Source organism: Capricornis sumatraensis, chromosome 4 (genome assembly GCF_032405125.1).
Source record: "Capricornis sumatraensis isolate serow.1 chromosome 4, serow.2, whole genome shotgun sequence".
Taxonomy (NCBI): domain Eukaryota; kingdom Metazoa; phylum Chordata; class Mammalia; order Artiodactyla; family Bovidae; genus Capricornis; species Capricornis sumatraensis.
Window position 1 is genome coordinate 133050695 of NC_091072.1, and position 288358 is coordinate 133339052.

At 37.8% G+C, this 288358-nt stretch overlaps 1 protein-coding gene and 2 non-coding genes across 3 annotated transcripts; all 3 read right to left on the bottom strand.

The window, feature by feature from the left end:
- Positions 1-32411: 32411 nt before the first annotated feature.
- Positions 32412-32484, bottom strand: TRNAG-CCC (transfer RNA glycine (anticodon CCC)). The gene has a single exon. It is a non-coding gene; the product is annotated as a tRNA-Gly (tRNA).
- A 13889-nt stretch (positions 32485-46373) lies between these two features.
- On the bottom strand, positions 46374-188234 carry PDE3A (phosphodiesterase 3A). Its single transcript, XM_068970313.1, has 15 exons — positions 188184-188234; positions 105711-105968; positions 103020-103174; positions 95250-95374; positions 81919-82138; positions 77715-77800; positions 74423-74577; positions 72328-72465; positions 65521-65632; positions 58900-59013; positions 58568-58767; positions 56620-56823; positions 55776-55931; positions 53640-53892; positions 46374-47364 (listed from the first exon to the last, which is right to left on the bottom strand). Exons 1-15 carry the CDS (start codon positions 188229-188231, stop codon positions 47135-47137), a joined length of 2454 nt encoding a protein of 817 aa, XP_068826414.1. The 5' UTR covers positions 188232-188234; the 3' UTR covers positions 46374-47134.
- On the bottom strand, positions 157927-158033 carry LOC138079473 (U6 spliceosomal RNA). The gene has a single exon (XR_011144934.1). It is a non-coding gene; the product is annotated as a U6 spliceosomal RNA (small nuclear RNA).
- Positions 188235-288358: the final 100124 nt, after the last annotated feature.

The window sequence follows — 288358 nt, forward strand, 5'->3', positions numbered from 1 at the left end:
GCCCATGGACAAAGAAGCCTGATGGGCTACAGTCCATGGGGTCTCTGAGCCAGGTGGGATACGGCCCATGGCGCACTGCGGTCCATGGGGACACAACTGAGCTACTGATTACGCCCATGCATGTGTATATTACCTTGACTGTATGTAAGGCTTGTTCTGTGTTTACTCAGTCTCATCTTTCATAGTTTGATTTCCTAGATAGTATCTCAAATTGAAAAATCAAGAAATAGCAGTGAACAAATTGTATTTTGAGATATGGAGTTAAATAACAGAAGAAAGATTTAAAAGTGGAGGGGTTTTCTCCAGGGAATGAGAAATGGGTTGAGAAGGGTAGGTCAAGGACTTGTTTTTGTTTTAAACTTGCTATTATACTTTTAGATTATTCAATTTCATAAACATGCATAAATTTAGCTTTTTAAAAATGGATAAAGGAAAGTGAGGAAAACAAAAAATTTTAAAGCCAAAAAATAAACAAAGAGCAGAGAATTCTAAACAAGAGCAAAAGACAAAGACACAAGAACACAATATTTGTAAGATCTAAACACAGTGTTTAGGAGAATACAAAATAAAAATTATGGAAAATATATAGAAATAACTTTAAGGTCTTTCCAAAATGGATAACTTTCTAGAAAATATAAGTTGCTATATTGATACAAACCAGGAGAAAAACACAGCTAAGGAAGACAGTAACAAAAATACTCTAAACCTATCCCCTAAATAAAAATAGTAAGATTAGATGATGTAACAGGGGTGCTTTATCAAGGAATATCCTTTAAGGAAAAATAGTAGATAATGGAAACAGATGCTAATAGTCTCCATTCATTTGACCAAGCCAGAGTTACCCTGATAACAAAATCTCATTAAGATAGCACCAAAAATGAAAAGAACCAACTTAGAGATGCCAGAATCCTAAATAAAATACTAGAAAATACAATTAATTAAAATTCTATAATTAACATTTAAAAATATATAACAATTGATTAATATTAGGAACTTTTCACCTAAATCATCATATTAAAAATTCAAAAGGTTACATGTATAATATATCAAGATATCACATTGTATACCTTACATATATACAATCTTTATTGTCAATCATATTTCAATAAAGCTGAAAAATTCAATTTAAAAAATAATAAAACTTCAGAAGATGCAGCATATCAGGTGATAAAGTTCAATAGGCATTTATGATTTTAAAAATTTTAAGAAATTGAGTACATAGATATTCTTTTTACTGTTTGATACCAACAGTCAGCTTCTTCTTTTTTTTTTTTTTTTTGTCAAATAGTCCTTTTAATTTTTTTTAATTTTTTAAATATAAATTTCTTTATTTTAACTGGAGGATAATTACTTTACAATATTGTATTGGCTGAAACATGTATAATATCATATATGAAACGAATCGCCAGTCCAGGTTCAAAGCAGGATACAGGATGCTTGGGGCTGGTGCACTGGGATGACCCAGCTAGCTTCTTATAACCACTGAATCATTAAAACTAGCTTTTCAGAATGACATTTTGCCAGAACAGCGAAAGAACATTTGTGAAGCATTGAGTTAAATAGGTATCTTTACTACAGAAATACTTTTAATTAAACCCCTGTAGAAACATATTATAAAAGATTACCTAAATGTCCACAAATTACGGTGTACTCACATAGGAAATCTTTGAAATCATTAGAAATTGGTGTAAAGAAGTGAATATAGAAATATAAAACTATTTTTATTACAGAGTTGATTTTAAAAATACAGTGCTTAAAAACAATATATATGTATAAAACACTATTTTATAATAGAAACACATACATTCACTGGTGTGTATACACAGAAACAAAGCTACAGAAAGTTTATAAAGAACAGGTTAGGGAAAGAAAAGATGGCAGAGGAGGAGGTAGACAGAGAGTACATCTCTTTTCATGAATGCATCAGGAATACAACTTCAGATGCAGGTCTTGCACAGCACCAGCTGAGAAGAGGCAGGAGTCCCTGACCACTAGAAAGGAAGATATAGATCCACGCAAATCTCAGTAATATGCAGGAAGGAAGGGGAAAAGAAGAGAAGAGTGAGTGAACTGGACCTGCACCCAGGGTGTAGAGGAGCTGAAAGCAGGGGCCAGATCCCCACTTTGAGGCGATAGATTGCAACCAAGGGAAAGGCTGTTGGAGAGTAGAGGAGCTGATCTGTGACAGTCTGAATGGAGAGAGAGTCACATAGATGATCTGTGCCGCAGCCCTACATACCCTGGTCAAGTATGCATGTCCACTGAAACATGCAGCAGTCGGGCGCTGGAGCACAGGGACTGGAGAGCAATCCCAGGGTGAGGACTGCTCTTGACGGTGGGGAGATGGCAGGGAATACCTTTGGAGGAAAGCTGGGCAGCCAATGGGTGCAGGGTGCTACTGCTGAGTCACACGCAGGGTGGAGCCCTCACTGTAGCTCTGGTTGGTTTCCTGACCAGAGATTAGGCCTGACCTGTGGCATGGGAGCACTGAGTCTGGAACGCTGGCCTGCCAGAGGACTCCTGACCCCAGGGACTATTAATTAGTGAGAACTCTCTCGAAGACCTCCACCAGTATCCAAGACTTGGCAGCACTCCATGTAGGATGCCTCACCCGAACAACAAGGAAGACAAGAACACAAACCCGACTGTCAGCAGATAGGCTTCCCACAGACACCCCAAAACACCCCACCTCACATAGCGCTGCCCATCAGAGGGAAAGAAAAGCCTCTTCCACCAGAGCACAGGCACTCATGTCCATGAAGCCCCCGATGAGGCCTACTCAAACCGTTGGAACATTGGGTACACATGTCTCTTTCAGTTCTGGTTTCCTCGGTGTGTATGCCCAGAAGTGGGATTGCTGGGTCATAAGGCAGTTCTATTTCCAGTCTTTTAAGGAATCTCCACACTGTACTCCATAGTGGCTATACTAGTTTGCATTCCCACCAACAGTGTAAGAGGGTCCCCTTTTCTCCACACCCTCTCCAGCATTTATTGCTTGTAGACTTTTGGATCGCAGCCATTCTGACTGGCGTGAAATGGTACCTCATTGTGGTTTTGATTTGCATTTCTCTGATAATGAGTGATGTTGATGTACGGCAAAATCAATACAATATTGTAAAGTAATTAGCCTCCAATTAAAATATATAAATTTAAATTAAAAAAAAAATTAGAACAGCCTCACCCAATGAGGGCAGAGACCAAAACCAAGAGGAACTGAGACCCTATAGCTTAGGGAAAGGAGACCTAAAACAGAGTAAGATAGATAAAATGGAAAAGAAACACTGTGCAGATGAAGGAACAAGGTAAAAGCCCACAAAACCAAATAAATGAAGGGGAAAGAGGCAAACTACCCGAGAAAGAATTCAGAGTAATGATAGTGAAGATGATACAAACTCTCAAAAGTAGAATGGAGAAAATTATTTAACACATTTAACAAGGACCTAGAAGAAATAAAAGAGTGGACAAACAGTGACAAACAACACAATTACTGAAATTAAAAATACTCTAAAAGAAATCAATAGCAGAGTAATGAAGGCAGAAGAATGGATAAGTGAGCTGGAAAGTTTGCTGTTGTTCAATTGCTAAGTCATGTATTACTTTTTACAACTCCATGAACTAGAGAATGCCAGGCATCCCTGTCCTTCACTATCTCCCAGAGTATGCTCAAACTCATGTCCATCGAGTCAGTCATGCCATCCAACCATCTCATCCTGTCACCCACTTCCTCTCTTGCCCTCAATCTCTCCCTGCATCAGGGTCTTTTCCAATGAGTCAGGTCTTTGCTACATGTGGGCAAAACATTGAAGCTTCAAAGTATTGGAGCTGGAGTATTCAAAGTATTGGAGCTGGAAGATAGAATATTTGAGATAACTGCTGAAGAGCAGAATATAGGAAAAAAAGAATGAAAAGAATTGAGGATAGTCTCAAGAGCCTCTGGGGTAATATTAAACAGACCAACATTTGAATTACAGGGTCCCAGAAGAGGAGATGGAGAAGGAAATGGCAACCCACTCCAGTATTCTTGCCTGGAGAATCCTGTGGACAGAGGAGCCTGGTGGGCTGCTGTCCATAGGGTCGCACAGAGTTGGACACGACTGAAGTGACTTAGCATGCATGCATGCGTTGGAGAAGGAAATGGTAACCCAGTCCAGTATTCTTGCCTGGAAAATTCCAGGGTTAGAGGAGCCTGGTGGGATGCCATCTGTGGGGTCTCACAGAATTGGACATGACTTAAGTGACTTAGCATCAGCAGAAGAGAAAATGAAAGGGTCTGAGAGAACTTGTGATCAGATTATAGACAAAAATGAAGTCCAAGAAGCACAGAGAGTCCCATAAAGGATAAACCAAGGAGAAACATGCTGAGACACATATTAATCAAACTAACAAAAATTAAACACAAGGAAAAAATATTAAAAGCACCAAGGGAGAAGCAAAAAGTAATATACAAGGGAAACCCCAAAGATCAGTAAACAGCTGATCTTTCAACAGAAACTCTGCAGGCCAGAAGGGAATGGCAGGATATATTTAAAGTAATGAAAGGGAAAAATCTACAACCAAGATTACTCTCCTCAGCAAGGATCTCATTAAAAAAAAAAAAAAAACAGAATTAGTGACCTAAAAAAAAAAAATGCTGATGTATGGCAAACCCAATACAATACTGTAAAGTAATTTGCCTCCAATTAAAATAAATAAATTCAAATTAATAAAAATTAATGGAGAAATCAAAATCTTTACAGACAAACAAAAGCTAAGATAATTTAGTATCATCAAACTAGCTTTACAACAAATGCTAAAGGGACTTCTATAGGAAGGATACAAAAAAGAAGGAAAAGTTCTGTAGAAACAAACTAAAAGAAATTAATAAAATGTCAATAGGAACATATATATCAATAACTACTTTAATGGCAAATAGATTAAAGTAGAAAGCCAAAAGCACAGACTGGCTGAATGGATGCAAAAACAAGACCTATACTAACTACAAGAGACTTTTCATACATAGAGACACATACAGACTGAAAGCAAGAGGGTGGAAAAAAATAGTCCACACACGTGGAAATCAAAAGAAAGCTGGAGTAGCAATTCTTATATCAGGCAAAATAGACCTTAAAATAAAGCATGATATAAGAGATAAGGAAGGACACTATATAAAGATCAAGAGATCAATCAAAGAAGACGTAACAAATGTAAATGTTTTTTGCACCAAACATAGGAGCAGCTTATTATATAAGGCAAACACAGATATAAAAGGGAGAGGTTACAACAGACAAAGCAGAAATACAAAAGGATCAAAGGAGACCATCACAAGCAACTATATGCCAATGCAGTGGATAACCTGGAAGAAATGGACAGGTTCTTAGAGAAGTTCAACTGGCCAAGACTGAACTAGGAAGAAAGAAATTTTGAACAAGCCAGTCACAAGCACTGAAATCAAAGCTTTGATCCAAAATCTCCCCCCAAAAAACAAAAGCCCAGGGCCAGATGGCTTCACAGGTGAATTCTATCAAATGTTTAGAGAAGAGCTAACACCTATCATTCTCAAACTCTTCCAAAACATTGTGGAGGAAGGAATACTTCTAAACTCATTCTATGAGGCCACCATCACCCTGATACAAAGCCAGACAAAGACATCCCCCAAAAGGAAAATTATAGGCCAATATCACTGATGAACATAGATTCAAAATTTTTCAACAAAATTCTAGCCAACAGAATCCAACATCACATCAAAAAGATCACACACCATGATCAAGTTGAGTTTTTCCAAGGGATGCAAGAATTTTCAATATATGCAAATCAATCAGTGTGATACACCATATTAACAAATTGAAAGATAAACATCATGTGGTAATCTGAGTAAATTAATAAAAAGCTTTTGATAAAATTCAACACCTATTTATGAGAAAACTCTTGAAAAAATTGGCATGAAAGGAACCTACCTCAACATAATAAATGCCGTATATGATAAACCCACAGCAAATATTATTCTCAATGGTACTGAAACCATTCCTTCAAGATCAGGAACTAGACAAAGGTGCCCACTCTCACCACTATTATTCAGTATAGTTGGAAGTCCTAGCCATTGCAATCAGAGATGAAAAAGAAATAAAAGGAATACAGATTGGAAAAGAAGTAAAACTCTCACTGTTTGCAGATGACATGATCCTATACTAGTGCCACCTGGGAAGCCCAATAATATACATGAAAGTGAAGTCGCTCAGTCGTGTCCGACTCTTTGCGACCCCATGGACTGTAGCCTACCAGGCTCCTCTGTCCATGGGATTTTCCAGGCAATAGTACTGGAGTGGATTGCCATTTCCTTCTCCAGGGGATCTTCCTGACCCAGGGATCAAACCCAGGTCTCCTGCATTGTAGACAGACGCTTTACCACCTGAGCCACCAGGGAACCCTAAAGATACTATCAGGAAATTACTAGAGCTAATCAGTGAAATTACTAGAGCTAATCAGTGACTCTTGTTCGCAAAAAGTCGGACATGACTGAGCGAATGAACTGAATCAATGAATTTAGTAAAGTTGAATACAAAATCAATACACAGAAATCACTTGGATTCCTATACAGTATAAAAGAAAATCCAGAGAAATTAAGATATCAATCCTATTCACCATAATAAAATATCTAGAAATAAACTCACCCAAGGGCTTCCCTGGTGGCTCAGAGGGTAAAGTGTCTGCCTGCAAAGCAGGAGACCTGGGTTCAATCCCTGGGTCAGGAAGATCCCCTGGAGAAGGAAATGGCAACCCACTCCAGTACTCTTGCCTGGAAAGTCCCATGGACAGAGAAGCCTAGTAGACTACAGTCCATGGGATTGCAAAGAGTCAGATGCAACTGAGCGACTTCACAAGGAGACAAAAAAGCTGTATACAGAAAACTATACACACTGATGAAAGAAATCAAAGAAGACATAAACAAATGGAAAGTATATCATGTTCTTGGATCAGAAGAATGAATATTGTGAAAATGATTATACTACTCTTTCACAATTTGTACGGAAACACTAAAGACCCCAAACAGCCAAATAAATCTTGAGAAATAAAAATGGAGATGGAAGAATCAGGCTTCCTGATTTCAGGCTATACTACAAAACTACAGCAACCAAGACAGTATGGCACTGGCATAAAAATAGAAATATAGACCAACAGAGGGCTTCCCAGGTGGTGCTAGTGGTAAAGAACCCACTGCCAGTGCAGGCAGATATAACAGATGCAGTTTTGATCCCTAGGCTGGAAAGATCCCCTGGAGGAGGGCATGGCAACCTACTCCAGTATTCTTGCCTAGAGAATTCCATTGACAGAGGAACTGGCAGGTTAGGTCCATAGGATTGCAAAGAGTCAGATATGACTGAAGTGACTTAGCAAGGGTACAGACCAATGGAACAAGATAGAAAGCCCAGAGTTAAATCCATGGGTACCTTATCTTTGTTAAAGGAGGCAAGAATATACAATGGCAAAAAGACAGTCTCTTCAATAAATGGTCCTAAGAAAACTGGTCAGCTATATACAGAAGAGTGAAATTAGAACACTCATAACACCTTACATGAAGATAAACTAAGCAGAACACTCTTTGACATAAATCACAGCAAGATTCTCTACAACTCATCTCCTAGAAAAATGGAAATAAAAACAAAAATAAATACAAGGGACCTAATTAAACTTAAAAGTTTTGTACAGCAAAGGAAACCATAAACAAAATGAAGACAGCCCTGAGTATTGGAGGAAATAATTGCAAATAAGAAACTGAAAAAGGATTAATGTTCAAAATATGTAAGCAACTCATGCAGCTCAATATCAAAAAACAACCCAAGCAAAAAATGGGCAGAAGACCTAAACAGACGTTTCTCCAAAGAAGACATACAGATGGCTAATAAACACATAAAAAATGCTCAACATTGCTTATTTTTAGGGAAATTCAAGACAAAACTACCATGAGGTATCACATCACATTGGTCAAAATGGCTATCATTAAAAAATCTGCAAACAAATGCTGGAGAGGATGTGAAGAAGGAACCCTCTTGCACTGTTGGTGGGAATTTTGTAATTGGATACAGCCACTATGGAGAACAGTACAGAGATTCCTTAAAAATCTAAGAATAAAATTAGCATATGACCTAGAAATCTCACTACTTGACATACCCTCTGAGAAAATCATAATTGAAAAAGACACATGTGCCCCAGTGTTCACTGCAGCACTATTTACAATAGCCGGGGCATGGAAGCAACCTAGAAGTCCATCAACGGATGAACAGATAAAGAAGCTGTTGTACATATATGCAATGGAAAATTACTCAGCTATAAAAAGCAATGAATTTGTGTCAGTTCTGGTGAGGTAGGTGAACCTACAGCCTATTATATAGAGTGAAATAAGTCAGAAAAAGAAAAACAAATATAATATTAACACACATATATGGACTTTAGAAAAATGGTACTGCTGAATATACTTGCAGGGCAGGAATAGAGATTCAGACAGAGAGAACAGACTTATGGACACAGCGGGGAAAGGAGAGGGTGGGACAAATTGAGAGAGTATTATTGAAATATATACAAATACATTACCATATGTAAACTAGATAGCTAACAGAAAGTTGCTGTATAATAAAGGAAGCTCAACCTGGCTCTGTGACAACCTAGAAGGGTGGGATGGAGTGGGAGGTGGGAGGGAGGTTCGAGAGGAAGGGGCCATATGTATACCTATGGCTGATTCATGGTGATGTATGGCAGAAACCAAACAACATTGTAAAGCAATGATCCTCCAATTAAAAATAAATAAATCTTAAAAATAGGTTAACACTTTATTTTTGGCTGGTGACATTGCAGATGATTTCTTAAAATGTTTTGTATGTCCACATTTTCTAATTTTTCTATAATGAATATACATTTCCTATAGAAAAAAATATTTTAAATATTAAAGATATAGAAATATCACCCAGCAAGAAATATATACCAGAAATATCTTAAGATAGAAAATAAATAATATCAAATTTACCATGTAAAATGCAATTCTCTTCCACAAACTAAACTCTGTAATACACACTGGACTACTGTGTTAGGAGTTCAGATATATTTCTGATCCGTCATAATAGTAAAGTCAGTGACCAGAAATAATAAATTATTTAATAATAAAATACACTATTAGTTATGGTAAACATACCTTGAAAAGACTCAGAGGGTCATATCTAGAATGCTAATGCTGAAGAGGGAAAAATGTTGAAAATAATACTAAAAACTTGGGACACCAAAACACACTGTCTTCTCTTGAGAGATGTTGACACAAAAATCACTCTCACTAGAATCCAAAGGGATGACAGAACAAGAAAACTCCTAACTGATGTTGTATTAAGGAAAAATAACATCTAAATCAAAATATTGACACTGCATAGTTTTACTGAAAAGACATTGTAATCTTGATGGTTAATTTGCATATCCTCTCAAGTATAGTATGTTTCAAAGAGGCTACATTATTGAGCACTGAGCTTTTCATCTGTCTGTGAAAAGAAGAGGAAAGGCGGCGCTCAGTGACATGAATGGAGAAATCCTCCGGGCTTGCCAGTACACTTGCCCTGGCCCTGTCTCTCTCTCCGTTAGCAATTGCAGAAGTAGACTGAGAGTAGTTATTTAGCAGGACTTGCGTTTGGCAAATCCTTGCTTTTTCTCGCACAACTTGAACAGATTTCCACAACGTTTCCCTTCAACACTCCGGGTTGGAGTAAAACTTACTCTGGAGGCCAAAAAAAAAAAAAAGTAAACAGTTTTTCATTTCAGTTCCAAAAATGGAATTCTCTGTTCACAGTGTTTTGGAAGATAATCAGTTCTCCCATCTTGAAAAAGTGCAGGTGCGCTAGGAAGGTTGTAGCTGGATCCTGCAAATAGCCTGACCGCTCTGCCGTGATCCCATTAACAGATTCCGTCCAGTAGTCAGCCTCCACTGACCCCCCAGAGAGAGTCAGAAAGGCAGCCACTCCCATCACTGTCTTGTGTTAGTCATCTCCCATGAGGAAAAGCCTTGCACTAGCTTGTCTGGTGGACACCGGGATCCCTTCCTTCAGGAGGGAAAATAACCTCTAGGTACTTTCTAAGGAATATGCATTGTTTAGAAAGCTGAGCTCCTTACTACAAGTAACTGTTTGTGTCAGATGCAGATTTAATAAATACTGTTTATGTTCCAGGTGATTTATATACTTTGTGCTAATCCTTAAAACAAGGTTAACACTTTAATTCTCACTTTATAGAAAAATCCTATGACTCAGAGCAGTTAAGGGACTTGTCCAAAATAACCCATAAAACGTGCATCAGAGTCACAGTTGGAACCCAGATCTGAGTTTCTGGGTTTATCTTCTTTAACCAGTATCCTTTCCCATTTTCACCAGCCTTACAAGGGCCCCCACAAGTTTCATGAGAAGTGTTATGAGTAAGACATGTGCAGTGCAGAACACAGGGTTTATTGACCTCTCTTCTGTGAGACTCTGATATGATCATCATGAAATATGAAAGCAGAGAACCAGATCTTACCTGGAGGTGGAGATCAGATGGCCATTTCCCCTCCGTGTGCCCAGCAAGAGGCTGGACCGCACTCAAGAACCTGAAAGAAGAAGCAGGTGGATCCTACAGCAGCTTTGAACAATTTTGTCAGGTGGGGAGAGCCTCGCTGGACACGGAGCAGATCAGGGCAAAGTGAAGATACAGGGCATGGTCTCACCCCTGGCCAGTTTCTTCTCTTTTCTCTTTCCTCTTGGCCTCTTTTCTCTGGCAGTCTGCAGGGAACAGGCCACGCTGGCAAAGCCACTGACGTGCATCTCAGCTCCCAGGGCACAGAAAGAGCTGAAGCCTTTGAGCCATTTCTTTGCAATTTGCTGCAAGTTTAAGGCCGCACGTGATAAAGCTTTCTTTATGGGAGAGAGTGAAAAAAGAAAAGACTACTTGTGATCTTACTTGCTGATTCCCAGAAAACAGAACTCTGCAGGGGGCAGAGGGTAAGGGAACAGAAGCAGGAGGAGGGACGGAAGTTTGTAACAAAGATCTCTCCTTCTCCTTCCAAGAAGTTTTTAAGCCAGCCGCTCCTTGAGGACATCACTGGAATTTTTTTTCTTTAAAAGGTCCATGGTCTCAACCTCTGTATGGCTCTGTATGGTCTCTTTCCCCATTGGGATTCTTTCTAGAATCTTCAGGGACCATGTATCAAACCAGGATTAAGGCTCTGCAGAGTTGTTTCCAGAGAGAGTTAATTCTCAAAGAGACATAATCAATTGCTTAACACCCACAATTTTTATAAATCTTAAAACTAGGGAAGAAAAAGAAAAACATTGAATTTTTGGCATTCAGAAGTTCATTCTATGTAAATTCAAGAACTCTTTGCACTGAGAAATTTTATAATTCTAATAAATTCTTTTTTCAAGGGAACCATTTTAGAGGATTTTGAGCAGTATTAGCCTGCATGTGCTTTAAACAATAAATGAATTTGTTACCAGAATTAACCAAGATCTGCCATTTTCTTAAATGGCAGTGACCCTGGTCTGGTCACCCACCAGGCTCCTCTGTCCTTGGAATTTTCCAGGCAAGAATACTGAAGTGGGGTTACTATTTCCTTCTCCAGGGGATCTTCCCAAACCCAGGGACTGGACCTGTGTCTCTTGCATCTCCTACATTGCAGGCAGATTCTTTACCACTGCACTGCTTAGGAAGACCCTGGCCACTTTATTGAGTCTCAATTTCTTCCTTGGTGAGCAGAATTTAAAAAAAAATTCAGAGGGCATTTTTAAGGATTAAACTACAGTGTATTCAAATATACATTTCAAATAACAGAGTACTGAATGACAAAGTTACCATTATGTAATTTCAGTTCACATAATGGTCAGGATCATTAATTAATAGTCAGATGTTATTATAAGGCATTTTACTATAAAAGAAAAAAAGATACAAGGAAGATAAATAAATATTTTAATGAAGAAATGGTGTATCCAGACTCTATAAGACCAAATAATTTGTTTTAGCAATCAGCCAGCACTTGCCATTAGAAATAGTGAGCAAACATCTAACAAGTTGTAGATGTTTCAGTGTGTCTGACAGGTGGCCATTGGTACATTGAAGGGGAGACACTGTTTACCAGCCAAAAAGGGCTACATTTTCACAGTTCTCTCTCAAGAATATAACTTGGTATATTCTCAACTTGCCCAATTTCACTCTCTAATATGATTTCTGAACTCTTCAGTTCACACTTCACACAAAGTGTTCCTATTTTGAATGTACGTCATACTTATTTTACATGATATTCAGAGTTTCTCATACACAGCTTTGCATGGGAATATATTCTACTTCCATACTGCAGACCAAGGTTCAGCAAACTTCCTGTAGAATGTCACTAATAAATATTTTAGGTTTTGCAAGGCCAGCCTTGGTCACAGACACTCAACTCAGTCCATGTACTGTGTGGTCAACCATAAATGAGTTAACCATGAATGAATGAGTTTCCTGAGATTGTGCAACAAAGGACCACAAACTGGGTACTTAAAAGAGCAAGACTTCATTATCTCAGTTCTAGAGGTGACAAGTCCAAAACAAGGTGTGGGCAGAGCCATGCTCCCTCTGAAATCTGCAGAGGAGAATATTTTTTTTCTCTCTTCTACCTTCTCGCACTTACTGCCAGTCATTGGCATTCTTTTGCTTACAGGTGCATCACTTTAATCTCTGCCTCCATTGCCACACAGTCATCTTCTCCTTGTGTGCCTTGTCTATCTTCTCCTGTTCTTTAAAGGACACAAGTCACTTTGTATTAGGGTCTACTCTCAGGACCTCATCTTAACTTGAAAATATATGCAAAGGCTTCATTTCCAAATAAGGTCACATCCACTGATACAGGGGACTAGGATTTCAGTCTATCTCTTGATGGAAACACAATTCAACCCATGTTACTTATAGTCTCATTTCCTTCCTAACCTGAGTTTCACACAATCATTTCATTTATTTGTTTATTTATATTAAAGTACAGTTGATTTATAGTATGGTGTTTCAGGTATACAGCAAAGCGATTTGGTTACATATATACATATGTGTGCTAAGTCACTTCAGTCCTGTCTGACTCTGTGCAACCCCATGAACTGTAGCCTGGCAGCATCCCCTGTCCATGCGATTCTCCAGGCAAGAATACTGGAGTGCGTTGCCATGCCCTCCTCCAGGGGATCTTCCCGACTTAGGGAGTGAACCTATGTCTCTTATGTCTCCTGCATTGGCAGGAGGGTTCTTTACCACTAGCACCACCTGGTAAGCCTAATGTAAGTAAATATATGTACCTATATTCTTTTTTCTGGTTTTTTTTTTCAATTAGAGTTTACTGTAAGATATTGAATATACTTCCCTGTGCTATACAGTAAATCCTTGCTGTTTTTCTGTTTCATATATGGTAGCATATATCTGTTAATCCCATACTTCCATTTAATGCCTCCTCTTCCCCCCAACCTTTCTCCTTTGGTAGCCATAAGTTGGCTTTCTATGTCTGTGAGACTTCCTGTTTTGTTAATAAGTTCACTTGTACTATTGTTTTAGATTATACAGTGATATTAAAATCATATAATATTTGACATTGTCTAATTTCACTTAGTATGATAATCTCTAGGCCCATCCATGTTTCTGCAAATGACATTATTTTGTTCTGTTTTATGGCTGAGTAGTATTTCAGTGTATATGTCCACATCTTCTTTATCCAGTCATCTGTTAATGAACATTTAGGTTGTTTCCATGTTTTGGCTATTATGACCAGATCTGCTATGAACTTAGGGCTGCACATATCTCTTTGAATTAGAGATTTTTCTGGATATATGCCCAGGAGTGGGATTGCTGGAATATGTGGGTAACTTTATTCTTAGTATTTTTTAGGAAACATTATATTGTATTCCAAAGTAACAGCACAAATTTACTTTCCCATCAACAGGGTAGTAAGGTTCCCTTTTCTCTATACCCTCTCCAGCATTTGTTTTTCATCTTCCATTTTTCTCATTAGTGTCTTCTAGTTTTGAGAATATAGATCTTTTGCCTCCTAAGGTAGGATTATGCCTAGGTATATTGATTCTTTTCAATTTGATGGTAAATGGGATTGTTTCTTTAATTTCTCTTTCTGATCTTTTACTGTTAGTCTTCTCAGTGGTAAAGAATCTGCCTACAATGCAGGAGACCCAGGTTTGATCCCTGGGTCAGGAAAGTCTCCTGGAGAAGGGAATGGCAACCTACTCCAATATTCTTGCCTGGAGAATCCCATGGACAGAGGAGCCCGGTGGGCTACAGTCCACGTGGTCTCAAAAGAGTCAGCCACGACTGAGTGACTGACACACAAACATAGAAATACAAAAGATTTCTGAGTATTGATTTTGTATCCTGTACATTTACAAAATTCATTGATGAGCTCTAGCAGTTCTGAAGATTTCTGGAATCTTGGATTTTCTACGTAGAGTGCCTTGTCATCTGCGAAGAGTGACTGTTTTACTTGTTCCTCTCCAATTTCAGTTCTTTTATATCTTTTCCTTCTTCATTGCTTTGGCCTTTGCTGTTGTTTAGTCGCTCAGTTGTGTCTGACTCTTTGCGACCCCATGGACTGCAGCATGCCAGGCTTCCTTGTCCATCACCAGCTCCAAGAGCTTGCTCAAACTCATGTTCATCAAGTCGGTGATGCCATTCAACCATCTCATCCTCTGTCGTCCCCTTCTCCTCCTGCCTTCAATCTTTCCCAGCATCAGGGTCTTTTCCAATGAGTCAGTTCTTCACATCAGGTGGTCAAAGTATTGGAGTTTCAGCTTCAGCATCAGTCCTTCCAATGAGTATTCAGGACTGACTTCCTTTAGGATGGACTGGTTTGATCTCCTTGCCGTCCAAGGGACTCTCAAGAGTCTTTTCTCCATCACCACAGTTCAAAAGTATAAATTCTTAGGTGCTCAGCTTTCTTTATGGTCCAACTCTCACATCCATACGTGACTACTGGAAAAACCATGGCTTTGACTAGATGGATCTTGTCAGCAAAGTGATGTCTCTGCTTTTCAATACACTGTATAGGTTTGTCATAGCTTTTGTTCCAAGAGCAAGTGTCTTTTAATCCCATGGCTTTAGTTGCCATCTGCAGTGATTTTGGAGCCCCAGAAAATAAAGCCTGTTACTCTTTGCATTGTTTCCCCATCTATTTGCCATGAAGTGATGGGACTGGATCTCATGATCTTAGTGTTTGAATGGTTTGGCAATTCTGAATATTTATGTTTCATATAAATATTTGGATTATTTGTATTATTAGTTCTATAAGAAATGTTATGGATAATTTAATAGAGGTTGCATTATGTCTGTAGATTTCTTTGGGTAGTATTGGCATTTTAACAATATCAATTCTTTCAATCGAAGAACATGTCATTTCTTTCCATTTTTTTAAAAATTCTCTTTGATTTCCTTTTTAAATGTTTTATTGCTCTCACTACACAATCACTTCACCTCCTTGGTCAGATTTATTCCTAGGTTGTTTTCCTATTTGGGAGGTGTGGTTTTAAAAGTCCTTTTTTTACATTCTTTTTCTGATATTTCATTATGAGTATTAAAAAAATGCAAGTGATTTCTGTATGTGTTAATATTGTTTCCTGCTACTATGCTGAATTCATTTATTAGATCTAGTAATTTTTGTGTGGATTCCTTAGGTTTCTCTCTATATAGTATTATGTCACCTACATATGATGACAATTTTACCTCTGCCCTTCCAATTTGGATACCTTTCATTTCCTTTTCTTGTCTGATGGCTAGGACTTAGCTGTGGCTAGAATAAGTCTATGTTGAATAGAAGTGGCAAGAGGGGTTTTTGTCTTGTTCCAGATTTTAGCAGGAAGGCTTTCAGCTCTTCGCCACTGAGGATTATGGCTGTAGGTTTGTCATTAATGGCTTTATGCTGAGATATGTTTCCTTTATACTCACTTTCATAAGAGTTTTTATCGTGAATGGATGTAGAATTTTGTCAAATGCTTTTCTGCATCTATTGAGATGATCATGTGGATTTTGACATTTCTTTTTTAATGTGGTATATTATCTTGATTTGAACATGTTGAACCATTTTTATGACACTGATATGAATCCAGCTTGGTTGTGATTTAAAATATTTTTTATGTGTTGTAGGTTCAACTTGCTAATATTTTGTTGAATTTTTGCATCTATGTTCATCAAAGATATTGGCTTGTAATTTTCTTTTTTGGTGGTGTCTTTGTCTGGTTTTGATATTAGGGTGATGGTGGCTCCGTTGAATGTCTTTTGGAGTGTTTCCTCCTCATCAGTCTTTTGGAAGAATTTGAGAAGGATCAGTGTAGATTATTTTTCGTGTTTTGTAGAATTTGCCTGGGAAGACATCTGGTCTTGGACTTTTATTTGTAGGCAGATTTTTATTTTTAGTACAGGTTTTATTTCACTTATAATGATCAATTTGTTCAAATTATTTGTTTCTTCTTGACTAAGTTTTGGTGAACTGTATGTTTTTGGAAACTTGTCCATTTCTTCTAGGTTGTCTAATTAGTTGTCATATAATTGTTCATAATATTCTCTCTCTCTCTCTCTTTTTTTTCTATTTCTGCAGTATCAGTTGTGGTTTCTTATTTTGTTTATTTGGGTCCTCTTTTCTTTGTGAGCCTGGTCAGAGGTTTATCATTTTCTTTTCCCTTTCAAAGTATCAGGTCTTAGTTTTATTGATTTTTTTCTAATGTCTTTTAATCTCAATTTTATTTCCTTCCTGACCTTTATTTATTATTTCCTTCCTTCTGCTGACCTAAGGTATTGTTTATTCCTCTTTTTTTCAATTTTAGGTAGTCGGTTAGGTTGCTTATTTGAGATTTTTCTTGCTAATTAAGGAAGGCATGTATTGCTATGAACTTCCCTCTGCTGCTGCTGCTGCTGCTAAGTCGCTTCAGTCGTGTCCGACTCTGTGCGACCCCACAGACGGCAGCCCACCAGGCTCCCTCATCCCTGGGATTCTCCAGGCAAGAACACTGGAGTGGGTTGCCATTTCCTTCTCCAATGCAGGAAAGTGAAAAGTGAAAGTGAAGTCGCTCAGTCAGTCGTGTCCGACTCTTTGTGACCCCATGGACTCCAGCCCACCAGGCTCCTCCGTCCATGGGATTTTCCAGGGAACTGCTTTTGCTGTATCCCATAGATTTTGTATGGTTGTGTTTTTTTGTGTGTTTTCCTCTCAAGGTATGTTTGAATTTCCTCTTTGATTTCTTTGTTGATCCATTGGTTATTTATAGTAGCATGTTGTTTGGTCATCATGTAATTGCGTTTTTCTCATTTCTTTCTTTGTGGTTGTTTTCTAGTTTTATGCCATTGTGGTCAGAGAGATGCTTGAAATAATTTTTATATTCTTAAATTTGTTTAGTTTTGTGCTCTAGTATGTGGTCAATCCTAGAGAATGTTCCATGTGCAGTTGAAAAGAATGTGGGTTTTTTTTTTTTTTGGTTTTGTTTGTTTTTTGCTGTTGTTGTTTCTGTTTTTGTTTTTGCATATAATGTCCCCAAAATATCCATTAAGTTAAACTGTTCTATTGTATCATTTAGGATCTCTACTGTCTTATTGATTTCTGTCTAGAAGGTATGTCCATTGATGGAGGTGGCATGTTAATTCTCCTACTATTATTGCATTCCCATCAATTTCTCCTTTTACATCTGTTAGCATTTGTTTCATGTATTTGTGTGTTCCTATATTAGGTGTGTATATATTTAGGATTATAAAATACTCTTCTCATATTTATCTTTTACCAGTATATAATATCCCTCTTTATTTTTCTTTATGGCCTTTGTTTTAAAGTCTTTTTTGTCTGATATGAGCATTGAAACTCCCACTGTCTTGTCAGTTCCATTTCCATGAAATATTAAATATCTTTTTCTATCCTCACTTTCAATCTATGTGTGTCCTTTACCCTAAGGTATATCTCTTGTAGACAGCATATGTAGGCTCTTGCTTTTTTTTAATCCAGTCTGGCACTCTGCAACTTTTGATTAGAGCATTTGGCCCATTGATATTTAAGGTAATCATTGAGAGATACATATTTATTGCCATTTTAAAGCTTGTTTTTTAGTTGATTATGCATTTTTTCTTTGTTCCTTTCTCTCTCTCTCTCTGTTTTTTTTTTTTTTTTTTAGGTTTGCTGATTTCCTTTTATGCTTATGTTCTCTTTCTGGCTTTTGTTAATCTATTGTCCTTTTTTGATTTGTGATTGTACTGTTTTTCGATGTGTTAACCCCTTCCTATATATACTTGGTTTAGACTGCATAAATACATTCTAAAACAAACAAACAAATAAATTACATTGTCTACTGTTCTTCCCCACATTTTATGATTTTTCTCTCCTTTTTTACATCTTCTTGTTTATCCTTTTGCTGTTCCTTGTGTTTATCATCTGCTTTCACAAATAGGTTTTATAATTTTCTTTTTGATTTGTAAACTGGCTAACTTAAGTCATTTACTTTCCATTTATGATTTCCTCCTTCCTATAACTTCTTGCTCATTTTTTATTTAGAGAAGACCTTTCAGTATTTCTTTTAGGGTAGGTTTAGTATTTCTGTGCTCTTTTAGTTTATCTTATCTTAGATATCCTTTATTTTTCCTCCTATTATAAATGATAATTGTGCTGGATAGAATATTTTAGGTTAACATTTCTCCCTTTCAGGACTTTGAATATATTTTGCCACTCTCTTCTGGCCTGCAGCATTTCTGTAGAGAAATCAACTGAGAGTCTTATGAGTCAGTTCAGTCACTCAGTCATGTCCGACTCTTTGAGACCCCATGGACTGCAGCACGCCAGACTTCCCTGTCCATCGCCAACTCTCGAAGCTTGCTCAGACTCATGTCCATTGAGTCGGTGATGCCATCCAACTATCTCATCCTCTGTTGTCCCCTTCTCTTCCTGCCTTTCCCATCATCAGGGTCTTTTCCAATGAGTCAGTTCTTCACATCAGGTGGCCAAAGTATTGGAGTTTCAGCTTCAGCATCAGTTTTTCCAATGAATATTCAGGACTGATTTCCTTTATGATTGATTGGCTTGATCTCCTTGCAGTCCAAGGGACTCTCAAGAGTCTTCTCCAACACCACATCTCAAAAGCATCAATTCTTTGGTACTTAGCTTTCTTTATGGCCCAACTCTCACATCCATACATGACTATGGAAAAACTATAGCTTTGACTAGGCAGACCTTTATCAGTAAAGTAATGTCTCTGCTTTCTAGTATGCTGTCTAGGTTTGTCATAGCTTTGCTTCCAAGGAGTAAGTGTCTTTTAATCTCATGGCTGCAGTCACCATCTGCAGTGACTTTGGAGCCCAAGAAAATGGTCTCTCACTGTTTCCATTGATCTGACATCTATAAATGGCCTCTCCCATTCAGGAGTTGTTTCACTTGGTGTCTGGTAAAAATAGTTAGTTTGTCCCTGAGAGAGTTTTAAAGCATCTATCATGACTGCAACAGATGCAACATTTCAAAGGCAGGGAAAGATCTCTTCCCAATAAGGGAGTAGGACACTCAAGGACCACCAGAAACTTCTGGGAAGATATTTGTTCACTCCAGCAACAAAGAAGTCCTCAGGTGAATCTTTTTGTAATTGTTTTACCTGTAGCACCCCAAATCGTACAGATTTGGGAGGAGAAGGCTCCAGAATAGAAGGTCAGGACAGAGTAGGTAGCCCCTGTGTTAACCAAGAAATTCTTGGACCTATCTGCCACATCCAGTTGCACCCTTGGCTCCAGCCCCATAATGGTTATCTGTGACAGGTGGGATGGCTGCTTCAGTCCTATTGAACCATTTTGAGGGAAGGCTTGGCACTTGACCTTGAGCCTTTTGGGTCCCCAGGGCAGAGTGCCACCCAATGTCCAAATTGATGGCACTTGCAGCAAGCTGTTTTAGGAGATTTACCCAGGTTTGGACACTCTTTGACCCAATCTCCTGCCTGTCTACAGATTAGGCATTTTCCTTGTGCCTTGTCCTCCAGGCACTTGGGATTTGCCATAGGTCTTCCCTGGAGGGTGGCCAGCATCTGGGCATGCCTTGTCTATTTCCTTTTCTCCCTTTCCTGGGCCTTGGCCTCCCTCTCCTGTTCTCTATTGTAAAAATGTATTGGTGGCTGTCTGAACCATCTCATCTAAAGAGGCAGCAGGGTCCTGCTGCTGTAGCTGTTGTAACTTTATCCTGATGTCTGATGCACACTGGGACAGGAATTTGTCCTTTAAAATCACCTGTCCCTCATAAGAGTCTAAATCCAGATTGGTAAACTTTTGTAGGGCCTCTTTTAGATGTTCCAGAAAGGCAATGGGGTCTCATTGAGTTATTGCTGAGACTGTGCACAGTCCCACAACTAATAGGCTTCCTTCTATTTCCATGGTGAACTTCCTTAGGGGTGAATCTTTCTGAAGCTTATCCTACCCACTATTGTTGCAACCTGAGAGCAGGGTGTCCCCGGGTCAGGGTGCAGATCCCCAGGCAGGCTGGGGGGTGACAGCCTCCTGGAGATCGAATCCCCAGACTGGTCTAGGTATGTCAGCCTCCCGAGAATGGGGTCCCTGGGCAGGTCAAGGCATGTCGACCTCCTGGAACCTCTGGACTGGTGGATCTTCTTTTTCTTGACTTGTTTTATGAGTATTCCTTTGTAATTAATTCTTTGTTTTTATCTTATTGCCTTTAGAATTCTCTATTTAACTTTTGCCATTTTTATTATCTGTCTTGGTGTAGATCTGTTTGAGTTCATCTTGTTGGGATTCTTTGTGCTTCCTGTACCTGGATATCTATTTCCTTCTTTGGGTTTGAGAAGTTTGCAGCAAAAGTTTCTTCAAATACATTTTTTTATCCCCTTTTATCTTTATTGTCCTTCTGGAATCCCTATTATGCTTTCATTGGCACTCTTTATATTGTTTCCTAGTGAAAGTGAAGTCACTCAGTCCTGTTCAACTGTTTGTGACCCCATGGACTGTAGCCTACCAGGTTCCTCTGTCCATGGAATTTTCAGGCAAGAGTACTGGAGGGGGTTGTCATTTCCTTCTCCAGAGGATCTTCCTGACCCAGGGATCTGAGCCACCAGGAAAGCATATTGTTCCATAGATCTCTTTAGTTACTTTCATCTCATTTGGTTTTCTGTCTGCTGTTATGATTGGGTAATTTCCATTATTCTATCTTCCAGATCACTTCTTTTTTCTTCTCCATTATTCATTCTGATATTCATTGCCCTTAGTTCATCTTTTGTATCAGCAAATGAATTTTTAAGTCTTTCTTGCCTCTTCCTTTTTATAGTAATCTGCATCTCTGTTGACAGGCTTTCTTAATTCCTTCAATATTTTCATTGTGTCCTTTTAGAACTTGGTATCTATTACACTGAAAGGGTCTGTTTCATTGTGGCTTCAGGAGCGTTCTCTTGGTCTTTTAACTCAGAGTTAAATGCTTCACCATTTTGATTATATTTCTCTTAGCATTATGCATTTATTAGAATGACTCAAACCCAGAACGCTGAAAACACCAAATGCTGAAAAGGATGTGGAGGAACAGGTACTTAATTCATTGCTGGTAGGAATGCAAAATGGTACAGCCACTTTGGAAGAGAGTTTGGTGGTGCCTTATAAAACTAAATTTACCTGTCCCATATGAACCAGCAATCATACCTCTTGGTATTTACCCAAAAGAGTTGACAAAAATTTTGTCCACTCAAAACCTGAACATAGATATTTGTTGTTGTTTAGTTGCTAAGTTGTGTCTGGCACTTTTGTGACCCCATGGACTGTAGCCTGCCAGGCTCCTCTGTCGATGGGATTTCCCATGCAAGAATACTAGAGTGGGTTGCCACTTCCTTCTCCAGGAGATGTTCCCCACTTAGGGACTAAACCTGCATCTCCTGCATTAGCAGGCAGATTCTTTTCCACTGAGCCCCCAGGGAAGCCCACACACATATTTATAGTAGCTTTAACTGGTAAAGAATCCACCTGCAATGCAGGAGACCCTGGTTCAATTCCTGGGATGGGAAGACCTGCTGGAGAAGGGATAGGCTACCCACTCCAATAGTCTTGGGCTTCCTTGGTGGTCTGCAGTGTGGGAGATCTGGATTTGATCCCTGGGTTCAGAAGATCCCTTGGAGAAGGGAACAGCTACCCACTCCAGTATTCTGGCCTGGAGAAATCCATGGACAGAGGAGCCTGGTAGGCTAGAGTCCATGGGATCGCAAAGAGTTGGACACGACCGAGCAACTTCAATGTCAATGTCAAATTCCAGACTCTTAACCCATTCTTTCCCCAGCCCCCATTCCCTTTGCAACTATGAGTTTCTTCTCTATGTCTGTGAGTCCGTTTCTGTTTTATAAGTTCATTTGTGTCATTTAAAAAATATTCCACATATAAGCAATATCATATATTCATCTTTCTCTCCCTACTTTTCTTCACTTAGCATGATATTCTCTAGGTCCAGCCAGTTTGCTGCAAATGGCATTATTTCATTCTTTTTTATGACTGAGTAGTATTCCACTGTATATGTGCACCATATCTTCTTTTATTCATTCACCTGTCAATGGACATTGAGTTTTTCTATGTCTTGACTATTGTAATTAGTGTTGCTATGAACATATGGATGCAGGTATCTTTTTGAATTAGAGTTTTGTCTGAGTATATATCCAGGAGAAGGATTGCTGGATGACATGATAGTTCTACTTTTAGTTTTCTGAAGAACATCCATATTGATTTTCATAGTGTCTGCATCAACTTTTATTCCCACCAACAGTGTGGGAGGGTTCCCTTTTTTTCAATATCCTCTCCAGCATTTATTTGTAGACTTTTTAATGATGGCCATTTTGACAGATGTGAGAAGGTATCTCATCATAGTTTTGATTTGCATTGTTCAGACCATCTGACCTGCCTCTTGAGAAACCTGTATGCAGGTCAGGAAGCAACAGTTAGAACTGGACATGGAACAACAGACTGGTTCCAAATAGGAAAATGAGTACATCAAGGATGTATATTGTCACCTTGCTTATTTAACTTATATGCAGAGTACATCATGAGAAATGCTGGGCTGAAAGAAGCACAAGCTGGAATCAAGACTGCTGGGAGAAATATCAATAACCTCAGATATGCAGATGACACCATCCTTATGGCAGAAAGTGAAGAGGAACTAAAAAGCCTCTTGATGAAAGTGACAGAGGAGAGTAAAAAAGTTGGCTTAAAGCTCAACATTCAGAAAAGCAATATCAGGGTGCCCATCACTTCATGGGAAATAGATGGGGAAACAGTGGAAACAGTGTCAGACTTTATTTTTTTGGGCTCCAAAATCACTGCAGATGGTGACTGCAGCCATGAAACTAAAAGACACTCCTTGGAAGGAAAGTTATGACCAACCTAGATAGCATATTCAAAAGCAGAGACATTACTTTGCCAACAAAGGTTCGTCTAGTCAAGGCTATGGTTTTTCCAGTAGTCATGTATGGATGTGAGAGTTGGACTATGAAGAAAGCTGAGCACCGAAGAATTGATGCTTTTGAACTGTGGTATTGGAAAAGACTCTTGAGAGTCCCTTGGACTGCAAGGAGATCCAACCAGTCCATTCTGAAGGAGATCAGCCCTGGGATTTCTTTGGAAGGCATGATGCTAAAGCTGAAACTTCAGTACTTTGGCCACCCATGCGAAGAGTTGACTCATTGGAAAAGACTTTGATGCTGGGAGGGATTGAGGGCAGGAGGAAAAGGGGATGACAGAGGATGAGATGGCTGGATGGCATCACTGACTCGATGGACGTGAGTCTGAGTGAACTCCGGGAGTTGGTGATGGACAGGGAGGCCTGGCGTGCTGCAATTTATGGGGTCGCAAAGAGTCAGACACGACTGAGCAACTGAACTGAACTGAATAATTATTGATGTTGAGCATTTTTTCATGGGCCTGTAAACTATCTGTACATCTTCTTTAAAGAAATGTCTATTTAGGTGTTTTGGGCATATTTATATTGCTTTTTTAATTAAGCCATGTGTTCAGTTCAGTTTAGTCACTTACTTATGTCTGACTATTTGTGACCCCATAGACTGCAGCACACCAGGCTTCCTGCTTCCTCACCATCTCCCAGAGCTTGCTCAAACTCATGTCCATTTAGTCAGCAATGCCATTCAACCATCTCATCCAGTTACCCCTTTTTCCTCCTGCCTTCAATCTTTGCCAACATCAGGGTCTTTTCCAAAGAATCAGTTCTTCACATCAGGTGGCCAAAGTGTTGGAGTTTCAGCTTCAGCATCAGTCCTTCCAATGAATATTTGGGACTGATTTCCTTTAGGATTGACTGGTTTCATCTCCTTGCAGTCCAAGGGACTCTCAAGAGTTTTCCCCAACACCACAGTTCAAAAGCATCAATTTTTTGGTGCTCAGTTTTTTTTAATGGTCCAACTCTCACATGAGCTGTGTGAACTGTTTGTAAATTTTGGAAACCAATCACTTGTCAGTAGCATTTTTTGGTAAATATTTTCACCCATTCTGTGGGTTGTCTTTTCATTTTGTTTACGATTTCTTTTGCTGTGCAAAAACTTTTGCATTTAATTCAGTACCATTTAAAAAAATTTTTGCTTCTATTGAGTTATGAAACTGACATAAGAAAAAATTGGTATGATTTGTGTCAAAAAGTGTTTTGCCTATGTTCTTATCATCCATGAGTTTCATGGAAGTTTTATGCCTTATATTTAACCATTTTGAAATTTTTTGCATGTATGGTGTGAGGATGTGTTCTAACTTCATTGATGTACAAGCAGCAGTCCAGCATTTTCAGCACCACATCCTGGAGAGCCTATCTTTTCTCCATTTTATATTCTTGCCTCCTTGGTTGAAAACTAGTTGACCGTAGATGTGTAAATTTAATTCTGGACTGTCTATTCTATTCCATCGATCCATACATCTGTTTTTGTGTCATTACCTCACTGTTTTAATTACTTTAACTTTGTAGTGTTGTCTGAAGTTTGGCAAGGTTGTGCTTCTTGCCTTATTCTCTTTTCTTAAAATTGCTTTGGCAATTCTGGGTCTTTTATGGTTCCATATAAATTTCAGATTATTTGTACTAGTACTGTGAAAGCTTTGATGTGGATTACATTAAATCTGTAGATTTCTTTGGGTAGAATGGCCATTTTAATGATAGTAAAACAACAACAACAACAATTCTTCAATCTAAAAGCATAGGATATCTTCCCAGTTCTTTGAATCATCATCAGTTTCCTTCATTAGTGTTTTATAGTTCTCAAACTGTAAGTATTTCATCTCCTTGGTCAAGTTTATTCCTAAGTTATTTTGTTTTATGTGATCTTAAGAGAAATTTTTTAATACTCCCTTTCTGTATTTCTTTTTTAGTGTAAATAAATGCAACCAGTTTCTCTGTTAATCTTGTATCCTGCTACCTTGCTGAATTCATTAATCAGTTCTCATAGTTTTTTTGTAGTCTTTAGAGTTTTCTATATATGGTATCATGTCATCTGCATATAATGACAATTTTACCTCTGCCCTTCCAGTTTAGACATTTTTATTTCTTTTTCTCATACGATTGCTATGACTAGAAATACCAATATTAAGTTAAATAGAAGTGGTGAGAGTAGACATCCTTATCTTGTTCCTGATTTTAGCAGGAAGACTTTCAGCCTTTCATTGTTCAGTGTTATGTTCGTTGTGGGTTTGTCATAAGGAGGTTTTATTGAGATATGTTTCCTTTATAGCCATTTTGGAAAGAGTTTTTATTATGATGGGAGGTTAAATTTGATCAAATGATTTTCTGCATCTATTGAAATGGTCTTGTGTTTTTTGTCTTTATTTGATATGGTGTATCACATTGATTTATTTCCATATGTTGAATTATTCTTGTGACCCTGGGATGAATCCAACTTTGTCATCATATATGCTCTTTTTCATGTGTTGTTGGATTTGGTTTGCTGATATTTGTTGAGAATATTTGCACCTATATTCATCAAAGATGTTGATTGATCTGTAATTTTCTTTTTCTTTTATTTATTTATTTATTTTTTGTCGCAGATGGTGACTGCAGCCATGAAATTAAAAGACGCTTATTCATTGGAAGGAAAGTTATGACCAACCTAGATAGCATATTCAGAAGCAGAGACATTACTTTGCCAACAAAGGTCCGTCTAGTCAAGGCTATGGTTTTTCCTGTGGTCATGTATGGATGTGAGAGTTGGACTGTGAAGAAAGCTGACTGCCAAAGAATTGATGGTTTTGAACTGTGGTATTGGAAAAGACTCTTGAGAGTCCCTTGGACTGCAAGGAGATCCAACCAGTCCATTCTGAACGAGATCAGCCCTGGGTGTTCTTTGGAAGGAATGATGCTGAAGCTGAAACTCCAGTAGTTTGGCCACCTCATGCAAAGAGTTGACTGATTGGAAAAGACTTTGATGCTGGGAGGGATTGGGGGCAGGAGGAGAAGGGGACGACAGAGGATGAGATGGCTGGATGGCATCCCTGACTCGATGGATGTGAGTCTGAGTGAACTCTGGTAGTTGGTGATGGACAGGGAGGCCTGGCGTGCTGTGATTCATGGAGTCGCAAAGAGCTGGACACGACTGAGTGACTGAACTGAACTGAACTGAACTGATGTTTATCTAGTTTTGGTATCAGAGTGATGGTGGCTTCATAGAATGTCTCTGGAGTGCTCATTCCTCTTCAATCTTTTGGAAGAGCTTGAGAAGGATTAGTATAGTTTCTTCTCTGTATGTTTGGTGGAATTCACTTGTGAAGCCAAAAGTCCTGGACTTTTAAAGTTTGTGGGGAGTTTTTAAAGTCCAGATTCCAATTTACTTCTAGTAATCAGTCTGTTCAAATTGTCTTTTTCTTCTTGATTCAGTTTTAGTGGGCTGTATGTTTTTGGAAGGGGCTTCCCTGGTAGCTCAGCTGGTAAAGAATCCACCAGCAATGCAGGAGACCCCAGGTTGATTCCTGGGTCAGGAAATTCTCCTGGAGAAGGGATAGGTTACTGACTCCAGTATTCTTGGACTTCCCTGGTGGCTCGGATGGTAAAGAATCTGCCTGCAATGTGGGAGACCTGGTTCGATCCCTGGGTTAGGAAGATCCCCTAGAGGAGGGCATCGCAATCCACTGCAGTATTCCTACTTTTTGAATACCCATGGGCAGAGGAACTTGGTGGACTATAGCCCATGGGGTTGCAAAGAGTTGGACACAGCTGAATGCCTAAGGATAGCAGAGCACACATTTCTAGAAACTTCTCCATTTTTTCTAAGTTCTTGAATTTTTTAGCATATAATTATTCATGGTATTCTCTTCCAGTTTTTTTTATATCTCTGTGATATCAGTTATTATCTCTCCTTTTTCATTTCTTATTTTGTTTATTTGGGTCTTCTCAGTAGTTTGTCAATTTTGTTTACCGTTTTCAAAGAACCAGCTCTGATTTTATTGATTTTTTTTCAAAAATCTCTATTTCCTATCTGATCTTTACTATTTTTTCCTTCTAGTGAATTTTGATCTTGTTTGTTCTTTTTTTTCTTAATTCTTTTAGGTAGTGGGTTAGGTTTTTCTTATTTTGAGATTTTTGTTTTTTGAGTAAGGCCTGTGTCCCTGTAGATTTTGTATGGTTGCACTTTTTTAACATTTGTCTCAGGCATCTTTTGCTTTCCTCTTTGATTTCATTGTTGGTCCACTGATTTATTAGTAGCGTATGTTTAGTCTCTATTTAATCTTGTTTTTCTAATTTATTTTTCTGTAGTTGACTTCTAATTTCATGCTGCTGTAGTCAGAAAAGATGCTTGAAATAATTTCTATACTCTTATATTTGCTGGGCTCTATTTGTGCCACAGTGTGTGTTCAGTTCTAGAAAATGTTCCATGTGCACTTGAAAAGAATGTATATTATGGGGTTTTTTTGGATGTAATGTCCTGAAAATATCAATTAAGTCCACCTGTTTTATTGTATCATTTAGGATCTCTGTTACCTTGTTGATTTTCTTTCTAGAAGATCTGTCCATTGATATGAGTAAGGTATTAAAGTTTCTTACTATTATTATTGTATTCTTGTCAATTTTTCCTTATGCCTGTTGTTTTATGTATTTGGGTGCTCTTATATTGGGTACATATAGGTTGATGAGTGTAATTTTCTCTTCTTGTGTTCATCCTTTTATCATTATGTAGTGATCTTCTGCATCTTTTTTTTTTAGTAGTTTTGTTTTAAAGTCTACTTTGTCTGATATGCGTATTGCAAGCCCCCTTTTTTTGGTCATTTCCATTTGCATGAAATATCTTTTTCTACACGTTCCCTTTCAATCTGTGTGTCCTTTGCCCTAAAGTGGGTCTATACACTATACAGCATGTTGAAAACTCTTGTTTTTTATCCAGTCACAGTGATTCAAGCATTTAACCCATTGACATTTAAGGTAATCAATGATTGTTGTTGGTGTTCAATCACTAATTAGTGTCCAATTCTTTGCAACCCATGGACTGCAGCACCCCAGGCTTCCCTGTCCTTCACTAACTCCAGAAGTTTGCTCAAATTCATGCCCTTTGAATGGGTGATGCTGTCAAACCATCTCAACCTCTGCCACCCTCTTCTCCTTTTTACCTTCAATTTTTCCCGCATAAGGGTCTTTTCCAGTGAGTCAGCTCTCCACATCAGTTGGCCAAAGTATTAGAGCTTCAGCTTCAGCATCAGTCCTTCCAGTGACTATTCAGAGTTGATTTCCTTTAGTATTGACTGGCTTGATCTCTGTGCAGTCCAAGGAACTCTCATAATTCTTCTCCAGCACCACAATTCAAAGATATTAGTTCTATGGCACTCAGCCATCCTTATGGTCCAACTCTCACATCCATACATGATTACTGGAAAAAAATAGCTTAGACTACATGGTCCTTTGCCAGCACAGTGATCTCTCTGCTTTTTAATATACTTTCTAGGTTTGTCATAGCTTTCCTTCCAAGGAGCAAGCATCATTTATTTTCATGGCTGCTGTTACCATTTGCAGTGATTTTGGAGCCCAAGAAAAGAAAATCAGTCACTGCTTCCATTTGTCCCCCTTCTATTTGCCATGAAGTGATGAGACCAGATGCCATGATCTTGTTTTTTTGGATGTTAAGAAGTTTTATGCCAGCCTTTTCACTCTCCACTTTCACCCACATCAAGAGGCTCTTTAGTTCCTCTTCATTTTCTGCCATTAGAGTGGTATCATCTGCATATCTGAGGTTGTTGACACTTCCCGTCAAGCTTGATTCTAGCTTGCAATTAACCCAGGTTGGCATTTTGCATGATGTATTCTGCATATAAGTTAAAAAAAATGGGGTATAGCTAACATACAGCCTTGGTATAGTCCTTTCCCAATTTGAACCAGTTACTTGTTCCATGTAAGGTTCTAACTGTTGCTTCTTGACCTGCATACAGGTTTCTCAGGAGACAGGTAAGGTGGTCTGATATTCTTGTCTCTTGAAGAATTTTCCACAGTTTGCTGTGATCTACACAGTTAAAGGCTTCAGTGTCATCAGTAGTAGATGTTTTTCTGGAATTTATTTGCTTTCTCTATGATCCAGTGAATGTTGGCAATTTGATCTCTCGTTCCTGCACTTATTCTAAACCCACCTTGTACATCTGAAAGTTCATGTACTACAGATGCCTAGCTTGAAGGATTTTGAGCATGACCTTAGACTAACATGCAACATGAGTGCAATTGTTTGGTAGCTTGAACATTCTTTGCCACTGCCCTTCCTTGAGATTGGAGTAAAAACTCACTTTTGAGTCCTGTGGCCACTGCTGAGTTTCCCAAATTTGCAGGCTTATTGAGTGTAGCACTTTAACAGCATCATCTTTGAAGATTTGAAATAGCTCACCTGGAATTCCATCTCCTCCACTGTCTTTGTTTGTAATAATACTTCTTACACCCCACTTGACTTCAAACTCCAGGATGTCTGGCTCTAGGTGAGTGACCACATCATTGTGGTTATCTGGGCTCTAAGACCTTTTTTGTACAGTTCTTCTGTGTATTCTTGACACCTCTCTTAATCTCTCCTGTTTCTGTTATGTCACTACTGTTTTGTCCTTTACCATGCCCATGTTTGCATGAAATGTTCCCTTGGTATCTCCAATTTTCTTGAAGAGATCTCTAGTCCTTCCCATTCTATTGTTTTGCAATAAAGAGCTCATGATCTGAACTATAGTCAGCTCCAGGTCTTGTTTTTACTGACTATATAGTGCTTCTGCATTTTTGCCTACAAATAACATAATCAATCTGATTTTGGTACTGACCGTTTTGTGATGTTCATGTGTAGAGTCATCTCTTGTGTTGTTGGAAGATGGTGTTCACTATGACCAGTGTGTTCTCTTGACAAAGCTGTTAGTCTTCGCCCTGCTTCTTTTTGTACTGCAAGGTCAAACTTTTCTGTTACTGTGAGTATCTCTTGACTTCCTACTTTTGCATTCCAATCCCCTGTGATGAAAAAGACATCATTTTTTGTGTTCTAGAAGGCCTTGTAGGTCTCTGTAGAACTGTTCAACTTCATTTTCTTCAGTGTCAGTGTTGGGCATAGACTTTGATTACTGTGATGTAGAATGGTTTGCCTTGGAAACAAACAGATCATTCTGTTGTTTTTGAGATTGCACCCAAGTACTGCATTTTGGACTCTTATGTTAACTACAAGGGCTACTCCATTTCTCTAAGTGGTTCTTGTCCACAGTAGCAGATATAATGGTCATCTGAATTAAACTTGCTCATTCCTACCCATTTTAGTTCAGTGATTCCTAAGATGTCAATGTTCACTCTTGCCATTTCCTGCTTGACCACCTACAATTTACCTTGGTTCATAGACCTAACATTCCAGGTTCCTATGCAATATTGTTTGTTACAGCATTAAACTTTCACCACCAGATCCATCCACAGCTGAGCGTCATACTTTGGCCCAGCCTCTTCATTCTTTCTGGAGCTATTACTAATTGCCCTCTACTCTTCCCCAGTAGTATATAGGATATCTTCTAACCTGGGGGATCTCATTTTTCATTGTCAAATCTTTTGGCCCTTTCATACTGTTCATGGGGTTCCCACATCAAGAATACTGGAGTGACTTGCCATTCCCTCTTCCAGTGAACCACATTTTATCAGAACTCTCCACTATGACCCGTCTGTCCTGGGTGGCCCTGCATGGCATGGCTCAGAGCTTCATTGAGTTACACAAGCCCCATTGCCACAAGGCTGTGATCCATGAAGGTGGCCATTGATAGATATATATTTATTGTCATTTTAAACCTTGTTTTCCAGTTGATTTTATGTTTTTCCTTGTTCCTGTTTCTTTTTGTCTTTTTCCTTTGTATTATGCTTGTGTTCTCTTACTTTTGGTTTTTGTGAATCTATTATACGTTTTCTGCAGTTACTCCTTTTTACAAGCATGACTCCTTTCTATGTCTACTTTGTTTAGACTGATAGTCATAAAAATTAAAACATTCTATAAATAAAATCTACATTTTTTACTCTCCTTCCCCACATATATGATATAATTTTATGCCCTCTTTTACATCTTCATGTTTATGATTTTGCTCTTCATTATGGTTATCATCACTTTCAAAATTGTTTTCTTTTGTTTTTAAAAAATCTATGCTGGTTTGTTTAAACGAATTACTTTCTAATTGTGGCTTACTCTTTTCTATAGATTCTTGGTTCTTTTCTATTTAGAGACATCCTTTCAATATTTCTTTTAGGATAAGTTTAGTATTCCTGTACTCCTTTAGTTTTTGCTTGTCTGAGAAATACTTTCTCTCTTCTTCTATACTAAGTAATAGTTTTGCTGGTTACAGTAGTCTTGGTTGAAAAATTTTCCCTTTCAAGACTTTGAATGTATCTTGCTACTCTCTTCTGACCTGCAACGTTTCTACATAGGAGTCAGCTGATAGCCTTATGGGGGTTCACTTTTAATTAACTCTTTTTTTTTTATTATTGCTGCTTTTGAATTTTGCCTTTGTCTTTAACTTTTGCCATTTTAGTTATAGTATGTCTTGGGGGACTTATCCGGCAGTGCAGTAGTTGAGACTGTGCTTCCAGTGAAGGGGTTGGGGGTTCAATCCCTGGTCAGAGAAATAAGATCTCATGTGCTGCGTGGTACAGCCAAAAAATAAATAAATAAAAATTTCTTAAAAAATTGAAAAAATATATTGGTGAAGGTCTGTTTGGGTTCACTTTGTTTGAGACCTTCTTTTTTCTGATGCCTGGATATGTTTTCTTCTTTAGGTTTGGGAAGTTTTCAGCAATAACTTCTTCAAATACATTTTTGGTCCCTTTTCTCTTTTTTTCCTTCTGGAATCCCTGTTATGCTTAGCTTGGCATGCTTTATATTATTCTGTAGGTTTCTTATATTGCTTTCATTGTTTGCATTTGGCTTTCTGTCTGCTGTTCTTAGTTGCAGCACATGGGATCTTTAGTTGTGACATGCAGGATCTATTTCCCTAACCAGGGATCAAACCTGGGTCCCCTGCATTGGGAGTTCAGAGTCTTAGCCACTGGACCACCAGGGAAGTACCTGTCTGCTCTTCTCATTGGGTGATTTCCGTTATTCTATCTTCTAGATCCCTTATTTGATTTTCTGTATTATTCAATCTGTTATTCATTACCTTTAGCTCAGCTTTTGTTTCAGCAAATAGATTTTCTAATTTTTCTTGGGCACTGTGTGTTTTCTAGTTCCTTTTTAGCATAATCTGCATTTTATTAATATTCTTTCTTAAGTCCTTCAGTATTTTCATTATCTCCTTTTTAAAAAGTGCCTATTAGACTTAACTGAAAGTCTCTCAGTCACGTCCGACTCTTTGCAACCCCATAGACTATACAGTCCATGGAATTCTTAAGCCAGAATACTGGAGTGGGTAGTTGGTCCCTTCTCCAGGGGATCTTCCCACCCCAGGGATTGAACCCAGGTCTCTCACATTGAAGGCAGATTCTTTACGGCTGAGCCACAAGGGAAGCCCAAGAATACTGGAGTGGGCAGCCTATCCCTTCTCCAGTGGATCTTCCCAATCCAGTAATCAAACCTGGGTCTCCTGCATTGCAGGTGGATTTGCTACCAAAAGGGGGATTCTCCAGCAAGAATCCTGGAGTGAGTAGCATTTCCTTTCTCCAGGGGATCTTCCCAACCCAGGGATCGAACCCAGGTCTCCTGCATTTGCAGGCGATTAAACTTAAATGGTCTGTTTTATTCCTTCTTTCAGGCATTGCTTGATCTTGTAATATGGAGTGGTTCTTGTGCTTCATTTTTGCTTATATTTCTTTTACTATATGTGTCAACAGAAAAAAAATTACTGTTCTTAGAGGACTGTCTTTATATGGGGGCATGCCAATGTAGCCTATGTGGTGTTAATATTTTTGGTGTAAAGGTCTGTTTTTAGTGTGGGTGCCTCCCACCTCTTTCCTCAGTTTGCGCTGGCTATTATCCCCTTCATATGGGGTGTGACTTGTGTTGTGGTGACCAAAAGCCTTCACTGGATGTTGAGTGAAGCCTCTTCTTTGCTGTGTGATTGTAACAGCCCTTTCAGAGGAAGAGTCTCCTCCCTAGTTATTGGTATAGAAGTCTCCAGATCTGTTTTTGAGCTGCAGCGTGAGATGGGTGGAATATTGGAGTTCTCCCATTGGGAATGGAGCTACTGAATATCCCTCCACTGAAGCTGTCTACCAGGATGTGGGCTTTATGGTGTTGCCCGTCACCCATTGCATGGACTCACAAAGTATACTGTTTGGACACTGACAGCCCCACCTCAACCATGGGAATGCTGGCAATTGGCCCTGGTGTCCCTAAGGCATGTTACAAAGCCATAATGTACATCTGTAGGCTCAGATCCACTGAAGTCAGATTACTAGGACTGTTTTCAGTAGTCTTACCTCTGGACCCTCCTTGGGAATTATAGAGACAGCCCAGACCCTGGCCCAGCCCTGCCTCCATGTGCATGCACCCATGAAACCTATAGCTTCTAAGGTCTGAGCCGTCTCAGTCATGGGAGCACCCACTGTTCACAAGGATGTCCCGAAGATGCTGAGTTTCCAAAGCCAGCAGTGGTAAATCTGTGGATCACACTGGCATAGGGAGAAGCCTCAGATTTCAGCCCTGCTTCTTAATTTGCATGGCCCCTAGGCATCAGTTCTGATTTCAGCCCTGCCTATGAATGGGTAACTTGCATATTCCCAGAGCTCATAGAGGTAGCACCAAGCCAGATGAGAGTGCTTGGAGAAAGAGGTTGCTATGGTAGGCCCATCCTTTTCTTTGCTTGTATGTGCATTAACAATAGGGTTTCAATGGTGGCACCATGCCCATTATGAGCACACCTACAATGAGACAGCTATGGTGGGCTCTACTCCTTCCTTTGCGTGCACCTCAACAATGGCACTATGGCAGGCCCTGGCTTCTTTTGCGTACACTCTGGGTTGCAGCACTACCACACTCTAACCCCTTTAGGCTGTCTCTGCACAGCTAACCCCAGTCCTGTCCCAGATCTGTCCTCTGTGGCTTGAGTTTCAGCACCTGGCCCCTGCCTGTACCAGTGGATGCACATCCCAGGTTTGGGGGTGCAGGGTGGGACCATCTGTGCAGGTCTTCCTCTGCTCTGTCTGCTGCAAGCCCATTGCTGTGCTCTCCTCTAAGCTTCTGAAGCTCTTTTTTCTCCCCAGTCTATCTCTACACGGTGAAGGGGTCTTCCCAGGGTGCAAGAATATTTCCTCTTTTGTAGCTCTCTCCCAGTGGGGCAGGGCCCTTCCCAGATTTTTTTTTTTAATTTCCTCCTACCCAGTTATGTGGAGATCATTCTTGCACTTCTAGGTTTCTGAGATCTTCTGCCAGTGTTCAGTATGCATTATGTGAGAACTGTCCCATGCATAGGTGCATTTTTGGATGTGAGAAGAGGTGAACTCTGTCCTTGTATCCCACCATCTTGATTGGAGTCCCCCCCCAGCAGCTTATTTTCAATAGGCTGTTCCAATGTTCTCAAGACTGGGCCTTTCCCGCTTTCACCATTGTCATTGCTGGCTGTTTAAAACTGAGCTACCAGTTTCATTACAGACGTGAGCTTCCATGATGTGGAACAGCTGTGTGGTTCATATGCCTTCATTATCTTAACTGTGTTCCTCATTCTTTTCATGATTTGTGGAAGATAAAATTATAGCTACCAAAAATATCTACCCTCTAGTCCCCAAGAAACTGTAAATATGTTCAATGGTAAAGAATCTGCCTGCAATGCAGAATACCACCTGCAATGTGGGAGACCCGGGTTCAATCCCTGGGTTGGGAAGACCCCCTGGAGAAGGGTATGGTTGCATAACCCACTCCAGTATCTTTTTCTGGAGAATTCCATGGGCAGAGGAGCCTGGCGGGCTATAGTTCACGGGGTCACAAAGAGTCAGACCTGACTGAGCCACTAGCACTCATTTTCACATGGCAAAAGAGTTTTCAGGTGTAATTCATGTTAAAGATCTTAATATAAGGAGATGAGCTTGGATCATTTGGATCTAAGGTAATCACATGGGTCCTTAAAAGCATAAAATTTTCAGGAGCTGGAGTAAGAAAGAATGCAGCAGCAGAAATTAGAAAGTTTCAGAATATAAGAAGGAATCATATGTCACTACTAGTCCGAAGGTAGAATGGGAGCTGGGTGAGAGGGGCAATGCTCAGAGGAACTTAGAAGCTAAGAGACGTTCCCAGAAGAACGTCAGCAAAGAAACGGAACCTCGGCCCTGTAATTGGAAGGAACTGTATTCTGCCAACAAGCTGGATGATTCTAGACACTTCAGAAAAGAGGCCAGGCTGGCAAACACTTGATTTCAGTCTTATGAGAGATCCAAAGTAGAGTCCAGCCAAGCCTATCCGGACTTCTGACAGAGCTGCAAGTTAATAAGTTGGCCTGGTTTTAAGTTATGGATTTTGTGGTACTATCTTATGGGAGAAACAGAAAACTAATATATCATCTCTATCTACTTTGAAGTCCCTGAAGGATAGAGTCCAAGCCTTCTATGAATTCACCTTTGGCATCTGGTGGGGAAAAGCCAGTCACTTTGACAATGGAGGAGGAGCTATTCCACCTCCCGACTAACTACACAGTGTGAAGCGACACTCCCCTCTCCCATCCCGCTCTGTCTGGTCCTAGTAGCCCAGATGACCCCAGGAAACAGCGCGGGCCACTCAACAACTCTTCACATCTGTCAGATTACAGCAGAGGTGGACCTGGGTCTTAATTTTTTAAAGAGCTGTTTATTTATCTTTTTAATTTTTGGCTGTGCTGGGTTTTTGTTGCTGCCAGGGTTTTTCTCGAGTTGCCAGGAGTGGGGGCTATTCTGTAGTTGCGATGTGCAGGCTTCTCATTGTGGTGGCTTCTCTGCTTGTGGGGCATGGGCTCCAGGGTACACAGGCTCAGTCGTTGTGGCTCCCAGGCTCTAGAGCACAGGCTCAATAGTTGTGGTGCAAGGCTCTGCTGCATGTGAGATTTTCCTGGGTCAGGGATTGAACCTGTGTCTCCTGTGAGAGACAGGGAGAGAATTGGCAGGCAAATTCTTTATCACTGAGCCACCAGGAAGACCCCAGGTCTCCTTTCTTAAGCCAGTAATAGTGTAAGAAAGAATGACCTGGACATGGAGTGGTTTCAGGATTTAAAAGAAGCAAGACTGTTGCTTAAAACCAGTCAAATGGGCAGAAGTTTTTCTAATTATGTAAGAACTAATTTTGTTTTTCTTTTCATTGGTCAGGGTGTGGTACCCATTTCCCAAGCTCCACCTCATGTGGCTCAGTGGGAGCAGGAGTGATCTGTAGAGTTGGATCAGGTGTGGATTAGTATGCCCAAGGACATACTGAGCTGCTCTCTGAGGCTGTTTTAGGCCGTGACCTTGGCCAACCCTCTCCTCTGGCCTGGATCTCAGGCTTCATTATAATTTATCTATCATCCTTACCCCATCACATAAATTACCTTTCTTATCTAAGGCCAGTTTGGTAGCATCTAATGCAAGAAGGGTTGGAAGAGGGTGTTTGCTATGACCAGTGCATTTTCTTGGCAAAACTCTATTAGTCTTTGCCCTGCTTCATTCCGCATTCCAAGGCCAAATTTGCCTGTTACTCCAGGTGTTTCTTGACTTCCTACTTTTGCATTCCAGTCCCCTATAATGAAAAGGACATCTTTTTTGGGGGTGTTAGTTCTAAAAGATCTTGTAGGTCTTCATAGAACCGTTCATCTTCAGCTTCTTCAGGGTTACTGGTTGGGGTATAGACTTGGACTACCGTGATATTGAATAGTTTGCCTTGGAAACGAACAGAGATCATTCTGTCATTTTTGAGATTGCATCCAAGTACTGCATTTCAGACTTTTGTTGACCATGATGGCTACTCCATTTCTTCTGAGGGATTCCTGCCCACAGTAGTAGATATAATGGTCATCTGAGTTAAATTCACCCATTCCAGTCCATTTTAGTTCGCTGATTCCTAGAATGTCGACGTTCACTCTTACCATCTCTTGTTTGACCACTTCCAATTTGGTGAATGCAGCCATGAAATTAAAAGACGCTTACTCCTTGGAAGAAAAGTTATGACCAACCTAGCTAGCATATTTGAAAGCAGAGACATTACTTTGCTGACTAAGGTTCGTCTAGTCAAGGCTATGGTTTTTCCAGTAGTTATATATGGATGTGAGAGTTGGACTGTGAAGAAAGCTGAGCACTGAAGAATTGATGCTTTTAAACTGTGGTGTTGGAGAAGATTCTTGAGAGTCCCTTGGACTGGAAAGAGATCCAACCAGTCCTTTCTAAAGGAGATCAGCCCTGGGATTTCTTTGGAAGGAATGATGCTAAAGCTTAAACTCTAGTACTTTGGCTGCCTCATGCGAAGAGTTGACTCATTGGAAAAGACTCTGATGCTGGGAGGGATTGGGGGCAGGAGGGGAAGGGGACAATAGAGGATGAGATGGCTTGATGGCATCACTGACTCGATGGACGTGAGTCTGAGTGAACTCTGGGAGTTAGTGTTGGCCAGGGAGGCCTGGCGTGCTGCGATTCATGGGGTCGCAAAGAGTCAGACACGACTGAGCAACTGAACTGAACTGAACTGAATGCAAGAAGGAGATGAAAGTTAAGATTGGACTACCTACTTATTATCTGCTTTCTGTGAGGACCAGACTATCACTACAAGAGAACTGGGAGACGGATAGAGTGCAGAACTCAAAAAATCATAGTCAATTTAGTCCTGTTGTGTTGTGTCTAGTTGGAAGAATTTGTGTGTGTGTGTTGTGTATGTGAGTGTATGCATAAAGGGAGAAAGATAATGTATCTATGTAGAGTGTGAAAATACCCCGCTAAGTTGATTTGCCTAAGATAGAGGAATATAAATAATAAATAGCTTGTTCCTTTAGATGGGGGAAAGGTTTGAGGCCAGAGTGAAGGGATCTTTGAATATAATAGGCTTAGACATTTGAATTTTTTTTCATAGATAATGGGGAAATTGATCTGTGTAGACTGAAGAATTGATTCCTTGGGAACTTTGAATGGAAATTGCATTTTGCTTTTGTTTGTTTCAGAGAACTCTATTTGAGTGTTTTCAAATCATTCAAAGTTTTGTAAACTTTTCATCTACACAGAACAAAATCAATTCTGAGTCTGTACAACAAATACTCCCACACACTAGATGTTCATAGATAGTCTAGGATAAATTGTGGGATTCATGGTATAAGTGACAGCACTGTGTATTTTATAGGACTTGGAAGCTAACTATCAAAAATCTGGTTATCTTGGTTTTGGTGCTAGCTATTCAGTTAGAGAAAGGACACAGTAATTTTACACGTTTACAGTTTCTCAGCGATTAGAGGGTAGATATCTTGGGTGGCTATAAGTTTAGCTGAAGAAAGTTAGATGAAGATTAATGCAGCTAAGAATTCATCAGTGTTAGGAAGAGGTGTATGACCATGGGAATAGAAGTCTCCAGGAGTCCTTGGAAGTTGTAGGAAGCTAAATGCATCACTACAGTGTAGGCTGGGTACAGGCTACTGCATTGGAATATGAGAAGGATGACTTTGAAACTGAATGGAGAGCTTTGGTTATAGAAATGACTACATCATACATGATACCACAGAATATTTATATTATACATTGTCTTCACATTGTAACATCCACATCAATCATCTGTGACACAATTCTAATAATTTTGAGTATATATTTACTATAATATTTATATATATATATAAAAACCAAGAGGCACTTCCAGTAATTCTGGCCAAAAAGGAGCATCATTATAGTGTCTAAGCTAAAAAATAATAAAAATAAATACAATTTATCTAATTTCTTTTTCTGTACAGATTCTACTTTTTACAAAACATTTATCAGTCATTAACTAAGTCACTTAACAAATACTTGTTATAGGACAATACAAAGTATTGCTACATATATTAAGTGCAAGATACAGGTGAGAAGACAATATTTATTTCAACTGCAAAATGATCACTTAAGTTCAATGCTTCATTCTTTTGTTTTTAAAAGTTGATAAATTTGGAAAGTTATTAATAAACATATTCAGGTTTGTCAAGATTGATGAGCATTACATTGTTAAAAAGCATCATGTACAAATGACATCCCTTACAGTGTTACTTTGGTAGTTATTTGAAAATATTGCTTTCTAGGAATACTAAATTAAATTAATTCAATATTCTGGTTTAAAAATAATACAGAGACAAATATTTGGGACATGCTAATTTGAACTTTCCAATGAAAGTTTTTGTCAGGAAGAGGTAATGACTGATCAGAGCAACTGCCCCACCAAGAATCACAACATATTTTAACACCAAAACCCAAATCAATTTAACCAAACCAGTCAAAACCCAAAATACTCTGAATTAAAGTTCTTTCAGTTGCATATCTTAATATTATTATAAAAAGCCAGGGAGAGTCTTGTTTTCATTATTTTGCATTGCAAATTTCAGAATATCTGAAGGAGCACCAATTTCATTTTGTGATGTGTATGACAAAAAAAAAAATCTATAGGAAGAAATATTAGGGGGGTAGTTGGAATTAGAGATAATTTATTTCCAGTGCTTGTCAACTAACACACTATTCTTGTTGAAATAGAAACAGTATGCATTCTTCTGTGAGAATGTATTAGGAAATGAACTGACATTCATAAATGGCAAAAACTGCACCAGTTAAGCAAATATAGCAAAATATCCCATGCACATATTTTTACAGAGTATTAAAATAGTGACTTTTTAAAACTAATTAACAAATATATACTTAACATCAGACCATTGAAACTCCACTGACAGGTGATAAATAGATATGTCAGGGTTGTTATTTAAAGAGAAATACTGTAGTACTGGATTATGCTTATCCATAGCTAAAATGAAATATCTGGTATAATATGCATTTTTGAGTCATAAATATAATCAATTTTCAAAAGAAAAATGATGGAAAATTCTATCAACTAACAACTGATATACACAAAGAAAACATCTTTAGATAATTACTTTTAATTTCACATTAAACTATATGAATATTTTGTTATTATATAGCAAGAAAAATTACTACATTAAAAAAAAATCCCTCCCTTCATAAAGTATTCAAGCAGCTAAGGGCTAGTTCACATTGCAAAATGTGTGTGTAAGTGCTGATTGTACAAGGAAGTCAGGGTTGAAATATGGATCCATTAAGTCCCTTTGCTCTAGAGTAACTAAGAACTAAATTGGTTTGCCACAGAAAAGATGGAGAGGGGTCCTGGGATGAGACTTCAAGTTTTATGCAGTGTTCACTCCCAATCCACTGTTTTTTTTTTTTTTTTTCTTTTTTGGTTTTTAGTACCATTGGGCTACATGATAAAACTAGGGGTGGTGCATTAAAATGAGGTGAAAGTCCTCTTTCTCCTTATCATTGGAGAAGAGAATTTCAGATGGATTTTTTCCTGTACTAATTTTGAGTTAGACAAGTAAATTTGGAGATAAATTATACTTTTCCCCTATAATTTGACTTTTTTGGTCAAAGAATTTGTGTGTTTCATTTGAAATAGGTATTTCTACTTACCAAAAATTTAAAGCATTTATGCTTTAAAAAATATTTTTAAAATTACTTTTATACTTGTGAATTTCAAATTTTAACCTACCATTTGATCAGTCTTGGCAGATGAATGTAGTGTGTGTGGTTTATTGACTTGTCAGTGCTTGCTCTGTGAAAGGTTAGTAAGATTTAATTTTTCTCATTAATGAAGATAAGTATTTGGGTTCTTAACTGTGTTAGAATTTAGTGAAATACAATCTACATTAGTAAATCATTTATCTTAAAACAAGGGCTTCCCTCCTAGCTCAGTTGGTAAATAATCTGCCTGCAGTGCAGAAGACCCTGGTTTGATCCCTGGGTCAGGAAGGTCCCCTGGAGAAGGAAATGGCGACCCACTCCAGTATCCTTGCCTGGAAAGTCCCATGTACAGAGGACCCTGGTGGGCTGCAGTTCATGGGGTCGCAGAGCTGAGCACACCTGAGCGACTAACATTTATCTTAAAACAACCTAAACCATGACAAATTGCTAGATAATGCATTTCTCTTTCTTGGGATAATTCAGACTCTATACCCTAAATCTAATTAAATTATGGGAACTAAATTTATTTTTATCTATTTCATGTATTTATTGGACTCTTCATAAAATATTTTCCTCCCTGAGGCACACAGAGTATTGGAAAAAGTATTAAATATTTTTTCTAGTTTTCTGTTACATAATAGTAGTTCTGACTATAGCAAAACATTTAGCATCTCTACACTATGAAATATCATTTTGTGGGTTTCATAGTAATTGATTAAAAGTGTAAAAAGCTTCATTCCAAATACTGAAATTTAATATTCTTGATAGTAGGTATGTACGATTTAATATTATTCTCTTTGAGGCATTTTTTGTTTGAATTATGTGCATGATTGAAGAATCACTTCTTAATGTGAAACAATTGAGAAAATTTGTCTGAACATGGACATTTTCAGTATTTCTTATCAATAATAAGGCTTGCCTTTTCTTCTTTGCTCCACAACTCCTCAGAGAAGTAGAAATCCATGATACCAATGCCTAACAATATAATCAACCTTATAAGTATGACAGAGAAAATAACTAGCTGCCTTTAGATGGGGAATCTGGATTCATAAGAACCCCATACGGTTTTACCGTATGGAATATAAAAATAATTTATACCAGATCAGTATTTTTTGGATCATGATATTGAGTTCAACCAACTAAATAATGCCTTAATCTTCAGTTTTCTATATTCAAACATATTTAGCAACAAAATGTTCAATTATTTTTTGTCATCATTATTAACCTGCTGTTAGAATGACTTGATAGTGTGAACATAAAGATCAGTTCAGATGAGGTAAAAGCAGCATCATTTTAACAAATGAAATGTGTTACATGGCAGCATAAATTAGCTAACATCTCTGGTGTATGATTTAGATTGAAAAACATGTCCTTGTTCTTCCCGAGCCATGGCTCACTAGTGACAAACCACAAATACTTATGCAAACCTCAATTTAAATTCATTATCTAATGCACTGCTTGTTCTTTGACTCAGTGCTTATAGTTAAGTACTTTATCCCCAAATTCACAATAAGAATTTGAGTATTTTCTGGAGGAACAAATGAATATAAGACCTAAAACTGGTATATTTCCCTCTGATTAGAAATGCTAAGCATAGTTTAATTCCAGAATGTTTGTCACCTAAAATGGCCAATTGTTCTATTTTGGCAGGGGGTGGGGGGAGTGTGGTCATGCAGTGCAGCACGTGGGATCTTTCTTTGCTGACCAGGGAATGAACCCACACCACACCCTCCTGCATTGGAAGCGTGGAGTCTTAACCACTGGGCCACCAGGAAAGACCTTGGTCTCCTAGAGTTCCATCTGGGTGGACAGACAATATCAGCAAGGTCATAGTTTTATTTCATAGAGAAATGAATGACCTAGAACAATGGTTATGCAGTATTCTGCTGCATGTTAGAGAAGGCAGATGAAAGGAATTCAGTTTGGTCTGAGAGTATACAGATGTTGTAGTGCTCAGATATCAGGCAGTGAGCTGTTAGCATTTGAAATTTTATTGATTTTTTTTCCCCCACACTCACTAGCTGACTATTATATGGAGAATTTTATTCACTCTAGATTATGAAAGTATACAGACTGTTTTACTGGAGTCTTTTGTCAGTTTGAAAAAAGGAAAAGTATTAAGCAGGAATCAGACTTAGAATGGAAGAGCAGGATTATGAGACCCTTATTGTGGCTTTCACTATTATTTTAGAAATTTTGTAAATGACAAGGACAGTAGAGATCCCTATACTAACATGAAAGCACCCAAAATACCTCCTAAAGCAGAAAATTTTTTTGACTCATCATTTGCCAGTTGTTCATAACACAAATAGCTCACGTTTGTAAAGCAGTTGTTTCAAACTTTAATCTTTATTTACAATGATAATTTTCATATCTTTATTACTTAGAAAATAATTTATATTTTTTTCATCATTTAAACAAAGAATAGGCCTGAGTCTCATGCCTTTTGCACAGCTTTTCCCTTCAGTGAAAGTTCTCTGGGAAGGAGACACGGGACACTGCAAATCTTAGAGAGGCAAGGGCGTGAGGAAATGACAATACATACGTGCAATGAAGCCTACTTGACATACAATGCCTTATCTTTAGTTTTACTGGGACTGCAATGGTTAGGATTTGTTCTGGAATTCCATCAAAACAGAACAGACATAATGGAGATTTTTGTGTTTAGAAAGTAGATATTTTCTTAAACATAACATGAGGAAATTCCTTCACTTCTCAGATGAAGACCAACATAGATAAATCTCTGTACAGAGCTACTGTCTTCATTTTTGACTAAGAGCAACACCAGGTCTTATGTAAATTACAAAAACAAATTATAGTTTAAAAATATGCTAAAGTGGTGTTTTCACCAAGGAAACAATATATCCTCAGGGTTGGCTTAGATTGATAACCAGAAAGACATTCTATCAGCATGCAGGAAATGATATTGGTGACACATTTAGTACACCTGGTCTTTTACTGAACAGAGAGCAACCACAAGCATCAAGGTCACCAATTCCTACTTTTCCTACCATTAACTTCATGGCTGTCCATACAATTCTCCTTTTCTGTAAGAGGGCAACACATTCCTTCATTTATAAGACCTGAGTTTATCTAATGGCACCTATAATTAGGCTCATATAAAAATGTAGTAAATTGCAACAAATACACTGGCACCACAGGAAGTAAGCTTTGGAGCTGGAAGGGAACACTGTAATATTGCTCTTGCCAAGGACAGGGAGACCATCACTAGCAGAAAGTATCTTTTCATGTCCCTCGGCATCCTTTGGGATGTAGGTGGGGGGAGTATGAAAGTCACACATTTGATGAATCTCCATTCCTTTTTCTGAACTGACTTTTAGCTTTAACAAATGGGCAATTTATCTTGGAAGAAAAAATGGTTAATCTGCCTGGACTGATGAGCACAGATCTGGAATGAAGAGGTTCTTGCTGCTTTGGCTATCATTATTTCACCCACTTTAAACAAAACGAAAATCAGGCCACGTGCTTAGACGTCTACTCTAGCAGCCAGGTTGGCTCCTAGTTGGGGTTACTGAGCTTTGATGAAACCATCAATACACAGTTATGAATTTAGAAGTATTTTGCTGCCATTCAACTTGCTCAACACCTTTTTTTTCTCTTCCTTGACTTTTATATTTATGTATTTGGAGCAGGGGGAAAGATTAGCTTTTTTAAGTAATTAGATACAAGAGGTATGTGAATATAAGTGCTTTTCTAAATCCTTCTGTTATTTGCAACGAAAGGAAAATAGTTAAATTTGCTTGGGAAATGTATTTGACTCACAGTAAGTTTTGCAAACATAGGGTCGCACAGGCAATACAAGGGGGAAAAGCCAGTAAGTTCTAAATAATGAAGACCTGGTATTAACTACAATATATATATATATATATATATATATATATCATTTAGGTAGAATCTACATCCATTTGATCATTTTCATATTTTCCTACTTATTGGGAAAGTTGCCTTGAAACTTTATTTTTGATTGTACTATCTTTGCCTTACTTTAAGAATGCAGTCGATTATTGTATAATCATTGCTTTAGAAGGGAAGAGTATCCATTTGTGAGAAACAAAGGCATTTCAATATAAACACTCTTTTCTATGATTTCAGAGGAAATAAGTAGATTACAAGTTAGATTTACTTGAAGCTAAGGTTGTTTAGATGATGAACAGCTTGAATATAGTGCTGTACTGAAGGAAAAGTTATAAGCAAAAAGTCTTGGGAAGAAAGGGACACTGATTATAAACATTTGGGATTAAGATGGTCTTTTGCTTGGGAGACACGGATCCAAGAGTTACCCGAAGTTACTTACTAGTGAAAAAACGTTGTTTGCAGCATCCTCATTTAATTGGCATAAAATAACTGTATCAGATGATTATTTAAATTAGGACAGGTAGATGAGTGGGTGTTCACAGACCTCATGCAAATGAACCATCACTCTTACTGGGCTTGGAGATAGCTACAATGTATAAAAATGGTGATTAAAATAGAACTTTATAAAAATGTTTCCCTTTTCCCTTAAAAAAAAGTTAACTATCTACAGAAACACAAACAAATCTTTATATTTACATCAAGATAACTGTTAATGACAAATATATAATAATATGAAATAAAATATTGAAAGTGAGTATCAACTTTTTTAAATAGAGGTTTGGCTCACAGCATAAACAAGTGTAGATAAACCAAAAACAAACAAACAAAAAAAGCCTTTCAATGATAGGCCCAATCCCCCCAAATCCCTCTTGAGTCCTCCCTGCCAAAAGAAACATGACAATGGGCCAGGCTGCAGATACAAGCCACCCCATCACACCCTTCACGGAATACAACAGGGCTGTCCGAGCAACTTTGGCCAACTAAAAGTCAACCTTCAACAGCCGCCAAGAATCAGGCTTTCACTGTGTCAATAAATACCAAGCCCTAGGTTGAAAATTTTCCCCTTCATCTCTCACCATCTGTCCCAGAGTGGGTTTCTGTTTGCCTTCCCTTCTTTTTCTACCACACATTTTGCAGCAAATTAAGACATGGGAGAGCCCACTGAAGAGTCGTTTCCCAGATCTTCTCTGCTACCTTTTAGAATTCTCATGAAAAGACCTGACTCCAGCTCCTTCTGAGGTGTTTCTGTGTAAAGAATGCCATCCCCTTCCATGGTGAATTGATCTTAGGTGAATGACAGACATACTCACAGACAGCTCCTATACATTCATTCAGCAACTAGACTGGAAAATGCCTCAGTCTTCCGGGCTTAAGGCTGGGGACAGCAGGAGAACCAGACGTGTGGCCTGTCCCTCATCCTGCTAATTCCCTCCATCTGCAGAGGGGCTTCTGCTGAAGCCAGATAGAGGCGGAGACACTCCAGAGAGCACTTCATCCTGTTTGGTCACCTGTGCTGAGTCGTCTGCTGCAGCCATGCTGTGAACGACCAAAGCCAATTCTCTCCTTAGGTGCACACGAACGTACATACACCTCAGCATCACTTCTCTCTCTCTCTCTCACTCACACGCATGCAACGTTGGCAGGATGTATCAGAATTCAAACAATGCTCTGGAACTTTCATCCCTCAGGACTAAGAGCAAACGCTCCTTAGTCATAACTTCATTTGCTGTACTGCTTCTGGGCTAAGCTGCACCATCTCCTTTGTGATTTGTTTTCCTTCATTTTTTTTTCCTTTATGATTTATTATATCACAGTGACCACTATACATCTTAATATGAATGTTACTAAATTGTGGGGCCAGGAATTCCAGCTTTCAGTGTGTCTGTGGGTTTGCATGTGTGTCTGCATGTGTGTCTGTGAATATGTTTTACATGGATCTATGTGAGAGCTTATATACACACACACATATTACTTCTTCCTTAAAAAAAAAAAAATCCTTGGAAGCTGGTGTTACAATGTGAAAGCTTCTCTGAGCGAGAGTTTTTTAAATCATGTACCTCACTGTAAAAATAAACACACAAAATGCGAAGAATCCCAAAATGCCATAGCCATTTGCCCATCTTCTTGTATTTCTACAGTGTTGTGTCTAAGTATTGTGCTGGCTTGAAAAGAGTCTGTGTGACAAGTAACTCTGCTTGGAAACATAGCTCATTCTATCCATTGTCACTGGTTTGGCTTTGGGGCTGGCGTCTCCTCTCCTTTCTGCTTCCCCTTTTCTTCGTCTTCTTCCCTGATGGCCTGGATCTGTTCTGAGGGATGCTGCTGGGGGGACTGGTCCTCTATGCCCGCCAACCGCTGTTCCTCCTCAATGACTTTCTTCCACATCTTGTGGTTCTGCAGGAGGTGCTGAGTAATTTGACAGTAGACTTTCCTCCTTTTGAAAATTTTCTTTCCTGAGAAAGCACCAAATTAGACTACTTATTTGTGTGTTAAGTACATGGCAGTTTTTCCATCTTATTCATAGGAGTTAAGAACCAAATGATATGTAAACACTTGATGTGTATGTCATAATAATCATTTTTGAGAGTAGGGAAATAAGAGGAAGATGGCAAGAAGCATTACTGTGTCCTTGAGATGTATTGTGAACAGTATTTGACATCTGGTAATATCCAATACAAGGTTCTGTTTGTATCTTGGAATTATTACTCCCACTCCATTCAGGCTCTCAAGATTTCCACCTAGATTATTGGGATAATTTCTTGTTACATCGTTCTTTGCTTTGTCTACGAATTCAACTCATAAAAGTTTTTTTAAGAGACATGTTTGATAGTACTGTTATGCTTCCTGTGGACTAAAAAAAATTAATTTCGAACTCTTAAGCAGCGAGCTTTGATTCCAATGGTAAGACAGAGAGTAAGCAAATAAGGACAATTATATGAGTTGCACAAAGTCTTTGAAGCGTGGCAGGAAGAGAGGGAAATGACCTAGCTGGGAGGATGCTTCATGATGGTGGCTTGGACTAGGATGGGGATAATGGAAAAGAAGTTGCATAGGTAAACATGAGGTACTTTCGTGAGGTATAGTTAACAGGACTTGGCAACTGTGAGGAAGAAAGAGAGGAATCATAGACAACCCTGAGCTTTCTGATGTGAACAGGTGAGTGACAAGATGAACTGAGAAGGGGACAATAGGTGAGAGGCAGATTTGAGGAATATGTTGAACATGCAGGGACTGGCAAATCTCCAAGCAGAGGGGGTAAGCAGGCAGCTGTTCCTGTCTACGCAACCAGATTATAATGTGCCTTCGTTTGAGTGATCATTTTAGACACAGGCTGAGACTTTGGAAGTTAGGCAAAGATTCTCATGTTGGACTGTAAACTTCTCCATGGACAGACGTTTTACTAAGTGAATTATGTTCTTTCTAGTTTCTGTTCCACAGTACCAAGTAAATGGTAAAGTGTTGACATAATAAAGTGATAAACATAACAAAGGTAAGAAAAAGTGGTTCACAGGAAATTCTGATTTGAGACCATATTAAAGAGTTAACAATACAAGTTACCAGGATGATCTGCAAGGCAATTTGAGGGTACTTAATGAAATAGTAATGATTTACCATGTACAATCTGGAAGGAAAAAGAAACAAATAGTAACAACAAACGAACAAAGCCGATGGCTATGAGATATGCCATCAACCAAAATTTTTGTGGAAATGCTGATGATTCCTTCAACAATTTTATTATAAATTTTTTTCTTGTACGTTATAAAATGTTAAGATCAATTTCAAAAACAGTTCAGAAAAAGGATATTAAATTAAGTTGCTTTTCAACCATAGAGACACATAAGGAAATTAGTTGAATGAATGACAGGAGGAATGGATACAGGTAGTCATAAGCAAGAATTAAAAAATACTTTCTATATTAATTATATTATTCATGATACGAATAAGCTTATATTTACCACCTACTAACTGACAAGCAGGGCTTCCCTAGTGGCTCAGTGGTAAAGAATCCACTTGCAACGCAGGAGATGTCAGTTTGATCTCTGAGTCAGGAAGATCCCCTGGAGAAGGCAATGGCAACCCACTCTAGTATTCTTGCCTGGGAAACCCCATGGACAGAGGAGGCTGGTGGGCTACAGTCCACGGGGGTTGCAAAGAGTAGAACATGACTTAGCAACTGAGCATGACACACAGGAACTGATATGGCAGTTTTCTGGATGTTATAGAAACAAAAACCGATGAGTCTCAGAGTTTACCTTAAAAGAGCTTACCATCTACAGGAGAGAGGGCCTAGAAGACCAAAACTGAAATACACATGCTATGTTTTATGATAGACCTATAGCGATCAAGGGAGAAGGCAATGGCGCCCCACTCCAGTACTCTTGCCTGGAAATCCCATGGACGGAGAAGCCCGGACACGACTGAGCGACTTCACTTTCACTTTTCACTTTCCTGCATTGGAGAAGGAAATGGCAACCCACTCCAGTGTTCTTGCCTGGAGAATCCTCGGGATGGGGGAGCCTGGTGGGCTGCTGTCTATGACGTCGCACAGAGTCGGACACGACTGATGCGACTTAGCAGCAGCAGTAGCATAGTGATCAAGACAGCCTTAATATTTCCCTCATGTTCATTAAACTTTAGACAGGTTTCTTCCAGACTCTAGGACCCTGATCTCTTTTTCCTTAAAGCATCTACTTTATAAAACTTGTAATTGCAATTTCTTGCTCTGCTCCTACGTAGTGTAGATAAATCTCCCAGCCTCACTAGTTTGACAACCCAGAAACATTTTTCTCAAGGACCTGAGAGCCAATCCTTTGAAATGCAATTATTCAGGAAGACAGGGTCCCTTCCCAAACATCTCCATGGGAGGGAAGGAGCCTAACTTCAATAAGAATCAATTAACAAACACAAGTGGCCTGATCACACTGACCAACTCCCCTCTAAGGTCCTCGAGTACTTTTACCACCAGCTCATCCCAGTGTGTAGAAACTCTCCTGCCTTTGTTTCAATCAGTGGAGTCTAATGTCTCTTTCCTATTACAAGAGTCTTGAGCAAAGTCTTCCTTGTCATTTTTAAGAATATGCAGCACAATTTCTCTCTGACACATCAAAATATGGCAACATCAGGTACTCAACCTGTGAGGGTTTTCCCAAAGGATGTGTAAATTATGAGAACGAAATATACTGGGTGAGTAAGCATTCCAGGTAAGTGACAGGCAGGTGTACAGGCAGATTGCATGGAGTATAATATCACTTTCTTCAATTATGAGATTCCCAACAAGGGAAATAAATAAACTAAAATTGAAAACAATCTGAATTCTTTCTATAGAAGCCAATAAAATATATGCATCTATTTAATATTTACGGAGAAGGCAATGGCATTTAATATTTAAGAGCAAACCTTGAAAATTACTCTTCTACCAAAGTTATCTCCTTGTCTATTTCTACATTGTTTTTATTGAAGTTAAGTTCAAATCAGTTACTGTTGAGAATCTTTACATGTTAACTTACTTTTTAACCTAATCCTTTAAGTCAAGACATTTATAGGTGAATCACTGGCTGAAGGATGGACTTGAATCAGACATAGGACATACTCTACTGCCCAAGGTGATTATTCCATCTGAAAGTTATACACACTCACGGCAGTGAATTCACAGGGAAGAAGCTAACAAAAGCTCATTTTTTCTCTTTTTTCTTTCAGGGCAGCCCCCATGAGAGCAGCTGTTCTCTTATTAAGGCTGCTCAACCTTAGCAATAAACCTCTCTGGAATTAAACTGAATAAGGTGACGTAGAAGGGAGTTTGTACCAAATAAATTTGCGTAGATTAGAGTCCGCAGGTGGTCTAAAATATGTCTGTATTGGGAGCCAAATTGTTCAGCACTGGAACCTTTTGAAATGAGAACAAAGGTCCTTTCATTGCTCAAATTCTAAATGCAGCTTAGTACTTCATTAGAAACCTCTTAGTTCACTGTAGGAATCTTTCAGATTTAATTATGATGTAGGGAAAAAAAGCCTTCTTTCCCTAGGATACCATATTGAAACATTTTATTTTGTATTTCCTGAGAGATCACAAGTTAGACAGATTGCTGAAATTATCAATGCATATTTAATTTACATTTTTTTCTGAAATCTAAATTTTAGGATAAATCAAATTAACCATCTCAGTCATTATGAATCCTGAAATTAAAATTACTAAGAGTCAGTAATAATAGAGTTAAAACTGAGGAAACCTGAGTTTCCATTCTGGTTCTGCAGAAACCATCTACACCTTGGGATGTCTGTTAAACTCCTGAGACTCAATGTAGAGTTTTGTAAAATGAGGCAGCTGAACTGGGTGGTCACCAATTCCATTTCTAGAATTCCATGTGGCCAAATTTTACTAAACACTAATGCTGCTCAATATTTATCATTTTCTTGGCTATAATGGGAAACTTCAAAGGTAATTTTTCAAAAGCTATGGTTATCAAATCATTGTTGATGATGTCTTAAATTTTAATGTAAGGTGACCAGTTGATGTTCAGAAGCCATTAGTAAACAGAATCCACAGAATTCTCATTCCTGCTTTAGTGAGCATGATTTAAAAAGGGAATGTCAGGAGAGTAACACATTAGAATCTGGGAGTCAGTATGGCCATCCAACTCTACAGAACAGAGACAAAATGGATATTTAGCATTTGCTGCTAAAGCCAATGTTGACGGGTTGAGCCTGTTGAATTTCCTAACCTAGGTTCTTTAATTCTTGATGCATAGATTATGTGTGTGTTGTTTCGATGTATTTGCGTTCAAATAGCAATCAGGTAGGGCTCATGGGAACAAAGCTTTTCCAGTAGCTAAGCTGACCACACTTTTCAATAACATTCAGTGGAAAAACTGCCCAGTCCTTAGTCAGACAGCGAATTACCTGGCTCTCTGAATGAAAAAAAAAATCATGCATGTTTATTAAATGAGAAAATGAATAAATAATCCATGAATCCAATCTTAGCTCCTAACTCTGAATGCCAAGGTCAGCACAGAATTTTTAATAGAAATCTTTTTATAAGCATCAGAGGAATAAAATAAAATTAACGTGAGAATATAATACTGAAGAAAAACAACGTCTGGTTTTCCTCTCATTCTGTTATCAACATTAATACATGGGTAAGAACTTAAGCAAAAATCTGACCTAAAACCAAAATTGCCCCTCTCTACCCAGCCTATGGTTAATAATGAGTTCTTTTTCTCTGCTTATGTGAGCTTACAACAGGGCACTTACATGAGGGTGAAATAGATTAATATCCACATTAGACTATCTCTCTACTAGATGGCCAAAATGAACTATGTCATGCATTTTCCTGACTGCTAAAAACAGGAACAAATGATCAAGGTGTCTTTCACTGGTAATGTTTTTGGGAAAGGCTTTGAAAACTACCAACAGTAAGATCGTGTTTGATGAAGGTAGGTAGAAACTGCATACTATATTTCCATGAACACAGGAACAGTATTTGTGCAATGTCACGAGAAAGGTTATTGGTTTTCCTAATTATCCTTGTCCCTATGGCATGAGTAACAGCAGAGAATATTTCAAGAGATGAAGAGATCGGAATGGCTGTATGATACACTGCAAAATCAATGACCAGATCTCACTGTCGCTGCTCTCACTGCCCTGGCCCAACGCCTCAGTCATCTCTCATTTGGATATTTCAAGAGCCTCTTAACACACTGTCCTGCTTACACCCTTGCTCACCCCAAACTTCATAAGATTTTCCATGCAATAGTTGAAGCAATCCAGTTAAAACATTAAGTTGAATCAACTAAGTTTTCTGTTCGAAACCTCTGATGGCTTCCCGTCTTACTCAGAGAAAAAGCCAAACTCCATTCTGCAGAACCCTACCTTCTAACCCTCTATCACCTGGGTCCCCACTGTCACCCCCTGCTGCTCCCCATCCACTTCCTCTGCTCCAGCCTGCCAGCCCTCCTGGTGCTTCCTGAACACCCAGCCAATGTCCACAGCAAAACCTTACATGGCTGGCTTTCCTCTCTCCTTGAAATGCTTTGTCCAAAACTATTTCCATGGGTCACTCTCTTGCTTCTTTCAAAGTTTTTTATTTTTTAAATACCTTTCTTATTTAGACCTTCCATGGCAATCTTGTCTATGATTTTAATCTTTTTGTGCAATATTTCATAACCTCTTTAACTCTAGCATTTATCAGCATCTAACATAGAGTTACTGATTAGTCTTCCCTAGTGTCTGGTGACCACATTGGAAATACAAGTCAAGAAAGGCAAGGACTGATTTTTTTTGTCTGATTTGTTCATGGTTCTATTTTTAATACCTGGAAAAATGCCTGGCACAGAGTAGGTGCTTAATAAACATTTGATGAGTGGGTGATTACTACCTCTTACCACTTGAGCATCTCTCCCCAACCAAGCCAGTAAAAGCCTCTGTTGGTCTAGATGGTACCTGAGATTCCTTTCACTGCTAAATACTCTGAAAAATAGACTTTGACTACTTATTTTTTTTAAATTCATGACAGAGAACATACCTTTGTATGAACATGATATTAATATAGATTCCATAATCTGTAATTTCTATTATGATGATGATATTTGGGAAGCAGGGAGTATCCATAATCAATTCAGTAGACGATGTGTGGACTTAACTAGGTAACTCATGAGAAGCATCAACTTTATCAGAACCTATGTAAGAAAACAATCCTAGGAGAAACCCATTCGAGAAAGATTTTATGACTTACTTGGAGATTCATTATTTTCACAGGTTTCCTCTTCATTTGGTGCTTCCTCCTCCTCCTCTTCTGGGTCATCCGTGTCTCCTGACTCATCACCGTCTTCCACCCATTTCCCTGGCATTAGTCCTGCTGAATCGTAGGAGTTGCACAGAGGACCCACGATGTGTGAGATGAAGGATTCCTGAAGGTTGGCCAACTGAGGAGCAGAACGGTCCATGAAGGGGCTTATTGGTAACCCAAGGCTGGCCTCTTCATCACCCTAGAAACAGGAATGTAGCAACACGGTTAACTAGAAAGGCAAACGACAAGGAAAGGGTAAAATACAAATTAAGTCACCATTCCCTTGGCATCTAAAATGTGCAAATATGCAAGAATCTGGGCATTGATGTGTGAACTCTCTCTGTACTTGAAGCCTAAAAGATTTTACCCAAATTACTAAGATTCCTATAGGACTGCTTTGTTGCTATTTATCCTTTGGTAATCTTGAGGGTTTGGCTTTCGGCCAGGGGAACTACCAGAAATGGTGTATGTCTCAGTAGATGATCTCTGCCATTACACTAGTCACTGTTCCTTATATCAGAGTGTAAGTTAGAATATAAATACATCTTAAAAGGCAATGCTGGACATAAATATCCACCGGATAATCTATCATGTTTGCCTTTTTTTGTCTTGTCTGCTAGAAAGTTTAAAATAACTTATTCCTGAATTAAAGTTGGTACTTTATCCCATCTTTGGGTTGAATTATGTCTTCTGTGATCATATAGCTTCTGATATTCTTATTTTTCTATGTTTAATAGTACTACTGTATAAGTGTTTTTATTTTGAATGAATTCATCTTTCTAAAGAAAAAATTAGATTGAAAGCCTGAAATTACCTAACAACATTAATGAAATAATTATACCAAAATACCTGTATATGTAATGGAATTATCACAAGTTGCTTTTCTTTACATTTTATATATAGTCAATATTTCAGGACTGAGTATCAATTAGTTCCAAGAAAACACAATCTTTTCTAGAAAGTATAAACTTTTTTTATGAGTCCTATCTATAATACTCAAAAAATTCTTTAAATATGTTTGGTGAAAGGTGATTTATTACTTACCAAGGGGCCTCATCTTATTTCTGGATGACTTTGGGAATACAAATTTCTTTTTGACATTGACCTAAAATCTGTCACCTTATAACTTCTATAGACTGGCTATAGTCATGTCTATTTTAAGGGGAGTTTTTTTTTTTTTTTTTTAATAAAGCAAATCCTGTGGTATCTTATATAATTTATCTTCTTTAAGCTATACAACATCATGATAAACCTAGTCTTTTAAGTATCTAAAGAGAGTTATTACTTCTGTTTTTCCTTAGGGTACATATTTGTACTTCTTCCCTGGCCTTTTAGGTCAGTACTAATGCCTGACATTTACCCATCTCCACTACCTTGAGATTCCTCTTATAAGAGACGTTTACAGCACCAAACACAAGGTTTCAAGGTTGGGGTAAGGTCATGTGGGGAAGATCCCTGCATGTTCTGTTGGTAATGTGTCAAATAAAATGCTATTTTTATTAGCTTTTTAATGTACTGCTGTTATAAATTATTAGAAAAGTAAATGAACTTAACTTGATATACATTCATCCATTTAAATTTAAGCCTAGCTTCTATTATGATAAAATTGATGAGTATTTCAATGGGATTCCTAATATGTTCTGAGGTCATTCCATTATCTTAACACCTTTTTCCATCAAAATACTTAATAACTTTAAGAGTTTTATGTTTATAGTTTAGTTCAATTTTTGTCATTTTTTTAAACCTCTGATTAAAATTGGCCAGTGCCTTTTCTCATGGTATCATGAATATAAAATGAATAATCACACTTTTACAGCCTTTGGAAGCTTTAGAGCAGGGGTCCCCAACCTCCAGGATCAAATGCTTGATAATCTGAGGTGGAGCAGATGAAATAATAATAGAAATAAAGTGTATGATAAATGTAATGTTCTTGAATCATCCTGAAATCAACCCCCTACTCCATCCATGGAAAAATGGTCTTTCATGAAACCAGTCCCTGGTGCCCAATAGGTTGGGGATTGCTGCTTTAGGAAATCTATAAGCAGCCTCAATATGATTAAGAAAAATAGTTAAATTAGCTACCTGTTCATAAAATTCATTGACAATACCCTCTGTCCACTGAAGATGGAGCTCTTTACTCTTAGCTGGCCCATTGATATCAGCCAACTTTATACACATTTGACAAACCAGTAGACGATCATTTTCATTGGTCCAATCTATTCCGACTTCATCATTCACCTATTTGAGGAACAAAGTTTAAGTGAATGCACAAGTTGAACAGGAAAATAAATTACAGAAAACTGATCATCTTGTTACTCTGTATTCCAATCGGTCTACCATGTGCAGATAGGAATACCAAGTAATGAGAACCATCTCAGCTGTTTCAAATAATGTTTTTTGGCTTGCATAAATTGGCAGTGAAATAGCTCACCTAAAAAAATAATAACAAATGATGGATAATTATGGAATTGAAAATAAATGCTATTTAATACTAGCATGTGTTATAAATTACTATTAAAATACTGTAGCTACAAATAATAAGAAACTTTCTTGAGTTACTTTTTGGGCATTTATTATATGTTTGATGTATTATAGTCTGCTTCAGGTTTTTGACCTTTACTACTACGAGGTATTAGTATCCACAGAGATGAGAGCAAAAAAAAACTAAAACAAAATCATAATGATAGTTAGAATTCTATTATTCTTCTGCAGTACAAGGTATAATATATACCGACAGGACCTCAATATATTCAGTTTCCAGGTTGGGACCAATGCCTAAATAACTGCTTCTGGTTTAACACTGCATTGCATTTCATTTTCACATTTGACATCTATGAGGTGGCAGCAATGAGTTTTCTTTAACACCCTCATTCCATGACATCTTTCAATGTGGCCAGAAAATGAGCACTGATACAAATCTAGTTACCTTGGCATTAAATTTGGCAACAAAGTCGAAGTGTTTCTTCAGGTCAGTGGCCAGAATTGCTTCAATGACAAGGAAACGGAAATGCTTAAATTCCACATGGTCAAGGTTAACTAAGAAGTTATATTCTGGCCGGGACATGAAAAGGTTCCACGCAGCAGCCGCATGATGATTTTCCAAGACTGAGCGATCATTGTAGAGCACCGCCTAGGCAAAGATGAGAGTCAAGAGTTCAGCTTTTCAAATTAGAAACAAAAATAAATGAGAATATGCAAAGCATTTGGAATCACCTTTTATCATAGAACATAGAAGTGCAATTGTGTGATAGCTGGTTGTTAAGAATTGCTTATTACTGTACATTGACTGTTTAGTTTTCTTGTTTTTTTTTCTTTTTTTGGTAAGATAAAAGTTCATTTCCTTGAAATTTTATTTCAAATTCTTGTAAGTGAAGGGCGTAGACTTAGCTTATTTCAGATTACTCTTCTTTTTGCAAGGCATAGGAGTTTAACCATAAAGATATGCAAATATGTTAATATCCCTAAGAGGTAACTCAGTTATCCCCCACACCTAAAATAACAATGGCTTCCTTTTAATTAAACACATGTAACTAATAAAGAGGGATGATATCCCCGAGAAGCTCATAATTCAAACTATTCTTACCTCACAGTCATAGGAAATATCACCCTCTGTCTAGTAATTGAAAGTGTATAGTAAATATATACTTGTTTGAATACTGCTGAGGGAAGCTGTGAAGCAAAAGAAAATTGCCTAAAAAAATGGCTAAAGTCTAGTGTGGCAGATTGATGATGGAAGGGAAAAAAAGGTATAAGGACAAAAAGGAAAGACCAAGCACATGACAATTAATATTGAGGTAAATGAAAATACATGGAAATGTAGGAAAACTGAATGGTAAAATGTGCTGGCCAAAGGATTTGGTTATATTTAGGGAAAATATATAGTGTATGGAGGAAACAGTGAAAGAAATGTAAGTAGTCAGAAAAAAATCAGGATATTTGTACTGTATACAGATGAAAGGAAAATTACTTAAAGGAAATTAATTTTAATTAACTAAAGGACGGGAGTTGGTAATAGACAGGGAGGCCTGGGGTGCTGTGATTCACGGGGTCGCAAAGAGCTGGACACGACTGAGCAACTGAACTGAAAGGAAAGCTCTAGGCTAGTCTATAAGAGAGACTGGAAACAGACAAAAATAGATGAGAATAGAGTAAAAGGCAAAAAGCAAACATGACAAAAAAGAGTAATGGGTCAGATTAGTCTCTAGAGCCTCTAGAAAGAAAAATAAGATCATGGGATCTTTAGTAAAATGGGTCCATCCATTTGATTAAATCAAAGTTTAATTATATAGATGGAGATTCCTAAATACAGTGATTGATATTTGACTGAAATATAAGCACGTGTCCAGAGGAACTTCTTTAAAGTTACTGTTTTGAGAAAACTATGTTCAGGTAAAAAATTTACCTCAAATAAAATAAATCAATCTTTAATTCTTCCTAATCAACAAAAATGCCATAAAAATGATATGTTATAATATATCTCAAAAGAACTGGATTTACATCCAAAGAAGCCTCCAATTCTTAAAGAATTGAAAAAGATTTGGTTCTCCAATCTTTTCAGAAAGAAAAGTTTTGTACAGGTCAGATATTCTTTGTTGAGGAAATTCATTAACATGAATTCAGCAGTTTTTCTTCCTCAGAAGAAAACTGAGATGGGATCTCCATAGTTGATAAATGTAGACCCATCATTAATAACTTACAACAAACCATCATATCTTTTCAAAATGAGCATGGTCTCTAAGAATTTTATCTCAGGTCTAAGTATAGTTTCGTTCGTATTTGCTTGGTGCCTGCTATAAGTCAGATTTATAAAATTAATGTTCTTCAGAGAAATCTCAAAATTGAATTACTTTCCTGGTCAAAATCAAAAGGTTTACCTGAGGGGCGCTTGTTGCAACCAGGAAAGCATTAGTCCTTCCTGGGTGATCATAGTCATGCATGGCTGCAGCCACGTACAAAGCCATCAACTCCAAGGCAGGGATATTTCCAGACAAACATCCGTATTTATCATCAGGCACATTATACATTTTTGAGAATACATATCCCATATGGCCATGTGTAAATCCACTGTCAGAATCTGAGAAGAGACAATGAAAATAATATAGCTTTGAAGAAAGTAGTAAACTGGTATCAGTTATGTTCACTTATTTAAAAAGCCACTCTTCCGTTCCCATAGTTTACAAGGGAGCACAGAGAACTTAATATGTACCTGAATCGCTTGCTGATCCGTGATCATTAATCACAGTTGAGAGGCCTGGAATAGGTTGTGTCGTGAGATACCAAACAGCATGTAAGACGTCCGTGGCATGGATTCTGTTGTGGTCTGTAACCAATGCAAAGGAACAGGCATGCGTCGGTGAGCTCTGGGCTCCGAGGACTAAGAGTGCCACCTACTGGACAAACGGTTTAGTCCTCACATTTTAAATAACCTGGCTATTTTAAATAGCCAAACATTCTAGGACAAATACTCTGTGATTCCTCTTCCATTTCTCTATAATGTTCATAGTAACAAGAAAAAAAAAAAAACCTTACAACATTCATCACACATGCAGATATCTTAAATGGACAAAATCTGTGTCCAGCACCCACCTAACATAAATAAATTTCACTAAATAACCCAACATATATAAACTCACTGGGTGAATCCACTGCAATGTTTACTCTTGTCCTTAGGCCCACGCTCCTGTGTAAAACTACACAGAGGACCAGAACAAAAGACCCATGATACACTTAACCTAGCTCAGACCAATGGTCCATACCACCCAGTGTTTCATTTCTGATAAATAGCACTCAAATAAAACCTGTGAATTGAAAACAGTGTTATTCTTCGGTATCAAACTTAAAACACTGTAAGAGAATGAGTAACATTTTTTATATGTATTAATAGATAAAATCCACAAAGCAAAGCAAAACCAAAATCGATAATGTCTGATCTAGAAATTCTGGTTTGGGAATAAAGTTTTAGGAAATACAGAAAGATAAAAAATTAAAACCTCCTTGTACAATAACATAAGGGGTTGAGCCATCCTGAAGTGTATAAATCTACAAGGCAACCAAATCCCTCAGTTAAAATGCCCCTATCATAGAAATAGGGTTCTATTTCTACATGTGTGGTCTAGCTTCTATGGAACCATGATCAAAGGCCCACTGTGTTCCTGGCTCACCTTCTTTCTCAGTCCATTTTTTCCACGTTTTTCTCTTATCTGGCCCTTCAGAATACTTCACTGATTTGGTATGCTTTATTCTAAGTATGCTAACTTCATACATTTTATTCCTAATGACCAGCCATGATATGATTTCCTTCTACAAGGTAAGAGATGACATCTCTGAATAGCACTCGACAGAAGAGGAGAAGCAAAACAGAGGAGAACAAGCAGAATAATAATGAAACTTTGAGAGCAACACCTGTTCTCCGATCAGGGAAGAAAACAGAAATTAGGACATCTGTGTTAGCGGCAGACAGGAGCACATAGGAAGATGCTGTGTGTTTTCCTACATTTCTAGCAACTTTAAGTGAAGACACATGGGTAAATCTTGGGTAAACACTCCAGAAACTCAGTGAAGGGTTGAGGGAGGTCTTGAGAGGATGTTTTCAGAGGAGCTTTGAGAAGCAGACCTCCTAAGTTCTGGAGTGGTAAACAGCAAACCTTGTTCACTGTATCATTGCCAAATGATATTACCTAGTCTCCAAAGAATACTTTTATTCAAACTGGGGTCTCTATCTCCATGTGTGGACTATCCCAAATGATTTAAGACAATTACATTTTAAATCTATATCTGTGCCAGTGTACAAAGTTGACCATGCTAGATGTCCCAGGGTCTAGGACATACCTGATTTTATCTCTGCTCTGACATTTATTACCTGTACTACTGAGTCATTTAAAACATTGTCTCATTTCCTTATCTTAAAAACATGGAGACAATAATAGTGCCTATTTCATAGTACAATTTTGAGAATTACAGAAGGGGACCTATTTTAAAGTGGCTGCTGTATACTAAGCTTGTGAGTGATGTAAATATCAGTCATCTAAAATACATGATGAAATGGTTGGATGGCATTACCAACTTCATGGACATGAGTTTGAGCAAGCTCCGGGAGTTGGTGATAAACAGGGAGTCCTGGCGTGCTGTAGTCCATGGGGTCGCAGAGAGTCATATACGACTGAGTGACTATAAGGAACTGAACTGAAAATACATGATTGCTCTTACAACACAATAATGAGTTAGTGCAGATTACCAGTTTCCTTTCAAAAATCAATGCTGGATTTGTAAAAATAGAATTGAAGAGCTAAAATAAAAGCTAAGCTAAGCCATGGAGGAGGGAGAAGGCAGTGATGACCCACCAGAAGAACATGCAACCTGGTCAGAGGGTTTCCGGGGCTATGTTGGAAAAGAGTTTCTGGGTTAAGTTCTTTACTCTTCCCTTGCGACAAGCTGGGAAAATTACTGTGTGACGTAACTACCATTACTACTACAAGTCAGAGAAACCCGTGCATGTGCCCAGCATTACAAGGTGGGTGGAGGCGGTATCAGGGTATTGACTGTGTCTCTTTGGGATGAAAAATAGACAACTAAGTCAGGTGAACTTGTAGCTCTTGAGTTATACTGCTTCCTGGCCTGTTCCCCATCCCAAGGTCCCAGTCCAGAAGGCTTTATAGCTTATCTGTGTGTGTGTGTATGTGTGTGTGTGTGTGTGTGTGTGTGCTTACACTTAGTCATTCAGTTGTGCCCAATTTTTTGTGACCCTGTGGACTGTAGCCCACCAGGCTCCTTTCCCATGGGATTCTCCAGGCAAGAATATTGGAGTGGGTTGCCAGGCCCTCCTCCAGGGGATCTTCCTGACCAGGGATTGAACCCATGTCTCTTAGGTCTCCTGCATTGGCAGGCAGGTTCTTTACCCCTAGTGCCACCTGGGAAGCCCAAAATTTCACTGAACAAACTATCTAAATAATATAGTGCTGAAAATGGAAAAAAAAAGAAAGCTTGTCAAACACATTTTTTGAGGTAAGTATAACCATTTTGGGGCTTCCCTGATTGCTCAGATGGTACAGAATCTGCCTGCAATGCAGGAGAACCAGGTTTGATCCCTGGGTCAGGAAGATCCCCTGGAAAAGAAAATGACAACTTACTCCAGTATTCTGGCCTAGAGAATTCAAGGGACAGAAGAGCCTGGTGGGCTCCAGTCTATGGGGTCTCAAGAGTCAGACATGACTGAGCAACTAAAACCTAACTTAATTTATAAATATTTTAAGTAGATACACATATATGTATAACTGAATCACTTTGCTGTACACCTGAAATTAACACAACATTGTTAATTGATTCTACTCCAACATAAAATAAAAGTTAAAAAGTTTTTTCGATATATGTTTTGCTTTTTAGAGGTTAACATAATCTTGATTTAAAAACTAGGTATGAGAGTATATGGGGGGAAAAAACCTTCCTTTTGCTTTTGAGTATAGGTTCACAAGTGCTAAACAATAGCTAACCAAACCTAACTTCTTTAATACATATTACATATATTTATACAGATATAGTTATAGAGGTGTAACTCTAAAAGAATTACACTGTCACTATCACTTAAGCAGGATGGAAAATTTATCTGCCCCTAAGAAGTCATTAAGATATTTATTAAACACATACTCATACCTACTATGAGAAAATATTGTGCCAAGTGCTGGTGGCACTGTTGCTCTTGCTATTAATTCTCTGGGGACCACCTCAGGTGCAAAGGCACCTGAGTCAACATAGGGGATTGAGAAGTTTCTATAAGACAGACAAATATGCTCAAAGACTGCTCTTTTTCTGGTCTTGATAGGGAACTGACAGAGCTAAGGAATGAAATCAGAGCTATCCTTATTGTATCATTATTATTCTCATCCTCTTCCTTCATCTCTGCAATTTGGACAAATCTCTCAATAATTCTCTCACCCACCTGGCAAACACCCCCCCCCCCCGCCCCTGCCTCTTGGACAACACATAAACACACGTGTACATACTATAACATCACCCGCCTTCCCCTTTCCCAGAACCTGCCTACCCCCTCTTCTGTCTTAATAGACCTGTTTTCTCTTTTTCTCCTTTTCCTCAAGCACAGGGTTGCAATGAGCTGCTATGGAAGGCTGCAGATGCCTATGAAATTTATAGGTTTTTAGAACTCAATTTACAGATTGTCTATTTAAAGTTCTCTATGCTCCTATTCACCAATGAGTGAAGCAAAGTACTAAACAATAGAAATGAGACTTGAAACACTTTTTCCCCACCTTTGGAAAATAGCTAAAATAGTGTAACAGCTCCGCCCTCCTAGCTTGTTGCATGTTGCCTCAGTGACTACCTTTAAACTCGGGGGGCGCGTCACACACGCCTGATCCAACTGAACTAGACGGAGGCTGTGCTGACTGTGTTCAGTCGCGTCTGACTCTGCGCCACCCCATGGGCTGTAGCCCGCCAGAGGACCTTCCCGACCCAGGGATCTAACCCGCAGTCACTTAACGTCTCCTGTTCCGGCAGGCGGGTCCTTCAGTAAAGGTTCTGGGCATAAATGTACAAGCTTTCATACTTTCCCTCTTCTCTTGGAAATTGTTAAAAAGTGTATTAAAGCTGTAATAAAATTTTAGTTTCTAACATTTTAGCTCATTGTCATATTAAGGCTAATCTTGCCTGGAAAATCCCATGGACGGAAGAGCCTGGTGGGCTGCCGTCTATGGGGTCACACAGTTGGACACGACTGAAGTGACTTATCATCAGCAGCAGCCCTATTTTGGTTACCTTTAGGCATTTTTTGTGTAGTTATGGGTTTACACAGAGATATTAGAAACACAGTTCTCTGGGAATAAATGCTAAATTTTTGCATATGTTAATTTAAAAAATGATAAATACAGTTTTTAATAAATATCTATCTTGGTCTAAATTTATAACCCTATAACATGCATGGTATTATGATTTAAAAGTGATCATGAATTAAGTTAAAACTTTTCTGTGAGAAGACGTAAATAAATTCCCTTTCACATCTAACAGAAAAAGCAAAGATATAACAAACTCTTTTCCACATGAAGAACCTGGTATTTCAGGGAAAACATCTGTTTACTTGCAATATACAAATAGATAATAAAATTTATAATCTGCAAACTTTTTACAGTTAAATAAATACTGGTCAACTTTATGAGTTAATGGAATACTATCTAGAGAAAAGTTGAAAGAGATTTGAACTCAGTGGAACTTGGCAATGGCTGATTATATTATATGGAAATGTAATATTAGTATTTTTTATAAATTTAAATTTAATTCATCAATTAATATTATTTGTAAATTTAGTCTGATGACTAGCTGTTCTGTAATGTTTGCAGTGGCTTCCTTTTTGTAAAAGATTATTTATGTAATTCCTTAAGCTTTGAGAAATCACTAACACTTAGGTCAATCCTTGGCATTCAACCAGGGTAGCTCTGGGAAAGCAGTATTTAAAAAAGCAAGGCTTATCTTAAGATCCTTTCAAACTACCCCTTTTTCATAACTCTCTCTCCACTTGCATGGCCCCATCCGCCAGAATTTCCCACGGTGCCCAGAGCTCTTAAATTCCCCTCTCTGCTGCACCATCCTATTTTGTCTGCATTGAGTCCCATATTCTTCCACAAATCTCATTTGTAGATTTAATTCTTGATTCTCCTTTTCTACCATACAACTTGTAAATTCAATAACTCATTCCTCTTTCCTATCACACATTAACTGTGTGTTTTTATCCTAACATAGCATGTGATGGCATTTTCAAAACCAGCGTCTTAATAACGAATCACTTGGTTAATACTCTACCCTACCCCTTCTGAACACACTTGTTCTAGTCTCCATACAACTTTTACTTAAGCTCTCTGCTACTAGAAATAGACATGAGTTCTGGGGTTCTAAAGTTCAAAGTACATAAAAGCAAATTTAGAAACTTAAAACATGATTTAAGTAACACAAACTCTAGTCAACATACTGTATTTAACTATTTTTTCTTTCTAAAGTTCCATGTGATTTCTGTACACTTCTGATTAGATTTACAGCCATTTCTCCAGTTTCATATATTCTGTAGCATGTAGGACAAACCTACTTACATGTTCTGATGATACAGAAATGCTACATATTGAAAATTTACTATCTCTTCTGTATTCCAGTTCCTCATGATTGCAAAGGACAGACTTATTCTTGCAATATTCTAAGTTCATAAGCTTGGACTCTTGGTTGTGCCCTCTCCTTTGGTCTTCACATTTTATCTTGATTTTTTAAAAAGTTCCTAATAATTTCCCCACAACCACTTCCAGATGTCTTTTCTTTTTCTGTTTTATTCATTAGACCATCATCTTCCTGTCCCTCTATTCCGTGCCAGGCTAATCTTATACTGAAAACTTTAATTGTTAGTTAACTCAGCAGATGCTACAGCAAAGGTTGAGAATTCTACCCAGTAAAAGGAGTATGTTATAAAATGAGCAATAAATTACCATGTATTTATTTAGTACATACTTAAATTGGAGCTACTTATGTGCAAGTTACTATTATAATCCTTTAACAATTATTACATCATTTTATCCTTGCAACAATCCTATGAAGTAGTTATTATTATATCCATTTTACAGATGAAGAAATGAGGCATTTAAAGGTTAATTAAGACCAGGGTGTCCTGCAGCTGATTTGTAAAGGGACCAGGATTCTAACATAAACTATTATCTCCTAATCACTATACCAGGTGACCATATAGGATGCTTACAATGTATAATTCTGTGCTAGCTCTTAATTCAATATCCCATTACCCATAGCAAATTTAATGGATTTTAAAAGTATTAATTCTTCTACTTACAAGGAATTTCCCTGTAGCCAGTCTCCAAAGCATGAAAATAATTCATGAATTCCCTAACTGGAATTTTAAAAGCTTCAAAGAGGCCCATGTCTTCAAAAAGTCTGTATGATACCTGTAAAAGAAAAAGACAAGGTCTTACGAAACATCCCTTGATGTGTATTATACATAAAGAGAAAAATGGGGGAAAAATATACATTCTATCAACCATATTAATGTGTTGCCTATTGAAACCCTTACTGGAAACCACAGATCAAATAGATATTGAAGACTTCTATGGCCTAGCCCTCTATATAATCTATTTTTAAAGGCAGAGACATAAACCTAAGTTACAGCCAATGAAAAAAATCCAGTATACACTAAAGAAATATAACAAGGTATTGTGTGTGACATCAATAATAAGAGAATGATACTGAGTAAATTGCTAATTGTATAATATATGTGCTAAATAAAGAATGAGAGAAAGCTTTCATCTGGACTAATTTTATAAATTAGAAAAAGCTTTCTAGAGGATAAAGAACTGTGCCTTAATGAAGAATAAGGGAATAGAATTACAAGAAAGAAAAGGGTGTCTTGACTGAAATATATAGAGAAAGAAAAGATTTGTTCTAATCCAGTATAAATCAAAATTTTTGAACTATTTTTCCTCATTTGCCATCTCTCTCCTTTGAATATCTATTCTCCTTCTAATTAGTTTCATAGCTCTAGAGACTCAAAATCAACTAAATATCTTTGGATGTGACTGGAATCTTTGATATGCAAATTGTGGAGAATGAAAAAAATGATAAAGGCACAGAAGAGAGTAATTGGGAGAGAAATGGTTATTCACATGGCAGGATGGAGAGCAGCACCATTTACAGTGACCACACTTTTATTTTTAAAATACAATATGTAAATCAATGATAGTTCAATACACAATTTTAAAAAAGTGGTCTCACTTTATGTCACAAAGGCACAGTACTGGTTATAATTCAGGAGACCGAGAAAGAATTATTTATCCTCTAAGTTATTTGTATTCTTGCTTAAAATTCTCAAACTACTTCTTCTAAATGTTTGATAACTTCATAGTTAAATTTCTATTTTCGTTATGAACTTTACATCTACTCAAATTCACCAGTATTCTTTTATTTAGATATTTAATTTTCATCAATGACATATATTATGTTTATATTTGTGTACATACATAATACATATTTATGGGACTTCCCTGGTGATCCAGACAGTAAAGAATCTGTCTGCAATGCAGGAGACCCCAGTTTGAATCCTGGGTCAGGGAAGATTCCCCTGAAGAAGGGAATAGCAACACACTCCAGTATTTTTGCCTGGAAAATTCCAGTATCAGAGGAGCCTGGTGGGCTACAGTCCATGGGGTCACAAAGAGTTGGACATGACTGAGTGACTAACACACACATACACATTTATATATAACTAAAAAAGGGGATTTATTCATTCAGCATATGTCTACTGTCTCCTTCTGTTTAAGATAATTTCCATATATAATGCATATATATGCATATATATATACATATATATGCATATATATATATATATATACATGAAAAAACAAGGAAGATTTCCTTAAAAGAATTTATGTTCCAGCAGGTGAGGGCAGTAAATTATAGACAGTTAGTAACGTACACACTATGACTGAGCTTCCCTAGTGGCTCAACCTGCCATGCAGGGGACCACCTGCAGCACAGGAGACGTGGGTTTGATCCCTGGGTCCAGAAGATCCCCTGGTGAAGGAAATGGCACCTCATTCCAGCATTCTTGCCTGCAAAATCCCATGGACAGAGGAGCCTGGTGGACTACAGTCCATGGGGTCACAAGAGCCTAACAGAACTTAGCGACTAAACCACCACCACACTATGACTGAAAGGGATGTTATATGAACAAAGAAAAAGGGAAGCAGGAATAGAGCTTTGAGTCCAGGAGGAGATGGCAATTACTGTTTTAAATATGGTGGTTAGAAGAGGAATATTCAGGTGAGTTTGAGCAAATAATTGAAGGAGATGCAGAGTGTCGTATAGGAATATCTGAGGAAAGTTTCCTAAGCAGAACAAAAAGATGGTGCAAAGGCCCTGAGGTATGTCTGCTATACTCATAAAACAGCAAGAAGACCAACATGGTCAAAACAGAATGAATGAGGACAGGAGTAAAATTTAAGTTAGTGACTATAGAGTGGTATCGACTGGGCTGCAATCCTGTTTCATAGCCAGATTGACCAGTATGAGGACTTTTATACTGAGTGAGGCAGGGAACCTTTGAAGAGTTGAAGCAGGGAAAGTGTCTTTATTTGACTTATGTTTTCAAAGGAGCACTGTGGCTGCCCATTGGTCATAGAGTATGTATATTATATACACACACTTTTTTCACTTTGAAAAAACTATACAGGTAAGTATACTTAATTTTGCCCCTTTTTCTGTGTTACATAACATCTCCACCTCATCTCTATAAAAATAGAATAGAAAGTTAAGGTTGTGGTTTCTGTTATATTTCATAGTTCTTCTAGTTATTTTCTCCTTATTATCGCTTTAAGCTATATTTGAGTCCTTGTTTATAAATACCTGGTGGATTTAACTATACATGTTACTGCAATAAAAATTATTTATAATAGCAGCAGCTATTGACACACACATGTACTCACTATTTTGTATAGATATATATGGCATTTAATAAGCTTGATACCTCCTCCAAGTACATATATTTACTTATATTCATTACTTACATTAATTAATCCATGTAGCATCTTATGAGATAGACACTGTTACTTATTACACTTGAAAGCAGAGGACTCTAAGGCACAGAAAAGTTGAATGACTTGTAAAAGATTACACAGTTGACACGTTATCAGACCAGAATTCAAGTCCAACATTATGGCTTCAGACTGTGTGCTCTTAACTGTTTCATATCCTATCACCATTATTTGAAAAGCAATATTGTTAGGACTGTAAATGACTAAAGTTTCCTATTATTCTCTTAAAATATTTGAAAGATGAATTGAAAAATTCAGACAAGATATTTTTAGGGTATGATTTTCAAATAGGAAAGTTTTCACTGAAGCTGTTAGAAATCAACAGGCAGTGATCCAAACTCATAAATAAAGAAAAGTCACTGTTAACTGGGTAAATATTGGTAACCAAAAAAAGTAAATACTCTTCCCAAATCTGAATGATGTCCTTTTAAATTTGTTAAAATAAACATGATAATCATCAAAAAGGCAGGCAGTACATTAAGGCTGAGAAGTCATTTCCATTGCACATACATCTCTTTAAAAGTCTTTTGAAGTGAGACTTTTTCTGTGTAGTCTCAGCCAGAAGGTGATTTCTTGGAATGTTCAAGTTAATTCATTTCAGCTGTTCTAAAGCCTTATAAAATGCAAAAAAAAAAAAAAAAAAAGAAAAAATGTCTTTTACATACTGAAAATTTCATGGTTTTTATGCTTATAAACTCAAATCAGAGAAAAAATATCATAAAGTTCTACTTAGCAAGGCAAATAAAGTTGCCTTTTCTCAAAGTTCAATATTTGGTTTTATAGAAAAATAGTGACATTGTAAACCATGTAGTTATTTATTTATTTTGAAAGATAAGTGGAAAAAAAGATGCAAAAATCTAACTGCTATTTATATCTAATCTTCTATTGTCTATTTATATTCATAAGTTAGAAAATATTTTGTGGCAAACCTGTCAAGTTGCTCTCTTCCGTCACTCCCCCAACCCCCACCCCCACCACTCACAGAATTTCAAGGGGAGTTAGGTTTCTGCAACGCTATTTAGTACAGTCACTTGTGCTGTAAAACCAATTCCTATAATGACAACTTTCTGTTCCTCAGACTCTCCATTCTGAGTCTGAAAATGCAATCAATAAATGCATTTGGCGGGGGCTGAAAAGAATCTGAAATAAAGGTAAAATGCCTGGACTTCCTATATATAGATGCATCAAATCCTGGGTCCAGTGTTTACCATATGGCTTTAGAAGAGCCGTATCATTTCTCTTTTAAGTCTGTTTCTTCGCCTGTCAATTAGAGATTAAAAAAAAAAAAATACCTGCATCCAAGTTACTCTGAAGACAAAATTGTAAAGTTTTGGAACATCTGTGACATATATACCAAATACAAAACAATCTGAGACTTTTCTTCCCATACCAGGGAACACAGTCTTCAGTAGAAGAGAAAAAAAGACTTCCTGGCCCACTGCCACCTCCTCTCGTGGCACCATTTCAGGCATTTTTCCAGGTAAAATCACACCCTCAGAGTTCTGGTATGCATTGAGTTTCAGGGATGGGACATAAAACCTCCCTGGAGAAGTCTTGAGGCATGAGGCAGAAGTGGACTGAAGGAAACAGGGGCCCTTTTAAACCTGCCTTCAAGCTCAGCCAGTGTAAAAAGATGCTGCTCAGCATCAAGGAGAAAGGAAGAGAATGGCACTATTAATTTGCAAAAACATGCATGTATCTTGAGGATATTCTGCCAAATGGAATAAGTCAGACAGAGAAAGACAAACACCATATGATTTCATTTATACGTGGAATATAACAAACAAGATTAGTGAACAAACCACACAAAAAGAAACATATGTAGACATAGAGAACAGAGCCGTGATGAGAGAGGGCAGAATAGGTGAAGGGGATTGGCTGTATGGTGACAGGCGGGAACTACATTTCAGTGGTGGCACACAGTAGGGTCTATAGAACAAATATAGCACGCACATGAAACTTGTATAATATCCTAAACCAATGTTACCTTAATAAAATTTTTTTAAGAAAAAAAGAAGGATAGTATCTCTAAGTCAAAGTTCAAGGGCTTCCACTCTGGTTCTCAATGTGTTCATGGTCAGAACAGAGTCCAGTAGAGGCTATGACCATGTGTTATGGAGACTCTACTTATTTTGAGCTTTACAAGCCATCCATTATTTGAACATACCTCTGTGTGTAGCAAGTTGAAGTGTCATTATTTGGATACAGATCTAATTTCCCTATTGGAGCAGAAGTTCCTTGAAGGCAGGGACACTTTTTTTTTTTTTTTTTTTTTTTTTTTATCTTGAAGACTAGCCTAGCATTAGTGTTTGAGGAATAGTAGAAGAAAAGTTGTCTCTATTCCTTCCTTTAAACCTTCAAGGGTCAGGAACCCCTACTTTGAAATTCCACAATCAGATAACTTGCTCAGAGTTCTGAAGAAAGCCCATGTCCACTGCACAGAGAAGAAATCAGTCCAGCAAATGATTTCTCTTCTAGTGTTTTGCAGGCAAGGGTTAATGAGTTCTGAATTCTCACCTAAGTCTGATATTAACAAATCTTTTAGTCTTTAGTATCTCTGCTGTGATATTTCTCCAATCTCTAAGAACTAACCTAAAACATTTTAAAATAAGCTGATAACTATCATTTCAAGATAGCTCAGTTGGTAAAGAATCTGCCTGCAATGCAGGATACCCTGGTTTGATTCCTGGGTTGGGAAGATCTGCTGGAGAAGGGAAAGGCTACCCACTCCAGTATTCTTGGGCTTCCCTTGTGGTTCAACTTATAAAGAGTCTGCTTGCAATATGGGAGACCCTGGTTTGATTCCTGGGTTGGGAAGATTGCCTGGACATGGGAAAGGCTACCCACTCCAGTATTCTGGCCTGGAGAATTCCATGGACTGTATAGTCCATGAGGTCACAAAGAGTTGGACACACGTTTTTGTTGTTCAGTCACTCAGTCATGTCCAGCTCTTTGAGACCCCATGGACTACAGCATTCCAGGCTTCCCTGTTCTTCACTATCTCATAGAATTTGCTCAAACTCATGTCCATTGAGTCAGTGATGCTATCTGACCACCTCATCCTCGGTTGCCTCCCTTCTCCTCCTGCCCATGATCCCCACTGATTAAGAGTGTGCATTTTAGTAGGGGCTAGATAATGAAGCAAATCCCTATTGTTTTATTTATTGAGAACAAACATGTTCAAATTCTTAATTTCTGTATGTTTTCTACCTCCCTCAGGGAAATGAAACATTATTTGGAAAATCTTGAAACTGGTCAAACTTAAGGAAAAAGTACTTAAGGGGGAAAAAAAAGACATTTTATGTAGCAATAGTTTTATTCTATATTTCTTGTGATATTGAAAGATGTTTTTCATATTTAAATAAAGAGCTGTATTTAATATGCTTCTCACAGATTGGGGGAAACATACTTTTAATATTTTATTTTTGATAAGGACTAAAGTGAAAGAAAGTAAAACTGTTAGTCACTCAGTTGTGTCTGACTCTTGGGGACCTCATGGACTGTAGCCCACCAGGCTTCTCTGTTCACGGAATTCTCCAGGCAAGAATACTAGAGTGGGTAGCTGTTCCCTTCTTCAGGGGATTTCTTAACCCAGGGATCGAACCCAGGTCACCTACACTGCAGGTGGATTCTTTACCATCTGAGCCACCAGCTAAGGCCTACGCACTGTACTACTCAAAAGTTAAAAAAAAGAGTCATTAGGAATAATTAGACAATAATTAGTGTTTATAAATTGGCAGCTTTCCTCTTTTGAGGGCTTGGTTCAGCTTTCATTTGTTGAATTCTATGAATTAAGATCATTTTTTCACTTCACTTTTGTATCCCTGCTCCCTCCATTTTGTCTTAGAATATGTATAATATTTTAGTTGCATGGTACAATATTCTACTCACTTGAAGTTCCAATTTCTTTTGTTATCCCACCACCAAGGATTCTACAGAATGCTGGGTATTCTCCACCTAATGCTCACCAGTGGTGTTAACCATGTACAGAGCTTTAAACAACTAAGGAATATTTTCCCTACATTTAAAGTCATATGCATGAATGCATTTCTTACCTGACTAAGAATACGGCCACATTTTCTTCCTATTTTTTCCACCAAATCAAAAATTGGAAAATTCCAAGTATTCAGTTGCTCCATAATTGAGTCCAAGTTGTCCATGACAAGAGGTTCAGGAGCAAGAATTGGTTTTTCCTATAATGAAGATAAAATATTTTAACAATGTGCAGTTTTTCTACATGGCAATTTGTCCCTTCTTTGGTAAGTTCCTTCTTTTCTAAATCAAATGGAGTTTACCTGAAATGAATGACTTTGGGGTGAATGAGTGATCTTAAAAAAAAAAGTCAAAAGAAACAAAATACCGACCCCAAAGATATGAGAAAAGGTCTTAATGATTCAGACCATGAGTTTTGCATTATGTGCCTGCCTATTACTGATTCATCTATGCTATAGAAAAATTGGATGCTTCTTTCATAAATTAACATAACTGCTTTTTAGTCTTCTGTGGAAGTCTTAAATAAAGATTCAAGGACTTCAGAACACTCTGAAATTGTATGCAAATTTATCTCTATATATTTATGTAAATTCTTCTGAGATGAGGATTCCTGGCTTATATTGAACTCTTAAAAAAAAAAAAAAACCTTAGTAGGGAGAGGGAGTAAATCACCCTTACTCTAATTGGTCCAATTTATATTATTGCTTCAAAATCAGCATTAATCCTATAGAGTTACAATTACTACAATTTTCAAGTATTTTAATTTAATTCATGTGATGCATGGTTTCCAAAAAACATGCACCAAATATACGTAAAGACAAAAATGTATAATAGGTACCAAATGAAGACATTCTTAAGAGTTTATTTACCAGGAAAAAAAAAAAATAATGAGGATAAAGAAACACCTAAGTTATTTTATCTGACAATTTGAAACTATAAATAGTAGGAAGGGGATATATATATGTGTGTCTGTATATACATATGTGTATGTATATATATATATATAGTTATATATGTATATAGTTAGGGAAGAGCCAGGTAGCGCTACTGGTAAAAATACGCCTGCCAATGCAGGAGATGTAAGAGATGCATCTTACGTCTTCGATCCCTGGGTTGGGAAGATTCCCTGGAGAAGGAAATGGCAACCCACTCCAGTATTTTTACCTGGAGAATCCCATGGACAGATAGAGCCTGGCAAGGCTACTGTTCATAGGGGTCACAAATTTTTGAACACAACTGAAGCGACTTAGCACGCATATGTATAGATATGCTTTGTATTGTTGCATGGTAAAAACCAATTCAACACTGTAAAGCAATTATCCTCCAACTAAAAACTAAATAAAAAATAAAAGTATAAATGGTAAATTAGGTAAAAGAGAAATGATAAAAGCAGCAATGGAAAATCTCATTACAGTCAATTGTTTTCTCTTATTTATTGCCTCCCCCAAATGAACCAGATGCAAATGTATGCTTCCTTCCTCTTTAAATGGAGCTCTTTAAATACATGGAATAAGTCATCACTAAAAAATATTTTAATAGGGAGCAAGTGTCAATGTCAACCTGGCTTAATATAACAAGGAAAATAAACATTGGCTCACTTTCTAAATCAAGGATGTGCTAGAAAAAGCCAACAGAAGTCCTAAGATAATGAATAGATTTCATTTTGATTGATTGATATTTATAAAATATTGTCTTCCTAATTGAAACAATTAATTTTCCTAGGCATATTTACATTTTTAGATTGGGTTAAGAAATACTGTAATCAGTTGTGGAGATGATTAAATAATAGAACTGACCCTATGGGCTGTAGCCTGCCAGGCTCCTCTGTCCACAGGATTCTCTAGGCAAGAATACTGGAGTAGATTGCCATTTCCTCCTCCAGGAAATCTTTCCTACCCAAGGGTCAAACCCACATCTCTTAATGTCTCCTGCATTGGGAAGTAGGTTCTTTACTACTAGCGCCACCTGGAAAGCTACAATAGAATCTTGAAACCAATAAGACTTAGATAGAGAAAAATAATACAGATAAATATAGGAAGGGCTACAAGATACATGTAACCCAAGTAAGATATGATTCAGGGATCTATTTCTAAGTCAGTTCCTGTCACAGAAACCAATTTTTCAAGTCAATGAATGAGATAAGTGATTGGTGTCTACCAGGAACATCATGGTCTCCGGAGCATAGGTGCTGCAAGATGATGTCTTTCTCAGAGCCTCTCTGGGGCCCTCAGTCTCATCTTCATTCTGTACAATATCACTGCTATCACTGTTGTTATTGGTTTCATAATCAGAGGTAACTTGAGTGATGTCATCTGCAATTAAAAGGCAATAGCTTATTATGACACTTGCAATGAAAAAAGGGGTCCTATTTAAGCAAATAGTCCTAAAACACATAGTACAGATATCATAGTTAGGAAAATACCGCTTTCCTGAGCTTACACACCAAGAACATAGGATCATAGGGTGGGCGAAAGCACCACTATTTTTGTTGTTGTTCAGTTGCTAAGTCATGTCCAACTATTTGTGACCCAGCAGCACCCCAGGCTTCCCTGTCCTTACTATTTCCCAGAGTCTGAGCAAACACATCCTTTTTAACCCAATAAAATAGATGGAATTATGATCTTTGATTTATATGACATTCAATAATCCCTCAATAATAATGCTCAGGTCAGTAGCTGATACCTCTTTGTGATCCCATGGATTGTAGCCTGCCAGGCTCCTTTGTCCATGGAATTCTCCAGGAAAGAATACTGGAGTGAGTTGCTGTTTCCTTCTCCAGGGGATCGTCCTGATCCAGGAACCTAACTCAGGTCTCTTACACTGCAGGCAGATTCTTTACCATCTGAATCACCAGGGATGCTAATCCCCAAATCCTATTTTATCTCTCCCTCACATGCTTTCCTCTTTGGTAACCATAAGTTTATCTTCTATGTCTGTGAGTCTACTTCTGTTTTGTAGATAAGTACACAGGTATCATATAAACTCCTATGACTTTATATATGTCCTTTTCTTTTATGCATGCTCCAACACACTAAACTACCAAGTAGCTGATTAGAACCCTAACTCTAGAAATGTCACATGGGCAAGAGAATTTGAGGTGATATCCAAGAATGAAGCAACCTGTAGAATATAGAAGCCACAGCACATGCTAAAGAGCATGGCAGGTCCTTGTAGCCAATCTTGGTCCCTAGAGATCTGTGTTTCCTTCCTTCCTTACCCATCTCTACTGTCTTTCATTGCAGTTAGCACTAAACTGTGCTAATCAGAAAATACATCAAGTAATATCAAGAGTCTGAAGAACATGTTTCTGGGGTAAAGACCTCAAAAAGTTTCTTCTGACTGAAACACTTGACTGAAATTTATGGGGTGCTTGCTACGTGGCAGATACCACAGAAAGCACTTTATTTGTACAAATATGCTGAATCCTCTCAACAATCCTATGAGGCAGGTATTATTGCATTACTGCATTACTCTTATGCTCACTTTTCAGACAGGAAACTGAGGCACAGAAAGGCTTAAATTGCCCAAGAGCTCACAGCTGGTAAATCCTACCACCAGAAGCAAACTCATGAAATCTGAGTTCCTATATTCTACCGCTGATGAAACCTAGCTTTTCTTAAAATGGTTATTGCTTTCCATGACCTATGAAATCTTCACCTTTCCCTAAGTCACAAAGACATCTTCCTGCGTTCTCCTTCAGAAGTTTTACTGTTTTAGCTTTTACCATTGGGTCTGTGTGCCATCTCAGGATAAAATTTCATTAGGTGTGAAGTAAGGGGTGAGATTCACTTTTTCCCAGCTCCATTTGCTTGGAAAAGTGGATCTTTGTTGAAAGTTCAACTGAATAGGGTGGGTCTAATGTGGGACTTTCTACTCAATTCCATATGATTCTATTTGATAATCTTTATGCCAGCATCATACTTTCTTCATTATGGTGGTTTAAGTATTGAAGGAAATTTTGCTTTTTTTTCCCCAAAGCTACTTGAATAGTCTAGGTTTGTCAAATGTCCTCATATTGGCTTTTATTATGTAGCCTATTCTGATCAGGAGTATTCTGTTGCACATTTTCAAGGACCCATCTTTCTTTTATCTTTCTCATGCAACTGCTTCTATATTACAATCAGACACAGTAATTATAAAAAAACGTAATTGGTAAGTTTCAACCCCGGAATTTGCAGAAAAATGAAGAAGCACACTCAAAGGCCATATAGCTCTACAGGAGACCAAAGGGGATAAGGAAATACTCCTTATTCTATCAGCCTCAGTAGAGTCAAGGAAGATTAGGAACATAGAGAAGAGAATATTTGGAGTCTTCAGTATACTGTATCATATAATGGCCACACAGGGAACCCTCCTTTTAATTTCACCTTGCCTATGTCCCTGGACCTTTGTCCACTGCCATAGCACATCATTCTCATAGGCAAATAATCAATATTTATTGAGTATTAAAAAATGCTGGAGCAGATAATTAAGAACCATTCTTGGATCACTCTATCATCATAAAGTCTAAAGTTCATATGTGTGTGTGTGTGCACACACACATGTGCTCAGTTGTGTCTGACTCTTTGCAATCGCATGGACTATAGCCTGCCAGGCTCCTCTGTCCACGGAATTTTCCAGGCAAGGATACTGGAGTGGGTTGCCATTTTGCTACTCCCAGTGGGCCTTCCTGACCCAGGGATAGATCCTTGGTCTCTTGGGTCTCCTGCCTTGGCAGGCAGATTCTTTACCAGTAGGGCCCCCTGGTTTCCTGCCTTATGAACTTGCAGCAATAACACGAGCAAGTCCCTAGGGTTACACCAATAAAAATAAAATAATAATTATTATGATAATTATGGCAGCAAACACTCCTTACAGTGACCTAGATACTGTAATAAATGCTTTATGCACTTTAGTAATTTAACTATCTAAAATCCTGTTCCAGTAGGACCCTTACTATCTCTATGCTACTGATGAAGGAACTAAGACACAGAGATTACAGACGAGTTGGAAGCAGAATCAGGATATAAATCAAGCTGCAATGCCAATTTTTCTGAGCCTCTGTAATACTGCCTCAAGAAAAACTATGGTTTTTACCTCCCAAGCTCACAGTAATCTAAGCAGGGTCAATTCTCAGGCTCTGTGATGGAGATCCACAGAGTGTACCCTAAAATAGATGACCCTACAATGTCCAAGATAAAATAGCATTTCTATAGAATTCTATACATTATAGAAAATGGTGTCTCATTTAAAAATGAATAGACACAATAAACATTTTGGATAGCTTTGTATCAAAACATAACCCATGATTAACTCTAGGTAGTAGGACTATGGATGATTTTTATCTCCTTCATTGTCTTTTTAAACTTGCAATCTAAAAAATCAGAAACATATGTTACTTTTTTCTAATCAGAAAAAAATCTAGTAGAGCAGTTTCCATTTTGAGGTACAGAATCCAAAGAAGAATTACCTGTTCTGGTTGGTGTCCCAGTGGCTGCCCCACTTCTTTCCAGGGGCCCATCGGCAGAAGTCCTCTGGGAATATGGTCTGCCACAGCTGAGAAATAATGGAACAGCTGTAAGAAGGTCCTTTCTTTTTAGAAAATTGTAGGCATACACCATGTATGTATACATTAAGATAAATAACAATCACATATTCTGGCACTCTACTTATTCCCATTTTGTCTTATACATGGACGTTGATTGTGGGATACTGTTTTAGGCAGTGGTAAGGAAAGCATATTAAAAAGCAGAGACATTACTTGGCCAACAAAGGTCTAGTCAAGGCTATGGTTTTTCCAGTGGTCATGTATGGATGTGAGAGTTGGACTATAAAGAAAGCTGAGTGCTGAAGAATTGATGCTTTTGAACTGTGGTGTTGGAGAAGACTCTTGAGAGCCCCTTGGACTACAAGGAAATCCAATCAGTCCTTCCTAAAGAAGATCAGTCCTGGGTGTTCATTGGAAGGACGGATGTTGAAGCTGAAACTCCAATACTTTGGCCACCTGATGCGAAGAGCTGACTCATTTGAAAAGACTGATGCTGGGAAAGATTGAGGGGAGGAGGAGAAGGGGACAACAGAGGATGAGATGGTTGGATGGCATCACCGACACAATGGACATGGGTTTAGGTGGACTCCGGGAGTTGGTGATGGACAGGGAGGCCTGGCGTGCTGCGGTTCATGGGGTCGCAAAGAGTCGGACACAACTGAGTGACTGAACTGAACTGAACTGAAGGAAAGCATAATCAATACAAAGGATCAGACACTCTGTTCAGTTGGCTCAGAGGTTAAAGCGTCTGCCTGCAATGCGGGAGACTTGGGTTCGATCCCCAGGTCGGGAAGATCCCCTGGAGAAGGAAATGGCAACCCACTCCAGTATTCTTGCCTGGAGAATCCCATGGGCGGAGGAGCCGGGTGGGCTGCACTACACGGGGCCACAAGGGGTCGCAAAGAGTCGGACACGACTGACTTCACTTTCACTTTCCACAATCAAGATCATATTTGAGGTGAAATGAAACTGTTGGTAACTTTTTCTCACATTATTTAGAGAATCCTGAGATAAGTCAGCTACATACTTAACAGCAGTGATTTTGGAAGTGCCCATGTGTATTTGGTCAAAAATATCTTTCCCAGTGGAATCACTTTGTGTCTGCTAAAAAGCTTCATGATTAGATTTATTTCTATGGGTTATGTCCAAAAAGCCCTTTAAAAAATGTTTGCAAACATGAAAATAAAAAACTGGTAAATTATTTGTATTTTTGGCCATAAAATTTAATTATTTGTTTTCAGATGGATCAGTTCACCTGTTAAGGCCCTATGGAAATGAATAAAGGATACATATATTTTGACAGTGGATGTAAACCTGACCACACAGGACACAAATTGAGAAAAACAGATCAAGGGAGTCTACTGTGGGTAAAGGAAAAAAAGGGCTTCCCTGGGGGGCTCAGTGGTAAAGAATCCGTTTGCCAATGCAGGATTGTGGGTTCAGTGTCTGGGTTGAGAGGATGCCCTGGAGAAGGAAATGGCTACCCATACCAGTATTCTTGCCTGGAGAATCCCATGGACAGAGGAGCCTGCAGGGCTGCAAAGAGTTGAATATCAACGTGGAGAAAAATGAAGGCCCTTGAGAGGTAGGCAGCATTCTTAACAGAGGAAGTTGGAGGAGGCAGGCTACTTTTGCTTTCTCAACAGTTTTGACTGTTTAATAAATTACAAAGTAATCCCACAAATGGTCTGGCAAGTTTCTTCTCTCACTTATCTTGTTTAGAGATTTGATTAGGTTTTAATTCTGTATTTTGTTTCTGGGTTCTTTCATTCTGCCTAATATTATTCATACAAAGGGTCTCAGAGAACTTTTGTTTATTTGCTATTTAGCTACAAATTACTCACTCTAAATAGAAAAGAGAAGAATCATGGTTTATAATTTAATATATTAAATATCTCATCACTTTTTCCCCTTGAATTGTGTTTATATGTGTAGTAGAGATAAGCATTTCCCAGTTAGAGTGTTTTCATCCAAAGCAAATTTATTTTTCAAGCCTTGAATGTCAGTGGAAAGCATCACATACAAAATATTTCTAATTATGAAATCCCATCAGTCTGACTTAGGGACTCAAATGAAAATGACAGAACTGAAGGAAAAAGTCCATAGATGTAAATGAGGGGTTTATGTTCTGGGATGAAACTTGGTAAAAGTAGTTTATTAGTTTGAAGATTTTTCTTTGCAAGATAATACTTGAAAGGAACGTTTAAATTAGGAGTTCAAATAGACTACCTCTCCTGCCAGAAAAACAGCTTGTTGCATAGACATTACAGCAGCCAAGAGACTCGGATTCAACGCCAAGCCCTTCAAGTTCAGCAGGGAAAAACCACAATAATTAGTCGTGTGTTTTTGGAGCTCTCTGTGCCTACATGGGTGGCTGCCTTGAAGGCAATAATAAAACATGGTTTGAATTATAGATTTATAAAGCCCCAGCAAATAAAACACACTACTGGATTTATAAACATTACTGAACAAGTAGGCAGTGAAATTCCCTTGTTTTTCTCCAAAACCTCTTTTATAAAAATCCCATTACATTCTTTCTGCTAAGAATACCAAAAAAAAAAAAAAAAAAAAACAAAAAAAAACAAACCAAACCTGCGGTGAGCAAAGCTATGTGAGTGGTATAATACATCTTTTCTGAACCCCTTGGTTCTTCCTATAGGCAACTGATTTCTCACAAGTCTGAAGCTCACAGTGGGAGTGTCTCCCTAGAAATGCTGCAAGCAGATGTCATTGAGTCTGGTGACTCCCTTGGGTTTCATCTGGGCCCAGGACGCACACCACAAAAAAGTGTTTCTTCAGGGTGTTCCCCCAGACACTAGCTCCACGGGAAATTATTGGGTGTTAACCTAAAGAAATGGGTTCTGTGGTCAAGTAAAGTCAGGAGATGCCAGAGGAAACAAAACTCGAGGCGTTTTCTTTTTGCAGGACTTCTCAGAGCTTCCAATAAAGTGATGCGTGTTGTAAATCGCTAAAAGGAAAATACGATAGGCCTGTTTTACCACAGAAAAAGATGGGATTAACATCCTAAGGGAATGATTTTATTGAAAATGGCGTTATGCAGAGAGCAACAGAGTAAGTTTTGGATGGTGGAATAACTTTTCACTCCAGTCCTAATCAAACACAAATTATCTTCTCTTTGAAAGTATTTGTAAAGAGAAAAGCAGCAAAAATAAATATTATAAAAATAATTATTTAACACGGAATTTATGAACAAAGGGTCGGAAAATGAAATTTGTGAGGCTTAAATTTGAATTCACCGGTCAAATCTGGGTCTGTGACCCAGTATTTGATATAAGAAGACCAACATGTAACTAATTTATTCAAACAGTTATCGTCGTTCATCTTAGGGGGGAAAATAACATTTTATTCAAGATACTCTCATAATTATACTTAATTTTAAAACACTCAACTCTTTTCTACTTAAAAAAATTGCAATGCTTTAAAGTAGTTATTCAAGATGAAGCTATCACTGAAGAACAATTATATGTTGATTGGTAGAGGAGGTATTCCTTTTTTAGTGACAATATAGACAAAATAATTAATCTTACCATGTCAGGTCCTTTTTTCTTATCCCCTGTAAGAGACAACACTTTGTCTCCCTGTTTAAACATGACAGAGCAGCACAAGCAATTGCTTCATTGTATTCAGAGATCCATTTGAGAACAGTCACAATGTGCAACACGTTATCTGCACATTTTTAAAGCGTCACAATGGGAAATGCAAATGTAAAAAAACAGTACCTTTAAAAGTGGTATAAAATTCTCCCTGGAGAACAAGTAAAAAATATCCCAACAAAATACCAAATTATACTGAATAACTCGATAGGAGTTTTTAATTAGATGTTTTATGCATTAAGCAGATAAAATATACAACTAATTATTTTATATCAGCACCAAAGACATGTATGGAACATAAGGTCTCTAAAATTCCTATGAATGGAGAAGCACTGAAAAATTGTTTCTTTTCCAGCCTATTCAACACAGACCACATTATCGCGTACTTTCTTGTCAACTACTTAGGCAACCTATACAAAGCTATGTGGGCTGGTGGTGAGAGTTCCTAAGAGGAAAGCCAGTGTTAGTTTCGTTATTACTTAGACTCCAGTGAACATCATAAAATTCCTTACCTGCTGCATATAACAGGTGGATTCAGTATCTGAGGAGAAAGATCAGGGGCACTCTGTGTGTAAGTTAAGGCCCGGTGAGAACTTAGGCCTGATTTGGCAGTTGCGTCGGAAGACTCTGGAAACTGCACTGCAGAAACTTTGCTAACTGGGCTGCTGGCAGGGGTCCCGTGGAGAGGTGAGGAACAGGGTGAGGAAAGAGGTGAAATTTTCACAAGGGAACCTAATAAAAAAAGAGAGAATTGTTAAGTCCTAAGTAAATGTCTTTGCAAGCCAAACTTGCGGCTCTTAGCCTTCCCTCTGGACTCCTTTTAACTCAGGAAGGACCATGTGAGACCTCAGACCACAGGGCCGGCCTCCTCTGCAGACAGGCTGCACAGTGGGGGCATCACCACGGCATGAAATATGAGAAATGAATCATCATGAAAATTCAGTGGCAATGCTAGCAAGTTCAGTTAAAGCCCTGGTGTCCTGGAGTAACTTCAGGACAGAAAGATATTATTTTCTAATTTTTATTGGAGTATAGATGATTTACAATGCTGTGTTAGCACATCAAAGTGAATATTATATTTATATATATATCTTTCCACATTTTTTAGATTCTTTTCCCATATAGGCCATTGCAGAGTATTGAGTAGAGTTCCCCATGCTATATAGCAGGTTACTATTAGTTACCTATTTTATATGTAGTAGTGTGTATATATCTATTCCAATCTCCCAATGTATCCCCGCCCCCATCACTTATATTCTGGTGACCATAAGGTTTTCTACATCTGTAACTCTACTTGTTTTGTAAACATGTCCATTTGTAACCCTCTCCTTTTTTTTTTTTTTGTAGATTCCACCTATAAGCTATATCATACAATATTTGTCTTTCTGCAGAAGAATATTATTTTCTCTTCCCATTTTTGTTTTCTCTTGTCATTCTGACCTGATGAGAATAGTTAAAAGTTCCTCATGTGTTTGCCTTCTCTTTGGTTATGAGGTTTTAGTGGCAACAGGATCCGCCATAGTTTTCAACATTAATGTATGTGGAGCAGAGTTTTTTTGCAGGCATTGGTTGCTTAGTGGTGGTGATAGTTTAGTTGCTAAGTCATGTCTGATGCTTGTGACCCCGTGGATTGCAGCCTGCCAGGCTCCTCTGTCCGTGGGATTTTCCAGGCAAGAATACTGGAGTGGGTTACCACCTCCAGGCAATCTTCCTGACCCAGGGATCAAACTTGGGCCTCTTGCGTCATAAGCAGATTCTTTATCTCTGAGCCACCACTCGTTGCTTAAAATATGTCAATGAAGAAGATCCACTTTTGAGAGACTGTATTAACCATCCACATTTTCAGTGAAACTTTCGTGTGTCAGAAACTGTTTGGATACATTGAAAAATGTAACACGATCCATTTCAGATGAAACAATGGCCTCAAGCTCAAATAATAAGTGTGGACATTTGTGCCAAACTGTGTTTACTCTCGGTTGTGAAAATTTTAAAGAGCACTGGTATCCATTTCCAAGCACTGACGTCTGAGGACTGGGATGATGTCTTTTGAAATTACTCTCTCCAAATACAGAGAAAGCAGCCTGCACTAAAACTGAAGGAGAGAGAGAGAAAACTTCTAAACAACCTCCTGCTTACTATTTCTCATGACTACATGGGATAAAATGAAATCCTTAAGTCATTTTTATATTGCTCCTCACTCTGGGGAGACGTACAGCCAGCGATATTCACATCATTGAATAAGATGTGTGGTGACTTGGCAGCTAGCCTAGTTTGCTTCCAATGTCCAGTTCTCTCAAAAGTTTTATTTGTCTCACTCAGAGGTTTTCCGGTCCACTGAAAGGAATATTAGGCTTGTTGATGGGCTTTTATAATATTTAAGTTTCTTGTTAGCACTGCTATTTCTTATTTTGTCTACTTTAAAAGATAAGAAATTGTACTCTTTCTTTGATTAAATGTGGAGGCCAGCTACCCCTCCAAGTCCTTTTCTCAATATTTCTATGGATTCCTGATCAACAGCTCAACCCCTGCCTATGTTGAACAAATGAAACCACTTTGACCCAGGAAGTTTAAATAACCTCCCCAGGATCACAGTGAAAGGAAGTAGGAGAATATGGAGTGAGCCTAGCATTATTGGTAGATTGTGCTTTATTAGCACACTATTCTATCAGAAACTACCCAACGAGGAAGGAAAATTCATTATCTACTAGGTTGCATCTGTTTTGCTCTATACAATCACATACCTTATGGTTTGCATTTTGATTTCTATTTCTATTGAAAAGATTTAGCTATTTTACCAAGAAAAATCAAAGTGTTAGTTGTGTTTGACTCTTTGCAACCCCATGGACTGTAGCCCACCAGGTACCTCTGTCCATTGGATTCTCTATTCAAGAATATTGGAGTAGGTAGCCATTCCCTTTTCCAAGGGGTCTTCCCAACCCAGGGATTGAACCTAGGTCTCCTGCATTGCAGGCAAAATTTTCACTGTCTGAGCCACCACTGACAAACTATCTCCTTATGTAATTTCCTGAGCCAAAAGATACCTAAGTGCACTAGATTTTTAACTCACTATTTCCCAACCAGCCTATCATTGTGTGCAGCAAGTAAGGTACAAGTGTTCTGGGAAGTACTAATGGTTGTACATTTTTTATCAATTTGAGTGCTCCAGAATAAATTAAATTTTACTATGATCACTAATATAATCTGATTTTCTTATCATTTTATAAAATAAATACAATTTTCACAAACCTCTCAATTCTTTTCATTTCACCACAGCTATATAACATCATATTTGCACATATCATTATACAAATATAGAAGATCTCATATAAGAAAGGTTAGAAAGTGTTAGTTTAATTTAGACGATTTATTAAATTAAGGCTGACTGAGTCTCCAGATAATCTTAGAAAAGCAGCTTAACCATTAAGGAGCTGGATACTAGTTTGATGTGGTTTAAAGGTTATCAAGGTATTTGCACAGAGTAAGTACCCCAATGATTTGTTCATTTAACAAATATTGATTGTGTGCCCCATTCCAGGGAGTAAAGGATGCGGTAGTGAATGGAAGAAAATTCCCTGCTCTTGGAGCTTTCAGGGGAGACACAAACGAGAGAAAGAAGAGGAGGAGGAAGAAGAAGAAAGGGGGGGGTGGGGAAGAAAAGAAAGTCAGGGAATTTTAACTGTTACAAAGAAACTATTACGCAGAGTGAAGTAGGTCAAAAAGAGAAGGACAAATATTGCATATTAATGTATATATATGGAATCTAAAAAGATAGTGCTGATCACCCTACTTGCATAGCAGCAAAGAAGACACAGTCATGTTGGACACAGTGGGGGAAGGAGGAGATGGGGTGATGAGAGAATAGCACTGAAACATAAACATTACTATATGTAAAACAAATAGCCAGTGGGAGTTCGATGTATGATGCAGGGAATCCAAAGTCAGTGCTCTGTGATAACCTAGAGGGGTGGCATGGGGATGGAGGTGGGAGGGCGGGTCAAGAGGGAGGGGACATATGTATACCTATGGCTGATTCATGTTGATGTATAGCAAAACCCATCACAATATCGTAAAGTAATTATCCTCTAATTAAAAAATATATATATACATATATATATATGTACATATATATATACACACTCACAAATAAATATATTTCATACCCAGAAAACAAATAATGCAGAGGATAGAGGATTGAGAAGGACATAATGCATTAAGGGTAACATTTGAACAGAGGCTTGATAAAATAAGGAAGACATTTAGACGAGTACTGGGGAAAACATGTTCCAGAAAGAGGGACCTATCCAGGGGTTGTCAGAGGATCAGTTAGGAGGTCAGTGTGACTGTAGGTTAGCAAAGAGGAAGGAGGGGCAGGGAACACGGTCAGAGAGATTGTGGGGCAAGGATGTGTGGGGCTGGCCAGGTCATGGCAAAGGTTTAATTGCTGCATCATTTTTTTTTTTTTAAGGAATTATGTTTTTTTGTAGTGGTTGTTTTTGTTTGTTTTGTTTAGCTGCATTGCAAGGCATGAAATATCTTAGTTTCCTGACCAGGGATTGAAGCCATGCCCCCTGCAGTGGAAGCAGAGTGTCTTAACTACTGGATCACCAGGAAAGTCCCAGCTGGGTGGCACTAGTGGTAAAGAACTTGCCTGCCAATGCCAGAGACTTGAGAGATGCGAATTCGATCCCTGGGTCAGGAAGATTCCCTGGAAGAGGGCATGGCAACCCACTACAGTATTCTTGCTTGATAAGTCCTACGGACAGAGGAGCCTGTTGCCTCCAATCCATAGGGTCACAAATGACCCATACAGTCCACAGAGCAGGACACGAATGAATGACTGAGCACACACAGGCACACCAAAGAGGCTCCTGACAGGCACTGCTTTAGGCAATTTCCTAGTTATTCTGATAACGAACTGTGAGTTTGGGGATAGTTTCCTAGCATTTTTTAAAAGTAGTTGAAAGCCTATGGGAACATGATCCATTTCTGTCCGCACACATATATTTTCTGAAGGCAATTTATGAGAGGAGTGATTTTCTTCATTGTTGATTTTTAATAGCTGCCAGCTAATTCTCTCAGAGACATGCAATTTGCTCTTAAAAATACAAATTTAAAAATCTACTCAATGATTAGAGTTCTTGGAACTCAGGGATTAACAAAATTTAAAACAAATAAGCAGAACTATAGCCTCCAGACTTATTGCCTGGAATGAAATTTAAAATGAACCTTGTAACAGAGGAAAAACACTTTGCTTCTGCAGGGCTGTGAGGTTACATATTTCGAACAATCTGAACAAGCAGGGGTCTTGGCAACCCCATGAAAAGCAAGAATATTTTTATTCTACAGGTGAGAAGATAAAGGCATAAACATATAAATTTCCTTTTCCTCAAGCCAAACTATTTCTCACAGTGTGCGTTATCATAGTTTACTTAAATTTTTAAAAGCAGAAATGGTTAGGAATGCTGTAAGAAATGGCCATATATTTACATATATTAGTCTTCAAATAGGAGAGATGACAAATGTAGATAATAATCAAATGAAAGAAGTGAAAGTGAAAGTCACTCAGTCATGTCTGACTCTTTGTGATCCAATGAACTCTACAGTCCATGGAATTCTCCAGGCCAGGATACTGGAGTGGGTAGCCTTTCCCTTTTCCAGGGGGGATCTTCCCAACCCAGGGATTGAACCCAGGTCTCCTGCATTGTGGGCAGATTCTTTACCAGCTGAGCCACAAGGGAAGCCCAAGAATACTGGAGTGGGTAGCCTGTCCCCTCTCCAGTGGATCTTCCCAACCCAGGAATCAAACCAGGATCTCCTGCATTGCAGGTGAATTCTTTACCAACTGAGCTATGAGGGAAGACTATGCTTTCTTAAAAGGAGAGACTGCAAATAAAATTATTTCACAGAAAAGTGTTATTATTATATGTCATAAAAAACAAATTATAAGATTATTTAAAGTGCAATCATGTCTAAAGTTAGGGGGATAGAACTGATAACCTCTGAAGTCTCACCCAATCTTATGTTACACAAATACACACACATACATACACATGAAGGGACTGAGATAAATATGCATGCTCTCAAACATATTTATCTTCATTTTTTTTGAATAATTTTAAGAGACTCCAGGAAAAAGACCCAGCTCATGAAATACAATTCTTTGGATGATTCAGACCACTCTACTCTGAAATACTTAAAAATTTAAAAATTAAAAACATAACTTTAAAAAGTGCCAACTTTTTAAAGTACATAATTTCTAAAGTACCAACTCCTTTGAGTAATTGAGTTTTAATTCCTTGCTCCTGAGAACATGAGAAAATGTGTGTCAAGGCACAAGGAACTTTGGGCAATCAAAAGGAGATGATAAACAATACTGGAGGGAAATGATTTAAGTGAATCCATCTGTTTGTGCTTTAAAATTCTGTTTAATTTTCATTGAACAAAAAAGGGACTAGCCTGTCTGATAAATACATGCCTCTTCTCCACACCCACAGGAAAACAGCCTCAATATTTTTCCAAAACAAAAAGTAAAGTTACACAGATGCAAAAAGGAAAAAAAAAATCACAATGCCATAATTAAAGTTGTCTCTCATTTCAAATTTTCTATAGGCAAAACTCAGTCTAACTTTCAGGTGTGATATCTGTAATCATTGCAATAGGATTAATCAGAATCATAAAATTTGTAAGAATCTGGAAAGAGAATGACTCACTGCAGCTGTGATAAGCATGAATTAGAGAGATTTCAAAAGTAGAATGACAGAAAGGCATTTTTACATATTCAGTGACTCAGAAAAGCAACACAGAAATATAAATTATATTTATATCTCCTGTTTTCAGGCTTTAATCAAAGGACTCATATGTGATTTCATCCATTTATTTTATATTAGTAACTGCATAATAATTGGTTGTGCTTCAACTGTTTCAATGAATACTGATGGATGGAGCCAAAGGATTCACTGTTTACTTGATTTGTGCAAAGAACAGATTTCATTAGTCCCATCTCAAAACAGGTCATTTATCTTCCAGTGTTTCAGTACTCTAAGTTTACGCTTGCATCCTCCTATCTCTTTTGCCTACTGCTTCTTACTTTCCTCCTCACACTTTATTTAATTCCATTTCCTTACTCTCTTGGCCACATAAAGGGGCTTTTCTCTGCCTCTTTCCACATTTTCTTGAAATCCGGGGCAGGGGTGGGGGGTTGGCGAGGTGGGTGTAGCAGGGCATCACGTTCACTTAAATTACATCTATTTGGCAAATCAACCCCAATCTGCCACCCACGCAGGGAGATGAGTTCCCAAACAGAAGGGTCCATCTGATCAGGTAGAACTGTACTTGAGTTTCAGCTCTCTTGACTCTTGGATAGTTTCCTTCCTTTTGGCAGCCTTTCAGGGATTTAAACATTTCAGCATACATAGGATACAGGTTACTTTCTAAACATTTAGCTCTGCTGTGAGAGCAGTCTAAAGATGACACAACGCAAAATTCTTCCCAAAGCAATCAATGACAGAGATGTTTATGTACTTGAAGGCAAGAATGTGGGAGGTTCTTGCCGTTACTGTGACCCTCGTGTGTGTGTGTGTGTGACTCAGTAGTGTCTGACTCTTTGTGACCCCATGGACTGTAGCCCACCAGGCTCCTCTCTCCATGTTATCTTCCAGGCAAGAATACTGGAGTGGGTTGCCATTCCCTTCTCCAGGGGATCTTTCCAGCCAAGGAACTGAACCCACATCTCTTGCATCTCATGCATTGGCAGGCGGATTGTTTAACACTGGGCCACCTGGGAAGCCCAACTCTCATCTCTACCATCTGCCTTTGTGGTATCCTCTGTGGAGCCTCTTTTCCTTTCGCATGTTGCCCTTCTTAAGCACAGGCATATGAAGTCAGGAAGAAGGCACAGAATCTGAGGTTGTTCCTCAAGTCTGTCTCATCATTTGCTCTGTTATTTCCAGGGAATACACTAACTATTAATTTCTATCTTCTTGACTTTCTCATGTTGGTTATCGTAAGAATTTTAATTTCATGACCCAACGAAGAAATTGAGAGACAGAAAACCAAATCCTTTCATTATCTTGTCCTCAGCTAGGGGCAAGACCAAAAAAAAATCTTAATTTAAAGTTATCTCAATTTGTCATCCTCATTTCTTTTCTAATAAGTCTTTAGGACACAAGAAAGAATTCTGGATTAATTGTGTGGCCTTGGGCAAGTTACTCAACATTTCTGCCTCAGTTTCCTCATCTGAGTCTGTTTTCTGAGCAATACAAGAGTGCAGAACACTTCAATTCATCCTTCATCCCTTGAGTTACTTGTCATTGTTGTCTCGTATTTTAATTATTTTCCCTAAAAATCTTTTAAAAAATACCTACAATCTGAAAATATTGGGTTGGCCAAAAAGTGGGTGTTTCTGTAACATCTTACGGAAAAACCCAAATGAACATTTTGGCCAACTCAACACTATTATTTATGCATATCATGTTTGAATGTAATCATGGTTTTCTAATTTATCTGTTCATCATTTCTATTATACCTTACAAATTTTCCTCTGCTCTTCTTTTTCAAATACAAACTTCTTTAGTTAAGATCTGGTAGTTGGTAAAGTTGTGACTTGCCTGAATATATCTTTAATTTATTTCTACTCTTTTGAAACAGATTTGCCTGGTGCACAATTCTAGGTTGACAATCATATTCTCTCAAAACTTTGAAGAAAACATTTTTCTGTCTTCTGACTCCATTTATTTACAACAATTTTGCTCTCAGACTGACTGAAGGGACTTATCTTTGGCTAACTTCAAGATTTTTTTAATCTCTGGCATTCTGTGGTTTCACTATTCTGTGTCTATGTTTAAATTTTTTTTTCTTTGTCCTTTCCTCCTCAAATAGTTTATGTTTCCTATTCTCTACTAAAACTATGATTATGTATATTAGACTTTTTAATGACTCCTCCTATGGCTTTCAGAATCTGTTACGTTTTCCAACTTCTCATCTGAGCTTCATTCCAGATACTTTCTTCACATTCTCTAGTTTACTAATTCTCCAAAATTTTAGTAGTCTTTTATGCCATTTAACTTATCGTATTTCCCTGATTATATTTCCAAAAGTCATTTAGCTGCCGTGCAATTATGTCTTCTCTCATTTCTATCTTTTATGCCCTCATGTTTTTCTTTAAACATCTGAGTATTTTTTTGTCACTAAAATAACTTAATGTATTTTTAAAAATTATTTGGCTGCACAGAGTCTCAGTTGCAGCATGTGGGATCTAGTTCCCTGACCAGGAATCAAACCTGGCTCCCCTGCATTAGGAGCATGGAATCTTAGCCACTGGACCACTAGGTACCTGCCACTCAACACCTTTAGAGATCTGTACAGTTGTTTTCCTGTTTTTTCTAACTTGTGTTGTTTCCTTGCATGTTTACAGTGATCTGGTTTGTAAGTTCAAGCTGGTTTGAACTTTATATGTTGAAGCTGCATGGCTGTTAACTGGTGATGCTTTCCTCCAAAAATTACCTAGACATATTTTGTAGGGAGCCAAGGGGTCCTTCCTGACCTGCCTCTTAAGAAATTTGTATGCAGGTCAGGAAGCAACAGTTAGAACTGGACATGGGACAACAGACTGGTTCCAAAGAGAGAAAGGAATGTGTCAAGGCTGTATATTGTCACCCTGCTTATTTGACTTATATGCAGAGTATGTCATGAGAAATACTGGGATGGATGAAGCACAAGCTGGAATCAAGATTGCTGGGAGAAATATCAATAACCTCAGATATGCAGATGATACCACCCTTATGGCAGAAAGTGAAGAAGAACTAAAGAGCCTCTTGATGAAAGTGAAAGAGGAGAGTGAAAAAGTAGGCTTAAAACTCAACATTCAGAAAACTAAGATCATGCCATCTGGTCCCATCACTTCATTGCAAATAGACAGGGAAACAGTGGAAATAGTGACAGACTTTATTTTCTTGGGCTCCAAAATCACTGCAGATGGTGATTGCAGCCATGAAATTAAAAGACTCTTGCTCCTTGGAAGAAAAGTTATGACCAACCTAGATAGCATATTAAAAAGCAGTGACATTGCTTTCCCAATAAAGGTCCATCTAGTCAAGGCTATGGTTTTTCCAGTAGTCATGTATGGATGTGAGAATTGGACTATAAAGGAAGCTGAGTGCTGAAGAATTGATATTTTTGAACTGTGGTGTTGGAGAAGACTCTTGAGAGTCCCTTGGACTACAAGGAAATCCATGTAGTGTCCTCCTAAAGGAAATCAGTTCTGAATATTCATTTGAAGTACTGATGCTGAAGCTGAAACTCCAATACTTTGGCCACCTGACGTGAAGAACTGACTCATTTGAAAAGACCTTGATGCTGGGAAAGATTGAAGATGGGAGGAAGAGAGGATGACAGAGGATGACAGAGAATGAGATGGCTGGATGGCATCACCGACTCAATGGACACGAGTTTGAGTACACTCTGGAAGTTGGAGATGAACAGGGAGACCTGGCATGCTGCAGTCCACGGAGTTGCAAAGAGTCAGACATGACTGAGGGACTGAACTGAACTGAAGGTGTCCTTTTGAACTAGGGTCACTTGTTCACTCACTCAATCTTGTCTGACTCTTTGTGACCCCATAGACTGCAGCATGCCAGGCTTCCTTTGCTCAAACTCACGTTCACTGAGTCGGTGATGTCATCCAACCATTTCATCCTCTGTCGTCCCCTTCACCTCCTGCCTTCAATTTTTCACAGCATCAGGGTCTTTTCCAACGAGTCAGCTCTTTGTAGCAGGTGGCCAGAGTATTGGAGTTTCAGCTTCAACATCAGTCCTTCGAATGAATATTCAGGACTGATTTCCTTTAGGATTGACTGGATTGATCTCCTTGATCAATCTCCTTGAGGGACTCTCAACAGTCTTCTCCAACACCACAGATCAAAAACAAGAATTCTTTGGTGCTCAGCCTTCTTTATGGTCCAACTTTCACATTCATACACGACTACTGGAAAAACCATAGCTTTGACTATAAGAACCTTTGTCAGCAAAATAATGTCTGCTTTATAATACACTTAAGTGCCCCTTTAAAAGTCCCAGGTTTATATGGAATGCTCACATTCAGTTCTTCCACCTTGCTGGGGTCCCAAATGAGCCTCTGCACTTCTGAGCTCATCTGAATTTGCCCTCAGTGCAATCTCTATTTAAATATTTTCCCACACTCTCTTGTTTCTAAACCTCATGAAAGATAAATTCTAATCCTCAGGTCATAAATGACTTGTAAGATACAAAAGGATAATAAATTTTTCTAAAGAGCAGAGAGGACCAGATTAATTTCTGGAAAACCAGATTGCCTTTAGTGATTTCTTTCAGTAATTTAATGCCAATAAAATGGTGTTTTGTTCATATGCTCACTAGTAGAGATTTAAGCCAAAGTTTTTGTCGCTAGGTCATGTCCAACACTTAGCGACCCCATGGACTGTAGCCTGCCAGGCTCCTCTGTCCTTGGAATCCTCCAGGCAAGAATACTGGAGTGGGTTGCCAGGCCCTTCTCCAGGGGATCTTCCCAACCCAGGGACTGAACCCAGGTCTCCTTCATTGCAGGCAGACTGTTTCACAGCTGAGCTACCTAGGAAGAATAGTTTCAACAGTTACCAGTATAAACTAGGCAATCAAAGGGGAAAGAAAGTACTAAATTTTCTCTTCTAGATGGAAGAAACAACAGAAGTCCTTTCTTAAGTTGTGCTGTTTAAAATTAAGCTTATATTCCAAGGTAGACTCTTGAAATATTAGTGGCATGTGAGTACTGGTTCTCTAACCCTCATAGAAACACTACCATTTCAGGACTTCTGCTTCTGGCTATAATGCAATAGTTTGCAGTAAATCCATCTATTTGTTCTTTGAGAACAAATAGAAAAGCTGAGTTAAAATTAAAAAGCTATCATGGCAAGACAACCAACTTGGAGAGATAGGTTTCCAAATAGAAGAGACCCTCAGAAGGGTGAGCCAAAATCCTGCAAAATGTTCTTCCATCCAGAGCATTATTTATTGACCACTGGCATGGAAAAAAAGGCTAAGAATCCAGGCAGATGGATGCAGCTATTAGGAAGGCAAGCCAGCAGAGCTTTTAGTAACGTCATAAGGCTGATGACACAAATACTGGAGTTTGGGGCTGCCATAGCAACCAGGACTTGAATGTCTAACAGCCCAGTGGGAAGAGGGCAGCTTTCCCCTTGAGCCATTTGGTGAATTCCTGAGCTGCGATAAAGGCAGGAGATTAAGAGGCTAAGCAGGGAGCTACTGAAGAATTTCAGCAAGGCTTTCTACAATGCTGAGAGATGAAAACTTGGAAGGAGAACATTCCAAGAAGGAGTTGCTGTTGTTGTTTAGTCACTAACTCATGTCTGACTCTTCTGTGACCCCATGCACTATAGCTCACTAGGCTCCTTTACCCAAGGGATTTCTCAAGGAAGAATACTGTAATGGGCTGCCACTTCCTTCTCCAGAGGATCTTCCCAACCCAGGGATAGAACCTGTGTCTCCTCCATTGGCAGGCGTATTCTGTACCAATCAACAAGGAAGCCTCCAGGAAGGAAAGGCAGAAGAAATACCCCAGACTCTCATTTAAGGATGAGGATTTAAGGATGAGGCCAATTTGCAGATAGAATCTGACAAACTATTTCAGTTTTGAGTTATCACAGATTCTGACTGAATAAGGTCATATTCCCCCAAATTATACTATAGATATATTCCTACCTGAAACTTCATTGATACCTAAACTCCTTGCCAAAGCTCCTGGGTTTCATCTGGCCTCTGGCTACAGACCTGCTTTCATCTCCCTCTCTGCATTCACTGCTCTCCCTTTCTGCTTGTTAGCTTTGCCAGTCATCATTTAGAATCTTAAGTTGTTGAAGCTTTCCATCCACACATTTGGTTTTATATCTCTTTAATTCTTTGAACGTTTTCCCTTACTTTCTTATCATAGCCTTTAGCACACTACATATATACTAAGAGCTTATACTCTATATCTGTTTATATGCTCCACTTGAATGTAAGTGAGAATTCTGTGAAAGGAGAAATAGGGTCTGGCTTCATCATTGCTGCATTCCTCAAACTATTTCAGTGTCAGATAGTATCTCTGGATAGTGAACACTCGATACATATTTATTAAGTGACGCTTGAGGGAAAGAAAAAACTGATATTTAGAGGGTACATTGACACCAACCTGAAAAACCCCATGCAGATCCTAGACAGGAGAAATCACAGTAAGTTTCATTCTGTACCTGATTTAAAAGAGAAGGAAAACCTACCACCCATGTTACTCCTGGGTTTTTTGGTTGCTGATTTTTGAGGTTTTTCAAAGGGCTGCCAAAGGTCCTGGATCGTGTTTTCTCTGAATTTACATACCTCTTCCTTTTGTATTTTTCTATTGGGGGTGTGTGCAGGTAAGTGACATGGAGCAAGAATTTCTTTGAAAAATTATAGTATGTATAGTAAATGAAGCATTTCCTAGAACTTATAAATATCATACTTCTGGAAAATATTTTTTAACAGACACTAAAAATAAAATTGAAATTTCATAAGTACTTCATTATCTGTTATATTAATAAGATAACGCTTGCCTACTCAATAGTTACACTGATTTAATATTCATCCAGTAAGTTCAAGGTGGGATATTTGGTGCAGCTGTCTTAAAAGAATCGGCATCATCCTATAAACTGGAAATTTCAGTAACTAATTGGTTAATGAGGCTTGTTTGTTTTTAGAAGAGTCAAACCAAACACATCTGAGTGTTGCAACACTTAAAGCTTAGTTCATTCCATGACGGCACACTCAGTGAGTGTTAGCTTTTCCTCAGTAAGTTCTTTACCTGGTCGGTTTTGCTTTTTAGCCTTTACATGGTTAGAGGCAGAAACAGCGTAGGATGAAGTGAAGGATCTGCTTTTGGTGAGAGTCATCATCACTGGGTTTTTCCAAGAATCTGGATTAATAGCACTGTAAAGACAAGGTATAAAGAAAAATGAAGAAACTATCCTTTGATTATTGGGGCAGACCTTACCGGAACCCAACCATCATTTTCATAATAGACGTTTCAATCTGAGTCATGGTCCAGGTTCAGTGACAGAACCACTTGACTTCCAAGTGACAAACTAGGTTATCTGAATTCAGTCTGTGCTACAGGGTCACAGGGCACACTCTTCAAGGATACTGGGTTAACCAAGACAAAAAGAGAGCTTTACTGTTCATTCAGTTACTTGGTATCCAACACCTTCTCATTCTATTTCCATAATCATGTTCCTCAAAGACTTTCTAAAACCATGGCAAACTAACTTTAAGATGCAGGTGAACTTACATTAGGTATGAATGACATGATGCTTTCTTATATACTCTTTTTAATTTATTATTCTTGATGTGACTAAATTAAGAAATTCAAGTACTTATCATTCAAAGACAATATTCTTGCAGTATCTTGAAGGAAAAGGTTAATAACAGGTCTTTAACCAACCATTTCTTTTACTGGTGATACCATGTAAAGAATGGAATGATGAGACAAATTCCCTTGTAGACACTAATGGGCCTGCTGCTAAAGGTAGCACTAATGCTGTTTACTAGGAGAAAGGTAATGGCAGTGAGTCTTCACTCGAGGGAATGTTTTTAGCAGGATATCCTTGCTCTGTCTAAGTATTATTGTAAATAAACCTGCAATCAATTTAAATAAATTTGAATAAATCATAAACCAACCTGGAAGGCTGGGATGAAGAACACTACAAAAAAATCCATGTAACTAATGGATATAAATTTTAGAGCTGTTTCAAACCAAAAAATATCTGTAGGCACTGCTCAAAACCTTACATTCTGAATCTGAAACAAAATCTATTGTAATTTGAGAGAAAAATATATTTGGGAAGCCATATAGACTATCTTGGTTTGCTCCAAAGGAAAAGTGTGTAGTCTACAGCCATACCACCCTAAACATGTCGGATCTTGTCTGATCTCAGAAGCTAAGCAAGGTAGGGCCTGGTTAATACTTGGATGGGAGGAAAAATGTCTGCTTTATGTTTTGGTTTGTGTCTTGCTAACATCGGTGTGTTTTTGAGCATTAGTAAACTTGGTAATGCATAAAATCTGTAACTTGTGTGAGAGTAACTGGACAATTTGATCCTTGGCCAATCTTAGATTGGTAGTGTAAGCAGGATGTACTTGGCCTCTTTGGGTGGCTTATTGTAAATGAAGCTGAAATGGATGTAATTATGGGGTCAGTAATGAGTAGATTGTCATGTAAGCTATACAGTTAATGAGGTATAATTTTGGGGTGTTCTATAATCAAAATAGTCAAAATAAATTTATGGTTTTTCCAGTAGTCATGTATGGATGTGAGAATTGGACCATAAAGAAAGCTGAGCACCGAAGAATTGATGCTTTTGCACTGCGGTGTTGGAAAAGACTCTTCAGAGTCCTTTGGACTGCAAAGAGATCAAACCAGTCCATCCTAAAGGGAATCAGTCCTGAATGTTCATTGGAAGGACTGATGCTGAAGCTGAAGCTCCAATACTTTGGCCACCTGATGCAAAGAATTGAATCATTGGAAAAGACCCTGATGCTGGGAAAGATTGAAGGCAGAAGGAGAAGGGGATGACAGAGGATGAGATGGTTGGATGGCATCACCAACTCCATGGACATGAGTTTGAGCAAGCTCTGGGAGTTGGTCATGGACAGGGAAGCCTGGTGTGTTGCAGTCCATGGGCTCACAAAGAGTTGGACACAACTAAGCCTCTGAACTGAGCTATACCCAAAATGGCATCCTTTGTACAAGCATCATGATGTGTGTATTGCTTACAATTCTGCATATTAAGTACAAACCAGAACATGCACTAAGGTGAAATAACAGGACTTTTAGGGTATGCTGCACTACCAGTTTGAGACCTCTCAAAGAGGAAGATGCTAAGCATTTGCTTGGCTACTGCCTCTGTTCTTTGATTATTACTAAATTTACTGATGGGAAAGATCTGTTACCTATGTTCAGTCTTATGTGACATTCTGCTACTAATTACCTCATTTCTTCTCTTTTATCCTTTTCAGAGAGATTTTTCTTTAACTGTTGACCCAGATATTTTAAAATTTCATCTTTTCTCTTTACTTTAAATAGCATTTGAAAAGTGGAATGCATTCCAGCAATTATCAAATACAATTTAAGGATAGCCTACAAGGTAATATTTGTTTCATAAAGTGAAAGTGAAGTCGCTCAGTCGTGTCCGACTCTTTGCGACCCCATGGACTGTAGCCTACCAGGCTCCTCTGTCCATGGGATTTTCCAGGCAATAGTACTGGAGTGGATTGCCATTTCCTTCTCCAGGGGATCTTCCCAACCCAGGGACTGAACCCAGGTCTCCTGCATTGTAGACAGATGCTTTACTGTCTGAGCCACCAGGGAAGTCCTTGGAAATTTCATTCTAGGCAATTCACAAATGTCTGGAATTTTGAAACAATAATATCAAAGAAAACTTTGAATCTGAGATAGATAACTCTATCAACTATTTCCTGATACCACTATTCCCTGTCAACTACTTTTGCTGGATTGATTGATGTATGAGACTTACTGTGAAGACATTGGATGTAATGTTTATGTGGCCTACATGTCTTCTCAGCATACTGTATAATAAACAGATTGTGACTTTTCTATGTAGGCTTTTTAAAAGACCTTAACATTAACTGAATTTATTTTTTAATACTTTAGAGAGTTATATTATTAAAAGTGCGTCAGTCACTCAGTCACATCTGAGTCTCTGTGACCCCATAGATTATAGTCTGCCAGGCTCCTTTGTCCATGGAATTATCTAGGCAAGAATACCGGAGTGGGTAGCCATTCCCTTCTCCAGGAGATCTTCCTGATCCAGGGATTGAACCCAGTTCTCCTGTGTTGCAGGCAGATTCTTTACCATCCGAGCCATCAGGGAAGCCCTCTATATTATCAAAGCTAGCTCAAAACTGTCTATTTCTATTTTATATTTCTTTAATAAAAACATTTAAGATAGGCTCACTTTGAGAAATTTCATAAAGTGCAATAATGGAGCATCTTTAATGTATGGGAAGTTAATGAACTTTAAGGTAAATAAAATCCTAGCCATATATCCTTTCTTAATATGCTAAATATTAATTCCTTAAGAGATATTGTCAATAAAAATGAGAAATCAATATATATGTGTGTACATGTGTATGTATGTCCATATATACACATACATATACACTTTATAATTTACAGGTACTTTCAAATATATTCCTTTGTGTGAATCTTCAATAGTTTTCAGCTGTCTATTGATCTTTGCCTTTGTGATTCCTATTTAGATCTTATTAATATGTAATGATTTGAATTCCAGTGAGAAAAATAGCTTGGGGGAACCTCTACTTGATCTTCCCACACTAACACAGCATGCAAAAACTATCTATGTGTTTGCTGTGGAAGACCTCAACCCTCCTCTACAAAAGTGGATTTTAGCACCTTAGTTCTACTGCTAAAAACTTCATCCTAGGTCCTAAAAGTCTTACCAGGTCCTAACAGTTTCTTTTACAGAGTTTACGGCCTGCTGTCATTTCCATGGCCAATGTGGAAGGCTTAGGGTATGATTCATTTCAGACTTAAAATTTCTCTCAAGCTTACTTTTTTTTTTAAATAAAGCACCTGTTGGTATTCTTCCACTTAATTTCACTCCACTCATGTCATCATTCCCCCTTTCCTGAAGAATTTCTTCTGGTGGGTACCAAGGCTCTGGCTACACATCTCTGAGTGGTGGGGTCAAGATCCTTCTGACTCTCAATCCAGTATCTTTTGACTCAGTTGAATTTAAAACCACCTAGGAGTAAATCATCCAGCTATGCACCCATAGGAACATAAGTTGAGGACTGTTTCTACTTTTCACTTCTTACTCTTGTTCTTTTGACCACTGCAGTCCTCAAAGAGCCTCAATAAAAAGACAGACATGGAAAGGAAGAATAAAAGGACTGACAGAGAAGAAGCTTCAAAGATTAAAACTCAAGTCAGTTGTGAAATCAGTCAGTTTTAGCAACAGGTCTTCTAACTGAAGAAGGTTTTAACTTTGGTTTATTAGTAGGGCCAGAGATGTTCTGAGGCCATCTTTTCACTATTTTTACCTACAACGAAGGATGAGTCAACCCAAACTAGCTGTGTTTAAAGGTGGTACTATTGCTACTTACTGACATACGGTTTTCCCGTAAAGGGCTAAATTATCTTCAGAATGAATTTTATTAATATTTTTTCTATAATGGTGAAAAAGTTGTATCACTCTTAGATGTTATATCAGGACTTTTAATAGGATAGTGAAATTAAGGAAGAGTAAGTTAGTGGAAAAAAGCATACCTAGGCAGGACATCAATGAGTACTTTTAGGACAAAAGGAATGAGTGGGATTATATGCCGTTCCTTTTCTATTTTGAAAATAGTTGAGAAGGAGCATTTATTTCATAAAACAGAATGACAAAATCCTTAGGAGTTAAGCTCATAAAAGTTTTTGAAAGCCTCTTCCTCATGTTGATTTCAATTTCAGCCTCTAATCTCATTTAACTAAGAGAAGAGAGGAGTAGGAGAAATGAAATTTGATGAGAAGTAACAAATAATAACAAAAAGAAAGGAGACATTTAAGAAAGCTTGAATGGATTTTTGGTAGAATCATTCTATGGATAGTAAATAAAGGAGCATTAACTATAGTATGACAGGAATCCTGGCAAGGTGTACTGGGAAAATAGACAACCTCTCTAAAGATATATACCAAGAACATAAAATTCATGTTTTTAAGCAACAAATAAATAACTATAATTTCCTACCACTTATCAGTATTTGCTGCTGTAAAAGTCAACAGTCAATATTTTCATGGGAAAATACTATTAGTGACCTATAATTTTGAACTTCAGGAAATGTTCATGAAACAGAGTAACATCCCCCTGTGGTGATGCTTCAGAGAAGGCAACGGCATCCCACTCCAGTACTCTTGCCTGGAAAATCCCATGGATGGAGGAGCCTGGCGGGCTACAGTCCATGGGGTCGCTAAGAGTCGGACATGACTGAGCGACTTCACTTTCACTTTTTACTTTCATGCATTGGAGAAGGAAATGGCAACCCACTCTAGTGTTCTTGCCTGGAGAATCCCAGGGATGGCAGAGCCTGGTGGGCTGCCGTCTATGGGGTCGCACAGAGTTGGACACAACTGAAGCGACTTAGCAGCAGCAGCATGATGATGTTTCAAAGTTTCACAAACATCCAGGTGATAAGACAGAGTGGAATTATGTGAACTCATATGAAACAAAGAATCATTCATGCTTGCTTCTGATTCTATAGGTTTATTAGATCATCAATAATATTTAATATGAAAGAAACCAATTATGTTTTTAAGTAAGAAAGCAGGAAAAGTTAACAGTCATTAAAAATTCTTAGGATTTGAAAGGTTTCCATTTCTCTGCCAATTTCAGAATGGGGCTTTATATTCATAGCCAGGGTCAAAAGAAAATCACTTCTAATATTGTCATCAATTAAAGATTTTAAAATTTAAAAAAATAAAAAATAAAACAGAAAAAAAATAAAAAAAATAATATTGTCATCATGTAGTTCAATAAAGATGTGGTAATTTTTCAGTCATTAGATCATTAATAAAACTGATATAAATGTTTCAAAAACCTGAAATTGTATATGGTAAATGTTCTCATAATTATTATTCACATAAAGTATGCTATTTCTATGCCAAATAGAAAAGGACAAACGCAGTAGCTTTCTTTGAAAGAATTTCTCTCATGATGATGTTTTCTTCAAAACTCTTTCTAGATCTTAGTATTATCTTTTCCTTAGCTTTGGTAATTCTTATTTTTAAACCACTTTGTAAAATTAGAATTAATATTCTAAGTAAATTGTATTCTATTTATTTTTATTGATGTATAATCAAAATATAACAATCAAAATATATTTGTTTTAGGCACATAACATGATGATTTGATATTTGTATATACTGTGAAATGATCACCACAAAGTGCTGTGTGTTTAGTTGCTCAGTTCCATCTGACTCTTAGTGACCCCATGGACTGTAGCTCACTAGGTTCCTCTGTTCATGGGGATTCTCCAGGCAAGAATGCTGGAGTTGGTTGCCATTTCCTCCTCCAGGGATCTTCCCAACCCAGGGATCAAACTCAGGTTTCCTGCATTGTAGTTGGATTCTTCACCATCTGAGCCACCAGGGAAGCCCAAGAATACTGGAGTGGGTAGCCTGTCCCTTCTCCAGGGGAACTTCCCAACTCAGGAATTGAACTGGGGTCTCTGCATTGCAGGCGAATTCTTTACCAGCTGAGCTATCTGGGAAGCCCAATAAGTCTAGTTAATATCCATCTGGTGGCTTAGATGGTAAAGAATCCACCTGCAATATGGGAGTACCGGGTTGGAAAGATCCCCTGGAGAAGGGAAGGGCTACCTGCTCAAGACATTCCATGGACTCATGGAGAGTCCATGAGTCTCAACAAACATCTTTGTACATTTTTTTTTCTTCTGATGAAGACTTTTAACATCTATTCTCTTAGCAACTTTCAAATATACAATACAGTATCATTAACTATAGTCACCACGCTGTACATTCCCACAACTTACTTATTTTATGACTGCAAGTTTTGATCCCCTTCACTCATTTTGGCTACCCTTGACCTCTGCCTCTGACAACCACCAATCTGTTCACTGTCTAAATAAAGTTTAAGTTAAAAACTGTTTGAACATATTTAGTTGTTCTTAGAATGATCTACCTTTGATCTGATTTTCTGCCCTTCAAATAATGCCAGGAGAGCTGGTCTGGTGAACTGGGGGAAATCTAACAATCATTTGCAAATGTTAGGTTGGATACCTTTGATGTAAAAATCCAACACAGATCTCAGTCCAGGTAGAATCTAGTCTGTCTTTATTCTGGGTTCAACTTTGCCCATCCAAATTTACAGTAGCAGACATCACTTCAAGTCACTGTCCCCGTTTTTACTTAAGGCCATACAATACCACTTAAGCATAATTATCTGATATCAATCCCTATACTGCTCTGGATTTAAACCAAATACCTTTTTCATTTTCAAAGCTGGCCTCAAACCAACTATAATCTTTTGGGCCTCCCTTCCCCTGTAATTTTTTTTGCCATATATTATAAATCTTTATTAATGATCATTTTTCATAATTAAGTCAACAATCACTTTGGATGCTACTATATTTTACTTTATATATATATATATATATATATGTAATTTCTTTAACTTTTCATTTTGTACTGCGGTATAGCAGTTAACAACGTTGTGATAGCTTAGGTGCACAGAAAAGGAATTTATTCTTCCCCATGCTCCCTTCCCATCCAGTGTACACATAACACTGAGCAGAGTCTCCTGTGCATGTAGTAGGACCTTGTGAGTTATCCATCTTAAATACAGCAGTGTGTACCTGTCCATCTTAAACTCCCTAACTGTCCCTTCCTTCCATCCTTCCCTCCCCCCTGGAAACCGTAAGTTCATTTTCTCACTCTATGAGTCTATTTCTGTTTTGTAATCCTCTGTAATTTATAATTAATTTTTGATAAGGAACTTCTCCTAGAAACATGAACCCAACAGGAACATCACCTAACCTGGATGAAGGTGCTTCATGAAGCTTGATGCTGGCACTACGGTCCCTCCGGACAGGGGCAGGCTCCAAAGTGGGCAGACCTGTGGCAGAAGTGGTGGTGGTCCAAGTTGATGAAACTCGTCTCAGCAAACCAGGGGGCAAACTCCTCCTCAGGCGCTGGGAAGAAGGAACATTGATTTTATTACCAAGCATATTTCCTATCACTAACTTCTATGTAATATAATGAAAGAAAATGAGTTTTTAATTAGCAATGAATATATTAAACTATATTGGTTGAATATCATATCTCTAAAATTTGGGCACTCAGAAATTCAATAAGGAACTCTGGCCAAAATCAATTAATGTTATAAAAATAACATTTTGAGACCTTCATTTCAATGATTATATAAAAAATGGGATTATGGGAAATGAGAGCCATTTTGGGCTAATTTTATTGTCATATTTATCAAACAGGGCTTACATACCTATAAATAATAATATATAACTTATTATGAGCTGCATTTATATTAACTAGCACAACTGTTGTTATACCAAAGTGTTTACTGATTTAATTGATTTAATCCTTGATTTAGAAATGACGAGACCTAAGGGTAAGAGTGTAACTCACAAGATGTACCACCTCTCTTGTGGTTAATATGACTTAAGACAGGCATTTGGGTAATGTCATTGGGACAATATCTTTTTTTTGAAAGAAAAGTATAATTTCTACTTACAACCAATAAACCTGATACAGAAGAGGTGACCGGGACAGACCAGGAGTGGGTGTGAAGAGGCTGGGAAAGGTGCAACAAGAAAGGGAAGGAGAGCAAAGAGGAAGTGGGCGTGGTTCACCATGCAAACCACCATTCACCCCAGCTCCTCCCAGTGCCCAAGTCCCCCAGCCTGCCCTTCACTCTTTTTCGCTGGTCCCAAAGGCAAAGTAGCCTGCTGACTAGATCCCCTCCTTGACCAACTCAAGTTTAGTCCATAACCAGGTCTTTGGGAGGGAGGGTAGAAGTCCTCCAAGAACTTGAGTTCCCAGAACTGGGGGTTCCCCTCCATGTCTGATGCACTGTGAGGATGAACGCCTCTTAATGGAAGACGCTGCTAGGCGACCTGTAATTCCCCTCTTTGTCATTTCTTCTCCTACCATAGCCTCAGTGGGATTTGTTACACCTTCAGCACTCAGGCATGATTCTGAGTTCACCAGGATGAACAATGACCCTCCAAAGAGAGTCTTAACCTTCAAAATCAAAGGGAAGGTAATCTAATACAACTACAGCAATAGTGATGAGGTAGGAGCTCATTATTTTATTTTGGCCGGTGACTCCTAGAAGAACAATTGTGCAAGCCGAGTTTAACAAAGAGTCTGCTCTTCCTGAAGATAGTAAAAGCTTTGAGAATTAAGTATATGGCATCTTGGGATTCAAGAAGAACTCTGATATTAAATACTTTCCAAAATCTCTTAAAGATATATACCGTAGGAGGGAATTCAACAGGAAGAGAAAATATCAAGCAATGTAAATATCAGGATTCTTGTCTGTAAATCTGTCACTGACTCCGTGTCTATTTTGAGACCCAAGGGGATCACTTTCTCTTCTCCATCCATTTATTTTCATATCATGCTTAGCCCTATCTTTCTCAGAGAAGTAGATGTTCAAAGGAAACTTAAAAACACCTAATTGACAAAGTTATCTGAAGGACACAGTCCTGAGTCCAGAGACCCACAATGGCAAGAACACAGATGTTACTGACTGACCATCAGCTCCAGGGCACAGCTGCTTATGTACCAAATAAAGAACTGTGCTGGATATACCTGAGACCACTAAAATTCTGATTCTTTTCCTTCTTTTTTGGTCCTTAACATGATTTGTTTTCAACTAACACTGAGGTCTAAACTGGAGGCAGAACCCTACTCCCTACAGATCACTTTTGTAAAACTCTCATATCTTATATGTAAAAAGAAGAAAATACATGAATTACTAAGGCCAACTTCTACTTTAAATAATCAAAAATCAAATAAATTCTTCCAAGTTAAAAACTTGTTGGATTTGGGAAAGACATGAGGGTATCATGAAGGCTACCATACTAAAAAATCAAAGAGGAAAGGAATCTTGCATTTTAGAAGGCAGTGAGTTTTTAACAGAATCCACAAAAGTGGGAGCAGGGGGTTTTGCCTGCTTTTATTTCCCTGCTATATTTTCATCCCACAGACTAAGGCCTGATATATAGAGAAGAAAAAACCTTAACACATGAATAAAACAAGTTAATGTAAAAAGGTAAATTTTTTTTGTTTACAGAAAGCTATCAGGTATAAGGATGGAAGTCTTCATGTTTACTTTTCTATTACTTTGGTCACCATGATTGACAAACTCTTCATAGGGGAAAGAAAGTGAAAGTATTAGTCGCTAAGTTATGCTTAGCTCTTCACGACCCCATGTACTTAGCCCATCAGGCTTCTCTGTCCATGGAATTTTCCAGGCAAAAATACTGGAGTGTGTTGCCATTCCCCTCTCCAGGGGAACTTCCTAACCCAGGAACTGAACCCAGGTCTCCGACACTGCAGGCAGATTCTTTACCATCAAGTAAGACTTCTTGGGGGGGGGCGGTGGGGGGGCTCACTGATATGAATCACTGGGTAGGTCTGGAGTGATAAGTAAAAGGTCTAGGAGAAACAGTTTCACCCTTTCAGGAGCACTTCATTAACACCTACCTTGGGAATAGCCAGCTTGTCTTTTTCAGAGCTTTCTTCAGAATCAGAGCAGGTGTAGTTTTCACTGAAGGACACGATGGGGTTCACCCTGGGCTTGTGAATGGCCTGGATGGTGAGTTGCGTGCTGAGGAGGTTGCTCACTGCCCTCAGTGACGTGCACACGTTGGGGGGCAGAGAAGGGTCTGCCAGGAGGTCAGTGATGAGGCCATGAGCCTCGCCCATCACGGCAATATCCACAGTGATGCTGGTTCCTGAAGACTAAGACACCAAACACAGGGGGCTGGGTGAGAAAGGCTTGAGGCTGAAGGCACAGGAAGGGAAACTGGACTTTTTAGAAAAAGTGGACCAAAGTGACACTAGGGTGATAGTAAAGTAACATTCAAATCACATTTCTGTTTCAAATTTTGCCCAATTTTGCCATATCTTTTTGCTATTTTTGTGTTCATAGCACATTTTTTACTGTTAGACCTATAGATTTTGAAGAGACAAAAAGATAAACATTATTATTTTTTTTTAATAAAAAGCTTCAGGAAACAAAAAAAAAGTTCATATCACTCCTTATGAAGATCTCAACATTTTAATGCACTTCATATAATAGTCAAAGAAAATGAAGTTGCTCAGTCGTGTCAGACTCTTTGCGACCCCATGGACTGTAACCTACCAGGCTCCTCCGTCCATGGGATTTTCCAGGCAAGAATACTGGAGTGGATTGCCATTTCCTTCTCCAGGAGATCTTCCTGACCCAAGGATTGAACCCAGGTCTCCCACACTGTAGGCAGATGCTTTACCATCTGAGCCACCAGGAACGTTCACTTACTTCATATAGTAAGTGTCCATCAATAGGCAAATTAAAAAAAAATGATATGACATATATATACATATACACATATATATATATACACATATATACATACATACATATATATACACACACACACACATCTATATATATACAGACAATATATATATGGCTGGCCAAACAGTTTGGGTTTTTCTTATAATCTTTCCAATTTTATATAGACACACACACACACACACACACACATATGCATATATAAATATATGCCAGGCTTCTCTGTCCTTGGAATTCTCCAGGCAAGAATACCTGGGTGGGTAGCCATTCCCTTCTCCAAGGGGATCTTCCCCATGATCCAGAGGTTGAAACCTGGTCTCCCACATTGCAGGAAGATTCTTTACTGTCTAGTCACCAGGAAAGCTCAGACACAACCACCCCCCCACCACATATATATTTATGTACATATTATGTATAATATACTTATGTGCATTATATATATATATATATATATATATATAAAGTTTCATTCTGAAAAGTAACATCAACATACTATAAAATTTTAATTTTATATTCTCATATGATGTTTGAGCCTGGTGTGTGGTAATTATTCAATTAATATTAGAAACAAAAAGCACCTCATTGTGCTGTTCAGATTCACAAACTGTCCCTCTTGTTGTCAGGAATAATAGAAATTTCGGTTCTGGAATTCTGTGGCACATCTGTCATATTCTGCCAAACTGCTTCTCAGATTCAGAGTTATTACTCTATACTTGCTAAAGGAATGAAGAACATAAAACACAGAGGAAAGGGATGTTCTTACAACCTGCTGGTCAGGCAGTAATGTACACAGGAAGATGTGGGAGCAAGGGGGAGCATAGGCAGGGTCTAGGTTAACAAAGAAGCTGAAGGATGGCATACAGACGACTGTTAATACTGGAATGCTGCCACAGTATGAGGCACAAGGAGACCAGAATACTGGCGTGGGTCACTGTTCCATTCTCCAGGGGCTCTTCCCACCCCAGGGGTTGAACCCAGGTATCCTGCATTGTGGGCAGATTCTTTACCAGCTGAGCCACCAGCAAAGCCCACGAGGAATCCACATAACTTTAAATTGAGTAACAGTGATGGATGTGCAGGTTTTGGAACTAGGCTATTTGCTTCAAATTCTGACTCCTGACCCTACCACTTTCTATCGCTCACATTAGTGAGCTCTCTGTACTGTGACTTCTCCATCTGTGACATGGATATAGTATAGTTCCAACCTCAGAAGGTTATTTTAATAAGAATTAAAGGGCAGGAACTTCCCTGGTAGTTCAGTGACTGAGAGTCCGCCCTCTAATGCAGAGGATGTGGGTTTGATCCCTGGTTGGGTAACTAGGATCCCACATGCCACCGAGCAACTGAACCTAGGTATCGCAATTACTAAGACTGAGTGTTACAACTAAAGAGAAGCCCGCAAACTACACAGAAAGATTCTACTTGCTGCAATGAAGATTCCAGGTGCTGCAACTGAGACTCAATGCAGCCAGAAATAAAAGATTAAATTAAAAAAGGACTTAAAATGTAGATTATATACAAGGCACTTACTATTGTGCTGGTTATAAGTGTCCAATAATGATAATGATATAAATAATAGTAGTGATAATTCTGGAGATTTTCAGCAAGAGGTTATTAGAAGTGAGGCTACATAGTTGGTAGAAAATAAAGTTTAATCATTCTGACAACCGACTTAAAAATGAACTCCAGAGATACAAAAAATTTAAATGTATAAAATTATCAGATTATTAAAGGAAATATGGGGGACTACTTTATAATTTTGGGATTAGGAAGACTGCTAAAAGTAATATATATGGCATAAACTGTCAAGAAAACATCCTACAGATCTGATGAAACACAGAAACTTCTCATAAGAAAATACGCTATAAGCAAAGGTAAAAAACAAACTGTACATGAAAGAATATCTGCTACCCAGAGAAGAGAAAACATATGTGAATAAAAGGCCTCTAAAAAAATTAAAGTCAGTAGAGAATTCCCTGTTGGTTTCACTGCTGAAGACCTAGGTTCAATCCTTGGTAGGGGAACTAAGATCCCACAAGGTGTACAATGGGACTATATATATATATATATATATATATATATATATATATATACACACACACACACACATATACACATATGTATACACATATATATATAAATCAATAAATGATAAACTGGGAGAAAGGGAATGAATATACAATTCAAATATAATTTAACCATCAAATACAAAAAAAGCTACTTGTCTCATGAATGTTTAAGATACAAATTAATGAAATAAAAGCAATGTTCACTTATTGGGAGGTGGGAGGGGGGTTCATGTTTGGGAACTTATTAAATAAAAAATAATAGAAGATTACTAGCACCAAGTATCAGTAAGGGGTTGAGGAAATGAGCAGTAAGTGAAAACAATACAATATTTTTGGTAAGAAGTTTTTGCTGAACCTATCAATTTATAGTTTAAAAGTATATATTCTATAATCTAGCAAGACGATGTAGACATCTAAAGAAAAACGACATTTACACAAAAATACAAAGACAGGATCACAAAGGGCATGGCAATGTTCTGATAACAAAGAGTGTGGCCATAAATGCATATCGACAGAGATATTGTTAAAAAATGTTATAATATAAACATAAAATATCATGTACTTGTTTTAAAATATTTGGGTAGATCTGTAAATGTTTATTTGGAAAAATATTTATAAAATATTGTTCTGTGGGGAAAAATGTATGTCACAGAAAAAGTGAACTTTTTTTTTTTGTAATCAGAAAAATATGATAATTATGAAAATACCCAGGATCTATGAAGGTATCTAGTCTTATAGCAATAGCAAGGATAAATTATTCTGTAAAGCTCTCATACAGAAACTGTGTCTTTTCATACTAGAATAATAAGAGTAGCAATAGTAATACTGGTGGGTAATAATGGTGACAGCTGATATTTATTCAGCACAATTCCACAAGGTAAGGACTATTATTTTTTTATTTTTATTAGTCAAAAATCACTTGCCAAATAACTGAGTCAAAAATAACTCTGAATCAGATAGCTGGAGTATGAAAATGTCAGGCTGCAAACACATACTCTATTTCCACAGCCCAAGAGCTGAGCTAGCAGGACGAAATAAATACCGAACGTTTTCATTGTACGTTACTAAATATATCTGTAATTATTTAATGCTTTATTTAATCATTGTGCCATGTTTTTCTCTCTCTGTAGGTTTAAATATATTCCATGAACTGACATGAAAATTTTAGTGTAACATTAATAGTTTTAGGATATATGATTATGTTTATTTCACATATTTACTTACATTGTTAACTTCAAAAATGTTTGTGAGAAATGCCACGGAATTAGTTTAACATTCCCCTTTCAGAAATGTATTCTCAAATACATCTCTATTTATTATCCTTCTGAAAAACTCATCCGGTATGATCTTCCTAAACAGTAATGTACATTTCTTCCCATGTTGTTCTAATAAACTTAATCTACTACTTAATCACTGTACTGTTACCCTAGAAAATTGAAAGTTTAAATCAAACTTTGTATTCAGTACATAAAATTTTAAGATGTTTTGACTATAAAATTAACAGTTTATATTCTAATGGCTAATAATTTAATGCATTTCCTCAAAATGGTCTCAGTGCATAAAACTTACAAATCTGAAGAAAAATCAGAATATATTCACTGAAAATTATGAATACACTTTAAAATAAATTATTGGTGAGAAAACAAGTCTATCTTATAAATCTCTAAATTTATGTCTTTTTAAAACACATTTTAAAAAGTAATGGATGAATTTCTTATATATACTCAGAAAAAAACAAATGACTAAAAAATTGAAATGCAATTTTCAAATAAAAACAGAACTGAAAACTCATCCTTACAAACAAATGTCAGTATTACATAAGAATTTAGAAAACAAGTACATTATGTAATTCAGTGCTACAATACTGTTGCTTTCGTGAAAGCAAACGTCTTCAAGTGAAAACAAAAACAATATTCAGGCTAATAAAAAGCAAATTATCCAGAGTGGAATTGGCTAAGAAACCAGACACTTTTACTATTGAAAAAGTCTCCTTACTGTTATAAACTCAGGACTTTTCTTTTAGTTTTATGATTTTAAAATTATATAACAGTTAAAAGTTTATCACACATAAGAAGTTATCAGTTTTGGGCTCAAATAACAGGAGGCTTCAATGAGGCATGAAATCTAAACCCAACCATCACATTCGTTTGTCACAAACTCGCCAAGACTAACCACACATGAATTGCTGAAACACAGAAAGATACATGGGCTACTATTTCAATAAACAGAAAGCAAACTATACTGACCTAGGCACATTCAGGGAGTCATTTTAAAGAAATTTCAGGGGAGCGGGGCTGTGCTGATTGGTAGCATTTTTTCAAACAAAAGCACAAAATACGAAACATCACACAGTGACTCACACAGGGGCTATTTCCACACCTATTCAACTTTCAAAATAAAATAATTCAATTTCCAAGTATACCAAATAATGCTCAGTAAAATTTTCATTTAACTGGTGAAATCTTAGATAGTGATAATAAACACTAAAGGTTAAGTTTATATTAACGCTACTTTAAAGGAAAGTCTTAAGCTAACAGCCTGAAATCATCTTTGAGTGGAATAAATAACCCTACTGAGCATAAAACCACAGTTGAGTCTTTTTATGGTGCACATGATCAAACGAATCTTTTCTTAAAAAGAGTGACCAAGCAATAAAAAAACATTTTACTTTGCATGCCATCCTTATAATGGAAACATTTATATTTAACATTTAAGAAAATGCAAGTATAATTTTCTGGGCCCTATTTAAATGACAACCGAATTTGCATTGCCACCTTTAAATAGAAAATCTGGATCTTCAGTCTGATAAACAGTGGAGTAAAGTGCAGTTTTATAAATCAAACCAAAAATAACCAGTTCTTTTGGTAAATCCACCACTTTTCAAAGCACCCGGTTCTTTCAACATCTTCCTTTACCCCTTCATCTCCTTCCAGTCTATTTCACCATCTCCAGAAAGTCTACCCAATGTTGGTTGCTATGGTAACAATCTAGTTTGCTTCCAAGTTACTTTACTCATCATAAACCAAAGGCCCAGAAAAGCTGGAGTTAGAGATAAGTTAAGGAAACGACAACAAATACACTTAGAAATAACATTAAATCTAACTCCTAGGCTAGGCATGTATCAACCAATTCAATTACAGAAAATTTGTTTTTATGGTCACTACTTCTGTGGTAAAACGTTAAAATTACACTACTGGTATGATAAAGGGGAAAGATTTGAACATGTGTAGGGGTCAGAAAAAAACTTATACTCTAGGTAGTGCATCTAAATTTCTAAACTACCGTAAGCGGCAATGTATAAAAAATTTGACAAATAAATCTATTTGATCAAATGACTAACAGAATGTAAAACAAAATTATGTATATTTAATTAACATGACAGATTATTTACTGAGGTCCTGTGTTTGGGTTTCTATCAACATGTTATTCAGCAATGGAGAATTTCTTTTTGTTAAAGATTGTTAAATTTTATTATAATTATGTCATTCAAAAATTAGTTTCATTTTAACCAGTAGTAAATGCTTATCAATGAATAAACACAGTATAAAGCAAAATTATAAAAGGTACCTGTGAAAAGTCATAGAAATGGAGAATTCTTCAAGGAAAAAAATCATTCAGAAGCCTTAAAAGATAACTATAGGAACAAGGTAAATAAAAACAAAGTAAACAAGCATTATTTCACTTCAAGAAAGTGGAGGTGCCCAACAGTAAAATCAGAAAGGGTTTGAGAAAATTGATGTCAACATCAATTAGTGATTCAACATGATTATTTGATGTAGAGGATAAAAACAATGCATCCGATTCTTGACAAAATTTTTTTGGGATGGCATCAGTATAGTCAAGCTATAGCTCTTCTCCTATATATTTTGAAGCAAATTTAAGTTGATAACAATGCAATAGGCTAAATACATCCCTGCTCAAAGGCAGAAGATGTAGTAATTCTCCAGTCTTCTGACTGAGTGAATCATTTGATATGTCACTTGCTTTGGGCATTAATTTATTCTAACTGGAGGAAAATAACTGGAAGCAGCACAAAAGCCACTCTTCATAATTCTACATGAAACTCAAAGATAGCTTACAAATGTAAAAGCCATAGAGGTAATTATCTAGACAACCACGTCAAGTTGCTGTATTCCTCAAATTACACCATTTTTTCTTTTATTCAATATTTTACGTTCTGTGATGGTTTCCAAAACCAACCATGGCTTTTCTTCTAGGAGATATTGTATCCATTGGAGCAATCAGGGTCTCCCCTTGAAAAATCAGAGAATGAACCTGGATCTTTCTAAGATCCCTCCCAGATTCTTTACTGTCTGAGCCACCAGTGAAGCCCTCCAATTGTATAAGTTGAAAGCATTTCTTTATATAACATACATATACACATATATCAGAGAAGAAAGAAGGAAATAATTTTAAAACTTATTTCTTGGCTCATTAAGGGTTTAAAATTATTTTAATTTATTTTAAAAATTTATTTTATTGAAGTATGGTTGATTTATAACATTGCATTAATTTCTGCTGTATTGCAAAGTGATTCTGATATACATATATGTGTATGTGTATATTCTTTTTCATATTTTTTTCCATGAAGGTTTATCACAGAATAGTGACTGTGCTATACAGACATAAATTTTTTAAAATATTATGTAGACTTTGAAAATTTATTTCACTGATTGCTAATTGTATTCAAGCTTTACTTCTAACTTATAATTGAGTCACTGATGCTGTTTCTTTCTTATAGTGAAACGTCTAAAGTACAGTGAATACTTAGGGGAATGGGCTCAGTGGTGAAGAATTCACCTGCCAATGCAGGAGACTCGGGTTCAATCCCTGGGTTGGGAAGATCCCCTGGAGAAGGAAATGTCAACTCCCTCCACTATTCTTGCTTGGGAAATCCCACAAACAGAGGAGCCTGGTAGGCTACAGTCCATGGGGTTGCAAAGTGTCAGATATGACTTACTAACTAAACAGGAACAAATTATGGGGAATAGACTATACTCTGGAACTTCCACTCCCAAGAGCTGAGTTGCACTTTGCCAAGGGTCAGTTTTGTTTCGGTCCTAAATCTGTTCAGACCAGTTGTAACTGTCACTGCAACTGTCACTGTTATATGCTAATAAAATATCTATAAACCAGTGATATTTGAATAAATAATGGAATAGTTTCTTTAAAAATTAAATTGAATAATTTTAAAGACCGCATAAACAGATTCACAAAGACAGAGGTTTAAACTGAATAATTTTAAAGACCGCATAAACAGATTCATAAAGACAGAGCTCTGACATCAATTTCTGTTAAGTAGGGGTGAAACAACTGCAAAGATTCAAGAAGAAAATGATAACATGCCTGAAAAATTCTCAACTCAGAGTGTGTCTAAGTGCCTAAGTCAATCCTACTGTTAAAAAAATAATAATAAAAAACCTGAACCCGGTAGTCATATGGGTATGCTGCATGTAAGATAAATTGGGACTCTAATTAACATAATAAAAACATACACAAAGAGAAACACTCTTGGCTTTTCATCAAAAATGTGTGAAATCCCCATAGTCACATGTAGAGTTAAATATATATTACTAGAGGTACAGAGAAGGCAATCGTACCCCACTCCAGCACACTCGCCTGGAAAATCCCATGGACGGAGGAGCCTGGTAGGCTGCAGTCCATGGGGTCGCCAAGAGTCGGACACGACTGAGCGACTTCACTTTCACTTTTCACTTTCATGCATTGGAGAAGGAAATGGCAACCCACTCCAGTGTTCTTGCCTGGAGAATCCCAGGGACGGGGGAGCCTGGTGGGCTGCTGTCTATGGGGTCGCACAGAGTCAGACACAACTGAAGCGACTGAGCAGCAGCAGCAGAGGTACAGAAAGTATGTTTATGATTCTCTGTTTTGAAAACTTTTAAAATTAACAGACCAATTACTAACTAAGATGGCACTATACTATTTCAAACCCAACAGCTTCTTTCACTTGAAACGGGACACAATATAATGGTCAGGTCAAAGTTATTCACCACTATTCCTGGAACAAGGGAAAGAAAGTGAAGTTTGTTTTATGAATTAGCACATGATATACAAAAAGTTACAGATGCATATTTTCATCATGTATATAATTTGGAAGGTGCTATATGTAAGAAGTTGGAACAAAGATAAAACAGTGGGATATAAATGGAAGTTTTCTTCATTTATCAATATCAAATTTTTATTTTATCTGGTTAGTACATGGGGTCTTTGTGGAGAGGAAATGGAAACCCACTTCAGTATTCTTGCCTGGAAAATCCCATGGACAGAGTAGCCAGGTGGGCTACAGTCAGTCCATAGGGTCGCAAAGAGTTGCATACGACTGAGCGTATACACACACACAGACACACACACACACATGGTGCCTTTAAGAACACAGGATCTAGAATCAGAATCAGATAGCTTGTGTTTAAATTTCAGATCTGGTGTGATTTGGGGCAAGTCACTCATCTCCTTGGCTCTTGTATTTTCATTTCTAGAAATAGGGTAAAAATAATATCCACTGTATAGTATTATTGATGATTCAACATGATCAGGTACGTAAAGACCTCAGTAGAGGGACAAATAGATTCAAGGTATTAGATCGGATAGACAGAGTGCCTGAAGAACTATGGACGGAGGTTCGTGACATTGTACAGGAGGCAGTGATCAAGACCATCCCCAAGAAGTACGAAAAGGGAAAATGGTTGTCTGAGAAGGCCTTACAAATAGCTGAGAAAAGAAGAGAAGCTAAAGAGAAAGGAGAAAAGCAAAGATACACCCATGTGAATGCAGAGTTCCAAAGAATAGCAAGGAGAGATAAGAAAGCCTTCCTCAGTGACCAATACAAGGAAATAGAGGAAACAATTGAATGGCAAAGACTGGAGATTTCTTCAAGAACATTAGAAATACCAAGGGAACATTTCATGCAAAGATGGGCTCGATAAAGGACAGAAATTGTATGGACCTAAGAGAAGTAGAAGAGGTGGCAAGAATAAAGAGAAGAACTATACAAAAAAGATCTTCATGACCCAGATAACCATGATGGCATGACCACTCACCTAGAGCCAGACATCCTGGAATGTGAAGTCAAATGGGCCTTAGGAAGCATTACTATGAACAAAGCTAGTGGAGGTGATGGAATTCCAACTGAGCTATTTCAAATCCTGAAAGATGATGCTGTGAAAGTGCTGCACTCAATATGCCAGCAAATTTGAAAATCTCAGCAGTGGCCATAGGACTGGAAAAGGTCAATTTTCATTCCAATTCCAAAGAAAGGCAATGCCAAAGAATGTGCAAACCACCTCACAACTGCACTCATCTTACACTCTAGCAAAGTAATGCTCAAAATTTTTCAAGCCAGGCTTTAACAGTACGTGAACCGAGAACTTACAGATGTTCAAGCTGGATTTAAAAAAGGCAGAGGAACCAGAGATCAAATTGCCAACATCCATTAGATCATTGAAAAAGCAAGAGAGTTCCAGAAAAACGTGTACTTTTGCTTTAATGACTACGCCAAAGCCTTTGACTGTCTGGATCACAACAGACTGGAAAATTTCAGGAGATGGGAGTACCAGACCACCTTATCTGCCTCCTGAGAAATCTGTACACAGGTCAAGAAGCAACAGTTAGAACCAGACCTGGAAAAATAGACTGGTTACAAATTGGGAAAGGAGTATATCAAGTCTGTATATTGTCATCTTGTTTATTTAACTTGTATGCAGAGTACATCACGTGAAATGCTGGCTGGATGAAGCACAAGCTGGAATCAAGATTTCAGGGAGAAATATCAATCACCTCAGATATGCAGATGATACCTCCCTTATGGCAGAAAGCAAAGAGGAACTAAAAAGCCTCTTGATGAAAGTGAAAGAGGAGAGTGAAAAGCTGGCTTAAAACTCAACATTCACAAAATGAAGATCATGGCATCCAGTCCCATCACTTCATAGCAAATAGATTGGGAAACAACAGAAACAGTGACAGACTATTTTCTTGGGCTCCAAAATCAATGCATCACTGACTTGATGGACGTGAGTCTGAGTGAACTCCGGGAGTTGGTGATGGACAGGGAGGCCTGGTGTGCTGCGATTCATGGGGTCGCAAAGAGTCGGACACGACTGAGCGACTGAACTGAACTGAACTGAACTGAACTGAACTGCAAATCAATGCAGATGGCAACTGCAGCCATGAAATTAAAAGACACTTGCTCCTTGAAAAAAAGCTATGACCAACAGCGTATCAAAAAGCAGAGACATTACTTTGCCTACAAAGGTCCATCTAGTCAAAGCTATGGTTTTTCCAGTAGTCATGTATGGATGTGAGAATTGGACCATAAAGAAAGCTGAGCACTGAAGAATTGATGCTTTTGAACCGTGATGTTGGAGAAGACTCTTGAGAGTCCCTTGGACCACAAGGAGATCCAACCAGTCCATCCTATGGGAAATCAGTCCTGAATATTCATTGAAAGGACTGATGCTGAAGCTGAAACTCCAATACTTTGGCCACCTGATACAAAGAACTGACTCACTGGAAAAGACCCTGATGCTGGGAAAGATTGAAGGTGGGAGGAGAAGGGGACAATAGAGGAAGAGATGGTTGGATGGCATCACCGACTCAATGAACATGAGTTTGAGTAAACTCTGGGAGTTGGTCATGGACAAGGAGGCTTGGCCTGCCGCAGTCCCTAGGGTTGCAAAGAGTCAGACACGACTGAGTGACTGAACTGAACTGAGATTGCCTGGCCCCCAGGACGTGTTTGAAAAATATTATATAGAACTGTATCATAATTATTTTGCCTTGAAAAAGACTGTGTGCAAAACGGTGCATATTGTATGTGTGTGCTTGTCTTCTACATATACTGGGTCTGTAGTTTCTTTATAAATGGAGGCAACATACAGATAGCATTTCTCTACCAATGTAAAGAAATGCAAACAACAAAACAAAATCTTAAATAGTTTCCCTTTTCATTCTAGGTAAATATAGTCATAAAGATTGTACTCCCTACTCCCATAGACTCCGAGTATTTTGGAGCTGAATTTTAGGCTCTTAGAAAGTGATTGTACAGAAGTCCTGGTTTCATTTAGTATGGTTGACTGCCCTGGTATGATTTATAACGCACTTTGAGAAAGGAATTCTGAAAGCAGGCATCTCAGCTCCATTGTTGGAAGTTTTTTTTTTCTCCTTTCTATTTAGTCATCTTGGGAGGCACCCTGGGAGGCAAACACAGCATGGGAAGAACGTTCTCAGGGTGAAAGGGGAGTTGGGATAAGGGAGGAATAAACAGTATAAGGCATGACAAATAAAGGAATCACTGGGACTTTTCTTACCCAGCCTTGGTCCTAATGCTGGGAAAAAGATGCCTGTTGGGCTTTGGGGAGCTGTCTCATTCTATTTCTCTAAAGCAGTTTGCCACCCCCCACCCTTCAAATCTTTCTCTCTGATACCAGTAAGCAGTCTTTTAGTCTTTAGTGTCCTAAATTCACTTAGGAGATGAGCTGGGTTCGATAAATGATCTTTGGTGTATTACTGGTTCTGACCTCAGAGCCAGCAAAATTGCATATGTGTTTATACTTTCATAGGACCCATTTATAATTTTAGACTTGAAGTTGGTTGGGAAATTTTTTAAAAATGAAATCATGTGAACAGCTTGCAGTAACTCATTGTAGGCTGAACCTTGGCTAAATGTCATCCTAAGGAAGCAGATGTTTGCTTATTTTAATTTTCTGGCAGGGAATATGAGTTGACCTTTGGATTTTCTCCTTAAGATAATATGTATGTACAGTAGGAGGAAAACATATAGGGCCCTTCATCAAACTGCTTTCTAAAAACATCTTGCTTGGTTAGGCTCATTTGAGATGTGAGTCGCAGAAAACTCTAGCAGTTGCCAGAATTCTTAACTTCCTTCTCCTTTGATGTTCAGAGAACATTCCATGTTACCAAATAGGATGTACATGTACATGGCCTTATGTTCTTACATATTCCCCTGCAATCTGTCTGCAAATAAGCCCAAAGCTGTTAAAACAGTTCTTCCGTTTATGTTTTCTAAGATCTTCAAGACACTAGCAAATTCACCCAATACCCTCAAAAACAACAATGGTCACAGAATTCTGTTTTATTATTTAGGAAATAAAACATAGTTAACGACATCGCTTACTCGGTTAAGAACCTGTTTTCTCAAAGAAGATAACCTTAGCTGCCATTGATTTGCAGGCTGGTTCTCTCTGTTTCTTCTAATTATGAAAGATGAGGTGGCTGTCAAAGCTAGAAGGAATTCAGGTAAGGGACCATTCCCGTGACTGCTCATGCAGATGAACTGGGAAGGCTTGGTTAAGTATAAGTTGCTATGAAAATAAAAACCATGATTATATCTGGATTCTCCGATTGACTATGAGCTTGTAAATATTATAGAAAATAATCAGTCTCTGACATAAGTATGAACCCGACATAAGCATAAATGTTGATGGCCTTTTGTTTGTCGAATTTTAAGAATTGCTATTAAACTTAAGCATGAAGGTTTCCGTTTGCTTAGCCTAGAAGCAATTTCAGTGAACAACAGATGGCAGTCTTCTGCCTTTTAAAAAGAACTCCGGTTGTCAGTCTGAACATCTTTTTGAATGGGTGCTGCTCCCTAAGTAACAGGAAGAGTTTTGTTTCTTTTTTTCACAGAAAAAAAAGAAAAAAAAACAAACAAAACCCAAACACAAAATCCTTACATAACACTATTGGTAGAGAGTAAATAAAATATCCTAAATTGTGTTATACCTCTCAGGATCATTGTTAATATGGAATTATATTTAGATCCTTAAGAATTTGTCTCAATTACAAACATTTCATCTCTGTCATCTTTCTCCATTTTTATAAGCAACCCATGGTTTTACAAGCAACATAAACCATTTTCATACACAATTTGATGTAAATTGTTTTTCACGTGTAGTTTTCTATTGTGGTTAAAATAGTCATAAAACACGGTCATCAAGACACATATTATAGCACAGGGTTTTGTGTGCCTGCATGGGTTGCAAAGAGTCACAGGCATGTATTAGCAGTTGCTTTATTGCCCTTGTGTTGTCTTCAGATTCTTGCCCACGTTGGTGCAATGGGCACTTACTCAATGCTATTGAATTGCTTCCACCATTGTGGCTCAGATGGTAAAGAATCTGCCTGCAATGCGGGAGTCCTTGGATTCAGTCCAAGATTGGGTTGGGAAGATCCTCTGGAGAAGGCAATGGCTACCCACTCCAGTATTCTTGCCTGGGAAATCCCATGGACAGAGCAGCCTGGCAGGCTACAGTCCATGGGATCAAAAGAGTCAGACACACCTGAGCAACAAACACGCACATACACACACACAAATGCGGCTGATTCAGGAGATTTTCAAAGCCTGCTGCAGTAGCAGCCACATTGGTTGCCATGTGAATGTCTTTGGGGGCATCCTGTACTTCATCCACTGGAAGTACCAAAACCAAAAACAAACAGCTGAAAAACCATTGGAGCTGTAACTTTTGAAAAACCTTCCATTTCTGACCAGTTCTCACATATATTCAGAGAACTTCTCTTACTGCATTTGTGACAATTTTCCATTCAGCTTTTGGTTGTGATCACTTGATGAAAGCTTGTCTTCCTCTTTTTTAAAAACTGGAATATAATTGCTTTATGCTGTTGTGCTAGTTTCTGCTGTGCAGTAAAGTGAATCAGCTATGTGTATACCTATATCCCCTCTCTTTTGGATTTTAGGCTGGAAGTTTGAGAAGGGCAATGGAAATGCTTATTTTTGCTCACCAATTTAACCCCAGAGTCTCCTTTAGTATCTGGTACTTTTCAGGCATTCAGTGTTACTAGACACGAGTGAAGTCATAAGCAGCATTCTCTAAACATCTTAAAAATAAGTAACTTTCCTCTCTCTGGCTCTCTATTTTAAAGAAATGTAAAAAAAAAACAAACCAAATTACATTGTCCAAGGTATTTTCTTAAAACAAGTAACTGAAATTTCTAGAAGCCATCCTAAAACATGCAACTTTTTAGCATAATATCAGATAAAAACTGAGAATTATTACACTAATACTGAAATCATGAATAAAAATTATATTCAATAAACGGATTCTGGAACAACTACTATACAGAAAATAGTAAAACTGCCAAAGAGAAGTAAGTACTGATAAAAGAAAGCAACTTTACATCTTTCTATAATCTGTTACATATATGAAAGGAGTCATTAAGTAATAGGATTGAGATATAAGGATGAATATTTTCTGGAAAAGAGAAAAATCTTAAAATGAATGGAGGTAGAGAAAGAATGGCCTTTAGGGGGACACAGTTCAGCTCATGTTGAAAAGGGTGAATCTGTGAATGGCTTGCTGACTATAGCTAATAACACTGCATTGTATATTTGGGTAGCCCTAGTGGTAAAGAACCTGCCTGCCAGTGCTGGAGATGTAAGAGAAGCAGGTTCAGTCCCTGGGTGGGGAAGATCCCCTGGAGGAGGAAATGGCAACCCACTCCTGTATTCTTGCCTGGAGAATCCCATCGACAGAGGAGCCTGGCCAGCTATAGTCCAAAGTGTCGTAAACAGTCAGACACAACTGAAGCGACTTAGCATGCAAAGACAGTAGATCTTTTTCCTTCCATTACAAGGGAAAAAAAAATGTGTTACTACACAGGGTGACTGATGTTAACTGACTGTGGTACTTGCTTAGTAACACACACAAATATTGAATAATTATGCTATACATCTGAAACTAGTATAATGTCTTGTGTTGACTATACCTAATTTTTGTTTATTTTTTTTAAAGAAGGAAAGGTATGTCTGGAGAGGTTTGAGGGAACATATCAAGTCCGGAAGATGAGCCAAATTCAAGAGCTTTCATGAGCTACCAAAGGCCATGGGAAACCCCTGCAGGGTCGTGGTTTATTGGGTGTGAAGGAAGGAGTCAGGCTGACTTTCAGGCTTTAGGCTTGGGCAGATGGGCAGCTGGATCTTCCCTGATGGCTCAGAGATAAAGAACCCACCTGCAATGCAGGAGACACAGGAGACTCAGATTTGATCCCTGGGTTGGGAAGTTCCCCTGGAGGAGGAAATGACACCTACTTCAGTATTCTTGCCTGGAAAAAAATCCCATGGATAGAGGAGCTTGGCGGACTACAGTGAATGGGGTCTCAAAGAGTCAGCTATAACTGAGCGACTGAGCGAATGATCATGAAATGGGCAGCTAAGAATCTTTCCTTAAGCCATTGGAGAAGGCAGAAGCTTTGATGTGGGTGCTTAGATACTCAACTGTTAGGAAATATGTGATATTTACAGGATGATTAAAGGTGCACATCAGGAGAGACCCCTGAACTGAAAACATGCATTTGGGTATTGACAACATGGACATGGCCCTAATGCTGCCATGGGAATATATAAGGAGAAGAGAGAGGTGGACAGAGGGCAGAGCCATAATCAATAGCAGCTTTTAAAGGGGGAGAGAAACTCACAAAGAAAAATGAGAAGGGACAACAGAAAACCAAGAGTGTCAGGTCAAATGGGCCAAGAGAATGCTTTTGTCAACAGAGTGGAATGGTCAGCAGAGAGCAGTGAATTTGAGAGATTAGTACATTCTGGAAAACTATCCATTATTTTAGTGTCTGGAATGTCACTCCTGACATTAAAGAGAACAGTCTCAGTGAAGTGCTGACGTTGCGAGTCACACTGCAATCAACTGAGCAAGGAAAGAAAGATATGAAAATGGGAACAACATAGACAACTCTTTTGTGAAAACTAGCTGTGCAACGGAAGATAGAGATCTGTCTACATCTAGAGGGAAAATGGGCTCCAAAGAGCTGGTGAGCAAGCAAAAATGTTGAAGGGGGGTCCCCACTAGTGCGAGGGGTTTAAAACACAGTAAAGACAATGTGGGTGATAAATAGATCAAGGAATAAAAGAAGAAAGCAAAGGTTGAGGGGATTAACCTTTTACAACCAGACATCTTTCTCATGGTGACAAAGAAGAATGTTGGTAGATTTGCAGGTGAGACTTTAGAGTCCTTACTCTTTGGCTTTTATTTACTCTGTAAATTAGTCCTGAGTCCCTGGTTGAGAAAGTGAATCACACGATGTTGAGGTTAGAGATGCAAAGGAGAATGAGGAATGTTTGAAAGAGGAATGAGAAGAGCTGGCTAGATTCTCTAGCGATCCGGAAGGCCTAGCTCAGTGTGGACACATGAATTCCAATGTGTTTTCTACATACTTTCCAGTGTTGCCCAGCATGAAGATTTACATGAAAAGGCAATGAACTGAAAACAGGAAGGGTCTGCCAGAAGGGGAAGAAAAAAGACTGGAGGACTGGACTGGAGATCCTGGTGAGGTGGAAGAACAGGTGCAGAGCAGGCAAGAGCAGAAAAGCATGATTCAGAATGTGGGCAAGAGTTTGCATCAGAAAGGTGGATACAGGATTCCATGAGTAGACTAATCTCTCAGGCAGGCTTTCTGCTTTTTATTAGTAGAAAATAAGGTTGAAAAGGAACTATGAGGCCAGATTTTAGATGCCCATGAATGAAAGACAAGTTTCCTAATTCTATCAGTGATGAGTGATGTCTGAGAAGGAGAATGATGTAATCTAAGAGGACACAGGGCTTGAGGAAGGTGAAGGCACAGCATAGGGGGAGATAGGTTAGACCAAGGTTGCCACAATGATCAGTATTTGAAACCAGGACATCTGCATCACGAATGACTAGGAAGGGAAGTGTAAGAGTAAAATTAAGAAGAATCAATTGTACTTGTAAACTGACTGGATATTGGGACATGAAAAGCTGCAATGTATTTGTCCCTGTAGAGTCTTCTTTACTCTGTCCACAATATTCTCTCTGTTCCTTCTTTCAGATATTTCTTCAAGAGTTTCTGCCTTCACAAAACAAATTGTGGGTAGTTCACTTGTGAATGTGTAAGTCCATACTTGTTGCTATTTAGTCGCTAAGCCGTGTCTGACTCTTTGGGACTCCATGGACTATAGCCTGACAGGCTCCTCTGTCCATGGGATTCCCTAGGCAAGAATCATAGAGTGGGTTGCCATTTCCTTCTCTAGGGGATCTTTCTGACCCAGGGGTCAAACCCCGTGTCTCCTGTAGGCAGATTCTTTACCACTGAGCCATCTGAGAAGCCCGTAAGTCCATACTGGGTCTGACCACTTATCTAAAAAAACATGTTTTCTTTGGATATACCATGGTAGTAGTAGCCCTCTACAATGTTAAACTTCCAAGATGATGAATGGATACTCTTAAGAGCCTCAAATTATTTTAATGCAATATAAAATCCTTTATAAATTTATTTTAAAAGTCAATACATTTCAGTTTCTATAATCGATGAAAGAAATCATCAATTAAGTAACAAAGCTTCCAGACTTATAAGTAGATCAAATGTCAAACACTTTTAAATCTAATTTTTTGAGACCTTAGAATGCATTTTTCTAGAGAAATACTACTATACATGGTATCGTTTAATCCTAGGGTAGCTCACAAAAGTTTATAAAACCACTTATTAAGAAATGTGATAGCATTTTAAAATTTTTCATTGTGAATGCATCCTCTTTTCAATCACACAGCAATATTTTTAGAGACAAAATGTTTTTTCAATGGTGTGATTCAAAAAGAGGAATATAGAGGCACTGAGAAACAGTCATTTCTGCCTCACTTATTCAACATATTTTAACTTGAACATCTACTGGGTACCTGGGACTGTCCACACCCTCAGGCTCCAGAGATGAATGGGTTTGGACTGCAGCTCTCAAGCAACTTGCAGTCTAGTGGAAGATGTTCAAGGAAATGAAAGGGATCAGAGGATAAAATAGGAAACTGGAGGAACCCTGTGGATATATGACCACTGCCTCTGGTTATTAGGAGAATGAAAGAAATTGTTTCTCAAAATTAAAATGGTCTCAAAACTTCTGGTCATGTGGTTCTCTTCCATACAAACTGAATTGGCTGCTCTGAACTGTATCACCATTCTCACCTGTATCTCTCCCCCAAGCAGGATTTTAAAAAATAATAATAAAAAGCAATTCTCCAGAGAAGACAAGTGTGAGAGGGAAGACGGGTATAAAGATAACATGGATGGATAAAGCACTTAGAAGATGATTGTGCCTGCATGCTAAGTTGCTTCAGTTGTGTCAGACTCTGCAACCTATGGACTGTAGGCAGCCAGGCTCCTCTGTCCGTGGGATTCTCTGGGCAACAATACTGGAGTCAGTTGCCATTTCCTTTTCCAAGGGGATCTTCCGAACCCAGGGATCGAACCTGAGTCTCTTCTGTCTCCTGCATTGGCAGTGGGGTGCTTTACCACTAGTGCCACCTGGGAAGCCAGTCATCACTGAGATATGAAAACCTCTTTTTTTCCAGGCATTTCCCTCAAAATCTTCAGCCGTTGGAACTCTCATAGCTCTAATAGCCAAGTCTCATTTTGGAAACATGGATTTCAGGCCTCCCCAGCTTCCCATACCCCAATAACATGTAGAGAACTTGAAGCCCCTTAGACTTGAGAGTCTGCTTCCTGACACCTAGTTTTCAGGGATGGGGTGAGCTTATCTGTGAATGACTTTGCATACAGAAAACACTTGTGTAAACTACTAAAACCTAGTAATATCTCTTCTTGATTTTTCTGAAGGCAACTCCCAACACTAGAAATTACATGATAAAGGGAATGACTTTCAAATTTTGAAACTAAGGTTAAGTAAACTTGCTCAAAGTTACACAGATAGTAAGTGGCAGAAGTGGAATTCCAATGTAGGAAGTCTGGGTCTATATGACTGATTACAACACTAAATATCTTGGGTAACTGCTCCTACATATGGTCACCTACTTTTGATGATATGGAAATATCTTTGCCAATTTTCGATCCACTGTTAGTTTTGCAAATTCTTCCTTCAATTAAGTATCAACTTACATCCCCCTTATCAAGGGGAACTTATTAACATCATCAGTAAACTTTTAAGAATTCCTGGTATACTCTCTTCCTTCACATCTTTCCTGAAAATCAAATTAAACTGTTTCCAGAACTAAGTTTTAGGGAAGACCCGCACTATTGATATTTCTCCATCAGGAAAAATGCCATTTGTTCCTTCTCCCTATTTCTCTCACTCAAGCCAGATTTCTTATAATATTTGCTTCTGGAAGGAGAAATTAGTGGGTTTTGGTGGAGACTTCTGTGGCTACTAGAAAAATCTGTCTTCATTTTCCTTTTAGGTGGTAATAAAAATTTTATAATGCATCTGTCTGAAAGTCTGGGTTAATTATTTCAGTTTAAGAAACTGGGTTCAGTTACAATCTGATTATATTCAGAATGTTATGAGAATTCAGAAAATAAACATGATTATCTTTGGATCAGCAGACCCCCGGTAGCTCACCAAGATATTCAATAGGCAGATGGACAGAATTATAAAATTTTCTATGAGAAAATTTCAAAATTTCATTTCAAAATGATACCCGTTCCTCCTCCTGTTTAGCAACAATATGCTGCTGAGGAAAGGAGGAAATCAGGCAAGAAAATAAGTCATTTGGTCATAAGATGAGTCACTCAGCACTTATGTCATAGATTTGTTTTCTTCCTTGCAGACGTAATTGCTAGTTCAGTTAATGCTCCCATATGCCCCAAGTATAGCAATAATAGCATACTTAAGATGTACAAATGATTTGTCGCAATTCAGCACAGATCCTTTAAGACAAAGATCTACGTAAAGAAGATGGAATAACTTTGGGAGTGATCTTTAAGATCATAATCTTGTAAGACTAATAAAACCGCTGGTTAAAAATGGGGCCTAGCTTTTTTTCCTGGAGATCAAGAAGAAGGACCCAGGAAGAGACTGCTAGTGAAATGCTTCCTCTTTAGCAAAAATTTCAGTTCATTTTAATTTTATTTCATCTTAAAACAAGGAGATTAGAACAGAAGTATGGTACAAGAGCTTCCCAATTAGAATATCCCATATAAAAGTATATGCAAAGTGTTATTAAAGCAAACACAACACAGAAGCAGTGAACGTTTTCACACACTGATTCAGATGACAAACTAAAAACAGAAGTTAATACAAACTGAAGTCTAACTAAAATAGCTTTGAACTATCTTTCTTCTGGTTTTAATATTTCTAGCAAAGACTTTTAACCTACAGATAACTTCAACTTATTATACAGTGTATCATCAGCCCCACTCTAGAGAAGATTGTAAGAGGAACTCAGATGACCATCAAACAGGTCCTGTGGCTGCTGGATCAACTGACAGAATTGACTGTGACTGTGACCCTAGGGACTGTGGTAGCATTTTAACATCAAGGAGGATATGTCCAGAGACACTGAGAAATGCCTCAATTCTGAGCTCTCTTCAAACCACATAAGTGGATGTTGTGACAACTCTCTATACCAATCATGGTGATTTCAGCCATAAGGGCAAGAATTTGGTCCAGGATGGGCAAGCCCTTAGTCAACGTGAGTCAATGAGACAGGAGAGAAGCTTTGTTTACTGCTTCTGGGAAAGGAAATCTTCTACCAAGAAGGAAGTGATGTTGCTGCTGCTGCTGCTGCTGCTACTAAGTCGCTTCAGTCGTGTTCGACTCTGTGCAACCCCACAGATGGCAGCCCACCAGGCTCCCCTGTCCCTGGGATTCTCCAGGCAAGAATACTGGAGTGGGTTGCCATTTCCTTCTCCAATGCATGCGTGCATGCTAAGTCCCTTCAGTTGTGTCTGACTCTGTGCGACCCCATGGGCAGCAGCCCACCAGACTCCTCTGTCCATGGGATTCTCCAGGCAAGAATACTGGAGTGAGTTGCCATTTCCTTCTCCAGTGATGTTGCTACCAGCAGCCATCTTTGGATTGTAAGTGGAACCAGCTTTAGGATAGAGAAAATAGTATAACATAGCAAAGTGGAGAGAATTAAAACACCTAGGTCCATCATACAACATTACTGAGCCTTGAATTCACTAATCTTGGACTTTCCTCCTCTGGCCTTCCTATCACAACAGACAATGTATGTGTGAGTGTGCTCAGTCGTGCCTGACTCTCCATGACCCTATGGACTGTAGCCCACCAGGCTCCTCTGTCCATGGGATTCTCCAGGCAATAATACTGGAATGGGCTGCCATTTCCTACTCCAGGAGATCTTCCTAACCCAGGGACTGAACTTGTGGCTTCTGCATTGGCAGGCGGATTCTTTACCAGTGAGTCCCCTGGGAATCCATGACAGACAATAACATTTTTTTTTTTTTAATTACTACAGCTAGTCTGAATAAAGCGTCCTTTTGCTTATGGTTGAAAATAATTAACACAGCATAAAATTTACCACATATGTATTGACTAGTAGATAAGTAGATAGTAATGAAAATAAAATCTTACAATGTACCTGTCTGACAAGTCAGACATAATCATTTTGGTTTAAGAAACTGGTTTTACTTAGAATGCTACTATGTTCAGAATGCTATGAGATAATAAAAAATCTGATTATGCTGGATTCAACAGAGCCTGGTAAGGACTGAGAGCTGTGAGGCAATGGATAGTTTCGCTCTAGCCCAGGGGCCCCATCTAACACCAGAATGCAGTACTCTATCCACATTTGTGCCATAACTGCAAACTGCCATATGCCATGGACCTTACGTGACTCATCAAAACACCATTCATAAAATCCTCCTGTGCAAACATACTCTGTCACACATGTGTGACTCTCTGAGGTTCTTGAAGATAAGAACCCTTTTATATTTATTTTCTATTACCACAGCAACTTTAACCAGACTCAGCCAAAAGGTGCCACATTAAATTAAATGAACTGTTTTGCTCTAGTTCTTTTTTGCAGAAAACATAACATTTATCAAGTTGTTTACTGGGAATTTTAATTTACCTTTATATAAATTTCTAAATAAGAAAAAGAAAAGAAAAAAATTCCAAATAAGGTAGGATTTCATAATTCTTAATTTTCTGTCTATTGTTTCAGTGAAATACTCTTTTTTTTTTTAATATCAGTTTCCTACCTCTGTGTACTTCTAATTTCATCCTGCTGCCATGGATAGCCTATTTCTTCTTTTAATTTGTGATTTTTTCATTTGATCTCTGTTTCCTACTTCTTTCTCTCTTTTCAGCATAAGGAATGGTTAGCATTTCCCTTGCTAATGAAATTGTTCTTTGACCCCACCAACCTAGATAGCATATTCAAAAGCAGAGACATTACTTTGCCAACTAAGGTCTGTCTAGTCAAGGCTATGGTTTTTCCAGTGGTCATGTATGGATGTGAGAGTTGGACTGTGAAGAAGGCTGAGCACCGAAGAATTGATGCTTTTGAACTGTGGTGTTGGAGAAGACTCTTGAGAGTCCCTTGGATTGCAAGGAGATCCAATCAGTCCATTCTGAAGGAGATCAGCCCTGGGATTTCTTTGGAAGGACTGATGCTAAAGTTGAAACTCCAGTACTTTGGCTACCTCATGCGAAGAGTTGACTCATCGGAAGAGACTCTGACGCTGGGAGGGATTGGGGGCAGGAGGAGAAGGGGACAACAGAGGATGAGATGGCTGGATGGCATCACTGACTTGATGGACATGAGTCTGAGTGAACTCCGGGAGCTGGTGATGGGCAGGGAGGCCTGGTGTGCTGCGATTCATGGGGTCACAAAGAGTCAGACATGACTGAGCGACTGAACTGAACTGAACTGAAGGTGCAATTCATTTTTTTTTTTTAATTCAAATCTATTAAACTATTGAAAAGAGAACTCTCTTCTCTCTTAATACCCTTTTAAATACCCTTCCACTTCTTTAATACCCTTCAACTCGTGGCAGAGTGATTTCTGTCTCTTCTAGGAAAAATAAAATTATCTATCCAATGCAAAGAATATGTTAATTACAATATCCCATGACAACATTCCTGGCTTTGCCCTCCTTCATCTGGGGCTGCAGTCTCTTCCTTCTGCCTTGGCTGTGCCCTGGCCTGGCTTTCTGCAGGCCTTCTGAGAAGGGACTCTGCTTTGCTGGCTCTTTTTCCCTCCTTGGAGCTACCCTGGTGGCTCAGACAGTAAAGAATCTGCCTGCAATGCAGGAGACCTGGGTCTGATCTCTAGGTCGGGAAGATCCCTTGGAGAAGGAAATGGCAAATCACTCCAGTATTCCTGCCTGGAGAATTCCATGGATAGAGGAGCCTGGCGGGCTACATGGGATCCCAAAGAACTGGACACGACTGAGTAACTAACACTTTCACTTTTTTTCTCCCCTCCTTAACATTTTATTGTTTTTCCTTATCCTAATCTAAGCCCTTCCTTTCCAGCTCTCCCCTGTGTTACAGTGAATATTCATCGATCTGGAGCTCCAACGCCAACAATTTCTCTGGACCTCAGGCCTGTGTTTCTATCTGCTGATTATTTCAGACTCAGTTTTTCCAAAGAGAAGACGTCCTCACCTTCTTCCAAAACTCTTCTTTCCCTTCTTTATTTTCTGTCTTGATTATCAACAAAAGCACTCACCAGAACTGACTGCCTTGACTTTCTTTTTAACAAACTTTTCTCTTTCTCACTTCCAGCATCAAACTGATCACTACATCTGGCAATTTCTACTAAAGAGTCTCTGTTAACTACTTCTTCCTATTAAATCCCTTCATCTTTGCCCTAATCTATTTCTTCTTATTCCATACACTGGTGGCTGCAGTTTTTCTCCTCCATTTTTTTTTCCCTACCATTGGCTTATTTTTCCCAATACAAGAATTTCCCAGGCAAAAATACTGGAGTGGGATGCCATTTCCTCCTCCAGGGGATCTTCCCAACTCAGGGATAGAACTCTCATCTCCTGTATTGGCTGGCAACTTCTTTTGCCACTGCACTGCTAGGCGACTAGTATCTTTTCTCCCCAGTAATTCTGAATTTTCTCAAATATGCTCATAAACCCATGCCTGTGTTCATAGCGTTATTTCTGTCCAGCACTTCATTTCTCTGGTATACTGATATTAGTGATCAAGATCAAAACATGTAAACATATTAACTTCATTCTCAAACTGATACCATGTTAATCACTTGTGCCTCAAAGCCTCTGTATACTTTGTTCCAACATCTATTATCATCATCTGCTATTGCTGTTTGTGACCAAATTCCTTGTCAGACTCTGAATTTGAGGGCAAAAATGATTTTTTAAATTCATTAAAAAAAAATAGAATCTTAGTAATCAACAGACTGTAAGAGCTGAAAAAAAAAAAAAAAACCCAGAATTCTTGGATAAGTGAATTCTGCCTTCTAACACAATATGCTGTCTTTACAAATGGCTCTTAAAAGTTTGGAGAATCTAGCTCATTCAAATCATTTTGAAGATTTTGCAGACACCTGGCCCTTGGAGTCAGACAAGCCCCCCTTCAAGTCCTCATCACCTCCTACCGAGTGTCCTGTCACTTGAGGCAACTGCCTGCCTGCAATAAACACACCCGACTGACAGGCAACACAGATTCCCATGAGCAATGAAAAAAAGGGAGTGTTGAAGAAAGGAGAGGCACCCTGGACTAATTTCCTTCTGACGTTCTCTCTGATTTCCATTAGTCCTTGACTACATGGCCCAGTGCTTATTTTCAGGGCTCCTTTTCATGATTAGTATTGAAGCATAGGTTCATGCTTGACAGAAAACAGCTTGCTTTGTAGTAAGGCCACATTTACATCATGGGGAAATACTAGGAAATAGAAGGAAAAAAAAAAAAGAGTGAACAGATTCTGACTCACTGCTAAAATAGTAGTTTGATACTATAGACAGCGTATGATTTCATACCATGATTAAGTTTCTTTTATTTAGTCCACTCTGATCATTTACACCTTTAAGGAAGGGTAATTCTGGAGGTCTATAGTCAATCCCTCTGCTTCCTTAAAATAAATATTATCTTTTCAGCTTTTTACTATATTTAGGACATAAGCATCCCAGATGTTCTTTAAAGACAATATTCTTTCTTCCTTTGGTTTTGATAAGTTTTTTTTAAAGCCTTTTAAATAAAATCTTTAAGTAGATAAGATCCATCCCCTTTCCACATATAACCCAGATAAGACTGTAATAATTGTGTTTTTTTGAGGGGGAGATAAAAAGATATTTGTGGTGAGATGTTATGCATGAATTGAAGATGTTATACTGAGAATTATATTTGTTGCGAAGCATTTATTAGACTAAATACCTTGTAAATATTAGTAATGATAAGGAATATTAGAAAGGAGCAGCTGGAAAAGACGAGCTTGTTTCAATGCAATTGCAACTCAACTGCTCATAACAGGCCAGAGTGAGTTTTCAAAAGAAGCTGGCAGATAAAGCCCTGACACTAAGAAGGACACATTAAGCTAAGGGCAAGATGACCATAATTATTAAGATCATTCGTGTCTCTTTACCCTGGAATGACACTACCCAGCAATCTTCTGACACCAGTGTCTTCTATCAGCCTAAAATCTAGCCAGGTCCCATCACTTAGACACACTCCAGTCTCTCCTTTGTGAGGACATCCTCTATTCCTTAATCCCGCATTCTTTCCCCAATATCCACACCCTAGTCAACTCCCACCCAATCAATCTTTCCACCAAACATATTAAAAGAACAATTAGTATTCAGTATCTTTATTTTCTCACCTTTTGTTCATATGTCAATCAACTGAGCCAGGTGTCTATGACAGACTAATTACTCTTGCTATTTACAGCAGATTTGAACTGCCAAATTCAAAAGATACTTTTCAGTCTCTACACTGCTGGACTTCTTCATAGACGTTTACAAAACCAGTGATTCTCATTTTTTGAAAATCTCTCTTCCTTCAGGTCCTGCGCTATCATGCCCTTCCAGCTCTTTTCCTCTCTCTCTCAGCATTCTTCTTCTGCCTCTTCTGGAATTTCCCCCATCACTTCCCATCCCTCTCAACATTTTTGTGCCAGGTTTCACCTCTTAGTTCACCTCTCTTCTAATTCTCTAGACTCTCTCTAAATGTGTTCACACAATTTCATGAGAGCCATACCATCTCCTGCCCCAAACCTCTGTCCAGCGTCTCCTTTTCTAATCGACTCCACGTGCGTTGTGGGTCCACAGGGACTAGCATCCAAATATCACCTTATGTGACTCTCCCAACCTGCTTATCAGGCTCTAGAATCTCAGTCAGTGCCTCCAACATCTACCAAATCATTCCCACTAGAAATCCTTATCTCCTTCCTCACTTCTTTTATTTCATTAATCAGAGTCCTGCAATGTTTTACCCGCTTTATAGCTTCCCACTCTTTTTTTCACAACGGCTACTCCAAGAATACTTAGTTCTTATGTTTTTCACATGTTATTTTTAAATCATACACATCTTGGCAAATGTAGTTGCTTCTGCTATTTTCCTTTCTTTCCATCCCTCACCACTACCTTGATTTAGTTTATTCATACAACCCCATGTATGGATGTGAGAGTTGGACTATAAAGAAAGCTGAGCACTGAAGAATGGATGCTTTTGAACTGTGGTGTTGGAGAAGACTCTTGAGAGTCCCTTGGACTGCAAGGAGATCCAACCAGTCCATGCTAAAGCAGATCAGTCCTGGGTGTTCATTGAAAGAACTGATGTTGAGGCTGAAACTCCAATACTTTGGCTACCTGATGCGAAGAGCTGACTCATTTGAAAAGACCCTGATGCTGCGAAAGATTGAGGGCAGGAGAAGGGGATGACAGAGGATGAGATGGCTGGATGGCATCACTGACTCAATGGACATGGGTTTGGGTAGACTCACGCAGTTGGTGATGGACAGTTGGGTTTGGGTAGACTCCTGGCTTGCTGCGGTTCATGAGGTGACAAAGAGTCGGACAAGACTGAGCGACTGAACTGAACTGACAACCCCATTACTGTTTAATTTTTCCCAAAACAATTTTTCAGTTTCCCCACTCTCCCTCTAGCTGGGTAGGTACTCATCATCTATATTCCTATAACACCCTAATTATGTTGAGTTGGCCAAAAAGTTCATTTGGATTTTTCTGTAACATCTTATGGAAGAATCCAAATGAACTTACTGGCCAACTCCATACATTAATTACTGCATTAAAGTTGAAATTATTTGTTTCCATATCTTTCTTCACTACTAGACTGTGCATTTTACTTTATCGCTAGTGCTTATCATGATATATGGTACCTACTAGGTGCAAAAAATGTTTACTGAATAAACACATTTCTTTATTCACTGATATGTCTGCTCAGGAAGACTCTCTGACTCTGAAAACAAAATACTGGACAACCAACATGAGTGCTATCATCTGTTTGGTAGTGATTTTTCTCAAGAAAAATGAGTATACGCACATCGTGCTTTACTCATCAGCCTCTCTCTTATGTTAAAATGCTTGAGTTTTTTGAAACCTGACTCTCTGGGTGATGTTAGTATAGAGTTGTTGAATCAGAGAGAAAAAAATAACACCCTTACCAGACCCTCAGCTAGACTCATGGGACTCAGCCCAGAACAACTTGACTTCCTGGCTCCCTCTGATTTTAAACAAGGCACACTTGGCCATTTGCTGGAATTGTGGGAAGGTTACGTCTGTGTGTTAAGATGAAGATGCTCCTGTAGTTTCTCCCTTGTAAAGTGTAATTGCGTTTAGGATCTCAGCATAAGTACTGAGACACCAGGTGCTAAAAAGTTATACACTACTTCTCATTGAAAAATGGAGTTGGTGTCCTCAAAGTAAAATTGGATGGTGGTTTGATTCTAAGGTAGCTTGACAATGGATTATTCAGTTCTTTGTCGTGATACTACAAGTTGAATGCAATCAATGTATGCTTCTTTTGGTGTCTTTGAGCTGTAGTGCTGCCCAAAGTATGATATATATATATATATATATATATATATATATATATATATATATATATAAAAAACTGAACTATCCAAACTTAATTTCATGATTAAGAGATATACATGAATATAGTATTATTTGTTGATAGCTGAGACATAAATGAATCATGGGATTGCTGTTTTAGGAAGCCCTTGGGGGGACAACAGCTTCCCTGATAGATAAGTTGGTAAAGAATCTGCCTGCACTGCAGGAGACCCCAGTTCAATTTCTGGGTTGGGAAGATCCGCTGGGGAAGGGATAGGCTACCCACTCCAGTATTCTTGGGCTTTCCTTGTGGCTTAGCTGGTAAAGAATCCACCTGCAATGTGGGAGACCTGGGTCAACCCCTGGGTTGGGAAGGTCTTCTGGAGAAGGGAAAGGCTACCCACTCCAGTATTCTGGCCTGGAGAATTCCATGGATGAGTTCATGGGGTCACAAAGAGTTGGACACAACTGAGCAACTTTCCCTGGGGGATCGAGTATAATATGGAAAAATGACTATCACCTAGAGCTATACTCAGGAACATATTGTTTTAATTCTGGCAATGTTTAGGCAAACCTGAACATGTTAGATAAGGGGTAATGAATAACAACCACTGTTTTATCAACAATGGCAGCACTTATGCTTGGGACAAGTGCTCTGTACTTTCAGAGTGGACAGGGAGCTAGGACATGCAAAGTAGGACACTACTATTAACACTATAGGTTTCCCAGTGTTGATTCCTGGGGAAACATGAACACGATGCTTAACAGTTCTAACATGATTTGCATAACCTTGAGATTCAGGCCCAAATACACCCCATATGAAACGTGTGTTTTATGAATATATTTCTAATTTCAGGTCTATCTGAAAAACACCTTGGTGCTGCCTAGAGTTGAAGCTGGTGACTTATATTTATAGCCCTTCCCTTTTTAATTTCTAACAACCTTCCCATGTGGATTGTATTTCTTGACACTTTCTTTTTTTTTCTAGGAGTTATTCTTTGACTTTGGCTTGGTACTCCTTGCTCTGACCTAATGTCATCCCTCAGACCCAGATGTGGTCATGGATACATACAAGATATTGATAACGCTCCTCCACAAGTCCCCATCCCCTAAAATTGGAAGGGAAGGTAGATCAGAGGAAGCTAAAAGAGGCTGCTTAATCTTCACCATCACCTCCCAAATCTCCCTAAACCCTGAAGCAGAACCTGAAGCATGAAATTAACATGAGATGAACACACTCCCCAGTAACTCCATTTGTACTGTTTATATTTGGAAAATATTCTATGGACATGAGTCTGGAGGAGGGTAAGAGTGGTAAGAGTGGCTGTATTTGCTTCATTTGCAGCATAAGGGAGCATATGGAACACTGCTCTAGGTTCTTCCATCACTTGAGTCAGTGGTCCTGGCATCCATGTCTTCTGTTGCCACTAACAAGATGGCAAAAGATGTTTCACTCAACTCAGATTAGCAGTGTCATTGTAAGTACCCTGTTATCACTGCCAGTGTGGATGTAAGACAGACTAGGTGGTACATATAGCTAACTTTTAAGCCTTTCTAGCCCCCAGTTCCCAATTTCCTTGGTAGACTAGATGCTTTTCATTTCAGTCTAACACAGACCTACCACCATCAAAACTTCTACTTTTGAAATATCATATCTTGACATCAGGAAACAGTTAGGAAGAAAGTGACTTGGGTAATTGATCTCAGAACAATTGTAAAACATCACATCATATACCACAATTAATATGAGTGACACTCATAGTTAAAAATAGTTACAAAAACTTCCTCTGGTCTAATTACTTCATCCTCTTATTCATTTTCAAGTCAACTATAGAGATCAATCAATCCAATTAACTGTTACAGAAAGAGGTTCATTATAAAAACATATACCTGCTAACCCAGAGACTGAAAAGTTTGAGAGATGCCAGGTTTTAAAACAAAGTAAAACATGAAAACTTCTGGCAGTGCAAAGGGCCGATGGTGAAGAGGATAGGTCAGACTGGCCCTAGGGAGTGGCCCTGGCTCACTTTCTGAGAGAAGATCCCAACATTTAAAATTACCTTTGTTTCTTTCTTCTACATATGAACCCACAGATTTTCTACAAGTTCATTTTTTCCCTCTGTCCTTCCCAATGGTGTGGGATGACATCATGGAGCAAGATGGTGAGGACAGAGCTGTGTATATATATTCAGGGCTGTTGTACTGAGTTGGCCAAAAACATTGTTTGAGTGTTCCTATAATATGCTATGGGAAAATCTGAATGAATTATTTGGCAATATGTTAGGTATTTTTCAGCCTATGTTAGGTATATTTCATAGAAGCTGTGCTTTTGTTCTAGGGCTGGTTGTTGCCCTTTTAGACCCTTCAGGTGCTACTGAGCCTCTCTCCCAGGCTGTCAGGATCCATGAAAGACCTTCCACAGAGAAGATTTTTTTGAATGATCACATTATAGTCCTAATTGAAGCTGAGTAGCTCACAGCCCTCTGAAGCTGACAGTGGAACATGCCATTCTCAGAGCATGTGTCCCTTATCAGAGCCACTTAAGGTAACAACATCCTTCTAAAGGCCCTCTGGGTCTCTGAAGGGACAGAGCCCTCACTACTCCTACAGTTAGGAAAAGCTTTAGCCCACTTCTGGGAATGCAAATGAATGAAACCCCATGTGACAGCTGTAATAAAAGGCTCCTGTCTTTTTGCAAAACATTCAAATGCCATCTGGCAATTTCGTTGACGTCAGCAGGCACAGAAAAACAACTGCCCCCACTGCCTTCTTCATTACTGCCTTCCACCCCCATCTTTGCGCTCCCCTCCTCCCTGGCAAAAAGCTCCAACTTTGAGTTATGGAGACGGACAGGAGCAGAGTAGCCTTTTAAACAGATTTACTCTAGTTTTGGTCGACTGTTTTCAGAAACGGCTTTGGCATCACAGCAGAACTGGAATCTGGCCCCCTGGTTTCCAAATGTGAGTTAGAGCATGTATAGATCATTACATTAAAAAGAAATTGTAGAGCCTTTTCTGCTCATGTTTTCGAACTTGAAGGACCTTTCTTCCAAGACTAGAGGTGTTAGAGAAAACTATTAATCTGACTTCTGATTCAACACAGATCCTCTTTGATCATTATAAATAAACAGCCAGTGTTATACCAAGAACAAGTCTGCAGCCGAGAAGTGCAGACACTGGCTTGAGAACTCACACATCATACATACATCTTTCAACAGTTCACTAGAAGCTTATATGGAGAGAATTTTTTTCAGTGTTCAAATCATATGATCAAACTATTTTGCCTTAGATGTGCTCCATGGAAAAAAGACTTTTCTAACTTGTTTAACATAAAGAAAATAGGTCAATGGAATGTTTGTACCCTCTGTAAAAGAAACAAAGAATTATAGAAGGAACACCATTAAACATGAATCCTGTCCAGAACTCCTAATTAAAAAGGAAATCCCACCCTAGTATTTGCACAGAGTAGAAGGACACAGAAATTTTAAGTTACTATTGCCTACTACGACTTTTTTTTTTTTTTCTTACAGGGGAGAAGTTCAATACTCACAATACCTAGTCTGTCTACAGAAATGAGCAGTCGCTATTAACAGTAAAGAGGAAATGGCTTCACTAGCTAAGTCAATTAATCAGCCCCTTTCAGGCTCCAAATGATTTATTTCTCAAAGCAAACAAATATTTTTTGAATGAGATTCTATAATTTTATCCATATCACTGGTATCTATTACCTAGTTAGACTGTTATCAAATGAAAAAGATTTTTGAAAAATTCAATTTTACATAGTAAATTAAGGATAAGTCTATGAAGTAAGATGAACCAATCTTGATATTGCTTAGATCCATTGCTATAGACCAAATTCTTTGTCTTTCCTAAAAGTTTTGCTTTTTCACTTAAAAAAACTTAAGCATTCTAATATTGAAAAGTTATAATTTATCATGAAAATATATACATCACAAAGTGAGTGATTATAAAGTACAGATGTGACTATATTGCATCTAGGCTACATTTTTTTTTTCAATAGCTCCCACTTATCCATCAAACTCTATCTTGCTCCAGCTGACTTGAGGGATATGATACAGTCCCATTAGCAGAAAGCACAAAGTTAGTAATTGACACACAGGCTTTGGGGTTAGGAGGGAAAAAGTAATGGGAGGGTTGTATAGTTTGAAAATTTGCTCTCACTAACTCTAAAGAGGAACACAGCCCCAAACCAAGGTCTTGTATAACTGAATTCTCCTCTCTCCACCATCTCACCTCAACTCCCACAATTCTTCTTATTTTATGAAATCTTTGTGGTTCTTCCCTCTCAACAGACTGTGGCTTGCCTCCTACTCATCCTTGAAGATTCTGCAATTCCTCTCCTCCAGGAGGCCTTTGCTGACCCATGTCTGCTCTGCTTTGCAAATGCCTGGTGCACAAATCCTCATTTTAATTTCTCCATGCAATGGTGCATGCCCATTTCCCATAAAACTGTGAATTCCATCAAGAGATGGAAAGAATTCTTTACCCTTGTGTCTTTAGTACCTAGCCTGGTATTACGTGTTCAACAAACATGTAATAGAAGGAATAATAGAAAGAAGAAAAGGTCAATAAGCCCAGAAATAGAAAGGAAAGATCCCCAATCAAAAGTGAAATGCCATTACTAAAGAAAGCAGAAAGAAAAAAAGAAAGATAACTTATTACAGTGGAAGGGAGAGCTAGGACTCACTGAATACTGATTATGTGCCTAACAGCATGCTAATCATTTTTCACACATAATTCCATTTAACAGTCAACAAAAACCTGAGACATGGAGAATTGTTATTACCATCTACATATAAGGAATCAGATTCAGAGAAATTTGTGAACTTTGAAAGGCCCCTCAGTTGGTAAATAGTGGTGGGAAAATGGAACAGAGGTATGTGGGACATTGTAGCTTTATAAGATATTTAATATCCTAGGTTGTTTTACTTAAAACAGGAGGGAAAACGGGAAAAGAAGTAAAGGAAATGAATAACCTATTGTTGAAGCTGAGGTGAATCTTCAACGTTCTAAGAAGAAATCCATCAGGGTGTAAGATAAAAACTCAACAAGGTACATTTGGAAAATACCAACTTGAGGCTTAGCCTAAACTACATTTCAGTTCCAAGACTTCATCTGTACTTCTAACAGCTCCTGGAACAAAAGGTCATTAGTAGCTGCTGATTTAGAGGCAACGTCTTCACTGAACATATAAACTAAGCAAGTTTTTCAAAAACACCTGTCACTTGGTAACTCCTGTTTTTTATGAGCTGCGTGTATTGGTTTAAGGGTGGAAAATAAGAAATCTAGAAGGCCCTGGAAGAATCAGGCAACGGAAAATGTCATTTTAGCAAATGGAATAGAATGAGATCAAGGAACCATTAGGAAACGTATACTTTCAAGCTTTTAATAATGGGCAGAAAGGTCTGACATACTTTCTAGAAAGTATTAAATAAAACATAGAAGCAAAGACTCGCTGTTAGCGCCTTACCTAATCATAGCTTCTTTGTGGTGAACACTATTTTTTCTCATAAGGTAACAGAAAAATAAAGAGAATAGACTCTAAAACTGTCCAGAATGCAGTTAACATGTTCTTAGAGAAAGGAAAGCAAGGATACAGAAGATGAAGATCACCAGAAAAAGAAGATACTCAAAAATTGAATGCCAGAACAGGTCTTGCCTAAGAACTAGTTCGAGTCAATGTAAAACATCTTGTATTCATATTAAAGCTCTGGGGGGTTATTCCTAGGACTATAATGTAAGAAAGGACAACAGAATTTATACAGTGGTCTGATAGCTAGTCTAAAGAGAAAAAATATTTTAACCCAGAGTCTGGCACTCTAACAATACATTAAGATAGGAAGATCAGATGCTAACAAAGAAGAATCAATACATATAAAGTTTTTTAAGGTTCAGAAGTGGGTTCTGATTTGGAGGAATAATGCTGCTAAACCTTACATAGATGGAAACACTCCAGACATATAAGAAACTTAAGACCATCACATTCACATTATAATAACCTTATGCTCCACTCCCTCCGAGGAACAACTGGGATCCTGTGTCATGTCACATATTACTTGGTGAAATTTCCTGGGCAACTGACCAAAAACCTAAAATTTATTGACAAAACTATCATGCAATTTTGAGTTGATAACATTTTATCCCACTCATGGCCTCTCATGAGTTCTAAGCTACCTCCCAGAAATGGGTTTCTGGAACTGCAAAATGGAGGGTGATGCTTTAGATAAGACTGTCCAGCTGTATGGCCCTACTAGATAAGAGTAACCAGTTTTTCTTTGGATCCTCCTCTGCTGACAGCATCAAGGACTTCAAAGTAGTCCTTTGTACGGGAAGCCTGTGGTCCTCAGGGGACTTTTCTGAACCTGAGACTGACCTTCACCAGTAAGTTCTTCTGTCCTTATAAGTCAAATCTCTCTTATACTTCACAGTTGTTCATATAAATGAGACTGAGGCCTTTTGTGAGCTGAGATCAACCTTCACCAGTAAGTTCTTCAGTCATCAGTCAAATCTCTCTTGTACCTCACAGCTGTTCACAGATATGAAGCTACTCTCCACTTCTATATTATACTAGAATTAATTAATGCATAACTCACACCATTTCTATATTATACTAGAATACATATCTTACACCATTTTTGCTTTTTCTACTCTTAGTAGATCATAAAAATGAAATCTGTTTTCTATAGGAACATTCGAAGCTTCTTGAAATGATTTCCATTCATCAACTTAAAATGGCAAACAGAAATAATGGCAGGAAACTGAATAAAAATGAGCACTTATTGAGGAGCTATCTTAGGTTAGGGGCTAGTCTAAGTACTTTCTATACATTATTCATTTTAGTCCTCATATCAATCTGGCAAAGAAAGGTACTAACATTCTACTTATTTCACAGATGAGCTCATAATTTAAATAACTTTGTCCAAGGTCATACATGTAGTAACTGATGGGGCTTACTTACTTATCATAGGGACAAGACACCAGGGATCTCTGACTTCACCTTCTACACTCTGTTAACCATTATACCCTTTGTCCTGTCTCCTTACTGAAACCCAACTTAGAAAGTTTATCAATACTGCCATTCATAATGCAATCACCCACAGAAATTAAAGGACAAATAAAGCAACTCCTTTATTCTAGAGGATAGTCTATTAATCACTGGAAAAATTGTCCACTTAGACTTCATGACCTTCTAATTCACAACTATTTAATGAAACCATTGACAATGTGGGATATTAATTATATATATGTGTGTGTGTGTGTGTGTGTGTATATATATATATATATATATGTATATATATATATATATATATGTATATATATATAGTTTCTATATTCAAGAATTTATACCCTGAATGAAGCAAGGCAGGAGTAAGGGGATTATTTCAGAGCCTGAGTTTTTTTGGGGGGTAAGCTGAGAGGGTAATTCCAGCCTTCTGGCAGGGCTTAGAATCTGGATATATTACAAGTAAAAGCCAGTTTTGGGACAGTGAGGGGAGAGGGAAAAAGGGAAGGACCAAGGAAAAAGTCTGAAATTTTGAAACTGTTCTGGAGAGCTCAAGAGTTCCTTAGGGGGTAGTTTCTCAAGAACGGTTTAGTTTTAATGATTACTAAAATTATTTTTGTTCCTATCATTGTATTAATATTGTGGGAAAATATTATTTCTAAATGTACTTCCTTTTATTCTTTCACCTCCATGTTCCACCATGAATTTCACTCAGTGCACTTGTTTTCAACTTCAGTAAAGGATTATAGTAGAAAACATATTCCCACTTACAGATAGAGAGGAGCAAGCACAAAAATGAAAAAAGCTGTAGTCCCCCAAATATTGCCATAAATGCCAATATGCACATTTGCAATGACTCGTTTTAAATTCTAGTCTGTACTATGGAACACTGGTGACAAATCATTCTCAGTTAAATAGTTTACTAGGTAAGTGTAGATATTCATATTACTATAATATTATTACTACATTATTCTGGAATATTTAAAAACATAAGTTAATGATTGATAATAATATCCCAGAATGTATTCTTTACAAAATTACTATAATTCTTTCTATAATAATATTTTCTTTTATATCCATTTTTAAAATAAAAGATCACAGAAGGCTATTTTGACTTCACTTTAATTTGGAGGGGAAAGCCTTTATGTAAAAATGTGTCTTCAGATATCTCTGACTCAAAGAATAAGAGGATAAAATTTTTTTTTAATTCCCCAAACTAAATAATCTAAATACATATTTGCAGAATGTAGAGTTATATCTTTGAAAGGAGATTCTCTTCTTTATCGTATTAGTCAATGAAACCGAGCTCAATTTTAAAATTCTGGTGTTCTCCAATTTCTCGATAGATTTCATTTTAAAAACATGCATGGACAAATGTACATACTTGCCTAATTCCAAAGGAACAAAAAATACTGCAAGCTCTACAATGTTGCTCTATTTGCAATGTCTACAGAGTGTGTATTTAACTGGTTTAGCAACAAATTCTCGGAGAAGGCAATGGCAACCCGCTCCAGTACTTGTGCCTGGAAAATCCCATGGATGGAGGAGCCTGGTGGGCTGTAGTCCATGGGGTCACTAAGAGTCAGACATGACTGAGTGAATTCACTTTCATTTTTCACTTTCATGCATTGGAGAAGGAAATGGCAACCCACTCCAGTGTTCTTGCCTGGAGAATCACAGGACAGGGGAGCCTGGTGGGCTGCCGTCTATGGGGTTGCAGAGTCGGATACAACTGAAGCGACTTAGCAGCAGCAGCAGCAACAAATTCTAATGTGAGGGAAAAGGCAACAGGTGAGGTGCTAGGAGATACATCTGGCTGCAGGCTATGAAGTACGTTGCCCTTAGTTCCTTATAATTCCATCATATTAAAGAGTCATTTGTAGCTTGATGACCCTTCAGCACAATGAAACACAAACTAGAATATTACCTCAAAACAGTAAGAGTCTGAAAATACTGGGTCATAAGCATTCCATTTGGAAGGAAATTTTTACCCGCAATTTGGAGTTCAGTTTAACATGTTTGTCATGGTGAAAAACTATTTCTAATTTGCCTTTATCTTGCTGGTGATGAAGTTCAATATTCTGAGTGCCTTTCATAATTTTAAAAGGAAATTTAGAAAGAACTGTCTTCTGCTATTTTTTGCCAAGCTCAAATGAGTTCGCTGTAAGGAAGGTTGTTTGACAATCTCTGTAATAAACAAACCTAGAGGCTATAATTTTCTTGATAGTGGAACCCTCCATTTACTTCTGAAAGCTGCAGGAGGGCATGTCATTCTTCTTTCTATTTATTATTCATAATTCACCACCATCTTTTATGTGCTACCATAGTTTTGAAAATGACTGAAGCAGATTCAGGAGGTTAATTTATACCATTAGCTGTCACTTTTAAGAAACGCTTTCAAATTTGCACGTGTGTCAGGGAAGCCATGTGTGAGTGTGTGGAGAGGGGTGGAGGAATATTACTTTAATACCAGGCTGTGCATTAACTCCTCTGACTTTGCATACACTGGTGCTCTTGGTGTCACAAAAAATAAATAGCAAAACAGAATTTGCAGTTATTTGATCTATAGAAATAGAAACAGAAAAGAATCAGAAAGCCCTCGCCTGTCAAAATGCACAGTAGTCCCTTGATTGCTATAATCATAGAGTTAAAATGACTAAGTACTTTTGGACCTTAGTATATTTTGAATATTGCCAGGGTGGTGATGGAGTTGAATTTTGAAATGACCCTTTCTTCTCTTCCACCCCTATCATTTATTCATCCTTCAAAGCCACCAGCTTCTATGAAATTAGCCCTGAAGACCATCCTAGACTGACATTTTTCTTTTCTGACTTCCACTCACTATAGTCAACCATAAAAACTATCTGTTTTCTTAACTTTTATTTGTTTCTTATTTTTTTCTAATCCAAATTTTAAGTTTTGAAAAAAGGAGTTCCTCATATCTTTGCTACCTCCCCAACACTTCTCATCTCCAAGTGATGGGCTCATTACAACTGCCACAGAAACCAAGAGTTGACTTATTAAACAATAATTATGATGGGTGCAGTGATTTTCATTTGATTGAACAGATACTTCTTCAGTGCCAACTGTGGAACTTTAATTGGCCATATTTTTTATATTATTAAATTTTTATCTAATATACACAGTTTCTTCATCCCAAATAGTGAGATGTTTCTTAAACTTCTTACAATTTCCTTTATGAATGAATCAACTCTAAGGCAACCTTTTAAGTAGGTCTTCTTCTTCCTGTCAAAGATGACTTTGCCCATTCCATTTTCTATTGGGTCAATCCAAAAAGTTCATTCTTGTTCTTCCATAACATCGTTCGGAAAAACCTGATCAAATTTTTCGGCCAACCCAATACTTAGCTCTTCAGTTACTTTCTCTGCACTACAGATTGAGTCTAAAAGCCTGATTTTGGTTTTTAATAAAGCATTACCTACGGTGCAATGCAGAATCATTGCATATATACTGCTGACTACATAATAAAAGCCATTCAGAAAGGAGGACATAAAAGTGGGATGCTGCTGTAAAAAATCACTGTATATGAAGCAATGGGTCAGTGACCTGACGGCACACGTGGAGGAGCTGGCTGTTAGAGGCTGGAGCAATGGTCTGTGTGAGGCTGAAAAGGAACACACGGTAACATTGTTGCCTCTAGTATCTCAGAAGGTAGATGTTAGACCTAGTGAACTTGTAGCTCTAGCAGAGAGAGAGAGAAAGGAAAATGGGATGCAAATAGTATGAGCTGATGGCTGTGAGCTGTATTTGACAAGGGAGAGGTACAGGTGACCTCAGGAAAAACTGGTATCATTTGCAAAGGAGAAGAAAAAGGAATAGAGCAAGAAAAGAGAAGCGGCAACTGCTTCCCATTCTCAGATGGAAGAAGGACAAACCGAGGGCACTGAACTAAAATTACCTGTTATGATTCAGCTTTGGTAAGAATTAACCAAGAATATGGGGCTTCCCAAGTGGCTCAATGGTAAAGAACCCACTTGCCAAAGTAAGAAAAACAAGAGACACAGCTTTGGTCCCTGGGTAGGGAAGATCCCCTGGAGAAGGAAATGGCAACTGTCTCCAGTATTCTTGCCTAGAAAATCCTATGGACAGAGGAGCCTGGTGGGCTACACTCCATGGGGTCACGAAGAGTTGGATAGAACTGATCACACATGCATGCATACGCAATCAAGCATAAAGCCATCCCATCATTGTTCAAACTTCTGAATGGATGAAGCTGTCTGAGAGCAAAATAAAACTAAGGAGGAAGTACTCAATCCATCCTTTCAGTGGAATTAAATAACTCAGAGAAAAGAGTAGACGCTTTTCTCATGAAAAATCTGCTAGGGTCTCCTAACAAAATCTGAGAGGCTCACATTGTTAGCATTTAAGTTGGGAGTGAGAAGGACAAAAGAGAGAAAGAAAGAGAGAGCAAACCTAAGTCATATATTTAGAAAAAAAAAAAAAAAAAAAAACACACAGAAGCCCTGTACATGTAGTGATGGGTATATGAAGCCAAACAATCTATTTTTAAAGGAGCTATGCTTTTGAGAGGGTCCTCCTGCCAGAAGAACCACCTTTCAATTCTTAATACAACCTTTCAATTATAATGCTTGACAGGTTGTAAGTAATAAAATAAGGTACTGAGCCCCCAAAGAGGGCAGGCTTGATAGGTATACATATAACTTCTCATTTTTGGATTTGCTTCCCATTTAGGTCACTACAGAGCACTGAGTAGGTTCTCTGTGGTATAGTATATAGTGTATACTACTATAAATAGATAGATAATGAGAACTTACTGTATAGCACAGGGACTTCAACTTAGTGCTCTGTGGTGACCTAAATGGGAAGGAAACCCAAAAGAGAGAGGATATATGTATACATAAATCTGATTTACTTTGCTGCATAGCAGAAACTAACAACATTGTAAAACAATGATTTCCTAAAGTAAATCAACCCTGAATATTCATTGGAAGGAATGATGCTGAAGCTAAACCTCCAATACTCTGGCCACTTGATGCAAAGAGCCAACTCACTGGAAAAGACCCTGATAGAGGGAAAGACTGAGGGCAGGAAGAGAAAGGGGATGACAGAAGATAAGATGATTGGATGGCATCACTGACTCAATGGACATGAACTTGAGCAAACTCTGGGAGATGGTGAAGGACAGGGAAGCCTGGTGTGCTGCAGTCCACGGGGTTGCAGAGAGTTGGACACGACTTAGTGACTAAACAAGAACAGCAACACCAACACTGTGAAGCAACTAAACTCATGTAAAAAAAAAAAAACAAAACTGAAAACAACAACAGAAAAAAGGGGCATGCTTCCTGATATCCACTTTACAGGGGGTCCCAGGGGAAAATCAGATTAGGAGAACTTCTGAGGTTGGAGCTGGTGGGCCCAGAGAGCAATAGACAGGGGTCTTCTCCCAGGAAGCAGAACCAAGGTCTAATAAAAGATACAACTCATCCCAGAATATGGAACCTCAAAATGGCTTCCCAACGAGATTGGGAATAGCTTCAGATGAAGAATGCTGTGTGACTTCCTTTCTTCCCTTTCAAAATGTTCTCATTTATTGTGCCAATCATGTCCACTTTCCACATGTGAGTGTGGGACTGGGCACTAGTTGGGGGAGCATGGGAAGGCTGATAACCTGTCTTTTACATTCATAGACCTCTGAGTTCATAGGAACTACATGCAAATCTGATACAGAAATGACTGCCAAATACTGTCATGATTCAACTGTGTCCTACACCCCCACAAAAAAACACCCCAAAACAACACAGTGTCAAACCTAGACAGTGTGTTAAAAAGCAGAGGCATCACTTTGCCCGCAAATGTCCATGTAGTCAAAGCTATGGTTTTTCCAGTAGTCATGTACAGCTGTAAGAGTTGGATCAGGAAAAGACTGTGTTGAAGAATTGATGCTTTCGAACTATGATGCTGGAAAAGACTTTTGAGAATCCCTTGCACAGCAAGGAGATCAAACCAGTCAATCCAAAAGGAAATCAACCCTGAATATTCATTGGAAGGACTGACACTGAAGCTGAAACTCCAATACTTTGGCCACCTGATGTGAAGAACTGACTCACTGGAAAAGACTCTGATGCTGGGAAAGATTGAAGGCAGGAGGAGAAGGGGTCGACAGAGGATGAGATAGTCAGATAGCATCACCGACTTGATGGACATGAGTTTGGGTAAACTCCAGGAGATAGTGATGGACAGAGAAGCCTGGTGTGCTGAAGTCCATGGGGTGGCAAAGAGTTGGACACGACTAAGCAACTGAACAACAAAACTCATGTGTTGAAGTGCTCACCCCAGTATCCCAGAATGTGACATTATTTGGAGATAAGGTCTTTTGGGTGGTCCCAATCCAAAATGACTGCTGTTCTTACAAGCAGGGGAGTTTGGGGACAGCCACAAGCATACAAGGAGAATGCCAAGTGAAGATACAGGCAGAGATGAGTTACACACATGCAAAACAATGCCTAAGACTGCCACCAAGAAACCACCAGAAGCCAGGTGAGAGGCATGGCATCAATACTCTCTCACAGTCCTCGGGAGGAACCAACCTTGGGGATACCTTGATTTTGGAGTTATAGCTTCCAGAACTGTGAGACAAGGAGTTCTTGTTGTTTAAGCCACACAGTTTGTTGTACTTTGTTGTGGTAGCTAGAAAATTAATACATTCCCTACTGAGGAAACTAACATGCACCACATGCACACTGACTAGTCAGAACTTTCTTGTTGTCTTCCATGAGAAGGACCCAGTGTGTTTTTCTTGACCTGGAGAGAATAGTTTTCCTTACCCAGTGAGGACTAGAAGGTAAGCTAAGATGGTGTATGTTAAATGTTTCTAACCCTTCTTTCATTTCTGGATACATGGAAGGATTATGATTTCCTGGTTCCTCTGTGATTATGTGGGGCCAGGCCATTACTTATGGCCAATGAGCGATGCATACATGCATGCTCAGCTGTGTCTGACTCTTTGCTACCCATCCACAGACTGTAGCTCACCAGGCTCCTCTGTCCATGGAATTTTCTAGGCAAGAATCTTGGAGTGGGTTGCCATTTCCTCCTCCAAAGGATCTTCCCAAACCAGGGATTGAACCCACGTCTCCTGCATTGGCAGGTGGATTCTTTACCACTGGGCCATCTGGCAAGCCTCAATAAGTTATGAGGCTTAAGAACTGGTGTGTGCTATGTGTGCTACCCTCAGGGTGTGGCTCTTAAGTGCCAAAGTGAGACCCCCTTTCTGTCTGCTTCTATGATGGACAATGCCTTGTACCATAGCTGTTCTACCATCTCTATTCTAAAGCGAGGGCAAGTTGAAACAGGGACCCTAATCAAAGCATGCTGGGTGCTGCATGACAGACAAGCAAGAAATAAGCCTCATGATTTTGAGAGCTGAGGTCTGCTTATTATTTCAGTACCAGCTTATCTGTCGTGACTGATCCTGTCCGTAACTTAAAAATAAAAATCGTAAGGAAGATGGCTTATTTACAGTGCCTTCCTTGGGGAATATAATTAGATGAATAACCTGCCTCATGCTCCTCTGGAGGACTGTGAAACTCCCAGAGGAAGTGAAATCTAGTGCACAAGGAATCTGTAAGGATTCCTCTCATTCTGTGAACTGTCAGCTCTCCAGTTTCTCCCAGAAACAAGCAATGAAATGGGTACAATTCTCATAGAACTGCTCCTCTCCTGTCCTGAGAAATATTCTAAACCTACATTTGTTACTAGCTTGTTTCTGATATCAAATCAATACTTTTGTCCCATCTTTTGAAATTAACTGACTTGGTTATCTTTATTTTTTTCACTAGCTGTTTCTTAGTTATAAAAGGAACCAAAGACCACCCCCCGACCTGTTTCTAGTAAATAAAAAGATTGCCTATTTCCACTTTCTTTCTTTTAATAGTGGAAACGGAAAGTCAAATTCCACTTCCATAGCATATAATATAGCCACAAAACTTCAAAGTAAGAAGGGACATTAGAGATAGTGCAGCCAAATTCATTATTTTTTTTAAAGTAATGAAGCTGGAACATAAAGAAGTTATTTAACTCATCTATTGGAGATGATCATTTAAATGAAGTAATCAGTGAAAGACAAATACCATATGATATCATTTATAAAAATATGATATAAATGAACTTATTTACAAGAAAGAAATAAGACTCACAGGCATAGAAAGTAATTTATGATTCCTGAAGGGGAAAGAGAGGAGGGATAAATGAGGAGTTTGGGATTAACAGATACACATTACTATAGATAAAACAGATAAACAGCAAGGATTTACTGTAGAGCACAGGGAACTATATTCAGTGTCTTATAAAGGACAGAAATGGTGTGGACCTAACAGAAGCAGAAGATATTAAGAAGAGGTGGCAAGAATACAGAGAAAAGATCTTCACGACCCAGATAATCATGATGGTGTGATCACTCACACTCTCCTAGAGCCAGACATCCTGGAATGTGAGGTCAGGTGGGCCTTAGGAAATATCACTATGAACAAAGCTAGTGGAGGTGATGGAATTCCACTTGACCTATTTCAAATCCTAAAAGATGATGCTGTGAAAGTGCTGCACTCAATATGTCAGCAGATTTGGAAAACTCAGCAGTGGCCACAGGACTGAAAAAGGTCAGTTTTCATTCCAATCCCAAAGAAAGGCAATGCCAAAGAATGCTCAAACTACCGCACAATTGCACTCATCTCACATACTAGTAAAGTAATGCTCAAAATTCTCCAAGTCAGGCTTCAGCAAATCATGAATCATAAACTTCCAGATGTTCAAACTGGATTTAGAGAAGGCAGAAGAACCAGAGATCAAATTGCCAACATCTGCTGGATCATCAAAAAAGCAAGAGAGCTCCAGAAAAACATCTATATTTGCTTTATTGACTATGCTAAAGACTTTGACTGCGTGGATCACAATAAACTGTGGAAAATTCTGACGGAGATGGGAATACCAGACCACCTGACCTGCCTCTTGAGAAACCTATATGCAGGTCAGGAAGCAGCAGTTAGAACTGGACATGGAACAACAGACTGGTTTCAAATAGGAAAAGGAGTACATCAAGGCTGTATATTGTCACCCTGCTTATTTAACTTATATACAGAGTACATCATGAGAAACGCTGGGCTGGAAGAAGCACAAGCTGGAATCAAGTTTGCTGGGAGAAATATCAATAACCTCAGATATGCAGATGACACCACCCTTATGGCAGAAAGTGAAGAAGAACTAAAGAGCCTCTTAATGAAAGTGAATGAGAAGAGTGAAAAAGTTGGCTTAAAACTCAATATTCAGATAACGAAGATCATGGCATCTGATCCCATAACTTCATGGGAAATAGATGGGGAAACAGTGGAAACAGTGGCTGACTATATTTGGGGGCTCCAAAATCACTGCAGATGGTGACTGCCGCCATGAAATTAAGACACTTGCTCTTTGGAAGGAAAGTTGTGACCAACCTAGACAGCATATTAAAAAGCAGAGACATTACTTTGTCAACAAAGGTCCATCTAGTCAAGGCTATGGTTTTTCCAGTGGTCATGTATGGATGTGAGAGTTGGACTATAAAGAAAGCTGAGCACTCAAGAATGTATACTTTTGAATTGTGGTGTTGGAGAAGACTCTTGAGAGTCCTTTGGACTGCAAGGAGATCCAACCAGTCCATCCTAAAGGAAATCAGTCCTGAGTGTTCTCTGGAAGGACTGATGTTGAAGCTGAAACTCCAATACTTTGGCCACCTGATGCAGAGAGCTGACTCATTTGAAAAGACCCTGATGCTGGGAAAGATTGAAGGCAGGAGGAGAAGGGGATGACAGAGGATGAGATAGTTGGATGGCATCACCAGCACAATGGACATGGGTTGGGTGAATTCCAGAGTTGGTGAAGGACAGGGAGGCCTGACGTGCTGCGGTTCATGGGGTAGCAAAGAGTAGGACACAACTGAGCGATTGAACTGAACTGAATTGAATGGAAAATAATCTGAAAAAGATTATATATATATATATATATATATATATATATATATATATATATTTGAATCACTTTGTTGTACACCTGAGACACACCACTGTAAATTAACTATACTTCAATAAATTGATAAAGGGGGAAAAATCAGTTATTTTACTGGTCCAAAATCATGCTGTTAAGACTAAGACAATTAGTATCCAAGTACAGTATCGTGATTCCCAGTCTTACAGAAGGTATACAAAAACACACTTGAACGTGGATATGCACTGATCCAAAAATAGAGTTCAATAACCTGGTGGGAGGTGGAGGGACTTTGTGTAGAAACCTTCCTTCCATAGCATTCTCCAACAATTTCTGTTACCTACTCGTGGAATTCCAAACTCTTGAGCAGGAGAAACAAGGTGTGTCACAGAGGTCTCTACCTAACACACTAGTTCATTGCTTTCCAACACTCTTGCCCAAGGATTACTTGCTCTAAAGGGCCACTCTGTCTTCTGCTCTGACCTTTCCCTGGGCTCCCAAAGCACTGTGGTTCATGCCTACTCATATAGCTTTGCTCAAACAAGCTCTTTATCTATGATTCCCTGCTTGGGTAGTTCTTGGGTAATCTAGGGAGTCCCTGTTCCAGTTTCTACTTGATATGATGGGAAGATTTAATACCTCCCTCCTCTAAAACCCTTCTGATGTAATGTTAATGTATTTACTGCAGCTATGCCTTATTGCAGGGTGCCATCTCTCACTTTGTTTGGGCAAACTCATCTGGTTAAGTTCATAAATTTCCAAATCTGTATCTCTAATATAGACCTTTCTTAAGAATTTCACAATCATATGTGCAATTGCCTCTCAGATAGTGATAAATTGAATTCATATCTCTAACCCTCACCAAATTGCTCTTCTTCCTAGACTTCATATCTCAATGACTGATTGAATGATGTCATAAACCCAGTTGTCTCAATGAAAAAAATAGTATATCCTTTGCCTGTTCTTTAAATGTATCAATATTTATCAAGCAGCTACTAAATTACTAGGTGTCACATATTTTGCTAGAAATGAGTACACAACTGTGAAGAAAGTATGTATGAGTTCAGTCCATTTCCAGGTGGTGCAAGTTGCAAAGAACCTGCCTGCTATTGCAGGAGATGTAAGAGATAAGGATTTGATCCCTAGGTTGGGAAGATCCCCTGGAGGAGGGCATGGCAACCCACTCTACTATTTTTGCCTGGGAAATCCCATTGACGGAGGAGATTGCTGGGCTACAGTCCATGGTGTCGCAAAGAGTAACATACAACTGAAGTGACTTAGCACAAGAACGCAACTGTGACAGAGCATATATGGGTTCAGTGCATTCAAGACTAGATGATAGTCTCAGTTCAGTTCAGTCACTCATTTGGGTCCAACTCTTTGTGATCCCATGAATTGCAGCACACCAGGCCTCCCTGTCCATCACCAACTCCCAGAGTTTACTCAAACTCATGTCCATTGAGTCTGTAATGCCATCCAAACATGTCATTCTCTGCTATCCCCTTCTCCTCCCACCTTCAATCTTTTCTAGCATCAGGGTCTTTTTTCCAGTGAGTCAGTTCTTCGCATTAGGTGACAAAATTACTGGAGTTTCAGCTTCAGCACCAGTCTTTCCAATAAATATATAAATATATATATAGGACTGATTTTCTTTAGGATGGACTGGCTGGATCTCCTTGGTCCAAGGGACTCTCAAGAGTCTCCTCCAACACCATAGTTCAAAAGCATCAATTCTTCGGTGCTCAGCTTTCTTTACAGTCCGACTCTAACATTCATACGTGACTACTGGAAAAATCAAGCTTTGACTAGATGGACTTTTGTTGGCAAAGTGATGCCTCTGCTCTTTAATATGCTGTCTAGGTAGGGCATAGCTTTTCTTCCAAGGAGCAAGAAAATTTTAATTTCACGGCTGCAGTAACCATTTGCAGTGATTTTGGAGCCCCCCTAAAATAAAGTCTGACACTGTTTCCACTGTTTCCCCATCTATTTCCCATGAAGTGATGGGACCAGATGCCATGATCTTCGTTTTCTTAGTGTTGAGCTTTAAGCCAACTTTTTCACTCTCCTCTTTCACTTTCATCAAGAGGCTTTTTAGTTCCTCTTTACTTTCTGCCATAAGGGTGGTGTCATCTGCATATCTGAGGTTATCGATATTTCTCTCGGCAATCTTGATTCCAGCCTGTGCTTCTTCCAGCCCAGCGTTTCTCATGATGTACTCTGCATAGAAGTTAAATAAGCAGGGTGACAATATACAGCCTTGAAGTACTCCTTTTCCAGTCTGTTGTTCCATGTCCAGTTCTAACTGTGGCTTCCTGACCTGCATACAGATTTCTCAAGAGGCAGCTCAGGTGGTCTGGTATTCCCATCTCTTTCAGAATTTCTCACAGTTTGTTGTGATCCACACAGTCAAAGGATTTGGCATAGTCAATAAAACAGAAGTAGATGTTTTTCTGGAACTCTCTTGCTTTTTGACAACCCAACGGATGTTTCCAATTTGTTCTCTTGTTCCTCTGCCTTTTCTAAATCCAGTTTGAACATCTGGAATTTCACAGTTCATGATTTGCTGAATCCTGACTTGGAGAATTTTGAGCATTACTTTACTAGTGTGTGAGATGAGTGCAATTGTATGGTAGTTTGAGCATTATTTGGCATTGCCTTTCTTTGGAATGAAAACTGACCTTTTCCAGTCCTGTGGCCACTGCTGAGTTTTCCAAATTGGCTGGCATATTGAATGAAGCACTTTCACAGCATCATGTTTTAGGATTTGAAATAGCTCAAGTGGAATTCCACCACCTCCACTAGCTTTGTTCGTAGTGATGCTTCCTAAGGCCCACTTGACTTCGCATTCCAGGATGTCGGGCTCTAGGTGAGTAATCATACCATTGTGATTATCTGGGTTATAGTAGATTATACTAGTGTCTGAATTATACTAGATTATAGTCTAGTAGTGAGAGAAATGGGTCTTCCCTGGTAGCTCAGCTGGTAAAGAATCTGCCTGCAATGCAGGAGACCCTGGTTCGATTCCTGGGTCAGAAAGATCCCCTGGAGAAAGGATAGGCTACCAACTCCAGTATTCTTGGGCTTCCTTGGTGGCGCAGATGGTAAAAGTGAGATAAATGGGTAAATCAAAAGTTATTACAAATTATGGTAAATATTATACAAAAAGAAGGTTGTGGTAGTACATAATGGTGAGGTATGGAAGGGGGCATAAAAGTTTCTAATTTAGAGACTGTGAAAGGCCTCACTGAGGACGTGACATACCTTCCTCTGCATTTCTACACTTGGTCTAGCCTATATTTTATTTGTATTACTGTCAAAGTGTCCAAAACTGTCTCCTGCCTCCAGTCTCCTACTTTCAACTCATCCATTACCTGAGTGCTATGAGAGTGACTTGTTAAATACTTAAAAAAAACTTTTATTTTACTTTTCATTTCCAAGAAAGTGTTACCAGAGTATAACTGATTTTTAATGTATCAGCTTCAGGTGTACAGCAATTTGAATCAGGTATACATATATTTACATCAACATTTTTTTTCTGTTTCAACTTTTCTCTTTTTTTAATTGTTTATTTTTATTTTTTAAAATTTATTATTATTTTTTTTACTTTACAATATTGTATTGGTTTTGCCACACATCAACATGAATCCGCCACGGGTGTACACGTGTTCCCAATCCCGAACCCCCCCTTCCATCTCCGCCCCCCGCCCCTCCCACCCCCCCGCCACATCACCCCTCCGGGTCATCCTAGTGCCCCAGCCCTAAGCATCCTGCACCCTGCATTGAATGTAGACTGGCGATTCATTTCTTATATGATATTATACATGTTTCAATGCCGTTCTCCCAAATCATCCCATTCTCTCCCTCTCCCACAGAGTCCAAAAGACTGTTCTATACATCTGTGTCCCTTTGGCTGTCTCACATACAGGATTATCATTACCATCTTTCTAAATTCCATATATGTGCGTTAGTATACTGCATTGGTGTTTTTTTTGTTTGCTTGTTTTTGTTTTTTCTGGCTTACTTCACTCTGTATAATCGGCTCCAGTTTCATCCACCTCATTAGAACTGATTCAAATGCATTCTTTCTAATGGCTGAGTAATACTCCATTATGTATATGTACCACAGCTTTCTTATCCATTCATCTGCTGATGGACATCTAGGTTGTTTCCATGTCCTGGCTATTATAAACAGTGCTACAATAAACATTGGGGTACACGTGTCTCTTTCAATTCTGGTTTCCTCGGTGTGTATGCCCAACAGTGGGATTGCTGGGTCATAAGGCAGTTCAATTTCCAGTTTTTTAAGGAATCTCCACACTGTTCTCCATAGTGGCTGTACTACTTTGCATTCCCACCAACAGTGTAAAAGGGTTCCCTTTTCTCCACACCCTCTCCAGCATTTATTGCTTGTAGACTTTTGGATCGCAGCCATTCTGACTGGCATGAAATGGTACCTCATTGTGGTTTTGATTTGATAATGAGTGATGTTGAGCATCTTTTCCTGTCTTTGTTAGCCATTTGTATGTCTTCTTTGGAGAAATGTCTATTTAGTTCTTTGGCCCATTTTTTGATTGGGTTATTTATTTTTCTGGAATTGAGCTGCAGGAGTTGCTTGTATATTTTTGAGATTAGTTGTTTGTCAGTTGCTTCATTTGCTATTATTTTCTCCCATTCTGAAGGCTATTTTTTCACCTTGCTTATAGTTTCCTTTGTTGTGCACAAGCTTTTAATTTTAATTAGGTCCCATTTGTTTATTTTTGCTTTTATTTCCAGTATTCTGGGAGGTGGGTCATAGAGGATCCTGCTGTGATTTATGTCGGAGAGTATTTTGCCTATGTTCTCCTCTAGGAGTTTTATAGTTTCTGGTCTTATGTTTAGATCTTTATTTTTGTGTATGGTGTTAGAAAGTGATCTAGTTTCATTCTTTTAAAAGTGGTTGACCAGTTTTCCCAGCACCACTTGTTAAAGAGATTGTCTTTAATCCATTGTATATTCTTGCCTCCTTTGTCAAAGATAAGTTGTCCATAGGTATGTGGATTTATCTCTGGGCTTTCTATTTTGTTCCATTAATCTATCTTTCTGTCTCTGCGCCAGTACCATACTGTCTTGATGACTGTGGCTTTGTAGTAGAGCCTGAAGTCAGGCAGGTTGATTCCTCCAGTTCCATTCTTCTTTCTCAAGATTGCTTTGGCTATTTGAGGTTTTTTGTATTTCCATACAAATTGTGAAATTATTTGTTCTAGCTCTGTGAAAAATACTGTTATAGCTTGATAGGGATTGCATTGAATCTATAGATTGCTTTGGATAGTATACTCATTTTCACTATATTGATTCTTCTAATCCATGAACATGGTATATTTCTCCATCTATTAGTGTCCTCTTTGATTTCTTTCACAAGTATTTTATAGTTTTCTATATATAGGTCTTTAGTTTCTTTAGGTAGATATATTCCTAAGTATTTTATTCTTTTTGTTGCAATGGTGAATGGAATTGTTGCCTTAATTTCTTTTTCTATTTTATCATTATTAGTGTATAGGAATGCAAGGGATTTCTGTGTGTTGATTTTATATCCTGCAACTTTACTATATTCATTGATTAGCTCTAGTAATTTTCTGGTAGAGTCTTTCGGGTTTTCTATGTAGAGGATCATGTCATCTGCAAACAGTGAGAGTTTTATTTCTTCTTTTCCATTTTGGATTCCTTTTATTTCTTTTTCTGCTCTAATTGCTGTGGCCAAAACTTCCAGAACTATGTTGAATAGTAGTGGTGAAAGTGGGCACCCTTGTCTTGTTCCTGACTTTAGGGGAAATGCTTTCAATTTTTCACCATTGAGGATAATGTTAGCTGTGGCTTTGTCATATATAGCTTTTATTATGTTGAGGTATGGTCCTTCTATTCCTGCTTTCTGGAGGGTTTTTTTTTTATCATAAATGGATGTTGAATTTTGTCAAAAACTTTCTCTGCATCTATTGAGATCATCATATAGCTTTTATTTTTCAATTTGTTAACGTGGTGTATTACATTGATTGATTTGAGGTTATTGAAGAATCCTTGCATCCCTGGGATAAAGCTCACTTGCTCATGGTGTATGACCTTTTTAATGTGTTGTTGGATTCTGATTGCTAGAATTTTGTTAAGAATTTTTGCATCTATTTTCATCAGTGATATTGGCCTGTAGTTTTCTTTTTCTGTAGTATCTTTGTCAGGTTTTGGTATTAGGGTGATGGTGGCCTCATAGAATGAGTTTGGAAGTTTACCTTCCTCTGCAATTTTCTGGAAGAGTTCGAGTAGGATAGGTGTTAGCTCTTATCTAAATTTTTGGTAGAATTCAGCTGTGAAGCCGTCTGGACCTGGGCTTTTGTTTGCTGGAAGATTTGTGATTACAGTTTCAATTTCCGTGCTTGTGATGGGTCTGTTAAGATTTTCTATTTCTTTCTGGTTCAGTTTTGGAAAGTTGTACTTTTCTAAGAATTTGTCCATTTCTTCCACATTGTCCATTTTATTGGCATATAATTGCTGAAAAAATATGGAACGCTTCCCGAATTTGCATGTCATCCTTGCACAGGAGTCATGCTAATCTTTTCTGTATCATTCCAATTTTAGTATATGTGCTGCCGAAGTGAGCACCATCAACTGTTTTTTAAGGTTATTTTCCCATAAAAGTCGTTACCGAATATTCAGTAGAGTTCCCTGTGGTATATAGTAGGTTAGTTATTCATTTTATATATAGTATTATATACATTTGAATCTCCCAAATCCTAATTTATCCCTTTCCCTGTTGTTAGTCATAAGTTTGTTTTCTAGGTCTGTAAGACTGACTATACTGGTGGTTTAGTCACTAAGTCGTCAAGTCACTAAGTCTGACTTTTGTGACCTCATGGACTATAGCTTGCCAGGCTCCTCTGTCCATGAGATTCTTCAGGAAAGAATACTGGAGTGAGTAGCCATTTCCTTCTCTAGGGGATCTTCCCAACCCAGGGATTGAACCCAGGTCTCCTGTATTGAAGGCAGATTCTTTACCGACTGAGCTATGAGGGAAGCCTTGTGAGTCTATTACTGTTTTGTAAATAATTTCAATTGTGTCATTTTCTCAGATTCCTTATAAGTGATATCATATGATATCTGTCATTTCTGTCTCACTTATTTCACTCAATATGACAAAACCAAATGTAGAACTACCATATGATCTAGCAGTCCCACTCCTGAGCATATATCCAGAAAAAGGCATAGTCCAAAAAAATACATGCACCCTGATGTTCACTGCAGCACTCTTTACAATAGCCAAGACATGGAAGCAACTTGAACATCTACTGACAGAGGAATAAATAAAAAGAAGAGGTAGTATATATACACAATGGAATATTATTAAGTCATAAAAAGAATGAAATAATGACATTTGTTGTAACATGGATGAAAAAGAATGATTTTTAAAATTGCTGATCAGTTAACCTTTTACCTATGTTGGTATTAGAATAATTTTCTGAAACTGGATCTAATTATATTAGTACCCAATCCAAGGTCCTTCAAAAACTTTAGAAAAGTATCAGCTAAAAATACAAGGGCCTGTAAGATGTGAACTTCCTTAGTCTCAAGCTCCTTCCTGCCTGGAAGTCTTTGCTCTGTTCTACTGAATAACGATTTTGCTAAATTTTACCTTTGCCTGCAAAGTCTTCCACACTCCTTTCCTAGTTTGACCCCTAATCAACTTTCAAGTCAACTCAAATGTAACCTCCTTTCTACCAGGGGTGCCTGGTATAGTTACATCTTTCTTATGAGCTTCTGCCATTCTCAGAGGATGCTGCCAGCACAGTCCCAATCAACAATTCATTGTATATGTTTCATCCATTAGAGTAAGAACAGAACAGTTTCATTTTCGTGTCCCTATTTCTAATGCCGTGCACAGTGTCTGCCATGCAGAAGAGACACAGTGTTGAATGAATGACTTCATGAAATGATGAATGATGATAAGCATCTGATTTTATTTTCAGCTGTGCAAGCATCATGCTTAATCTTACATTTATGGCACTTAACATAAAATAGATACTTGAAGACTATATTCTGAGTGAAAAATCACAAGAATACTGTATGGATGTGTGCTATAATGGTAATGTAAAGACAAGCCCTAACAAAAATAAAAAAATAACTAATTGTGAATTCAAAGATCAAAATGTAGAAACTAGAAAGCATCCATTCACTTTGTATTTACCAACTTATCCTTTCTTTATTCCTTTGTATAACTCCGTGTTACTCCTTCTGGGTTCCTGAATCTTGTATTCTAACAACTGGACGAATTCCATTTGAAATATGAGAAAGTCCATCTCTTCTTACAATAACAAATGGCTTAAAAAGAAGATATAATATTTTCATTATTGTTGTCCTTATGTAGCTGACAAGAAAACCGTTTTTTGCTAGACAAATTGTATTTTTGTTTATTTCCATAAATTGAGCCTACTTAAAATGAAGACTGTCTGTCTAATCTCATTTCCACTGGTAAATGACTTAATGCTCAAAGAGTCAGTTCCTCTTTTCTGTTTATTGCTACTAGAGGATTTAGTCCTTTCACATTATGTAAGACCACGGCAATCTTTATTTCCTGTTTTCCAGATATCTTAAGGTTTCTGCCAAGCTTCTCATCCCTCTGGTTTTAATTAGTTTGTATATGTCTTTATTTCCGGATGTCCACTTTTTAATTTTAGTCAATTTTTCTATTTCCTGTTAATCTAACATTTGGTAGACAATGTAAAATTTATAATACATGAAATAGTGCTCACAATTCAATTACTATATAGACTTATTTTATTCTCAAATCCCTGCTTCAGAGTGACAGACACTATCTTACTCCAAACTCCAGATTTTAGAAACTTAAACACTGGCAATGCTGAAGTTTAAGCAATTCTCTCTGTAACATTTGTTGAATATATTAGTATACTAAAATGCTCAAATTAAGATGTGGCAGTAGTTTCTAGGTGTTAATTCTTAGGTTTGTGAATATATGCAAGCACTGACTTTATTTCTACCATTTTTGTACATTTGAATTGAGCTGTACATTAAAATAACCTTCTATCCAATCAATCTTATACAGAAACTAAATGAAATTGTCTGATAAATTTGTAATTAGAGCTCATTTGTCAGGTCAAATCCAGTACTTTGGGCTTGAAAAAGATAGGAGGGTGAATGAAAGGAATAGCTTCTCTGTAAAAATTGTATAGACTACTAATTTTTACAGAATCTTGTAACATGATGTTACACAGAATAAAGTAGAACAAGAACTCTTTTCAAAAGGATGGAAGTCCATAAATCACTCCAAACAATCTTAGAGGTTAATATGTATTATAGGCTAAATTATGTAAGAAATTATATATCTAAAATATATACAAAGAATTCTCAAACACATCTGTGAGGCCACACAATTACCAGTAAACAGTATTGGGTAACTTTTTAAGCTGCCTTTTTTTTTTGGTTAAAGTTTTTCTTTATTTTGTAATTGTCTACTTAATCAGAGTTTTATTTTCCTCTCTTGATTTTAACCAGGAAGTTTTCTTTACAGTTAATCTTAATTAACTTTATAGCTTAATTTTTTAATATTTGAGCCCTAATGAAATGGTCAGATAACTATTAAGGAGGCTGAAATTTATTTAATGTAAGTTCACTTTTGTTGGATGCTAAGTAAAAAGGATGTCAATTTATAAAGTTGAAATTCAATTTTAGCAAAGACAACTTAGTTTTGACTTGTTTTGCAAAATATATGACATACAAATTTAGTATTCTCATTGAAAATATCTGAGAACTATTTATGGATGATATCATATACATCTTCATAAATTATTAGAGAAGTAGGCATTCCAAATGAGACAAATAATTATCTTACCTATGCAATCAGAGGTGACTCAATAAATAATATGTTAAATGACATTTATAGAAGCTTAGAAGGAAGATAGCTTTGCTGCTGGCTCAGTGGTAAAGAACTTGCCTGCCAATGCAGGAGACCCAGGTTTGATCTGTGGGTCAGGAAGATGCCCTGGAGAAGGAAATGGCTAACCAGTCTAGTATTCTTGTCTGAGAAATCCTATGGAAAGAGGAGTCTGGCAGGCTATAGTCTATGAGGTCACAAGACAGTCAGACATGACTGACTGACTAAGCATGCATGCATGATTTCCATTTTGGAGCTGGGTTATGATGCCATTTGTAATATATCAAAGAAATCTGTGAAATGGTAAACAGAAGCTAATGATCTTTTCAGTGGAATAGTTCATAAGGTAGCATCATCTCTCTGTGTCAAAATATGATTGAGAGATGTTTTTCTCTCTTTGGAAAAGAAGGACAAAGAACATGCTACCAATCAATGTATTGAGAATATTTCGACATATGTGATTATGTAAGCTGTTTCCTAAGGGAAAATGATAGTACATGTTCTAGAGCCTAGAATCTAGGTGGTCAGGTGAGAGAGGAGGACTGGGACATTCATGTCATGTTGAGTGATTAAAGAGCTGAAGATAGAAGTGGTAGAGGTGGAGGTGGTTCAGTTCAGTTTGATTCAGTGGCTCATTTGTGTCCAACTCTTTGCGAGGCCATGAAATGCAGCATGCCAGGCCTCCCTGTTCATCACCAACTCCTGAGTCCACCGAAACCCATGTCCACTGAGTTGGTGATGCCATCCAACCATCTCATCCTCTGTCATCTCCTTCTCCTCCTGCCCTCAATCTTTCCCAGCATCAGGGTCATTTTGAATGAGTCAGCTCTTTGCATCAGGTGGCCAAAGTATTGGAGTTTCAGCTTCAACATCAGTTCTTCCAACGAACACCCAGGACTGGTCTCCTTTAGGATGGACAGGTTGGATCTCCTTGTAGTCCAAGGGACTCTCAAAAGTCTTCTCCAACACTAGTTCAAAACCGTCAATTCTTCAGCGCTCAGCTTTCTTCACAGTCCAACTCTCACGTCCATACATGACCACTGGAAAAACCAGAGCCTTGACTAGATGGACCTTTGTTGACAAAGTAATGTCTCTGCTTTTTAATATGCTGTCTAGGTTGGTCACAACTTTCCTCCAAGGAGCGAGCGTCTTTTAATTTCATGACGGCAGTCACCACCTGCAGTGATTTTGTAGCTCACCAAAATAAAATCAGCCACTGTTTCCACTGTTTCCCCATCTATTTCCCATGAAGTGATGGGACCAGATGCCATGATCTTAGTTTTCTGAATGTTGAGCTTTAAGCCAACTTTTTCACTCTCTTCTTTCACTTTCATCAAGAGGCTCTTTAGTCCTTCTTCACTTTCTGCCATAAGGGTGGTGTCATCTGCATACCTGAGGTTATTGATATTTCTCCCGGCAATCTTGATTCCAGCTTGTGCTTCTTCCAGTCCAGCATTTCTCATGTTGTACTATGCATATAAGTTAAATAAGTGGGGTGACAATACACAGCCTTGACATACTCCTTTTCCTACTTGGAAAAGTTGTTGTTCCATGTCCAGTTCTAACTGTTGCTTCCTGACCTGCATATAGGTTTCTCAAGAGGCAGGTCAGGTGGTCTGGTATTCCCATCTCTTTCAAATTTTCCTCAGTTTATTGTGATCCACACAGTGAAAGGCTTTGGCATAGTCAATAAAGCAGAAACAGATGTTTTTCTGGAACTCTCTTGCTTTTTTGATGATCCAGTGGATGTTGGCAATTTGATCTCTAGTTCCTCTGCCTTTTGTAAAACCAGCTTGAACATCTGAAAGTTCATGGTTCATGTATTGCTGAAGCCTGTCTTGGAGAATTTTGAGCATTACTTTACTAGTATGTGAGATGAGTGCAATTGTGCAGTAGTTTGAGCATTCTTTGGCATTGCCTTTCTTTGGGATTGGAATGAAAACTGATCATTTCCAGTCCTGTGGCCACTGCTGAGTGTTCCAAATCTGCTGACATATTGAGTGCAGCACTTTCACAACATCATCTTTCAGAATTTGAAATAGGTCAAGTGGAATTCCATCACCTCCACTAGTTTTGTTCCTAGTGATGCTTCCTAAGGCCCACTTGACTTTGCATTCCAGGATGTCTGGCTCTAGGTGAGTGTGAGTGATCACACCATTGTGATTATCTGGATTGTGAAGATGTTATTTGTACAGTTCTGTGTTCTTGCCATCTCTTCTTAATATCTTCTGCTTCTGTTAGGTCCATACTACTTCTGTCCTTTATTGAGCCCATCTTTTCACAAAATATTCCCTTAGTATCTCTAATTTTCTTGAAGCGATCTGTACTCTTTCCCATTCTATTGTTTTCCTGTATTTCTTTGCATTGAATCACTAAGGAAGGCTTTCTTATCTGTCCTTGCTATTCTTTGGAACTCTGCATTCAAATGGGTACATCTTTCCTTTCCTCCTTTGGTTTTTGCCTCTCTTCTTTATACAGCTATTTGTAAGGCCTCCTCAGGCAGCCATTTTGCTTTTTTACGTTTCTTTTTCTTGAGGATGGTCTTGATTCCTGTGTCCTGTACAATGTCATGAATGTCCATCCCTTGTTCATCAGGCACTCTGTCTATCAGATCTAGTTCCTTAAATCTATTTCTCATTTCCACTGTATAATCATAAGGGATTTGATTTAGGTCATACCTGAATGGTCTAGCAGTTTTCCCCACTTTCTTCAATTTAAGTCTGAATTTGGCAATAAGGAGTTCATGATCTGAGCCACAGTCAGCTCCTGGTCTTGTTTTGGCTGACTATATAGAGCTTCTCCATCTTTGGCTGCAAAGAATATAATCAATCTGATTTTGGTGTTGACCACCTGGTGATGTCCATGTATAGAGTTCTCTTGTGTTGTTGGAAGAGAGTGTTTGCTATAATCAGTGCGTTCTATTGGTAGAACTCTATTAGCCTTTGCCCTGCTTCACTCTATACTCCAAGGCCAAATTTGCCTGTTACTCCAGGTATTTCTTGACTTCCTCCATCTGCATTCCAGACCCCTATAATGAAAAGGACATCTATTTGGGGTGTTAGTTCTAGAAGGTCTTGTAGATCTTCATAGATCCGTTCAACTTCACCTTCTTCAGCATTACGGGTCAGGGCATAGACTTGGATTACCGTGATATTGAATGGTTTGCCTTGGAAATGAACAGAGATCATTCTGTTTTTGAGATTGCATCCAAGTACTGCATTTTGGACTCTTTTGTTGACTATGATGGCTATTCCATTTCATCTAAGGGATTCTTGCCCACAGTAGTAGATATAGTGGTCATCTGAGTTGAATTCACCCATTCCAGACCATCTTAGTTCACGGATTCCTAGAATGTCAATATTCACTCTTGCCATCTCCTGTTTGACCACTACCAATTTGCCTTGATTCATGAACCTAACATTTAGGTACCTATGCAATATTGCTCTTTACAGCATCGAACCTTGCTTCTATCACCAGTCCCATCCACAACTGGGTGTTGTTTTTTCCTTGCCTCCATCCCTTCATTCTTTCTGGAGTTGTTTCTCCACTGATCTCCAGTGGTATACTGGGCATCTATCGACCTGGGGAGTTCATCTTTCAGTGTCCTATCTTTCAAGGCAAGAATACTGAAGTGGTTTGCTATTTCCTTCTCCAGTGGGTGGTGAAGATGGCAAATGATGATATGGCATTTCAAGTTACCATTTAATTAAACTTATTTATTCCATACAATATTTTTGATTCAATGTCTTTCAGTTCTGTCGTTCAGTCATGTTCGACTCTTTGCGACCCCATGAATCACAGCATGCCAGGCCTTCCTGTCCATCACCATCTCCCAGAGTTCACTCAAACTCACATCCATCGAGTCGCTGATGACATCCAGCCATCTCATCCTATGTCGTCCCCTTTTCCTCCTGCCCCTAATCCCTCCCAGCATCAGAGTCTTTTCCAATGAGTCAACTCTTCGCATGAAATGGCCAAAGTATTGGAGTTTCAGCTTTAGCATCATTCCCTCCAAACAACACCTAGGACTGATCTCTTTTAGAATTGACTGGTTGGATCTCCTCGCAGTCCAAGGGACTCTCAAGAGTCTTCTCCAACACCACAGTTCAAAAGCATCAATTCTTTGCCACTCAGCTTTCTTCACAGTTCAACTCTCACATCCATACATGACCACTGGAAAAACCACAGCCTTGACTAGATGGACCTTTGTTGATAAAGTAATGTCTCTGCTTTTCAGTATGCTATCTAGGTTGGTCATAACTTTCCTTCCAAGGAGTAAGTGTCTTTCAATTTCATGGATGCAGTCACCATCTGCAGTGGTTTTGGAGCCCCCCAAAATAAAGTCTGACACTGTTTCCACTGTTTCCCCATCTATTTCCCATTAAATGATGAGACCAGATGCCATGATCTTTGTTTTCTGAATGTTGAGCTTTAAGCCAACTTTTTCACTCTCCTCTTTCACTTTCATCAAGAGGCTTTTCAGCTCCTCTTCACTTTCTGCCATAAGGTTGGTGTCATCTGCATATCTGAGGTGATTGATATTTCTCTCGGCAATCTTGATTCCAGCTTGTGCTTCTTCCAGCCCAGCATTTCTCATGATGTATTCTGCATATAAGTTAAACAAGCAGGGTGACAATATACAGTCTTGACATACTCCTTTTCCTATTTGGAACCAGTCTGTTGTTCCATGTCCAGTTCTAACTGTTGCTTCCTGACCTGCATATAGGTTTCTCAAAAGGCAGGTCAGGTAGTCTGGTATTATATCCACAGAACAACCCTACAGAGTACATATTATGTCATTTCCCAGATGAGAAAATTATGACTGCTAGTGCTTAACTATCACATTATGGTGACATGTATTTAATGGTGGCCTTGGGATCTTTATGATGTCAAAGGTCACTCTCTCAACCATGACACCAACTTGTCCATCATTCCAGTTAGGGTGGAATTCTGCAGGACTACACTTTAAAGGTTGTAGTTCCGTGAAATTTCAAGCAAATTTCATTCTAACCTTTTGCTTTGACAGAAGTGCAGCTTTAAAAAGATGAGATATAGTTAAATTTCACCTCTGTGAACTGCTGTTGGTTAAATGAGAGGTTGTGGCCCTTTTAGAGTTCTTCCAGAGTTCATATTCAGAAGTAATTTCTACCCCATCATAAATAAACTAACCTCCTTAACAATCCTGCTGGTTACGTGGTGAAGTGGAAAGGTTAGAGAGTTGTTCAGGTTTGGAGTATTACTTCTTCGTGCACTGTACATAATAAATCTAATTTATGGAAGGCAGACTTGGCAGCAGAAAATGCAGTGGTATATTTCTGTTGGCTGAACCACCATTTTTTTGTCAGAAAAGCAATTCTGAGATGTTTATTTTCCTGCACATTTATAAGGCTGTTTGGAAAACCCACCACTCAAAGGTTGACCTTGCTGTTATTTAAATATTTCTGAGGCTCTAAATTTATAACCTCCATGACAATACTGGGCTTATGGTTTGAATGAAAATTAAGGTTTCTTAATTCCTTAAATAAAAATGAACTTACCTATTTTAAATGATGGTAACTTGTATTGGTATGAAAAGAACTAACTTTTTACCTTATCTGGTAGTGTTCTGATGGACTCATGACAAATCAGATCTTAAATATTTCTTGGTGAGAGTAAGTATAGCACAGTATAGTCAAAAGCAGCCCTCTAGAGTCAGACAGACGTAAGATGAAATACAACCTAACTTCTTTCTAGCTCTGACTTTTGGCAAGTCATATAAACTGTTTTGTCTATCTCCTGATTTATATTGGATTGGCCAAAAAGTTTGTTCTGGTTGGTAGGGAAAAACACTAACAAACCTTTTGGTCAACCCAATAAATGTATAATGTTTCCCAGAACTCTTACAGACTTCCTGAGGGGCAAAAGTCGTTTGTGCTCTTTCTATGGAACAGCTTCAACAGCAACACTCTAGCCACACAGAGGAGAAGCTCCAAACCTGAGCTTAATAATGATTGACCTTTCAGAACTGTTTTATAGATTAAAATAAATTTTTTGAATAAAGTATCTAGCACAAGACGTGGCCAAAAAATACATTCAGTGATTATTAAGGCTTTTTTTTTTTTTTGGCCTGTGGTTAACTCAAGATATGTTTTAAATATTTTATTTCAAATCTTTTCTCTTTTGTAACAGGAAGAAATGAGAAATTACCTATCACGTAGGGAAAAAAAAAATCACCAACAAAATTAATGAAAAAAAAAAAAAGGCACAAAGAATTTACAGCTCAACACATGAGCCTAAGATGAACTGAAACCCAAGTATGGAAAAAGAGGCAGGATCACCATTTCAACTGGTAACAAATTATTGATAACAATCATTATAACATGGGAGAGGTGAAGGGGAGATATTAAAATACTGACATCTCTGGATTCTGTATTTCATGCATCTTAGCAGGATAACTTCTAAGTAAAACACAAATTACACACTTGAACTACAGAATTAGAGTTCAGCAGTCATGGTGGTAAATAGTTTTGTCTGAAACACTAAAATTACTAGCATATCTTATGTTTAAGAGACTTGTCTGCTCATGTAGTTATTCTTTCAAAAGATATTTATTACTTTGTGCAAGGGTAATAGGGTATTATTTATTTTTATATTCTTCCATAAATTTTAACACAGAACCTTAAGAACTCCAAGTAATCAATGAAGAAGAAAAATAGCAGAAAATGCAGAAGGAAGGACATTGTTAATCTTGGATAAATGTAGATTTAATACCAAATAATAATATTATAAAGTTTCATAACACTTGAATCATTTATGTTTGGGTGAAAAGATTGGGTTTTTATTTGGGAGTTTAGTGAAATGTTTTAAGCTAATAAAATATTCTGTTTAATATTCTGCGATAGTTTTAAAACGCCTCAGACATCATTCTAGAACTTTGGCTGTAAAGTTTTTTCCTCGCAGATCATATTTTTGTTCAAAATGAAAATTAATATTAACCTAAAAAATACTTCAGAAGTTAAAGAAGTTTATCACAGGCTTGATTTCATTCCTTTCTGTGTTTCTTGTTTTTAAAAGCATCTCTGTTCTCCTTCTTTATTATAACTTCTGTTGAAAATCCTTATAGAACAAAAAGTTATTCAGACTTTGTTAACAGTAGCAGCTCTACAATTTGGTAAATATTGTCACCATGTATAATCAGTAATAAGATATATATTTTTTAAAGTGCAGCCTCTGTTACAACAATTAGCATTTCTTCAAAATATGCTTTCCTGAATAATCACTGGGACTCCAGTTATCTGCAAATTAAAGCAAGGCCACATCACAGCCAAACTGTGAACTAGGTTAAATGAAAGTTCTGTGTGCTTCGATTTTGCACTGCACACCTCATGCATTCATTCACTGACTCAACATTTCTTGAACAACTTCTGAGTGGCAATCACTGCAGAGGATTCAAACAAGACATAGTTCCTGAATATGAGAAGTTTTAGTCTGGCAGGAAATTCTGCATAGCTTTCTATGATAAATGCATGATGGATGAAAATGTATTATGGGAGCACAGATAATGCTTAAATAAGAGTTGGTGCTCAATATCTCAACTGTGTTGAAGAAGGCTTTAACAATATAAAAGAGAAAAAAGGTATTTAAATTACAGGCAGAGAAAACACGCTTGTAAAAGCACAGAAGAATGGAATAACATGATGCCATCCAAGGTACAGGAAAAGTGATCTGTTTTGGAAAGAGAAGGAAGATGTTAGGAGAGAGCTAAAAGTCAGAAAATAACAGGCCTTGTAGCCTCTTTCTTAATCAAGTGACACGATCAAGTTCAGGTTTTAGTATCATCATTCTGTGATGATACTAAAGGGCTAACCAGAGTCAAGTGTGCAGTGGTACATGTCGTACACTGCACACCCCCAGGGGGTGCTGCTCATGTAGACTGCACTATGAGTGGCTCTCCTTGAAGTTCTGTAAATTATTGTCTTCATGCCAGAAGAGAAACCGGTATCAGTCCTCAGTTCATTTAGAAACCAGTGTCAATCCTCAGTGTCATTTACCTGTCTTTCAACTCAAGTATCATCGTTTCTTTGCCCTTACATAATCTCATCAAATATTCCTCTCACTATACTTCATTCATAAAAATGACCAAAATCAATAAAAAAAAGGTAAGCTTCCACAATCTATAGATGAACAGGCAAGCAACAGCAAAAAAAATTAGCTCTAATTCTCAAATTTCAGGTAGGCATGAAACAAAAAGGTTATTTTAGGCACTGAAATCCTCTCACCATTCATTTTAACTCCTTTAAGTCAACAGTATAGAAATAGGGGCACTCTTCATAACACATGGGAAATTTCCTAAAAGGAAGACTTCCTAGATGCATCTAAAATTTGTCTAACAGAATCTCTCATAAACTCCTCACGTTATACTGAATGCATATTGCTAATCCTTGGGACAAAATGCTTTAAAATTGCTCCCCCAAGTGGAAGTGACCATTCTACTCTATTCTATACAGTCCAGATCTGAGCTTAAAACTTAGGGCATGCCTAGATTTGGAAATTTCCACCAAATGAAGAGCATAATTATAGGATTATTTTCTGAGGCACACTAATTTAGAAGACTGAGATTTTAGTATCTTGGACTATTCATCACTACTGAAACAAACAAAAACACCATATGAAGTTAGTCCATCTACTGTAATAGAAACTATTCTCTGTGTAACAATCTCTGAACCAAACTTATATTCAGGAAAATCATTACCTTATTTCTAAATCAATTTGAATTGCCTGAAAAATCTTTCTTGTATTCAATAAAAACCTTGCCTCACTTGTGCTCTATTTATCCAAATAGTATCATTTAAATTTTTATTTTTTATTCTATTTTTAACTTTTAATTTTGTATTGGGGTATAGCATATTAATAATGTTGTGATAGTTTCAGGTTAAGTAAATAGTGAAGGAACTCAGTCATACATATACTTGTATCCATTAATACATTATCATGTAAGAAACGAATCGCCAGTCTAGGTTTGATACAGGATACAGGATGCTTGGGGCTGGTGCACTGGGATGACCCAGAGAGATGATATGGGGAGAGAGGTGGGAGGGGGTTTCAGGATTGGGAATTCATGTACACCCGTGGAGATTCATGTCAATGTATGGCAAAACCAATACAGTGTCGTAAAGTAAAAATAAATAAATAAATAAATTTAAAAAAAAGAAAGAAAAAGAAAACACAATTCCTTCTAGATCCAACACTTTTGCTGATTTGAGAAAACACATCTTTTCTCCCACATGGTTTCTAGATATTCTGAACTTCATTCCATGTGAGTGCCTCAGTTTTCAACAGCCCTATTGAAATTTGACATTCAGAACTGAATGTAAGACTGCAGGTGTCATCTGGCCAGTACAGATTTTATTGAACTAATCCTTCTGCTCTGTCTGCCAAAACTACCATCAGTAATGAAGCCCAAGGTTACAATTGCTATTAGAAAAGCCTTATGAAATTGGGCTTGAAGTCAACCCAAATCTTTAAGCCTTTTGCTTCATTTGTTTATACACAAATATGCAGGCACTTTCCATACTGGAATTTTATTAAAATTTATGGGTAAAATGTTTTGGAGCTTAATAAGAATATATTCTATACCCTCATCAAGTTATTCATACATTAGCTACATATCCCATTTTTTAATGCCAAAATGTAAATGTATTCTTTGGTCTATATTAATCATTGAAAAAAATTTGAAAATCGAGTGTTGCTTTAGGATGTTTTACAATACTTATTTTAATTTTTGATTCTACTGTGATCAAATGTAGAAAAGATGAATACACTAAATTGACCAAAAAGTTCATTTGGGTGTAAGACAGAAAAACTCAGTACAATCTGTTACCCTAACTCCATATAAATGATTAAATAAGCTTTAAAATAAAGTTGTATAGGGTCATCTCACTGCACCAGCCCCAACCATCCAGTATCATGCATTGAAGCTGGACTGGCGACTCATTTCATATATTATATTATACATGTTTCCCAGAGGGATGGTAGGGGAGGGAAGAGGGAGAGGGGTTCAGGATGGAGAACACTTGTATACCTGTGGTAGATACATGTTGATGTATGGCAAACCAATACAATATTGTAAAGTAATTAACCTCCAATTAAAATAAATACATTTATATTTTAAAAAACTGTATAGGATATATTCATCTTTTAAGCTGCTAAAATAACCATTAAATATTAATGGAAATGTATTGAAAGTAACACTTTTAGAATACATTGTGTCAACAGATAATAACATCAGTTTCCAATTTTATAGTTTTTGTACAGGAGGTTAATTTTAAGAAGTTAAACTGGTGACCCAATACAGTGATAATTTTAAGAAACTTAAGTCTGGTCAAGAAAGTGAATCTATCTGGAATAGAATATTTAATATTAATAAAATTTCTTATATTCTTTTCTTAATATCTCCAAATATATAATTATTTTATTTTTAATACAGGGAATGCCTATGACTATACTTAGGTATTTATTAATATGTTAACATATTTTTAGATACATATTTATTTAAATAAGGTAGTAAAAAAAAAAAGTAGTGTTAGTTTCTCAGTCATGTCTGACTCTTTCCAGCCCCATGGAATTCTCTAGGCAAGAATACTAGAGTGGGTAGCCATTCCCTTCTCTAGGGGATTTTCCCAACCCAGGGATCAAATCTAGGTCTCCCACATTGCAGGCAGATTTCTTTACTGTCTGAGCCACCAGGAAGTCCAATACAGTGGTCAGATACTAGAAAATGATATTAAAATAGATAATACTTGATTACATTTTTATCAATATACTCTGAAAACTAAAATGCATCTTGTCTTCCTGAAAAACTAATCTTGCCATATTTCTTCCCATAGTCTTTAACTCTTTCTCATACCCTAATACTTTCCATATTCTGTAAATTCCCACACAAATACTATGAAATAAATTTGTCTAAATATAAATCTAGTAATGAGAAAAAGTATATAAATGATGAAAAGGTATAATAAGAATATTTCTAAGAAATCATCTATCAATTAAATATTTAGAATCGTGTCTATCTGTGTATACATATATAGTGTTCAAAGTCAGGGTGTCTCCTCCCTCCTCTCCCCCTTCTCCCTTTTTTTTCATAACATGGACTTTTTAAATGCAATAGTGATCTTGTCTCAGGGAGCACAGAGATCTGAAATTTATATAAGGCCTTTAATAGAAACTTATGACACATGATCTGACCAGGCTTTTCACTATTTTTTGCCATTTTTTTGGCTTAAATCCAATGGAACAAACTGAACTTGCATTGCTATTTCTGTTCGAAAAGAATAAAAATATATAATTTTACTATTTCTTATGTTTTGGTTTTGGCACTGTGGCTTTTGTTTATGGAAAAAGACAGGGGAGGAAAATGCATTATTTTAACTTCACATGATAAATATTCATACCAAACTGAAATTTCCTTAAAAAGTATTTGTGCTTTTTTTTTTCATTTCTTATTATTACAATACAGACTGTTACTAATCCAAAGCAGGATTGAAAAAAGAAATAATAATATCTTCTTTAGATAACATTATAGATTTAAATGCATGGGAATATGGTTTCTGTACATTGTTCACTGTACTTTGCTGCATGCTTGAAATATTTTATAATATAAAAGAAAGGCTTCAACTATTTGATATTTTGTAGAAGGAAATGGCAATCCACTTTGATATTTAATGCAACACAGCATCTCACATGTTTTAGTTATGCACATAATTAAATGATACCCTGTTCATTCTGGGAAAATGGTTCACTTCCTATATTGCATCTACCAATCAAAATTTTCATGATCATCAACATAAAATGGTAAAAAGAATTTCTGTTAAACACTGGGAAGTCAGAAGTATTACTTATATTCCTATTTTTCCTTCTTAGTATTTGGCAGAAATTCACTCTAGATAAAAATAGTTATTGTTTTAAAGCAGCTAATAATATCCATAAAGCACTTATCAAGAAGAAAACAAAATTGTCCTAGGATTAGATTTCATAAGCATACTTGGTACATTGGAATATTTTTATAAAAAGTCATATAAAGGCCTAAAAATGTAATAAACATGCATCATACTGTCACATTTTTTAAGAACCAGAGAACTGTCAAACTCCCAAATCATGATCAAAATCAAAGGACCTTTATGTATGTTTCTAACCTTCTCAACACGGTTGCAAAGTCACATTCTTATCTTGCTTTATGAAATGGTCTTTTCTCTATTTACTAATCCTGGTTCCCTTGGGTCTCTTTATATCATATTTGATATACAATTTCTTTCCATTCCTCTGTGCGTACAATCCTTTGGAAACGAGAGCTTTTACATCTGTTTGCACTTCTTTATCTTTCTGACTGATCACATTGGTTTACTTTAGAAATTTCTACTCCATCTGTTGGTCTCAGCCACAATTGCCTTCTCTTTATTTTTTCCTTCTCCTACTTTTTTTCTAACTGCTTTTCAAAGTATGTATCACAGACACAGTATAAACAGCTTTCTGTAGTCTTACAGTTAAAACGACTTGAAAAGAAAAGAACATCATTATAGAACTCTAAAATGGAAACAGTTGTAGAAATCCAAGTGTGAATTGTCACCAGAAGTATTTAACCATCAGGCCACAGAATTCAGCAAACAAACTATTTTGATTCAAATCTGATAACCTGCAGATTTCCAATAAGAATAAACTTGAACTTATAGCACTCAGAGTTTTCCAGGAATTGGTCATTGCACAAAGCAGCACCACAAAAGCAAAAACAAAACAAAGCAAAAATCAAAACAAAAAACAAACAAAAATACCCACAATGATCTGGAAAATCAAACATGACAAAAAACTTCATGTTTGTGACTTTTGAGATAATTGCAGTTCATGAACATCTCTTATGTTATTTCAAGACTTTGCTTTGTAACTATTAATACCAGTTCCTTGGATTTACTTTATTTTGTCTAATGGGTGCATTTTATACAAAGTACAACAATCATTTAAGGCTAATGGGGAAAGTCATGTAACCTGCATTCTCCAGTATAAAATTCTGTAAAAAAAAAAACAAAACAAGTTTTTTTGATGACATTATAGACATTATAAATTCAGATGAGGAATGTTATTGAATAACCTTTTAGTTTGTTGTTAGAATGAAAGCAAGGAAAAATTCCGACGCCATGACTAAGACTGTTATGTATAGAAATACACATTTTTACAAACAACTTGGATATGTGCTACTACTAAGAAATTAAGTGAAGACATTCATTTTCTTCAAGTTTCTATAAATTGCACCAGGAAGATACTGTAAAATCTGAACTTTTTCCTTTTTATTTGTATACTAAATACTAGATGTGCATATTCACCTTAAAAGATCAACTATTTCCCACAACTATTTCCTATTTGGGTTGCCTTAATTCACCCTTTCTAGTTAACTGACCTTCCAACTGTCATTTGACCATCCTCACCTCACTCAGCTTTACTTCCTGTTCTACCTGGTTTGCTCTAGGCAATATATACCAGTCTTAGGTTTCTGTCTCCTATGAAAAATCTAACGATATTCAGTCTTTTTTCACTGGTTTTATGTAAAAAGTAGAACAAAAATTTAAAAATCTTCCCCTTAAACTTTCCTTTTCGAGTATGTTTTCATAATCAGTAAAGAACAAGATCTTAGTCTATGTCAGAGATTGCATAAAATTCCCCATCATGAAATAAAATGATTTCCCTTTGTGAGGCACTACAATTCAAAGATAAAATGGACAGTTTTCAAATCTCCATATCTTTCTTCCAGTAGTATAGCAAATGGAAGGCAAAACTTGAGAGATCCAAGATTAGTTTCTAAAATGTCTATATTTAGTTTGGATGAACTCACATGCAAAAATGCATGCATTAATTAATGAATTTTCTAAATGTTTACACCAAGATATCTAAAAAATTCACTATATAACAACAACTGAAAACACTGTGGCTTACAGCGTTAGGTACTATTTAATCTCTTTCAAAGTTTGCTTTCATAATTCAGTAAATTTGTCTGTTGATTAAGCTGTTCACAGTGCCAGCAGATAAACAGCTCTCATCTACAGTTGCTTACTTCATTTGTTTTGTTTCATATAATGTACCAGAAGTTTCTGATTTGGCAAAAATAAGCATAAGGCAGTGCAAGTGACGTGTGAATGATGTTCACAGTCCTCAAGATAAGAGGGTCATTCGATAAGCATTAAACAACATGTCCACTGATCTACAAACATGGGAGGAAAAAGCATAAATGCCAGTGGCAATTTTCCCTTTTATTTCTTTTGACTTGTTTGATTCCTGTTCATTGAGGTCCATTGAGAGAGACCAGCACTTTAATAAAGAGTGACCTATTCAAGGTCATCCATCTGTTGAGCAGAAACACATGCTCTGCACAACCCACTGCCTAGACAGTCATGCCCTCCCAGGCTGCTCCGCTGACACTTGAATGCTTAAGTGGAAAGAAGGCATTTTTCCTCCTAATTTTCTAGGACATGATTCTTCTGAGTAATACCTCACTATGAAATGATTATGATCTTTAAAATTAATGTTTAGTAGACTTAAATATGGAACCTGGGAAGTTTAGGGTTAGTAGATGTAAGCTTTTATATACAGAATGGATAAACAACAAAATGCTACTGTAGCACAGAGAACTATATCTAATATCCTATGATAAATCATAATGGAAGAGAACATAACAAAGATGTGTATATATATATGTATGTATAACTGAATCACTTTGCCATATAGTAGTAATTAACACAACACTGTAAATCAACTCCAATTAAAGAAAAAGAAGCTGGAAAGCTTGAAAGCATATATAATTAAGAAGCATCTTCTCATTTTTCTATAAGACATGTTGAAACTAATCAGTAAATATCTATTTACTAATATTCTCTTCCATATACATGGCAAAGAGATTATGCCATAATCTCAACAGTTCTGAATCGGAAGTAATTTTGCCTCCCAAGAACACCTGATAATGCCTGGAAGCATTTTTCCTTGTATCAGTTGGAGGGTAGGGGGTTTGCCACTGCTGGATTTGGTTGTTAAAGAGAAACAACACTTTCCCTTCTCTAAACAAAAATGGCTCTACATCCTTTTGACACCGAGGATATTGTGGACATTTCCAAAAATACCCTAAGCAGGACAGATTTTCTAAGACTGTCTTACAAAGTTTCTCAATGCAACTTAAAGACATAACACTAAATAACTAGATAAAAGCAATTTCACAGAATGAGGGTTGAGGTAAAACTATCCAACAGTTTACACTATCCAACAGTGTAAATCTTATTCTTGGGTAAAATTTTTAAAATTAATTTAGTTTAATTGGAGGCTGCTGCTGCTGCTAAGTTACTTCAGTTGTGTCCGACCCTGTGCGACCCCATAGACAGCAGCCCACCAGGCTCCCCCATCCCTGGGATTTTCCAGGCAAGAACACTGGAGTAGGTGGCCATTTCCTTCTCCAATGCATGAAAATGAAAAGTGAAAGTCAAGTCGCTCAGTCGTGTCTGACTCTTAGCTAATTACTTTATAATATTGTGGGGGTTTTTGCCATACATTGACATGAATTCAGCCACAGGTGCACGTGTGTCTCCCCATCCTGAACCCCCATCCACCTTCCTCCCCATTCCATCCATCTGGGTTGTCCCAGAGCACCAGCTTTGAGTGCCCTTCTTCATTCATCGAACTTGGATTGGTCATCTATTTTATATATGGTAATATACATGCTTCAGTGCTATTCTCTCAAATCGTCCCACCTTTGTCTTCTCCCACATAGTCCAGACAAAAGTCTGTTCTTTACATCTGGGTCTCTTTCACCGTCTTGCATATACGGTCATCATTCCCGTCTTTCTAAATCCCGTATATATGCGTTAATATAATCTACTGGTGTAAAACTTAAAATATCTAGAGGAGGATTTAATGGATAAGTGTGAAAAACTCATCTGTATCTCATATAATATACCAGAAAGTTTTGATTTAACAAAAACAAGCATAAGGCAACGCATGTGACATGCACATGATGTGCAGTCTTCAAGATACAAGGGTCGTTCAACAAATATTAAACAAGCAGGTCCTCCCCTGCCACTCATGGGCACGATGACAAGGCCAGTCCTAACATGCATAGGGCCTAGACAAATATTTGGCGTGTGATTCTGTCTATATAAACAAAATTCAAACGAATTTCACAACACAACAATAAAAGCAAAAACTTTTCTTGAAGGGTAACCAAAAAATAAAATTATTATTGGAACAATTTCTAAACCAGTGGCAATAGTTATTAGATTAATAAATGGAAAAGTGAAAAAAAGGAGAAGGAAATGCAAATTAAAAAAACACTATGTTTGGGAAAAAAAAAAAAAAACACAAAAAACTAACATGGGCAGCCAGCTTCATCAGGGCATGAATTATCCTTGGTAACACATCAGGCATTTGGGTGATGTAATAATGAACTCCCAGTCTGCTCATACTAATCTCCTGGAATAAATTATAGGGAAATCTGGAAGGCAGTCTTTCTAAAATGTGTTATATGGAATTAATAGTAATAAATTTATATAACATTATTCCAGGTATGCCTAGAAGGCATTTAAATTACTCTTTATACTCTCCTATTAAAAAAAAAATGATTTAACTGAGAAAGAAACGGTCTATTACCACATTAGATTCACGAAAATGCAAATACTTATGTTCACCATCTTTAGTAGCTATTATTAACAGATCCATTCTCCTGAATACCCAAGTAGACAAGATACTGAATAATAATAACTTCCAATCAAAATTCATCCTTGAGATGTAAAATACTCCTGCTGCTGCTGCTGCTAAGTCACGTCAGTCGTGTCCGACTTTGAGCGACCCCATAGATGGCAGCCCACCAGGCTCCCGTCCCTGGGATTCTCCAGTCAAGAACACTGGAGTGGGTTGCCATTTCCTTCTCCGATGCATGCAAGTGAAAAGTTAAAGTGAAGTTGCTCAGTTGTGTCTGACTCTTCGCGACCCCATGGACTGCAGCCCACCAGGCTCCTCCGTCCATGGAATTTTCCAGGCAAGAGTACTGGAGTGGGTCACCAGTGCCTCCTCCAAAAATACTCCTAGAAGTTTCTTAATTTAGAAGCTTTAGAGTTTGGAGCTTCTAGTATGTGACAGATAATTAAAGTCATGCTACCAAAGAGGATACAGATAACTTTTAATTAAAAAAAATTGATATCAATTTATTGAAACTAAAAAAATTTAGAAAAAAGAGTTCACTCATTTCTCACACTTCCCATTCCTTGCAGTCATCAGTCTGTCCCTTGTATCTATGAATTTTTTTTTTAATTCCTCATATAAGAGAGCTCCTATGGTATTTGTTATGTTTGACTTATTTCACTTAGTTTAGTGCCTTCAGGGTCCATTCATGTTGTCACAAATGACAAGATTTCATTCTTTTTTATGACTGAGAAATGTTCCATTGTGTATATATACTACATCTTTATCCATTCATCCACTAAGAGACACTTCCTGGCTATGGAAAATAATGCTGCAGTGAACACGGGGGTGCATATATCTTTTTCAATAAGTGTTTTCATTCTCTTTGAATAAACACCTAGAAGTGGAATTTGATGGTTATGTTTTTAATTTGTGGAAAACCCACTGTCTTCCGTAGTGGTTGCACTCATTTACATTTCCATCAACAGTGTACAAAGGTTTTCTTTACTCTACATCTTGCCAGCATTTGCTTGTTGTCTTTTTTTGATACGTAATTCTAACAGGTGATAATTCAGTGTGGTTTTGATTTACATTTCCCTGAGGATTAGTGATGTTGAGCATCTTTTCATGTACCTATTGGGCATATGTATAACTTCTTTGGAAAAAATGACGATCCAAATATTCTACACATTTTAAAATCAAATTGTTTTTGTCTTGCTATTGTGTTGTATAAGCTCTTTATATATTTTGGATACTAGCCATTTATTAGATACATGATTTGTAAATATTTTCCCCTATTCAGTAGGCTGCCTTTTCATTTTGTTTATGATTTCTTTTGCTGTGAGGAAAATTTTTAGCTTGATATAGTACTGCTTGTTTATTTCTGCTTTTATTGCTTTTGCATTGGGTGTTAAAAAAATCATTACCACAATCTAAATCAAGGAGGTTGCTACTTATCTTCTACAGTTTTATGGCTTCTGGTCTTACCTTCAAGTCTTTAATCCATTTTAAATCAACGTGTGTATGTTGTGTAAGACAGTGGTCCAGTTTTATTTGTTTGTGTGTGGTTCTTCAATTTTCTCAATACCATTTATTAAGGAGACTGTTCTATCCTCTTTGTATATTCTGGCCTACTTTGTCATAAATATATGTGAGGGTTTATATTTCTGGGCTCTCTACTCTGTTCCATTGATTTGTGTGTCTGTTTTAATGTAATACAGTGGTTTGATTACTATGCCTGCTAAGTCACTTCAGTAGTGTCTGACTCTTTGCGACCCCATGAACTGTAGTCTGCTAGGCTCCTCTGTCCACAGGATTCTCCAGGCAGGAATACTGGAGAGGGTTGCCATGCTCTCCTCCAGGGAATCATCCCAACATGTGATTGAATCTGTGTCTCATATGGCTCCTGCATTGCAGGCAGATTCCTTACCTCTGAGCCATCAGAGAAGCCCTTTGATTACTACATCTCTGTAATATAGTTTGAAATAAGGGAGTGTGATATACTAAGCTTTATTCTTCTTCCTCAAGATTGCTTGGCTATTTGAAATATTTTAGTTACATACAAATTTTAGGAATATCTATTATATTCTCTGAAAAATACCACTGGAATTTTGATAGGGATTGCATGAATATGGGACAAGGCAATGCACCCCACTCCAGTACTCTTGCCTGGAAAATCCCATGGACAGAGGAGCCTGGTAGGCTGCAGTCCATGGGGTTGCTAAGAGTTGGGCATGACTGAGCAACTTCACTTTCACTTTTCACTTTCATGCATTGAAGAAAGAAATGGCAACCCACTCCAGAGTTCTTGCCTGAAGAATACCAGGGACAGGGAGCCTGACGGGCTGCCATCTATGGGGTCACAGAGTCGGACACGACTGAAGTGACTTAGCAGCAGCTTTAAATACGTAGATTGATTTGGATATTATGAACATTTTAACAATACTAATTCTTCTAATTCACGAGCACAGAATATCTTTCCATTTCTTTGTGTCTTCTTCAATTGCTTTAATTAATATCTTATAATTATCTATACACAGTTCTTTCACCTCCTTGGTTAAATTTATTTTAGGTATTTTGTAATTTTTGATGCGTTGTCAGTGGAAATGCTTTCTTTATTTTTATTTCTGATACTTTATTATTGTAAAGAAACAACAGAATTTTTGGTATTCATTTTATATTTTGAAACGTCAGTGAATTTGTTTGTTAGTCCTAACAGCTTTTTGATGAGGTCTTTAGGGTTTTCTGGTTGATTCCCTGGTGGCTCAGATGGTAAAGTGTCTGCCCACAATCCGGGAGACCTGGGTTCGATCCCTGGGTCAGGAAGATCCCCTGGAAAAGGAAATCACAACCCACTCCAGTACTCTTGCCTAGAAAATTCCATGGATGGAGGAGCCTGGTGGGCTACAGTCCATGCGGTAGTAAAGAGTCGGACACGACTGAGCGACTTCACTTCATTTTTAGATCTGATATCACGTCAGTTTTCTAGATCCGATATCATGTCATCTGTATATAGTGATAATTTTACTTCTTCCTTTCGAATTTGGATGTCTTTTATTTATTTTCTTGCTTAATTGCTCTGGCTAGGACTTTCCATACTATGTTGAACAAAGGAGGAGAGAGCGGGGATCCTTGTCATGCTCCTGTTCTTAGAGGAAAAGCTGATGCGGTGAGATGTCAACTCTGGTTGTCACATACGGCCTTTAGGGTATTGAGGGGTGTTACCCCTATAACCACACTGTTGAGAGGGCTTTTTGTATACATCATAAACGGATGTTGAATTTTGTCAATTGCTTTTCTGCATTTATTGAGATGATCATAAGAATCTTATTCTCTATTCTGTTAATGTGGTATGTCACTCTGACTGATCTGCAGATGTTGAACTATCCTTGCTTCCCTGGAATAAATTCTACTTGATCATGGTGTATCATCATTTTAATGTATTGTTGAATTCAGTTTACTAATATTTTATTAAGGACTGTTGCACCTATGTTTACAAGGGTAATGACTTACACTTCTCTTCTCATGTCCTTTTCTGGTTTTGGTATCAACATAACGCCGGCATCATAAAATGAGTTCAGAAGTATTCCCACCTCTTCCATTCTTTGCAAGACTTTGAAAAGGATTGGCAGAAATTGGTGCTGATGTTTAGCAGAATTCACCCGTGAAACTTTCTGGCCTTGGTTTTTCTTTGTTGGAAGGTTTTAAATTATTGGTCTGTTCAGATTTTCTGTTTCTTCCTGGTTCAGTCTTTGTACACGATGTGCTCCTAGGAATTCAGCCATTACTTCTAAGTTGCTCAGCTTGTTGGCATATAATTATTCATAGAGGTAGGTATTTACTTCCAGAAACTGCTTTCTTAGAACTGCTTTTGCTATTGGGTTGGCCAAAAAAATTCATTTGGGTTTTACTTTATGATGTCACAGAAAACCTGAATAAACTTTTTGGCCAACCTAATATATCCCATAAATTGTAGTGTATTATATTTCCATTTCTTTGTAAGTATACTAAAAGTCTATTGCTACCTATTACCTTTTTTCCCACCAGAATATTCAAATATTTTCTTGTGTTGTATATACTATAATTCAATCACTTAGAAAGACAAACCAGAATTTCATGTCTAAAAATATACCTCAATTATTTGAAGATTAAACGTATCACACATAAGTTGTGTCTTCAAAAAGTGGTCTTAAGTGTAATTGATAAAGCTTGGTTGCTAATATATATATTATTAGTGTATATATAGTACACACAGACATACACACTAAATGACTACAGAATCTGTTTGTCTCTACTGATAGTTTAAGGTATCAAAAATGCACTAAATGACGAAAGAACCTGCTAGTCTCTAACTATTGATAAATACAGGCCCACTGGTTTTTAGTATGTTAAAATGTTCCTAGTACATTCCCAGTACATTAAAATTCCTAGTACAATTCACAAATCAAAGTGATCTTTTCCCACAAAGACTCTTAGCTAAGTAACAAGGAAACTACTGGTTCCTTCAATGCCCTCTTACCTTTCGTAAGCTTTTCAAAGGAGAACAATTTTCTATTCTCTCTCTTAACTTTCCGCTGAAAAGCTTTTCTTCAAGAATTTATAGCAAAGAGAAAACAAAACAAGAAAAACACTTAATTGCCTTCTGAGAATTTTATCCTCTGACTTCATTTGGTATTACTGGGAATGCTGCCAGAAAAAGAGTTCTGCCTGCTGCTGAAGTTTATATATCATTTAGCATCTTCCCTAATTTGGATGATCTAGTATTTGAGAGCTTATACTAAAAGGAAAAAAAAAAAAAAAAAAGGAAGAAGAAACCATCAGCCTGAATGTGTGAGCGAGCTGACAAATTATGTCACAGAATTATTGAGAATAAATAAATAAATGTTAATTAAATTCTTGCTGAGTTTGAAGAGTCATATACAATTAAGAGCTGAATTTAACTTGAAGTAAGATATTCACTGTTCTATAGGAATTTTATATGAAAGGTACACTTTATTATTTGTGATAATACATATATAATTTTGAAAGACAACATTAAATTTGAGGGAAACTTCTGTCTAGAAAGCATATAGGAGGAAAGTCAGAAGTTTAACTTTATCCTGGTCATGATGAATGTTCTCAATACGAGCTGATCATTTTTTTTTTCCTCCTAGCTAATACCGACTTTAGATAAAACTATATACTTCCTTCCTGAAGGCCAAAATTGTTTAGTTTGTTTTTGACTTCTTGAAGGTTAAAAACAGTGCAAGACATATATTGGTGTTTTTACATGAAAAACACCAATATATGTTTTGCAGGCTGCCCCTCACATGTGTGACAGCGCACTGCTATCTACCAGGTATTTATTGATGCTCACACATCAAGTCAGTCCCCATTTTTGGAAATCTAAAACAAATGTACTTCATATATTTTCTGCCATTCAAGGTTTTCCACTGTAATATCCCTACGTTTATATGCTCTTTCTCTATCAAGAAAACTGAAGTCATCAGGCTCACATTATTTCCCTGGTGGCTCAGTGGTAAAAGAAAGTGAAAGTCACTCAGTCACATCTGAATCTTTGTGACCCCATGGACGGTAGCTTACTAGGCTTCTCTGTCCATGGAATTCTCCAGGCAAGAGTACTGGAGTGGGTAGCCATTCCCTTCTCCAGGGAATCTTCCCAAACCAGGGGTTGAACCCAGGTCTCCCACACTGCAGGCAGTTTCTTTATTAGCTGAGCCACCAGGGAAGCCCCAGGGGTAAAAGAAACTGCATGCAATGCAGGAGATGTGAGTTTGATCCCTGGGTCAGAAGGTTCCCTAGAGAAGGAATTGGCAACCCACTCCAGTATTCTTGCCCGGGAAACTCCATGCACAGAGGAACCTGGTGGGTTACAGTCCCAGAGGTTGCAAGACTTAGACATGACTTAGTGAGTAAGCAACATTTCATTTTTGTACTACCTGTCCCCATTTATTGTCTCCTGTTCTGGTATAAATTTCTCTACTTTCTTTCCAAAGCTTCTTCATTAGTGCTTATTGGTGGATCTGTCTGATAATTCATTTAAGAACATGGTCAGTTTTTCTGAACTAGAGTAAATGGAAGAGTTCAGGGTAGGGACTGGTGGAGTGTAAGAAAAACACATAAATGGGTGTCAAAGGACCACTTAGAGAGAAAGTGCATTCCCTCTCCTGAACTACACTGTTTTCTCAGTCCTTAAATAGGTCACTATTGAGAACTTCCAGTGTTTTCTCCTCTACACTGATTCTCTTTGCCATTAACAGTTATTAAGACATATATCTCACCTTGGCACAAAAAAAATTTCCTCACTTCTATTGCTATTTCTTTTTTTACTGAAGTATAGCTGATTTACAATGTTGTATTAATCTCTTATTAATCTCTGCTCTACAGCAAAGTGATTCAGTTATACACACATACATTCTTTTTTATATTCTTTACAATTATGGTTAATCACAGGATATTGAATGGTCCATGGGGTCTCAAGAGTGTGACATGACTTAGCAACTAAACCATCAACATTCTTTTTTATATTCTTTACCATTATGGTTAATCAAAGGATATCGAATATAGTTCACTGCCATACACTGGGACCTTGTCATTTTTCACCTCTTTCTTAATTCTACTTTTCTTTTAAAACTAAACTCCTCCAACAGATCTTTCCAATATCTCACACCAAAAAGTGAAAGTTAAGTGAATGTGTTAGCCATTCAGTCATGTCTGACTCTTTGTGACCCCATGGACTGTATGTAGTCTGCTAGGGTCCTCTGTCCATAGAATTCTCCAGGAGAGAATACTGGAGTGGGCAGCCATTCCCTTCTCCAAGGGATCTTCCTGACGCAGCAACCCAACCTAGATCTCTTGCACTGCAGGCAGATTCTTTACCAATTGAGCCACCAGGGAAGCCCCACCTCACACTAATTCTCTTCTTAATTTCTGTATTCTGCTTTCCACCACTGCTTGACTGAAAGTGCATTCTCAGAGGCCACTAATGCCCTGCTCATCATTACATTCAATTGCATTTCCCATGTTTTTTTTTTTTTTTTAAATTTTCCTGAACCTGTGTTTGTGGCCTCAGCCCTCTTTTGAGTGTAGCTTGTCAGCATGCTCACTACTTTCAATTCTGCATTAGTTCTCCTTCCTCTGTCTCCACTGAGTCTGTGTGTATGTTTTAACTCCCTCCCCAGGCTCCTCTCAGCCCGTATGCTGAGCCTCTCTCAAGAATCAGCCTTTCTTCTGTTTTTCTCTTTTCATGTTCTTCTTCTGGGATCTGTTGCCTGATGTAACTCTATTATCATATGTATGTCTGGTACTCTTTAGTTGACATCTTCTGCTCTCACCTGGCTGTGGTGGTGGTTCAGTTACTAAGTCATATCCAACTCTTGTGACCCCATGGACTGGAGCTCTCCAAGCTCCTCTGTCCATGGAATTTCCCAGGCAAGAATACTGGAGTGGGTTGCCATTTCCTTCTCCCAGGGATCTTCCTGACCCAGGGATCAAACCTGTGTCTCCTGCATTGTAGATGGACTTCTGCATCGCAGGCAAATGTTTTACTGCTGAGCCACCAGAGAAGCCCTTTCATCTGACTACAGAGCCCAGAACAGCATCTCAAGTATCCATCTGAAATTCCCTTTGGGGATTGTCATCTTTGCTTCTCACTCAACATTGTGAACACTAACCTCATTATTTTCCCTGTGAACAGGCTTGGGTTACTGGCACTCATCTGTGAAGTACAGGATTTCAAACTCCTGACCCTCCTTACTTCTTCCTCATCTAATCAATAAAAAATGACATTCTCTGGATCATTCCTTCACGGGGGTTCCTGCAACGCTCCCTAGCCAGTCAGGTTTTATAAAGCAGTGATAAAGAAAGTTCACACATATCCAAACAACCCCACACTCTGCCAGTTCAGACATTTTCCTCAGGCTTTTTCCTTTCCTTCTTTACACTTCTAAAATCTTGTAACACAATCTTGAAGGCTCACCTCAGACACCATTTTTCCCATTTCTACTAGGCATAAATCAACAATCTGTCTCACCTAAACTCTAATCATACTTTGTTTATATAATTAATTTTACACCTACCACTCTGCCTTATAGGCACATTATCTACTCAAGTATTGCTCTATTTCCAACTATACCTTGTAAGCTCTCAGAACACAATAAACTTGTCACTCGGTTTTCCCTCAGACTGAGACCTACCACAGTGCCATCCACATAGTAAGTGGTCAAAAATCTGTCTTCAATTAAACTAAATCTTTTCCTAAAGAGATGGTATTTGAATGAGGCCTTGTGGTATTTTAAAATACTTAGAGGTCTGTATTCAAATGCAGTCAGCAATTCCCTTCAAATGGCTGAAAGGCTTTAGACATATTGTTCAAGGAAGTAATAGCAAGATAAGAAGAGATCAATGATCTAAAACATAAATACAGTGTCTTATTTCCCCCCTCTGGTGGGGAATTAGAATTAGAGATTTTACTCTGTGCTTAATTTACCTTGAATTTCCAAATAAACTATTCTGTTGTAATTGGTATCTTTTTAATGTTTGGGTATGTGTTCTTGCTTTTTAAAACACTTATTTGTTTTTTAATTGGAGTATAATTGCTTTACAATGTTGTGTAGGTTTTTGCCATACAACAGTCTGAATCAGTTATATGTATACGTACTGTTTTTGCTTTTGACTTTGAGAATTGTTATCTGAGTTGAGAATCAAGGTGAGATAAAGGTATACTCTATTGTTGTTGTTTAGTTGCTAAGTCATGTCCGACTGTTTGTGATCCCATGGTCTGTAGCCCGCCAGGCTCCCCTGTCCATGGACTATCTCAGGCAAGAATACTGGAATGGGTTGCCATTTTCTCCTCCAGGAGATTTTCCTGAGCCAGGGGATCAAACCCATGTCTCTTGTATCTCCTGCATTGACAGATGGATTCTCTATCACTGTGTTGCCTGGGAAGCCCCCTTATCCCAGAAACCTGGGGTTTCTTGCTGGTGCTCATCTTTACCTTTGATAGATCTAGAATTACAAATAATTTACCATGTATTCATTACCAATCTGGCAGCAAATTCTGATTTAAAATATTAAATGGGTACAGAGGGCGAGTTGTTGGAGAAAATAGAGAAGTACAAGTAAGGTATAGTGAGGCATAAATTCTTTTGGATAATGCTGATTTAATTGGACTGATTTATATTATCTACTCATCAAATTGATATCAGACAAAAATGCAAACACAGCTATTAACCTTGCCACTAAAAACAACTGACTGACTTGGTTGTACTTTCTCAGTGACCTAAATTAAGCTGTTATCCATGAAAACTTTATGACAGCACAGGTCATGTCAACTTGGTAAAACTCTGGGGAGAATTTCATATTTCAAAATGATTTTTAATATGCAGTACTGCATATCCAATTCTCTTTCTCTTAACCATATTTTTAGTGTTGTCTTTTATTTGGCATGTTTACAGTCAGGTAAGTGCAGACAACTGAGAAAACTGATTTTTCTATTTCTTCACAAAGTACCCTAGGAGGAAAGATAATTTTCTCAGTGTAAAATTCAGCCTTTATTCTGTCAGGCAAAGCAATTATGAAAGCAAAACAAATCCACATTGTCTAATTAGGTCATTAGAAAGCATAAATGCGTCATGGAAGATTTCTTCTTGCCTAAGACATAAAGTAAGACAATGAGAACAGTCTGGTAATATAGAAAGGTTTATAATTTGTTTCTTTTCCTAAATAATAGGTCCTTTCATCTTTCTATTTCCCTAAGATGAAGACAGTTCATTTAGAGATAAAATCTGTAATTAGTTCAGGGTTTAATGTGATTATATTTCAAAATATTTAACCAAAACCAGGAAGATAGAGACAAAAAGAAATACACAGAAAAATTATCAAATGAAGTGAATAAAATCAAGAGAGCAGGTTGCTGATCAAAATAAATTCTGTAGAGAAGAGATGAATATAAAATCTCTATTGAGAGGAACACGAACATAACAAATCTGGGATACTAGAAAGCTCTTCAGAGGAATATACTGATATCTGCCCTTGGGATCTGAAACCAGACTTTAATTACAGCTAAGTAAAATAAAAACAAATGGCATGACTGCTGTGCCTCTTCTCTGTCCTTATTTCTTGAGTTTCAGAAAAGTCATGGCTCCACGTGTTAAGCAACAAAATGCAAAAAAGGAAAAGAAACTTACCTGTGATCCTCGTGGCCCTCGTTTGTGGTCCCATTCTGAATGCCCCATGAGCTGTAAGACAATATAATAATGACAGTAATTAAATGATCCCTATTTTATATGTCAACAATGTATAGTCTTTCTTTTATAGAATAATAGACTTTTGAAACCTATGTTTTAATAGTAAAGTATTAAATAGCTTTAGCCTGCCAGACTCCTCTGTCCATGGGATTCTCCAGATAAGAGTACTAGAGTGAGTTGCCATGCCCTCCTCCAGGGAATCCTCCCAACCCGGAGATTAAACCTGCTTCTCTTATGACTCCTACGTAGGAGGGTTCTTTACCACTAGTGTCCCCTTGAAAGCCCCAAAGGTCAAGACAATATAGTAATGACAGCAAATTCAGTTCAGTTCAGTCAGTCATGTCTGACTCTTTGTGACCCCATGGATTGCAGCAGACCAGGTTTCCGTATTGATCACCAACTCCCGGAGCTTACTCAAACTCATTTCCATCGAGTCGGTGACGCCATTCAACCATCTTATCCTCTGTCATCTCCTTCTCCGTCTGCCTTCAGTCTTTTCCAGCATCAGGGTCTTTTCAAATGAGTCAGTTCTTTGCATCAGGTGACCAAACTATTGGAGTTTCAGCTTCAGCATCAGTTCTTCCAATGAATATTCAAGATTGATTTCCTTTAAGATGGATGGGCTTGCTCTCCTTGCACTCCAAGGGACTCTCAAGAGTCTTCAACGTCACAGTTCAAAAGCATCAGTTCTTTGGAACTCAGCTTTCTTTTTAGTCCAACCCTCACATCCATACATGACCACAGGAAAAACCATAACTTTGACTAGATGGACCCTTGTTGGCAAAGTAATGTCTCTGCTTTTTAATATGCTGTCTAGGTTGTTTATAATTTTTCTTCTAAGAGCAAGCATCTTTTAATTTCATGGCTGCAGTCACCATCTGCAGTGATTTTAGAGCCACCCAAAATAAAGCCTGACACTCTTTCCACTGTTTCCCCATCTATTTGAAACGAAGTGATGGGACCAGATGCCATGATCTTAGTTTTCTGAATGTTGAGTTTTAAGCCAACTTTTTCACTCTTCTCTTTCACTTTCATCAAGAAGCTCTTTAATTCTTTGCTTTCTGTCATGAGGGTGGTGTCATCTGCATATCTGAGGTTATTGATATTTCTCCTGGAAATATTGATTCCAGCTTGTGCTTCCTCCAGCCCAGCATTTCTCATGATGTACTCTTCATATATGTTAAATTAGCAGGATGACAATATACAGCCTTGATGTACTCCTTTCCCGATTTGGAACTAGTCTGTTGTTCCAAGTCCAGTTCTAACTGTTGCTTCCTGACCTGCATACAGATTTCTCAAGAGTCAGGTCAGGTGGTCTGGTATTCCCATCTCTTGGACAATTTTTCACAGTTTGTTGTGATTACACAGTCAAAGGCTTTGGTATAGTTAATAAAGCAGAAGTACATGTTTTTCTGGAACTCTCTTGCTTTTTCAATGATCTAATGGATGTTGGCAATTTGATCTCTGTTCCTCTGCCTTTTCTAAATCCAGCTTGAACATATGGAAGTTCACGGTTCATGTACTGTTGAAGCCTGGCTTGGAGAATTTTGAGCATTACTTTGCTAGAGTGTGAGATGAGTGCAATTGTTCAGTAGTTTGAACATTCTTTGGCATTGCCTTTTTTTGGGATTGGAATGAAAACTGACCTTTTCCAGTTCTGTGGCCACTGCTGAGTTCTCCAAATTTGCTGACATATTGAGTGCAGCACTTTCACAGCATCCTCTTTCAGGATTTGAAATAGCTCAACTGGAATTCCATCACCTTCACTAGCTTTGTTCATAGTGATGCTTCCTAAAACCCACTTGACTTCGCTTTCCAGGATGTCTGGCTCTAGGTGAGTGATCACACCATCGTGATTATTTGGGTCATGAAGATCTTTTTTGTATAGTTCTTCTGCGTATTCTTGCCAGTAAATTAAAATCTTGCCAGCAAATTCTTGACAGTAAATTAAATTATACCTATTTCTACTCTTTCATGGACATAGGAGCCTGGTAGGCTGCAGTCCATGGGGTCACTAAGAGTCAGACATGCCTGAGTGACTTCACTTTCACTTTTCACTTTCATGCCTTGGAGAAGGAAATGACAACCCACTCCAGTGTACTTTCCTGGAGAATCCCAGGGACAGGGGAGCCTGGTGGGCTTCCATCTATAGGGTCGCACAGAGTTGGACACAACTGAAGTGTCTAACTTAGCAGCAGCAGCAGGCTTTTTGAAACCTATGTTTTAACAGTAAGGTATTAAATAGCCCTCACAAATATAAATTAACATATCTAAAGTAATACAGCTCTTTTTAAAAATTCTTTTTTATTATGGTAAAGGCCACATAACATACTATTTTAGCTATTTATACATATTTCACTGTATATTTATATGACACTAAGTATATTCACATTGTTTTGCGACTCTCACCATCAGCCTAATCTTTCACTTTCCTCAACTGAAACTTTCCTCAACTGAAACTGTCCCTATTAAACACTAAGTGCTCCCCAGCCTAACCCCTACCCCCTGCATCTAACAATGCACTTTCTGACTGTATGAATTTAACTATTCTAAGTACCTTGTATAGTGGAATCAAAAATTATTTGTCTGTACCTACTGTATATTAGAATGCATTTTTAAGGTTAACTTGTGTCCTGCAAACAGATTGAAAAAAAAAATCAACTTCTGGCTTGATACCTAATATTTCAATTACTCGTTGTTTTGAAGATATTTTAATATCACTGTGTGACTAAATAAGTCTGCTAATATACAGCTTTCCTAGTCTGTGTCAGGAACATTCTAGAGAGATGTTAAACCATGTTAAGCTTTATTTACATGGCATTAAGCTTGTAGTTTATTAACAAAACATCCTGCAGAAATGTACTAGTGTAGCCGAGCCTACTGTCAGAAATAATAAGAACCAGAAGGCCAAAATATTTCAATAATTTTAAATTATGTGTTTATAAATCAAAAAAATATGAGAGTTCTAAGGAGCAAATATTATTTAATCTGAAATACACCCCCAAAGTTACAAATATAGATTTTTATAAAAACACAGACTATAAGACATTATCAAGTTATTTCCAGAGCTGTAACAGCACTGAGCTACTTTGCTTCAGATCATGATATTTATTTGCTGAAAATAACATTTACCATGAAGAATATTAAGAAAATGCAAGCATCAACCAAGAGGAATAAAATTCCATTTCTCTGTCTAGTCACTCACTAGTCATGTGTACCACTGAAAGAACTCCTTACCAATACGAAGCTGTCATGCTAACAAGACATATTGTAAAGCATGTTTATATATATTAGTTTTTCTGTTCAACTGCATTGACTTTGACAACAAAAGACAAAGAAACTGTTCACAATAGCAACAAAAAGTAATATGCTTTTGAAAATTATCAAGAAATGTTTGATAATCATATACAGAAAATGGTAAAACTTCACTGATGAACATAAAATGCTCCTATTTGAGAAGTTAATTCAATAAAATTATGTTAATTTCTACCCAAATAAATTTATAGGTTTAACTCAATTTCAATAAAAAGTTGCTTGCATTTTTAAAAGATATTGAAAAAAAAGAACCCACGTTTTATCTGAGAGAATAAACTAAGAATCAAAATATCAGAAGGGATAAATATGCCCTAGTGGTTATTAAAGCATATTTAAATATTAAAATTTAATTCAAATTATAGGATAATGCTTCATAACTCAAAATATAAATGAATGAAATATAGTGGACAGTTCAATTCAAGTACATGTAGTAACAAAACGTGAAAAAGAAAATACAAAAATTAGTGAGTTTTTGATGAATTATTCAATCAATGGAAAAAAGAAAAAATATAGAGCTGAACCTATATTAAAAGCAGTAGATAAAAAGAGTTATTTTAAAAAGATTAAATTGTAAGTATTAGAACAAAATGAAAACAAATTCTTAAACTATCTTAGATAAAAAAAAAGAATTTCCAAATTTAAAAAAAGGTCAGATCAACTGATCAGGATACCTGAAATCTTCAAGTGCCTTCACAAATGTCATACTGATAAAATATCGACCTGGTGGCTCAGAGGTTAAAGTGTCTGCCTCCAATGCGGGAGACCTGGGTTCGATCCCTGGGTCTGGAAGATCCCCTGGAGAAGGAAATGGCAACCCACTCCAGTATTCTTGCCTGGAGAATCCCATGGACGGAGGAGCCTGGTAGGCTACAGTCCATGGGGTCGCAAAGAGTCGGACACGACTGAGCGACTTCACCATTCAAATGGTAGGTAAAGAATAACATCTGAGAATCCCATGGACGGAGGAGCCTGGTAGGCTACAGTCCATGGGGTCGCAAAGAGTCGGACACGACTGAGCGACTTCACCATTCAAATGGTAGGTAAAGAATAACATCTTCAGTCCACTAAAAACTCTACACATTTTAAAGAAATACAACCCTAGTAGATAACTGGAAGAAAGGATAAGGACAATTTACACAATAAATATCAAGTCAAGAGGTTTATGGGAAACAACTAATTTTATTAGAAGTGAAAGAAACTCAGGATAAACAATAACAAAAAAACTACTGTTGCCTACTTTATTTGAAAATTGCTTATGTTGAATATTAGGTGAGGATTTAGGGAGATAAATATACACATATTGTTATTATATAGAAAACATACATATTGAGATATATATGCATATATATACAACACACTTATACAGACACACAACATATATGTTAATTTTAATACATACTATATACTATTAAATATCCACACCCTTTGATCAGTAAATAAAATTGTAAAAATCTGGTAGTTACACCGTGCTGTCCAACATAAGGGAAGCTATTCAAAACATTATAGTATATAAAAGAAAAGAATATAGCAATTAAAATTTGACTTTTAGAAGCTTTAAAAGTTACTTGAGAAATGCTCATGGTATAATTATTCATTTTTAATAAGATAGTCAATTATTATAAGCCTTGAAATTACTGTAATGATTTAAGTATAGTTTGGCTAGCACACAATCCTGGGTGAATTAGACAAAGATAGTCATCATGTAAAATTGAATGCTTGCCTAGGTGATCTGTCCTTAATGCTTTAATTTTTCAATTTGTAGATTTATTGGCATACATCTGTCAGTAAATATTCATTAATGCTAATTTAAAGTTAATTATAAGATTAAATATTAATCAATCAATGAAACAGTTTGATTTAGAACATAAAGTAAGAATATTTAATCAATTACTCACTAGAACTATCAAAATAATTGACACATTTCAGTCATCTTACTGAAATTTTGGGAGACTTTGATTTATAATAGGGAAATGAGATGCTTGTTTTGGCAACTATAAAGAGATGATAAACTTGGGTACTAGATGGATGAAAGAAAAATGATTTTTAAGCATAAGGCTTACTTTCTCTTCTCTCACTATTTTGTCTAGGTCTTCACAAGAAAACAGTTTATAAAACGTTGTTACGACCATCATCTTCTTGCTAGTGAATTTAAATTAGCAGGGTAACAGTAAATTCTACTATGCTGCTGCTGCTGCTGCTAAGTTGCTTGAGTCGTGTCCAACTCTGTGCGACCCCATAGATGGCAGCCCACCAGGCTCCCCCATCCCTGGGATTCTCCAGGCAACAACAATGGAGTGGGTTGCCATTTCCTTCTCCAATGCATGAAAGTGAAAAGTGAAAGTGAAGTTGCTTAGTCATGTCCGACTCTTAGCGACCCCATGGACTGTAGCCTACGAGGCTCCTCCATCCATAGGATTTTCCAGGCAAGAGTACTGGAGTGGGGTGCCTATGCATGAGTATAAAAATAAAAAGAAGTAAATAAATAACAAACATAATTTGTAATCCACTTATACTAATTTAAGGGAGAATATTTAATGATGACAGGTGCTAAGTCAAGAACCTAACATTTCTCCAAGATCAGAACTAAAGAAAAACTTGGGATTCACTGCCCTCTGCCATTAACTCTCTTAAAGACAACTTTTAGTCAAACAATCAAAACATTCCAAATGTGACTCATTTGGGTCTTCACTTACAACAGAAGAGAATTTGATAATTTGTAAACTAAAACTTATAAACTTCCAATAGTTTCACTCTCTGACTTTTAAAAATAAACTATAAAATAGTAATTATACTAAATGTGTTATGTATCAGACAGAGTTATTTCCTTGCAGTATACAATAGACTAATGAGAAAGATTTAGGCCAAAGGAATTCTATTTCATTGTATCATTATATACTTATCATTGTGTGTGTGTGTTTGTGTTTGTTAGTTGCTCAGTCATGTCTGACTCTTTGTGACCCCATGGACTGTAGCCCACCAGGCTCCTTTGTCCATTGAATTCTCCAGGCAAGAATATTGGAGTGGGTTGTCATTCCCTTCTCCAGGAGACCTTCCCAACCCAGGGATTAAACCCGGGTCTCCTGTATAACAGGCAGATTCTTTACCATCTGAGCCACCAGGGAATTCCAATTAATACAATTATTATAATATTTTTTAAAAATCTGAGTTGACCACGCATGTGGTAGTATTTCCAAATGATACTGCTACTAGTTTTTTAAAGGTAATTAAAAGTTATAGTAATCTATATGCTATACAACATTTTTTAAAAATAATAAATTCTGAAGTAGTAAATGAGATGCTGGAATATCCTCTATTCAATAAGACATACAATAAGAGAGGGAAAGGAAAGTAACAAAGATTTTTGTCGCTTTGGACTTGAGGAAATCATACAAGGGGCTTTATCATTAAACACCTATTTTTCATTAAAGTAATTTGAGCCAAAATTTAACATTATTTCAGTGTTGAATGTATGAGGTTTACTATAGTATTTTCTCGCATTTGTTTATTAAATGCTGAGAAAGAGGTTGGCCGGGGGTGGGGGTACTGGTTAGGGTATCAGGGCTCTATTCCTTCCCAAGATCACTGAATACCCAGCACAGGTGAGGGTTGATTGAGGATCAGCTTCATATTCGTAGATGATAGCATCTGAAATGTTTACACTGTTTACTTTATTTATTTTACAGCACTGCCCTCAGATCATGGATCCAAGACTGAAATGAACACCATTCTTTCAGTATTATTTTTTAAAAAGCTATTCATAGTATGAAAAACTGCCTGACTTATTTAATACTATAGATTCTTTAAATTAAAATGAAGCATTTGACCGCTCATCAGTATTCCCATTAAAGCAGAACCGTAGACTATAAGTTTTAGAAAGCACAGCGATACCTCCCTAGCCCCACTCTCTTTATTAATGGTCAGACAAATGAAAAAAAAAATTAGTTATAATAAATACTGAAGAAGAGAACTTGCATCATAAGTCAATTAATTACAGAATTCCATGCAAATTGATCTTGATGTCACACCAGTGAGAAAGTCAAAACATCCTTTGAATCTATAGGTAGAATCAGTGTTAAGGTGCAGACGTCCAACGTAGTCATTTGATATTATCATGTGATTAGATGAAAGATAGAAATGGGTCATGCACTGACAATGAGGAACAGAAGTAGAATTTGTGGAATCATTTTTTCTTTCTTTTTGCAATTGAATTTATATGGACTAAATGTTCAAGATAAGTGAACAGCAGTATGATACCTAGGCCACTCTGGGAAAAGAGAAAGAAAGTTGATTAATATGATATGATACTCTTTTTGGAGGAGGAATTCTGATTTTATAATCTGTTATACAAAAGTTCTAAAACTACAGGAGAGAGAGAGAGAGAAAGTAAGACTAAAACATAAATAATAAATGGGAAATTCAAATATATTCTGTTTGATAAAGAATATAGGGCTTCTTAATTCTCTGGGTAATAATATTTTAATAAACATCTAACCAGGATGTTTGAGGACATACAGGTCACCAAGTTTATGACTACACATGGCAAACAGAAGGAATTCTCTTTAAAACTGTATACCTTTCCTTCATTCTCAGTTCCCATTAATCAGGATGGGTAAAAAGAAGATGCTTAAATTTATTCCCAGGAAACAAAATATACTACCTTGCAAGAAACATAATTTGTTATGTAAAACATTTTGAAAATCCTAACTTCCTTGACACTAATTTTCATCCTTATGAAATAAATTCCTTTTATTTTTAATAATCAATTTCTACATCACTGCCTTTAGCTAACAGAATGTTGCACAGTACTCAGTTCCAAGGAAAACAAAACTGCTGCCAAACTTGGAATTTAAAAAGTTCACAGGGGAAGCAAATGAGAAGTTAGCATGGAAACAAAATGGTTTCAACCAAGCAAAGATATTTTTAATAATATGAGAAATGCAGATAGCTGAATGTGTGTTTCTGTAGGCAAAATAGTTTCCTTTCTCGTTTATATTTTTCCCTGTGCTATGTTCTCCTATTGTTTTTTGTGTGTTACTATAATCGTGAATATCCTTTTAAGGACTTCTTGGGTGAAAAAGCATCACCAGAGCTATTACTAAAGGGATGAAAGCTGTAGGAAACCACAACTGAATGCAAAATTTAAAACACACACACATATATATATTCTTTGCATGTCTTAAAGAGGCAAGAGGTTTCAAGTATGAAAAATTATAATGATGGAGGTTAACAGTCACAGTCACACGGTTATCCTCACAAGTAAACCATTCTAAGTAAACCATTCTTCTACGTCATTTGTTGAAAACCCACAGAATGGGAGGAAATATTTGCAAATGAATCAACCAACAATGGACTAATATCTAAAATATACAAACAGCTCCTACAACTCAAAAAATGGGCGGGAGACCTAAACATACATTTCTGCAAAGAAGACACACAGATGGACAAAAGGCACAAAAAGAGATGCTCAACATCAGTAAGTATTAGCAAAATGCAAATTAAAACTAAAATGAGGTATCATGTTACACAGGTCAAAATGGCCCTCATCAAAAAGTCTACAAATAACTAATGCTGAAGAGAGTGTGGAGAAAATGGAACCTTTCTCTTCACTGTGGGTGGGAATGTAATACAGCATGGAGAACAGTACGGAGGGTCCTTAAAAAACTAACATAGAGCTACCATATCACCTTCGCTAGTGTTCCTGCTTGTAAAAGACTATGGACAGGGGACCCTGGTGGGCTGCAGTCCATGGGGCTGCAGAGTTGGACATGACTGAGCCCACACCATATGATCCAACAACCCCACTCCTGGGCAGAAATCCAGACTTCCCTGGTGGCTCAGACGGTAAAGCGTCTGCCTACAATGCGGGAGACTTGGGTTCAAGCCCTGGGTCAGGAAGGTCTCCTGGAGAAGGGAAAGGCAACCCACTCCAGTATTCTTGCCTCCCCCCCCACCCAAAAAAAAAGGGGCTCAAAGAAATATATCCAGAGAAAACCATAATTCAAAAAGATACATGCGTCCCAATGTTCACTGCAGCACTATTCATATAAATATATATATATATATATATATATATCAGAATCACTTTGCTGTACACCTGAAGCTAATACATTTTAAATCAACTATACTTCAGTAAAAAATAAATGCATTTTAAAAGCTTACTATTTTTGAAAACATAAAAATAATATATATGCACTATGATTTATATAAGATTATTTATATAGGATAATATATATTTATTATTTATATATATTCTGTATAGTACATACAGGGAAGTATAACATAAAACTCCTTTTATTTAACACTATTCACTAAAAAAAATATTTCTTACATGCCTATTATCTGCAAGAAATTATTCTAGGCATAATCTATCATCAGTGAACTGACCAAGATGCATCTGTATTCTCTTGGCTCTTACAATTTTAATGAAAAGAAATAGAACATAAATAAACATAAACCAGGAGATGATAAAGCTATAAAGATGCCTACAGTAACATAATGGATAGAGAATGGGTGGGAAACTGCAGGTCGGGGCTGACAATGGAGCTAATTTTATGTAAGTAGATCAGGGAAGTCCTTTCTGAAAAAGTGACATTTAAGATGCTTGCCATGAAATTAAAAGATGCTTGCCCCTTGAAAAAAAAAAAGCTATGACAAACCTAGACAGCATATTAAAAAGCAGAGACATTACTTTCCCAACAAAGGTCCATACAGTCAAAGCTATGGTTTTTCTGGTAGTAGGAACGTGAGAGTTGGACCATAAAGAAGGCTGAGCACTGAAGAAATGATGCTTTTGAACTGTGGTGTTGAAGATGACTCTTGAGAGTCCTTTGGACTGCAAGGAGACCAAACCAGTCAATCCTAAAGAAAATCAGTCCTATATATCCATCGGAAGGACTGATGCTAAAGCTGAAGCTCCAGCTCCAGTATTTTGACCACCTGATATGAAGAGCTGACTCATTAGAAGAGACCCACCAACTGCCCCACACCCTCCAACCCCCTTGTAAAAAAAAGGAAGAAACCCTGATGCTGGGAAAGATTGAAGGCAGTAGGAGAAGGGGACGACAGAGGATGAGACGGTTGGATGGCATCGCTGATTCAATGGACATGAGTTTCAACAAGCTCTGGGAGATGGTGAAGGACAGGAAGCCTGGTGTGCTGCAGTTCATGGGTTCACAAAGAGCCAGGCATGACTGAGCAACTGAACAACAACAAAGATCAGGGAAATTCTTTCTGAAAAAGTGACACTTATCAGAGATCTGTATAAAGTGGGAGAGTTGACATACAGATATCCAGGGGCAGGGCAAGCAAGACAGAAGACACAGAAGGTGCAAGACCGTGAGACAGGAGCAGAAGTGGCATAGCTGAAGAGCAGCAGCACATCTTGCAGCTAAAATTTCATTGAATTTTTTTTTTTAATTTATAGAAGTCTAGTTGCTTTACCACATTGTGTTAGTTTCTACTGTACAGCAAAGTGAATCAGCCCTATATACACATATATCCCCTCTTTTTGGATTTTCTTCCCATTTTGGTCACCACAGGGCATCTTCGAAATCATAGGTCTCTATTTGGAAGCTACTGCCTTCCTCTGGTATGAAATTGTCCAAAAATGTTAATCATTAGCTCCATTAATTAAAAATAACAAAGTACACTGTCTAGAGAAATACTCAAGGGCCAGAGATTCTTCCTTCCCCAATCTCTAGTTCAATTTTATTCACTATAACAGGATTTATGAAGCATATACCGTAGGTCATATGTTGTCACCCTGCTTATTTAACTTATGTGCAGAGTACATCATGAGAAACGCTGGACTGGAAGAAATACAAGCTGGAATCAAGATTGCCGGAAGAAATATCAATAACCTCAGATATGCAGATGATACCACCGTTATGGCAGAAAGTGAAGAGGAACTAAAAAGCCTCTTGATGAAAGTGAAAGAGGAGAGTGAAAAAGTTGGCTTAAAGCTCAACATTCAGAAATGAAGATCATGGCATCCAGCCCCATCACTCCATGGGAAATAGATGGAGAAACAGTGGAATCAGTGTCAGACTTTATTTTTGGGGGGCTCCAAAATCACTGCAGATGGTGATTGCAGCCATGAAATTAAAAGACACTTACTCCTTGGAAGAAAAGTTTTGAGCAACCTAGAGAGCATATTCAAAAGCAGAGACATTACTTTGCCGACTAAGGTTCGGCTAGTCAAGGCTATGGTTTTTCCTGTGGTCATGTATGGATCTGAGAGTTGGACTGTCAAGAAAGCTGAGCACTGAAGAATTGATGCTTTTGAACTGTGGTGTTGGAGAAGACTCTTGAGAGTCCCTTGGACTGCAAGGAGATCACCCCAGGGACTTCTTTGGAAGGAATGATGCTAAAGCTGAAACTCCAGTACTTTGGCCACCTCATGCGAAGAGTTGACTCACTGGAAAAGACTGTGATGCTGGGAGGGATTGGGGGCAGGAGGAGAAGGGGACGACCGTGGATGAGATGGCTGGATGGCATCACCGACTAGATGGACGTGACTCTGAGTGAACTCCGGGAGTTGGTGATTGACAGGGAGGCCTGGTGTGCTGTGATTCATGTCGCAAAGAGTCGGACACGACTGAGCGACTGAACTGAACTGATACCGTAGGCCACAAAGGCACCCTTGTGTTAGTCATAGTACATAGTATAATGGTGTTGTCCCTTTACACATGGGTTTTGTTTTTCAAGAGTCATAAAATGCATAAAAGCAGGGGTTGTTTTTTAACTGCAGTTACTATGAGAAGCCCAGGACTTTCCATTTTATAAGCAAATCAAAGCTCTTCTTTACCCTTGGCATGTCCCCTTTGGATACTTCCCTTGACATATTTGTTTTATAATCTCCTTAGTCGTTTTTGCTCTCTAGGATTCCATGTGGGAAGATGGGCCTGGACTGCTCATTCCCCTGAGTGCAGGGCCCACTGGAGGGCAATCCCAGGCATGGGAGGATGGGTGACGGATACTGTGGGGCAGAGCAATTCCTATCTAGTCCTTGATGTTTCTTTACTTGGCCTCTTGTCATCAGTGGAGTAAGAAGGTCAAGGCTATGCTGTGCTCTACTGTAAGGGAACTGGAAATATGTAAATTTAATTATAAAGGAGGGTAAATATTTTTCAATATCATTTGCATGAGGTTTTTTGAGGCCCTAAACCCCAGCGAAGGGCCCTGGAGGGCTGGGTGACAATGTGTGGGAGCCTCAGGGACTTTCTTAACAACTTTGGCCCAAGGCCCAAGTCAAATCCAGACTTCCATGGGCCTCCTGGGAGACTCCACCAGCCTCCACTGGGTAAACAAGATACCATCAGCAACCTCTGTTCTCAACCACAGGCTAGCTTCACCCACTACCACTTTATCACATCCATCCACAGCCAATCCAGTCCACTCTACAAGGAATCAGCAAGTGATGGGGACACTGCTGAAGGTCTAAGGTGGGGACAGGATGTGGTTACATCACTAAAATATCCATCGGGTATCTCAGCGGCTGTCATAAACCTTTTTTTATTTTGGTGGCTGTTACTATGTCTTGCCTTTTATTCATTGGGTTGGGGAGCAGAAATGAATCTTTTTTTTTTTCAGGCTTAAAAGTCTTAACGTTCATTCTTCAGAGATCTTTCCCAAGATCTAAATCTCCTTTTTTATTATTCCCCAAATAATTTAGCTTTCTCCTATTCTCCCCATCTTGACTCTTCAGACAATTTAGCAGAAAAAGAGAATTCTTTAGCATTTACCCTCCTTAGAATGATCTGAGAGGCTGAAAACAGTAAAACACTACACATGACTGAAATCAAGGGATATGTTTTCCTTTCCCAGTTGGTGATAACTACCTAAATTCCATTCACTTGGCAGAGAATAAACCCCTGAACCTAACTCAGCTTTCCAACTCAGCAGCCAGTATAAATTTCATAAACATAGGGGAATGAGAAAACTTCAAATAGAAAGACATATTATAGAGTTTGAAATCCCAGCCTCTCTACTGACTGTCAGTCCTGTATCTCTTTCTGATAAGGATGATAACGATGTTCCCACACTTTGGGAATGTTTCCATAATTCTATTTCTGTCTCTGTTATCAAAATTACAATCACTACTCTAAAGCTATGTGTAGCTATTAATGCTAAAAAGCTTCCTTTATTTTTATTTAATATATCCAGAATATCTTGATTACATGGAATTTTTTTACTAATTTGCATTTGGGGTATTAAACTACTAATAATGCAGTCTCATCAGTTTTGGGCTTAACCAGTAGGGCTTCTCTGGTAGCTCAGCTGGTAAAGAACCCACCTGCAAGGCAGCAGACCCTGGTTCCATTCTGAGTCAGGAAGATCCCCTGGAGAAGGGATAGGCTACCCTCTCAGTATTCATGGGCTTCCCTGGTGGCTCAGACAGTAAAGAATCTGCTTCCAATGTGGGAGACCTGGGTTGGAAAGATACCCTGGAACAGGGAATAGCAACCATTCTAGTATTCTTCTCTGGAGAGTCCCCATGGGACAGAAGAGCCTGGTGAGCTACAGTCCATGGGGTAGCAAAGAGTCAGACATGACTGAGTGACTAACACACACACACAGTGTTTCCTTATGAAATATTTTATAAAGAAATGGCAACATTGTAAAATAAACTTGTGAAATTTTGCATAATATAATCAGTACTTGGATAATCCAAAGACATATTAACATTATTAAAGTTTGGTGAAGTATTAAACAAAGGAACTCAATTCAACTAATGTTTTAAATATACTTGATCACAGAACACTTGTTTCAAAATAAATTAACAACTTTCCATTGAACACATTCTGAGAAACTTTTAAAAATTGCTTATAGTTTTCTAAATGTTTTTCTAATACATTATTTTATATCATTATAAAGAAATGGATGCATATGACTCCTCTTTTATAGCTATGAGTCAACAGAGGTAAAATTAAAACACAACCACCAGGCTAGTGGCTAAATATGGATCAAAATTTAGGTCTGCTGACTATGAATCATACACTTTTACTCTGTAAAATGTTTAAAAATGAATAATTATTATGTTCAAACCAAGTGTCAGTCTTGGTCAACTTGGTCAACTAAGTACATGTGTGTTCATGCATGCTCAGTCATGACTGATTCTTTGTCACCCATGGACTCCAGTTCACCAGGATCTGCTGTCCATAGAATTTTCCAGGCAAGAATACTGGAATGGGATGCCATTTCCTACTCCAGGAGATCTCCCCAGTTCAGGGATCAAAACTGTGTCTCCTGGATTGAAGGAAGATTCTTCACCACTGAGACACCTGGGGGCCACAACTAGTACACTGGTAAGGAAAAAAAAAATCTCATAGGATTTGATTTGTCTTCATGGGACTCATGGTGGTAGTTAATGCAGTAGATTTATTTCTCCAAAATCCATTTTTCAAGATTGCCAGGAGATATATCAATAACCTCAGGTACACAGTTGACACCACCGTTATGGCAGAAAGCGAAGAAGAACTAAAGAGCCTCTTGAGGATGCATGTCAATGTATGCCAAAACCAATACAGTATTGTAGAGTAAAATAAAGTAAAAAGAAAAAAGAAAAAAAAAAGAAAGTGAAAGAGGAGAGTGAAAAAGTTGGCTTAAAGCTCAACATTCAAAACACTAAGATCATGGCATCTGGTCCCATCACTTCATGGCAAATAGGTGGGGAAACAATAGAAACAGTGACAGAGTTTATTTTGGGGGGGGCTCGAAAATCACTGCAGATGGTGATTACAGCCATGAAATTAAAAGACGTTTGCTCCTTGGAAGAAAAGCTATGACCAACCTAGACAGCATACTAAAAAGCAGAGACATTACTTTGCCAACAAAGGTCCATCTAGTCAAAGCTATGATTTTTCTAGTAGTCATGTATGGATGTGAGAGTTGGACTATAAAGAAAGCTGAGTGCTGAAGAATTGATGCTTTTGAATTGTGGTGTTGGAGAAGACTTCTGAGCATCCTCTGGACTGCAAGGAGATCAAGCCAGTCAATCCTAAAGGAAATCAGTCCTGAATATATATTCACTGGAAGGACTGATGCTGAAGCTAAAACTCCAATACTTTAGCCACCTGATGCAAATAACTGACTCACTGGAAAAGACCTTGATGCTTGGGAGGATTGAAGAAAGAGAAGGGGAAGACAGAGGATGAGATGGTTGAATGGCATCACTAATGCGACGGACATAAGTTTGAAAAAGCTCCGAGAGTTGGTGATGGATAGGGAAGCCTGGCGTGCTTCAGTCCATGAAGTTGCAAAGAGTCAGACATGACTGAGAGACTAAACTGAGTTTCAACATCTTTGAAAACTGTGGAATAAAAGAAAAATTTAATTTCTTGGAAAAGGCTATGTAAATGTTAAAAATCAATCATATATTTCAACTTTGGCTATGGAATTACCTTAAAATGTATAGTAAATTATATGCCAGAGTTTGTTATGCCAAATTCTCTACTAGTAAATCTTATTAGTACATATTCATTCCTGAATTCACCTATTCACTCCTTCATTCATATATCCTTTCAACAAATGTTTATTGGGTACCCACAATATCTAGCCCTGTGTTCTACATACACATAATAAGTGTGGCTACTGCACACCCCATGGCATCACAGGATCTTGACGTACCTTTAGAATCATTAATAAACTCTAGTACAGTGGTCAGGTATGTGGGCTCTAGAGGCTTGATTTACTGATTCAAATTCTGTATCTGATACTATAGTCAATTTTACTGGATACATGATCTTAGTTTATTTAATGTTTCTGTCCCTCAGTTTCCATATCTCTAATATTTAGATATGGAGTGTGTGCATGCAAAGTCACTTCAGTCATGTCTGACTCTGTGTGACCCTATGGACTGTAGCCTGCTAGGCTCCTCTGTGCATGGGATTCTTTAGGCAAGAAATTATTCAACCAACTGGAGTGGGTTGACATGCCCTTCTCCAGGGGATCTTCCCAACCCAGGGATCGAACCTGAGTCTCTTCTGTCTTCTGCATTGGCAGGCAGGTTCTTTATCACTAGTGCCATCTATGGCATCTAGCTCTGTTATTACATAAATTGCCATATATACACTGCCATGTGTAAAACAGACAGCTAGTGGGAAATAGCTGTATAGCATAGGGAACTCAGCTTGGTGCTCTGTGATGACATAGAGGGGCGAGATTGGGTGAGTGGGAGGGAGGCTCAAGAGAGAGGAGTGTATGTATACTTGTAGCTGATTTGCATTGTTATACAGCAGAAAACAACAAAATGTTATAAAGCAATTATTCTCTAATTAAAAATTTAAAGAAAGCTTGAAAAAATGACTGCCCAAAAAAGGCTTAGTATAGTATCTAGTATGTAGTAAATACATAATGTCTAATGTTACCTATTAATTTATAATTTTATGAATTACATAATTTTATTGAGATGTTATCATATTCTAATTATTTAAGAAAACTATAGTTCAAATAATATACATGTGGTGGTTGTTTGGTTGCTAAGTCACGTCCTACTCTTTTGCAACCCCATGCAGTATAGCCCGCTAGGCTCCTCTCTCCATGGGATTTCCCAAGCAAGAATACTGGACTGGGTTGCCATTTATTTCTCCAGGGGATCTTCTTCCTGACCTAGAGATCGAAATCTCATCTCCTGTTTTGCAAGCGGATTCTTTACCACTGAGCCACCTGGGAAGCCATGCATATGGTTACTTTGAGAATCCCATGGACAGAAGAGCCTGGTGGGCTACAGTCCATGGGGTCACAAGAGTCGGACACGACTGAGAGACTAAGCACAGCATAGTACCTTCAAGTGGGTCATTTATTAGTTGGAAAACAAATTTCCAATGCAAGTGATAGGCCTAAAAACAATAAGCAAATAAAATTAAACAAACAAATACATAAAATCCATGTAAATAGTTCTAAAATTACCACAATAAACTGCTTTTAAGTACTGAGCAGCAAAACAAAATGTAGTTTTCTTATGAAATATTAAACAAGGCATTAAGGCTTTAATTTATTAACTCTATCAACTTGAGGTGAAACCCAAATCTCTGAGCAGCATTGAATGTAATTATAAATCTGCATTTTAGAGTTTGTTCAACTACCACTTGTACTACCTCTGCCAATTTGGGTAATTGATCAGAAATCATACCAAAAACAATTTCACTCATTATTTCTAGCTCTTCACCTGTGGTCTTTAGAATGGATCTTGCTAGTATTTCTGTTACCCTATATATTCAGATTCCATTTATATAATGTCACATTCAAGGCTATTTTCCCCAGAAAATTATTAAAACTCAGTCAAACCTCATGACACAAGGGCAACTTAATGAGATTAATCTATTAATACAAACTTGATCTTTCCTTAAAAGAAAAAATTGGAAATCCTAGAGAAAATAATGAAACCTAGATATTACACCTTAGTTGTGGCGAAAACATTAACTCAAAAGGTCTCATATTTGGATGGCTTTAAGGCTTTCTTTTTTCTTTCTTCTTAATCAAGCATTCTCATATTGCTTGTGGTGTAAACAACATGTAATTTCAAACATGAACCCCCCTGCCACCTCCCTCCCCATAACATCTCTCTGGGTCATCCCCGTGCACCAGCCCCAAGCATTCTGTATCCTGCATCAGACATAGACTGGCGATTCAATTCTTACATGATAGTATACATGATAGAATGCCATTCTCCCAAATCATCCCACCCTCTCCCTTTCCCTCTGACTCCAAAAGTCTGCTATATACATCTGTGTCTTTTTTGCTGTCTTGCATACAGGGTCATCATTGCCATCTTTCTAAATTCCATATGTATGTGTTAGTATACTGTATTGGTGTTTTTCTTTATGGCTTACTTCACTCTCTATAATTGGTTCCAGTTTCATCCATCTCATCAGAACTGATTCAAATGTATTCTTTTTAATGGCTGAGTAATACTCCATTGTGTATATGTACCACAGCTTTCTTATCCATTCATCTGCTGATGGACATCTAGGTTGTTTCCATGTCCTGGCTATTATAAACAGTGCTGCAATGAACATCGGAGTACATGTGTCTCTTTCTATTCTGGTTTCCTCGGTGTGTATGCTCAGGAGTGGGATTGCTGGGTCATAAGGCAGTTCTATTTGCAATTTTTTAAGGAATCTCCAGTCTGTTCTCCATAGTGGCTGTACTAGTTTGCATTCCCACCAACAGTGTAGGAGGGTTCCCTTTTCTCCACACCCTCTCCAGCATTTATTGCTTGCAGATTTTTGGATCGCAGACATTCTGCCTGGTGTGAAGTGGTACCTCACTGTGGTTTTAAAGCGTTAAAACTAATGAAATTAGGGCAAAATTTCCACTTAACCATCTTCCTTAAAAATGGTCTTAAAAATCAATAGTCTGACTTTTAAAAAAAAAATCTCAAAAATTCACATGACTTAAAACATGAAACTCATTTTAAGTCTGATAAATGACATAAAGTACTGACTTCATTTTCATACAATTTCCTCAATGTGAAAATTACTTTTTTCCAGAAGTGTTTTTCTGTTGTTGTTGTTAAAAACTTTAAGTCTTATTTTAGTCAATGCTTTAGCTATGTTTTTCATCAGTGCCAAGAAAATGTCAGCAAAATGACAAAATTCCAAACATTTTACATGCTTCTTGTCTTTCTCAAACAGCCTCACTTAGAGGGATTGTGGCAAAAAGGAGAGATTACGTGGGCAATATATGCCAACCCCGTTATATGTCCCTTGGGTTTCTTCCTTTTCCGTTTAACTTAATATTGCCAAAATGACTTTATTTCCACATCTGTAATATGTAAGTTTTAATAAAACATGTGCATCTTGTCTTTAGTTCTTTAAATGCTGCTGGAAATAATTTACAATAAAGCCTGAAGACAGTCTCTCAACTCAGTTTTAAGGAGGAGTATATCCACATCCCCGAATGTGATAAAGCCTCTCAATTCTTCATAACTCCAAGACTCATCAGATATGTTGAAATTAATTTCATAGGTTTGTTTATACCACAATCAATGTTCTTTTGCAGGCAGAAGTTTCCCTGGAAATATATTCTCTTTTAGGACACATAACATGTGTCCCTAGGGATGAAGGGAAGGAAACTGGAATATAAGATGGTGTGGCAAGAAAAAGGGAAGGGGGAGAAAAAAGATCAGAGTATGACATAAAATATTATTTTATGAACCAATGTGGGTAGAATCACAAGGTCAAAAGGGATTACTATTTTCTTCTCTATTTTATTCTCATCTCAAGTACTAGAATGAACTCATTCATTGTTTCTACTGTTTTCTTTTTTAAGGAAACTACTTTGTACTAGAGCCTGTATTAAAGGCAAACACAGAAAATAAGAACTTAAAAGTGAATCTGGAGAGAAAAATACAAACAAACCAACAAAACATGAGGAAATAGATAAACAGTTACCTAACAATGGCTTTTTTTGAAAATCACGATTCTGGGGAATTCCCTGGCAGTCTAGTGGTTAGGACTCAGAGCTCTTATTGCCAGGAGCCTCGGTTTGAAATCTGGTTGGGGAACTCAGATTCTGTGAGCCATACCATGTGGCAAAAAAACAAAAACAAAAACCACACACACACACCAAAAAAACCCCACAAAAACAACATTCTGGGCTGCAGAAGAGGAAGCTTGATTAATGTATCAATTTACCACTGACTTTGTCAATTTGAATGAATAACATACAGTGCATGGGATTCTTTTTTTTTTTTTTAATTTATCTAAATTGTAAACTCCCCTGTGTTTTGTTTTGTTTCTCCTTTTGTGGGAAAGAGGCATCTTAAAGGAAGTTTAAAATAAAATATTTTCTAGTAAAGATTTTATTTGCTTCCAGCCATGATCAGAACTATTAAATATTTCACCAAGGTTTGTGTTTCAATATAAACTATGAGCTGGAAATAGAGAAAAGGATGAATTTTGACAAACAAAACATTTGTACATAATCATAATTGCTGGGTCACAGCCAAAGTTTTTAATGAAGTTACCACAGTAAACACTTTAATTTTTCATCATTTGTTGAAGAATTTAAAACTTAGAATTGTGGGATTTAAAAATGATGAGGAGGTACATGTGAAAATTGAAAAGCATTGTCACTGATGGAAGTAACTTGGCGATTTTCCTGTTAGGCTACATTTCTTCTTTTTTGGAAGTGGTCACGAAGGAATGACTGCTGCAATATGGTTTCTGGCTCCAGGGTAGGTACAAAATGCCCAAGATAGTAGTCTTAGAAGATGGCAAGTTCAATTTTTCAGAATCGATAAGTTACACAAGGTACAGTCACAGCTTTAGATGTGAAGCCAAAGTGAACCTTCTAGCCTGAGCTTGCAATGTTTTCCTCTTTCAAGCTGTTATTCTAAACTTTGAGAAAAATTTATTTTTGCAAGTTCTATATACTCAAAAGAGCTCATTAGAACTACAAAATAGACCCCTTAGAATAATATAATTTCTAAAATATCACAAGAACACAATTCTGACTGAAAAACAAAGTCAATTAGAGGAGGCTCTGAGAGATTAGAGCTATGTCTTCAATTTGTAAGTCAGTCTAAGAAATGTTTTAAAAACACTTAAAAATGAAATCCATTAAGTTGGCAGAGATTTTATTTTCAGTCTTTCTCCTTTTTGCTGATTTAACAATACAGGTCCTGTTATTCAAGTTACTGTACATATTACAGTGTATTTATTGAGTCTTTATAACAGTACATTGTGGTCAAGGGTAGACTCTGGAGTCAAATTTCTTGAAATCAAATCCCAATTTCACTCTTACTAGCTCCATCAATCTGGGTAAGTTATTTTATCATTTCTAGGTCCAGTTCTCACACGGTAAAATGGAGACAATAATAAATTACCAATTCATAATTTTATGAAGATGAGGTCATCAATGTAAAACAATTCAATGGCTTCTCATTTTGCTTAGAATTAAATTTTAACTTACTGCTATAATCTACAAGGCTTGAGTACTGTTTATTGTTCCTGGAATGAATTTTTTCATTTCTTAGCACTGTTAGCTCATTCTCATCCTTCAGGTATAATTTCAAACAGTACTGCTTCAGAGGTATTTTCCAAGACTAACCAATAAGCCATCTTTCCATTCATGCCTCCATCCATCCAATATCAACAAGTATATACTGAGCAGCTACTCTCAGCCAGATTTGATACTAGGTACTGGAATTAGACTTCCCTGGTGGCTCAGATGGTAAAGCATCTGTCTACAATGTGAGAGACCTGGGTTCGATCACTGGGTTGGGAAGATTCCCTGGAGAAGGAAATGGCAACCCACTCCAGTACTCTTGCCTTGAATATCCCATGGATAGAGGAGCTTGGTGCAGGCTACTATCCATGCAGTTGCAAAGAGTCGGGAACGACTGAACGAGTTCACTTTCACTGGAGTTAGGGAATAAACAAGAGGCCAGCCTTACCTTCATCTTACCCCATTATTCTTCAGCAGGACCCTCTGATTCCTATACTTATGGCAGTCTGAAATTATCTTGTCTTTATTTCACTGTTTGCTGTATGTCTCCAATTCTAGAAAGAGAGTTCGAGGACCCCAAAAATCTTTTGGTCTTATTTGCTAGATGCACTGTGCCTGGCATCAGTTAAGGCAAATATCAATAAATATTTGTTTAAAGAATGACTGATTAGTTTACCCAGAAGTAAATGCATAAGGGAAGTTAACTAGTTAGGAATTTAAATGATGAGTTGATTAAAAAATACTATAGCTGGGAAAATATCTCTGTCTTCAATTTCATTCTCTCTAGAGTCCTCTTGCTATTAAAAAAAAATCTTGTGAAATGTTTGTTAAATTATAATGAATAAAATGCCATCTATATTAGTTTTAAGATTCTGGGGTACCTCTTGATGGAAATGGAGACATTTTGAGTTGCTGTGAACTCAGGATGAGAACACAAGTAGTGATGATGATTTGTCCTTTCCCTTTCTAACTTAAGATTTTTCTTTCATCCTTTGCCTCATGTGGTCAAAGACTGCTAGTTTCCCATACATATAAAATTTTCTTCTTCACAGAAAAGAACGATGTGTATATATGGGAAACTATTTTTCCCTGCACGATTTCTGCAGAGATGACAATGTGCCTTGCTTAAAAACATTCCATGACCTCCCCTTACCAAGATCAGGAAGCCTTGGGACACAGTGTTGGCCAATCAGATATAAACAGAAGTCATCATGAGAAATGTCCAAGAAAATACTTTAAAAGGGGAAAGGTTTGGCTAGTGTATCTCTTTTGCCTTCTCCCTTTCTACTCTTCCTGCCTGGAAGCATTTTAGGATTCTGGAGATGAAGCAATAATCATCTGACCCAAAGTGACCAGGAAGAAAATATAATTGCTTCTGACCCAATATCTTGAAGCCATGAAAATGCCATCACTGAAATCAATTTGATGAGACATATACAAATGCAAACACACACACACACACACACACACACACAGAGACACGTGTGCATATACAATTATGGGATTAGGAGCAGTAATGCCAGACAAAGAATAGGAAAGACCTTGTAAGAGAAACAGACCTACTCATTAACTGAATCTGGATTCACTCCAAAGCAAAATTTTAACATTCTAACTATATGACTGGTATACAGAGGAATCATTTGTTTGATTCTCATTATGTATATGATACTTATATCAAATTCAACCTTGTGAATTTGAATTCAACAAAGATGGCAGAAATGATTTATTGATATATCAGTTCCCTTGGTTGCCATATATCTAGTTCTTGAATAAAAAATGACAATCACTATTTTTTCTTTAAGGACAAATGCCTGGAATCATAAGAATCAGGTACAACCAGTCTGGAAGACAGTTTAAAACAGTGATTCTGAAAAAAAAAAATACAAAAACAACAACAACAAAAAAAAACACCAACACCAATGTTTCTGAGCCTAGTTGAGTTGTTTTATGTAAAACAATCATTAGTTGTTAATAGTTGTTTGTGGAAAAATCCCCTTAAAGGACTTTAGAAATATTGCTATTTTTAAGACAGAATTTCACATCTTTAATAGTTTGACCTCAGTGTCAGCAATAAAGCAAATGAATTTCTCAATAGTCTCAATTTATCAAATATAGTTTATCTCAGAAACTGAACTCACTTCTCATGGAGCACCTATTTACCACAGAGCAGAGTTTGGGAAATAATGAAATGAAGAATATTTTTTTTCAAAATGCTTCAATTCAAAACTTAGAATTTCAGAGAACAACAATAAAAAATATGAATATATATATATATACATATATATATATATATATATATATATATATATATATATATATATATACACATACACTTGTAGATAAGTCATGGCAAGGAAGATTAACCACAAAATCTAGCATTTAGAGTCATTTGTCTGATTTTTGTTTTTAAAATAATCACATCAAGAAAGTAAAAAGATAATCCAGAGGGTGGCAGAAAATATTTACAAATCACAAATCTGATAGAGGGCTTGTATGTAGAATAATTGTGCAAAGGATACAGAATCCTGATATAACAAAAAGAATTTAACCCACTAAAAAAGTGGGCAAAAGTCTGAACAGATATTTCTTCAAAGAAGATAAATGAATGCCCAACAGGTATACATGAAAACATAGTTAACAATGTGAGCTACTGGGGAAAAGCAAATCAAAACCACATTGAAATACCACTTTACACCTCCTAGGATAGGTATAATGGTATGTAAAACACACATACACACAGAAAACAACTACTGGTGAGGATGTGGAGAAACAAGGGAGCCCTTATAGTAAAGTGGTGCAGCCAATCTCCAGTCTTTTCACTACAAGGTATATATCTGAGAGAAATGAAAACCTATGTCAACACAAAAATTTGAACATGAATGTCCATGCAAACATTATTCATAATAGCTGAAAAATGAAAACAACTCAAATGCCCACTCATTAATAAATGGAGAACCAAAATGTGATCTACTCATACCATGCAATTCAATTTGGCAAAAAAAAGGAATGAAGTGTTGATATAAGCTGCAGCATGGACGAATCTTCACAGCATTATTGTAAGTGAAAGAGATTAATCACAAAGGGCCACAAATAGTCCTGTAAGAAAAGTCCAGGATAGGAAAATTACATGTAAGAATTAAAGATTTTAAAATTTAAAAAAAAATAAAATAAAATAAAACGTAAAAAAAAAAAATAAAAAAAAAAATAGATTAGTAGTTGACTTAGGTTGGACATTGTAGGGAAGCAGACAGGAGAGGGAGGTGATTGTGGATGTGGAAAGGGTTTCTTTTGGAGATGCTGAAAATGTTCTGGAATTAGATAGTCCTAAGGATTGCACAACTCCATGAACTATGAAAAATCAATGAATTTTATACTTCAACTGGATAAATTTATGGTATTTGAAAAATATCTCTGTAAAACTGTTTCTTTCTTTTTAAAAAATAAGCAAACACACCTCTATGTACACACATATTCCACATTAAGGAACTACTTAAGGAAAAATTATATGTATTGGATTCATCTCTATTTAAATATGAGGGAAGAACTAAAAAGCCTCTTGATGAAAGTAAGAGGAGAGTGAAAAAGTTGGCCTAAAGCTCAACATTCAGAAAACGAAGACCATGGCATCCGGTCCCATCACTCCATGGGAAATAGATGGAGAAACAGTGGAAACAGTGTCAGATTTTATTTTTTGGGGCTCCAAAATCACTGCAGATGGTGATTGCAGCCATGAAATTAAAAGACGCTTACACTTAGGAAGAAAAGTTATGAGCAACCTAGAGAGCATATTCAAAAGCAGAGACATTACTTTGCTGACTAAGGTCCGTCTAGTCAAGGCTATGGTTTTTCCTGTGGTCATGTATGGATGTGAGAGTTGGACTGTGAAGAAGGCTGAGCGCTGAAGAATTGATGCTTTTGAACTGTGTTGTTGGAGAAGACTCTTGAGAGTCCCTTGGACTGCAAGGAGATCCAACCAGTCCATTCTAAAGGAGATCAGCCCTGAGATTTCTTTGGAAGGAATGATGCCAAAGCTGAAGCTCCAGTACTTTGGCCACCTCATGCGAAGTGTTGACTCATTGGAAAAGACTTTGATGCTGGGAGGGATTGGGGGCAGGAGGAGAAGGGGACGACCAAGGATGAGATGGGTGGATGGCATCACTGACTCGATGGACACGACTCTGAGTGAACTCCGGGAGTTGGTGATGGACAGGGAGGCCTGGTGTGCTGCGATTCAAGGGGTCACAAACAGTCGGACACGACTGAGCGACTGAACTGAACTGTATTATTGAAAACACTGCAGAACAGAAAACTAAAATGACTTTTTCATTTGTAAGATATTTTAACTGTATTAAACAATAAGTTTGAGCACGACTTGTTTCTAGCAGCAAGTGATAAGCATATGCTTTGTGACTGCTATTCCTACTACTAGTCACTCTGCAATTACCTAGGAAACCTTCCACTTAGACTGGTTCTACCTACAGAATCTGAACCAAGGGGAGATTTTATAGGTACCAACATTGTTTTTGTCTCTAAATTAGCTCCAGGGTAATTATCCACTAAAGGGATACAATATCTGACATTTGGGGATTTGCTTTTTTAAACTGTGATTTATGCAGTTACTTTCATTTTTCTTTTTTCTGTGAGCAAAATGCCTCTCAAAATATTTGAGTGTCAATGACAGCATTAATGGAGCTTCCCAGGTGGTGCTAGTGATAAAGAACCCACCTACCAATGCAGGAGACATAAGAGACTTTGGCTCAATCCCTGAGTTGGGAAGATCCCCTGGAGTAGGGCATGGCATCCCACACCAGTATTCTAATGAGGGCAGAGGAGCCCAGTGGACTACAACCCATGGGGTTGAAAAGAGTAGGGTTCAACTGAAACCACTTCGCATGCATGACACCATTAGCAAGGGTATTTAAAACTTATTTTAGTAACCTTCTTGTAATAATAATTCTTCAGATATTTAATGTTTGGCCCAACACGTGATATTCTACACATACCAACGTCAATAAACATATAAGCCAATATTACACGTCAAGAGCTGTTAGATGCTTTGTGTACAATGAAGACAGAGATGGAATTCTTATCATCTCATTTTAACATAGGAGAAAGATATATAAGCAAAGCAAGATAAAACATAAGCACATATTTGTTTCTCCTACTACTGGCTGACTCTTTACTGTGTTGCCAGGTATGCAACAAGTATTTTCTAAGCAGGTGAAAGGCTAACAGTTGTGCCAAGAGAATGCACTGATAATAGCAAACACCCTCTTCCAACAACACAAGAGAAGACTCTATACACATGGACATCATCAGATGGTCAATACCAAAATCAGACTGATTATATTCTTTGCAATCAAAGATGGAGAAACTCTATACAGTCAACAAAAAGAAGACTGGGAGCTGACTGTGGTTCAGCTCATGAACTCCTTATCACCAAATTCAGACTTAAATTGAAGAAAGTAGGGAAAACCACTACACCATTCAGGTATGACCTAAATCAAATCCCTTACGATTATATAGTAGAAGTGACAAATAGATTCAAGGGATGAGATCTGATAGACAGAGTACCTGAGAACTATGGATGGAGGTTTGTGACACTGTAGAGGAGACACTGATCAAGACCATACCCAAGAAAAAGAAATGCAAAGAGGCAAAATGGTTGTCTGAGGAGGCCTTAAAAATAGCTGAGAAAAGAAGAGACGCTAAAGGCAAAGACGAAAAAGAAAGATATACCCATTTAAATGCAGAGTTCCAAAAAAAAACCAAGGAGAGATAAGAAATCCTTCCTCAGAGATCAATGCAAAGAAATAGAGGAAAATGATAGAATGGGAAAGACTAGAGATCACTTCAAGAAAATCAGAGATACCAAGGGGACATTTCATGCAAAGATGAGCATGATAAAGGACAGAAATGGTATGGACCTAACAGAAGCAGAAGATATCAAGAAGAGGTGGCAAGAATACACAGAAGAACTATATAAAAAAAAAAATCTTCATGATTGAGATAACCATGATGGTGTGGTCACTCACCTAGAGCCAGACATCCTGGAATGTGAAGTCAAGCGGGCCTTAGGAAGCATCACTATGAACAAAGCTAGTGGAGGTAATGGAATTCCAGTTGAGCTGTTTCAAATCCTTAAAGATGATGCTGTTAAAGTGATGCACTCAATATGCCAGCAAATCTGAAAAACTCAGCAGTGACCACAGGACTGGAAAAGGTCAGTTTTCATTTCAATCCCAAAGAAAGGCAATGCCAAAAAATGCTCAATCTACCACACAACTGCACTCATCTCACACGCTAGTCGAGTAATGCTCAAAATTCTCCAAGCCAGGCTTCAATAGTACATGAATTATGAAATTCCAGGTGTTCAAGCTAGATTAAGAAAAGGCAGAGGAACCAGAGATCAAATTGCCAACATCTGTTGGATCATTAAAAAAGCTAGAGAGTTCCAGAAGAGCATCTATTTCTGCTTTATTGACTAAGGAAAAGCCTTTGATTGTGTGGATAACAACAAACTGTGGAAAATTCTTCAAGAGATGGGAATACCAGACCACCTGACCTACCTCCTGAGAAATCTGTATGCAGGTCAGGAAGCAACAGTTAGAATTGGACATGGAACAACAGACTGGTTCCAAATAGGAAAAGGAGTATATGAAGGCTGTATATTGTCACCCTGCTTATTTAACATATATGCAGATTACATCATAAGAAACACTGGGCTGGATGAAGCACAAGCTGGAATCCAGATTGCAGGGAGAAATATGCACATGAACCCACCTTTATGGCAGAAAGTGAAGAAGAACTAAAGAGCCTCTTGATGAAAGTGAAAGAGGACTTTTGGATCACAGCCATTCTGACTGGGGTGAAATGGTACCTCATTGTGGTTTTGATTTGCATTTTTCTGATAACGAGTGATGTTGAGCATCTTTTCATGTGTTTGTTAGCCATCTGTATGTCTTCTCTGGAGAAATGTCTGTTTAGTTCTTTGGCACATTTTTTGATTGGGTTATTTATTTTTCTGGAATTGAGCTGCAGGAGTTGCTTGTATATTTTTGAGATTAGTTCTTTATCAGTTGCTTCATTTGCTATTATTTTCTCCCATTCTGAAGGCTGTCTTTTCACCTTGCTTATAGTTTCCTTTGTTGTGCAGAAGCTTTTAATTTTAATTAGGTCCCATTTATTTTCGCTTTTATTTCCAATATTCTGGGAGGTGAGTCATAGAGGATCCTGCTGTGATGTATGTCAGAGAGTGTTTTGCTTATGTTCTCCTCTAGGAGTTTTATAGTTTCTGGTCTTATGTTTAGATCTTTAATCCATTTTGAGTTTATTTTTGTGTATGGTGTTAGAAAGTGTTCTAGTTTCATTCTTTTACAAGTGGTTGACCAGTTTTCCCAGCACCACTTGTTAAAGAGATTGTCTTTACTCCATTGTATATTCTTGCCTCCTTTGTCAAAGATAAGGTGTCCATATGTGTGTGGATTTATCTCTGGGCTTTCTATTTTGTTCCATTAATCTATATTTCTGTCTTTGTGCCAGTACCATACTGTCTTGATGACTGTGGCTTTGTAGTAGAGCCTGAAGTCAGGCAGGTTGATTCCTCCAGTTCCATTCTTCTTTCTCAACATTGCTTTGGCTATTTGAGGTTTTTTGTAGTTCCATACAAATTGTGAAATTATTCTAGCTCTGTAAAAAATACCATTGGTAGCTTGATAGGGATTGCATTGAATCTATAAATTGCTTTGGATAGTATACTCATTTTCACTATATTGATTCTTCCGATCCATGAACATGGTATATTTCTCCATTATTAGTGTCCTTTTTGATTTCTTTCACCAGTGTTTTATAGTTTTCTATATAAATGCTGGAAAGGGTGTGTATGAAAAGGAACCCTCTTACACTGTTGGTGGGAATGCAAACTAGTACAGCCACTATGGAGAACAATGTGCAGATTCCTTAAAAAACTGGAAATAGAACTGCCTTATGACCCAGCAATCCCACTCCTGGGCATACACACTGAGGAAACAAGAATTGAAAGAGACACATGTACCCCAATGTTCATTGCAGCACTGTTTATAATAGCCAGGACATGGAAGCAACCTAGATGTCCATCAGCAGATGAATGGATAAGAAAGCTGTGGTACATATACACAATGGAGTATTACTCAGCCATTAAAAAGAATACATTTGAATCAGTTCTAATGAGGTGGATGAAACTGGAGCCTATTATACCGAGTGAAGTAAGCCAGAAAGAAAAACACCAATACAGTATACAAATGCATATATATGGAATTTAGAAAGATGGCAATGATAACCCTGTATGTGAGACAGCAAAAGAGACACAAATGTATAAAACAGTTTTTGGACTCTGTGGGAGAGGGAGAGGGTAGGATGATTTGGGAGAATGGCATTGAAACATGCATAATATCATATAAGAAACGAATTGCCAGTCCAGGTTTGAGGCAGGATACAGGATGATTGGGGCTGGTGCACTGGGATGACCCAGAGGGATGGCATGGGGAGGGAGGTGGGAGGGGTTTCAGGATGGGGAAGACATGTACACCCGTGGCAGATTCTTGTTGATCTATGGCAAAAACAATACAATATTGTAAAGTAATTAGCCTCCAATTAAAATAAATACATTTAAATTTAAAAAAGATACCACCTCCTCAAAAAAAAGAAAATGAAAGAGGAGAGGAGAGTGAAAAAGTTGGCTGAAAACTCAACATTCAAAAAACTAAAATCATGGCCTCTGCTCCCATCATTTCATGGCAAATAGATGGGGAAACAATGGAAACAGTGACAGACTTTATTTTGGGGGGCACCAAAATTACTGCAGATAGTAACTGCAGCCATGAAATTAAAAGACGTTTGTTCCTTGAAAGAAAAGCTATGAACAACCTAGATAGCATATTGAAAAGCAGAGGCTTTACTTTACCAACAAAGGTCCATCTAGTCAAGGCTATGGTTTTTCCAGTAGTCATATATGGATGTGAGAGTTGGACTATAAAGAAAGCTGAGTGCTGAAGAATTGGCGCTTTTGAAATGCAGTGTTGGCGAAGACTCTTGAGAGTCCCTTGGACCACAAGGAGATTCAACTAGTCCATCCTACAGGAAATCAGTCCTGAATGTTCATTGGAAGGACTGATGCTGAAGCTGAAACTCCAATACTTTGGCCATCTGATGCAAAGAACCTACTCAGTGGAAAAGTCCTTGATGGTGGGAAGGACTGAAGGCAGGAGGAGAAGGGGCTGATAGAGGGTGAGATGGTTGGATGGCATCACCAACTTAATGGACATGAATTTGAGTAGGCTCCAGGAGTTGGTGATGGACAGGGAAGCCTGGCATGCTGCTATGCATGGGTCGCAAAGAGTCGGACATGACTGTGCAACTGAACTGAACTGATGCATTATTTTGTAAAGTCCTTGAAGTAATCCCCCTGGAGTCATATAATTTCCCCTCTTGTTTAAATGATGGAACTGTGACATACAGAGAAAGTGCCTTACTATGTGGAATCTGCCAAAGATCCCACAGCAAGAATGCATAAAGCAAGGTCTACCAGTCAAGCACTAGCTCTAATCCTCTATGTTATACTCCCCACATATCACAAAGGAATAAGTTGCTAATGAAATCACAAATGTGGAAGCAATAAATTCTTCCTTGAGAGGCAAAAGCAGTAGTGAGAGCTGAGCTAAGATGCTAAGATGAGAGCTAAAGACAGAATGCAAAATCTGTGGGTTTTTTGATACAAACAGGCAGTTACCAAGGATTCTAGACAGGTTAGGGTCAAGACATACAGATGCTTGTACATGAAGTTAAAGGGTTCAGAGTACATTTTAAAGGCAAAAGAAGGCATCAAACACATTAAAGTAGCAATTTTATGATCATCCCTGTGCTTTAGAAAAAGAAAAGTCTATAAACATAGTTGCAAATTATTTGTGTGATGGAGTAATTTGTGGGAAGCAGATAAATGGCAAGATCACTTGGGAGTTCAGTTCAGTCGCTCAGTCCTGTCTGACTCTTTGCGACCCCATGAATCGCAGCACGCCAGGCCTCCCTGTCCATCATCAACTCCCGGAGTTCACTCAGACTCACGTCCATCGAGTCAGTGATGCCATCCAGCCATCTCATCCTCTGTCGTCCCCTTCTCCTCCTGCCCCCAATCCCTCCCAGCATCAGAGTCCTTTCCAATGACTCAACTCAAAGCACTGGAGCTTCAGCTTCAGCATCATTCCTTCCAAAGAAATCCCAGGGCTGATCTTCAGAATGGACTGATTGGAGCTCCCTGCAGTCCAAGGGACTCTCAAGAGTCTTCTCCAACACCACAGTTCAAAAGCATCAATTCTTCAGCGCTCAGCTTTCTTCACAGTCCAACTCTCATATCCAGGGTAGGGGTGTGGTTTTGGGATGATTCTCATAAGGAGCCCTGAAAGTAGGTTCTTCACTTCTCAGCTCACAGGAGGGTTTGTGCTCTTATGAGACTCTAATGCTCCCCTGACTGTATAGGAGGAGGAGCTAGGGCAGTAATGTGAGCAATGGGGAGTGGCTATAAATACAGATGAAGCTTTGCTCCCTTGCCCGCTGCTCACCTCCTGCTGTGCCGCCTGGTTCCTAATGGCCACAGAGCAGTACCAATTCATGGCCTGAGGGTTGGGCACTCTTGACTTAGAAGACCCCTACTAAACAAAAAATTAAAATAATATTTTCAACTTAAAGTCCATTCCCAAATTTCAGTCTTATCCCCCACAGGAACTCTATTCAATTCAACATGCATTTGGAATGGGATACAAGTATCTGACTCTTTCACATTCAGTGAAGAAGACCATAAAATGTCACATCATTTATTTTCACCTGAGGTTGCAGCTGTTTCAACAGCTACAATTAACCAAAGAAAATCAAAGCCTAATAAATTAGAAACCCAAAGAAAGGAAAGAGAGAACAAAGAGAAAAAGGACCATCTTGCTCTTTTATCTGTTTAAATAGTTAATTTAAATCTCAACTGCACCTCCACTGCACTTTGAACACTTTTAAAGCATCCTTGAGCCATAAATTATATCCAAGATCTAGTATGGTTGACAAGCACCCAGAATTCCACGTTTTTGATTACACAAGTTAGTGTAAGGGCTCTTTCCACTCAAACCACTGCACTTTAATTATGAATGTGAATATGGATGAGATAATAAAAAAGTTAATCTCATGATATGCATTACCCATTAGAGGTAGATCATACTCTTCTTATCAATTGAGTAGCTCAAACAAAGGATCAAGACTTTTTAGAGTCAAGGATACACATGCTTCAGTGAAGAGACCTATGTTACCAATGTAGTATTTACTAATTCCACAATTATGAAGCACTTACTACCAGATGCTGGGTTATATAAGAGAAACAAAAAACTAGATGATTGTCTACCTCAAAGGAATTCTCATTCACTGGAGGGAAAGAAACATGTAAATAAAGAATTAAATGTAATATTATAACCCTTAAACTCTCTGTTCCTCAAAGAAATACTATATTAAACCATTTCATATATGTTTTGAAGGTTTAAGAGGATTTTGATAAAAAAGAAGAAATGGTGGGCAATCAAGGTGTTTGAAGGATCATCCCAAGTGAACAGAATGTGAAACTGCATGGATTACATGTTCAGGAAAAGGGGTCTAGTTCACTGATGGCCTGTATTTAGGATGCACTACAAAAGATCTGGGGCTTCCCTGGTGGCTCATGTGGTAAAGAATCCGCCTGCAATGAGGGAGACCTGGGTTTAATCCTTGGGTTGGGAAGATCCCCTGGAGGAGGGCATGGCAACCCACTCCAGTATTCTTGCCTGGAGAATTCCCATGGACAGGGTAACCTGGTAAGCTATATACAGTCCATGGGGTCGCAAAGACAACTAAGCACACACACAAAAGAGGTGCATGTAGTCGGGTGGGCACCAAATTTTGAAGGGCCTAATATGGCAGGCTAAGAACTTGGAATATTTATACCATGGGTTTGTCTTGAGACAGAGTTCATCTAAGAATGTGTATACAGATTTGGGGTCAGGTGAAGGTGGGAACCTACATGAAGACCAGTTAAGAAATAAGTCTATAATCTAGGCAAGAGATAAGGAGGAACTGAACCACAGAAATGGAGGAGATGGGGTAGAGGGAGAGAGATTTCTGAGGTGGAATTTGGTTAACATTTATATACTTCCCTGGTGGCTCAGATGGGAAATAATCAGCCTGCAATGCAGGAAACGCAGGCTCAATTCCTGGGTTAGGAAGATCCACTGGAGAAGGGAATGGCTACCCAATCTCGTATTCTTGCCTGGAGAATTCCATGGGTGGAGGAGCCTGGTGAGCTACAATCCATGAGGTCATTAAGAGTTAAACACAAGTGTGCAACTAACACTTTTTTTTTTTTCATATACACTACCATGTTTAAAATAGCAGATAGCTTGCTCAGCTTGGTACTCTGTGGCAACCTTGATGGGTAGAATGGAGGGTTCAATCAACATATAGCTGATTCACTTTGCTTTGCAACAGAAACCACACAGCATTGTAAAGCAACTATACCCTAATTTTAAAAAATGCAAATAAAGACAGCGATAGAAAAGGGAATATATTACTCATATTCTATGTACTTTCTACACTGTGTTCAAAACATCTATCTTAAAAAATGCAGACTCCTTGGTGGCAAGTCTATATGTTATCCACTGAGCCTAACACTGTGCTTGGCACTTAGGATATGTTCCAGAACTAATAAATTATATCTTTACTTAAATGCTGAAATATCTATTAACAATACAACATAGACAAAAGGGTAATAATAATACAGTGGTATAATCTGAGTTCTAATATCAAGTGAATACCCTAATTGTATTGTGTTTGGAAGTTTTCTCAATACAGCATGGGACACCTAATTCAGTTTTACAGGTTGATTTCAGGAAGTTTCTATAAAGAAGAAACTGATACACAGAAATCTGACCTCAATATGCCTGTTCAACCCCACTGTTTGTCTCACATGTCAGGACTGCTCATATTCACAGGAAACATTAGTTATTTGCCTGTCATTTCTAACCACATCAGTGCTGTCAATTCAAATTTGTAAACTCAACAGATCAGAGACATTGTCTGACTCATTTTATACATAAAACAGCACAGCTAGCTCTTATTGAATGTTGGTAATTATAGCTATTTAAAATACTTTCCAAAATAAAAGTCACAAATTTTCAAATATCTATACAGCACACCCACTAACTACTCAGTGTTAAGTGAGAATGTGACTAAGGCCTGGCATCCTAAACTACATAGTCCTTATCACAGATTCTGTCAGGATTTGCCTTCTTGGCCAAAGCATCTATTATTACTTTCATTTATAGTACTTCATAAAGCTTTTTCTGACTCTAGATATATAACTATGTTGTTGTTCAGAAAGTATATTAGCAAATAAACAAAAACTAGTTAAAAACAAAGTTAGTTAAGGTGTTCAGTGGATTTCCTTCATATTTTGTTGTTTGCTACTTGTATCTCTGAGAGCAGAGCCTAGAACTTTAAGGTATAAATTTATCCATTTAGCAATCACAGAATACAAATCTATCAGGCATGGGACATAAATTTTTTAAACAAGCTCTTATTCCATAGTTTCAAAAACTGAATAAAAATAGAACTCTAAGACAGAGAATAAACAATTTAATGATTATTCAAAATTTTTGATATAAAAGAAATCCTCTAATAATAGTCTCTCTGAATATTCAATTAACTTCTTAGGTGTTTTAGAAATTCCTATTCCTGTCAAAATTGTGGCATCATTTAATAATGGCCTAATATTGTAACTGTCAATAATTCCCTAATAAAGCTATATAATTTAAGGGTCAAATAAATTGTTACAGTGGATTTTTTTTCAACAGGACAAACTTCACATTATCCTTTAAGGCTTACCATGGGGCTTCCCTGATGGCTTAGAGGTAAAGAATCTGAAGACAATGCAGGAGACTTGAGGGAGATGGGTTCAGTACCTGGGTCGGGAAGATTCCGTGGAAGAGGAAATAGCAACCCACACCAGTATTCTTCTCTGGAAAATTCCATGGACAGGGGAGCCTGGTGGGCTACAGTCCATGGGGTTGCAAAGAGGTTGACGTGACTGAGTGACTAAACAACAACAACTAAGCTTTACGATATGAGTGGCCTTCCGAAATCCATTCAATTTCTCTTAACTTCAATTCCTAAGTAAATGGGGGGCACTACTTACTCATCTCAAAGGGATTCTATGACAGAGTAAAGGAGAGAATAAACACAAAAGTGCTTTATTATCCAATGTAATGGCTGTGAGTCAAAAAAAAATCTACATAAAATTGTGAAGCAATTCCTAAAACAATTGATTACATGTTTTGTAAATTTAATATGTGGTCTAGCATCAGAAATATAAGGTGATCTTTAAAATTACTCCTCTTCAAGTCAAATAAACATTATTTTGCCCTATAATAATGGAATACAGAGATAATTGTTTATAACATTATAAATTATCCTGTAGGAACAAATAAATGAGAAATATGTTCACATAGATGATGTTTTTGAACATGAGGGACAGTGATTTTGCTGAATTTTTTTTCTTTGTTGTTGTTTAGTTGCTCAGTGGTGTCTGACTCTCTGCGACCCCATGGACTGTAGCCTGCAAGCTCCTCTGTCTATGGAATTTCTCATGTAAGAATACTGGAGTGGGTTGCCATTTCCTCCTCCAGGGTATCTTCCTGACCCAGGGATTGAACACACATTTCCTGCATTGCAGGCAAAATCTTTACTGTTGAGCCATCAGGGAAGCCCTTTTGCTGAGATTGGTAGAATGAATATTGGAACACTTCTGTTTTGGAATGTTAGAATAAACAGAAACAGGTCTAATAGGATGAAGCTAAGAGGAGAATTGTGTATGGGCATCAGAAATATGTCCTGATAAGGAAAAACTCTGTTAGCCTTTGGGAACTTCAAGTGGCCTAGTATGAGTGACATTTCCAAGGATCAGACCTCTGGATTATCACAAGAGAGAGTGCTTTTCTTGGCTGAAATTTGAATGAGACAACAATAAATCTCTTTCTCTGGATCTCAATTCTGATACTATAAGGTTTTAATTATACCCAATCAGAACCTAAACTGAATGGAGGTGTTTAAAAACATGGTCACTTTCTACAAAATGAACAGAGCCTTATTCTAATTAATATACACAAGATGAAAAGGCCTGGGGGAGAACTTGATTGATTCACGTTCTGTTTTTCAATTTGTTAAGCTCAGTGAGGCATGGACATTTCTCTTTTTAATCTACTAATTAATTTTAACTTGAAAAGAAGGGGGGAGGTTAAATGGGATTTTTCCATAATACTGATTCTTAATAGAATGTATTTTTAGTAATTCATATTGATTGGTAGACTCATTCAATCTTTGAAAAATTATATTCGAATCTACTATTTGGCACTCACATTAGATTCATAATCTCACAAAATGTATACTCTGAGTCTTACGTTCACTTTCTGGAGAAGGGTATGCCCATGAGATATAGTAAGTCAAGTTTCTCTGATTCTCTAATTTCTTAACTACTATGGACTTTGATGTATTTTAGAAACTATGGCTTCAGTGTTCACACTAAGGAAAAGATGTGATAATAAGAGCATTCTCTAGATTTCACTGATCATTGTGAGAAATGAAAGGAATGGCTGAAAACCTTGTACCTCAAGTTTAATTTTTCAATTTTCTTAGATGCAGGCTGAGACTGAAATTATTAGATTTCAGGAACCTGTTATAAATAAAATCATTTCTGCACAAAAGTAACTAAAAATGGGCAATAATGATAGTCCCTCCCAACAATTTGTTAAATATGATGCATTTAATTTTACAGGAAAATAAATGAAATGGATTATTTCTAAAGGCAGGCACTAGATACTCAACCTGGGATACAGAGAGAATGGGTTCCTGACTGGACTACCTTACTAACCGATACCCTGTAAGACCACACCCAGTAATACACAGGATGCATTGCTTTCCTAGGGTCACTGTAAACAAAGTGTCACAATTTGAGTGGCTTAGGATAACAAACTTATTATCTCAGAGATCTGAAGGCTGAAAGTATGAAATCAAGGTGTCAGAGGGGCAACACTCTCTGAAATCTATATTGAAAGAATCCTTCCTTGCCTCTTCCTAGTTCTGGCAGTTTACTAGCTTATATTCCTTGGCTTGTAGGTGCCTCATTTCAGTCCTCTGTTTTCATATGGCTGTCTTCCCTCTTTACGTGTCTGTCTCTGTGTCCAAATTCCTATTTTTTTATAAGGACACCTGTCATACTGGATTCTTTGTTGTAGTTTAGTCAGTAAGTGTGTCCAAATCTTTTGTGATCCCTGGGCTGTAGCCTACCAGGCTCCTCTGTCCATGGGATTCTCCAGGCAAGAATACTGAAGTGGGTTGCCATTTCCTTCTCCAGGGGATCTTCCCAACCCAAGGATTGAACCCATGTCTCCTTCTTGGCAGGCGGTTATTTACCACTGAACTACCAAGGAAACCATATTGGTTTGAAGTGAAAGTGTGAGTCACTCAGTCATGTCTGACTCTTTGTGACCCCATGAACTGTAGCCACCAGTAATTACTAAGTTATTATAGATACAATAAGGACTAGGAAGATAATAACCACAGCAAAGATTTTGAACATGCTCAATAGCATCAAGGTTGCAAAGGAGACAGTCCACCCTGGAAGAAGCAGCAGCTGCTGCTAAGTCACTTCAGTCGTGTCTGACTCTGTGCGACCCCATAGACGGCAGCCCACCAGGCTCCCCCGTCCCTGGGATTCTCCAGGCAAGAACACCAGAGTCGGCTGCCATTTCCTTTTCCAGCTTCATTTATTTACCTTGGTAAGCCACTAGCTAGAACTTATCTGTTTCAGTGCATGTAATTCAAACTGTCATCATGCCTTCTGGGGCAACTGTACACTGCCACTATGAGAAAATCTCACAATATATTATTCAACACCAGTATGTGTGTGTGTGTGTGTGTGTGTGTGTGTGTGTGTGTGCACATGCAGATCACAAAACATGAGCATGTTCTTCATGCTAGTAGCTAGTGGTTGAGAGAGGGAATTAAATGAAAGCAGGACAGCTAATAAAAAGACAGAGACAGAGCAAATCCAATGAAAATCAGTGTGACAACCTCCTGGGTTGCCAACCATTCCCAACCTCAATTTTCAGCAACTGAGAGTTGCTAGTCCCAACGAAAAGAATAACAGCAGTAACCAAAGGAAACTATTGCAGTTGTCAGGGCATTCCAAAGCCTACAGACCCTTTGATGGTTGGGTTTCACCCTGCTCAGAAGGACTTACTGGTCCTTTCTCACAAATTCCCCTACTTTCCATCAGAGCCTGGGCCTTGGAGAATAGAGTGCTTCCAGCTGCACAGACAGAGCCTGAGAAAGTTTTCCAAGGTTGGTTTTTTTTTCTTTTTTTTTTTTCTTTTAAAGTTACACAGACACACATAAAATATCTGCTTTGACATTTTAGCCACCTAAACATATGAAACGATGGGGTTTAAACAGTAAAATAACAATGTAATGAAGGGGGGCAGTCTTGCCCCTGGCATCAGGTATTATAAACATCAAGGAGTGCCAGTGTAAACCTTTATTCAAAAGACTGGCTTCTTTGTCAAGCAATGCCTTTCTTCCAAAACATCCTCGCTGCCATATGTCTGCACCCAGCCAGCTGCAGATCTAATAAGAAAGTTCTTATTCATGTTGTATAATGTTTTACAGGTTTGCCACGGGGGTCACTCACTGTGAGTTCTTTACGTCAGAGTCGGAGCTCTCTAACAAACAGAGAGGGGAAAGGTTCCAAGAAATGTAGGTTGGGAGGAGGGAGGACCCAGAAAATAGAAAGGAAATAGCGCATCAAGCTCACAGCCTTTCTATTCATCTTGCCCTCATTTAATGCCAGAAGCAATGTTTTCATTATTAAGGAAGAAAAAAGAGAGAAAAAGGGGGCAACTATTAGGTTGGCTAAACATTATCATCAAATATAAGATTAGAAATGTTTAATGATCTCCCTCCTGACTATCTAATTTAGAAAGGGGGGATACATTAGCTGTTTCAGATGTTGGGTGGCTATTTAATTATGCTCCTGCTGTTGCATTCATCATGTTAAAAAATACAAAGAAAAAGATGTTTCTTAATGGCCTTAAAACATGAAGATCTTATTAGGTTCATAATTTACTTCACTGGGGGACCTGGATACATCGTTAATTAAAAATGCTACATTATCTAATAAACTCATGTTGACATGAAATGAGATGCAACAAGTGAAAAAAAATCAGTTTGAGACTGGCACTTAATGTTTTCAGAAAGTAAATGGATGATAGCTTTTTCCGAGAGTTCACTGCCTTAAGTACCAAGTGCCTTGCTGTGAACTCATTAAGTAGATGTGTGGGATCATTCATAAAACAGAGATCTCTTTGCCAGATGCTCTGAGGTTTAGAAAGACATGACACATGCTCATATTACTTTCTTATGTTGACTCAATTTAAAGGTAATACTTTTCCTTAGCAAGTTTGACAGGAAAGCACATTTTGAGTGAACTTTTAGATATGGGATACAGTTTTTAAATTTAATCAAAAAGAAATGAATTCTTTGAAATCAAACACAATGCAGTCTTAATAAAAAGGGAATACTACTGGCTTATTAAAATACAGAATCTGAAAGCCAACAGACAGGTGCCTACAGTGTTGCTGACTAAAAGTCAACTTGAGAATAATAAGCACCTTAGGGAGAAAAGTAATTTTACTGGGGAAAAATAGCATCAACTAAATAGAAGGTAAGAAATTTCCACAAGGTGCGTAAGCAATGTGTCATGGCAGTTAAGGTGTGAATCAAGTATCAAGTGTGATGTTCATTTCACAACAAACACCTCGAACAGCAGTTTCTGCAGGTATCAGAGATTGTTCTGGAAACAATTGTTCCGGAAACAATTGTTCAAGGAAAAGTGGTATCAAGAGTTACTAATATCATACCAGTGAATTTTACATTAGCATTCACAGCCTCGTGAATTTTGAAATCAACTGTTAAAGCAGAAGGCTGTTTTCTTTTACTTGGGAATTTTCTTTTTATTATTTATTAATACTCAGAACAAAAGCAAAAATCTCCAAGTGGGAAGTTGTTCTTGGGCTCTTTATACTAACAAGGTAGCAATTTTTAGTAATTCATTTTCTTCTTTTACAGTTGCCAAGTCTCTTCTTGTCTCTCTTCCACTCATTTATTCTCTCTGAGTCTGAGAAGTACCCTTTAGTGAACTTAACAGAGGCCCCAGCCCCTCCAAAATAGACCAAAGTTATATTTTGCAAAGTCTGTCAAGTTTTAATATCACCCTTCACTGTATTCAAATGTAACCAGTAAGCACTAATATTACTTAATTGAAGAACATTCTGCTAAGACTAAATCTTATAGGCCAGTGAGTGTTATGTTTTGAAATAGTCACCCTGACACTGAAAAATCTTTTTTTTTTTTTTAAAGTTCCATGGTGCTTCAATAGAAAAATCTTAGGAAGGTATTTTGAAAGTTCTCAGTGACAAAGTGAAAGAGATAATATCAAAAAGACCCCAGAGAAATCAGGATATTTCCACTCTGAATGAGTTGAAAAAGGAATAATAAAATTATTACTCTAAAAACCAATTTATAGTGCTTCAAACTCCATCTGGTTGGCAACACTAAAACATAAAATTAAACTTGACCCAGAAATCTCATTCCTGGGCATATATCTGGAAAAAATTATAATTCAAAAAGATACATATACCCCTATGTTCATAGCAGCACTATTCACAATAGCCAAGACATTGAAACAACCTGAATGTCCATCGACAGCCGAATGGATAAAGAAGATGCGGCACGCATATAAAAACATGCACACAAAGAATACTCTTCAGCCATAAGAAAGAGCAAAAGCATTCCACTGGCCACAACATGGATGTAACTAGAGATTACCATACTAAGTGAAGTAAGTCAGAAACAGAAAGACAAAATGCCATATGATAACACTTACATGTGGAATCTAAAACATGACACAAATGAAACTATCTATGAAACAGAAACAGAAACAGGGACACGAGCTTGGGGGAGGGATAGGAGGTTGGGGTTACCAGATGTAAGCTTTCATATAGCGAATAGATAAATAAGAAGTTCTGACAAATTTTTACTTTTCATTCATTAAATCTTCACTCTCCTCTACTAACGCTTTTTCCCAGTGTTAGCTGTACGCCAGGACTTGCTCTTCAGACCACTTTCCTTTTCCATGTACATTCGTTCTCTTGCAGATCTCATGGTAGCTGATTTCTTTAAATACCATTCCTATGATGTTGATTTTTCCAGCTCCTGGAATAGTAGGCTCATCTACAGCTTCAAGGATCACACCAATGTGCCATTGAAACTCAACATTTCTGAAATCAAATGTGTTATTCCTCCCCCAACCCTGCTTTTCCCTGCCCCTCCCCATTGCCTTGTCTCCCATTTTAGCATGAGGCACTGCCAATGAATCATCAGTTGCTTAGGCCAACCACCTTCATGTCATCCTGCAGACTCACACTCATCTCCAATGAATTCAACAGTAAATTCTGGAATCTCCAACACATCACAGTTTCAACCACACAACTCACCAAATCCTCTACTTGGATTACTGCAAAGCCTGCGCTCAGATATTCTCACAGTTTGCTTTCTCTCATCCTTCCAGTGCTTATACAGCCCCTGACCACAGCAGGTAAAACTGTACCCATTTATACTCTGTCCTCTTTCCCAGCTTTCTTCCCTTCAAAGAACTCAACACTTTCTTGTGTACTTAATCATGTTTCTTATCTGTATTTTGCTGCATTTCTCAAACTCTCACAATCACCAGGAAGGTTTATGAAAAGGCAGATAACTGGGCCCCACCCTCCTGCAAAGAGTTTCAGATTCAGTAGTTCTAGGTGGGGCCTGAGAATCTCCATTTCTAACCATTCCCAGGTAATGCTGATACTACTGGTCCATGGATCACCTTTTGAAAAGCACTGCCTTGAACAATGTGAGCTCCTTGAAAGCAGGGCCATTATGTTTTAGTGGGTTTTTGTTGTTGTTGTTGCTGTTTAAGAAATTTATTCTATTTAATTTACAAACTTTATATAGATTATTAAGATAAAATAAGACAAAGCAAAACAAAAAAGCAGTGACAATAAGACATTATACTTTCAAGGTCTGGGTCCTTCCAATCTTCTGTAAGAATTGTGAAAGTTGCATTTATCACAAACCAAAATTCTGAATAGTGCCATGACATTTTATAGAAGGGATCAACACTTATTCCCAGCACATGGGAGAGCATCTGACCTAGTATGTATATACGTATGGGTGATGCTCAATAGCACTTTTTAAACCTGTTTCAAGGTAACAGACACTTCATAGACAACCAATCCTAAATAATTTATATCAAAACATTCCTAAAACAAAATGTAGTATAAATACACATGTATATCTTTTCAAAATAATCTGTTCATCAAATTGGAAATCTAGGCATTACCAAACATTATGAAACACACTGATAATAAAGACAGTGATACACATTCAATAATGAAGGGTCCTAGAGTGACAGCCAGGAGTGGGTCAAGGAATGGATTTGAAGCAGAAGGGTAAGAAATATACCAAATATACCAAACAAAAAAAGAAGGAAAAACATACCTCTATGCTTGGGACAAAGTATATTCTCATGTGCACAAGAAGCAGGGGCCTTGCTTGAGTCCCAGCCATGGGAACACATGAAGAATGTTCCATCAGAGAGATGGGGAAAGAGATGTATCATGAGTCAAGATCCCCTTCCTGGCTGCTGTTTGTCAGTCTCAATGTGGCATGAGTTTCATGGTTGCCAAGAACAAAGCAGAGAACTCCTCACCCTCATCCCACAAAACACATTCTAGGACTTATCAGAACAACACTTGGCTCTGGTTTCTGCTTGCCTGATTCCGATGACGTTGTTCATTTTGCCACAGGGCTGTGAGGTGAAGTAGGTGCTCCTGAGCACGCGAAGCCAGGAAGCAGCAGTCACTGCTGTGCAGTCACTGAGTTGTATCTGACTCTTTTGCAACCCCATGGGCTGCAGTCCACCAGCTCCTCTGCACATGGTATTTCCCAGGCAAGAATACTAGAGTGGGCTGCCATTTCCTTCTCCAGGGAATCTTCCTGACCCAGGGATCAAACCCACATCTCCTACAATGGCAGGCAAATCCTTTACCATTAAGACACCAGGGAAGCCCAGGAAGCAGCAGAGAGATCATCAAACCTTGAAAAAATGACTCAACGACTGTTGTCCTGTTACCTTAGGTTTTCACAAACATACATTAAAACAAACCAACAATCAAAAACACAACATAGAAAAATCTGTCCATCCTATTGGCATACATACGAAAAGCAATCAAAATTATTTCTTAGACATGTAGGTGTGCCTCTTGGCTGACTGTTTATGGTGAACTTTGACTTCTATGTAGGCTGATAGCCAGCACATGCCAGAGTAGAATTCAACTACTTCCCAGCAACTGTCCATTCAGGAAACAATAAAAACCAATCAAACTAATTGGTTCTGGAGATCTAATGTTGACTATAGCTTCTGAATTTTGGGACAAACTATGATGTCTTGCAGGCTTGCCAGGTAGCACTAGTGGTAAAAAAATAAAAAATAAAAAAAAAAAAAACCTGCTTGCCAATGTAGGAGAGGTAAGAGATGTGAGTTCAATCCCTGGGTCAGGAAGACTCCCTGGAGGAGGGCATGGTAACCCACTGCAGTATTCCTGTTTGGAGAATTCTGTGGACAGAGGAGCTTCATGGTCTATGGTACATAGTGTTGCAAAGAGTTGGACATGCCACACACACAGGATGTCACTGGGCTTCTCTGGTAGCACTAGTGGTAAAGAACCTTTTTGCCAATGCAGGGTTGGGAAGTTCCCCTGGAGTAGGATATGACATGTACAGATGTGAGAGCTGGACAATAAAAAATGCTGAGCACCAAAAAATTGATGCCTTCGAACTGTGGTGCTGGAGAACTCTTGAGAGTCCCTTGGGCTGCAAGAAGATCAAACCAGTCAATCCTAAAGGAAATCAACCCTGAAAAATTCACTGGAAGGACTGATGCTGAAGCTGAAGGTGCAATACTTTGGCCACGTGATGAGAAGAGCCAACTCATTGGAAAAGGCCCTGATGCTAGGAAAGACTGAAGGCAGGAGGGGAAGGGGACACAGAGGATGAGATGGTAGGATGGCATCACTGACTCAATGGACATGAATTTGAGCAAACTCTGGGTGATGGTGAAGGACAGGGAAGCCTGGAGTGCTGTATTCCATGCGGTCGCAGAGTTAGACATGACTGAGAGACTGAACAACAAGAACCACAGGAAATGGGAACCCACTTCAGTATTCGTGCCTGGGAAATCCCATGGACAGAGGACACTGATGGGCTACAGTCCATAGGGTCTCAAGAGTTGGACATGACTTAAGGACTAAACAATAACAAAATGATGTCATTGCCTAGTCAAAACTAATGCTTTCAAAAGCCTCCACATAACTTACAGGGAAAAAAAAAAATTCCAATGTTTTTGTCAGGACACAGGGATTTTCAGGTTTCCTGTCTCTACCTCTTTAGTCACTTCTTATATTCTGTGCTTCAGTGATATCTCACTACTTTAGTGACTTCTCCAAACATCTGTGCTGTGCTGTTCATTGCTGATACTAATGACTTATGGTGCAATGCATGGGATCTGGTGCTAAACAAACTTGGGTTCAAAGCTTGGCTCCCTCACTGAATAATGAAATTATCTTGAGCAGGATTCTTAAATTTTGAGTCTTAGCTATGTTGTCACTCAAATGAGTTTAAGGACACCTACCTCATGGCACACTGGGAGAACTGAAGTGAGGATGACGTCTCTACGGTTCTTAACAAAGTCTGGAGCACATCAGGACTTATCTTCCTGACTCACCACCAGGCCTGCTTCTGCTCATCTTTCAAAGTCTGCCTCAACCGTCATTTCTCTCATGCAGCCTTCTCTGCATGCAGCCTCTTCATCTTGGCCTCAGCCAGAAAAAAGTCACTTCTTCCTCTGCTCTTCAAAGCCACACTGTATTACCCTCAATTACTGTACTATTTCTTTTTGACAATGCAGCACATTTATTTTATTCTCATCTTTATTCATTAATAGTAGATTTAAAAAGACACATATGTCCACATAATATTTGTGCTCCAAATACTTAAAATTAATATTTGCTACAAAGTAGTGTTAGTCACTCAGTCATGTCCAATTCTTTGTGACCCCATGGACTGTAGCTACAAAGTAAGTTCTCAGTACATGAAGAGCAAATCAATAGCTGTAGAGATCAAAGGGCAAATTCATACAATGGGTCCTATTAGTACATAGTAAAAGATGAGTTTTATATAGTATATCACTGTCTTATCATTGCTGGACATACTTAAAATTGAAATATATGTTCCTGATTTACTTGCATAAAGATTTATCAGGAACCAAATGCATGCTAGGCACTGTAGATATCAGAAACAATGAGACATTTTTTCAGACAGTGACAAAGCTTACAGGATGGCTAGGGATACTATGCTCAAAATTCCAGGGGCAGCACTCAGAATTTGGTTACTCCAAGTGTTGTGTAACACAAACCTCCTGATTCACTCTCTAATATTTACTTGCTTTAAGAAAGGGACTTTCAAAATAAAAGCAGGGAGAGAAATAATAACTATCTCTCAGGCTTCCCTGGTGGCTCAGATGGTAAAGAATCCACCTGCTGATGCAGGAGATGCAGGCTCGATCCCTGGGCCAGGAATAACCCCTGGAGTAGGGCTTGGCAACCCACTCCAGTATCCTTGCCTGGAAAATCCCAAGGACAGAGAAGTCTGGTGGGCTACAGTCCATGGGATCGCAAAATAGTCAGACATTGACTTAGTGACTGAATAACAGACAAACCAAGTATGAGAAAGTCTAAGAACTGCTCCCTAAGAAGCTACTTTTATAAATTCCAATGCTAAATATTTATAAAGCTTTCTGTGCTCATGAAGTCAGTGAGCACTCCTTCAGTTATGAAAAGTGCATATTGCATTTTCTTCTAGAGCAATACAGTCCAATACAATAGCTATTTGCCAAATGTGGTAATTTATATTAAAATAAATAAAACAAAGTTTCAAATTTAACTTCTCAGTTGCATTAGCTACATTTCATGTCTTAAATAGCCACATAAAACTAGTATTTTCCAGACCAAACATAGTTATAAAACACTTTTATTATCAGAGAAAAGTTCAACAGAACTGTGTCGCACCTAGAGAATTAAAATGGAAATCTGTTTCTTAAAAATCTGATTATGCCCTTCTGTTCTCTTAATCCCTTATTAATTGGTTTTAAAGCAACTGATAACTATTATCTTTTACATGGAAAATGAAAAAAAAATGAAAAAAAATTCAGATCTGAAACGTCTGGTAATTTTTATTTACAAACATGGAAACACTCCAATACACTATTAGATTTTTTTCTTTATGGTAGCAGTTTGTTGGATTTTAAAAAGAGTCCCTTCACATGATCTCTGTTGCTTTTCCTTTTTTTTTTTAAAGCTAATATTTTCATATTAGTCGCTCAGTTGTATCTGACTCTTTGCAACCCCATGGACTTGCAACCCCCTTGACTGTAGCACGTCAAGCTCCTCTCTCCAAGGGATTCTCCAGACAAGAATACTGGAGTGGGTTGCCATTACCTTCTCCAGGGCATCTGAACCCGGGTTCCCTAACCCAGGGACTGAACCTGGATCTCCTGCTTTTACAGTCAGATTCTTCACTGTCTGAGCCACCAGGGAATATTTTCATAGGATTAAGGAAAAGGCTGAAGGTGGTTATACTGAATATTTCAAAATCTTTTCCCAAATAGATCCCCATTTTTGTCAGTGTTAAATATCCATGGAAGTTTTAAGTTTCAGCTCTAAAAGTTCAGTCATTATCATTGCAAAGATTAAAGAACTTTTAAAAAGTGTCCTGTAAAGATCAATTTATACTTAATCTTTACCCATTAAAAATTTCTGTGCCTGTAATATATCTGAATATTCTCAAGATAGATCTCTCTTTGTAAGCAGTCTTCGGATGAATAAACAATCAGTCTTTACTGAGAGCTGAAACACTGGAAGATTTTGCCTAAAATTTACCCTTGTGGAGCAAATTTACTGTATCTCTCAATTCTTAGGGAGATGTAAATATCGGGTTGACCAAGAAGTTCATTTGGGTTTTCCATTTACTCTGATAACTCTTTGGGCCAACCCAACGTTTAGCTATTCAAATAATGTACAGGAATCGCCCATGCCAAGGATAGAGAGCTCTCATCTATCTTCAGAAAACCAGAGCTGATGTTTCTTAAAGTGTGGTCTTGGACCAATCATGTTAGGGGTCCTCTGATCAGGAGGGTGTAACTAAATACAGACACCTTGTGCACCACTACCTAGGATCCCAGGTTTATTAGGTCATAACACAAAGTTTGGGGCCTGGGACTCTGCATTTGACAAGTTGGCAGGAGACTTGTGTACACATTCCAGCATGACAACCACTGCCATAGAAAAGGACTCTGTACTATATGTCCTCAACTTACTGAGCTTGAAGAATGAAGAATCTGATACTTAAGGTAGTTGCAGAGGTTTGCAACAGCAGACCTGTGGGATCACATCCCAATTACCATATACGGAAACAAGCACTATATATATATTTTTTCTTTTTTCCCCCCAAGGATATCCAGTAGAATTAGGGCATAATCAATAGTTTTCTGCAGTGAGGAGCTAATAAGAAAAAGAACAGAAAATCAGTAAAGAAGTTTATTTATGTCACCATGGTACCTATTATACAATCAAGAAAAGCACCACACATGTGAGTTCTTATAGTCACACATTTGTATAACCAAGCAATCCAGACACATCCCAAGGGCAAGTTTACCCTCCTTTCCCCACTGTTAAAAGAGCTACTGTAATCTCCAGCCTCCAATCCCACCTTTGTATCTACTGGTCAGGAACCAGGGCTAAATCTTATTTTGTTAGTTCTGTTTTATTCCTGGATCATTTTAATGATTAGAGTGAACATGTTGGATGGATGGATGAATGTCTCAATGATAAACAGGGATAATAAACGGCACCCAATGCTCTGAAAGAGCTCAAACAATTTTCGAAACTACTCGCTATTCCTAGTCCTGCATTGTGATGTATGAAACAGAAGAAAGAACTCATGTTGTTGATGCAGACAAACTTACAGCCTTGCCACTGACTAACTGCCTCTGAGACACCAGGCAAATCCTGTGTTCCCTCTGGGTGATAACTATGTTGATTTTTAGTGGGCATGCTCAGTTGTTCAGTTGTGTCTGACTCCTTGCAACTCCATAGACTATAGCCCACCAGGCTCTTCTGTCCATGGGATTCTCCAGGCAAGAATACTGGAGTGGGTTGTCATTTCCTCCTCCAGGGGATCTTCCCAACCAGGGATTGAACCTGCGTCTTCCTGTGTCTCCTGCATTGGCCGGTGGATTCTTTACCACTCTGCTGGAAGCAGAACTGGCCATGTACATTACGTGATTACTTCACTAGCACTCTGAAAACTACAGTTAAGTGAATCCCAGTTTACTTTTACACTTCCACTTATTTTCAGTGCTACTCTACTAAACAGGAAACAAATTAATTTCACCAGTAGCTCACTAAGGGACCTCACATTGAGCAAGACTAGGGGATATTACTAACTTTCTAAATATAAAAGTCTGCATATGCATCTCTGACTGCTTCAGACCAGACTATTTGACAGCTCTAGGAATAGACCTGAAGTTAGAGGAAGTGTCAGTCACTCAGTCATTTCAGACTCTGTGACCCCATGGACTGTGGCCTGCCAGGCTCCTCTGTCCATGGGATTCTCCAGGCCAGAATACTAGAGTGGGTAGCCTTTCCCTTCTCCAGGGGATCTTCCCAACCCAGGGATGGAACCTGGGTCTTCTGCATTGCAGGAGGATTCTTTAACGTCTGAGTCACCAGGGAAGTCCAAGTCCGAGGAAATCGATAGCAATGCGGAAGCTTTCTGTCCATAGCAACGTAAAGGATCCTGTTCATAACAATGCAAATTAATTTTGTCTGGGTGAGAACATAAATTCCTGAAAGTTAAATCCTCATTTGAACTGGGTTTAATACCTTCCTGATTGCCTCATTAATTAATGAGTTAAATATAATCTTTGACTTATGTTCATTTTATGTTTCATGATTTTATTACTGTGAAAATTAGACCTTAACATAGGAAAAATGGTCTCTAGAGTCCATAGTTATATTTCAATGGGAATAAATAATAAAATTCATTCTATCATGAATATTTGATTATTTCTTTTTGGTGTGAGATTACTATAAAAAAAAGTCAAGTATTATTTCAGATTTTCCTTTTGAATTTCAAGTTGATAAAAATTAAACTACAAACACTAACTCTTCAACCACTTTTTGTGATTCAGTTTTTTTGGTTATTGTTTTGTTTGTTTTTAGCAAACAGTAAGAACCCTGTTAGATTTTCACTTGTTAACTTAATATCAGTACCTGGTAATTTATTAGAACAAATCACACAATGATGGGTTAAAATAGAATCCAGAACTCTATTGATAAGGTTGATGTTGTCCTCCATATTTATACATATTTTCTAAAGCTAAAAAGCCTTTACTCTGAACTTCATACTTTCTGTTGGGATTCTCTACCCAAATGTCCCTCATAACTGCAAGCTAAAATTCAAATGAATTCATCTCATCAAACCCTCTAGTCACTCCTGTCAAACTTGTCTCTTCTCTACATTATTTCTTGTATTTCCCTCTAGCCATCCAGTCTCTAAATAACAAGCTAAATCCTTTCTGCAGCTCCACTGTCAGTCACCTTATCGAGAGTTAGAACCCTACTCCCATTCCCACTCCAGTAGTCAAGGACTCATCACCAGTTCCATGGTTTATGTCAACTATGTTCCAAAAGATTTCTCCACAGCCAGTCTCTCCATCTCAATTTTGTGGTCCACATGGATCATTGAGAAGGAAAGATTTCTTAGATCAGAAATATAGCTTTGATTCTGGCTATGTGGGCTGGCTTTCCCTGACAGGATAAAGGATCCTGAACATGAAATAATGACCCTCCACCATCTGGCCTTGTTTCCTCTGCAGCCTCACTTCTGATCACATGAGCCTTTGAAACGGATGCTCCAGCAACAAACAACAGGGTAGGATCAAATATTCTTGGTTCTTTCTGCCTTGAATATTTTCTGCTGCCTTTCCTCGATCCCTAATTTCCACCTTTCTGGCTATCTTCTTAAAAATACAGTTCAAAGCATTATTCCTTATACTTCCTTAAACAGTTTTCTAGGCCCTTGCCTATTTCAGGGATGCAACTATTCAAACAACTATTCATGCAACTATTCAAACTTACTTTTATTATCACACTAAAAAAAATCCATTGTAATTAACCTGAATGGGTTTCCAGTGACTTATGGAACTATGAACTCCTTGAAGACAAAATTCAAAACCTACTACAAATTTTTAAAATCTGTTACACATATTTGAGTTCACCTCAACTAAATATTTAAGCCCAGAAAATACATTTCAATAGTGCAAATACTATATAAGCTTGCATCTCTTTCATTTTTTAATTTTTTTAAAATTTTTATTTTTACTTTATTTTACTTTACAAAACTGTGTTGGTTTTGCCATACATAGACATGAATCCACCACAGATGTACATGAGTTCCATTCCTGCCTTGACAGTTTATAACAAAAATCAGAAAGAAAAATTATATAAGTATTTATCACTTAACAATGCCAATATTCTTAGTGTAAAGGCTCTTCTGTTGTCATTATCAAGTTCAGTTCAGTTCAGTTCAGTTCAGTCTCTCAGTCGTGTCTGACTCTTTGCGACCTCATGAATCGCAGCACACCAGGCCTCCCTGTCCATCACCAATTCCCAGAGTTCACTCAGATTCACGTCCATTGAGTCAGTGATGTCATCCAGCCATCTCATCCTCTGTCATCCCCTTCTCCTTCTGCCCCCAATCCCTCCCAGCATCAGAGTCTTTTCCAATGAGTCAACTCTTCTCATGAGCATTACCAAGTAACACCCCCCAAACAACTAGTAAATCGATAAATGGAAGAGATATTATCCTAAATCTTCCCCCAAAACATTATCACCATCAGAGTGACACAGAGGTAGTGAAAGTGACATAAAAGAGATTGTCATAAATATTACTCAGGTTATTTTTTCTCAATCCTTTACATGTCTTATACTTTCTTTTGCCTGTCCTTTCCATCATATATCAAACTGTGAGTTTTATTCATATTGGTTGGTAGACATTAAACATTTCACTAAATCCCCTATTTTATCTGGTCTTAGCTCCCTCAAATATTTCTAACATAGTATGTTAACATACTTTATTCCTAAAATTGCATAGATTTATGTTCTAAATATAAATATGTTTTCACCAGAGGACTATAAAAATTGTTTGATTTTATGATAGTGAGGCCCAGATTTTTCAATATATTACATTGTAAAATGTAAAACATGGAAGATTAAAAAATCACTGCTCAAAGGCATACATGTTAAAACAGAAATTAATAAGTAGGAGATGAACAGACCTTCAAAAATATCCTTTGGTAGGATGGAAATGACCCTATATTAATTCTGGGAAAAAAACACACCATATTTATTCCAAAAAAACTTTAAAAACTAAAAATGAATAAGAATCTGGTGACCCTTACTATGAATAATGTTGTATTATTGAATGGATATTTTTATGTCATGATAGATGTTTCCTAAATAATGATAAAGAATATTTTTTCTCTCCTAAACAATTTATTTGGAATCTGGCACTTCTGAATTTTCTATTACTCACTCTTAGGACAGCAGATCACTACCTAATGTGATGGAATTGAAATTTACAAAGCAATATCCTCATTTACTCGGAAAAGGCAATGGCATCCCACTCCAGTACTCTTGCCTGGAAAAATCCCATGGATGGAGGAGCCTGGTGGGCTGCAGTCCATGGGGTCACTGAGAGTAGGACACGACTGAGCAACTTCACTTTCACTTTTCACTTTCATGCATTGGAGAAGGAAATGGCAACCCACTCCAGTGTTCTTGCCTGGAGAATGCCAGGGACGGGGGAGCCTGGTGGGCTTCCGTCTATAGGATTGCACAGAGTTGGACATGACTGAAGCGACTTAGCAGCAGCAGCACCCTCATTTACTAAGCACTGATAATGGTAGATGTGGGCTTAATGGACTCAGAAATTTCTGGACAGTCATTTTGCTTAGCTTAAAATATGCTCTAATCTCCCAGATACTATATTCCATAATTAAACTCATTAAAGGATTTCCTGGTCCTAGCCCAGGGCTTTACATGTGGCAACATTGAATAAGTATTTACTAAATAAATGCATGAAAAAATTCAGACATAAATAACATCTATCACTCTCCTCTTCATACTCTGAGCATGCTTTTCTTCTTATTTTATGGAACATATATAAAAGTCATATTATAGAAACTGCCTCAATTTCAGACCCTCCTTCCTACCAATACACACGCACCATATCCATCTCTATTGTCTATTTCCTAACTCAATGGAAACAGTGCCTGTCTTCAGCCACTGTTAACAGATTCATCTCGGGGTTAGATTCCCTCTTCCTGCTTCTTCAGGTCTAATTCTACCAGTGCTTTGACTGAACCATCCTATGCTATAAATCTTTCCAGCTCAACTTTCCCTTTGGCAAATACGCTCAAGTCTCTCCCTTCTATTCATAAATTTAGATTTTTCTCTCCAAATCACATTCCTTAGCTACTTTTCTTTTTGTATTTCTCATTATCCAGGACCTTGGAAAAAAGCAATCTAAATTGTATTTCTCCATGTCCTTACTTCCAATCTACTTCTCTCTCCACTATTATCTGGCTTCTATCACTCATACAGTATAATTTCTACCTAGTCTTCTAATTCCAATGTGTTCTTTATATTAACTGATCATCATTTAATTAATCTGCTGCTGCTGCTAAGTCACTTCAGTCATGTCTGACTCTGTGAGACCCCAGAGACGGAGCTCACCAGGCTCCCCCGTCCCTGGGATTCTCCAGGCAAGAATACTGGAGTAGGTTGACGTTTCCTTCTCCAATGCATGAAAGTGAAAAGGGAAAGTGAAGTCGCTTAGTCGTGTCCGACTCCTAGCGACCCCATGGACTGCAGCCTACCAGGCTCCTCCGTCCATGGGATTTTGCAGGCAAGAGTACTGGAGTGGGGTGCCATTGCCTTCTCTGTCTAATATCACAATATTAGAAAAGGCATATACATTATTCAACTAGATTTGCTGAAAATTCTGTATTACGACTTAGAAAAACCCCACAATTAGCTTATTTAAATGGAAATTACCATTCACATAACTGAATTCCAAAAATGTTCTAAACCCCTATTTCAAATCAAACCCAAAAATTTAGAAGAAAATGATAATTAATTCATTGTTGTCTGAATGAAGAGAGGCTCTTTAAGAATTTTTAAAATACAAGGATAATGTCTAAATATAAAATGGTAAAACATTTATATTTCAAAAATACATTAAATAAATGTATAAGGCAAGCACTACTCTATAATCACACAGAATAAGTAAATATTATTAATATTTAAAATGTTAATGAGAACATATTTCACAAGAAAGAAACAAGAAATGGCTGTTGAAACATAAAATGTTAAGCTATAAAAGTCATAAAATAAATATGAATTAAATAAATGAACTATTCTTTCTTTACCTATCAAATTTGTAAGTAATTCAAACACAGCTTCCAACTCTAGTAACTAGGACTTAAGAGCAGCGTTATACTAGTGGCTGCTAGAAAAACCATTGTTATATATAAGTTTGATCATTTCATTCATTTCTAGATTTTTGAAGCTGCACCAAAAAAAATCAAGACATTTTACAACCAAGGAAAACATTAAGTGCCATCTAGTAACAAAATAATCAGAAGATATAAAATTGTAAATTCAGGATCAGACACTATAAAACAAAGGATTAGGCTGAAATACCTCCTGAAATTATCACAATTCCCTCTTATAATAGCTCTACCAACTTACTCATATCCAACTTCTTAATGGAAAAAAAAAAACAAAAAACCCTATTCATTTAGTTGAAAATTAAGCTATAACAGCAATTACTTCTGGGATAAATACTTCACACTAAGACATAAATGAAAACCTCTGGAAAATAGGTTTTTAATGACTGAAACAGAAGGGAATGCAGCAGGAACCCCAAAAAGACAAAGTGGACTCTCTGTGAGTGGGGAAACAGATGGTTAACTCGAGGCCCAGAACAGTAAACACAGGCTTTGCCTGATACCTAAAATTATGCTTTACGTAGAGACTCTTTCAAAGCCCTTGTCCCGAATATTATGCTATGGTTCTTGCCTAAAAGGAAGCAGCTGTGGACACAGATGTGGCTTTACTCTGTTAGTCAACCCCCACTGGATAAAAGCAGGTTAATATAGCTTTAATGGTGGCAGATTAGATATTTGGCCTGTTTGTTAGACGTAATTGAATCTGTGTTTTTGAGAACAGCTCTTGATGACGCACAATGTCACAAATCCAACATAAGATGGGCAATTCAAGATCTGGTGACAGAATACATATGTACTAACATGAAATGAATGAAAAATGCTGGGTATATAAGAGAAAGACATATGGAGATAAATTATGATGGAACTTTATGTTTCCAGTTGGAGCTATATTTCTTTATCTTGAAAAGATGGCTTCAACTGAATGTCTACATTTATGAATTGGGGATGCTTAGAAAAACAAAGTACAGGGCAAAAAAATTTTTTAAATCAAGATTTTTTTTGGTAGGGGGGAATTCCATGGATGGAGGAGTCTGGAAGGCAACAGTCCATGGGGTCGCTGAGGTTCAGACACGACTGACCAACTTCACTTTTTTTCACTTTCATGCATTGGAGAAGGAAATGGCAACCTACTCCAGTGTTGTTGCCTGGAGAATCCCAGGGACGGGGGAGTCTGGTGGGCTGCTGTCTATAGGGCCCCACAGAGTCAGACACGACTAAAGTGACTTAGCAGCATCAACTACCTGGGCTAAGTATTTGAAGTTATTCAGGTTGATACAGATTTCAGAGGTCAAATTGTCAACATCAGTTGGATCATCAAAACAGCAAGAGAGTTTCAGAAAAATATCTTCTTCTGCTTTATTGACTATGCCGAAGCCTTTGACTGTGTGGACCACGACAAAAGCTGGAAAATTCTTCAAGAGATGGGAATATCAGACCACCTGATCTGCCTCTTGAGAAATCTGTATGCAGATCAGGAAGCAACAGTTAGAAATGGACATGGAAAAACAGACTGGTTCCAAATTGGGAAAGGAGTACATCAAGGCTGTATATCATCACCCTGCTTATTTAACTTATATGCAGGGTACATCATGAGAAAGGCTGAGCTGGAGGAAGCACAAGTTGGAATCAAGATTGGAGGAGAAATATCAATAACCTCAGACATGCAGATTACACCACCCTTATAGCAGAAAGTGAAGAACTAAAGAGCCTCTTGATGAAAGTTAAAGAGGAGAATGAAAAAGCGTTAAAAATTCAACATTCAGAAAACTAAAATCATGGCAACTGGTCCCATCACTTCATGGCAAATAGATGGAGAAACAATGGAAACAGTCACAGACTTTTTTGGGGGGCTCCAAAATCACTGCAGTTGGTGACTGCAGCCATGAGATTAAAAGATGCTTGCTCCTTGGAAGAAAAGTTATGACCAACATAAACAGCATATTAAAAAGCAGAGACATTACTTTGCCAACAAAGATCCATATAATCAAAGTTAAGATTTTTCCAGTAGTCATGTATGGATGTGAGAGTTGGACTATAAAGAAAGCTGAATGCTGGAGAATTAATGCTTTTGAACTGTGGTGCTGGAGAAGACTCTCGAGAGTCCCTTGGACTGCAAGGAGATCCAACCAGTCCATCCTAAAGGAAATCAGTCCTGAATATTCATTGGAAGGACTGATGCTGAAGCTGAAACTGCAATACTTTGGCCACCTGATGCAAAGAACTGACTCATTTGAAAAGACTCTGATGCTGGGAAAGTTTGAGGGCGGGAGGAGAAGGGGATGACAGAGGATGAGATGGTTGGATGGCATCACTGGCTCCATGGACATGAGACTGAGTAAACTCTGGGAGTTGGTGATGGACAGGGAGGCCTGGCATCCTTCAGTCCATGGGGTTGCAAAGAGTCAGACATGACTGAGCAACTGAACTGAAGTGAGGCTGATAGAAGAATCAGAAAGCTGATGATCCCAATGAGCTTTTTATGTGGCAGTAACAGCAATCAATCCAAGGCAGTGCAATTTCAAAAGCACCACCATTATCTTAACTACTTAATCTATGTGGCTTTCCAAGTGTTTTCCAAACTGCAAATAGAATACTCACACTGCTCTTTAGTCTAAATGGGTTATTTTAAAACAAACAGTATGGAATAAAATGTAAAGAACTCTGCATTTTTCTGATCTAATTATTGTTTACCCAATTCATTCCACCTGTATTTATTGAGCATCTATTATGTATCAGACGCCATTCTAGAAACTTGAGAAATATCAGTGAACAAAATTTTAAAAAAAAGCAGCTCCACAATCATGCTTTCCAGTCAAAGAGACAGAGAGTAAAGAATGAATGTAATAAATAAATTATACCACTTAAGTAAAGATGATAAGTGCTCTTGGAGAAAGAGAGAATAGGATGAAGAGGATTGGCAGTACAAGTGGCCAAGGCTTCAATTTGAAATGGAGGGACTGGTCGGGCTAAACTGTTTGTTGGAAAGGCAACACTGGATTCATGACTTGAAGACACAGGCATGGCGGAAATGAGCTTTGAGGATATCTCAAAAAAGCAAGGTCCCAGTGTACAGCACAGGGAAGTCTGCTCAGTGTAATGTGACACTGGATGAAAGGGGAGTTTGGGAATGAGTGGATACATGGGTGTGTATCCCTTGAGTCCCTTTGCTGTCCACGTGAAACTATCACAACATTGTTAACTGGCTATACTGCAATATAAAATAAAAAGCAAGTGTTGCACGCTGAGAAAAGAGTTCATGCAAATACCCTCAGTGGGGATGCATAAAGAATAGTAAGAACAAGTGTAGCTCAAGCAGAGTAAGTGGGGAGAAAGGTAATAAGAGATGAAAGTGAAAAGAAAGTGAAAGTGAAGTCGCTCAGTCGTGTCTGACTCTTTGCGACTACATGGACTGTAGCCTACCAGGCTCTTCCATCCATGGAATTTTCCAGGCAAGAGTACTGGAGTGGGTTGCCATTTCCTTCTCCAGGGGATCTTCCCAATCCAGGGATCGAACCCAAGTCTCCTGCATTCCAGGGAGATGCTTTACCATCTGAGCCACCAGGGAAACTGTGATAATAAGAGATGATGTAATGACAAAGATAAAGAAGATCAACTGCCTAGGACCTTGAGTGTGGTTGTAAGATCTAAAACTTTTACTCTGACATGAGGAATTATTGTTGAAGGGCTTCACATAGAGGAGCACATTGACTGACTGGTTGATACTCTACCGTGAGTCCACAATAAGTAAAGAAGCAGACAGCGGTGCTGAGAGGCTTCTGTAGTCGTAGGAATGATATTGGCTACACAATCATTGCAGCAGAAAAGGTGGTGACAAGTAGTCAGATTCTGGATTCTTCAGCAACTGGACTTGGTAGTAGATTGGGACTGATGTGGAAGAGAGTAAGATGAGTCAAAGAGCCCCTCCCCACGTCCCCAGGATCTTTGACAGAGCACCTGGAAGACTGGCGTGCATGTGTGCACGCAAATAGCTTCAGTCATGTTTGACTCTTTGTGACCCAATAGACTATAGCCCTCCAGGCTCCTCTGTCCATGAAAGTCTCCAGGCAAGAATACAGGAGTGGGTTGCCATGCCCTCCCCCAGGGGATCTTCCTAACCCAGGGATTTAACCTAGGTCTCTTATGTGTCCTGCATTGGCAGGCAGGTTCTTTACCACTAGTGCCACCTGGGAAGCCCTGGAAGGCTGGGATCAGGAAGGCTGAAGATGGGGCAGATTTAAAGGAGACTATTAGGAGTTTTATTTGGGACACATGGAATTTGAGATTTGTTTAGATATCTAAGTCAAGAGGTCATTTATTGCTGTGGGAAGTATAAGTCTGGAATTCAACAGAGGCATCCAAGCTGGAAATATAAATTTAGAAGCTCTAAGTCTGAAACTTAATTTCTAGTTAACAGAACAGGAAAAGCAAAGCACTCATTGGTCACTTAACATAGACCAGACCCTATACCATAAACTTTCACATTCCTTATGCCATTGAATTCTTGTAACTCCCTTGGTCTTCAGACTAGACCATTTTACAGGCTAGTAAATTAAATTGAAAAAGTCTAAGTAAACTCTACGAGACTAACCAACTTTCCTTACGGCAATTAATTTTGGAAGAGGCAGAACTTGAATTCATATAAATGCATTTCCATTAGCTATATAACCTCTTAAAGGCCCAATATGGACAGAAATGTATTTTACATTCTAGCTGTAATAAAGGAAAAAAGGAATGCAAAAAGGAGATGCAGAACTGCGAACAAATACACTCTAGTATCATAATGTGGTGGTTTAGGCGCTAAGTCATATCTGACTCTTTGCAACACCATGGACTGTAGCCTGCCAGGCTCCTCTGTGCATGGGATTTTCCAGACAAGAATACTAGAGTGGGTTGCCATTTCCTTCTCCAGGGGGTCTTCCCTACCAGGAACTGAACCTGGATCTCCTATAGTGCAGACAGATTCTTTACCAACTGAGGTACCAGGGAAGCCCCAAAAGTCACTCAGTCATTTCAGACTCTTTGTGACCCCATGGACTGTGGCCCACCAGGCTCCTTTGTCCATGGGATTCTCCAGGCCAGAATACTGGAGTAGGTAGCCTTTTCCTTCTCCAGGGGACCTTCCCAACCCAGGGATTGAAGCCACGTCTCCTGCATTACAGGCGGCTCTTTACTAGCTGAGCCACAAAGGAAGCCCAAGAATACTGGAGTGGGCCTTCTCCAGCAGATCTTTGGCAATGCACTCCAGTATTGTTTGGAAAATCCCATGGACAGAGGAGCCTGGCAGGCTAAAAAGTCCATGGGGTTGCAAAGAGTCAGATATGACTTAGCAAGAAAACCACCACCAGTATCATAATAAATGCCCTTAATAATGTGAATTCAGTTTAAAATTAAGTTTAAGAAAGAATAAAAATACACAAATTATTTCAGGATTTGAATCAAAATGTTTAAAACATTTTACAGTTTTGTTTCTTAAATAAGTAAATTGTCTTCTTGAAAAGTCATCGGTTTCTCACAAGTCACTCTATTTTAATATGCCACCATGAGCCCAAATTGTGTACATATATATGAAACAAAAGTAATCTCTTTTTTCAAAACAGACTGTAAAAAGAATGGCTTATTCATTTGATATCATATTTTTAATTGTAAAATTCTATCTTAATCACTTGGCTTTAAAAGTTTAGTACATTCCTTCCCTTGTATTTTTTAAGTATATCAAATATATACTTCACAGTGAGGGTGTTACCTTTTAGAAAAGCAACTTTGAAGATGTGATGAAGGAACTTGGGAAAGAAAGATTATATGAAAGACCCAATGTCATCACCAGGGTCCTTAAAAAAGGGAGGCAGAAGGATCAGTTGCTAGTAGGAGATGTAAGGTGGAAGAGGTCAGAGCGATGTGATGTAAGAAGGACTCGATTTATCTTTGTTAGCTTTGAAAGTGGAGAAAGAGGGTCATTGGCCAAGAAAACTGGGCAGATTCTAGCAACTAGAAAATAAGGGCATGGATTCTATCCAGAACCCAGAGAAAGGTATGGAGTTCTGGGAAACACCAGGATTTTAGCCCAGTGTGATCAGCAGTAGATGTTGACCTACTGAATTGTAAAATAATAAATGGATATTAATGGCTTTCAAGTTTGTAGTAACTTGCAGCAATAGAAAATGTATACAATTAGCTTAAAGGATATGTTTTCTTTATAAGTAAAGAGATATTTTAAAATTCATTTTCGAAGCATTTACTGGAAGTCTAAGATGTGCCAGGCTGAGGAACCAGGGATTAAAAGACTGAGATGTACTCTATACAGTTGGAAGTGAATAGTTTTTGCATGTATATGAATTGGCTTGTATATGCACATGTTACTGTGGGTACACAAATGTTTATATGTATTTATATGGTAACAGAGAAACTAAGAAAAAGAGGAGATTTTAGAAACCACCATAAGCCAATTATATAAGCCAACAAGGAAACCATAGTTCAGTTGGGCTATAAAGTTTGGCATCTATTAATACTTTCTCATTTCCAACTAGCACTTCTTTTGCTTAGCTAATAATGTGGAAGTTAAAGACTTTCTCTTAAGATTCTGATGTGAACAATCCCTAAATTTCAACTGTGAATCAATCAAGGAGCCTTCTGAAGACAATCAGCTGTCTTAGCATTTTCTTCTTAACCCAAAATTTTCAAGCTAAGGAACCATTTTATCTTTCCTAACAGTAACTATAAATTATTACAGACTCTATTACATTTGAAAAACTGCAATTTAAAGATAATGAACCTCACAATGGTCTATAAATTCTAAAGAATGGTAAAAAATTATGTCTATTATAAAATTAGAATCCAAAATAAGCTACCACACATGGAAATGTATTGATATAAAAATTATGACACTTCAAAAACATGCATCTGAAAAACTTAGTTTCTTAATAATATCAATTATTCCATATGACTTGAGGTTCAAAAATACAAATTCAAACTAGATGACACATTAAGATAGAGAATGATCCAAATGTATCTATTTAACTTATCTATGTCTAGAACATTACGCATGCCTTCTCTTAAACATCAGTTTCTTATCCTTCGTTACCCTGCCTCTTATAGGCAGAAGGGAATGTCACAGAATGAAGTAATGAGTTGGGATTCTGGTGTTTCCTCAATCCCTGAGGAAGAATAAAGAATACAGAGGAAATCAACTAAGCAGTCAATCTCAGGCTTAGTTTCTTTATAGAAGTTAGAAAGATTAGAGAAGATGATGTCAGAAGTTCTTTTATAGTTCTGTAATTCATTCATTCATGCACTCCATAGACACATTCTGTGGCCTTCTTTTGGTCAGACCTCCTCTAGGTATGGAAAACATTTCAGTGAACACAGCAGAAAAAGGCCCTGACTGATCTGACTCAGATAAGGAAGACAGAAAATAGACAAACACTTTTGGGCATGCTGCTTCAGAGGAGGTGCTGTTCATAAGGGATCTTTGAATTGACACCAGAATAAAATGAGAAATTAGGCCACAGCCCCATCCATGGTAATGGCTTTCTAGGCAGAAGGACCCATTCTAATGGCCCCTTCAAAACTTCACTAGCTAGGTCATCCTTTCAACTAGGTATGTGTTCTGTGTGATTTCTGGACTCTCAATCTTAACTAAAAACTTTAAAATGATTGTTAAAAAAACATATAAGTGATTATTAGAATTTAGCTGATCCTTACTGTTTCCTAGACACTTCCATTTATAGACTGAAAACACACAGGGGATGGAGCAAGTCATGTTAGTCAGTACCAAGTGCCAAACCCCTAATAATAATTCCTACAAAAATACATGAGATAGATATTATATATATATATATACGCATATACATGTATGTATATATATACATGGGCTTCTCTGGTAGCTCAATGGTAAAGAATCCACCTGCAATGTATGAGGTACAGGAGATGTGGGTTTGATCCCTGGGTTGGGAAGATCCCCTGGAGGAGGTCATGGCAACCCACTCCAGTATTCTTGCCTGGAGGATTCCAAGGACAGAGGAGCCTAGTGGGGCACAGTCCACAGGGTTGCAAAGAGTAGGATATGACTGAAGGAACTGAGCACACAAGCATATATATACACATATACACACATGCATATACACATACTATATGTATACACACATACATGTATGTGTATATGCACAGAAGCTATATGTATATGAATATATATTAGTGTATATACACACATACATGCGTGCATGCTAAGTCCCTTCAGTCGTGTCCAAGTCTTTAGGACCCTATGGACTGTAGCTCGCCAAGCTCCTCTGTTCATGGATTATCCAGGCGAGAATACTGGAGTGGGTTGCCATGACCTCCTCCAGAGGATCTTTTCGACCAAGGGATGGAACCCAGGTCTCCTGCACTGCAGGCAGATTCTTTACCATCTGAACCACTGGGAAGTCCATGTATATATACACACACACACATATATACACACACACATACACACACACACACACACAAATATATATATATACACACACACACTCATAATATATAGATGAGCATACGCTTAGGTTAATTTATTTTGTAAAGTTTCATTTACAAACAGATGAACAATGATTTGTATTCCCTAATTTTTTAAAGTTCATTCCATACAAATTGCAAAGTTTAACAAATACAGAGGTTACTGAAGTCATAATGGAGGCTCTAATACTGTAAGAGGATGAGCCGCTTAAAGTTAGGCAAATTACTTAGTATAAGACCGGAATAATGTCAGCTTAACGTGCTAAATCTGTTACGTCAAAAGCAATAATACCATCATTTCCATTACCATTATGTTCTCAAAAATCTAACAACATTTTCAATTTTATTACCATTGCATCGAACTAACATAGATATTGAAAAACAGTCTGGAATAATCATTTAGAATATTTAAGATCACTGCAAAATAGCTTCATTTTTATAAATGCTCCTTTGGTATACTTTTCTAGGAAAATAAGAATAGTAAAATTTAATTTCTTAATTCTATGAATAACTTCCAACCACTTCCACTGACTGAACTAAATAGAAAATTTTATTCCATTTAAAAACCCCAAAGTTGATATAAAAATGCTGAGGAGATAACTTTATACATAATTAGAGGAGTGATATTGTTCATAGCTGGTTAAAATACTAAATCACGTATTCCTTCATTAAGGTAGTTTCACAGAAATTTACTTAACACTTTCCAAACAATAAACCACTGGCTTGGCACTGAGTTTACATAGATTATAGTACTACAGGCATTCAATGGATAAAGAAAATATTATGTTTGACTCAATGAATATTTTCTCATTTCTCACTTAATTATTCTATCTTACTTTTAAAAATTAGAGAAGCCCTCCAAGTAAGATACAATATGTGTACTTTTAAAGACTTTGAGGAAATCCATTTGAATGAATATTTTGTTATAGTCTTCTGCTTAGCAAACTGGCTGAAGAACAGTCCAAATTACAAATATAGAAAATAATCCTGAAAGAAGAAAGGTAAAAAGAATTTTAGATCATATCAAAGAGAAAAATATTCAAAGTCTGAGTGAAACTGGTGAGGGGACCAATTTTAGATCAATTTTAGATTGTGGGCCATTTTTTTTTAACAATATGGGCAAACATTTTAAATTTCAAAATATAATAGATTAATAATTTTCTTCTTTTAAACACTATATTAAAGATTGCTCCTTATTATTGAGTATCAAAATACATTGTCACTAGTCAATGGCAATTTGCCTTCAGTCAAAAATAACAGACGATACATATTCCAAGTGAAGTAAATTGGACTAAACTTTAATTATTCTGTTCATGCTGCATTCCACTATATAACATGTACAAACACATAGTTTCTGTTTTCAACAGGTCCTTTGACTTACAGGAAAACACTTCAATGTCTCTCTATATATTGGATTTCATTTTGATTAAAATATACTCACAAAACAGAATGACTGAGAAATGTTTGACTAAAAGAATTTGTGCCAGGGCTTCCCAGGGGGCTCAGTGGTAAAGAATCTGCTTTGCAACGTAAGGGACAGCAGTTCAGTCTCTGGTCTGGGAAGATCCCACATGACCCAGAGCTACTAAGATTGTGCACCACAACTGCTGAGCCTGTGCTTTAGAGCTTGGCAGCCGTAACTACTGAGCCCACCCACCCTTGATCCCATGCTCTGCAACAAGAGAAGTCACCACAATGAGAAGCCCGTGCATGCAGTTTCATTAGAGTGAAAAGAAATTGTTGTCTGGCTTCTACAGAAGTGACAGAGAGATGCTAGTCAGGGCCAAAGCTTAGGTTCTAAGGTAGCTCTCTGTGACTTAGGCAAAGCAAGTGACCTTAGTGACTTCCTGTTAAACTCAGTTCTCTGTGAAATGGGAAGAACAATAGTTTGAAACAGGTAGGATTGTTGGGAGGATTGATGAATACGTGGATAAAATGTTCCATAGATACTTGACACTGGTTATTGCTCAGTAAATGTTATGTGTTAATAATGATGGTAAAGGCGCTCAGTCGTGTCCGACTCTGTGAGACTCCATAGACGGCAGCCCACCAGGCTCTCCTGTCCATGAGATTTTCCAGGCAAGAGTACTGGAGTGGGGTGCCAAAATAATGATGGTAAAGGAAACAATGATATGAACAGAAAGAAGATATGCAGGCTGTATGCATTTGTCACACGCATTGAAAAGTACACTTAGTATCTGTGTACTTTACTGCAGATAGATCATATCTCAATAAAATAACTAAAGCAAAAGAACACATATAAAGGTAGGAAAACAGGGAGAGAGAAAAGATACAGACCACTTGATTCTAATAAACTGGACAAGTTTAACAAAAGTCATTTGCATGAAACTACGTTTTTGCATTAGTCTAGCTATACAAATACTACCATTGACTCATATCTGTCTTATTTATTCAAAAATCAGTTAATCTCATTTTTCAAAATTATAAATTCTGAAATAGTCATAGGAACAATTTCAGGAATTTTCCATAGTCAATTTGTAATTGCCTATGAAAGTCTTTACTTTTATTGCTTATCTACAACAATTTTGTAAGGGTTCATTGAACAGTATAGTAACAAAGATGACAGAATAATCTCAAACAAGTGCATGGCAGCCAGTGAGAAGCTACTGTACATCAAGCATAGTGCCAAGCATCTATACATTTTCTTATTATAATCTTACCAGAAATTCTACAGAAGTAGATTCTGCAACTTATCAACAACTATGGTCTGTGGAACAGTTAGACTGAGGACAATGTCCAAGGTTTCCTGGTATCAGAGCATAGGTTGGAACACATGTCCAACTCCATCAGCTGGATTTTAATTACTACTTTCCAATGGGCCAGAAGTGCAAAACACAACTGTGTGCCAATTTTCTACCGAGACATCTCACAGAAGTGTGAGTTTTGATCCATCTTTTCAATGTGTCAATGCAAGGGGGCAACCATTTACTTTTAATTCTTGCTTTTTACTGCTGTTGCTTTTATATATCTGTATTTAAAAGGAAGAGAGGGAGAAAGGGAAAGAGGCATTGTTTTCCATGATGATATTCTGTATCAGATATACAAATAAACAAAGCTTTGTCCTATTGGTTCAAAGTCCAACAGATAAAGAAAAATAAAACTTGATGAAATAAAGTAAAAGCCTTATAACTTGATTTTGAAATAAATTTAGATGTCCCAGAGTATATCCTTCCATCAGGAATACCTCATATTTTAATTCACAAACTCTATGGTGCCCACCAACCTAGGAGATGGGATTTTTTATTATTTGATGTTAGGGTAACTTTTAATAGAACAGGCAAAGTTATCACCCTGTGTAATGGAGATTGTGGAAAATGCTTACTATGGATTAATGGGAAAACTATAGGACATAAGTTATATTTCGTGTGTTGTTTCTTTTAGTTTAGCATACAACCCTAGTAAGTCTTTTCTGCTACATCACATGGTTCTGTATGCTTCATTGACTCATATTCAATGAATTAGTAAGTAGTGGGGTAGCAGATGTATGACTTCTGTGAAGCTTTCTCCAGCTGGTTACAGTTTAGCCACCGATTTACAGGGGCAGAACACAAAGTTTATCAGCACAATGAGCAGAACAAGACACATTCTCACCCATTTACTCCCACTCCATTCTTTGTTCACTTTGATTCACGGATCTCTCTTGGAATTTAGCAATGTGTGTTTCCCTGATCTTGATGTATTTTGCCCTTGCCTTCACTTCTAAGAAGGTACAACTTTTCATTTCTGTCCAACAATCTATGCTTACCTTTTTTTTTTTATTAAGGTAAAGTTTTACACTTAATATACTATTTCTTTCTTTATTTGTACTAACTTGTGGTTCTAATGCAACTAGGGGTTTGTTTAGATTTACTATTTTTCTGTTAGCTTTCTGGTTACAAAGTTGCCCAAGTTCTAAGTGGTCTGTTCCACCTCTTTTTCTCGTGGTCATATTTTTTGTTGTTGTTTATTGTTGGGTTTTTTTGGGTTTTGTTTTGTTATCTGTTTAGTTTCTAGGGCACAGTTTGCAAAACCTAGATTTCGTATATAACATGATAGTAGAAATACCTGCGCAAGATTTTAACTTGTCAATGAGGAACACTAAAGTATAGACGCCTCTTAAAATACATCCATTTAAGAGACTATAAAGAATTCATTACATTTCAAATAATCATATACATATAGACACACATATAGATGTATAGATTTAAATCAAGACAAGTTATGTTTCTAGGATTGGAAGGTATAAAGTACTTTATCAATTATGCTAAAATCACATTAAGGTATGTTTTTAATCTTATCAAGATGTTTTCTAAATAAGTATTTTCTTTAGGGAACTATCACTGGCAGCTTTCACTGCAGCAGCCTGGTTGGCCTCCTGCGAAGAAGGATCTAACACTATAGTTTCCATTATATAACAGATGCTGTCTCAACACATAAAGTAAACAACTATGATAACACTGAAACTTTCAGATAACATGGAGAACAAAATCCAAGGATAATTCTTCTTCATGGAACTTCTCTTACATTTCCTGGGCTGATCCCCTTATATGTGGCAAGGATGGTATTAAGGATATAGACAGTAAGATAAATGATTATCTTCTGGAAACCTCTGACCTCCTATGTCACATTCACACACACACACACACACACACATACATATGTCACATTAATATATATATATATATATGTCACATTCATACTTATACATACACACACACACATATCCTATATACAAAGTCTGGCAGCTGTGGTTGAAGAATGCTTTCCTTGAGTATATAGCCCAACTCAATGAAAGACAGAAATTTAAGTTCAGAAGCAGTACTTCTTTTGTCAATACAGCAAAGCAAATCAAAAATTGTGTTTTTTGAAACAAAGTATACTTCTTAATTCCTAAAGTCAGGTACACAATTTTGGATGAATTCCAACAAGTGAATACAGATACCTGACTGAAAAGAAAGAATCAAAGTAAAGTGTCTGTATGGCTCTAAAAGGACTTGGCCCATGAGATGAAGAGGTAATCTGGAGGGCACCACGTGACCTACGGACAATAGGAATCACAGCCACCATGTCAGATTTCTGAGGATTAGCTTTGTGTGTGCGTGTGTGCACACGTACACACATGCCCACATGCTCACACAAGGGGAAGGGGTCGGTTCCATTATAGTGACCTAGAAGGCCAAGACATTTTAACAAGTATCATTCTGATAAGCCAAACAAGCCTTCATCCATGGTAAAGAGGGCTGCCCCTCTATACTACAACTGTGAATGGACGACTTTGTATATCAGCAGGTTTGTGTGTTTATCACTTCATCACTTCATTTATTCTTCCATTATGCAACCATCCACCAGTTAAGAATATCAAGTACCTGGTGTCAGATAGTTCCTGCTTCCTTCCCCACAGACAAGGCAGGCACCGTGAGCCAGTCCAGCACAGCTGATTTCTGTAACTTAATCAGTTCCCACTTCTCACCACCGACTCCAATCCCAAGGAAAGGGGTCAGAACCCTGGCACAGTATTTTTTAACCTCTGTTGATTTTTATAGACATCAAGAGTGACAAACAGCAGCAAAATATTAATCAAATTCAAGCTATCCTTGTAGTCTGATGAATGAGGATAAAAGCAATATAGTTTAACATGCAGAATTCCTTCAATGCATAACAGAAACCCAACAGACCAACATTTTCATCTTGAAGTGAAATGCCTAAAGAGTTATGCTCTCATTTTTGTTTTAATGATCAGATAAATGTTGTCCATTTGGTTTCTTAGCAAAGAAATCCAATTAAAAACTTAGCAGGCACTCTCCTACATTTCTCGTGGGAGTGTAAATTGGTACAACATTCTTGAAAAGCAATCTGGCAATATGTATGGAAAGTTTTAAAATGTTCATACCATTTGGCTTAATAATTCCACTTCTAGGAATATTTTTATAAAAAGATCTACAACTTAAGATTTTTTTAAAAAAATCTTACTATTATTTGTAATAGGGAAAATTAGGTAACAACACAAAATGTCTAAAAGAGTAAGTTATATCACAGCCGTAGAGTAAACTGGCACACAGCCATCAAAGATGCTTTTGAACACTTAATGCCTGAAAAAAGAGCTTGTGAAATAGACTTAAAAGGAATATTCAAAATTAAACATTCTGTACTGTTGCACCTCTATGTTAAATACAACAAATGATTGAAGGTACATAAAACATTAATTATCTCAGAGTCATAAGATTATAATGATTTTTTTCTTTTACATCTCTGTATTACCCTAACTTTCTAATCACTGGGCTTGTGGTTACAAAGGGAAGTAATCTAAAATCCAAAAGTATTTCAAGTTTGGCTGGATATTATGCTAGATTCTAGGGATAAAGGTTCAAGTCTGACTCTTTATCCACACTCCCTACCACCGCATCTCCTGGTCCAAGCATCTACCAATGTACTTTCTGACTGTATGAATTTGACTATTCTAAGTACCTCATATAAGTGAAATCAAAGCAATGTATATTGAAATGCATTTTTAAGGTTAACTTAATATATATCCTACAAACAGATCGTGCCATCTCCTTTCAAGGAGATGGATGATGGTGAGAGTTACACAGTGTGGATGTGCTTAGTGCCACTGAAGTGTAGAGTTAAAAATGGTTAGAATAGTATGTTTTATGTGACTTTTACCAAAATTAAAAAACAATTTTAAAAAGGAAAGTAAAGGTTCAAATCTGAATCCAGAGACACAGACTATCAGAGTATATGTGTTAAAGACCACAGAAGAGCTGCAAACGGGCAGGAAGGCAAGGAGAGGAGAGCAGAATCTCGTGTAAGCGTGGAGTAGGTGGCACAGTCGGTAAAAATTCCGCCTGCTAATACAGGAGATGCCAGAGATGCCCGTTCAATCCCTGGGTCATGAAGATCCCATGGGGGAGGGCATGGCAACCCACTCCAATATTCTTGCTTGGAGGATCCCATGAACAGAGGAGCCTGTCAGGCTACAGTCCATGGGGTCACAAAGAATCAGGCATGACTGAACAACTGAGCATGCAAACATTTTCTATCAGGCAGAGTTAGGGCAAAAGATACAGTATGGAAATTCATCAAACATTCTCCTCTGTCCATTTTTCTCACGTTGAATATTTTAGACCAAAGATGTATCTGAATAAATACATACTGTACAATTTGTTTATTTACAACAATCTCATGCATCCTAAATCACTTACGTGATGAAACTGAGTGGGACTGTATTGAGGACAGCTTGCCACCAGAGCCACTAAAACACACATTTTATGCAGAGCCGTTTATAATCTCATTTGTTCTAATTATCTTCAGTTCATCCTTAATAAACACTGAGTGGAAAAAATTTTTTCTCATTTTAAATTTTCCACTACAGGGCAAAATATTCTTGAGGACTGCAATGCAGAATGATATGTACTGCTATCCACTTAGACGCAGAAAAGTAAATAAATGTCACTTTTTCTTCATACTTGGTTAACTAAATTTTAGAAAATGTACTCCATTGTAAAGGGAACGTTTATTTATGATGTAAGGATAAAAAAGTTCTAAGTCAAAACTCTCTTTCTCTCCCTAAATACACACACACACACACACACACACACACACACACACACACACATAGTGTGTGTGTGCATGTATATATACATATATATAGAGTGTGTGTATGTATATCACGGTCATAAGACATATTATTGCATTGAAAATGTATATACACAGCATTAAATTTCAGGCTGCCACCCACAATTGTGTTTCTCTGACCTAAATCCAGTGAAATCAACAAAATTTAAAATTTGCCTTTGAATTTGTGTACACAATTATCAACATTTTGATAAAATATATGAGGCCTGAGTGCACTATAGTGTATTATACTATCAAGAAAATAATATTTAAAAAGTCATTCTTCAGAAAAGTTACAGGTCATGAAAAGCTATAAGGCTTTTCTTTCTCTATAGAGTTGAATGTGGTGAGGACCTAGGAAAATGAAAGGCTTCAGCCACTTCCGGAACAGCTGTACTCATGTCACTCATTCACATTCCTTCTCATCAGAGTGGCCTGAAGATGATTTTATGTAGATGGTTCAATTGCACAAAACACACTTGCTTCTTTTGAATCTAAAATTAGCAATTAAAAGGTGAAATGCTCCTATAGTATTATATGCATAATAGTGAAATAACAAAATTGTCCAAATCTCCATCAAAACAGCACAATTGATATATATCATGGTATAGTCAGAAGAAGAGGGCGACAGATGAGATGGTTGGATGGCACCGACTCAATGGACATGAGTTTGAGCAAACTTTGGGAGATGATGAAGGACAGGGAAGCCTGGTGTGCTGCAGTCCACGGGGTTACAGAGAATCAGACACGGCTGTGTGACTAAACAACAGCAACAAATGGTATGGTCATACCATGGAATACTCTGAAGCAAACCATAAGTAGAGTTCAGGAGTGTGTGAGTGAAAGTGAGTGTATGTGTTCATAGAGAGAAAAGTGGCTGTATTTTATGTATGGTCATTTATGTATATGTATGTATAATATATATGTATTGTCTTCATGTATGTATATTTATATACACATACAGAGAGAGATGATCAAGACATACTGTTAAAGCAAAAAATCAATTTTTCTGAATAGTCCATGTAAAATGAATTCATAAAGTAATGATGGTACAATTAATAATTCTTGCTTAACCCATGTCTACCCAGGGAGTACTCATCTATACATTTCATTCATAATAACTCATTTATCTCTCATAATAACCCTGAATTATTGGTTCTATTATTTTCCCCATTGAACTGATAAGGAAACTGAAGCAGAGTATCCTGCAAATACTTCTTCTCAAGTCATACAGTTAGTAAGTACTTCTGTCTGTAATACTCCATCTGCCCCTCATTCCCATCTCATCTTCCTCCTCTGATTTTAGGGACTTCCCTGGCAGTCCAGCGGTTAAGACTTCACCTTCCAGTGAAGGGGGTGTAGGTTGGATCCCTAGCCAGGGAGCTGAGATCCCACATACCTTGCAGGCAAAAAATCAAAACACATAAAACAGAAGCAATATTGTAACAAATACAGCAAAGATTTAAAAGAAGAAAAAAAAGAAGCTGATTTCTACCCATGGCTATGCTTGGACTCCTGAGTCTATGGATTTAGCCGATGAGAGTGACCCTCAAAGGTGAGGTGGAGAAAGGTGGTAGAAGCGGGAGCTTCACACCCACCTCCAGTGCCTTCCCTTCTTCTGCTCACTGCCATGTAGTGATCCAACAGGGTCTGCTCTCCTCTCCTTGAGACCACAGTTTCTGCTGTGTAACTCCTTTCCTACAGCTACTACTGTCACTGAATTACAATAAGAGCTTCCTCTCTCCCTGCACTTGCTGGCCCAGGGGAGTGGAGGGAGGGTAGGGGTGCGGTAGGGCATTCCCCTTCCACTGACCCAGGCTGCCTCACCATTCCTTGTTTCCCTTCACATCTCTATAACTAGTCGCTTCCTCACAGTCTTCAGTCACTTTGATTGGGTCTTTCCTGCCGGAACCCTGGCTCACAGAGTAGGAGAAGTGAGTGTTAGTCACTCAGTTGTGTCTGATTCTTTGCAACCCCACGGACTGTAGCCCGCCAGACTCCTCTGTCCACAGGATTTCCCAGGCAAGAATATCAGACTGGGTTACCATTTTCTTTTCCAGGGGGTCAGACAGGATTCAAATTCAGGCAATTTTATTCCAGAATCTGTGCTCCACCTCTATCCACCATGCAAGCCTGCTTCCTCAGTAAGGTAGTATGTGTGTCTTTTGTAGTATTAAAAGATTGTGCACTAAAATATTGACAGGAGTTTTATCTGGGAAGTAGGATTACAGGGGAGCATAAACTTCTCTACTTTATAGTTCTACAATATTTAAAATTTACTTTATATTTTTCCAATAAATATGCAATAGAGTGTTATATAATAACCACTAATGAGATGACAAAAGGATTTAATACCATTTATTACTACTGACTAGTCTTCCCTGGTGGCTCAGATGGTAAAGCATCTGCCTACTGACTATTACTTAAAGAAATCTGGTATACCTGTAGAGTAACCCTCCAAGGATGGATATCCACTTCAAAGTTAAAATTTTGACTACAGGCTTTTTTTATAATATTATGGAAAATCGTTCTCTAGCATAATCGTTCTCTAGCATAGAGGTCTAGACAATACGCTATGCACTGTTACTCTTGGGTTGTAAAAAAAAAATTCTTGAATAGGAAAATAGAACATTATTATTTCTCACATTTGGTAATGTGTCAAAGAGATGCTGAGAACTGGCTTTTCTGATGAGATGAGAAGCAAAAAAGAGAAACATTTAATATTACACTTTTAATACTCCAGAATTTAATAATGATGGAATCTTATAGCTTCCTTTGGGGCATTATTAATGTATAATAGAGTAAGCATGCTTCAGATTTCATCACACCTGTATGATCAGACTATATAAACAATATTTTATAGAGGACTGGAGTCTAAAGTCACATTTCAAGCTCAATGTACACACACACCTCTCTACTTAGTCACAATGCAGAGAAGTCTTCTATGTCCCTCTTACACGCTACAAATGCAACATTCTCACATCACTTTTTCAAAGCTCATGGAGAGTTTCCTGCAGAACAAAGGGCTTTAGAAAGAAAATGGGATTCAATTACTAACAGTTTTGCCCCCTTGCTAGACACTTTGGAATACTTCCTTTCTGAATGTTCAAAGATAACTGCTATATTCTGATACATTAAAAAAATTCAATCTTCACGTTTAAATCATAATAACAAATATGTCTTCCAGAAATCTATGGAGCTCAAGCAATGCTTGATATCACCTAACATCAAATTAACTAATTCTATTCAATTGAAGACATCGTAAAAGACCAATATTTCTCCTTCAATTCTTCCCATCTTTCAGCCCTTCTTAATGTGAAATGTGAAATCCATCAGTTGCACTTGTGATAATTCCTAAAAGGCAAATTTAGCTTAACAGAAAAAATGTAAATCCAGAAGCCCCCCACATCTAGGTACATGAAACCTCCAGATGTCATTCAAATCCAACTCTCCTACCAGGGATTTAGTAATGAATGACTGCAGCGGGAAATATGCCACAGCCCCTAATCCTTTAGCCTCCATGACGTCAAGACCTCAAACATGGAAAAAATCCAGGTCATTCATTATCAGAGCGTAAATGTTAACAATCAATGTCTCCAAGCTGTGGACGTTATTCTGCCCTAAGACCCATCTGTCATCAAAATCTAAATCAGTGAACATTACTCTCAGACTTTTTCTCACTAGAATAAAAGCTGTGCTGGCTATAGATAACTTGGAATTAAACTATAAATCTTACATAAATGCTGTAATTCAAGATCACATACAATTGTATATAAAACAATTCAGTTAAACATTAATATACCTAGGCATGAATTATTTCCCCTTCTCTGTAGAGACTGGTGGAGAGCTACACATTAACTTTACATTCTTACAATTATATGCAATATATGTTAGTTAAAGCAAATGGTTCATTTGTCTTATTTTCATGGCTATAGACATTTACTTATACTTAATACATTTTTTTTTCAATCAAAAATGACAATAAGCGAGAGACTGCGTCTCAGATTGCTCTGAGGAACTATTCAAAAGAGGTAAGGGAGCAGCCAGCATTTATAGGAGTTTTTGCTGTAAAAAAAAAAAAAATTTATTGCTTATCACAGCAGACATCTCAAGTTGATGATTTTAGTGCTTTTCAATGTGTAGGAAAATTCAAGAGTCTGGGTTTACTGAAATTATTCCTTTGATATATATCTTAACTGTCTAGGGTCATTATCCTATTTTTTTCCATCCTGAATTCCCCTTAGGGTACACTGTCCTGGATGCTACAGTGGCTGATGGCAGGCAACATTCTTTGTCCACACTGCTCCTTTAACTCTCATCTATTTCTATATATGTACCCAAAATAACTAATAAAGATAAAACCTGCTGTCAGGAAAAAAAAATGGTAATAATGTCCTGGCACAGGGACAACCATCTTTTTCATGTCCACCTCAAGGTCTGCTCATATTTTCAGGGGCTGATTGCTAAGCTTAGTAGCTATGTTACTCTGACTATAGATCACAGCCAAACGAAAAGTTAAGTAGGGGATTCCCATTAATAATTTAGTATTAACTGCTAGAAAAGACAAAAAGGAATCTGTTTTTCTCTTCTCTTGCCTATGCACTAAAATGAAAATAAAATACAAAAGGCATTAATGAAGGAAAAAATGACCAAGAAAATAATTGTTAATAAAAAATTACACTTAAAAGGAAACAGGCAGTGAGTTCATTTTTTATTAAATCATAGTTGATTTACAATGTTGTGCTAATTTCTGTGTGTAACAAAGTAACTCAGTTATATATATATATATATATATACATACATTCACTTTATATATTCTTTTTCATTTATCCCAGGAGACTGGATATAGTTCACAGTTCTATATACAGTAGGACCTAGCTGTTTATCTATTCTAAATGTAATAGCTTGCATTTGTAGGATGTGCTCAATTGTATCCGACTCTTTGAAACCCTATGGACTGTAGCCCACCAGGCTCCCGAGTCCATGGAATTCTCCAGGCAAGATTACTGGAGTGGGTTGCCATTTCCTCCTCCAAGGACTCTTCCCGATTCATGATCAATCCCTTGTTTTCTGAGTCTCTTGCACTGGCAGACAGATTCTTCAAAATTAGCATCACCTAACTCCGGGAGATGGTGATGAACAGGGAGGCCTGGCGTGCTGCGATTCATGGGGTCGCAAAGAGTCAAACACAACTGAGCGACTGAACTGAACTGAACTGAACTGGAAGCCCCAGGTTGCATCTACTAACTCCAAACTACCAGTCCATCCCTCTCCCTCCCCTAAATGAGCGATCTCTCCTAAAAATGAGTTCACTTTTAGATAGCCATGATTAAATTCAGAATGTGTAAAAAAAATTTAGAATGTGTAAATGAATTTGGAATACTGTATTCATCAGAAATTCCCAAAGAGTTGATTAGCTCCTGAAGAATTTTTAGCTAAAAGTGGCTACTAAAATATAAAATATCAGTTTGACCCTGGACACTTCAGACAAAATAATATGATTAAATACTGAGAATGTTACTTCTGGCATTGAATAGCCAGTTCCTCTAAAAAGAGATAACTGTCTCATGGGAATAAAAACAGAGATGAATTTTGAAAATTTTTTGAAGATTACGCTACTTTGGCAAAGCTCTATAACTGCAGTGAAATATAAGCTCTAAAGGTAAATGCTAAGAATTCTTGTTCACAGACAATGAACATTGTTACATGCATTGCTCAGATGGTGTGGCTAGTCTCATCAATCGAAGCAAGAAAAACTGCAAACTTCAGAGTCAGGATTGGACTAATCAGGATGGCTGTGTGTTTGGAGAGTGGAGGAAAAGTGCATACAGAAACTAAGGGTACCTGGGACACAAGACAGTGAAGAAGGGATATAGAGTCCTCTCCCAGAGTAAAGAAAGGGATGGAAGGGGAAGACTGGTTTTGATTTCCTTTTGTTTCCTTGTTTTTGTGTTTATGCATTTCATAATGCTCATTGGTAACTATGTGGACAATTGTGATGTCAATAGGAAGAAAAATACACATGGTTGACTGTGAATTACATCAGCTGAAAAAATGGAAAAATGCAAAAACAGTCATTCCAATTGATGAAAATAAATACTAACACAAGCTGCATGGAAAAATTGTGAAACACTATGAAATGGAGGGGGGGAAACCAAGCAAAACAAAATAAATGAGTGGGTTCGTGACCAGCTCAGCTCACACATCTGGATACCTCTGGCTTTCATTGTCTTGAAGCCACATTATAAAATCCTAAGTAACAGAAAACTGATAACCGTGCAAGTTACTGTCTGAACACTGATCCTAAAAGAAATGCATGCTCTGCCCACTGGAATGATTCTTGCCCTATAGACAGTGATCAGTTTTCCATTTTGAAAAAATTGATTCCATCATACTTTATCTGACAATGAATGTGGGACACTTTGACTTCTCCTACAAATCAGTTGCCATATCTTATCTGTTCCCTCCTTAATCAGATAAATGAAATATTTGGCAGGTATTCATTTTATATTTGTGTGAGTCATGGCATATTTTTTTATAAAAAAAATCCTTTAAATCTATACATAGGCATGTGTGCTCACATTAACAGACATGTACATCACCAATAATATTTAAGAGCAACTACATTATGGTTGAATTGCAAGTACTTTCCCCAATATACTTTTCTGCATTTTCCAAAATTTGTTTAATAAGCATGGATGACTTCAACGATCAGAAAAGATATTATAAAAAAAAAAGACATAAACATTCTAAAGCCTAAAATAATCCTCTGAGAGTTTCTACACCTACAGCTTGATCTCAAACAAACTTGCTTTTAATATCTGTGATCAGGTGACCCCTCAAAAGCAGCCAGTTCCTAAAACACTATATGATCATATTTTCACTTTTAAAAACAGGAGATACATATGTACCAGGAACCTAGAATTGCTAATCCCAGTAAATAAATATCATTATATCAATATAAATATCAGGGAAAATGTACTTTAAAGGCTTGAAAGAAACTGGGTAAAATTAGAATTTAGAGTTGTGATATTTAAAAGAAAAACAAATATACCTTGGATTTTATTTAGAGAAATGATGAAATACCAATAAGAACCACAACCAGGAGTATCTAGGTATTAGTGGGGTGAAGTCCTTCATCTGGTTGTTCAGGCCACAGCTGCTTCAGTTGTTTCAGAGTGCTCATCAAAATTTATTTCTTGCTAACCCATGAAAAAAAAGAAATCTTTGCACTCCATAGCCTGCCATATTACGAAAGAGACAAATGTACTGAAATTAGGATGCATGCCCGCTAAGTCGCCTCAGTCATGTCTGACCCTTTGTGACACTATGGACTGTAGCCTGCCAAGCTCCTCTGTTTATGGGATTTTCCAGGCAAGAATAGTGGAGTTGCCATTTCCTCCTCCAGGGGATCTTCCCCACCCAGGGATCTAACCTGAATCTCTTGCACTGCAGGCAGATTCTTTACCACTAAGTCACCCGGGAAGCCCTGAAATGAGGATAGTAATGAGCAATAATTCTTAATGGTAAAATTTTTTTTTTTAAAAAAAAGCATACCAAGGAAAATAAATATAATAGATTCTGAAGACACAGATTTCATAGCAAAGGCAGAAAAGCAAATCCTTATAGTTCAGTAGTTTTCATAAAATATCAATATCAGCACATGCATGAACAAATAGGAAACTTCATTTTTTAATCATCATGAAACTTCAACCTGTTTTTTCACTAAATAAGTCAATACATTCGAGTGGGCTTTTCGTCTCACTCTGAGCACTCATAACAGAAATAGAATGCATTCAGAAAATTAAAACTTCATCACAAAGGAGCAAAGTAGTAATTCAAGAACTGCTGCTACTACTGCTAAGTCACTTCAGTCATGTCCGACTCTGTGCAACCCCATAGACGGCAGCCCACCAGGCTCTGCCGTCCCTGGGATTCTCCAGGCAAGAACACTGGAGTGGGTTGCCATTTTCTTCTCCAATGCATGAAAGTGAGAAGTGAAAGTGAAGTCACTGAGTCATGTCCAACTCTTAGCAACCCCATGGACTGCAGCCTACCAGACTCCTCCATCCATGGGATTTTCCAGGCAAGAGTACTGGAGTGGGGTGCCATCGCCTTCTCTGAATTCAAGAACCATTATGGGTTAAATTGGGCCCATCCTGTCCCCCAAAAAGATACTGAAGTCCTAATCCCAGCACTGTGAATATGATCTTATTTGGAAATAGGGTCTTTGCAGATGATAAAGTCAAGATGAGATCATTAGGGTGGGCCCTAGGTGACTCAGTGGTAAAGAACATGTTTGCCAAAGAAGGAGAGCCAGGATACGTGGGTTTGATCCTTGGGTTGGGAAGATCCCCTGGAGAAGGAAATGGCTACCCACTTCAGTATTCTTGCCTGGAAAATTCCATGGACAGAGGAGCCTGGCAGGCTGCAATCCATGGGGTCACAAAGAGTCAGACACAACTGAGCAACTGAACACACATCATGCAGAATCCAATGTGACTACATCCTTATACATAGAAAAAATTTGGACTCAGGAACAGACACACAGAGTGAAGGTGATGTGAAAACATAAGCAGACCACTGCCTACAAGTCAAGGGATGCCTGAGACCACAAAAACCTAGGAGGCAGACATAGAACAGTCTCTGCCTTCAAAATTCTTCCAAAGGACCAGTCCTGCAGACACTAGTGGTGGAAGGAGAGGGTGGGATGAATTGAGAGAGCAGCGTGGAAACATATACATTACCATATGTAAAACAGACAGCCAGTGGAAATTTGTTGTATGATGCCGGGAGCTCAAATCAGGTGCTCTGTGACAACCTAGAAGGGTGGGAGGTTCAAGAGGGAGGGGACATATATATACCTATGGCTGACTCATGTTAACGTATGACAGAAGTGAAGTGAAGTCGCTCAGCCATGTCCGATTCTTTGCGACCCCATGGACTGTAGCCTACCAGGCCCTATCCATTGGATTTTCCAGGCAAGAATACTGGAGTGGGTTGCCATTTCCTTCTCCAGAGGATCTTCCCGACCCAGGGATTGAACCCAGGTCTCCCGCATTGCAGGCAGATGCTTTACCGTCTGAGCCACCAGGGAAGCCCCTAATGTATGGCAGAGACCAAGACAATATTTTAAAGCAATCATCTTTCAATTAAAAATATTAATTAAAAAATATTCTATCTTGCAGAACTGAGAGACAATAGCTTTCTGCTGTTTAAGCCATTCAATCTGTGGTACTTTGTTACAGAGTCCCAGGAAACGAATACAAGAATTGACATTTGTCTAATTTCACATGCTTCTTATGATCTCAATTTGTTTGTTCATTCACCAAGTGGTGTCCAACTTTTGGCGACCCCATGGACTGCAGCATGCCAGGCCCTCCTTGTCAGCCTGTCCGTAGCCCGCCAGGCTTCTCTGTCCATGGAATTTCCCTGGCAAGAATAGTGGAGTGGGTCGACATTCCCTTCTCCAGGCCATCTTTCCGACCCAGGAATTGAACCTGTGTTTCCCTCATTGTGGGCTGATTCTTTGCCATCTGAGCCACTAAAGAGTAAGTATGATCTCAATAGAATATGATGATTTTTTGCTATTGCTTGAAGGGCTTCCCTAATAGTTCAGACGGTAAAGAATCTGTCTACAATGCAGGAGTCCCGGGTTTGGTCCCTGGGTTGAGAAGATCCCCTGAAGAAGGGAATGGCAACCCATTCCAGTACTCCTGTCTGGAGAATTCTATGGACAGAGGAGCTTGATGGGCTACAGTCCATGGGGTCACAAAGAGTCAGACACTACTGAGTGACTAACACTTTCACTTGCTATTGCTTAAGCACACTAATAATGACTGAGCAAGAGATTTTCTGAAGATTCAGTCCTTTCTTCCCAAATCAACCTCTACCAACACACACACACACACACACACACACGGAAAAGAGAGCAAATATCTTTGAATAAACAGGACTTTTTAAAAACACAACTTACAACTGACTGGTTGTAAGTTGGTTCCATCAATTATTATTATTAATGATGTTCATTAATGCGAATTGTTTCACATTTACTACCACACTTTTAAATATTAAGAACATTTCAAAATTTATATTTTAGCTTAGGTATCATAAGAAAACAAAATTGGGACAATGAAATAAAGAATGGTTAAAGACAAGGCAGAGAGTTAAAACAAAAGTAAATCAAAAGTTTTCTGAAATGTTTATTAAATTTAATGGTGCTCATTATCCATTAACAGATATCAACGTTAAAATGAGAAAGAACAAGCATGGTGATTTCTATTGAAAAACCCCTTTCTTGCAAAGATCAGAGATAAACAAAAAGTCACATTTTCCCTTACCCCCAAAGACTGGAAACTGTAAATAAAAGTGTCATTGATTTGGGGAAAACATAGAGTCATAGCTGGGCTTCCCAAGTGGTGTGGTGGTAAAGAATCCCCCTGCCAATGCAAGAGACAGAGACTGGGTTTGATCCCTAGATAGGAAAGATTCCCTGAAGAGGGAAATGGCAACCTGCTCCAGTACTCTTGCCTGGGAAATCCAATGGACAGAGGAGCCTCATGGGCTACAGTCCACGGGGTCGCAAAGAGTCAGATGTGAATGAACACACACACACACACACATCTGTATCTACTTCAGTTTACTATAACTTAGTGTTTTATAAACAAAAATTAAAATATTAAAGAAGATATTATATATTAATAAAAATAAGAAGAGACTTCACTACTGAGTTAGATATTATGTCAATACAGTACAGTATAACTATTAAGCATAAAATACCTTTGAGAAATGAGAAGTTTCAAGGGAATCACAGTAACTAGCTCTTTGCTAGCTTTAAATCTGGGTAGTAACTCAATAACTAAAAGGAAATGGGGAAATATAAATTCACATCTATTATAGTATTCTGTCTGCATTATCAACTACACAAAGAAATTAAGAAATACCTAGGTAACATTTAACAAGATTCTAACACACACACACTGGCAAGCCAGTTCAGTATTCTTGCCTGGAGAATCCCATAGACAGAGGAGCCTAGTGGGCTGCTGTCCATGGGGTCGCACAGAGTTGGACACAACTGAAGTGACTTAGCAGCAGCAGCAGCAACACACACAAGAAGATCTTTGAAAATATGTCATATAGAAAGCATAACTTTAATAAAGAACACCTCATAGCTAAATAGTGAGTCAAATGGATATGTGAATAGTAAAGAAACAGTCTAGGAGGTTTTATTCAACAAACCTCAGCATTCAGAGCTCTCTAGACAAGACTTACATGAAAGATTAAGAGTGTTACATCCTTTTTAGATCAAGGTTTAAGAAATTAAGGTTACCTCTACACCTATGCATTCACAGTTCTATTCACAGGATGAAAAGCTCTGAGAAATAAAAGATGTTGAAACTAAGAAAAAAAATTTAAGTTATTTTTTTTTTGTTTTGTGTTTTTAAGTCTTTACTGAATTTGTTACATTATTGCTTCTGTTTTATATTTTTGTATTTTGGTGCCAGGAGGTATGTAGGATCATAGCTCCCCAACCAGAGATTGAACTTGCACCCCCTGCATTGGAAGAAGTCTTAACCCCTGGGCCAGTGAATTCCCCCAAAACTGAGATAAATCTTAGATGTTTATCATTCCTCTCATTTTTGTTTGTTTGTTTGTTTGTTTTAGCTTAAAGGAGATTGAATTTTAAAGCATGGAAAAGGATAAATTATCCATAGCAACTAAGCCAGAAAGTAGATTTTTAAATGATATAGGAGAAACAGAATAAAATACACAGAGATAGAAGAGGACAACACAAATTTTTACATTTTAATTTAATTGAACACATTAAGATAAAAGTATTCCTATGTATTGAAAAGTCCAAGTTTTAATTTAAACCATAAATATATGATGCTGGTTAACACTCAAAGCAAATACTATTTTAAAATGAATGGGTATCATTTTTTCTCATTTTCAAGTCATTTGTCAGAATCTGCTCTCGCTTTCAGTGTTTTGGGGAGATTTGAGATAACAGACTCTTGTCTGGGCATCAGATCTTTTCATCAATGTGATATGAAAAGGATGGTTAGGCCAGAAAGATAGGACATATTGCTCATGCTTTAAAAAAAAAAATCAAGCAAAAACTTTTGTTTGCCTAATTTCTACTTCATATCATACTTTGCACTTTCTAGGAAAAAGAAATCAAGGCTTTGCCTTCCACAGAAATATCGCTTTTGAAAGACTGGAAGCAACCGACTAAAAATTAAGCAATTGTTGCCAATTAAACTGTAGTACAGCTGCACCCATTTAAAAAGAGCAGCTGTTGAAGAAATAAAAGTACGTTCTCTGCATCAAATGACAAAACATTAAAAAAAAAAGTGACATTTGATTAAATGGATATTTATGAGATACAGCTCCATATGGCTTTTATATAGACTCTTCGATGTAAAGACCAGCTTCTTCTTTTACAAAGCAAGTTGAGAAGCGCTTATCTCTGAAATACTCACTTAGCCCCCATTTTGTTCTCTGATAAACAATTATTTTATTTTAATGTGAGTAATATCCAGGCCAGCTTGAGTATGTGTAATTGAGTTCTCATATTTTGCATTTTTCAACTCTGAGTGTCAGAATCTGCTTCTAAAACTAAAGTCTAAAACTCAGTTTTCTCATCCTTAACTTGTCCTTGCTTTTTTCTTTCCCATATTCTCCAAAGTAAAGCATGATCTGCTCGTTTCAGAAAATATAGACCTAGTAAGAAGAGGGAATTTCTCTATGGCATGGTTGTCCTGTCATCCTGAAACGAAAGGATTTGTGCTTCTGTATGGGTTAGAAATACTCTTCTATATCAGGATATTTTAGAGCTTCCCTCGTGGCTCAGACAGTAAATAACTGCCTGCAATGTCAGAGACCTGGGTTTGATCCCTCACTCGGGAAGAGCCTCTGGAGAAGGGAATGGCTACTCACTCCAGTATTCTTGCCTGGAAAATTGAATGGACAGAGGAGTCTGGCAGGCTACAGTCCATGGGATCACAAAGAATCAGACATGACTAAGCAATTAACACACAGGAAAAAAGAACACACGTGCAATGTATAAATTTAGTCATTCAGTTCAGTCGCTCAGTCCTGACTCTTTGAGACCCCATGAACCGCAGCACACCAGGCCTCCCTGTCCATCACCAACTCACAAAGTCCACCCAAACCCATGTCCATTGAGTCAGTAATGCCATCCAACCATCTCATCCTCTGTCGTCATCCCCTTCTACTCCTGCCCTCAATCTTTCCCAGCATCAGGGTCTTTTCCAATGAGTCAGCTCTTTGCATCAGGTGGCCAATTTATTGGAGTTTAACAAAATATTTTTTGTTTTCCAGCTAAGTGATCAGTTATGTAGTCATAACACTCAGAGCAACAAGGAGTAATAATGTTGTGCTTTCAATACTTTCCAGAAAAAAAAAAAAAAGTCATTTGGAGAGCTTGTTAAAAGTATATATTTACCAGGTCACTTCTCTTGAGTTTCTTAGTCAACTGATTAAGCCAATAATGTGGGTAGAGTTTGGGGAATTTGAGAAGAGATGCTATGAGTAACAAAAGGGATGCATCTTAATGTTTTAAAAAGATACAAATAAAGATACACTATATGTATTTATTTTTTGCAAGCTGCTTCATTGTGCCACTTCATACATAACTGGAAAAGACTAATCTCAGAGTTACATTTGGTTAGGCTTAGACTTATTACAGGTTTTCCTGGTGGCTTGGATGGTAAATAACCTGCTTGCAAAGCATCAGACTCAGGTTCAATCCATGAGTCAGGAAGATCCACTGGAGGAGGGCATGGCAACCCACTCCAGTATTCTTGCTCAGAGACTCCCATGGACAGAGGAGCCTGGTGGGCTATACAGTCCACGGGGATCCCATGGATTTAATACAGCAAATATCTTGTTATGCAAGTGACCAGGACTGGTATCTGGTTAACAACAACAACAACAAAATCAGTTAATGCAGTTGAGTTATGTAGAGCAGGAAATCATTTAACCAAATTCAATGTACATATAATATATATTTGGTTTTAACTTGAAATATTCTTTATTCATACACTTATTTACTAATCTTTTATAAAGGACAGGACTACAAGGGTATAGGCCTCCTATTTGGAATCCCAAGTCATCTTTAAAAAGAAGATAACCTAAACATCTATAATGCAACAAGGTCATTTGATCTTTACAGTTCTCCAAGTATTTCACAATTATATCACCTACACCTAATTTGGAATTCCCTGCTGGCTCAGTGGTAAAGAATCCACCTGCCAATGCAGGAGACACAAGAGATGGTGCATTCAATCCCTGGGTTGGGAAGTTCCCCTGGAGTGGAAAGTGGCAACCCATTCAAGCATTCTCACCTAGAGAATCCCATGGACAGAGGAGCCTGGTGGGCTGCAGTCTGTGGCATCACAAAGAATCAGATATGACTGAACACCACTAGGATGATGATGACATCTAATTCAATATACAAGCTAAATCCATTTGGCCTTCATCAAGTTTTTCAAAAAAAGTATTCAATGTTTTTAATAAAAATAGCAACTATTTTTTGTCTATATTTCAATAGTTAATATACTTTTAATTAAATTATGTGATTACAGTAGTAAGTATAGGTGGGAAAAAACACACGTGCTGGAGCAGCAAGCATAGGTTTGGGAACAGCTTATGAGCATCAGGTTTTATTTTCAACAGAGACTGAAGAGCACAGACTAGTTATGTAAGCTGATTAGGGAGAGGTCTGAAGAAAATTTCCCGTATGGTTTCATTTCATAGCTTGAATGGTGTTCTGTCTTCACTGTCGGTGCTAGTTTTCTTTCAATAGTTTCCTTAGGTTATTTACTCCCCCTAAAACTTATCTTTGTAAGAATATGGTGGGAAATGTTATTCACAAATAGTCCTCTCTTTTCTTTCCTCCTATGGTTTTAAAGCTGACTGGAATAGCTTCTGGGTAAATCAATGCTTAAAAAAAAGAGAGAAGTTATGCAATCTAAAAGAAATATTTAGAGGAAAATTTTCCATGAGGCAAAAATGGTCAATAGACCAAGTTACAGAAATTAATTCCTAATAGCCTTGCAATTAATCAAGTCATTTCTTTAATAATAAATTCTGTTAACTTTGCAAATACTCTTAGTTCTTTGAGAAATAACTTTTAGAAGACACAATTGGTCATATCAAATTACACCAGACCTAATATAAACAGCAGTTCATCCATAAGTGGAATACTTTTCAATCCTGGATGCGCTATTATGTGACTGATAAAGAAGTTGAGTAAATAACTTTAAAAGACTTGAAGTCATAGGGCTTTTGTTACATAGCTAATAAATACCATTCAAGCAAGATGTTCAATTGCTTTGACTTGGCTTTCTACCCTGTAGTTTTCTACAATTAACTGTGTCTTTTTACAGCAGAAACACTAATTGCCAAATTCATCTTATTGGTTGGCAACCAACACATCTCCAAGAAGACCCAAAATGCATGTTTTCTCTTCAAAGATAGTAGGGTATTTAGCCTAACAGCTATTAAAATGAGGCCAGAAAGCAAGAGAAAGAATTTCATGGACAAATGAACTCATCTTTATTGCCAGCCCTGTTGCCAAAAGAAAAAATTTCCTCAGATATTTGCTCTTGTCAACATTGATGAAAAGGACTCAGAACATGATGATGAAATCTTGACAAACCAAGCCCTTTAATCATCCAGGGACTTCAGGTTTAGAGCCTGCCTTCTTGATTTTGCACTCTTGTATAATTCCCAGCCTCTTTGCTGCACTAACACTAGTACACTAAAAATCATTTGAAGGTTTTATTATACAAAGTCCAACTATTAAGAGAGAAAAAAGATTTCAAGTAATGGCAAAAATCTTCTAAGCAATCCCAGCTGCAGAAGTCTCTTATCCAAGAGTCCTCAGTGTAAACTGAATCACTTTCCACCCACAGTTTTTGCCATGCTAGCCCCAGGAAAGCATTTCCTATATGTACTCATGTTTGGTCATAAGGTCAAAGGACCATGATTTGGATGATATCATGAGCAACCGAAATATTTTTATGTGATGAGATTCCTTTTCCTTCCTTTTGACTCCTAACCTGGGGTGATTTTTAAATTCTGACCCTCAACCACAAAGACATGAGGTGTGTCATGGTATATCACAGGAGAACAAATGGAAAGGAATTTAAGTAGAAATATATATATGAACTTTGGCATGGGTCAAGGAGGAGGATGGTGGCAATACAATCACATTATGCCCATAAAAACAGAGGCATCCATTAGGAATCACTACAATGAACCTACAGCACACAGTATTTGATATACTTCTAACAAAGCAAAAGTGCCATTTTCAATGTTTTACAACTTCTGTTAACTGTGTCAGTTCTTAAGAGAAGACTTAAAACTTTTTAAGAAGAATACTTAGAAGGAACAGAAACAACGATTCAACTATTTTTCCAAAGATGTACTGCCATATCACCTGAAAAATCAGAGGTCAAACTCAGCTAACTGTCATTTTTCCAAATAAGAGTATAGGTTAAAAAAAAACTGGCCATGAGAAACTAGGAGTTTTAGTAAATGCTGAAAATTCACAAGCAAACATTTTCAAAGGAGTGTAATTAGTTCCAGCTCTTTTATGAAGATAGTGAAGAAAATACATGAGAAAACTCAAAAGGCTGACTTTTCAACTAACCAAAAGCCTAGGCAAAAATTCATATGCCAAAATATGGACCTGGAAATAACTTGAGAATCATAAAAAGAGGAACTTTTTATATTCATATTAATACTAAAACACAGCCCCTCCAAATATTGATATTTTCCTGGTGTTTATAATGATTTTATAATATATAGTTATTCCATTAAAATTTGCTCTGATAACCAAGAAGGAGAAATGTCACTTAAATTATACTTCAAAATAAGTAGTATATTTAGATGTAAAGTGTTCTTTCCTGGAAATTTTTACAGTTACAATCAACATTTACATAGTACATTTGCAGGCAATTTTTAATATTGAGAACTACATCCAACATTTATTGAGCTCTTATTGAGTGTCAATAAGACACTAGACAGCATATTCAAAAGCAGAGACATTACTTTGCCAACAAAGGTCTGTCTAGTCAAGGCTATGGTTTTTCCAGTGGTCATGTATGGATGTGAGAGTTGGACCATAAAGAAAGCTGAGTGCCGAAGAATTGATGCTTTTGAACTGTGGTGCTGGAGAAGACTCTTGAGAGTCCCTTGGACTGCAAGGAGATCCAACCAATCCAGCCTAAAGGCGATCAGTCCTGGATGTTCATTGGAGGGAATGATGTTGAAGCTGTAACTCCAGTACTTTGGCTACCTGATGTGAAGAGCTGACTCATTTGAAAAGACCCTGATGCTGGGAAAGATTGAAGGTGGGAGGAGAAAAGGGGACAACAGAGGATGAGATGGTTGGATGGCATCACCGATTCAATGGGCATGAGTTTGAGTAAACTCTGGAAGTTGGTGATGGACAGGGAGGCCTGGCATGCTGTGGTCTATGGGGTCGCAAAGAGTCAGACATGACTGAGTTGAACTGAACTATTAAGTGTCAAGAACTATGATGTGTACTAAAAATATAAAAAAAGCATGAAAGAAGGAAAGGAAGAAAGGAAGAGGGAGAGAGAAAGAAATATACAGAGAGAAAGAAAAGAAGGAAGGACTGCAGGGAGGAAGGGGGGAGAGAAAAAGAAAGAAAGGGAGGAAAGGAAAAATAAGTAATCAGGGGCTCACTGGAGGCGGTAATTGTAGTGGGTAGAATTATGGGCTCTGAACCCAATATTTATGACACAATCTAAGTGTTTCCAGAAGCTTGATCTGATGGAGGTGCATAAAATGAAAATAGCTACCTAGGGTGTTTAGGTCTCATTATAACTATCACTATATTTATTTTCTCAGTATCCTCTTCAGAATCATTGCTCCTTCCAATTTAGCAGACTGCCTCTAAACATGGCTCCCCTGTTTATTCATACGGACCAAGCTGTCAAAAGTAATAAACCATCCCTATTCCTAAGAGCACTTTAAAATAAAAATGTACATGAAGCATAATTCCTGAAGTTAATTTATTCCTCTCACAATTATCATTAGGAACACTGCAACTGTTGACAGACTATTTTGGAAGAACATGACTCATCGACAGAACCTTAAAGGCTTACACATTTTATTTATTTGTTTTCAATTAATTATTTGAGAATCGAGCACCTCCGAGATTACAAGAAGCCAACTTTGTGGCTTCTGGCAGAAGATTAGATCTGGAAAGAACTGCTTACTTTGGTGACAAAGGAGAAAGGCAAGCTGTTGGAGAGATGAATCATGAAAAGCCTTTTCAAGTTCCATTTTGGGTTGTTATAAAGGAAGGGTGGGGGTAGGTGGGGAGGACTAAGAAGTTTTTCAAAACTGATTCTGTTGTTGTTTAAGGGTCTTCTTCTCAAGGCTAACATACTCAGCGACAGAGAAAAGGGAATCTTTCTGGGTTTCTTCCCCTTACACTTGAGCGCTTCTTTAAATCAAGAATATCTTAATTACTTCAAAACATGCAACTCTTTCTTTTAGGACTCCATAGCTTACTGAGTTACTTATAGAATTACACATAAATCTGCAAGGGAATGTAAATCATGGGCATAAGTTATAACACAGCACAAACCTGAGAATGAAGGAATGTACATTCTCTAAACACACAACAAACAACACATGCTCATTTATTCTTTCCAAAATATTTTTAAAATGCTGTTCTTGGATTATTCAACTGTATATGGCATCTCTTCAGGTAAGATTTAACTGACATAACTCTATGTGGCAACTTAATTCATAACATATTCAAGGACATTAGCTCAATAATCATAATTATATATTTGTATGTTAAGGGTTAGTTTCCTGCCCAGGCTAAAAAAAAAACAAAAACAAAAAAAAGATTTCAAGCTGTGGTAGAAATCTCTTTGCTAGAATTCAATGAAAGAAAGCTTACGTCTGAAATGAATTCCCTCAGTGGAAATTACATTGTTTCTCCTCCTCTTGAATCTCAGAATCAACTAAAGGAAATGTTGGTAACAAAATTTAATGATCTAAAGAAAACGTACTTTTCCAAGGTTAATATAAGCAGTGTTTCTCTTAGGAACATTTATAGCTAAAAAGGGATGGTAATGTTTATAATAATAATTTAACTCATCAATTCTAACCTCAGGTTTAAACAGCTTTATTATAAAGTAATTAACCTCCAATTAAAATAAATAATTTTTTTTTAATTTTTTAAAAAGAAATAAAGCAGATATAACTACTGTGTTTGTGCACGCACACATAATTGAAAGAAAAATTAAGATGTTACAAATTGAGAGAAAAATTAAGATATTTTGAACAATAGATTTTATACTAGAAATAATCCCTTTAAGAGACAACTGTCAGGTTTCAATACTAATAGTAGGAACTAGGTTTCTAAACAACAAGGTCCAAAAAGGTACAGCAACAAGTACAACACATGAACTATATTCAATATCCTATAATAAACCATAATGGAAAAAAAGAGGGAAGGAATATGTATGTGTATATATATATATTCAAATCACTCTGCTGTATACCAGAAATCAACTATACTCCAGTGAAAGAAGATATTAGCTTTTATTTAATATCAAATACTTTGGTATCAGTCTATAAAGAACAGAAGAAAACAGGTTGCACAAATTGAGAGTGGTATTATTTTTACCTAAGCTACCCAGGTGGCGCTAGTTGTAAAAATCCCGCCTACCAATGCAGGAGATGTAACAGATAGGAGTTCTATCCCTAGGTCAGAAAGATTCCCTGGAGGAGGAAATGGCAACCCACTCCAGTATTCTTGCATGGAGAATCCCCATGGACAGAGGAGTCTGATGGGCTACAGTCCATAGGGTCACACAGAGACAGACACGACTAAAGCAACTTAGCACACACACACACACTCCAAGATGAAGGAGGAGTGTGTAGAAAACCTTGTCAACGTGTCATATCAACAACTGGAAAAAAACAAATGTTCTTCTCAGGTAATTTTGAAAGCATGATATATATTTTAGGTATACTTTTAAATAAACAGGGGAATACCTCAATTTGTTTTCTAATATCAAGATGCTGGTTTAGAAAAAAGAAATGCAAGTCAAAGTCCAACACATGTATGTAAATCCCAGCCTTGCTGTATACTATGGACAAGTGATTAACCTCTATAAACCTCCATTTTCTCACAAAGAATGTGAAGGTAATAAAACGAATTTATGAGGCTGTGGTATGGGTCAAATCAAATAGTAAATATTAGTGCTTAGCATGGTAAGAATAACTGAAAGCAATGATTAATTTAATAAAACTGTTCTTTTTTAGTCTAATCTCAACCATTTGTATTTTTGACACCTTTTTCCTTCTACAACTACTTTATTCAGCCAACCATCTCTCGACTAGCAATCTTAAAAGATACCTAGTTGAAAACACACAGTACTGAATTCTATTCAGTAATATGCATTATTACTTCAAGGAAGTATGTCCATATCTGCAACTTACATTGAAATTCGTCAAAAAATGTAGAGACATTAGTGCACAGATAAAGGACTGGAGAGATATTATGGTATGTGCATAAGCCTTATAAAATGTTCACTTTATGCCATAAGGGTGGTGTCATCTGCATATCTGAGGTTATTGATATTTCTCCTGGCAATCTTGATTCCAGCTTGTGCTTCCTCCAGTCCAGCATTTCTCATGATGTACTCTGCATAGAAGTTAAATAAGCAGGGTGACAATACATAGCCTTGACGTACTCCTTTTCCTATTTGGAACCAGTCTGTTGTTCCATGTCCAGTTCTAACTCTTGCTTCCTGATCTGCATACAGATTTCTCAAGAGACAGGTCAAGTGGTCTGGTATTCCCATCTCTTGAAGAATTTTCCACAGTTTATTGTGATCCATACAGTCAAAGGCTTTGGCATAGTCAATAAAGCAGAAATAAATGTTTTTTCTGGAACTCTCTTGCTTTTTCGATGACCCATCGGATGTTGGCAATTTGATCTCTGGTTTCTCTGCCTTTTCTAAAACCAGCTTGAACATTTGGAAGTTCACAGTTCATATATTGCGGAAGCCTGTCTTGGGGAATTTTAAGCATTACTTTACTAGCCTATGAGATGAGTGCAATTGTGCAGTAGTTTGAGCATTCTTTGGCATTTCCTTTCTTTGGGATTGGAATGAAAACTGATCACCCTTATGGCAGAAAGTGAAGAACTAAAGAGCCTCTTGATGACAGTGAAAGAGGAGAGTGAAAAAGTTGGCTTAAAGCTCAACATTCAGAAAATTAAGATCATGGCTTCCAGTCCCATCACTTCATGGCAAATAGATGGGGAAAGAGTGGAAGACTTTATTTTTTTGGCTCCAAGATCACTGCAGATGGTAACTGCAGCCATGAAATTAAAAGACTCTTACTCCTTGGAAGGAAAGTTATGACCAACCTAGACAGCATATTGAAAAGCAGAGACATTAGTTTGTCAACAAAGGCCCGTCTGGTCAAGGCTATGGTTTTTCCAGTGGTCATGTATGGATGTGAGAGTTGGACTATAAAGAAAGCTGAGCACCAAAGAATTGATGCTTTTGAACTGTGGTGTTGGGGAAGACTCTTGAGAGTCCCTTGGACTACAAGGAGATCCAAACAGCCCATCCTAAAGCAGATCAGTCCTGGGTGTTCACTGGTAGGACTGATGTTGAAGCTGAAACTCCAGTACTTAGGCCAGCTGATGCAAAGAGCTGACTCATTTGAAAAGACCCTGATGCTGGGAAAGATTGAGGGCAGGAGGAGAAGGGGACAACAGAGGATGAGATGGTTGGATGGCATCACAGACTCAATGAACATGGGTGTGGGTCCGGAAGTTGGTAATGGACAGGGAGGCCTGGCATGCTGAGGTTCATGGGGTCACAAAGAGTCAGACATGACTGAGCGACTGAACTGAACTGGTGGCTCAGAGGTAAAGAATCTGCCTGCCAATGCAGGATACATGGGTTCAATCCCTGAGTCAGGAAGATCCCCTGGAGAAGGACATGACAAGCCACTCCAGTATTCTTCCTGAGAAATCCCATGGACAGGGGAGCCTGGTGAGCTACAGTCCATGGGGTCACAAGAGTCTGATAGGACTTAGTGACTAAACAGTAAAAGGTTAATGGTAGAATCTAGCTGATGTGTACATGGTGTTCAGCATAAAGTTCTTTCAGCTTTTTAGTATGTTTGACATTCTCCATATACAAAGTTGGGGGGAAAATTAATTACTCACCACACCTCACTGAAACCTTTGATTCTTGAGGAGTTCTAAGGTTTCATTCCACATAAAGGTATGGTGGGGAGCAATTTACTGCCTTCTTTCAAGTCAAAAATAATACTTGGATTGTCGATGTATGATGCAGGGAACCCAAAACTGATTCTCTGTGACAACCTAGAGGGATGGGCTGAGGAGGGAGGTGGCAGAGGGAATCAAGAGGGAGGGGACACATGTATCTATGGCCAATTTATGCTGAAGTATGGCAAAAACTATCACAATACTGTAAAGTAATTACCCTCCAATTTAAAAATATATATATATTCAAAAAAGTAATGCTCAGAGGTTGTTACTAATCTATTCAGAATTTTACACAAAACAGGAAACCTTTCTGGTTGATGTATGAATCATATGCATGAAATCAATTATTTTTTTATGATGTAAAACATCAGGTCAGCTGGTCAGGAGGTCTCCTCTATCTTAAGCTGACATTGTTAAAGAACATGCAAATACTAGATGGTACTGGAGAGCATGTGTTCTAGAAAAGTGAGTCTTGGCTTTTTTTAATATTAACTTTTAGGAACCAGGCTATATGTCCCTTACTCTCAAAATCATGTCTCCACTGTCCTCTGCCCTACTTCCCTCCCACCAAGCTCAGATGAGCAGGTGGACACTATCACTTGTTCTTTGTTTAAAAGAGAAGTTTCTAGCAGAAACTTGAGGTTGCTTTTTTTCATCTCCTGTTTATCTAGCTAGATATTGAATTATTCCATTTGATTTGTGGCCTTAATGGTTTGTCTATCAGAAGTGCTGTCTTTTATGACTTGGTAAAAAAAAAGCATTTGTTCAACAATGGGTGTGTTATTTCTGATCAAAAATTGGAAGGCTGGAATCCCTTACTTGCAAACTGCATGATAATTATCATGATAATAAGGAGTATAAATCTGCTGGCACATAGTATTTTCTTCTTGCTGTGGTATTTTTAAACATATGGAAAAGAGATATTTGTGGTGAAATACTTAACTCATGCTTTTCTTGTGGCAGCTCCAAATTTCACAGGCAATCCCTAATCAAATATATAGTCCTTTTTTTTTTTTTTTTTTTTGCTCCAAAAAAATATCCAATGGACTTTGAAATTCTTGAAAATTCAGTAACATGTCTCTGTAAGTCAGAGGTGAGCATATGGATGGAATTTACCTGCACTAAAATTCCTGGACAGTATTACTAGGATTCAAGACAGTTTCTCCATGTTCTGTTGGTTTCAGTTTTTTGTTTTAATTCATAACCAGTAGCAACTCTGTTACACCAAAGAAGGGAATGCTCAACTGTCACTTTATTGCTATTGGTAGAAAGGATTACAGGACATTCAGCCATTATAGTCTTAATAAATTTCAATGTATAATTTAATAAATATTGACATTTTCAGCCCACAGAGTCAAAGCAATTTCATGGAATTTGCCAAGGGTATAATCTTGTTGATATATCTTTTTGCTTTTTGGAGAAGAATGTTTCATCCAAACCCCAATGCACTGCTTTAAATCCCAGTGGATCAAGCACATGTTCAAGAGACTCATCATCCATCCTTCCTGGATAATTCAAATAATCATTAGAAATTAATTTCTCTTCCACATCAACTTTATTCTCCTGCATTCGGTTCATAACAGATATGATGACACAAGATGCAACAGGATAGGCAGAGATCGAAACAGACTAGTGATATGAAACATGTCTTTAAGGCCCCACCTTTAGGGCAGGAATAATTTGAATTACTCATTATACTTATAGTCAAGTTATTCTGAATGCTTCTTAAAATTATAAAAATTTTTTATCCAAGTTCCCTTCAAACACAGGAAGGATCAAAAAATAGTTTCTACTAAGTAACTGACATGCTTTCATCTAATAGACAATTATGAATTGGTAATCCATTGGGGTCTTGCTTTTCACACTCACTACTAGGAAGTTTAGAGCAAATTTAGGCTATTCACAGAAACTAGGTAGGCTTTGATAATTTTTGTCAAATTCTTGTTCCTGTCACAAATCTCATTTCTGATGACATTTGTATGCCTGTTTTATCAAGCACATACTTTTAGCTTATATATTGCTTTGTTATATTTTATATGTTCATACAAGCAGTGATATGGTTGTATATGTTTTAACAGTGGACTCTCCAGGTAGAAGGGGTATGTGTGTATATGTGTGTAGTGTCACAATGCTATAAGAATGTATAGCACATATTTTATAAGTAATAATGTATATTTTTATTGTAGATTTCATATAGTCAGTTGATTTTCAGAATATACTTTTGTGTTTTCCCTAACTTCTATATCCTTAGCCACCTATGGTTGCATTTTTCTTTTTTTTTTTTAATTTTCAATTTTTATTAGCATGCATCCTCCCTAGCCAAAAACTACTGAGATTCAGCCATGTTCATTCTTCTTCAATACTGTATGATGCTTAGTTCACTGCTGGAAAACTCTTAGGAAGATCTTCGAAAACTAACATGAATATGTAAAAGAATGAATCCAGGATTTATATAGATGTATAGTGGCACCCCACTCCAGTACTCTTGCCTGGGAAATCCCATGGGTGGAGGAGCCTGGTAGGCTGCAGTCCATGGGGCTGTGAAGAGTCAGACATGACTGAGCGACTTCACTTTCACTTTTCACTTTCATGTATTGGAGAAGGAAATGGCAACCCACTCCAGTGTTCTTGCCTGGAGAATCCCAGGGTCAGGGGAGCCTGGTGAGCTACCGTCTATGGGGTCACACAGAGTCAGACACGACTGAAGTGACTTAGCTTAGCAGCATTGGGTTAGCCAAAAAGTTCATTTGGGTTTCTCCATAAGAGGATGAACTTTTTGACCAACCCAATATATCAATATAAACCCTGGATTCATTCCTTTACATATTCATGTAAGTTTTTGAAGATCTTCCTAAGAGTTTTCCAACAGTGAACTAAGCATCATACAGTATTGAAGGAGAATAAACATGGCTGAATTTTACAGTTTTGGGCTATGAAGATGCATGCTAATAAAACCCAAATGAACTTTTTTGCTAACCTAGTAGAAACACACATACACAGATGGATCAAAACTAGAAAGCATTTTTAAAAATTTGTACTTCTCCCATGCCCTATCCACTGCCTCTGATAACCACCAATATGTTCTCTGTAGGTATGTTGTGTGTGTGTGTGTGTGTGTGTGTGTGTGTGTGTGAAGATTCCACATATGAGATCATACCGTATTTGTCTTCTCTGTCCGACTTCTTTCACTTGGCATAATACCCTCAAGCTCCACCCCAGGCTATCATAAAGGGTAAGACATTCTTCTTTTATGTTTAGTTGCTAAGTCATGTCTGACTCTTTTGTGACTGAGGCCACTAGACTCCTGTGTCCATGGGATTGCCCAGGCAAGAATACTGGAGTGGGTTGCCATTTTCTTCTTCAGAGGATCTTCCTAATCCAGGGACTAAACTTGCGTCTCCTGCATTGCCGGCAGATTCTTTACCACTAAGCCACCTGGGCTTCTTTTATGGCTGAGTAATATTCTACTGTGTGCATGTGTGTGTGTACACCTCTTTATTCATTCATCTGTCAATGGACACTTAGGTTATTTCCATTTCTTGACTATTATAAATAATGCTGAAATGATTTACAGCATTTACAGGGATGCTGATAACTTTCCAAGAAAGGGATTTCATTTTCTTTTGATATATACCCATAAGTGGAATTGTTGAATTACAAGGTAGCTGTATTTTTAATTTTTTGACACAGCTACCTACTATTTTCCACTGTGTCTGCTCCAATTTAGAATCCCATTAATACTGCACAGAGTTCTTTCCTTTCCTCCACATCCTTACCAACATTTCTTTTTTCTTATCTTTTTTTACAGTAGCCATTCTAACAGGGCAGGAGGAGAAGGGGATGACAGAGGATGAGATGGCTGGATGGCATCACTGACTCGATGGATGTGAGTCTGAGTGAACTTCGGGAGCTGGTGATGGACAGGGAGGCCTGGAGTGCTGCAATTCATGGGGTCACAAAAAGTCGGACATGACTGAGCGACTGAATTGAACTGAACTGATTCTAACAGGGGTGAGGTTTGATTTTCATTTCCCTGATGACTAATGATGTTTACAATCTCTTCATGCACCTGGTGGCCATCAGTATGTTTTCTTTGGAAAAATGTCTAGTCAGATTTTCTGCCTATCTTTTAATCAGACTTTTTTTTTATATTTAGTTGTTTGAGTTCTTTATATAATTTTGATATTAACCCTTTATCATATACCTTGCCAATATTTTCTCCCATTCAATAGATTGTCTTTTCATTTTGTTGATAGATTCTTTTGCTGTGCAGACTTTTTTAGTTTGATGTAGCCCTACTTATTTGTGCTTGAACAATCCTTGCATCCTTGAATTATTTTTATATTCTAATCACAGAAGTTAACAATCTTCACTTATTATGATCACGACATCCATAAAATTCATCCCACAAAACTCAAATATAAAAATCAAATATTATGTAGCACAAACTACATAACATACTTGTCTCCCCTTTACCACTTTGCATAGCTATTACCAAGACAAAGATGTTTTTCCCCAATATAAGAACACTGGAGATCAATTAGAAGGGTGTGACATCAGTATTTTGTTTGTCAATTATAGCAGTGCTGTGCTGGTACTTTTCTAAGCCTTCCCATAATCTTCAAAGTAAGAACAGAAGCCAAAAGAACAAAATCTTGCTTTTATGTCTCAAAAGAAAGAGTAAGTCAAAATGCAAATGGTTAAAGCAAAGAGATTTAAATTAAGAAAACCACCAGATGGGACTTCCTTGGTGGTCCAGTGGTTAAGAATCTACCTGCCAACGCAGGGTACATGAGTTTGATCCCTGGCCCAGGAAGATCGCACAAGCTGCAGAGAAACTAGAGCCCACGCTCCACAACAAGAGAAGCTCGTGCAATGGTCAGCCACGCACCACAGCTAGAGAGCAGCCCCTGCTTGCCACAATGAGAGAAAGCCCATGCAGCAATGAAGACACAATGCAGCCAAAGATAAATACGTTAACTGTTAAAAAAGAAAACCACCTGATTTTTAAAGCTCAATAACTTCTACTATGAACTAAAATGCAAACTGAAATATTTAAGCAATTTTGTGCTTATTGTTTCTTGACTCCAACTCACCCCACTCCTATTTCTACTTCATGCTTATCAAGCATGAGTCTCCTCCATTCCCCTCCAATGGTTCAAAGAGCATCTGCTTTTCAGTTTCTTCCTTTATTGGCAGTAGAGCCTGTGTGGCCTGTGCGTTAGCCCATTGACATCCTAACTTATTTTCAGGCACACAAAACCAAAAGCTTTTATTTGTTACTATAATTAAAGTTAATGAATTATCAGGCAAAGAGACTGCAAAATGTCTCTGCATCACTTTCCTCATTCCTTACTTAGATTTTGTCACAGAACAGAACTTACATGGAAAAGTAAGTGTGAACTCACTGGGGACACTCGGCCCCAGGATTTGGACACTTTACTAATTTCTATGCAGGAGTCCAGGAACTGGAAAAGATACATATATATATATATGCACACACATTTTTACATATATATATATATATACACATTTTTTACAAATATATGTATGTATGTATGTATGTACATATGTATTTCCCTACATTCAGCATAAAAAGTAGATGATAAAGAACTTTCCCTGATCATTAAAGGGCAGAACTGTTTTGTCACTCCTTTCTGATCAACAGTGATCTAAACAGATTAATTAACAAATCATTCAGCTAATCTAATCTGTGAAGATTCAATAACATAGCACATTCCCATCTAGTCCAAAATTTAAAAAAAAAAAAAAAGCAAAACATAGATTTATCTACTATAGTCAGCTAAAAAAGGGCCCCAAAGATAGTATACCTTAATCCCTATAAATTGTGAACTGTTATATGACAAAAGGGACTTGGCAGATGTGATTAAATTAAGTATCTTGAGATGGTAAGATTATTTTGGATGATCTGGGTGGCCCTAACTGTTATCACAAGGCTCCTTGTAAGAGGGAAGTGGAGGGAAATCTCAGAACAGAAGCAAAAGGCCCTGTGAGGACAGAAACAAGATGCTAAGCTGTTGGCTCTGCACGTGGAGGAAGAGGCCAAGAGCCAAGAAACACAACTCCAGAAGCAGGAAAAGGAAAAGAAAGCAACTTTCCCCTAAAGTCTCTGGAGGGAGCGAGGCCTACTGAAACCTTGATTTTGCACCAGTGAGACTAATTTCATGCTTCTGACCTTCAGAGTTTTAAGTTTAAAGAGAATAAATGTGTCTGTTGCTTTAAGTCACTGGGTTTGTGATCATTTGTTTTAGAAGTCATAGGAAACTAGCACAACTACATTAAAATACAAAAATAATGTTTGTCACCCAAATCAACTTTGGGCATCCCCCTCAGACAGTAAAGAATCTGCTTGCAACGGGGGAGAAACCTGCAATGTGGGAAACTTGGGTTTGATTTCCGGACTGGGAAGATACCCTGGAAAAGGAAATGGCAACCCACTCAGGGTTCTTGCCTGGAGAATTCCATGGGCAGAGGAGCCTGGCAGGCTACACTCCATGGGGTCACAAAGAGTCAGACATGACCGAGCAACTAACACTTTCAACTTAAAGAGAATGAAAATTCAAGAAAACACTAAGAAAAAAATGCTCTCAATATGTATCATTGACAGATGTTCTGCATCTGAAATACATTTTAAAAAAAACTCATGAAATAAGACAAATCACTACATATAAAGTAGAAAAAAAAAGAGGCCTCTAAATAAATGAAAAGAGGTTCAAACTCAGTGAAAATCATGAACAGGACAATTAATACCACAGTAAACTTCATTTTACATCCATCACGTTTGTTGGTTTGCAGAACAAGAATCCATACAATCTGCCAGGGAGAATGTACAATGTACACTCTTACATCCACTTTGGAGGGTGGTTTGGTTCTATCATGGAAAGCTGAACAAGCACATACAACACGATCCAGCAATTCACTCCAGTGTGTACACCCAAAAGAAATCATTGTTCATGCACACCAGGAGCCACATACAATTTTACTTACACTATTAGAGAGGAATACTCCAAGCACATTGGGAGCAATCTAAATGTTCACCAGTACCACAATGGATAACTATGCTGTGCTCAATACCTTCACACAGTAAATTAATATGTAGCATGAAAATGCATGAATTATAGTGGTATCAATATAGTTGAATCTCAGCAACAACATTGGGGGGTAAAAAGAAAGTCATAGAAACATATACACAGTATGATTCCGTATTATAATATTCAAAAGCAGAACTAAATGTAAAACCACTGGTAATGTATTAAAAGACACTTACTCCTTGGAAGAAAAGTTATGACCAACTTAGATAGCATATTGAAAAGCAGAGACATTACTTTGCCAACAAAGGTCGGTCTAGTCAAGGCTATGGTTTTTCCAGTGGTCATGTATGGATATGAGAGTTGGACTGTGAAGAAAGCTGAGTGTTGAAGAATTGATGCTTTTGAACTGTGGTGTTGGAGAAGATTCTTGAGAGTCCCTTGGACTGCAAGGAGATCCAAGCAGTCCATCCTAAAGATCAGTCCT

Coding starts and splice junctions, on each gene's coding strand:
- PDE3A (XM_068970313.1), bottom strand. CDS start 188,231: ATGGGGCATTCAGAATGGGACCACAAACGAGGGCCACGAGGATCACAG. Junction 56,824..58,567: donor TTGCAACAAGCGCCCCTCAG/GTAAACCTTTTG, acceptor ATCTTTGCCTAG/GCGGTGCTCTACAATGATCG. Junction 47,365..53,639: donor TGAAAATAATGAATCTCCAA/GTAAGTCATAAA, acceptor GTGCTTTCTCAG/GAAAGAAAATTTTCAAAAGG.